This window comes from Microtus pennsylvanicus, chromosome 21 (genome assembly GCF_037038515.1).
Source record: "Microtus pennsylvanicus isolate mMicPen1 chromosome 21, mMicPen1.hap1, whole genome shotgun sequence".
NCBI classification, from domain to species: domain Eukaryota; kingdom Metazoa; phylum Chordata; class Mammalia; order Rodentia; family Cricetidae; genus Microtus; species Microtus pennsylvanicus.
Window position 1 is genome coordinate 21876509 of NC_134599.1, and position 288358 is coordinate 22164866.

Here is a 288358-nt window from a genome sequence, read left to right on the forward strand (position 1 = left end):
AGCATTCTGCATGAGCTGCTCTGGTTTCTCCCTGGCTCAGGACTGGACATTTGGCAGAGCACCAGTAGATCCAGGGCTTTTGCTCTGTCTGACAAAACCTACTCCCGTTCAGGCGACCCTTTCTGGAAGCTGGTGGAAACTTAGGACACTGAGAACTGTTCCTCAAACTGGACACTATATTATGGCAACTTTTAGTCTGTTGAGCATCTAATTTTGATACTATGATACAGTGTCATTACAAAGTTCACTCTGGTGTGAACTGCATGGTGGCCATTGCTACTTGACAAAAGTTCTGACATTTCAACATTGCAGACCACACTTTTCCAGCACCTTTTTGCTTTCATTTTTAATGATTCTCCATATTAATGCCTTTCCCTTTGGGGAACTTTGTGTGGGCTTCGGTAAAAGATAAAAATGTGTGCAATGGTAGTCTCTCTAAATAAAATAATTCCTTGGGAAACAATCCCGCCACTGAGGAACCAGGAATTCCATTGTGCCCTCCTAATCACACCAAGAACAGGAAAGTTTGAGATTTCTTAGTCACACCTGATCCCAAGGATGAAATATCTACAATTCAGATCCAGAGCCTGAGGCCATTAAGGGCAAGAGTTCAGTTAATAAATACAAAGAAATCAGAATAGTATAGTACAAGGGAAAAGAGTAAGACATGAGGACCTTCCTTTTTGGGGGAGTTGTGAAAACAGACCCATATACATAGAGTAAGAACTTATAGTATAGTGTTTGCTCACCAGAAGAAGTCCTTTTCCAAGGTCAGACATTTATATAAGGGTCTTTATTCTCTGGGGCTTGAGAAAAGTTCCTGCTTGATAAAGTAGTCATTCTTCTTATCTCTAGGGAGAGAAACTTCCAGCCTTTCTATTAACACGAGACCAGTGCCTATTGTCAAGGTCAATGTTGGATTCCCCAAGCCCTGATCTCAAGCCACATCCCAGCTCACGTGCACCTTGTCTCCTATTTAATCTTATGTGTAACTATAGAGTATAAAAGGTGTAGTCGTTTTTCAATTAAACCCTCCTGGCAGCCATCCTGATTCACCTTCAGAGCGCGTCCATCCCCCTGTACCCCCACCGACTCCGCACATTCTTTTGGGACCTGGACTCCCCCTTGAAAGCGGGTCTCCAGTGTCACTCAACTTTGAGATCCACACAACCAGGTAGTTAGCACTCCCAACCCCCAATCTTACAACATTTTAAGTAAGTTTGCAGTTTTATCTTTGGCTACATTGACCAGTATCCTAGGCCTCATGCAGCCTTTGGGCTGTGGTTTGAACATACCTGGTGGGGGCCACTCCTAGCTGACAATTGTGCAGATGCCAGGCAGGAGAGGAGCAGGGAGAGGCAGAATTAAGACATGGGGGTTGTATTCACAAGGAAGACCAGGTATTTCTTTAGGATGGCAGATAATACAGGGTCTGCAGTGCAGACAGGCCTTGAACGGATGGCATGGGTTCTATGCCCATTTTCTTCCTCCTTTCCAGTAACACCCATTGATATCTCCCCATACCACCTCATATCACCTCCTCCCAGGGCACAGCATAGACAAAACAGAGTCCTGATTCATAGTATAGTCAGGAAAGGGACCAGAAGGATAAAGACATACCAGACAGAGAAAAATGGCAGAGACCTTTGTGCAACAGAAGCTGAGCAGGGACATGCTTTCTTCACAGAACCCCATGGCTCTTTTCTGCTTTCTGCCCTCCTGGGCTAAACCCTTCTTCTTGACCCTATGCCTTGGGAGTTCTTACAGGGGACTCTCTGGCCATAGCCTGACATTTAAGAGGCCTCTAATGACAGAGGAGTAGAATGTTGTGAATGCTTATGGATGCTCCAGACTCAGGTGATGAAATGCCAACTCCGAGTATGAGGGTATTGGGATGGGACCTTTGGGACGTAACTGGGTCGTGAGCGCAGAGCCTTCATGAGTGGAGTTAGTACCCGTATAACTATTATACATACACATAGATATATCCCATATATATATGGGGCTCTTTGCCAAGTAAGGCTACAGATGACTATTGTCTATAAACAAAAGAATGTATCTCACCTGACACTATTTTTGCTGATACCTTGACTGTGAACTCCTTAGCTTCCAGCACGATGGGAAATAAATGTTTGTGATTGAAACCACTCACTTTTTTTTTTGATATAGCCTCCCAAGAGGACTAATGAGATCAGCCCTCCAAACATACAGACCCTGCCCTCTGCTCCAGTGAACTATCATGATGACCTAATGAAGCAGAGGACCTACTATGTGCCTAGCTCTGTGCTGAGAACTTTATAGGCAGCTACGACATCGATCCCTGTACAGAAGAGAAGTTGAGATCAGAGACATTTAAGTCATGTGTTCTTGACCATAAAGGAGACCCCCAGGGTGCTGGCCTTTGACCTCTGTGCTTTAGAGAAGCACCTTGACCACTGTGAAAGTGGACACAGTAGTGTGAGTCAAGGTGGAGACATTTGGATGCCACTCAGATGGGAGGAGCTGGCAACCAGAGAGACTTCCTGCAAGATGAGGAGGGAGGAGGGACTCAGTGGCAGCCTTGAAGGAGACTCCTGGGTAAAAGAAAGTTATTCCAGATGGTTCCTCCCTTCCCCCCCTCTCGAATTTATTTTCAGTAAGAGGCAGGGGAGGAATCTGGGGGTCTGTCTGCAAAGGAGAAGTCTGGTCTCCAAGCTCAGGGACAGCCCAGGAGCGTCTCCTTGGCTGAAGGGCAGGCTCACAGAGGAGAATAAAAGGCCTGGCAGAGCTCAGTGGCCTCCCTGCATCTGTACACCTCAGTGCAATTAATGAGAACAGCTTTTGGAAAGAGCTTTGTCCCTCTGTTGACTGCTATTTAGCCTCTGGCTGTCAGATCACCCACGGCCACAATGAAAGCATCCTGCAGGATGGATGAGAGCAGGGACCTACTTTTCTTCCATCTAGAACAGACGAAGCACCACTGGTAAAATAGCTTTGTTTTGGGGGGAGGGGGCGTGCTGTGCGTACCCCCACCCCATGAGTTCACCCTGGCCTGCCCGTGGCAACCCTTCACCTGGGTGTCCCGACCAACCTAGGGTGAGCTTTGCTCTTGGAAACTGGGATTTCTTGGAAGGGGTATCTGTAGGAGTGCTTATGGCTCCTCGGTGTTCCTGGACAGTGAGTTATTATTGCCTCTTATCTCCAGCAGCAGGTGCAGGCATCCCGGGATGTTCTTCCCTGCAGAGTGAAGCCAGGTGATATTTACTTGCCCAGGTGAATGAATGAAGCCACCCTGTCGCGGAATGGAGGGCACTCCTCTCACCCACGGATTTTTCTTCCCTTCTTTCTTTCTTCATTATGTTTGTAATTTTGTGTTATTATTTCCCATTGGAAAGCTGTGGAATGAAAATGATGCAATCTACTGCTGTGAAATAGTGTCGTGCTCGAGTCCTTTTCCAATAAGCCCCGAGGTTTGCACTGTGACGGCTTCATTAAATTAGTCGGCTTCACAGCAAATGGAAAAGCGCTCAGAGCTTCAGAGTTGGCTAATCCGTGTTGGGCTGCCAGAGACCGTAGCCCATGAGGGAGCTCAGACGATTGGCTCTGCGTGGCAGGGGCTAGCGTGCTTCCACCTGCCACGTGGGACATCTGCACAGCTGCCTGGAACTCCCTTAGCCCACCCGCCCCTAAAGCCTGCAGTCCAGACGCTGTCCCAGGTGCTGAAAGGATGGAGTGGTTGGGGCAGGAATGCTCAGTGGGTGGAGTGGGAGAAGCAAGGCATTCCTCTGTGTGCACATAAAAGATCACAGACACAGGGGTAGCTTCTCTCTGGAGGCCAGGACTCATCTTGTCAGATGCCAGTAGACACGCCTGAGATGCTCACTGATGAAATACAAGGGCTCTTGCCCAGCCTTCCATCCCCATCCCCCTGAGTTTCTGAGAGCAAATTCTCTCTGGCCGGGCTCCACTGCAGTATTAAAGATTTTCATTACTGATAGTTCTTCCCAGTTAGCACGCTCAGCATTAAACTCTGTCATTATGAAGTTAAATATGCATGATCCCCAAATCTATGTGTATTATAACAAGATTTTATTGTTATAAATTTGTCTTCTCTGTCTTCAATTTCTGCCTTGGCTGTCTTTTAAAAACTCGAACGTCTGATAACTAGCCAGGAGGTAATTAGGAAGTGGTGCTAAAGAATCACAGGCGCATTCTCTCACTCATTCATAGAAATTTATTGAGTATCTACAATAAGATAAAGTTCCCCCAGCCAGTGGGGAAGACAGCGGTGACAGCTAATTACAACACCAAGGAATTCTGGTCTGAGCCAACACAGGAAGCCCCCTACCATACACACACACACACACATAAATATTGGATAAGACAATTTGAAACCACAGCTGTGCATCCAAATTCCAAAAATGCACGGGGATTTTGAGAGAGTGAGTGTGTGTGGCGAATGAGGGGTGGAAAGGAACCCAAGCAGAAATGTGTCACTAAGGAGTGGGCTTTATGTGCAGGCAGAGACAGATAGGAGACTTACAGCCTCATGGGTGGCAGGGGCTAAAATGGGCTGTCCATATGACTGGGTGAATGGCAAACACCAGGGAAATACGACCAAAGCAACCTCTAAAAATTCAATCTATAAAAAATCAGAATCTAAAATTGTGCCAAGCAAGAGAGCTGGGCTCCACATTCTCTTCTCATGGTGTGAAAACCATTAACAGAAAAAAAAATCAATTCATAAATTGGTTTGAAATCCAAGCAACCCAATGGGATCCTAGCAGAGGCAAACTTATACCTCCCCTGAGGCATGCCTCTACAACCAGAGTATCTAGGATGCCCAGAGGAAAAACTCTCACTGATGATGAGCTCACAGGGAGAAGTTATAAAGCACAAAGGGAAACAAACTGCTGGGGGAGGAAGTCTCAGATTCAATGTGGCAGCAGACTCCTTCATCCATGCAGAGCCCAGAATTAGCCAAAACCTCCTATTTTCCCAGTCATTCAATACTATTCTGCCCCAACTCTAAATGAGACACGAGAGTGTCTGAAGCCCTGCTTCTCTTTTTTCCAGTTTTGTGAGAATACATAGCTGTCCCTTAATACAAGGTAGGCTCCAGCAACACCTCTTCCCTGTCGATAGCTATTCTGTGGATATAAAATTAACCATATAAAATAGTGCCATGTTTATGTATACTTTCTGAGTGTGTGTGTGTGTGTGTGTGTGTGTGTGTGTGCACGTGCGCACGCAATGTATGTGCACATGTATGTGAAGGTTTTTACACCCATCCATGAGCAGAGGCCAGAGGAGAGCACGGGTGTACCGCTCTATCTCTCTGCTTTATTCCCTTGAAAAGGCTCTCACAATGAATCTGAACAATGCTGGTTGCCAGAAATCTCCAGAAAGGCTCCTGTCTCTACCAAAGACCGCAGTGCTAGGATTATGGTTTCACACGACTGCTTGCTTTTTTCATGTGGTTCTGGGGATTTGAACTCAGGTCCTCATGCTTGCACAGCAACCATGCTTACCTGCTGCGCCATTTCTCTGCTCCGCATTTGCATCTGACTTATTTATGTACGTTCTCTTGCACACTTTACACCAGCTTTTTGGTAGTTAAAAGATCTAGCGTGATGTAAATGGTATGAAAGTGGTTTTTATACTGCACAGTTTAGGGAATAGTGAAAAAAACATGCCATTCATTACAGATGCATTTTTTTCCCTACGTGGCTTTAGGCTGTGGTTGTTTAGATTCACAGATACAGAGCTTGTAGCTCTGGAAGGCCAGTGGTTTACATCCCCAGTCACATATAACATATGTCTATGTATTTCTGTGTAAAATGCACAGTCTGCTAATAAATTCTGAAGGAAGCCCATATTCTTCCATTGACCAGATGTGACTGTGAGGGATGGGGCTTCTGCTGCCTCCTCGCCTGACAGTGTAGTCAGACTGCTCCAGGGAGGGGATTTTCCAAGTATTGTTTGGAAACTGAATCTCATGAGACCTGAAGATCCTCAAGAGCTCCTCCCTGTTCTCACAGGATGACATCATTCGACAAATTTTCAGGCATAGCTCCAGATTGCCTACTCAGTGAGCTACTTCAGGCTACTGGAGTTTGCCATTTAAACCCGGTGATAAACATCCACCCACGTGCCTGCCTATACTCACTCGGCTGGGTCTGTGCAGGCCATGGCCATCTCTGAGAGTCAGCCTTGTTTTGAATTCATGGACACTCACCATAGCTGCCCTGCTTACTTTAACATCCCAGCTCTCTCTTGGTCCGAGAAAACTGGAGAGCACTTCAGCTACCCCCGACAGGTGAAAGGATCATCAATGGCTAGCCTTCATCTCCCACTAACAGGGCCTTAGGGAACATACTCTCCTCCACACAACTCAATCCAGGGCTGACTGTATTCCATTAGCAGTTACTTTCCGTACCCTTCAACCCCACTCTTCATTGCCACCTCCAGGCTGTCTCTCTGGTAAGAGGGATGTTGGTAGAAAGCTAAGTGCTAGCTTTTCTGCCATGAGAAAAGAAGGTAACTAAGTGGCACGAGGGCATAACCCGGTAGTTGCCACCAGGGCTCCCCATGTCCTCTGGCTATCAGAGAGACCCAAGCCCTGCGGCACTCTGTAACTCTATGGCAGTCTTCATACATACTTAAACTCATTTTATCAAGAACAAGGAATGGTCTGTCAACCATTACATCCTCTTGTAAAAGCGTCTACTGAGTACTGGGTGTGTCTGTCCCAGTGCTGTGGTTAAGGAAGGGCAAGGGACACTTGTTGCCATGCCACAAGAGAACTCAATACAGAGGTGACAAGTAGGCAAAGGACCATCTAAGTGTCCCCTTTAGTTATTCTAGTACAGTGACAGATTCACCTCTTTAGGGGTCTGGTCTGGTCACTGGTCACCATTCCTTCTGTCTTTCTCCCTGCGAAGCTGCTTTAAGCCCTGTGGCCATATAGCTTAAGGAGCCCGGGTATGCCTTCTATAACTGGAATTTCTCTACCACCTCCTCCTCTTCAGCCCAGTAGAGCCTAGTCCTAACTAGAGCAGGTGATGCAATTGCATTCACAAATATAACCCCCAGAGAGATGCCAACTTTCAAGTTTCCAAGGATACGGCAGTCTGCCATAGCAGACTACATAGGAGCTTGATAGCGTCCCATCACCAAAGGCCTTCCTTGGATGAAGGAAAATGGATACCTGCTTAGGATCCAACAATCACTGGGGTAGGTGCATTTGAATGGATCTGATCATCTTTTGTCCTTCACTCTCCTGACTGGCCGCCCCTTGGGAAGGGGCTGTACCTGGTGACTGTTTCTCTGGAGTACAACACGGAGCAGAAGATGGGAGGAGGCTTGGGTGATTCGGTTACAAAGGGACAGGATTCCCGTCTTGCCAGTATCCCACCTCCCCACCCCACTCCCGGTTTGCTGCAAAGTGATCTTTGTGATCTGCTCTACTGGAGAGAGAGAGGCTCACATAGAAAGAACTGAAAGAATCAGGACCGAATCTACCACCAAGTGCCTTGTGAGCCCATGGAACAGACTCCAGCCCCAGCCAGCATCTCCACCATAGTCTAATAAGACTCCCAAAGGAGAGCTTCCTGGCCCACAACAACTCTGAGACAGCAAATGCATGCTGCCTTAAGATGTCGAGTTTGGGTCACTTTTATGCAGCAACAGTTAACCGACAGTTACTAAGAGCACGTAGGGTGTCTCTTAGAAGCCTTTACATAATATTGCTTGTTTCTTCTCTTAAGACCTAGTTAACAAGAATAGTAGTTAAGACCTAGTTAACAAGTGTAGTAGTTTGCATGTAATTGGCCTCATAAGCTCACAGGGAGTGGCATTATTAGGAGATATGGCTTTGTTGGAGTAGATGTGATACAGGAAGTGTGTCACTGTGGAGGTGGGCTTTGAGGTCTCAGATATGCTTAAGCCATGCCCAGTGTCTCAGACCACTTCCTGTTGTCTGCAAGGTTAAGGTGTAGCTCCCCCCACTCTCCGCCCCTTCTCCAGCACCATGTCTGCGTGCACGCTGCCCTGTCCCGCCATGATGATAATGGACTAACCCTCTGAAACTGTAAGCCAGCCCAATTAAATGTTTTCCTTCTAGAGCTGCCGTGGTAGTGTTGTCTCTTCACAGCAATAGAAACCCTAAGTCAGCTACTCTAACCAATCCCAGAAGACACCAGAAAATGGTTTTATCACAGCAGAAAATTCCTATAGCTAAGGGCTATTGGCTACAAGGCTCTCTACGAACAGACACTCTATGACAGTGCTTTAAACAAGCAGAGGCATCAGACTTAGCTGAAAAGATTGAGAGATCTACCGAATCAGGATCGCTACAGTAACCTAGAAGCTTCTAGAGGCACCACCTCGCATCTGGTCCCACCATGGTAACATAAAAAGGAAGCAGTGGACCAAAAGAGCGAAGTGCCTTGTGTATGTGTGCATGTGTATTACATGTCTGTGTGCACAGGTTGGCATGTGTATGTATGTGTGTCTACATATGTAAATGGAGATTAAAAGTCAATCTTGGATGTTTTTCCTCAAGTACTGTCCGTCATGTTTTGTTTTGTTTTATTTTATTGTTGGTGTTATTGTTTTGAGACAGGGCTTTTCACTGCCTGGAAATTTCCCAGTAGACTAGACTGACTGGCTGGCTACCAAGTCCCAGAAATTCACACGATACTGCCTCTCTAGTTCTGGGATTATAAGCGTGTACTACATCTTGTTTTTTTTTTTATTATAAGAGTGTACTCATCTTTTTTTTTTAACATAAGTTTTAAGGTTGAAACTCACGTATTCAAGTTAAACACTTTATAAAATATGCCCATCTTCCAGCTCTGAAGTGTCTTAAAAATGATAACATTCATTTGTTTGTATGTGGTACTAGGAGTGTGCGCCTACATGTCAATGAGTGTGTGTGTGTGTGTATGTGCATGTGTGTGTGTGTGTGTGCGTGTGTGTGTGTGCGTGTGTGTGTGTGTGCATGTGTGTGTGTGCATGTGTGTGTGTGCATGTGTGTGTGTATGTGTGTGTGTGTGCATGTGTGTGTGTGTATGTGTGTGTGTGCATGTGTGTGTGTGTGTATGTGTGTGTGTGTGTGTGTGTGTGTGTGTGTGTACAGGTCAGAAGACAATTCGTAAGAATCAGTTCTCTCCTTCTACCACATGGGCCTGAGAGATCCTAGGTAAGTCACCAGGCTTGATGGCAGGTCCCTTTACCCACTGAGCCCTCTTGCCAGTCCCCTAAAGTGTCTTTTAAGATCCGATAACTGATTGGTGGTAACCTAGGATAAGGTCCCAAAGTTCCCAACTTCCTGGCTTCTTTATCCATTCTGCCACAAAGATGCCCCACCCTAATTCAATGATGAGTTCAGCTCAGGTCTTGAGCTAGCTGGAAAAAGCAGCATGAGTTACTGAAGGACAATTTCAAATATTAACTTTATTTGTTCTGAAAACCGTCGCCATTCCTCATCCCTCCATGTTACAGCAACAAGGAGTTCTTCTTTCTGGCCTCCATAAGGTGCCTTGTTTTGTAAGAAAGGGTACAGCAAACACTTCCCATCAGATCTCCATCTCCAGGTTCCATTCAGAAAACCTGGCCAGGATGGACTGTCACAATATTGCACACATGTGGGTGTTGCTGAGCCCTGCTGGTTTGTCACCTTTCCCTCCATCTTCCCTGAGTCAGTTGCTCCTGTCCTGGGGGGTCTTTGCTCTACCTCCAGTCAAGGGTTCCTGGTGCAGACATGGGCTGTTCACAGCCTGGGTTCCAGTTTATTTTGGTTCAGGGAAGCACCATCCCTGATCCACAGCTGGATCCGCCTAGAGTCCTCATGAGCTCACAATGTCCCAGTGCTGGCTCATGAGCGATGATTCACAAGGGTTAACAACGACCTCTTTGCCATCCTCGGTGCTGTCTCCGAACATGTCTGTGTCCAGGCAGAGGTGGGATGCTATATGCTCGATGCGAGCACCTGTCTTCATCCATTGCTGAAGAGACAGAGAAGAGAAAAGGATAAGCTCATTGTCCCCGGATAAAGCCATGGGTTCTATGGATAATATAAATCACTTAGGAGTTATCAGAGGGGGTGATACCACATGTGGTCAGCTAGAGATGTGACTTCACGGTCTCATGAAGGAAGAAAAGTGCCATTAATTATTCTGCTATGCAGCAGGGTTTTTATTTTTTTATTACATTTAAAATATGTATGTATTTACGTGTGTGTGTGTGTGTGTGTGTGTAGGCCAGAACACAACTTGTCAGAGTTGCCTTTCTCTTCCCATTGCCTGTATCTCCAGAATTAAACTCAGATGGGCAGGCCTGATTGCAAGTGCCTTTAACCCACTGGGCCAGCACTCCAGTTCTAGCCTTTGAAAAATGGGATTTAAAAAGTCAAAAGATACATCAGTGTTTGCTAGGAAAACTCATCAGAAGGCAATACTTTTCCAAGGAACAGAATAGAAAATGTGAACTGAGTTAGACACAGGAGCAGAAAAAAAAAAAAGTCCATGTTCCATGTCTTTGTTTAGGAAGAAGTTAGAGGAGAAAGAGCAGATGGGGCAGATGGGGCAGTGAAGATGACAGCGGGGTCTTCTTCAAAGTCTGTGCCAAGAGCCCACAAGAAGAGATTTTCAGGCAGTGTCCCTTGATAAGGATAGAGGGATGGACTCATACCGGACTAGACACTGAGTTCTGGATTTCATAGAGACCATTACAATGCTTGCTCCCCATGGGTTTTTTGGGTTACATCAGCCTCCTTTTGGAGAAGAGAAGGGAAACTCTCAGATACAGTGACCCTCCATTTGCCACACTCAGCCGCAGAATGAGCTCTTGAATCTCAGGATCCATATCTGGGCAGGACACTGAGCACATTCCCAGTACACACTGCTAGAGGAATGGCGTGCATCTCGGACACAGCTGACAAAGCCCAAAGTGCCGACTCACCAGTTTACACCTGTGGCCCTGGCTCTTGGCTAAGAGTCCAGGTGGGTGACACAGCAGCGACAGGAATATACAAAGTGAGCTAAAGTCTGCAGACTTGCAGGTATTCACTGAGCAGTGGGGCCAGCATAGCCTCTACTACTGACACCCTTGAGGGAGTCCTACCCCTGAATCTGACCGGAAGGCTTCTTGCTTATTAACCCTTCCTCTTTCAATATGTCCTCTCTTCTCCCTACTAGAAAAGACTTAAACCCACCCCAGTCACTTTACGGAGGCTGGATCACTCCCAATCCCACCCACCCCAGTCATATAAGGAGGCTGGACCATTCCCAATCCCACTCACCCCAGTCACATTACAGAGGCTGGACCACCCCCAATCCCACCCACCCCAGGCCTGGCTGAGCACTTACCTGCCTTTCATCCCCATTCTTGCACAGGACAAGAACCACGGGGGCGCCAGGGAACAGGGTGACAACAGAGAGGCACAGCTCTTCCTGGATGATCTGCTGGGTGTACGTGAAAGCCCACACCTGAGGAGACCAGGGAGACTTACTCAGGCGTGGGATAGCCACCAGCTATGGGGTACCACCATGCCTATGGGTGATGGCCCATACAGTTGGATAACAAGTTCCATGGATCCCAGGAAGTAATGATCATGGACAAGGTCACCTGGTAGGATGCTAGTCAAAGGACGAAGACTGCCATGAAGTCCCTGTCCCCACACCCCCAGCCAGGGACATGCAGGTGAATGCCGGAAGCAGCAGAACAATTCTGACTCTGGGCAGCAGCCTGAACAACACCTTAGCTGAGCTATATGATCTCCAGCATCTGCTTGGAGACAATGTCTCCATGGGAGCCTGTGGCTGACATTTTAACACTTCAGACAGCTGCCTGACAGGCCCAGATGTCTTTAGCGTGTCCCCTCTTCTTTGAAAGGAATTCCAAGTCAGTGCCTTGAGGACATGAAAGCTATGATGACGGGCAGATGGAAGGGGAAAGGGAAAGGAAACACTCAGGGGAGGCGATGGAGACAAGGAAAAGAAGCGAGTTATGAAAGATGATGCTGTTTGAGAGAGTGCTCACAGTCTGACAAGTCAAAGGATTCTGCCCTTCGACCCCTGCAGGGGGAGAAGGTAGAGAAAGCAGAGCAGCAAGCTAGAGTTCTGGAAAGGGGCGGGGGCGGGGGGCGCTCATTCTGTGAGGTCACTGCAAGACACCAAAGTGGCAGATTGTTTCACAAGCCCAAGTACTCTCTAGTTCCCATGTTGGGAGACAGTAAGCCCTAGTGTAACTGCCGCCAGGCCCTGCATCTTTTCTCCGTTACATCCCAGTGCATGAAGTGGCCTTCCGTCTTTGGACTAGGTCACTCATGAGCTCCCTTTTGCCCAGTGCCAATGAAGAACAGACAGCTTGTAGCAATAGGGCCAACTGTTCCTGAAGAATGTCACCTGCGTTCATACTCATTTCAACACCCGTAACGTATTAGGGGTCTGAAGAAGACAGACCCTGACATACTCATGTGGCGCTATCTGTAACATTTTATGGGAGTGGAGACAAGAATATGAATACAGAACAGTGCTTTATGAATGCCATACCAGGTTCCAGGACATGCATAGTTTTAGCTTCTCGGCTGTCTGCTACCTTCTCTCCCCTCCTCTAGTCTGTATATTTGAGCACAGACGTTCCCTAAATGGCCCTCTTTGGGTCTAGATATGTGTATTAGTGACTTTATCCACTTGAGAGGCCAAAGCCAGGCATGAAATCCACATGGGTCTTGAGCCTGGGCTGGGGCACTGGGCAAATGGCTCTGGTGCCCTAGGCATCAGGAGTATAATCTAGAATGGTAACCTGCATTTGGGGTTGAGACTCTCTCTCCTTGTGGGAAGGATAAAGGCCCAAGGGCTGTGTCCAAGGGCAGAGCTTCAGGGAGCCATTCGTGGGCCTACAGGACAACTGGCCTGAAGTCTGTCAGATTTTACCCTCCCCTGAAAACAGGCTTAAGTCAGTGATGGAAAAATGAGTTAGTCTCTTCTGTTATTGCTCTGTAGCCCACTGGGAAGCACAAATTAACATTTCAAAAATAAATCCTGTCATTATCATACGCTCACCACAATACATGGCGTTATAATGTTTGTGTTAAAAGCATTACAGGATTAAACATAGAAACTTAAAACACACCCCAGTTTCTAAAAGCACACCTTGTCAGTCTTTTCTTTTTAACACCCTAAGGGCCTAAAAGTAGCAGGGATGAGTTCTCTTGACATCTGAGACTCTATATTCAGAAATGCCTCTTGAGAAGGGGCGCCCCAGAGCACACGCGGGCCGGAGTCTAAGAAAGGCCACTCTAAGGGTCTGCAAAATGGAACCGTGAACAGGAAATTATCACAAAGTCCTTATACAAGGAGGCTAGAGAGATGGCTGTGGTTAAAAGTAGTGCTTGTTGCTCTTACACGCACGCATGCACATACACACACACATACATTCCTTATACTACATACACACATGCATGCACACACACAGATACACACACACACAGATACACACATACATGTGTGCACGCACACACGCAGGCACACACACATCCAGGCACATGCACAGACACATACGCAGCACAGGTGTACACACACACACACACACACACACACATACTCCTTACACAAGTGCACTTTCTGGGGTTTTCCTAATATTTAATCTCCCAGAGGTGGGCTGATCTCTCACCCCATAAAGAAGAGGGATGGGAAGCAGCGGTCAGGAGCAGGAGGGCAGGAGGAACTAAACAAAGAGTCCACGCCCCATTCTGTTTCCCCCCACACTTCCCAGAGGAACTCATGATGAACAGGTTTATTCAATAAATCCCGAGTCCATGGACCCTAAAAATGTAGTCACCGAGGGCAGGGCTGGAGTTTTAGCTAAGTGATGGCATATATACCTAGCAAGCAAGGCCAGGTTCAGTGCCCAGCTCCAGAAAACAGACCATCAAATGGAAGAGCGATAGCAGGAGTACTCAGCCAGATCTGTCCTCCATTAAGGATTGTAGGATCCTCTATTGATGGCTCCTTGAGAGCCTGGCAGCAGTGCTGTTCATGATGGATATCCCTCTCCACCCCCCAGGGAAGGTAACCCAAGGACCTGTCTAAGGACTGGTGTGACTGTCTATGGGGATGGGCTGAGGAGAGAGGTTTGCCCCTGGTCTTTGGGACACTGTACTCAGAGGACAGCCCCCTCCCTCCTGCCATGGCTGGAACTGCGTGCCTGATGGCCCAGAACAGTAGTCTCCTCTCCCAGGCAAATGTCCTACGGCTGCAGCTGGGAAAGCTGGGAAGCAAAGGGATTACAATGGTCCCTGGTCTGGCCTGGGACTTACTGTTTTGAGCTGGAGAGAAAATTAGGGAGGAAAGATTTTCCTAAGATGTACCAAGAACTAAAAGAGGGGGGTGAGAGCGATGCCAGGCAGAGGTGCTGACCTTGGAACGTCCCAGGGCCCCATCCCCGGACAGACAGGAAAACATCAATCTAGAGCCAGGAGACTTTACTCTCTACCCCACTGAAGAAATATCTGGCAGTGTCTGGAGACACTTCTGGATTATTGAGACTGAGTTCTATGGGCATTTGGTGAGGGGGCAGGGACACTGCTAAATATCCTGCAAGGCACAGGACAGTTCCCATAGCAAAGAATGATCCACTGGTAAGGGCAATCATGCCGAAGCTACCTGGAGATAGTCTGCAGGCCTACACCTAAACTCTAAAGATCACTCCTAAGGGTAATCATGCCGAAGCTACCTGGAGATAGTCTCTGCAAACCTACACCTAAACTCTAAAGATCACTCCTAAGGACAATCATGCCGAAGCTATCTGGAGACAGTCTCTGCAAACCTACACCTAAACTCTTAGATATCATTCAGTATACCCTGGTTAGTGTACTTGTGCCTAGCTCACCCATCTGTCAAGTGGGGGGTGATAACAGGCATGGCCCATCTGAGAGGCTACTGTAAGGAGCAACAAGATCGTGCCTGCTGAGCACTTAGCCGAGATCCTGGCCCTGGCTGTGTGTACTAGCGCCAAGACAGTGGTGTGTTCTCGCGTGAAGGAACTTTGGGTGAGGCGCAACCAGGAAAGGTGACCAGGTCATTAGTAAGCAGGAGCTAATGCCCTTTACTGGTGATGGTGAGTTCTGTGTTTCTAAGTGTCTTCTGTGAAGTGACTGTTAAACAACTGAGAAGACACAGGGGGCACAAGACAGTGCTGCTGGTCTTGTTGAGGTTAGAGCCTTTCAAGGGCGTGGCTGGGTCGAGCCCCCTCATGCTCATGGTCTATTAACTTAGGTACAGTTTCATGAAAGTGAGGACTGAAGTGGTCAATGTTACTCTGAGCATTACTGGGAGCAGCTGCTGGGCCCTCGCTCTGCATGTGAGCTCTTCTCAGATGAGATGGACCCAAGTAAAGGACATCAGGGCCACTGGATGTCCTCTGCAGACCACACAGGAAAACCTATCAGGCCACGGACACACCTCTGAAGGGCTCCTTTCAGACACATGCCTGGAGCAAATGAGCCAGGTCCAGTGAAACCTTGAATTCAGTACAAGACCTCTAAGGGATGAGTCATGGGGGTCGGCATCAGGTGTTTACAACAGCAAAAATGGCTGACAGGCCATGTTGGGGTCGCTCTCTTCCTTGTCTGCCCAGGCACAGACCTCACCTTAGAGATGGCTCCCAGCCCAGAGGCATCAGGGTGACCCAGCAGATCCCTAGATGTACATTTTTCTTGATCAGGATCATCACTGGCCTCATGCTTGAGGTCGTCCCTTTGTTTCCATCCTGTCCTCTCCCACATGGCTGGAATAGCTTGTATGTGGGATTAAAGTCCCATACCCACTTTGCTTTGTTGTACCAAAGGGATGAGCCCTGGACAATCACCATCGCTGGGATCCCTGCTCACTGGCTTAATAACTTTGTAAACTCTTGGTTACTTCTGTAACCTCAGGTACCATATGCAGAGACTACAAGTCCCTCTAGTAAGAGGGCCACTGTATAGAACACATGGTTAATATGTGTATATTCAGAGGAGTGATTTCCATTTAGCAAAGGCTTGGTTACTGTTTGTGATGGTGACACCAATGACCGAGGAGAGCAAGGGAAGAAAGGTATGTCCCTTTAGACTCTCCTTCAGGAACTCTCCCAGAGACAGGCTGGCATGGCTCTTTTGAGGGGCTGTTCCCAGGCTGTGATGAGGTAGTCTGGGGAAGAAGGGGCAGGAGACAAAGGGCTGGCAGCTTGTTCCAAGGTAGACTTGAGATCTCTACCCTAAAGGTGTTCGTGTCCCCGCTGATCTGCGGAGCCATTTCAACCACATCTGCCCTTGGGTTCCCAGCTGCTGCTTTCTGCTCCATAAACTGGGAGCCTAAACCACTCCTGGCTGGGCGGGGGAAGAATATATCACAAGTTGTCTTATGTTTCCCCTACTTTAATTTGGAATAGAAACCAGAGTGGAGCATGTCTTCTTTCTACCTTCCATGGATAGTTTTTTCCAGAGAATTCAGTGAAGTTAAGAGGAAAAGTATTAGCCTAGAGACTTCTGGGGCTTCACGGGTTTTTGAATGCATGATGTATGCCTCTCGGATTACCCCAGGGCATCACAGGTTTTTGGATGCATGATGTATGCCTCTTGGATTACCCTAGGGCATCAGTTTGCCAGCACCTTTGAAATATTTGAATTCAGCATTTTTCTACCAAGGATGACAAGGCAACAAGTAGAAAGGTGAGGCAGGGTATGGAATGGATGGGCTTGTGTGAAGGACGAACAGTTATTAGAACTACTGGATTAAATAGCCTTCATGCTGGGCATGTAGCATGGTTGGAGAGCCATAAGACTCTGGGGTTTGAGTGCCAGCCCTGCCAACGAAAACAAACCAAACTAAATCAAAGGACTATCTTTTGGGCACAAGGACATCCCAGTCCCTGGATGTTACCTACTTGGTGAGTGAATGTTATCTAGAGACAGAATTTGGATTTCCTTATCTCTCTCTTTATAATGCAGGGCTCTATAACACCCACCCAATGGCTCCAACCTGATCTCAGCGGGAAGAAACTGGAGCCAGGCAAAAGCAGTAAGCCAGGATAGCATATGTCTCTAGAGTATGGTGTGACATTGTTGGACATAGGCCTCTAGTCACACTCTTGCCCCCCGACTCTCATAAATGTTAGGGAGGACATTGCTCCCTATTGACTCTGGACCTTCTTACAGAGGCGTGACCTTTGCTTTCGGATTTGTCACTGGAAACTGGCTATAATGAAGACCCTCTTGCCAGCTTTCTCCTGTCAAGATGGAACTGGTTAACTGTTTTAATATTTGTAACCTTGAAGAGGAATGTCATAGACAGGTATCGTCTCCCATGACTAAACAACCATTAAAGCTCTGGGACCATGACTTGGCTGTAACAAGCACCAGAGTTGGTGTGGAGGAAGGTCATCACTAGTATGTGACAATAGTCAATCTCTGGGAGCCTTGGTGGCATCAGTTGTGAAGCAGGGGTAGGAGAAATATCTACTTCATCTGGCTCTTGTATCACTCCCTTGCTATCGATGCTCAGTGACTGAAGAGGTGGATGCAGGAAGAGATGCTAAAAGAGTCAAAGGGTAGGTATAGACCCTCTGGACAGGCTGAGTCAAGAACGGCAGTAAAGGTGAAGATAGGAAGGGACAGAACAGTGTTAAGAGGACCCCCCTCCCAGTGCCTGATGTTTGTAGACAGGGTTAAGATGAAGGATGACAATAATGGAGATTTATGGGGAATGAGGAAGAGGATCCTAAGAAGAGGAAAGATGGCAAGTCAGTCCTACAAAAACGCACAACAGCTGTGCACTGTGTTCATCTCACGGAGATGATGTTAGCTGAACAGCTCATGTGGATTTCCTTCTGAGACCCTGAAAGTGAAGCTCAACCCTGCGGCTGGACTGTGTACCCTTGGAGAACAGGGTTGTGTCTAATTCTGAATGAGCCCACCTTGTCTCCCCAGCAGGTAATGTGGTACCCAAGAAGCTACAAGTCCAGTCTGCGGACATTAACTGAACTACTTTCTATCTCCCGATAATCTAGTACCTGAAAGTCACAGAAATCAGCCATCATCTCAAAGAAAAAGCAGAGCGGCAGCCTACCACTGCCTCAAGGAGAGAGCACTGTGTACCTACAGGCCTTTCCTCAGCGGCCCCAAGTGCCTGCCACTGTGTGCCTTCCTCCTACCTCAGGAAGGGCAGCTGGGATGGGCCATTCTCCTCCAGGTAAACATGACCTTGCTACCTCTTCTGGGACTGGGTATTAAAGAACCCTCTCTGAGGCCCAGACAGTTGGTAGTCTTCTCTCCTACCTCCTTATACAACCAAAGTTGGCAAGTTCCAGAAAGGCTCCGCTCAGCGGGGGATAGACCAAGCGAATCCTGTCTGGTGGAAGGGAACAGGCAACATTCTGACTGATGGAATTCCCTTGAGCCACACCCACACTCAGAGTCGCAGAGATGTGTCACCTACTCACAATGCTTTACAAAGTGTTACTTGAGCAAAATGTGTTGCTGTCGTCCAGGCAGCCACACCTAAAGTAAAATTGACACTCCCATTTCCTTTCCTTTCTAGTCTAATCTAACTCCCACACCACCTCCTCTGCCCCATTTGGAGCAGAGGCTGCTTCTGGCAAAGTCATTTTAAGTCACAGCCAGGTCTGAGAGTGTAGATTCTTGTAAACAAGAGAGAGCAACGATGGTTTAGAGACCATATACTAAGCGGAGATGAGGGACAGAGCAGGAGGAACACATAGAAGCTGCGGCCATAATCTTAAAGGTTCTCAACAGGGACTTTAAAAAAGAATTACCTTGCTCCCACAGTCAACAGAGCTGGTCTTGGGGAAATGGAGCTATCTGGAATAAATGAGGGTGGGCATGAGAACATGGTGGGCTGCAGACCCCGGTTTCTATAGGAGGAAGAGAGACTTTGGCACAAGGGCAAAGGGTGCCAAGGGCAGAGACTTGTGCACTACAGGTATCCTGGGTGCCCATGGCCAGCTGTAGAGTTAAACCACAGCGGAGTCTGACTTAGTCACCCTGTGTTTGAGCCACAGTCCTGGGAGAAGTTCTTTAATTGTGAATCATCTGTTCCCGGAACCCTCTTCTGGGACCTGACAGAGGTCTCACTAATAAGGACAAAATTCAACTTCCTCAGGAAGACAGACATTAATCCAGCTCTTGCTTCTCTCCAATCTCAGCCTCCACTCACCCTCACTCTATCCTGTGGCCTCAGTTTTCCTAACACCTATCCTTATACTTCTCACCAGGTTGTAGTATGTGCTGTATTTTATTTCCTGGGTCACCCTCTCTTCCCTTCCTGGCCTTGTCTGTTTCTATTTCTGTCTCACACACAGACCATCGTCGAGTCCTTAGGGACAACTTTGCAATGCTCCTACATAACCTGGTAGCCACATCTCTGTCTCTATAGCATCAGTGACAAATGCTCAGGGCACAGATTAGATCACAGTGGCTGCGTACACGTCCCCCCCTCCCCCGCAGCCCAGCCTTGCCCTTCTGCATCTTCAGAGTTAACAACGTCTGCTGAGTGAATAAATGATGCATGAAGGCACAGAATTTGTGAATCAATAACCAGGAGCCGCTCAAAGCTGAAAATATGGGTAATAACTCCAAGAGTTTACAGAGGGGAATAAAAGAGTGGATTGAGGACTTCAGCAAACACACAAAGGTGGGGAGAAGAGCTAGGCAAGAACCCCGACGGGAGGAGGAGAAGGCAGAGATCCCGTGGAATCACAAGACAGAGGGAGAGTCAGGTGATGGCCGTGCTTGGCCAAGTGCTACCAAGGCTGAGACAGGCGGTGAATTTGTCAGGGACCTTGAAAAGAGCAGGCCTCGCTTCAGAAGGGGGAAAGCTGGCAGAGCACGTGGCTTGGACAGGGTGTGCTCTGCTGACAGACAAGCAAGCAACAAGGAAAGCTTCCTGAGAAAGGGCCCCAAACAATCCACAGACATAGGGAAGCAGGTGCTCGGGGAGAAATCAGCAGATGGCAGTGGTGTAGCCAAATCTAATACGATGGCCTGGAAGACAGTTGTGAGACCCACCGTGTGGGCATCTTGTCTCAACGTCTAGCAGCAGGCTTCTTTTCCTCTTCGCAGGTCATATTTGCAGAGTCAGCTGGTGTGGCTTTCCCTGTCTGCCCCAACCCCATGTCTACTGCCTGTAGGTAGGAGACAGCTGCCAGTCTCTTTGAGTTCCTGTTAAATGACTGGACCATTTCCTATGGGAAGATGACACTTGGAAGCCATCTTTCAGAGGAATTCCATGTATTTGGTCACCAAGTAGAGAAAAGCCAGTGGTCAAGAAAGAGTGTCCTTCTGTCCCATTCTGGACCCCTGGCGTCGAGCCAAAGCAGGGACCAAAGCTAATCTGGATATCTCTACTCCCATGGCTTATAGATCTATGATCCCAACCAGTCACTCTACCTGAGACTTTGCTTCTTCTCCTTTGACCTTGGTGCAGGGGCTTAGCCTGAGGTGTGGAGTCTCTTGGTTTTTCTGCTTTTGAGACTCTAGGCACTTCTGCCTCTGCCGGATATTGCCCTTCTGGATGGAGGAGTCTGAGGGCACCCTGTAGGGAAGCCACAGGGACAAATGAGAACACACTGCTTTTGACATTAATGCTGCTAACTGCTAGAGAGATTAGGGGTGTTTTGACACAGAGCCATAGTCCCTGGAGCTGTCACAAAGGTCTGCACCACTCAGAGGAGGGAAGGATGCTGTGGGCATGATGCAGCAAGGGACCCTCAGCGGTCACACAGCAGATGGATGTCTAGGATGGAGTCTATGTCACCAATCCTATGCTCTTAGCACAGCCCAGCGTACCACCCACAGTGACTGAGAAATTTTGCTATCACCTAAGTCCAGTCTCTCATGCTACTAAGTTCAACACGATTCTCTGGTTCAGGATAAGAGGGACTGATTGGTCTTCTCAGTCCTCCATAGACTTAAAAACTCTTCTCCAGTCGGCCACGGGTCATGTCTCTCCCAGGCCAGGCCAGACAAGGGCCTCTTCTTGTGGCTAGCTCTGATTCCAGCAGATAGGTATACCTGAGTTCTGGGTAGACGTTCTCCAGGTACCACTTGAAGGTCTGGCAGTGTAGATTCTTCCTTAGGTTCAGCCTGTTCTCAATGCTGGAATGATGAGGTCAGAGGGTGGGACACGGAGACAAAACACAGCCATCAGAGGCAATAATCACAACAGTGTTACCACCCCCCCCCACACACACACCAGTAGCACGCTCTACAGTCACACATCTCTAGAGGGGGCTGAGCCAATGAACCAAGCAGAGATTTCTCCAGCTCCAGACAGGCCTATGAAAGCAAGCAGCTTTGTTCTCTTGATGATGTAGTAATGACAGCAAGGACTTGTGCTTTTTTTTGAAAATGGAATTGGGGGTCTTTGGCATCTTCATTAAAAGCTAAAATGCAAGAACACTGAATGTGTCGTCAATAATTCACTGCTGGGACTCTGGATCCACCCTCACTCCCGGTCCTTCTGTGGTTAGAATACTCTTCCCGATTGCCCCAGTCCCAGAGCATCCCCTTCTCTGGATGGTCTTGGGGTCTCATCACACATTTGTTCATCCAATAGTCGCTGAACATCCCTACATGACAGGCATTACATTCAGTGTGCTTCGGGAGAGTAGTACAAGTACCATAGGCCACGTGACCCTGAAGACAGGGCACACAGACACATTGGAGGTGTCTTCTTGTTTGATGGGTACCATGGTCCTCAAGTGCCTATTGATGCTGGAATGTGGAAGGAAGTGGAGCCATCTAGAGAAGTCAAAGGGTGGGTGAGGCAGGGGTTCTGCTGTAGATGGGGTGGATAGGAAAGCAGAGCTCAGTGCTGTGAACAAGTCAGAAAGTTCCGCTACAGAAACAACACTGGCCATGTGACCTTAAAACAGAAGTGCCTGTGAATGGGGGGAGTGAGTCCATGGAGGTCCACAAGAGGCACTGCTGAAGGGTGTCGGCTCTATCTCAGGGGCTCTGGGACGGACTTATGGGCCCTGTGCAGAGCATGACTTCGGGATGCTCTAAGGAAATCTTACCACTGCTTCTGGAGTGGGCCAGTTGGAGCAGAAGTGGGGACAGAGGTCAGGTAGAAGGTGACTGTACAGTCCTGGGGATCATTATACTCTTTTTAGTGAATTGGGTGGGAATGGAGATGGTCAATCCTTTATTCTTAAGACCTAGGTACTAGTCAAACCTTGTCTTCAATGGGAAGCCAATGACAGTAGCCTTGCCTCCTGCCCATCCCCCTTCCTCCCAACCCTTTCTCTCTCCAAGACTTCACTCAAACTATTTTTCTTCCTCTTTCTCTCAGTTTCCCTCATTCTTGTGTTGGGACTCAAACCCAGGGCCTCCTGCACCTCTAGCCAATTGCTCTACCACTGAGCTTCAGCCCCAGCCTCGAGACTTCTTAAAGCACATAGCACACTCCCTCACCAGACCTCTCAGCTGCTCACGGACAAGGACAGCATGCTTTTAGCATGCTTGATGTGCTGTGTGTAGAAAGAGCCTGGGTTCTTGGGCTTTGAATGAAGCAGCAGCATCAGGACATGGTGATCACTCAAACAAGTCAAGGATGGGGAACCATGGCGATATCCAGACTTGCGGGACTTGACGCACATGGTGTGTAAGAAAGACTGTGGGACTGGATGGGGGACTACAGGGTGAGGGACAGATTCAGGAACAAATTTAATGAGGTTAACTTAGGACTTGTTCCACTGGAGATGTCTGGGAGACACCAAGGCAGAAGTGGCCATTTGATACTTGGGCATAAGAAACTGCCTCCCAGAGGAAAGGTTGCCGTTAGAAACACGGCAGTGAATAGATGTGGCAATGTCACCGTAAGGATGTATAGATAATAAAAAGACGATTTAGGAGAGGGCCTCAGAGGAAGACCAGGGGCGGGAAGAAGAAACTAAGCATGGAGTTGGGATGGAAGACACAGGATTCAGGAGCAGCAGAAAAAAAGCCCAGAAGCCAGGGGTACTCCGGAAGGGAGGGTGTTGGGCTAAGCCTGGTGTAAATAGCCACAGGGTTCAGAGGAGGCACCACTACACCATGATGCTTGGTCCTGGGCAGGCAGAAGACGGGCAGAGAGGTGGTGAGCAATGCTGTTGTAAAGGTAGCTATCATTGTGTATTTTTTTTGACCATCTCCCTTTCAAGTCAAGGAGTAGATGCAAACGTGGAAGGGAAGGATACAGGAGAAGTAAACCGAGGTTGTAGAGAGAGGAGGTGCCTGGATATGGGCATGTGCACCTGCCTGCAGGGCTGGACACTCTACTGATCTGAAAGCCAAGCAAACGAGTTCTCTGGAGAATGAGATCAGGCAATAGAGGTTTTGGAGATCTGCAGGAAATTCTACTGTCAGGTGGTTTGGGAACTGCTCGGTGGAAATTTGTTCCTCAAAAAAAGGACCCTCCGCCAACAATGCAGCATCACGTGGGAACTTATTAGAAACACAGACAGCAGGAATCAGATTCCATGTTCTAACACGCTCCCTGGGAGATCTGCGCGCTCATTAAAATTTGAGGGGCCCTACACGGCAGGCTGGAGGAGATGAATGCAGACTGCGGGAATGTGATAAGTGTTGATTTATGAATAAATGCATCCATTCATAAACCCTGTATCCGTAAGTCAGACCTCCTCTGGAAGCACACCTGTCCACAGAGACAAAGGAGAGCGAGAAGGATGGTACAGTTGTGGCCAGGCTAATGGGTCGATTTGTCTTGGGAAATCAATATTGTCTATTTCATCCATAAACTAGATGTCATCCGTGCAAGAGCAAGAAAGGAGGTGGTGGGTTCAGGGGTGGGAAAGAAGTGAAGAAGGTTTAATAAAAGCAGTGGGTTTGAGCTGGTTAGGAAAGAACAGGGCCAGGAGGAATCATGTGACTTTGCTGACAACACAGCCATGAAGTCCCATCAAGTTGGAGATTCTGAAATTCCACAAGACTGTCCAGCAGCCTTGCACAGGGGGAAGAAGAGATATAAAAGCATTGTGTGCGTGTATGTGTGTGTGCTCATGTGTGTAGGGGAAGATGTTACTAGGTGGACAACAGAGCAAAAGATTGGAAGACCAAGTTGGGCAGTGGTGGTGCATGCCTTTAATCCCAACACTTGGGAGGCAGAGGCAGGCGGATCTTGGTGAGTTTGAGGCCAGCCTGGTCTACAGAGCGAGTTCCAGGACAGCCAGGCTTCTTACACAGAGAAACCCCGACTTGGGAAAAAAACAAAACAAACAAACAAAAGATTGGGGGACCAAACTCTCCGAGGTCCTGCCTTTAAGTAGAGTAGAAGGAATCCCACATGGGCGGGAGGGGGGAGAGGATAAAGGAGTGAGGCTGATGGGACCCAGAGTTGTGACGTGGACAAGATGCAATTCCTCAGGAGAGGTGGAGCGAGCAAACTGGAGAGTGGGCCTGGACGGTGATGGCGGAGGTACAAATCACTTTGGCTGGCTCCAATCTAGTCCTCTGGTGCAGGGATGAACCCAGCCTAGAGGTTTAGGCTTCAAAAGACCACCTGAGTGAGATGAGTAGCACAAAAGGCCACGGTGGCCCCGCCTCCCCCCCCCCCAAGGAACACAGGTAACTGAGGGAAGTTTCGATGTTTTTTTCTTACATCAGCCAGCTTGGGGCTGGGAAGTGCAAGGCCATATGGTTTGGGAATCAGTGTGTTGTGGGCCTTCGGGGTGATCTGTGCTCTCTACATAAACCTCAGTCTCCTTACCTGTCAATCAGGGCTAGGCAACTGCATCTCTCAGAGCTTAGGGAAGAGTAAGGAGTAAAGAGATTCTGCATGGAGCAGTGTACCTAGCGTTTAATAAACATTCCTTCTTCCCCTCTTGTCTTCACCTATGAAGCTTGACTGTTGCTGAAGAAGATATGTGAGCATGTAGTAAGGAAGGGCTGGAGCTTAAGCTTGGAGGAACAAAGAAGTCGAGGAAGGAATTTCAACCTAGAGGGACCAGTAGCCCACTTTACCTATCCGTCTACCATGCAAGGCTATGCTCAGTTTCCTCTACTGGAGTGGTCATGGAGGAGTGGAATCATGGGATAGCTGGCAAACACCCTGCACACCCAGAACAGTGTAGAACATAAAGGGACCTGAAATCAGAATGACCATAGCTCTAGGCCTGGAGGAGGCTCCGGAGTCAGCTAAGGTGATGAGCCCCCGAGGTGAAGTCCCTCTCACTTCTCAGCTCTCATCCGTCAGTGCACACTTACTTCCCGAAGGGTCTCTCCAGGGCGAAAGGTCGGGCTGCATAGTAGTACTGTTTATATTCATCCATCCACACTTCAGCTGTCCGCTTGGTGTTCCTAGGGCGATAAGGAGTCTCAAGAGGGAGCTCATCTGGGGATCACCTGTGGACATTCCCAGGTGAAATAAACACCTGGGGCAAAGCTGACAGCAGCCACCAGGACAGAGGTGTTCACATCGCTATTTTTAGAATACGGAGCATAGGCAAGTGTCCCAATCTCTGCAGGTATCCCAAGACGTAGGACTTTAGTAGTACCCACAGCTTTTCTCCCAAAGATACAGATCAGGGGAAAAAAAATCACACCAGAAACTGAACTTTGGTGACTCTCAAGAAAGCAGAAAAGGGTCAGGAAAAGTAGGTGTATCATTCGCTGCCTGCTAATTTGAGTAAAAGGTAGGGCTTGTGAGGACTAGCTAACTTCTGGGTCTGCTTGGTTAGTGAGCTTTTCCTCCAAGGTCTTCCACTTTCCCACAGGGGACATGTTGAGGTCTCAGCTCCCCAAAAGTAAGGTCAGTACACACACAGGCCAAGCAATGGTCACATATAAGGGATTAGTAATCAAGCTATCTCTTTCAGCACTTTGCCTGTAAGCTTGAGTCTGACCCTAAGCATAACCATGGAAGAAGGAGAGGCAAAAGAAGAGGGAATGGTTGTCATCATTCAATAGTCAGGAGTACCAGGAAGATCCCTGAAGTCAAGAGCAGAGAGATTAAAAAATAATGAGGGCTGGTGGGTCTAGGAAGCTGATGTGCACAGGAGAAAGGGAACATGGGTCTAAGGAATACCAACTTGCTCCTTGAGGTTCTTAGGTCTACTTTAGAGCACAGACATTTGATAGAGAAGCATGGTAAACCCTTCTGATCTGGATTCTGAAAGGAGAGTTAAACACAGGCAACTAAGAGTTAAAATCACCTGGCTAGCCCCTATGAGTGGCTTCACTATCTGAAAACTAGAAACTGCTTTACAAACACCATGCCTCTTTTCTCTAACCAGAATGGCCCACCCACCACTGCCCTGCAAGGATGCTTCCTGGCCAAAGCCCAATCTCAAATAGGAAAACCATCTGACGTCCCAGGATCCTGCTTCCCAAGCCAGTGCCCGTCCAGCGGTCTCTGATTCCTGCACAGTCATACCCCTGTGCCACATGCTAGATATCCCTGGCTACCTTTACAGTTTCAAAACCTGAAATCAAAGGTGGCTGGCTCAGCCCTTGTTTCCTTGATGCTCCCAAGCCTGCCACCTTCTCTCCCCCCTCCATCCTCTCCTCACCCACCCTGCCTTGTAAGATGCAGAACTTGACCATCGTTCAAACCCAGGCCTCCTGAGCTAGCTGTGTTGGGATACAATACATGCTCATTCACATGGGTGATAAATCATGAAAGAATACCATAAATAAGTAAAATAAAATCAAAGGATAGGAAGCTTCCTCCCCAACGCAAATGGACCAAACAGCAGGAAAGGAAAGGGGACTGATTAGGGAGATGAGTGAAGCACCTGGATGTCAAGAGACAAGAAGATCAAAGAAAAATATTTTTAAGAGAGTCGGGGGCTAGAAAGATGACTCGGCAGTTAAGTGGGCACTGTTCTCCCAAAGGACTCAAATTTGATTGGTTCTCAGCAACCACATTAGGTGGTGGGCAAACTGTCTGCGACTTCAGCTCTCCTCCGGCCACAGAAGGCAGCTCCATCCACGTGTGCCCCTCCCTTCTCTGTACATATACATATAATTGCTTTTAAATCCTAAGAAAAACAGACATGCGGGAATGTTTGAACAAGAGAAAACTAAAGAGAAATATTGATAAGATGTGGAAGGGAAAAGGAGAAAGGAGGAGGGACAGGCAAGGAGTCACTGACTTCTGTATCTGTGGAATAGGGATGTTGATTGAGAGGAGAAGCCCTGAGCTGGATTATCAGGATGCCACTCTGGATTCTTCTAGTCTAGCAGGAGATTGTGGAGCAGGCACAATGCTGCTCTCTCCAGCGTTTCCCATCTCTTGTTTCTTCCCAGGGATGGTTCCCTGAGCGACCCAGCTGTTTCCCCTCCCCTTCCCAAGAGCCTAGAGGCAAATCACTGCAGGATGGACCTAACCAGGGACTTCAATTCCTGAAGTTCTAAGGAATGAGGTAGGTGAGGGGGGGCTTGGTGGGACTTCTCAAGTCTTGGAGATACCCTACGAAAGCCTTGACTCTAATGCCAATTGCTCAGGCAGAGTCCGAGTTGTAGGCATGCAACTTGTGTGTCATCCAGGGTGCTCAGGCTGCCTGGCAGAGCTCAGACGCCGTTGCAAATCCTTGGCCTCTCTCGCCTTGCTACCATCCATACACACTAGGCCAGAGCCCACACTTACTTTATGTATGTGTTGGCGTTTCCATCAGGGAAAATATATGGATGCTTTTTCCTGAAGACGTGCCCCACCCGGCTGCAGGGGATGATCTCCAGGCTGCCTCCACACATCCACACTCGGAAGGAGATTTCTGCAAGACAACCGTATTTCTCCCGTTACTTGCCAGTCTTTCTATACTGGATTTAAAGTATTGTGTCTGGGGCTTCATGGGCATCTAAAAACAAATCCTATAGTTAGCCTGTGTGTTCCACTGTTTGGGAGCACATCTACATTCCAGTCCAATACCATGAAGACTGGACCTGGAATTGCCCAACAGACAGCATGGAGATGTGGGGTACCCTAGTGGGGTGTTTGGGAGATAACAAAAGGCTTGCTTTGGGATATGACACGGGACAAAGGCTTCGGTGTGGAAAATCAGTCACAGTCCCCCCTCTGTGATCACACATAGTTAGGACAAAGACGGAGGACGAGACTGGCCAGGTGGCTTAGCCTGAAGACCTGAGTTAAGTCTACAGAACCAACATGAAACATCTGCCTCTTCCTGTTTGCTGCTGAGTGGTGGAAGATGGGATGGAGTCAGGAAAGGCTGTGGTTAGCGTGGTTTTCTGTTGGAGCTACTCAGAGTAGGAAGGCTCCAGGCCAGATTTTTGTCTCAATGATAGCCCCAGGGAATCAGGCAGATGGTAGCAGCAGAGAGAAAGGGACAGAAGAATACTTCTTCACTGCCACTGTTTGAAACTGCCTGTGTGAGGTGACACTGAAAAGCATCTCTTTTTTATTGCTTTATTGAGCTCTACATTTTTCTCTGCTCCCCTCCCTGCCTCTCCCCTCCCCCTCAACCTTCTCCCATGGTCCCCATGCTCCCAATTTACTCAGGAGATCTTGACTTTTTGTACTTCCCAAGTAGATTAGATCCATGTATGTCTCTCTTTGTTGTCTAGGTTCTCTGGGATTGTGATTTGTAGGCTGGTTTTTCTTGCTTTATGTTTAAAAACCACTTAGGAGTGAGTACATATAGTTGTCTTTCTGGGTCTGGGTTACCTCACTCAATATTATGTTTTCTAGATCCATCCATATGCCTGAAAATTTCAAGATGTCGTTATTTTTTTCTGTTGTGTAGTACTCCATTGTGTAAATGTACCCATTTTCCTTATCCATTCTTCAGTCAAGGGGCATTTAGGTTGTTTCCAGGTTCTGGCTATGACAAACAATGATGCTATGAACATAGTTGAGCACATGTCCTTGTGGCGCTATTGAGCATCCTTTGGATATATACCCCAAAGTAGTATTGCTGGGTCATGAGGAAAGTTGTTTCCTAGTTTTCTGAGAAATCGCCACACTGACATCTAAAGGGGTTGTACTAGTTTGCATTCCCACCAACAATGCAGAAGTGTTCCCTTTACCCTACAACCTCTCCAGCATAAGTTGTCATCAGTGTTTTTTTATCTTGGCCATTCTTACAGGTGTAAAATAGAATCTCAGAGTTGAAATTAGAGAAAGAAATCAGAGAAACATCAGTTTTCACAACAGCCACAAATAGCATAAAATATCTCGAAGTAACTCTAATCAAACAAGTGGAAGACTTGTATGACAAGAACTTTAAATCTTTGAAGAAAAAAATTGAAGAAGACACCAGAAAGTGGAAATATCTCCCATGCTCTTGGGTAGTTAGGATTAACAGTAAAAATAATCTACAGAGTCAAAGCAATACCCATCAAAATCCCAGCAAAATTCTTTATAGTCCTCAAAAGAATGGTACTCAACTTCATATGGAAAAGCAAAAACCCAGGATAGCCAAAACAATCCTGTACAATAAAAGAACTTCTGAAGGCATCACAATCCATGACTTCAAGTTCTACTACAGAGCTACAGTACTGAAAACAGCCTGATATTGGCATAAAAACAGACAGGAGGACCAATGGAACCAAATTGAGGACCTGGATATTAATCCACATACCTTCAAACACCTGATTTTTGACGAAGAAACAAAAAAAAATCAAATGAAAAGCATCTTAAGACAGCTGTATGGCGGCTTTTCAATTCTCTATACACAATGCTCCCCTTACTGAGTCTATTCAGACTCCCTCTCCCATCCCCCACCCTAATGGGCACATCAGTGGTAGAAAGGGGAAAAAAAAGCAATGTCTAACTTGTGGGACTCCCTGCCTGGCCTATGCTTCTGTACTGAAGCTCAAGTGAGGGGACAGGCCTCTTAAGGGGAAAAATACCCGAGTGGCTGCCCCTGTGACACAGTCCTAGTCCAGCGACAGAGAATGGGAATGTAGGTATTTCAGGGCCTCTCTGTCATGTGCCAGCATACCTCCAGTAGCCTGGGTCCCACCTTTCAGTCTCCCTAGGTTACCTCACATGGCCTTTCTCTTCTGCTTTCCTCCCATGTCCTGTCATATCTGCATCGCACCAGCACTGAGAGCAGGCACCAAAGCCCGGGTTCCCCCTCCCCTTCCCTGCTCTCACATGCTCTCTGCAACCTTTTTTGCCCCCCTCTTCTACCCTGTTGCAGGCAGGAGCTCCTTTATACCAAGCCTACTCCACTGTTTCAATACCTGCAGCTCTGCCTGCCTCTCCCTGTCAGGCTGTACCCAGAAAAACAGAGCAAAGACACAGGAAGAACTTGGCTTTGTCTACCAAGTCTGTAGTGGCCTGTTAGATACATCCTTGGGAAAGCAGGCTTCTGCTTGCTGAGGCTTGATCTTGATCTTGTGAGTTAAACCAAGACGGTCAAACTCCCCCACAGAACTGCTGTTAGCATCAAATGGAAGAGACTCATGAGAATGTCTGTGAATCGAGCACTATACACCCTGGGGAAGGCAATCTCTTGAAAACTCAGCCACTGACATCACCCACCTGGGTGTGCTTCTTCACAGGTTTCCCCCTCATTCTGTCAACACGACAGGAGACCCTGGAGCTTATTAACTTGATACCGGAGATTTTACATCTCCTCAAAGGTCCCAGATATAGAGAATTGACATTCTGCTACATCACTGTCTGAGACTGGTGTTTATGAGCCACCTAAGCAAGGTGTGGTTCAGCTGCCTGTGACCCACATCTTGTCCAGACACTACAACAAGGGACCTCAGAGGTCAGATGTTGAATCCTGTCCATCTGTGTGGGACTGAGTTTTCTTTTTGGTGTGTTCTCCCATCCATTCTTCTCCAAGAACCCCAAGAAGGGTCTGCTCTACTTTCTGGAAAGGAAACCTCTATAAAGCCCAACAAATGAGATGATAGCCTGGCTTATGGGATATATGCTACACACTTTGTGCCAGCCTTTCTCTAAACAGATGCATGTGTTTCAGCTAGCGTCTTCTTTTCCATGTATTCAAATGAGACATATGTTCCCACATTTGAAAAGCAAATTCCTACAATCACAATCCCATCCTCCCCACCCTATAAACTACCTCTTTCTCTGCAGTTTCTCTGCTCAGTTTTTTTTTCAGAGTCCATTAACCCCTGCTATGGTAGTTTGAATGTAATTGGCCCCCAATTTCATAGCAGTGGCAATATTAAGAGGTGTGGCTTTGTTGGAGTAGGTGTGGCCTCGTTGGAGGAAGTGTGTCCCTGTGGGGGCAGGCTTTGAGGTTTCCTATGCTCAGGATACTGCCCAGTGTGATAGTCAACTTCCTGTTGCCTACAAGATGTAGGACTCTCAGCTCCTTCTCCAGCACCACATCTGCCTGCATGCCACCATGCTCCCCACCATGATGATAATGGACTGAACCTCAATTAGAAGTTTTTCATTTATGAGTTGCCATGGTAATGGTGCCTCTTCACAGCAATAGAAACCCTAACTAAGATACCTGCCCACTATCGGTCATGTAGTCTCTCATCTTAAACGGTTCCATCACCTGGCCCTTTGTCCCTCTCTTCTCCTTTCCTTGGGTACACTATCACGGAATGTCTTTCCATCACCGAATGCTTCATTGTCTGATTCCAGGGCCCGCTCAAGGACACGGCGGACTCGCATGTCAGCAGCCCCAGCTCTCCTTCAGGATGCAGTGCTCGACCTCAGGGACAGCTGACACTTCAGAGAGACACACAAGCCACCATGCCACCTCGTCTACATCTCTCGGCATCGCCCCACAGTCCCTGCCATCTTTCCTCCCCTAAGCCCATCGTCCCCCATTTCACTTTCCCGTATGCTGTGTTAGAGCCCAAACTTGAGCTAGCCCAGTTCCTCAGACCTTAGCCAAGGGAGGCAATAGCACCTTCCTGTGCTTCTAAGGCCAGGCAGTGTCTTATCCATCTTCATAAGTATCCCACTCAGTGCTCATTGGTGGGCTTCTTCTCTAAGGCAGCTCTGGTAGGGTGACGACAGCAGGGCACTGGGAATGGATAGGCTTTCCCCCGCTCCATTATCTGGACAGCCTTCTTCCTCAGCGCTGAGCACCTGCTGCTGGCCAGGGCACCCACAGATACAGATTCTGACCTCAAGGCACCCACAAAGTAGGACAAGCAGCAAACACACAATCAGCTAATCCCCTCCTGCCTCATTGAGTCACACATCCAACCCTACCGAACGCAGCTCTCCTTCAGGCCAGCTGCTCTATCCGGAGGATTCTTGGCCTGGGATAAGTTTGGTTTCTCAGATCTCAAGCCTAGACTGTTGTAACTGGAGTTTTGGGAGACATGTGACCTGTCATGGGTCCCCGTATTGTTGCTTGAGTCAAGAGGCTGTCTGAGGGGCACAGTGTGGTGTTTTCAGGCTGGTGTAATGACTTCTAAGCACCACTCTGTGGAATTCTTAAAATCCAGAATGTTCAAAGAGGCTGCCTTTATCAGTACCGTGACTTCAGAAGGATGACCAACTGCTCTTGTGCATACGCCAGGCCTGCTTGGTTGGCAGTTTCGGGAAAGCCTTTGGGAAGGTTGGCCGATCCGTAGAGGGCTTGGACAAATGCCAGGTTCGCAGAGGCTGAGGTGTGAAGCCACACATTCTCAGAGCCTTGCTCTCCAGGCTTGCACTCATACAAGGCTATCATCTCTTCAGTGAGGCTGGAAGGAGCCAGAGTGTTTGTACGGAGAGCCTGCAGGAGTTCTCGCTCAGTCGGCCCCTGCATCATCTCCCTGGTGATGAATGTCACACAGACCCAGATTTACTCTGCATTCCAGGCAGGGAGATGTGCGATTACTCCATCCTTACCGGCGGCACTGTGATGGGATCTTATTCTTTGAACTTCAGATGAATATTTGAGAGCAAATTGCCCTCATGCCCCCCATTCCCTTCTCTTGTCTCCTATCTCCTCATCAACCCATCAGCTAGATTCACCACCTCCTGGAGCCCTCACCTTTCATTAGACTCAATTCCCATCTGATGAGTCTGTAAGTGGTGGGCAGGAATTCAGGGGACAGCGAGAGGCTCTTTCCCCAGGAAGTACACTTCATTTTATAGCTTGCTTTCTTTTTTTATTTCTTTTTTTTAAAGAAATATTGTGTATACAATATTCTGCCTGCATACCAGAAGAGGGCACCTGATCTCATTACAGGTGGTTGTGAGTCACTATGTGGTTGCTGGAAACTGAACTCAGGACTTCTGGAAGAGCAGTCCATGCTCTTAAGCTCTGAGCCATCTCTCCAGCCCTGTAGCCTGCTTTCTAACAAAGGCAAAGGGCACCAATTCACACAAGAACAGCTATTTGTACTGGTTCTGTTTATTCTTCATTTATTTATTCAGTGTGTGATGAGGTGTGGGGTGTATGGGGAAGGTCTACACACGTGCGCGGATGCCACAAATGTGTATGGCCATCAGAGAACAACCTTCGGGTGTTGCTTCTCTCCTTCCATATGTGGTTTCTGGGGTTTGAACTCAGGTCCTCAGGCTCTGGGACAAGGGCTTTACCCACCGAGACATCTTATTGGCTCCATGGTCCTTGTTTTAAATGGATCATCGTATTCTGATGTAGGCAATCACGATAGCTATTCTACCTCTTTTCCAGCTTAAACCTGTTGACAGTTTTAAGGGAGACAGTAGTGGGCAGAAGAGACATCCACCTGGCTATTGTCATTCATAGATGTGCCCTTATGTGGCCGGTAATTCAGCAATTTTCAATTTCCCAGCTTTTACCGAACCAAGAATCGAGCTCTGCGCTAAGGTCTGTATGTATTCCTCCTTGGTTCCTGGGTTGCAGATTTAATCTCCAAAGTGAAACAGTTGAAAACACAAGACCTCTGGAGCGGGGGAGGGGCATGAGGAATCGGCTCTGGCGAATGGATTAATACTGTTATCTAGGGAATGAGCTCGCTATCATAGGAATCTATTTCTATAAAAGGATGAATGCGCCCTCCATACTCCTCCTGCCTATAGTGTCTTCTCCTGCTTCTACATTTTGCCATGGGATGATAAAGCAAGCAAACCTTCTCCAGATGCAGGCCCCTCAATCTTGGACCACCCACTTCCCGAGACAGTAAGAGATAAGTCTGTTCCTTATAAGCTACCCAGCACGATATTGCCCTATAGCAGCACAGAATCAAGTAAGCCATTGCCATTGTACTTCAGTGAACGCTCTGGTTTGACAGAGTTCATCTTATTGGCCGACAAAAGACAGTTTTGGATATGTGAGCCAAACTGCATTCCATCCCACATCTGGGACACACAATGGAGGCTGTACCCAGGTCCCTGCTTCTGGACAAGTATCGACTACATGTCCACAATGGTCACTGATGGCCATGTGACTACAAAAATCCTTTAACTTTCCAATCTCTGCTGGCAAATAAGCAACCGCTGTCCCTATTTGACACGATGTGGGGCATTGAGGAGGAGCAGCAAAGGGTGGCCTGTGGTGTCACCGCCGGACCCGGAGAATCAGAGGTGGCACCGCGCTCTTGCAGAACAGCCCAAAGAGCATTACGAATCAAGATGCTTTAGCTGGCTTTCTGTCTGGAGAAAGGTGGTATCTCCTCAGTTGGGAGTGTTCTTCCTCATTGAGGCCATTTCCCTAATCAAGCAAAAGCATGGGCACTGACGCATCTCAGCAGGGTCGCAGAGCCCTCCTTTACTGGACATTGGTCATGTCATCCTGAAGGAAGGCAGCCAACACTGCTGGAACAGAGATTCGGCTGTCTTCACGCAGCCCCACGAGAGACACATATATGATGAGTTTTTTGCATTCCTTTTAATGATTCACCCCAGACTTAGAGGGCTTGGGAGGGGCCTCTCCTTTGTCTTACATGGCTGCAGGTGTCAGCAGGACTGTGTTCCTTCATGGATGCCCTGAAGAACTTGCTATGAAGCCCTTTCATCGTTTTTAAAAGTTCCTTAGGGCTATGGAACTTAGGCTCCCTTCTCCTTGCCAGTCAATGGCCCAGAACTACTTCCAGTTACTTCCCATTGTCTCTTCTATCTTCAAACTAACAGCTGCTAATGTCCCTTTGGAGCATGGCACCTGACTTCTGCCCCCTCTCTGCTGCCTAGGAAAAGCTCTCTGATTTTAGAGATCCTGTGATATTAGTCTGGATGTAAGTTTGCAAAGCCCCCTAACTTGAGATCATCCATTAGTGAGCTCGTCTCATTACCCAAAAGCCTTGTGTCACATCTGGCCACAGCCTATCAGGGTCCAGGTATGAAAGGTGTGGGCATCTTTTTGGGGAGCAGATCACTGTTTCCACGTTAAAGCCCTAGAAACAGGCTTAGGGAGGTGAGGTAACTTTCCCAAGGGTACTTACTGATAACTATGGGCTTCAGACTTAACTCCTGGCTGATCTCACAGTGTGAGTTCTTCCTGTACCACACACATCCCCTGAGCCTGGCATAGCTTGGCATCCCAGACTCCATTCCGAGGATGGTGGATGGTAGCAAGTCTCTTTTGGGCCTCATCTCTCTTCAACACTGTCCTTTATGCCCGCTGTGCTACGGAAATCCCCAGTTCTAAATTCAGGAATCCCATATTCTCTTGACATGTGTGCCAGAGTTTCCTGTTTTGGGAAATACGAACCCCCCAATCCCCACCCTGCTGCCTACACTGTGTGACAGGGAACAGATTACTTTTTTTTTCCTCTAGAGACCAAAAGCTAAAAGTGAGATGTGGCTCACCGCAGAGTAAGTAGATATATTGCATGTATCCTGTGTTATGTAAATTGGAGTTTAAGTATCCAATTTTAATGCAAATCAACCTCTGAAAAAAAAATCTAAAAGCCACATTTCCTAAAGCCTGCTCCTACTCTAAACTGTGGATATAATTATCAAAAGTGCTCTCAGCTCATTTTAGAAACACTTGATGGGAATGAAGTAGCAGGGTCAGCAGGTGGGGAGGTTAACCAAGACACAGTATGGCTTTTACAAGGCCCCGCAGCCAATCCATCTGCAGCCACTTCTAAAGGGGAGATGGGGCTGGGTAAGGGTAGGGTTGGGTTTGTTCATTGTCACCCTGGCCAAAGAGCACGTGTGATTTTGGAGCTGTGAACCAAAATCAGCATTGCATAGGCAAACATATCTAGAGCACAGGGAAATTCTATTTTCTGGAAAGGACGGACACTCCAGCCTGCTGCTGTCATGGACATAATCAGAGACCCCTCAAACAATGGCTTCACTGAGTATTACACAGTAGCACCTCGTGTGTTGTAGTCTGTCCTACATCCTCCTCATCCCAGGTCCAGAAAACAACTGTGCTTGTCTTAAGCATACATGTAAAGCCATGCAGTTCACAACTGTTTATATAGTATTTACATTCTATTATGAATTACAGTTCATGGAGAAATGATTTAAGAAATATAGGAGTTTGCACATAGGGCCTATGCAAATTTTACACCATTCTATATAAGGGACTTGAGCATCCGTAGGTTGGAGAGTGGGGGAGACATCTGTTTCTGAGTTGCCTTCCTACCCAGAGATCCCTTCCCATTCGGTCTCTCGCTTTTCACACACAAGCATTTTGTGAGCAGTATCAACTATTCTGGGCCTTGAGAACCAGAAATGAGATGAACTTTATGTTCTTGTCTTAAGGGAGCCAGCGTCAGGACAAAAGCAGACAATGAGAGAGACACATACTTAGAGGGCAGGCCGAGGGAGACAGAGGTGGATTGATCGTTAGGGCTTGGTAACTTGGTGGTATGTATATGGGGGCTGAGACTCCCGATTGGCCCTACGGGTGGGATTCCTTCACTAGCAGGCAGCTTCTTTTATCTTCTTTTGTAGCCAAAACTCTGTTCACACACTCCATCCACAGAGCTGATCAGCAACCAAGTGGCCCCACTTTGGAATTCTCACCTTCTCATACTTTGGGATCTGGTTACCAGCCCCTTGTAAATGTTACCCCTGGGCACACAATCATGTGTTGAATCCATTCTTGGGAAGGGACTTTATTTTCTGGTATACAAAAATAAAAAAAAAAGAAAAAGAAAGAAAAGAAAAGGAAGGGAAAAATTCCAGAAAAGGCTTTTAAAGTGCTGTTAGCCAGCTACAACATAATAGGATGTTGGGGTGCAGGGGAACAAAGTAGATGCTGCGGTGGCTGTCTACAGTGCTTCTCTGTGGTCGCTCACAAAAATCTTGTGATGGATTATAAAACGTCTCTCCCACACCTCCCAGGGACCGTTTCCCAACTTCTCTATTCAAATCAGCCCTTGGTGATGCCAAACGACTCAGAAGCCGGCTTGAAGAGATTGCATCTTGATTTGCGCAGCTGTGTGCTAGCATCGTTCTAAAGGAAGGGTACCGGGTAAGTGGGACCAGAATGTGCCATCCTGCAAATGACAACGCTGCCTGCATCCCAATGTCACTGCTGTCCCCAAGAGGGGTGGATCATCCTCACCTTGTGCAGTTCACGAGGACAGGAAGAACCCCAGCAGACAAACTGGGTGGAGCTCAGAAAACTGAAGGGTTTTCTAACAATTCCACAAAAAGAAAAAAAAAAATCTCAGCCGAGAATATGCCAAATAGCAAAGAGGTTTCTGAATCTTTACGAGCAGCATTGGAGCAGAGACAGAACCACTGCCATCATATGGGCTGCAGGGCACACTTATCTGCTGGTGGGAAGAAGGGCTGGACCTTCTCATCAAGTAAGGAATGCTATGAGCCTGGGGACGTGTAAATAAATGCTTTTGTGTAGTAAGATACCCAGCTTCACCAAGGCTGGTGAGGTCAGACTTAGCCTTGAAGGCCAGCACATTCACAGTCTCTGTTACATTGTACAGGACCAGCAATGACTGACCACCCCAGGAGGGGAGATGTTCTTGACTTGTGTGCTGGCGACCGGAGATTCCAGTTTTGTTTACTGTGCTTCCAGTGTGACCTCCGCCTGGCAAGAGACCAATTTCCTGATAGATTTCTTCCCTATTCTGCCCAGCTTGGGAGAACAGATGCTGTGGATTAGGTCAAAGCCATAAATTTCTGAGAAATAATTCTTCGTGCCTGAGGAAGAGAGCCATAAAACACCCTGAAGGCAGGGATGGGGACAGCAATGGCAGACTGAGCCAATGGATCACTTTTCTGGCCTGTGTACTGCTCCCCACGCCCATGCCAGCACGCTCCCCCACCCTAGCACCCACAGAGGAGAAGCACCCCTCATGTAAGGACTTCTCCTCTTACACTTCTGTGACTGGTTTGCTCAAGCAACAGCCACTGTGAGTCTCCTGCACACCAGGCTCTAGGCACACGGAAGGACGGAAGGATTGGAGATCTTCAGGGACAAAGAAGAAGACTACATGGCATCCCCATGTGGTCTCACTGCCTGGGTAGACACTCACTCATCCATGGGATTCTGTCAAGACTTTCATAGCACCCCCAAGAAGGAAGGCTGTTAAAACAAAGCTATCCTTTCCCGCGGAGGGAAAGGGGACAGCTTAGATGGGTGAAATGGGATTTCTTACCTGAGCTGTTTTCCCTGAGGCTGCAAACGTCAGCCACTACTATGTCCAGGCCGGGGCAGGGCACCTATGTGTAGTAGCCAGCCACTCCCCACCCGCTTCTTTTCCCACTGGAAGGTAAGGGTAAATTACTTCGTGCTTTTTGTGGTGATGACCGCAGAACTACAATGAGACGGGATGGCTCTCTCACTCCTGTGCCACATTCTTTTCCTCCTCGGTCTTCTTCACCTCCAGATTCCCAAGGTCAGAGCTTCTAGCTCAAACCCATATCTGGTCCCATGGACTTGGCATTCGTTCTTAGTTCTCTAGGATTCCACATCTTTCCCCCTTGAAAAGCTGCTCGAGCATGCGTCCCTGGTCCTTGGTATCTCCAGTTCTCGTGGAGAAATTCTCTTGCTATGACCATTTTCTCCTAAAAGAAGTGACTCATATTTTCTGACTCGCCCCCTCCCCCTCCAGATCCTGGTAACTGTTTGGTTGATGTGGTGGCTAAGGACACAGAGTTCTCAGTTGAACAGTTCTATTGCCTGCCCCAAACCATATGATCATGACACACAGGACAGAGACTTACCAAAGTTCTCCCCACCCCAGATGTCCATGTCGACGTCATATTTACCCAGGTAATCAAACCAGGCTTTGTCAATCACGAAGAGCCCTCCAGCTATGATTGGAGTCCTGTGATTTGGAAAGAAGGTAAAGTGGGGGATCATTTAGTGAGAAGGCACCCTCCAACTCTTTGCTCATGAGAGCCCAGAACTCAAGATGATTTCCTCCGATCTTCACACGAGTCAGTCCATTCTTAGGCTCTCTAAACAGGGATCTGCTGCAAGCGTTTGCCTTCTGCTTGGAAATTCTCTCACCTTGCAGACAGGAAACTTCACTTATTGACAAGCCTCCAAGGAGCTGCCCCTTGCTCCTCCCCACCCAGTTCTGCTCAGTGAGGCTCTTGGAACAAAGCTGGCAGCCACTGACCAGGCAGAAAAGGGCTGTGAGCAGTGTGGTCTTGCCCTGACCTCTGCCCACTTCCTTAATTTGAGTCTTTACTTATGTTGTATTTTGGATTCTTGACTACCCCATGACCCCCCTCACCTCACCCCTCAAACTAAAAAGTGTTATTGAAATCCTAATTCCCAGTATCTCAGAATGTGACCTTATCTGGAGACAGAGTTTATAGCGAGGTAATCAAGTTAAAACAAGGTAATGAGGGTGGGCCCGGATCCAACATGACTAAGGTTCTTATTAAAAGGGAAACTGGCAGGCAAATGGGAATATACCAAGAAAAGAGGATGCGGAGACTAGAGAGATGTTGGCCATCTGCAAGTTGAGGCAAGAGACCCGGACAGCCATCAGAGGAAGGCAATTCTGCCACCATCTCGCCTGTCTCTATACTGTGGCGCATGCTTCTCCCATGTAAACAACTCAGGTACGTGCTGCTGCAGCCATAGCAAACTAATAAACCCTCTTCTTTCTTTGGGGGGAGATCTCCTTTGACCCGCTGTGGCTCTCGATTGCTTAGAGAGAAGCTAGAGAAGCTATTCAGGAAGAGAAGGCATTCAAGAGGCAAGAAGACAGGAGCAGCAGGAGCCAAGCAGGTAGGACACGCATCAGCAAAGTCAGTGGCTAGGGCTGGGAACACTCAGGGTCTTGTTCCCCACTTTAGTGTGCCCAGAGAGGAAAGGAAGCTTTGTCTCCATAGCAAACCTGGAGAGCAGGTCAGAAGCCCTGAGTTTGCCTTTGCTGTAACAATTTGCTGCTCCTGGAATGCTGGTCTAGTTAAGGAAACACTTGCTCCCAGATAAGCAATGTACATAAGAAGAAGACCTGTCCCAAGACTTCCTCTTGGGACAAACTGGAGAACCCATATAGCTTCAGTGCCGTCTTTCCCATGCCCTGCTCCACTCCTCTGAAGTTCTTGCACAGGCTACACTCTCTCCATGCCAAAACCTGTTCCATGCACTGACACAGAAGAGCACGGTGCTCAGCCTTGTGGGAGGCAGCTTTTTTCTCTTTTGGGATAAAGGACATTGCGGTGAGTGTCATCAGGGTCTACTCTTTATCTCAGATTCAGTCCAGATTATGAAGGATGAAGAAGAGAAGATGGGCTAGGAGATGCAGGAGATTCAATGATCTCTGAGTCTCTATGCACCTTCTAGACCACAACCATTCAGCTCTGTGGTACCCCTCTGGTCTTTATTTCAACTTGAGTCAATTCAATGAAATGATTGAACATCTCTAATGAGGGAGGTACCAGAGATACAGGCACTCTTGAATGATCTTGAACATTTTTAATGACTGGATGGAGAAATTTCAGGTCACTGGCCTTCTCTGCAGTTCTTCAAGCACTCCAGATATCCCAGATGCCTCCTCAGGTAGAAATGTTTGAGTTTGGAGGTTCCCAAGAGACCTTGGATGAACTTGTTAACCAGGCTCAAGTATAGCATCAAGGTCACATCTCAACGCTGAGACCACAGGCTCTTTTGCAGGGTAGAAACTAAGCTCTACTCCATGCCAGAACCTCTCCAATAGCCATAAACTGGGAAGATAGCTTGCTAGCATAGGTGACAATGGAACCAAAAGAGAATGCATGGCATGCCAGAACTATCTACAGAACGGCCAGCTAGCTCTCAGTTCAAGCCACCAAGCTCACACAGAACAAACACAGAAAGAGTCACCATGGAGCAGTGGCCATGCACCCTACCGCTTTCTGGTTACAGGGCTTACAGCCTCCACATCCCTACCCTGAGCTGAATCCCAACACCCGTGGGAGTCCCCTCTGTATGCGGTGAACGTGGTTCGTTATGACTGGTTAATAAAGAACCTTATTTGGCTAATAGCCAGGCAGAATAGAGCTAGGCTAGAAATCTAAACAGAGATGGAGAAAGGAGGAGGAGTTAGCGACCAGCAGCTGCTGGAGAAGCAAGGTGTGAGGTAACAAGCCCCAAGCCTCATGGTAAATATAGAATAATAGAAATGGGTTAATTTCAGTTGTAAGGACTAGTTAATAAGAAGCTTGAGCTAACAGGCCAAACAGTTCGTAATTAATAGTAAGCCTCTGAGTGGTCATTTGGAAACTGGTGGGGTAGAGAGAAACTTCCAGTTACGCCTGACAACCAAAATTGGACCCACAGGCCCTAGCAAGCATTTCTTCCTTCACCAGAGGTCCAGATGTGCTGATCTTGGAACCTTACGTGTTAGTCATCAGGAGGTGTAAGAGCCGTCGTGGCTTGTGTGAAGATGTAGAGTGTTGGTTACCACTCCTCAGCACAAGTCTCTAAAGGTCCCGTGCCCCTCCCCAGAAGTCTCCATGAAGAAAGTAACCTTCTAGAATAAGGGGAAATGTAGAGATCCCCTGGCCAAGGGCCTTCGTTCCCACGTTTCCACTCTTTGGAAGACTCAGTACTGACCTTTCTGAACCATAGGGCAGGAGGAAGGGTCAAGGAGAGCTGAACCTGCCCACCCTCTGCGTCAGCAACCCTTTATACTCACCGGATGGGCTCAGTGGGGTCCAGGCGCAAAGCCTTCTGCTCTGGGGAGAGCTGCTCCCACTGGAAGTGCAGGCTCCAGTCAAACCCTGAAACACAAGCATTGGCTAGCTGACTCGGTGTCTCAAAGCATGCTCAGAGTTTCCTTATCCCACTCTTATTCTGGCTCCTGGGAGAACTGGCCCTTGGGAAGACAAGACTCCCCTGGTCTGCTCGACAGCAGGGCTACCAAAGCTCCCTCTACATTCCCTTCTCCAGTCTAGCTCACGGAGCCTGTCTGAAGCTCCCTGCTAGGTAAAGACATAGAGCAAAGGGTAGAAGTCAAGGCGTATGGTGTAAACGTGACAGATGGGACAAAAACCATAGGTCTGAGTCTTAGGAAGGAGTAAACAGGGAATTTTGGTGTAAATCCCCAGAATCACCTAGAAGTCACTATTGGGTAGAAGTGAACTAGGCCCTAGGCTGAGAACATGGGAGGGAGGGGCTCTGGGAGAGGGTGAAGCCAATATCAAGATGGCAGACCAAGTCAGGTCCCACATAACCTGGCACTTCCAGCTTCCCCTATATCCTCATGTCTAGGGGTGAGCCCCAGATTAAAGCTAGAGTCCCAGAGGGCTGGGTTATCTCTGTCCCAGGAGAGAAGGACAAGCTGACTGGATTTTATTGCAAGATACAGACTTAGGCATGTCAGACAACTCACCAGGAGGTCTTCTTTTTCCCACTTTGAGATGGGGTGAAGGAGGAAGTGGAGGAAAAGGAGGAGGGAGGGGAAAACAGGAGGAAAAAGAAAGAAAGAGAGGAGAGACAGGAAGAGGAAGAGGGAAGGAGTATTAGCTCACTCACCCCCTCTGAGTTCTGAGGCAGACTCAATGTAATTGAAGGTGTCCAGGTTAATGATGTCAATGACAGGGCAGACTACCCTTGTGTAATCCTGCAACACACAAAACAAAAAGACCTGCATTCAGTTTTCAGGGAACACCTGCCTCCTGGAAGTCAGCGAACTTAGAGGCACCAATCAGCCAGTGACTCTCGTCTGCAGTCATCAGAAGCAAAGCTGTGCGTGTCCAAGGGGAATCTGGGTTCTAAAGTCCTTCGTCTGAGGGCTAAGGTTCTTAGATTGATGAATAGCTGTTCCCTTCTGTCAGACACATACCTATATGTCCAGTCCCGAATTCCCACCCACTTATCAGCCCAATGTGCCGCTGGCTATTTCCCTGCACATATTCACTTGGCTCTTCAAGAGTGGCTTCACTGTCTTCTACTGACATACCCCTTACTTCAAGTTCCAACTTCTATTAACAGAGCATCCCCCATCCTCTTCTCCTAGCACTAAATTAAGATTTACCCTGTCCATCAACCAGATCAGGTTCTGGTTCTGACTCTGACTCTTCTAAATCCACACTGACTCTTGTCTAGAGAACTACAATGGACTTCTAACCTGCTTCCCATCGCATCCACACTGTTTCCTTCCCTTCTGTGTATGGTTGCCCATGCTCTTTCTGCTACGAAAATCTGGCCATGCTACCCAATTGTCCAATACTTTAATCACCTCCAACATAAGGTGTAAGTCTTAACACAGAGCCTAAGTCCATTCAAACCTGCTTCCACGTATGAGTGAGAACATGAGGTATTGGTTTGTGCAGAACAGACATCACCAGGGGGATTGGGGTGGGATGGGGAAGGAGGGCATAGAAAGCAGACTGATAACAGGCACCGAAATTCAGTTAGAGGAGACATAACTCCTACAGTTCTCCAGTACGGTAGCAGGAATACAGCTTTTAATAATTTATTATAGATTTCAAAATGTTAGAAGATTTTGACTGTTCTCAACACAAAGAAATGATCAGTGTTTGAGGTGACAAAAATGATAATTTCCTTGACTTGATCTTTACTTGTTTATCCATATATGAGAATGCTGCCCAGGACCCCATGACTATGCAGAATTATTGTGTGAAGTAAAAATAAACAGCCACACATCTTGCTTTCCAAATTCATCACTTTCTTCTTCCTCAGAATATTCTGTATATTGCCATCATAGTCATCTGGGCTAGCGAGGAGGCTCAGTGGTTCAGAGTGCTTCCTACACTTCCAAGGGAACTTGGGTTTAATTCACGGTGTCCACATCAGGAGGCTCACAACCACCTACAACTCCAGCTCCAGAGGATCTGATGCTCTGGCCTCCATAGGCACCTGAACCTATGTGCACATACCCATACATAGATGCACACATACACATAATTAAAAGGAAAGTAATTCCCAAAGAGTCATCTAAGGGATATTTTCAAAACAACCAAGCCCAACTCCTCAGTTCCTAGCAGATAGGGCTACCAAACCTATCAAGTTTGTTCATTGTAGGCGAGTATACCGCAGGGATACAGCCCCAACAATGGTATAAACAAGCTGGGAACACAAAGACTCTGGGATCTCACAATGAGAGTCGAGTGGTCTGGAGAGGCCAGCCCATCTCAAGAAAGCACTTTTTCACCTACCGCCCTTCAGCCAGCTCAGGCAGGAACCTGGGCTTCTCCCTGAAGCCATTTAATTCTTATGTTCAATCTTTCCCCAATTTAGGCTGTCTTATTTTTAAGCTCCAGAATGACTGAGCACTCGATTCTAAGTTCACAGACTTAATTTGACCCTGAGCCTCCCACATCCAATTCACTCTGACAGAAGCAAGGTACCTCTGAAAACCAGTCGGCCCAGGTGGAGAGGAACACTCATTGCCAAGGCATCACTTCCGCCGCAGGGATGTTAAAGATGCCACAGCTGTCAGCACTGCACCTGCCTGGGTACCACATGCCATGGTGTCTTTGGAGCTACTCTCCAGCCACTGATGTGTGTGTGCGTGCGTGTGTGTGTGTACGCACACACATGCACGGATGCTCAGATCATTTTAAAAACAAAAGTTTAGGGGTATCTTCTGTAAGTTCAACAAAGTCTTCAACCTGTCTTCTCTTGCTGTGTTCAGGGACCTCTTTAGCTGCATTGATTCTCTCTGTGACCTTTGTACACACCCAAAGGCATGTCTAGTCTGTACCCAGCTGCTAGAGATAATCTCTAAGCTCTTGGTCCATTGTGCTTAGAAGACAATCGTTTTCCTTGGAGTCTTGGGCCACACTAGATAGTCCGTGCTAACACTGTGATTTATGCTGAGGGATTTGACCCATGAAGTACCAACTTGACCTTGATAGCCACATGGTGACCATAAAATTCAGTCTCATCTCTGCTCTACCACATGAATGTTTGCTACTCAAAGCTCAAGGAACTGTTGCCCAGCATCCCGTAGAACAAGGTGACCAAGATGGAAATCTGCAGCATATCATTGTTTACATCTTGGACCTGCAAATCACCCTGGACTCTTCACCCCACGAACATCATCCTGGAACACAGGAGACCTGGGCAGAACCAAGTGTCCAGGATGCTACTGATCACCCTGAACAGGGACATCAGCATCCTGTCTTTGCAGACATCTGCTCTCTTTTGAACTGATGTCGAATGACAGCAAAATGTTCTGTGGCTGAATAAACGGAGAACAGGTTGAAGGGACCTTTTATTTTTTTATAATAAAAACTAAGAATAGTCATCTTCCCCAGGAGTCTCCTGCCTGGGCCATTGTTTATGAGAGACTTCCATCGCCCTTTCTACAGTTGGAAGGTTTTCTCTATATACTATTCCTACCATGGGAGTGAAAAACACCAAAAATCACAAAGAATTGCCCAACCTAAGCCAACTTTGTCGTTTTTCAAAGGTGAGGTATGAATGCCAGAAGCCAGTATTCAGTTATTTAAATAAATCAATGTGAGTCTACTGAATGATATAGATAGATAGATAAATAGATAGATAGATAGATGATAGATAGATAGATAGATGATAAATAGATACAGATGGATATAGATAGATAGATGATAGATAGATAGATGATAGAAGATAGATAGATAGATAGATAGATAGATAGATAGATAGATAGATAGATAGAGATATGGATACTGTGTGGATTCTACTTATATTTTCTGGTATAGTTGTATACCTATTTATGAATAAACTGTAACAACATACTTATGCTAAGCTATTTATAAAAGTAATAAATATATAAAATAAATCAAGGCTGTCTTAAAACAAAAAAAATATTCAGGTTCATCTATATGAATGATGCCTAGTTAAAGCTCTGGATGCCAAAGCGTATGTGAGCTTCTCTGGTTTGCAACACCGCCCTCCCCTCCCAGGGCTGCTATACATCTCTTCTAGGAGAGGTAAACACTCTACAGAACCCTTCTGGAAGAGGATAGATGAATGCTCACGATGGGACTTTGCACAGGGCCTTGCTTCTGCTACTGTTAGCCTTTCTGCTGCTGTTTCCTTTCACAGCAATCAATGATTAATAAGTACAAGTGGGCCGGCTTCAGTGACTTGTGGATCCTTGCACTGAGTCCAGGAAGGGTCTTGGGGACTCTTAGATGATAACCTCATTTTGTTTTGCTTTAGTGGAAACAAACTCCCCTTCCCTGTTTAAAAATAAAACGGAAAAACCAAGTGTAGAGCGTGTGTCTCAGTCACGGCCTCCACGTGGGCACTGTGCCATGACTGTGACAGGCTCCCCAAGCACTCTCCTACCCTTCTGAGACCTTGCATCTTAGGACTTCTGTTGCAACTCACCTGTGGTATCTGGTCTATGGAGAACAGACAGGCAGCGAGGGCTGTTTGGGGGCCAAGTGCTATGTACGGTTATTACCTTGAAAGGGGCCACAGAAGACTTTAGTGAGTCACCCAAACCAGAACACAAGCTCTCAACACGAGAGGATTGGTATCCACTCTCTGGCCTAGCCCAGAGCCTGGAAGGCAGCGAGTATTTTATGGCACTGGATAAGAGAGAAAATCATTCCCTACATCCTTGTGTAGGTGATGACAGGGATCAGGTGGGTCACTTATGACTTAACAGGGTAGCTTTTCAAGCTGGAGCCTCGGGGATGAAGAGAGTCTCATTAATTGTATTGTTGGCCCAGAGTCAACAGAGGCTCCTGTTGTGTGCCCATAATTGGTATATCCTAAAAGTTAGGCCCAAGCTTGAGCATAAGCAAACAGCTGGTAAAATCCTGGCCAGATCCTGGACCATTCCCTATTCCCCATTTCCTTTCCCTACCATGGAAATCCAAGTCTGTTTTTTCTGCTCCATCCTTACCTCCCTTCCCCACCCACTCTTATCAGGAGGAGAGGGGCTGAAAGCACTGGGCAGTAGCCACCAATCCCTGGTGCTCTCATACCTCTCCTTTCCCCACTGATTCATATGATTAAAGCACATTGTGAATGGGTAATCAGAAACTTTTAGAAGCACTCTCTCAGTGGTCACCAGCATTCCTGAGTCTTCTTGTTGTGTAAGACTTGTAGGGGGACAATGATAACGTAAGGAAACTCCCCAGTCTAGGGAAGATGAATCCGATTCAGGGTCTAGAGACAGCCCAGGGCCTTTCAGCTGGCCTACGGGCAGGCGTGGTCTATTATGTCTTCCTCCTTATAACCGAATAATTGACAAGAGGCAACTGAAGGGAAAGAAGGGTCTGTTTGGGCTCTATGTGGCAGGGAAGGCAGGGCCTGACAACAGGGGGCACTGTGGAAGCCAGAGTGTGAGGCTGCTTGCTAATATCTACAAAGATCAGGAAGCAAAGAGAGGTTAATAGCAAGAGGAGTACATTACAGCACCTACTCCCTCTGGCTAGACCCCCTCCCCCATAAACTTCCCAAATAGTGCCACCAGCTGGGGATCAAATGTCTAAATGCTAAGCTGGCAGAGGGTGGAGGATCAGTTTACATCCGAACCACTCATATGAGAGAAGCTGGAGAAGTGTCCTTAAAGAGGGGCTACTGTGGGGTAGGGACACATTTGTTGACAGAATAGTTAGGTTTCCATTCAGGCTCTGTCATATAGAAAGGTGTACGACCTTAGTAATTCGGCATGCTCCAAGGGATCCTGTTTGCAAACCTGTGACGTGAAGGCAAGTTGCTACTATTGCAAGATGATCCTGCCTCTTGACTAGAGCTCATGTAAGGAAGCTAGCGAGGAAAGCACACACTAAGGCATTGAAGGATAAGCCAGCTATCATTTATATAAATTTGCTGGATGTTGAAAAGATTGAGATTTCTTGAAATCTCTTTTCCATCAAAAATATATGGAAGGAGGTGAAGGAAAGAAACTTACGTTAAAAAAAAAAAAAGGAAACCAACTTGGTGTTTCCAGTTAGAGGAAAGGGAAGGGAAATTAGGGAGCTGTTGCATGGAAAACTTCAGCTGAAGATAGCCTAGGACAGTTTCTTTCTTATTCTGTTCTATTTTTGAAAACCTCGATCTCCAATTATAGCTTAAAATGTCTATTTCTACTCTCAAGATCAGATCACGCTCTGTGTGGAGACAAGGCGCTTACGGAGACATCCAGAAACACAGCTGGAAGGCATACACATTCCTGCTCCTTGAGAGGCTGTCCCAGAGTCCCCGCCCCCCATAGCATTAAGAGGCAGGGCTTTCAGGGTGAACCTAGCTGCTCACAGAGAACTCTCTAGGCGAATCCTGGGGCTCCTCTCACTAATCTCTTCACAGTGAAAGGTTGAGCTCAGAAGGTGATGGGGACCAAGAAGCTAAGCTCCATCGTGGGGCCAAATGACTCCCAGAAGAGTATCTGGCTGCAAGCAGCCAAACTCTCATTTGAAAAAGCAAGGAAGACTACGCCAGTCTGTAGGTAAGGCTGGCTGCAGAGAGAGAAATAAGACCATCTCCTGGGAAGTTCTCTGAGATGGAGTCAGAGTCATTGGGATAGAAAGGGATTCAGATTCATTACGACTGGGCTTCCTCAAAACACCCTCTGAGACTGTGGCTCTCTACTAAAGACTCGCTTAAGATTGGGCACATCCTGTTTTCATGCACGGAGGAGGAGCTTATGAGGTTCCACCTCCCACTGTTAGTCTATGGGCAGCTAAGGAGTACTAGGGGCGGGGCTGAAATTCATCTTCCCCAGTGGTGCAGCCACTGACAAGTTGCCTATATTCCAGTAAATAATCCCTCACGAATGCTCATGCAAGTAACCTTAAATAAATACGGTGAGCAGAAAAGACAGAGAAAAGCAAAAAAGAAAGTGGTGGTGCAAGTCTTTAATCCCAGCACTCGGGAGGCAAATATTAGGCCTGCCTGGTATACATGGGGAGATCCATAGTAGCCAGGGCTACATGTATGATGAAAGAGAGAAAGAGAGAGAGAGAGGGGGGGGGGAGAGGAGAGAGAGAGAGAGAACAAAGTAGGAGGAGAATTATTAATGGAGAGAAGAAAATTTTTAGTGGGAGAGAGGCAGAGATGAAAGACAGAAATGGGGGAATGCACCAACCTCAGGGAATAAATGTATGAAATTGTCAGAGAATAACAATAACAACTAAAAGAAAATTCTTCGAGGTTAATCATTGCGGGGGGGGGTCCCTACACAAGAGACATCTAATTCTTGCAATCCCAGTCCTTAATATACATCCGTGAAACTGGAAAGAGATACATGAATAAAAACCTGTACAGGAATAGTGTTAGCAGCATTATTATTGGTCCCACATGTGGATGAACTCATAGAAGCAAAACATGGTCCAGACTTACCGTGGGGGTCATTATTTCATCACAAACGTCCATCTCTTATGATTCTATTTTTATGAAGTCCCTGGGGACAAAGCAAATTAGTGGCTGGGAGGGGACGGAAGTGAGGAGTGGTGGCTAATCAGTTGGAAGTTTGCCTCCGAGGTGGCAAGGATGCTATAATTAGATTGTAGGGAGAGTTGCATAGTCTGTAACTGCAGTCTGAAATGGTTTAAGTGGTCAGTTTTGTTGCCTGTCATTTACATGTATGTGCATGCACACACGCAATACATGTGCGATTCTGGCTCGGGTTAAATTACCTTAGAGACCACATGAATAAAGAATACAAAGTTGGGAAAATATAGGATGATTACAACTGTACTAAAAGATGCTTCTTTGAGGAGAAAATGATCCTAGGTGGGAAGAAACAAGGCTGCGGATGTCTTCGCATGAGAGAATTTTGGTTGATTAGTTTCCATTCTCATGTTCCACATTTTCCAAAATGTCTGTGGTAACTGTGGGACACGTTTGTGAAGGAAAATGAAGGGTCTGATCCTCTTCTTTCCCATCTTCTGTTCCCGGGCCACAGGGTTTCTATAACACCACGCTCCTGGCTCTAAGTCTATTTCTGTTCATCTGACCTTGACTGAAGCGGGGACCGCTGCCTCCAACCTCAATGCCTCTCCCTGGCTAATGTCCTACTGTCCTTGTCCCTACCCTCTTTTACCTTCCTGTGGTTCTGCAGCCTTGGCCTTCAAGCCCTGCTTACACACTCTAGTTTCTTCTTGGCTCCAGACACAGACCAGCCAGCGGGTGGCTTCATTAGCCCTTGGTTCCTGAGAGCAGCTCAGGCACAAAGAACTTTCTGGGATGGAACAGTTCCCACCAAAGAGGCCTGTTCCGCACCTGAGAGGTACACTAAGCTTTCCTATGCTTCTTTCTCGTGAGCAACTTTCTTACAGCACAGCGGTTCTCAACCTTCCTAGCGCCGCAACCCTTTAATACAGTTCCTCCTGTTGTGGCAACCTCCCCAATGATAAAATTCTTTTTGTTGCCACCTCATAACTATAATATCACTGCTGTTATTAATTATAATATAAATATCTGTGTTTGCTGATGGTCTTACAAGGCCTCCCGGGAAAGGGCCATTTGACCCCAAAAAGGGTTGTGACCCACAGGTTGAGAACCACTGTCGCAGCACTTCTGCCCAGGGTTACCTATTCTGTGTTGGTTCTTTCCAAACCAATGCAGCATGAGTATATAGGAACCATGTGAGATGTGCTAAGTACCAACTGATTCCTTCCACATAGCCTGTTTGAGACTCTTCCCCATAGGTGTCAATCTAATTAGCTTAAGGGTAGACATTGAGTGTACTCTTCTACACCACCCCAATATGCCAGGACTTCTAAGGATTGTTTTCAGGCCCCAAGAGCCAGTCTACGGCAGTGAAGGTGGTGATGGGGAGGGGACTAGCTCCCAACTGCCATTTGTCCTCTATTAGGAACACTAAGAACTCAGAAGAGGAAAATGGAGGACAAAGTAAGCAGCGGCTGTCTGGAGAGATCCTGGCTGAGCATGCCGCTGGGGAGACCAAGGCAAAGTTTCGAGAACAGGAACGTTTGTGGAAAGGACAGTAAGGTGACCAGGGACAGGAAGGACCTGGTCAGAGGTGAGGCACTGGCTGGCACTGGGGAGATGGGTCAGTCAACAAAGTAGCTTCTGTGTAAGCATGAGGACTTGAGTTTGGATCCCCAGAATCCACGTAAAAAGCCGGACCCAGCAGCCCTTGCCTGATATCCAGTGTCGGTGGCTGTGATGTGGGTATGAGGTGGAAGAAATAGATACAGGAAGATTCCAGAAGCTCATTACATTACAAGTCAGCCTAGACCACGTGATGAGCTTTAGGGTCAGTGAGATTGTTGTGGAATATTATTTCAACTAGCTAAAGACACACCACATTGGTTTATGCCACAGAAACTACTTTAGCTGTGTGAAGGTGTGTTGCTTTCGTTTCTGCTGCATTTGTTCAGTTACGTAAAGGTGGGTTACATCAGTTTCACCTTGCCTGCCTAAGGCACCTGATTGGTGCAATAAAGAGATGAATGGCCAATAGCTGTGCCGAGAAAGGATGGGTGGTGCTGGCAGGCAGAGAGAACCAATAGGGTGAGGAATCTAGGCTGGGAAGATGAGTAAGAATGAGAGGAGGAGAGAACAAGGGAGACACAGAGAACCAGAAGTCAGGGCAGCCGCCAGTCAGCTAGACCAGGAGCAGCGAAAGTAAGACATACAGAAGGAAAGAAAGAAAAGAAGCCCCGAGGCAAAGGGTGGATAAAGGGAAAGAGTTTAATCTAAAAGAGCTAGCCAGGAATGAGCCTATGTTAGGTTAAGCATTCAAAACTAATAATCTCCATGTTGTGATTTGGGAGCTGGCTGGTGGCCTAAAAGAAAAAGTCTAGTACAAGAGATCTTGTTTCAAAAAAATAGCAGCAGAAAGCAAGAGAGGGAAGACACGAGATGACTCTACCCTGGGTCTCCCTGGGAGCCTGTACGTACCCATCATCTACATATACAATACCCACCGCACATACACAGAGACAGGACACTGGCAAAGACAGAATCAGGACCAGCCCATCTGCGTCAGCACAGAATCCTAGGAGACCTAGCGATGCTAGGACGAGAATACAGATGGGAGAAAGGTTTCATTTTTCTCAATTGAATGGCCAGCTCACAAAAGTATTTCCCCTTTCAGACCCTTCTGAACAATGCTAAGGGTACAAACTCAGAGGAAATTCTCCCAAACTCAGAGAAATAATTCCTAATGATCCAGCAACTCTACTTGCCCCAAACGTGAGAGTTCAGTCAACCCTGTGAGAGCACCTCTTGCAGTGGACAAGTGGCAAGGACTTCTTGGTTCCCTGCTGAGCAGTTTGCCCACTGGGCTCTTCTCTCCTTTCAACACTGTTATTATACAGGTGGGAGTTGAAGGGTTACCTGCCAGGGCAGGAGGAAACCAGTCCAGCCCAGACCACAGCCTGTTCTGCTGATTCTGGAGAAACCATCCCTAAAGAATATCAACGCACGTCACGTAACAGCCCGGACACGATTTTCTCATCTGTGTGATAAAACAAACAGCCCGAGCCTTGCTCCACTACACTGTCATCTTGTTCTGGACACTAACCTTTGGTCCTCCATCTATAAAGTTGGGACAACAATCTGTCCCACCTGGATCCCTAAGTGAAGTCACCAGTGTGGAGGCCCTGGAAGAAGGGGGAGGTAGGAACTTCAGCTGTTTCTCAGTCTGACTCACCTCTTTGACCCTATGTAACAGGGGCTGCAGCCAATCCCTGTTCACCTCACAGTGGCTGTCCAGGAATGTCAGAGTAGTGCCCTGGGCAATGTCCGCACCCCGCATCCGGGACCGGACCAGACCTGGATCAGGGACAAAAGGCCAGGTGGGTACCACTGTTGCTCCAGTGACCAACCAGACTACAGCAGAGTCATTCAGTCCTCCCTCAAACACCCGAATGCATACACCTGCCCCACCCAACTCTCCATTCACACGCCTGCCCCTTCCCACGGTGCTGCCTACCTTGCCGCTGGCTGTTGCGCAAGCACTTCACCTTTGGTAGCTTGGCAAGCTGCTTGCAGTCCTCAGCTGCGAAGACAAAGGTCGTGGTGAGCACCTGGGGCTCGACTGAGTGTGAGCAAATTAGAAGGATCAGGAAGGTAGACCTACTTGCTATCACCGCCCTGACGGCAGAGCCTGGTTTTCAGCCCAGGGTGTTCCTAGGTCAATGGAAGGGGCCGAGGGTCACTGAGTGACAACTGGGCCCATTTGGAACAGGTCAGCACACAGTGGTACCGGCAAGCTTTAATGGAAACGTTCCAAGTGTGGAACCTTGTTCTGGTCACCTCAGGGTCGTCTCCATTGGATTAATTAATTAATTAATTCAGAGTCTCTCCATTGCAGTGGGTCTAGCTAAAAATGCCAGGAAGGAAATAGCATTGGACTTTGCTTTTAAAGCACGGAGGCCCTGTTTATGAAGAGTCCTGCCAACAGATGGCTTTTTCCATCACAACAGAGCTTAAAATGGGAGGGTGGTCTCCAGTCTGATGAACGATGGGGCAGGGTGCATAAGAGACCCACTGCCGCTTGGTCACTTACCCCAATCATACTGGAACTATTCTGTGACCCTACCACTGCCCTAACCTGACTGGTAGCCCCACCCTTTGGTTCTGTTTATAGACTTTGGCCTTTCTGTTTAGCTCTGGACTCCAACAAGCAACAGAAGAGACTTTTACAGGCTTCCCCAGCCATGGTCTTATTCTAAGGGCTCTGGAATGTGCCAATACATTTGACCTCTATGTAAACCCTACATATGACCGTAGTCATCTCCACTCTAGAGGTGAGGGAGCTGACTTGAAGCTAATGGTTTTCTTGAGGCATGTGGCTAAGGAATGGGGAAGTCCCAGATCTAGGATTTGAGCACAAGCTCAAAATATAATAAATCCTAGGCTATCCTGTTCCTCGGGGACCTTACAGCACTTCCTTCTGCTTTTGAGCACCAAGTGACCCCCAGAAGGAGTGACACCCGACTCGAAACTCTTCCTCACTAGGCAAAGAGAGCAGACCACCGAGTCCCAGAACTAGTACAGGTCTTCGTACCCAAGACCTCACACCGAACCCGCTTTTCCATGAGGAATCCATAGCCTCTGTCCTTGTGTGTGCGTTTCTGGTGCTTACGCAGCTGGTGTCAATGTGCGAGCCGCCCCTGTGTCCAGTTCCCAGCACCTACGCTGGAGGGGGTGGAGGCTGCTTTCCTGATACTTGGGGTTGTCTGTCCGCTGGTGTCACCCACCTGGCTCACCACCAGGAAAAGACTGCCCCACCTGAATACGGTTGACTGAGTTGAGCTGTATCCAGGACAGTGGCTGTTAGAAGAGGGGGTTGGCGCTGCTCATGCATATAGAATCATGGGATTCTGCCCATAATTCTATAATTAGTGTGACTTCCAGACATAAACAGGTGTCTTGAGACCCCAGCATGTTTTCCTTGGGAAAGTGGACCAGGGGAGTAAATCTGGATGGTAGCCAGGTTCTTTTATGGAATAACTACGGAAATACGAGGCAGGAAATGGTGAGAACCAGAGTGTGGAAAGGCTCTATGGCTCACACTGCCCTGGGATGTTTGGTGGGATGTTTCATGGGGATCACAATGTCAAGGCCTGTCAGATCCCAGGGAATGAGAGGGAGAAAACATGGCAGCCTGCAGTTCGAATGGGCACATGAATGCAGCATCAAAACCAGGAGTCTCTGACGGAGCCCTAGGTTCTAGTGATGATTCTCTGAATGTGTGATGTCTCTTCTCAGGTCCAGGGATGCAGGTTAGAAACTAATGGCACTGATGCCACATGCGTTCATCCACACATGCACACTCATTCACCAACCACCCCAAATAGGGATCTAATAAATTTAGCTAATTCGGTCCTCAAAAACTTACAGCAGAGAACCCCAACCTTTCAACATTTCCCCCTCAAATGTAAGGTTTATCACCACTTTAAGCTCAGGCATAGACGGACATTCAGTCTTACATGTCTTTCACCTCTAGGGTATCAGTAGGCTCCCCTCTACTACACACAGGGGCTGGGACCAGACATTTGTGCCTCAGTTGCCAATAGCCAATGTTACTCACGGTCATTGCTGAAGTCATCCACTAATATGATTTCCTGGATCAGATGCATAGGGGTGCGGTTTAACACACTGTGGGAAAAAGAGAAATTAGCGTGTCTTCTAGCGGCCAAAATGTACGTATCAACTCCAGTTTTAAATATCATCGCCTGGGAGGAAAGAAGACCCCAGGACATCAAAAGAGTTTTCCAGTCGTCAGGGGCCAGCGAGGATAGAACTCTGCCTTCTCCATCACAGTAAATGGCGTGCTGCCCAGTGACGCACCCAGACAGAAACCCAGGTAGTACCAACAACAACCTTTCCTCTCCCGAAGACCCAATATAATAGTTCTCTGTGGACGTTTACCTTAAACTACTCTCGCCTTGTCTATCTCTGTCCTGTTTCACCCCTCCCACCCCCCTTTTTATAGGGGAGTAGACAAGGTCTTACTGTGTAGCCCAGAAGGACCTTGACCAGCTGATGCTCCTGCCTTCTCCTCTCGAGTACGTGATTACAGGCATGCCCTACCACCCCTCACTCTGTCCACTTTTATTTGGTTTACCACTGCAACCTCTCCCTGCCCCAGCTCTTCTCAGTCCCAGGCTGTTTTCCTTGTGGCTTTCAGGTGACCTTTCCAGCAGTGTGGACTTCCATGTGGCCACAAACAAACTGATAAAATCCAATTGTGCCTGCCCACGACCTATACCCCCCCATCACTGAGCTGGCCCATACTGCCCACAGCGATTCATGCCCAGTGCTGCCATCTGACTGTCTTGTGCTTATTCATCATTGAGAGCCTCTTCTAGGACCTGAAATGGCCCTAAGCTGCCCACAAAGCCCAGTTCAAATGTCACTTCCTCTCTAACAGCTTTCCAATCTACTTAGGGAGAATGAATTGCTTCCTCCCCTGGGATTCTTGAGCAGGTTTTAGCTGAAGCTTCTTACCGCATTTATCAACTTCCTGACACTGGCAGCTGGTTTTACACCTCACCAGGCAAGCCCCTGCCCCTGTAACCCTGATGCCACACAGAGGCCTCGGTGAGAGAGTAAACACTCTGAAGAGAGACCGTGACTCTCCCTCCAGCTATCAGAGTCACTGAATCAGTGTGTTTAACAGACATGGAGAATCCCAGCTTCAAGCTGACCTCCAAATTAAGAATATAAATGGCTTCTTCCCTGCGCCTATTAAATGAGCCAAGCTAGGGACAAACAGCTCTGTCGGGCCAGAATAAGCTTGCGAGAGTCTTTTCTCTTTCAGGGATGGGAGATCGTTGTGTATGTGTTTGTGTGTGTACATATTTTTTTGTGTGTGTATGTATATGAAAGTGGAGGACAGAGTTCGGTGTTGGGCCTTGTGGTCGTTTGAATGGAAATGGTCCCATAGGCTTACAGAGAGTGGCACTATTAGAAGGTGTGGTCTTCTTGGTGGAAAGGGGGTCACTGGGGGTTGGCTTTGGGGTTTCAACATTCATGTGAAGCCCAGTGTCACATTTTCTTTCTGCTGCCTGAGGATCTGGATGTAGAACTCTCAGGTACTTCTCCAGCAGCCTGCACGCCATCGCGCTTCCTGCCATGACAGGAATGCACTAAGCCTGTGATTCAATGTTTCCCTTTATAAGTGCTGCCGCAGTCACGGTGTCTCAATGCTAACAAAGGTGTCGCCTTTAACTATTCTCACTTGAGTTCTGAAGACAAGGTCTCTCACTGGACATGGAGCCCACCAATTTGCCTAGACTACTGGCCAGCAGTCCCAAGGGCACTGTTGTCGCCACCTCCCAACTCTGGAATTATAGGAGTACATACGACCATACTTGCTTTTCTTTATATGAGCTGCGAATCCAAACTTGGGTCCTTATGCTTCTGCAGCAAGTGCTTCCCCAACTGAGGTTATCTACCCAGCTCCCAGGGGATAATAAATATGTGTGTGCGTGTGTGTATATATGCATATATGTGTACACACACACACACACACACACACAGACACATATAGTGATGTGGAAGTCCCTCTGTGTGTGGTGATTTCCATTAATGAATAAAGAAACTGCCTTCGCCTGTTGATAGGGCAGAACTTAGGTAGGCGGAGAAGATGGAACTGAATTCTGGGAGGAAGAAGGCAGAATCAGGGGGACGCCATGGATCCGCTGCTGGAGATAGACGTGCTGAATCTTTGCTAGTAGGCAATGACCTCGTAGTGATATACAGATTAATAGAAATGGGTTAAATTAAGATGTAAGAGTTATCCAATAAGAAGCTAAAGCTAATGGGCCAAGCAGTGATTGAATTAATACAGTTTCTGTGTGATTATTTCGGGGCTAAGCTAGCCGGGCAGCCAGGATGAACAAGTGGGCCCTCCTCCTACAATCTATGGCATTTTCACATATACATCAATAATAAAAATATCTATGTCATGTTGACACAGATGCCAAGTTGGGGATGTTTTGTTCATTCTAAATCTGTATTTTCCTATAAGAAATGATACAATGATTTCCCATAGAGAAATTGCTTTTCACCTTCGCTAGTCATTGCATTAAAAATAAAGTTCCAACAGTTGCTAGCCATTTAGCAGTTTCTTTAAATGATACTTTTTATTTATTTTTTGAGAGTAAACAAAACATACATACACCCCTCTTCTCCCCTTCCAACTCTTCCTGCCTCCTCCCAACTTCATGTCCTCTCCTGTTTCTTCTTCATGTTTAATTACCCACTGAGCCCAATCAGGGCTGCTGATAGATACACAGACAGAAGGTCATCCGCCACCAAGATGGACACCATACTCACGGCCACAACCCCCCCAAAAAATGCCTCTCCCCCTCCCAACGGCTGTCAACTTGTCAGTAGCTCTTCAGTTAGGGCTCTTGTGAGCCTCTCCCCAGGTCATACTTGGATTTTAACTGGATTAAAATCTTGTGCTGGTGACCAAAGCCTCTAGGAGGTCATGAACGCAATGCCCATGTCATGCCTAACCTTCCGCAGCCTCTTCAATCTTCTGACTCTCATGCTCTCTCTCTGCTCTTCTGGGACAGGGCCTTGATGTAAATGTTCCATTTGGAGCTGAGCACTCACAGTCACACAGCCTCATTATTTTGACTCATTGTGTGTCTCTGTATTAATGACTGCCCAAGCTTTATTGACCAAGGCTGAGAGTAACACAGAGCCCATGTCAGTTCTAGGCTCTGACCTGGGCCCACTGCTGTGGGATTCTCCCCACTAGTGGATCTTTAAGACAGAAACCTACCCCATTTTCCTTGGATCTGACTTAAAAACTGTCTCTATGATAGAGAACCTGAGATAGTGAAGGTAACTTAGGACCCAAGTCCCTTTGCCCCAGAACAGCACTGGTCAAGCCATCTCAATGTCAACCGACAATATATTATACAGCCTTTGTTTCATGGATTCCCTGTAAATTAAAAATGACCACAGGCATGGTAAAGAGGAAATTACACTTATTCTTTCCACTTTGGTTTGGCTACATTTTTAAAAAAATCCAATTTCCTTCACTAATTTCTGTTCCTTAATTTCTTTGGAGATACAGGGACACTACAGGAGTGAATTTATGAACCCAATAGCCTAGTGATATCTCTGTATGGTAACATGCCAGGCCTGGAGCTTGGCTCACATCTCTATATATTGGAAGGATGTTTAGGGCACACGTTCTAGGCACTGGGTACTGAGTGAGGGTCACAATAAAAGTCAGTTCCATCCCTAGAAACTTGTCATTCAGCTGTATCTGCTACAAAGCTGTTGGACTTGGGGCAAGCAACTATACTGCCATCCAGCATAGTAGCTAATCTGTAGAATGGGAGCCATTTACAGTGGGGGGGGGGGATTCTTCAAAGGACTATGAAGAAAATTAAAGGAGAAAATCTACATTTGGCACTAAGTGATAGATAGTAGCCTTTTCACCACGCCACGTATCATTTGAGATTTGTTAATTGAACTGACCTCCCGCACCAGAGATGTCTTATTCAAAGGGCACAGGCTTGGTTTTAATCCTACATGGGTCTCAGAATTCTTTGAGCATCTCCCGATGCCATGGTTTCCCCAAAGCATTTTGCCTTCAACATACCCATTACAATGCACCCAGAGTTCTGTGTATATCGGGGAAGGAGGTGCAGAGTGGGTGCTATTGGGGTTTTATGAGCATCCCTCTTCTCAGATCTGCCTGAACTCTTTTTTCCAGTGCAGCCTCCTTTCTATGCAGGATGCAGACTCTACGAGAAAGGAACTTTGCCCGGAGCAACCTTTATTTATGAAGCCTTAATTCTCACCATGGCAACTAGTGTAAGGTACAGAGAGGAAACCCCAACACAAAGCCCGGACAGTTGTCCCAGTCTGGGGGGAAGCAGGAGACAGGGACAGGAAGGAGGCTGTAGCCTATACCATAGGGCGGTGGCTATAGATTGCTCGCTGTGATTGTCCCAGAGAAAACACAGCAAACCCAGCCACCAGCCGGCTAATCAGGGCAGGAGGGGAGAGGGAGGCAGACAGAGGAAAAAAAACCTGCTTGAAGAATAACCTCTAATGAGGTTTGATTACGCTGGAGCTTCTGCATTCGATTCCCCCCAAATCCCCGCCGGCTCTTTGAAATTCAAGAGTTCTCTTCTGTGAACATCAAAAGGTAAATCGCGTGGAGCTCTGAGCTGGTTGAACTGAGAGATGATTAGCGAATAAAAAATGTCCAGGGTTTAAAACAGAAGCATGGGGGGGGGGCATGGTGGAGAAAGGGATCGTCAGCAGTGCTAATTAGACCATTTCCTGCTAACACCTGGCTTGCTTGTGCTCCTGTCGTCAGAGCAATTGAAGTGATGTTGGGTCTCCATCATGAGTGCCTCTAGGCTGGGAGCACCTGGGATGGTTGGGCACTCAATGGGCAGGCACTCTGGGCACCGGAAGTGGCTGCAAAAGGAAAAAGTGATGCCTGGCCCAGGGTCCTTGGCCTGGTGGTCTTCCACCATTCTCCTTCCAGCTCCCCCATGCAATTCCTGCCATCTTTATAAACCGTGGCTGCTGTGATCTCCTGCCCTCTGTCCACCTCACAGGTTCTACCATCCAGGCTTCTCACCAGCTCCCCATCAACAGAGTAAGCCCTTCTGTTTTCCCAGGGCTCAGTTTGCCTTACTCCATCCTAGCTGCCCCTGCTTCGACTACCACATGTCTTTCTACATGTGACCACAGAATGGGTCACCGTGTTCATCTCATTGGCATGTATGGGCCACACTGTTCAAGGAATCATTTCGGATCTGTCTCCTATGTGCAATTACACAGGCAGAATCTATGACATCTCCCACTCCCTGGCTTTCTGTGATCTAATTATAGGGCCCATGGGAGGGCCCAAGACACGTCAGGATAGTTTGGGGGAAGTAATCCCTACAGTGTGCTTGCTGTGTGGTCCTGAGCTGGTCAGCTCCCAGCCTCCGTTCCTTCTGTAATTACTTTTCCCTGTAAAAGCAGGTGATATTAATACTTGACCTACTTCACAGGCTTTTGTGCGTGTGAAATGGAACGTATTTGGAAATTGCTTTGTGAACTCCACAGGGCTGTATGCAGACAGGTCTTATCAAACGCTCCATAAATACCAGTTGAATGAAGACCTGGGGCCAGCTGACAGTTGAGTGTACTCATTCTGGAGTGAGACAGATTTGCGTTCAAGCACACATCTGTGCAGCCTCCACTTGTGGGCAGGAAGGCTCCAGTCAGTACCAAGCCTCCTAGTACCATGGTTTCCCCGGCTTCGTGAGCATCGCTTAGCACCATGCTTGGCACATGACGGTTGCTCTTGGAATGTGGGCACCGGTGATAAGACTATTGGAGCTACTAACAGCAACAGAAACGATTCTCAAAGTCTGAGCCCTGAGCCAGCAATATTGTCACAGCCTGGGGACTTGTCAGAAATGCAAATTCTCAGGCCACATTCCAGACTCACTGACTCAGAGTCTCTGAGGCTGGAGCCCAAGAAGGCATGTTCTAGCAAGCCCTCCAAGAGAATCTGGCATCTTCTCACACTGGAGAGCCACCATGGGAGAATGTAGTTATCTATCAGGACTGGAGACTCCGTCACGTTGCCGCCGCTTTTCCTCTGTGCCAGCATGAGATCTTGGTCTTTTGCTCACTGTGATTCATCTTGATGGGCACATTGGAGGGATCAGGAAACACCCCCAAAATTAGTAAAGCATATTCTGAGTGTGTCCATGAAGACCTTTCCAGAAAGACTGCCATGCAGGTCACCCAGAGGAAGAGGGAAGACTCAACCACATGTATGCAGTACCATACATTGGGATGGGGTTCCTACCGCACAAAAACTGGAAGAAAGAAACCACCAGTGTAGAGCTTGACTCCTTCAGTGGGTGCCCATTCTGTGGACATCAACTGCCAGTATCTTCAGTCTTTAAATGTGTTTGTCTCCAGGGAGCTTCAGGGACTTCAGTCTTAGACTGGGGCTGTGCCATTGGCCTCCTCTCCATTCTGGTATATTCGTTCATTCATTTGTGTGTACATTTGCACACATGCACATTGTGACCCTTATTATGGAGGTCAGAGGACAACTTTCAGGAATTAGTTCTATCTTTCCAACTTGTGAACCCCGGGAGTGAACTCCATTTCCAGGCTTAGTGGCAAACGCCTTTACTGTCTGAGCCATCTCCCTGTCCCATCACCCCAATTCTGAGGCTTCCATTTTTTGGACTGGTTTTTCTGGTTCTCCAGCTGGCAGATGACTATGGTTAGACTATCAGGCTCTGATCTTGTAAATTGATCTAGCAAGTACCCTTTTATAACCATAGTACCCTTTTATAACCATTGGTTCTGTACTGTAGAGAACCCTGACTGTTAAGCCTAGCTGTACTTCTTGGTCTTCACTGAACTCACGCCAGGGCATTAGTAGTAATTATAGTTCCTGGTTGGCAGAACGGAAAACTGGAGCAGAGAGGTTCTGCACTTTGCCCAGGGTCACACAGCTATTACAGGCAGAGCTCGGCAAATGTGGTTTCAGAGTCCAAATTCTTAACTACCTTCATCTGGAAAGTGCCAACCTAGGTCTAGAAAACTACCAAGGAGTGAAAAGGGTTAGGATGTAAAGTCATGGACCACTGCATTTTCCTGGACCCCATGGGAAATAAAGGCTTGACAGTTGCTCCAAGAGCAGGGCGGTCAGCCTGAGTCTCACACCCATAAGGATTTGCCCTAGCACTGGCCGTGTGAACTTTTTAAGGTTCACTTTCTCTTCCTTTAAGATAGTCCCCCATTCATCAAGGCTGCGTTGCTCTTGTCTCTTATCGTCTGGCCCACCAGCTTCCCACCAGGCTCCCACCAGGCTCCCACCAGGCTCTCACCAGGCTTCCATCAGGCTCCCACCAGGCTCCCACCAGGCTCTCACCAGGCTCCCACCAGGCTCCCACCAGGCTCTCACCAGGCTCCCACCAGGCTCCCACCAGGCTCTCACCAGGCTCCCACCAGGCTCCCACCAGGCTCTCACCAGGCTTCCATCAGGCTCCCACCAGGCTCCCACCAGGCTCCCACCAGGCTCTCACCAGGCTTCCATCAGGCTCCCACCAGGCTCCCACCAGGCTCCCACCAGGCTCCCACCAGGCTCCCACCAGGCTTGAGCCTGACACTTGTGCTTTTGCAGCTTGTAGCTCTCAACTGAGAAGCAAGAGCATTCCCAGGATACCAATGGAGTCCTCAGAAAGAGTGCCCTTTTCCTCGTCCCCCCCCCCCCAGGCCTGCCTTGGTTTGCAGATCAACAAACTATCTACCCTGATACTGGTAGTGACCTGTAACGTGTGTGTGTGTGTGTGTGTGTGTGTGTGTGTGTGTGTGTGTGTGTGTGTGAAGAACTGTTGTCTTGCTGAGAAATCACACACAACAGTGTGAACTGAACGGCCCATAGGGTGAGTACAGAAGCCAGGACAGGTTGGTGGCTGGGGGACACAGCCAGCCATCAGGTACATGGGGGCTGCAGGTGGAATCGTTCTTTCCTTCACAAGGGCGTGTCCTTTCCTGTAAGGGAAACACTGGCTCCACACAGTAGACATCCAACATTTAGTGACAGGTGGACAGTAAGCTGTGGTGTGTCCCCTTGGGGTGAGCCTGCTGCTGAGCTTGCTTGCCTCTACCCAGAATCCCCCACTGCCAAAGCACACAGGTGTAAAAGAATGGGGACGGTGTGGCTTGTCTTTTGGAAATGATGAGAGGGAGGTTTGCTATGCTTCATACTCTTGCTGACCCATCCATGTTCAATCATTTTTTCCCCCTCTGTGTATCAGATGACCTTCCCACATGCTGCCTAATAAACTGTGTTCCTCTGGGATATGAAGTGTCATAGTTAGGGTTTCTATTACTGTGATAAAACACTACAACCCAAAAACAACTTGGGGAGGAAAAATTTTACTCTAACATAACTCTCAGAACACAGTCTATCACTGAGGGGAAGTCAGGCTAGGCACCTGGAGTCAGGATCTGATACAGAGGCCATGGAGGGGTGCTGCTTACTGGCTTGCTTCTCATGGCTTGCTCGGCCTGCTTTCTTACAGCACTCAAGACAATCTGCCCAGGAATGGCATTGCCCACAGTCATCTGGGACTTCTCAGATCACTTATTAATTTAAAAAATGTCCCCACAGACTTGACCATGGGCAATCTGACAGAAGTGTTTTTCTCAGCTGAAGCTTCTCTTTTCAAATGATTCTTGCTTGAGTTAAGTTGACAAAAGCAAACAAATATGAACTTTCTATGGGTACTTTACTGGGGAGGATGAGCTTTGTGCTGGAAGCTGTGGCTGCACCCCTAAAGCCCTAACACCACACCAGCAGTGATAAGCCCTCTCTCGTGACTTCCCAGTACAGCAGGTGAGAGGACATGGGCCAGTATCTGGGCTAAGCGACCTTGATATGGGACTTCTAAGTCTCGCTTCTTTCTGTTGACTTGCTCTGTTGACCTATTTATCACCCCAGCTGAGGGCAGGAGCCCGCATCGTCCTTACTGTCTGACCTTACTAGCTACTGTTGGGGATCAGAGGAAGGGAGAATGAGGCAGCTGACCTGGATAGGACAGGTGGAGTCAGGGAGAAGAAAGGAGGGTCATTCCAGAGAATGGTGGCTCAAGCCTGCCAGAGTCTCCTAAGAACCCAGAGGCACAATTCCCAGCCAGGTCCCCGCTCTGTTCTAGGGCCAGTTTGCTTGGTGGTTGGCACTGAGACTTGAGCATATGGAAAAGCTAGGCAGGCCACTGGTCATCTCTGTCACAACAAGCCTCTCAGAGCAGGAGCATCACTGAGACGAAGTGTCAAGGTGTCAGGAAGGCTCAGGGGAAGCAGGACCGGAGCTGAATGCAGATACCCAGAGAGCAAACATTAAGGATTGCCCACAGCTCTTCCCACACATCCCACCCTTGTCTCAGCTTTGGAAAAGTGCAGCACAAGATGAGCAGCCCAGGGCACATCCAGGTCCTGATCCTAGCTGAGGCTGAGGATGAAATGAGCAACCTGACTATCTGAGCATCCTTCATCACGTTCTTCAGATAGCCTAACAGATGGGCAAGGGGTCTGTTATCCATTCCTTTGATTTATCTCTGAATGCCTGCAAGTTACTAAGCACTATTGGCATCTGTCTTTCTCTTTAAAAATGGGACACTGGCCTCTCTCAGCAGCACATGAGGAGAGACTGGGTGGAAGCACATGATGCATAGGGAAGTGCCTGGTACATGCCTGCAGGATGCCCAGGGAGCACACACGAGCCTGACCAAGGATCAGGCTGAGTGACAGCCCCCAGGCAGGAAGACGTCTTACCTGCAGATGGTCCTGAGCAGAGTGGAACGTGCCTCGTTGTGGAAGGTGATGATGATACTGGTGGGAGGAAGGTCTGTGCAGTACACCAGCAGCGAACATCTGGCAAACGAAAGCGGGATGATAACTCAGACCTTTGAGAGCAAAAACAGAAGAGCCTGGGACCACGAACATCATCTAAGAATGACCGAAACTTAAGTGTCCACCGCCTGCTGGAGAACCTGGGCTTGGAGCCTAAACAGAAGCAAGTATTATCATTTACCCATTCTTCAGTTCAAGTACAGTGTTTCCTAACAGATTCAGGAGCCAAACTCCAAGTCTTGGGCTCTGCCCCTAATCTGGGCCCTTCTAGCCTTCCTACCCAAGTCTCTGGCCACAGAGCAGATCAAGCCAACAGAACCCTTATCATATTGACTTCTGAACTGGCAGCTTCAGAGGTGGGTTCTATCTAACTGCTGTCCCCCTGCTCCTGCCCCTGCCCCTCCCAATCTGACATCTTTAAAGAGACAGAGCCCCAAAGCCTCAGAATAAGCAACAGTCTGATCCTGAGAAGGCATTTCCTTCCATGTGTCCAGGATTATTTTGTATGACCATTACATCTGGGGTAATTTCAATTTAATACCTTGCCTCAAGTGAAAATTGCAGCCTGCAGCCTGAGAATTGCTTTAATAATGGAAATAGACCCTCCAAAGTGCGACCAGTTCCAGTGGGGGCTGTCATCTGGGTGTATCGTCCTGTTTCTCTTGATTAAAGGATTGGCCCAATTATGGGTGGGGTTATAGGGCATTGAAAAAAGAAGTAAGAACATAACGTGGGCAGGGGTCAGATACCTGTTCTGATTTTTTTGTTTCTTCCTGAGCTTTCCACTGGAAACCCAGAGACCCACAGAGAGGCTTGGAGGGGACTGGGTCCACTGGAGTTGTTCACAAATAATTTGTACAAATATGCATTTTCAATTTTTTTAGAAATATGGTTCATATTTTAAATCAAATTCTCACACAAGCCTGGACCTGAAACACTCAGGATCTCTCCAGTCTTGGGCTGAAAGACCTGATGTCCCTCCTGTGGTCACTGTTCTCTAATCTCTTGATTAGAGAGCTTTTAGGCACAGGCACTACTTTGCTTGCCTCAAAGATGCCAGCTGGGGAGAGAGGCAGATCAATGCACAGGGACCAGAAGCCTGTGCACACAGGCAGAAGCCTGAAGTGTCCAGAAGGCTCTGTTGAAAATGTCAGATCCCATAGGGTAAGGTGAGGATGGATAGAAAATGGGGTAGAGCCACCCACAGACTCACTGTCTGGGATTCTGGACACCACCTGCCAGCAGGAGACCCTGAGCAAATCAGCCACCTTTACAGGCTTCTTCCTGCTCCTCTGTGGAGCAGGGTTAGTCCAAACTCTCCCCAAAGATCTGGGCACAGATACAGAGGCTGTGGGCGTAGCCTGTCTTCAGTACATACAAGCCATTTGAACCAAATGCTGTAAGCACTCTTTGCCCCTGAGTCCAGTTATGCCACAGGGTTACTTACTTGTGACCGTGAGGCTTTATGTTTTTCACCCACACAATGGAAATGGCAACCCTAACTTGTAAATTTCCCTCCTTGGTCATTATGACAGGTCCAAAAGGTGCTAGACAAATAGTCACATGGTTACTGTTTTTTCTTTTTCTTTTTTAAAATTGTTTTTATTAAGCTATATATTTTTCTCTGCTCCCCCCCCTTTTACCCTCTTCCATGGTCCCCATGCTCCCAATTTACTTGTCTTTTTCTACTCCCCATGTAGATTAGATCCATGAATGCTCTCTTAGGGTCCTCTTTGTTGTCTAGGTTCTCTGGGATTGTGATTTGTAGGCTGGTTTTCTTTGCCTTATGTTTAAAAACTACTTATAAGTGAGTACATATGATAATTGTCTGAGTTACCTCACTCAATATGATGTTTTCTAGATCCATCCATTTGCCTGAAAATTTCAAGATGTCATTATTTTTTTCTGCTGTGTAGTACTCCATTGTGTAAATGTACCACATTTTCCTTATCCATTCTTTGGTTGAAGGGCATTTAGGTTGTTTCCGGGTTCTGCCTATGACAAAGCTGCTATGAACATAGATGAGCACACGTCCTTGTGGCATGATTGAGCATCCTTTGGGTATATACCCAAAATGGTATTGCGGGATCTTGAGGTAGGTTGATTCCTAATTTTCTGAGAAATCGCCATAGTGATATCCAAAGTGGCTGTATCAGCTTGCACTCCCACCAGCAATGAAGGAGTGTTCCCTTTACCCCACATCCTCTCCAGTTTAAGTTGTCATCAGTGTTTTTGAACTTGGCCATTCTTACAGGTATAAGATGGAATCTCAGAGTTGTTTTGATTTGCATTTCTCTGCTGGCTAAGAATGTTGAGCATTTTCTTAAGTGTCTTTCAGCCTATTTACATTCCTCTGTTTAGGTTTGTACTCCATTATTTTATTGGATTATGTGATCTTTTGGTGTCCAATTTCTTGAGTTCTTTGTATATTTTGGAAATCAGCCCTCTGTCTGATGTGGGGTTGGTGAAGATCTTTTCCCATTCTGTAGGCTGTCTTTGTCTTGTTGACCCTGTCCTTTGCGTTACAGAAGCTTCTCAGTTTCAGGAGGTCCCATTTATTAATTGTTTCTCTCAGTGTCTGTGCTACTGGGGTTATATTTAGGAAGTGGTCTCCTGTGCCAATGCATTCAAGTGTACTTCCTACTTTCACTTCTGTGAGGTTCAATGTGGCTGGCTTTATGCTGAGGTCTTTGGCCACCACAATGGTTACTATTTCTAACATCAGATGACTCCCGCTGTGCCCAACTGGATCTTTCTTATGTTGGAAAGATGTCTTTGGTGGGCGTCTCCATAGTACTGACAGTGACTGAGGGGCAACGAGAGAGGCTAGAGATAGGGCAGAGCCCAAGGACTGTGGCATTAACGCCGGTGAGAACCTGGGTGTGAGGCCTAGATTTGAATCTGGCTTTACCAAATGCTGGTCGTGAGCCCTAGAGTGTGCCATTTACTTCCCTCTAAGCTTCAATTGTGTCACCTGTAAAAGGGAGACAAGGCTCTCCTCCCAGATGGCCAAGCCTCCTTCCCAGGCTTGCAGGGAAGACTATGGCTGATGCACGCAAAGCATTTGGCAAGTGCCCAGGAAATGGGGGCAGAAAATAGGTGAACCAACCTCCAAGGGAAGTGTAGTGTGTATTGGCTGGAGATGCGAATTCACAGGGTAGAAAAGGAAGGGAGATTAGAGAGGGCAACCAGAACCAGCAAAGCAACAAGCAGTGGCTGGAACCCGGTGGTATTCTCCTGGGCCTGGAAGCTCCTGTGTCCAAAGGGGTAAGACACAGGCCTGGCCTGGGTCACCCCAGGAAGCCGATACACTCTGCTGCCATGCAGACTGCCACAGAGGAGTGAGGGTAAGGTGTTGTTTCACCCCCTCGGGCTCATATCCCTCCCCAAGCTTTTCTGCCTCTGCTGTAGCCCAGAGGGTCACCCTTCACCTGTCTGATATTCATAGCAGCCTCGGCAGAAAGGTAAACTGAGGCTCAGAACTCCCTCCTGAAAGGACATACGTGGTTCATGCATGGAATGTGGGAACCAGGTCCGTGTCTCCTTAGTTGGCACTGGTCCTCAGTGTCCCACGCACTCCCTAGTGTAGGGCAAGCACCATATAGGGTACACAGTCATCGGTGAGTGCCACACAGGAGTCACCTGCTGTCCAAGGCCTGGTCCACAGCCTGCTTGGTGACAGGCAGTAGGAAGTTATAATGTGAACTTGAGGCTGACAAAAATCCTTAAAGCTGCATTCCTAGAGGAGACTCAGCCCAGACAGTGAGTGGTCTCTCTGTGGGAGGGACCTAAAAGATGAATCAAACACTGAGGTCGCTCGGGCCATGAGGAAAGTGAAGAAGGCAGCCGATGCTGACGTCTGGCGCCAGCAGATGGACGAGAAAGCATGTTGATAATTTATTAAAGATTCAGGGGGTTTATTGGAGAGAGGAGCCAGCAAGTAGGAAAGATAGGGTAGGGGTGGGAGCGCTTAGCTCATCCTCTGTATTAGGAGGACAAGGCATTAGCTGTATGGGGGAAATGTGTGTGTGTGTGTGTGTGTGTGTGTGTGTGTGCTTGTGTGTGTGTGCACACACATGTGCATTCTGTTTGAGGCGGGAGAATCCCACCACAGCAATGCCTGAATTACATATTCCTCCAGAATGATTTTGAACAGTTTTTACCCTCTTCTTTTTTGAAAGACTCATTGGAGACCCATGATTTTTGGTAAGGCTATGTGCCTCCTGGATTCCCAGCCTTGGGAAGGGTCAGTGTCACTGGCTGAAGGTACTTCCAGGGAGCAATTCTGAGGCCAACCCTGGGCATAGGTGGAGCCTTAACCCACTCTTCCCTCACCCAGCTGTGAATTGCTATGTCCTTGCCCCTTCCTCACACCCAGATGAACATGACAACCTCAGTGCATTAGAAACACGCCTGCCAGTTACCACGGTGATCATGCACACAGATGCACACAGCACCCTCCTTTTTTATCCCACGTATTTGTAAAATACTGCAGCTGCCAGCGAGGGAGAACACAATGACGGTCATGGTCACCCCCGTTTTGTTAATGAGTTAGGAGCCCTTCGTGGTTGGTCCCTGCGGCCCTGGAGCACATGGTCTTCCTCTCACTACATTCTGGAGGGGAAAAAAACTTGATCGTAAATTAGAAACCATTTGGGATTTTATGCTGGAGGATAAAAACCAGAGGGGGTGACAGAGAGGCAGGCCAGCTAACTTTAAAACTGAGTGAGAACATAATTATTATTACTATGAGGTTGGCATAGAGGAGGTTGGCATAGAGGAGGTTGGCATAGAGGAGAGCCGCTCAATGGCTGTGAGCCTGGCAGAGGGCTCTGGCACCCTGGAAGCGAGAGATGGAGGGCAGTTACTGAGTGGGCAGAACAGCCAGAGCTGGGTGAAGGGTGCCATACAAATGCGCAACATGACACAGTAAGAATCAGACAGCCTGGCATGGGAGACTCTCAGGTTAAGCAGTTGATTGGGGTTCAGCAACAATGTCCCTTCTCTGACCCTTAGTTTTCTGGTTAATGGTGATAACAACACCCACCACATAGTGTCTTTAAATGACCGCTGGTGGAACCCTTACCGCCAGTCACTGTATGGAGTGCCTCGGGGGCGTAATGTTCATAATAGCTTAGAAAGTGGCATTGTTTTCCAGATTTACTAATCTTCTTGTTTGAACATGGAATACCCTTACTGTGGTTTTTGTTTTAAATGCTGGGTTGGCCCAGTGCGGAATGGTGCTATGTTGGGAGGCAGAAGACTTAGTTGGAGGAAGTAGGTCACTGGGGCTAGGGGGAGTAAGTCTTTAAAGGTTGGTACAGGGCTCCAATCTGTTCTTCCATTTCGTCTTCCTGTCTGCCATGATAAATATGCTCCACCAGGCTCCCCCCACCAAGATGGACTCGGGAGTAATAAGGAGGCAGCCAGAGAGAGGCTACATCAGTTAAGTCCATGAAGGGGGCTACAGCCAGATGTATAGGGCTTATCCTGTGCTATAACACTCTCATGCCAGACCAGCTGAGTTGTTACTCATGAATGCTCCGTGCCTCTTCACACTGTGGGCACGTATGTGCCCCACACTCAAACTACACTCAGAAAAAGGAGTTTCTATGGGTTCTAGAAACCAGAGATCTGCCTAGGAGATTGGGCTGCGGGGCAGGCACAGGGAGATGCTTTCTGGGAGGGCACCCCAAGGGAGATGCTGCCCACTAGGAGTCTCACCCGGGGGGAATGATGTGTCCCTTGCAAGGCTGCGTCAAATGCTTCCCAGGCATCCTATCCTAAACAGACCCTACACTTCCAGCTGCTCTCTGGAAGGCCAGTCCCCGTGTGAGAAAACAGTTTCTCTCCATAGGTTCTATTTCCCTAACTTCGCAGCCAGGGAGATAAAGGGATGCACAGGCCTATGACTCACACTAGGGGGTGGGACTGTGTGTGCCCAAGGGAGTCCCCTGTGCAAGCAGGTAGGGTGGGGTGGAATAGGGAACACCCTTCCTGCTCCTCCTCCAGCTGCGATTCTTGTTGCCATCTACTCCAACCCAGGAGAAGCCTCAGAGACACTGTCACTTCCTCATCACCAGCGCATAACTATGGGCATGAGGCTGGCAGGGGAAGGGAGCCAGCCAGCCCTGGGCCCAGAGACCTTTCCCGGTGCTCTCAGGCAGGGTGCAGCGCGTTTGCTACTGGCTTTTGGAATCAGATCTTGTTTTTCAAGCAGAAAACATCCAATCCACTCTGAGCTCCGTTCCGTGGAAGGACACCTGATCTCGGGGGGAAAAAAAGGAGATGAACATAAAATACGAAATGCCGACTCTGGCTGACCCCCAAGCTTGCACCTGACTCTTTAGAAGCGCAAGACGCAGATGGCATAGGAAAGTCTGACGCGTGTAAAATCAGCAATTCTTTTTAATCTCATTTCATGGGTGACACGGATACACTGTAAGGCATGAAATTTTTATTTCATGTCAATTTCATTGGGATTTCACGTGCAGATTAATTTGTTCATCCACGTAAACACGTGCCCCTCCCACTTCTCGCCTCAACAGCTACCCTCTTGTAGTTTAGAGAGATCCCTTCTCTCATAAAGACACTTTCAGTGACGTAGAGAGTTATTCTACTCTCATGAAGCTATATTTTAATTGTTTAATATGTTACTGAATCTCGGGATAGACAGAAGGGGGAAAGTAGGCCAAAGCAGGCAGGTGACCTGCTAAGGACTTGGCTGGTCACATGATTCACATCTTTAAAGTTGGCCCCCAATCCACACCTCTTTGCATAACCCTTTCCTTTGTATAACTTGGGGACTCCCTGCTGAGGAGCAGAGTATATCTAAAGAAAAGGTCTCTGGTCCCTAATCTGGCTGTCTCCCTTCATCCATCTTCCTCAAGCCTGGAGCATTGTAAGTTGCTTAGCGGTGATGAGAAAGGAGAAGAGGATTCAGTGCATCTCTGAGACGCCTCCTGGGTTGGAACAGATGACAAAATGAATGGCAGGTAGAATGGCAGGTGGAATGGCAGGTGGAGTGGCAGGTGGAATGGCAGGTGGAGTGGCAATGGAGTGGCAGGTGGAGTGGCAATGGAGTGGCAGGTGGAGTGGCAGGTGGAGTGGCAGGTGGAATGGCAGGTGGAGTGACAGGTGGAGTGGCAGGTGGAGTGGCAGGTGGAATGGCAGGTGGAGTGACAGGTGGAGTGGCAGGTGAAATGGCAGGTGGAGTGGCAGGTGGAATGGCAGGTGGAGTGGCAGGTGGAGTGACAGGTGGAGTGACAGGTGGAGTGGCAGGTGGAGTGGCAGGTGGAATGGCAGGTGGAGGTGGAGCACAAGTACGTTCCCCACCACTGTCCCTCATCTGCTTGCACACTCAGGCACACACAACTCTTTCCTCATTGGGAGCCATATGGTTGTGTTTACCTTTACCTCTCTGGCTGTGGTGTTAGGGAGAAGGAGAAAGTGGAGATAAATTATTTCTCACCCTTTCATGACTAAGGCACAAGAGCCTGGCTTACACACTTGGGGAAATACGCTGCCATGTCGTAGAGCTCCACACACAACTGTCATTAACCAAATCTCACTAAAAGCCACGTGAGGGAAACTGGACGATGATTCTCCTCCAGTCAGCCTCTGGGATGACCACCATGCTAGGTGACTGACTGACTCCTTGGTGGCAGCATGGGAGGTTCCCTGAAGTAGGGGGCTCACTTATGCCATGCCAGGATTTCTGACCCATAGAAACTATGAGAAGGCAAAAGTCATTTTAAGCTATAACCCAGTGGTTCTCAACCTTCCTACTGATTCCACCCTTAAATAAAGTTCCTCAATGTTGTGATGATCCCCAAACATAAAATTACTTTTTTTGCTACTTCCTAAGTGTAATTTTGCTACTGTTATGAACTGTAATGTAAATATCTGATATGCAAAACCCTGTGGGGGCTGCAACCCACAGGCGGAGAAACACTGTCATCACCTTTTGGTGAGACAAAAACAGATTAATACAGGCACCCTTAGCTACATTAGGAGAAGGAGAAGAAGGAAGAGGATGAGTGGACAAAGCAAGGAGAGGGGGAAGTGGGAGAGAAGGACCATCATCGTCATCACCATCATCCTCAAACTTCCCTAGGTAAAACACAAATTTCCTTGGGTACTTGGAGGAAGAGCCATGGAATTGCAACCTGTTCTGTCTCTCTTCAACACCCTGTGGCCCGAGAGTCCCCCTGGAACCCTTCGTCCATGCTCTGATGGGCTCCATTCACAAGATAATAGTAAGTAAGTAATATCTTGAGGATTCTACATGCAGAGAGAAACTAGTATTTGGATGACCTTTTATTCTTTTTTCTCCCTCTCTCCTTCACTTTTATCTCCCCCCTCTTTCCTTCTTGGGGCATCATTTCAGTAAATGTCCGAGGACGCCCCCAATTCAAGACGTTCCTTCCATAGTCTTCCCTAGTTCTGAAATCTGATGGTTGGGGGTCTCCTGGAATGAATATTTTCTCATTTCTTCCCAAGACCACCTATAATTTTGGAAGTGAATTTGTTTCATACAATGGATGCCCCAGGGCATTGAGACTAAATTCTCTTGCAGAATTATAAGTTTGATTTTTGGTTTTTTTGTTTTTTAAAAAAATGCTGTCCTCAGTATTACCAAAGATGTTCCTCCTTTTGAGTCCACAAGGCTATGCTGCCGGGTACCTGGTCTCAGGGCAGTTCTAATTAGGCCAACATGTGTTCCTTTGTCTCTTGAAAAAGTCTCTGCCAGTCCAGTTATGGGTCTGCACTTCTTGTTCTTGGATAACGTCAGCACCTCCTGAACGTATTAGCTCTCCACTTCCTGCAGCATGAGATCTCTCAGAAAATCTATGCTTTGACACTTCTAGGCCACTTCCATGGTCTGATTAATTGCAGGCTGGAGATCAGAACGACAATCCCAGAAATCAGTTCTGAACACCCTGCCTCCTGGCGAGGTAGGAGAGTCCCATGGGGTCTGTCACGACAAACTAGGAAGATAAGTAGGCAGTGGGCAGGAGGGTATGAGACCATAGTGTTCTGACTTGCTTAAATGCTCTCTATCTGTTTCTGGCTTAGAGTCACCAGCAACAGCTGGAAGACTTTTCTTTGACCCATCCCTCTGCCAAAAAATCTGATGGTTTTTTGTAACATCCAGCCAGAAGGGGCTAGGAAGATCATCTGTTTAACTGGCCCCGTCACTGTGAGGTGCTGGACGGTATTTCTGAGACGTCTGCATGATTGGTGAGTGAAACAGTCAAGGGCCAAAAGAATTTTGCAGATGATATTAGATGAAGATTAGATTAGCTTTATAAAATATTACTTTTGGTGTCTTATGAGTGAATATGGACCTTTTAGAGGTTCTGAGACTTTCGGGGGTTCTCTATTACCTAAACTTCCCCCTCAAAACCTAACACATCTGCTCCCTTGCCCTTTCCCCACTTCCACAGTACGTACAAGTTCCTATATACTGGAAACTCAAATACAGCTACTGATTTCCTACAGCATATCACATATTTATACCAAACAGAATTGTATGTGGTGTCAATCAGTTTAGAAATCGTTGCCTCCAGCTCTTCCTTTTTTTTTTTTCAAATGAAGAAACTGAGGACCAGAACAGCGGACTGCCCTACCCAAGGTGACTGCGATGTGGCAGAGATGAGCTTTTTGGTTTTTAGTGACTGGACTTCCTTGGCTTTCTTAAAGCCCTCAGACTGAGGAACCTATCAGACACTACAGTCCCCATCTGCACAGCGTCACCCCATCTACACAATGTCATCAGTTACCACAGCCTTCAAGGGCCCCTTTACCACCCTTTCCTCTGAGATACCCCCCCCCCGCAAGGTTCCCATTACATCTTCGTATGGCTGACTCAAAGACAGCTTCACAGCCGCCATCTTATTTCCCTAGCATGGCTGACTCCTAGCCATATCCTCTTGACTTCCCTTCTCTTTCCCTCACCAGAAGCCCCGCTGCTCCACAAACAGACTTTCTCCTAGGCCATGCTTTTCCTAATCTTCCTTCTTTCTGGGCCATCCATTGCCTGCTTGTTCACTAGCACCCCAGCTTTAACTCACCAGTGAGCATCATCTCCTGGGTACCCCCATCAATAAGTTCACTCACTCTCAGCCTCTCACGTGTGATGATTCCCCAGCTTGTTATCAGCCATGTGCCCCAGCCCAGGAAATGGCTTCTAACTCCAATTCCCTCTCCCTCACACCCACCCTAATTAAGCCTAGCTTGGCAATTTGTCTTCTTTATCTTTCCATCTGGCTGTTTCCTCTACATTCCCATCCAGGCTTTTCCAGCTCTCCTCTCAGCCCCCCAGAGTGGAGTGACCTGCCTGAAGCCACACTTTTGTTCCTTTCAGTGCTATCTAACTGTTCACAGAATACAGCTGAGACACCTAACCATGGCTTACCATCCACCCTGGGATCTTCTGCCTGCAGCTTGCCACACCCTCAGCCATCCACCTGCTCTTTGTCCGTCCTGGGTGGATAGGTACCCTCCTTCTGTATATGTGAAATGGTGTGTTCTTCTACGGCAGTGCTTCTCAACCTTCCTAACGCTGCAACCCTTTAATAGTGACTCCCAACCATAAAATTATTTTATTGCCACTTCATAACTATAATTTTGCTAGTGATGAATCATAAAGTAAATATCTGATAGACAAGATATCAGATATGCAAGCCCTGTGAGGGTGGAGACCCATAGGTTGAGAACCACTGTTCTATGGGTGTTCTCCCCTTCTTCCTCTTCTTATTTTGCCTTTCTGGGACTCTATATCCGACCCACTGTTGTAATCTACTACCATGCCTTGTGAAGTTACTTTTCTGTCTCTTCTACTGGCTATGGTGGCAGAGTAGGCAAAGATTGCAGTTCCCACTCTGCACCTAGCATGGCAAGTGAACACAGGAAACAATGCGTGTCTGAAGAATGAGTATGTGGACAAGTGAAGTGGCAGCCGGAGAGGTGCCCAGGGGCCCAGGGGGGAATGTTCTTTACCGAGCTATGGCTGATGTCAACACAAGGAAGAGAGGGCCAAAGTCGGGAGTACAAAGACCAAGCAAGCCAGAGAAACTGAGGAAGAGTTGGAGGTTAGAGCACAGGCCACAGCGAAGTGAGCAGGAGGTTCAGCTATCCCAGCAAGAACACCGGGGATCTTGCCTAGTGTGCCCTTAGCTCTCTCTGTGGCTCAGGCTATACCAGCCTGGTTTTAAAGGGAGGATATTCATGTTTGCCAAAGTCTCTAGGAAGATAAACAATTCTTCCTCATGGGAGAGACTTGGTCCCATTGGACTATGGCTCACATATTCTACCTACCACCTACCATCATCATTTTATAAAAGAAATGGTGTCTACACTCCAGAAAGAGCCACAGTCTCAGAATGATTGATAGACCGTTCCATGTAGAAGTCAGCGTCAGTGAAATCTCCCTCGCTCCGTCCGTCCCTTCTCTCTCAGCTCCACAGGCAGACGTGAACTAATTTACCAACTGGCATCAGAAAGCACAGTTTAATGATCCGTCACATTAAATCATGATTTGCCTTTGTCTGCCCACCCTCTGCCAAAACCGTGCACACTAACCCGGAAGACAGGATGGCTCCCCCTCTTGGTCTGGGACCAGCAGGTATCCCTCTGTTCTCAGGGCTGTGGCCGCTACTCTATGAATACTTCTAATATCTAGCTCAGTCCGACTCCTTGGGATGTCTCTGTGGCAGGTGCAGACAGGTGTAACAAGGTCAGAATACCCACTTGGCCTAGAGAAAACAGATTCCTCTCTTTGAGTTAGACCTCAAGAAATGACCATTGCACCCCTGTGCGCCAGGCTAACTTTGTGAGCCAATTTAGATCCTTTATGTTGACCAAAAACTTGACATTGAATGGGAGGCCAAGGGTGGCTGGGAGCTATACAGAGGGGACAGCTTCTTCTCCTTGGCTCTGTGTGCACTACAAAGGGTTGCCCTTTGGTACCAGGACCTAGATCAATCAGTACCAATACTACCAAGATCGCAGCTGTGTGTGTGCATATGTGCACGTGCGCACATTCATGCGCGCATCTTGAAAGTGGAGGTCAGAGTTCAAAGGAAAGTATGCAGAAGGGAGAGCTCTCCAAAGGTTCTGAAAATTCAGAATCTCCTTCCTAGGACTAGCAAGTGTTGGGAAGAGGCCAAGACTTATTTTTGAATGTTTCCTGAAAAAGATCTTTGATGTCTGGGAGCAGGGTGCCTTCGTGTCTTATTTTAGCCCTGCTGGAATCACGTGACACAATAGTAATAATAGCTATGCTTACCGAATGCTCGCTCTGTCTCAGGTATTCTTCCCAGAGCTCTGAGGGTGCACAGTGATTCTCAGGGTGGGTGCTGCATCAAACTTCCCTCGCCACAGAGAGGCCAGAGGAGCAGAAACTCTTCTAAACCCAGACACTCTGGCCTCCCGCTCAGGGCTCACCCCCACCCCTTTTGTTACCATACCCTTGAGGGATATCAGGCTCATTGATACCAGTATTATTTAATATGTGCCTTACTCTGCATTTTGTATCTTGAAGACCCAAAATGCTACAATGTTCTAGAAAGTCAGAAAACTCATGGGCTAAAGAATGATGGGTCCTCTTCTGCTTCCTGATGCTCTCTCACATTTCCCAGACTTCCCAGATACAGTGAACTTTGCCCTTGTTTTGCTCAGGAGGGGAAACTTCCTTGCAAAAGAGCAGCTAAGGTCAGAACTAAGCCTTTGGCTCAAGTGAAAGGTCAGACTCAGGGTCTTGAGCTCAGGCGCGGTCCTCCTGAGAGCCAAATGTCCCGCGTCCTAATAGTGTAACCCTTGGGAAAGCTCTGGGATGGGTGGTGGTCAGGTAATAAAAGGCAAAGGCTTCTCTACCTCCCTAAGTCAACAGCCTCTGCAGCAGCCCTGTCTCCAAATCGTCTTCATCCCTTCCTTTTGTTCCCATTTTTGTCTGACCTATGTCCCAGTTCTGCTACACATCATTCCCAGTGATTCTCTCTGCTTGCAGTCACCTGCCCTCCAAACCGCGTCTTCCTCTTTTCAGAGTTCCCTCTTAGGGGCCTTCTGTCCCCTAAACCAGCTCGCTGCCTACCTGTCTCCGTTAGGCCCTGTTGACAGCACACCTCCCCTCTCCTGTCACCTCCCCTTCCACAGGGGCTTAATTGTGGGTATTGCGCATGCCTCAGCTCAAACCCCTTCCTCCACCACAGATCCTATGAACTGCCGCTCTCCAGCCCATGTTCGCAGGAAGACTCTGCCCTTCCTTCCTGCGGGCAGGGCCACCTTTCCCCATTCTTATGTTCCTCACAGGCAAGTTCCTCTGCCTGCCAGAGTCAATTTCCTCATCTCTAAAACGAGGATCATAGCAAAGCTGTGAGGCTTAACTGAGTGCACATATATAAGGTGCCTACCGCACGTCAGGGGGAGCAGCATGATCAATAAGTGCTTGCCGATTACGGACTTGGATTTATGAGTGAACACGAGAATCCTTTGTGGAGTGAAGGTGGCTTTAAATTTCCTGTGATTTGATTTTCACACTCTCGTCTCAGGATTCATGCCTGCTCCTGTATTCCTAGACATTGTTTTCAGTGGAGAGTTTGAGAACGGATTTAAGGTACCCTCTGGGTCCCTCTGCATGGGGCTGATTCTGATGGGCAAAGCTTGGGGACCAAGGACTGCCCTGGATGCTGGATACATAAAAAGAGTCAGCACCTCTGGCCCGTGTCCCTCAGAGCTTGGAAAGGAGACAGAGAAGGAAGAGATGCTTGCAATTTAGGGTGATGATTGCTCTTCCGAGAGGGACATGAGGGTTGGGAAGATGCTGGACATCGGCTAACATCAGCCCAGAGAAGAAACACACTATCTGGATTACTGAAAGATAAAGAGGTGCCCTTCACAGAGAGCAGCAGAGAACAAGGGAGTGGGTCCCTCCTTATGTTGTAACCAGGGAACAAGTCCTAGCCCACCTTCTGCAAGGCTTCGAGGACACACACACACACACTGTATCAGAAGAGAACATCAGATGAGCTGGAAAGGTCTCAATTAAGGGGTGTCATCTTGGACATGTATGTGCCACTCAGCTCTAAGCCAGGAGGGCAGCTTGGGGTTGCTGCCATCATCCAGGTGAAAGGGTCCAGCCCAGGTAAATGGGACAAGCTGCAGAGCTGGGCAGGGAGCCCCGAGACTCCGGGAGCACTAGACGATGGACTGAACAAAACTAGGGCTTTTGAACATGACTCCAAAGTGTGTGGCGTGAGTCGAGCGGTAAACGGAGGGACCTGGTCTAGGAGGAAGCAGATCTCAGAGCAAACAGGGGTTGGGTTCTCCTCTGTCTGAAGAAGTGACCTGGGCAGGCGCAGGGAAGTCTGTGAGTGAGTAATGAAGGAGACTCAGGCAAAAGGCAGGAGGCAGGAGGAGGGGGCCCAAGAGGAAGCAACAGTAGGGTTACTCTGGCCTTCTGCAGGTTTATTTCTGGGTCAGGTCAGGTCAGAAAGCAAGAACAGCTTGTTTGTGAGAGAGGAGCATCCATCGATACAAAGGGTTCCTCTTGTGGCCTCAGAAATACCCAAGATAACCACCACTGGCCTGTATAGACCTTAGTCCGTGATAGCCTAGAGGGACCAGACTGGCCTGGTGCTAAAGGTTCTGCCTTCTCACCTGGCTTTCTCGCCACCTCAGGCCACACACGTGGCTCTCCACGTGCCATCCCACCGTCTGTCACCATGCTGGGCTTGGGCCTCCTTTCAGGCTTTCCCCGCCCACAGCTGTCATCTCCTCGCCTGCTCTTTTCATCTCTTGTCAAACACATTCTGTACTTGCTGGCCCCAGGCCCTGCATCACTTCTTCTTCTGGCCCTGGCGTTCCTCCTCGGCATCTTCAAGTACCAGCTCCGCCAGATGTACTGTTGCAAAAGCCTTGTCGCGCCTTTGCTGCTTCCCAGTCTTAAAGTAAGTTTGACATTCAGACAAGGGAGATAGCTACTCAGTGCCGCAGTGCTGGGAGCCAGGGGCTGGGCCAGGAGCTCTCCAAGGACTTCCTGCTGGCGTGCCCCGCATCAACCTCACCTTAGCTCCGTTCAGCACAATGCACAAAGAGCCACAGCACCCCAACTAAAGAGGCTGAGAGAAAGCTCTGAGCTCGTACCTCTCCACACTTGTCTGCCTCCACCATTACCCCTCCACCTCTGAGTCTGCCTTGCATTCTTCTGACACGACAGAAGAGGGAGAAGAGCATCGTTATTCCCACTCTGTGTGTGAAGAAATGGAGTCCTGAGAAGTTTCCATAACACAACTTAAGGACTAGCTACGATGTAGTCGAGATACTTTTTCCCAACTCTCAGAGAGTCTTGGTACACCAGGTCCCTTGCCTGGGCCTCAGCTTCCTTCTCTGAAATGGTCACCATCCCTTCACCCAAGACCCCCCCCCCCCCAATAAAACACTATAAGAGAAGTAAAATGTTACACAAATACAAGACACAACTCGTCTTACTTGGAGAACGCTCCTTATCATCCATCCTTTCGTTTAGGAACAGCCGGGTATCCTGGCCCGGGTCCTAGCACTGTTTCTTCCCACCAAGAGGCACATGCCTCAGATGACACAAACCAGTGGTTGCAGGAGGAGGGACTGTCATGTGGCAGGCTCTAGGTGTGAAAGATGAGAAGTGTGACATTTCTGGCTCTCTATTCCAGATGACACATTCAGGCAAGTGACCACAATATGCCAAGCTGCCACCAGTAATCCATGCTCTGCCCAGCAGCAAATGGTCCTGATGTTGTTGTGCTAATAGAGCCTATACTTCCAGTGGGAAAAAAAAATGGATGGATCTGACCACTGGGGGAGGGAACAGGTGTGATTACCAGATGCCTGTGCCTCAGGCCAGAGGGGCCTGGTGACCTCCACACTGACAAATCTGTGATGAGTGCTGAAGGCTGGCTGGGGGAAACAGACACGGTGACACTATGAAGGGACAGTGCTAATGGTTCTGGAGGGTCCTTGAGTCTGCCTAGGAAGGGGAGTTTGTGGCGGGAACTATTAATTCAGGGTGATGCCAGGAGGAAGGTACTGAAAGCAGGAAGGTGTCATGTTTCTGGAAATAGCTTCCAGCCTGATTCCGCTCCTAAGTCAGTTCCTGTATGCAGTCTTACTGGAAGAAGCGTGTATAATGCAGCAGATGGAACTGGAAGTGACCTTAATAACCACCTCCAGTTACTTAGCTGATGGCGCATATGCAGAAATGGATGCTGTACCAGTCAGGGTTCTCTAGAGAATCAGAACTGATAGAATAAATCTCTCTCTCCCCCTTTCTCTCTGTGTGTGCCTATCTATCTGTCTGTCTGTCTGTCTCTCTCCCCCCTCTCTCTATATATATATACATAGACACATATATATATAACACATATGCATACATACTAAAATTACAGCTAGTCCAACAGGAGCTGTCTACCAATGGAAGGTCTAAGACTCCAGTGGTTGTTCCATTCACAAAGTTACATGTCTCAGATGGCCTTCAGTATATCCCAGAATCCCTAAGGAGTAGGCTGTAATGCCAGTGAAGGAATGGACTTGCCAAGAAGAGTGAGAGAAAGCAGACAAAGAGAGAGAGAGTTATATGCCTTTTATATAGGCTGCCGGTAGAAGGTGTGGCCCAGATCAAAGATGAATTTCCCCCATCCAAAGATCTGGATTAAAGTATATCTTCCCACCTCAAAAGATCCAGATAAGAGGTGGGTCTCCTCACTTCAAATAATTTAATTTAAAATAATCCTCCACAGACGTACCCAGCGACCTAGGTTTTGGTTCATTCCAGATAGAGTCAAATTGACAGCCAAGACTAGTCATCACAGATGCTAAAGGGAGAACTCAGGTGTTCTTGTGCTAACCCCTAAAATGTCTCTCCTTATTCTATGATACTGCCTCAAGATGTTTGGGCAAATTGCTGAAAGATAACCCAAAGAGAAGCAAGTCTCTCAAGGGGAGTGGAGATCCAGATCTATTACTTGGTATTTTGGCAAACAGCATAGGAAGATGGAATAAGGTAGAAACACCTGGTTTAGGCATCCAACTAACCAAAGTACTTATGAAAACCTGCTGTACTGGTTAGTTTTATGTCAAATTGTCACATGTTAGAGAAATCTGAAAAGAGGGAACCTCAATTAAGAAAATGACTCCAGAAGATCTGGCTGTAAGGTTGTTTTTTTTTTTAAATTACTGATTGACAGGGAGGGTCTTACCCATGGTGGGTGGTACCATCCCTGAGCTTGTGGTACGAGGTTCTGTAAGAAGGCAGGTTGAGCAAGCCATGGGGAACAGTCACTAAGACACGCCCCTTGATGGTCTCTGCATCCATCGCTGCCTCCAGGTTCCTGTCCTGTTTGAGTTCCTGTCCTGACTTTCTTTATGACGGACAGTGATATGGAAGAGTAAGTCAAATAAACCCTTTGCTCTGCTACTTGCGCCAAGCATGGTGTTTTATCACAACAATAGTGGCCCTAACTGAGACAGGAATAGCCCATAAGGTGGACATGTACCAATGGCGGCAGGAGGGCAGGGAGGGAGTTCCCAGTTACCAGGTGGAGGAGCTGTTATTGACATCCCAGAGGGCAAACATCAGTTTTGCCACAGATACGTCCCCCATGGCTTTATATGCAGTAATCTGTAGTCTAAATTCCTCATGGCAAATGCTTCATCCAAATCACTTCCCCATTTTGGCACTAAACATATGCTTGAACCTCCTTCTGGCATTTTTTCCTTTGCCCAGTTCTCAGACTATATGAACTAAGGGAAACAGATTCGGGGGCAGGCAGGGAAGTCTGCCCCCAGAACCAAGACCACTCACCAGTAACTTGAAAGCCACAAAGGATGCTTTGCCAGTCGCCTGCCCACGACAGTTTGGCCTAGGTGACAGAACAGCAGATGGTACTCTTTATCTCATTAGATGATGGAGATGTTACTTTTTGTGCCTCCAGGCAAAGCTAAAATATAATTATCCAACTATCTTAACTGTGAAACCCAGAATCCTTATGTATCACTTCTCCTCCTTGCTCCAAAGCCCAAGGTCGTCTCATTTAGTCTGTCCCTATCTCTGTCTCTCTCTCTTACACACACACACACACACACACACACACAGAGAGAGAGAGAGAGAGAGAGAGAGAGAGAGAGAGAGAGAGAGAGAGAGAGAGAACACTTGGCCTAATGGGCTTATGTTAGTTATAGAATGAGAGCTACATATGAGCTTAGAATTTGAAAATCTGAGTTTGAGTTCCAGCTAAGCACTGATGAACAATTTAACCTTAGGCTCCTGAACCTCTTGCTGAGCTTGGATCTTCTCATCCAAGTGTGAGGTTCATTTCTACTTTTGGGAATATGCCCAGGTTTTAATAACCCACACTCCTGTTCATTCTGAAGCATGGAAGTTGTCTGGGGGTGAATGACATGTCACACTCCCCCATCTGCTCCAGTGCCTTTACCCCAAGACCAGTGTTTATCCCTCATTCCTCCCCTCTTACCTAGGAACAAATGGTCCAGCGTGACAGTCATGGAACCACCCTGAGGCTTCTGTTGGTAAGATCCCATGGCAAACTCCTTTTCTGAGGTTGACCCCAGTTAGGACCAAGCTTAGCTTCATGCTACTCCTCCCTCAGGGGCATAATTGCTACCTGGCTCCATTTTGCTCAGCCCACTTTGGTTTCTTTCTTCTATTAGAAGCACCCATCATTTAGTTCTGGCATAAAATGTGCACAGGACACCCCAGCATTGCCATGGCAATGGGGTAATGGTAGTATAAGGATGAGAGCCTTCTCATTGTTTACTGAGTTAACTCTTCAGTCCTTCTAAAGCCAAGACGTTGCTGAACATGACCCTAAGTTTCTCTTCCAGAACATTTGTTTCTACTCCTCTCCTCCATCATCTCTTTCTCCAAACTGAATAGATTCCACAAAGCACGCTCTCCTGTCTGATAGTTTCCTCTGCTCTTATTCCAACACACCCATTACCCAGCAAAACTATAAAGACCCATATATATGTTCCTCACGGTTGTAGCTATAGTGCCATCTACTTCTGAAAGCCACAGATCCCCTCTCCTGCACAGGCCAGCTCTCCTTTATTCACAGAAATGTTTCTAGCCCCTATGTTCTATGACATGAACAAGGCAGAAATAGCCAGACTAAAACCTGGGAGAGAGGGAAAGGTTAGGGACTTTGCTGGACTGAATCAAGGAGAGGTATCTCAATGCAAGCCACATTTGAGACCATGGGGTCCCAGTACCTAACCCAGAACTTGACATGTGGGAGATATTCTAAATTCAAGCGTTGGCCAAATGAACTGAAAGCATGACTCATGAATGGATAAGTGGATGCTGTGCACAACGGAGCAGGGACAAAGTTGGTGGCATTTTCTAGGAAACGAGGTCTAAGAAAACACATTCGCTAAGGTCATTTGTAGAGATGAATTCTCATTAGCCAGGGTTCCAGCTTGATCCTCTTTGGAAGACAAATGATTGTGCCTTTGGGAAATCTGGAAGTCAGAGCAAGCAGTGGCAGAGGAAGCCTGCAGGCTCCACCTTCAAGGGATCCTGGGACAGAAATAAAGGGGAATACCCCATTCTGGTGGCCCATTGCCTTCCCCTTATCTGGGGAGAATTATCTCAAGACCCTTGTATTAGTTAATTTTCTCACAGCTGTGACCCAATATCTGATAAGAAACAGTTGCAGGAATAAAGGGTTATTTTGATCCCAGTTTGGGGATGTAGTCCATCACGATGAGAAAGGCCTGGAATGGCAGGGGAAGGCTCTCAACTGGGACTATTCCCTTCTGCCTGGCTCCACAGAACCGGAAGCGTGGAGCAGTCAATGCCGATGTTCCGTTTGTTTCCTCCTTTTAAAATATCTATGAATTTCATGGGTTTTTTTTTTTGAGTCCGAGTGTCCTTTAATCCACACCAGCTCTTAAGCTTTCTATATAACTGAAGGCTAGCCTTGGACTTTCCCTCCCTGCCTCTCTCCTGAGTGCTAGGCTTACGGGATGAGCAGTACCGCACCCTCCCTCTCTCTCCCTCTTTAATAAATCTTAGTTCAGCCGGGCGGTGGTGGCGCACGCCTTTAATCCCAGAACTCGGGAGGCAGAGGCAGGCGGATCTCTGTGAGTTCGAGACCAGCCTGGTCTACAGAGCTAGTTCCAGGACAGGCTCCAAAGCCAGAGAGAAACCCTGTCACGAAAAACCAAAAAATAAAAATAAAAAATAAATAAATAAAAAATAAATCTTAGTTCCTGGCCCATGGGATATCCACCCACATTCAGGATTGGCCTCTCCAGAAACATCCTCCCAACCATGCTTACAGGTGTGTCTCCTAGGGAATTCCAAGTCTAGTCCTGTCGACAAGGAAGATGAGCCATCCCAGCACTGTAGACGCAGCGCCGAGTACCCAGACCTGCTGACTCGGTTTCATTGCACGGCCACTCCCAAGATGCTCTGGAATTCCTCCTGTGGTTTCCTTCCTCTCATGGTGCAACTTGGACTCCAAGCAAAGTGCCCATAGAGACACCACCAAGGGACTCCCATCTTGTCCTGACAAAATGGTTCTCACAGGGGGCCTGGAGAGTAGCAGATGTGAAGAGCTTGTTTGCAGAAGCTAAGAGTCTGTGATGGGCTTCCCCCGCCCCTCATCTCAGCCTTGCCGCAGAATCACTAACACAGTGCTGAGCTAGTTGGAATAGCCTTGACTCTGAGGGAATATGAACATTTTTTTACGCTCAGCCGTTCCAGCCGTAAAGATTCTCATCCTATTACCGCTAAGTGACGAGCAGGAGGAGAGAAATGATGATGATCTCTGACAGCCATTCCAACCGAGTAAATACAAGGAGGGAGAAGTGCGTTCAGAGACTGGGCCACTGCCCCTTCATTTCCCAGGATGAAAAAGAGTGAAGAAAAAATGTCTTCCCGGTGAGACGTATCGAGGTGTAGAATTTTCCCTCCAGGCAAGCGATGGGCGCCCCACTGCTTCTTGTCGTTTAGTTCTACACTGGACCAAAGACTGGAAGAATATGCCAGAAGGGAGCAATCAAACCCAGCCAGGCCAGGGGAGAGGCCTAATGAAGCTTCCCTAGTTTCTAACTCTGCATAGCCCTCCCGGACACTTGGCCCCCTGCAATCCAAGTAATCCCATAATGGTCATTGCTAGGCAACATCAAAATCAGACATTCACTTTATCAAAATACCTACCCCCTATACCTGAGGGGTGTGTCTCCACTTGATGGCTTCCTGTTTGCCATTTATTTTATGTACTATTGGGATGATGACAAATCCAGCTGGTGTGACAGGGTTGAGGTAGAATAACTGGAAAGCTGGGCTTATTTATTGGGGGGCCAGCCACTGTGTTTTGAACAGAAGCACTCTGGGGAAATATTATTGGACTCTTAGCTCAGCTGAAGTTATCTCTTTCTTATACTAAAATTTCTCAGAATGCTATACCACTACCTCCTACCAATCATGTGATATATCTCTATATCTATCTATCTATCTATCTATCTATCCATCTATCATCTATCTATCCATCCATCATCTATCTATTTATCCATCCATATATCTATCTATCTATCTATCTATCTATCCATCTATCATCTATCTATCCATCCATCATCTATCTATCTATCTATCTATCTATCTATCTATCTATCTATCTATCTATCCATTTATCCATCTATCTATCCATCCATCCATTATCTATCTATCTATCTATCTATCTATCTATCTATCTATCTATCCATTTATCCATCTATCTAATCATCCATCATCTATCTATCTATCTATCTATCTATCTATCTATCTATCTATCTATCCATCTAAGTATATTTCCATGTCTTATTCATTATTGTGACCACAGGACCCAGGCAGTTACCTAGTTGCCCAGTGCTCTGCTCAGTTGAAGAGGGATAAGCTAACAGGATGAGTATATACCGCTGGACCATAAAGACTGACTGAATCTGGGCACAGTGGTCCACAACTGTGTAATGATGTGATGACTCGCGGAGTGAGTCTAAGTTATCATGTCCAACACTTAAAGAAGATGGAGAAAGGGGAGGGGCCAGGATGTTTCAGAAGTTACTCTGTAACCCTCCTCCCACTTTTCTCCAGGGACATGCATGTCTAAAGCATGTAGCAAGGCTCAGCTTCAATGCTGTCATCATCATTCCATGGATGTGAGGGGAGAGGGCGGGGAGGGGAGGGATGTTACCCTCACAGTGTGAATGTGTGGTAACATGTGATCCATCACTTTCTGCACCTTTCTGGCTGTGGCTTCATCAGGGATGCTAGTCCAGTGCCAAGGATTTGGTCAGTTCATCAGCCGACGGGGTGAGGACCTCCACCTTCCCCTTTTCCCACCCCTCCCCGTCACCTGACTTCTCCAGCTTCGGAGGCAATTCACCCCAACGGCACCCACTTGGCGGCTCTTGCTCTAATGCTCAGCTAATAGCTGTCTGTTCCGGGCGCTGTCCAAACGCATACTATAAATCAGAATCCAATTACTGTGGTAAGAAAATTGGAAGCAAATTTAATAAGCTCAGACCCCTCCCACGTGCTGTTCCTTCACTCTTCTCTTTTCAATAATGAGAATTCTTCAGGAAGAAAAAAGCCCCTTTCCCGTAACTCTAGGACTGCACTCTCGGTCTCTCATACGAAGCTCCTGAGGGTCAATGGATAAAGAGAGGGGCTTCTCTTAGCTCCCCTTCTCCTCTCTGCATGGAAGGCAGGTGGGAGAAAGTGGCTGACGGTCTCTCTGGCCTGTCTTTCTCTTTTATTTATTAAGCAAACAGACAATGGATCCCTATCTCACAGCAGACGCTGTAATAGATATTCCATGTGCTCCTTACCCTACAGGGCAATCGACGCCACAGCTAGCAGGACTTTTGCTGAGAGGCAGGATGGGGATGCAAACTGGCTTAGCAAAAGCAAAACCAAGCATGGGGCTTAGTTCCATGAATGAGGCAGGCAGCCAGCATAGGTCACTGACCAGGGGGTAAATATTGCATTGCAGGAGACACTTCTTAGGAGCAGCGATGCCAGTTACCAGAAGGATGGAAGGATGAGGATGGTGGGTGAAGGTCGAGGGAAAGAGGGAACAAAAGAGGCCGGCCTCCACGTGGCCAGAGCCAGAGGCACTGGCACTTGGACAGAGGGAGGGGCACACAATATATGGCATTGGGTGCACTTATCTCACGGCCTCTACTCTCTTCTTAAACCCTGGGGCTTTAAGTAGAAACAGCTCACACATGGATTTCATCGAGACCACAGAAGTGGGCAGCCAGAGCTAGCCTATGCTTCCTAGTCTCTAAAAGGGCAAGCTTCCGAACCACCTGAGGTCTTGCTGAGCCATATAGCTGGGATTCACTCCAAGGTTTCTGGGTGAAGCCTAAGCATGTGCATTTCCAACATGTGCCCAGTTGATGCTAATGCTGTTGGTCCTTTGGTCTGGAAAACTAGACTCTAAAAGCTACAGTGAATCCTTGTCCTTCCAAGTGTGATCCATAGCCCGTAGTCATCACTGTCCCTGGGGAATGTGTCAGACATGCAGAACCTCAGAACTGGAGAGAAGGCGCAGTGGCTAAGAGCCCTTGCTGCTCTTCCAGAGAACCCAGGCTTGGTTCTTAGGACCCACTTGGTGGCTCACTGTTACCAATAGTTCAAGTTCTAAGGGATCTAAATCCCTATTTTGGTCTCCTCCAACACAGTGGCACTCACTCTCTCAAACACACAGACACATAAATAAAAAGCTTAAAAAAAAATAGAACTGCAGCCCGTGAGGCCCCACCCTGCATCTGCTGAGTTGGGTGGAGAGAATTCTCAGATGACTTGTCTGTTTGCCTGTTTAAGTCTGAGAAGCCCTTACCCAGAGCGGCTGCCCTCAAGCCTTGCTGCTCATTAGAGTCACTTGGGAGCTGAGCAAGGACACACTTGAGTTGATTGGAGTCTGGGTATCAACATATTTAAAAGGCTCCCCAAGTGCCTCTCGTGAGAAGCCTGGATTGAGAGCGGCTTAGACTGCTGCTGAATAGCCAGCATGCCACTCCGTGTTGATGCTCAGTCTCCTTTCTCTGGCTTTGAGCCCGGCCTTGAACCCAGCCTCCGTCCTTCCCCATCCCCACTGCCACACCTTCACAGTTTAGCATCTTCATCCTGGTCCTCGGGCTGGTACCTAATTGGTTTGTTTTCTACCCAGCATGTTTCTCTTCCACATGAGGCTCAGCCATCATTGCATAGTATGGTTTTTAATATCAACTATAAAATAGGTCAATGCTGTCTACATATTTTATTTGATCCTTGTAACAAGTAACGTGGGTGGGATTCTTACTGTTATTTTTATCCCTGCTTTTAAAAGAGGAAGGCAAGGTGTAGGGAAAGTTAGTGAGTCCCTTCATCTAGCCAGCCGTACAGCCAGGATGAGAAAGGATGTCTGATCCCAAAGACCCCTGTTCTGACCCTCTGGTGACCCTCTCACATTGCCTTCAACTTCACTCTGCTTTACATTGGGGCTCTGGCCTGACCTATTGCTGGTGATGGACTGGTGATAAATATTTTCTTTTCACCTCTGGAGATTTGGATAAAAACCAAGGCCAGATTTACAGCAGTGAACCTCATTGAAATTTTGTACTCCAAAAAAAGACATATGGGAAAGATATTTTTGGTTATCACAACTTGGTGTGGAGTGGGGTAAGGGAGGAATATTCACATCTAGCAAGCAGGGGCCAGAGAAGCTGCTAGAATCCTGTAATGTCCAGAACACCTCCTCAATGAGGAATCACAGGGCCAAAACTGTCAGCAGTGTTGCTGTCAAGAACCCCTGACAACTATTAGCTATGCTACTCACAGCTGAGGTAGGAAGACCCCAAAGTGAGCCCCAGGGTTCTGTTGGCCTGGGTGGACAAGCTCTTGGGGCTGCTTCAGGACCCATCAGGAAGACTGGACTCACAGAAGGATTAGGAAACTTGGCTTGGGACTCCAGCCATGGAGTGATGGCTTCCATAAGCAGGAGCTGGGCGAAGGGGAGCATGTAGCTAGGACATCACCCAATGATTTGAGAGAGAAGGAGTTTGTGGGGCACGCTCTGGAATTCTCACGATCACAAGGTACCACCAGCAGGGGGCAGCACTCTACTAAACTCAGCCTGGGGCTTGATAATCTAATGAGCACCTGCCATAGAGCCAGTCTAGGACTTTGCACTCAGTGAAGGATCAAGGCTCCCAAGTTGACTTCTGGTCCTAGGCACCCACCCCAATTCTGAGCTCTCTGATCTCCACTCTTAGGCTTTTTTGGATAAAGTTCTCGAATCCAGAATTCTCCAAGTGGCACACTTCTAACTCCTGCAGGGTAAGATTGCAGCCCTGAGGCAGGCATATGGCTAATATCTTTCCTCTTTTGCCTCCTCAAAGAGTGTCTGGATTCTCAGTCCTCTCTGTCCTTCTTGCTGTCTTTCTGTAGATCCTGTTTTTTTTTAACAGATAGAGTTCTGGGTAGGTACAAAGTCCAGGGCTGGCTGGCCAGCTGGGTTCTTCAGAGGGAGGTGGGGGTGGGCAAGCTCAGATCTTCATTGCCTGCCACCACGAGTCTGACCTTTGTACAAATGTTTGTTTCAGTTTTGCAGATCACAGGAAAGGGGGAACACAGAACTCAACACACTCAACTGCTTGGTGAGCTCCTGGAGCGTCCTCCTGGGGCTGAGAGCAGCTCTGATTGCCCTCCAAGGGCCTCGCCCAGCCGCACCAGTACCTTCCCTGCCTAGCACAGGTCCTGTTTCCTTCCTGGGACAGGGGCGCTGGTGTCTTGAATCAGGACAAGTAAGCAACTACTCGCCTAAGACCCAATAGGACTTCTCAGTCTTCTCTCTTTTTACCTGCCCTCCCATGAATAGTTACTGCTCAAGGAAATATAATAACTTGATATTTAAATTTTGCTTAGAGAGAAGTAATAGGATAAGTGTTGGAGAATTCAAATAGCAATATTGAAAAGAATTTCAACAGGACTCTGACTTTAAAACAGTTTAGGCCAGTTGGGGTGGGGGGCTCTGGCTATAGGAGACACGAGCAATACTACTTAGGTAGACTCCTTTAAAGGAGAGTTAAGTTTAAAGAGATGGCCACAGTTAGAAGGCAGGCTGTTATCCAGTTTGTACCCTTGGCGCATTTATATGGACAACCAAGATTCCAGCACAATGTGGTAATGATAGTGACTAACAACGACAAGCTGAGTGTCTCCATTGGATGCATGTTGCAAAAGACAAGATTTCCAGGTTGTGCAGCCCCGCTTTGGAAACTAAGTCGGAATGACCTCACATTGTAGATAATCAAGAATTACCGAGCTGATAAGCCTCAATCATTATAAAAGTCCTTTGCACATAACTCCTTTTTCCCACAACCTAGGGACCCAAACAAACAAAAGAGGCAAAGTTGAGAGTCTAAAGTCAATACTCTATACCTTAAGTCAACACTATACCCTTCCAGCTGAACGGCCTGAGAGTCTCTTCCACCCCAGTGGCCAGGTTGCTGCTGGAGTGGGTGCCAAGTCAGTGTCATGAGGAAATAAAAGTCATCTCTGTGGGACTCTTTGGCAAGTCTGGGCCAAAGCCTGGAGGTTGGGAGGGGAAAATAGGGTTAGGACCAAATTGCTTTGTCTGTTGTCAGTAGGAAGCTTGGGGACCACAGGGACTGAAGGAGCAGGTGGTGATAAGACAAGACAACGCAGCTTCCATTTTTGCAAAGCCTCCTTCTGTGGAAAAAGAGCTTTCTACGTTGGCTTAGGCCTGCTGTCTGTCGCCTTCTGGCGCTGTGGCCTATCCAAGCCGGTGGCAGCAAGGAAGCGTTAGGAATGGACCCCCCGGGCAGGCAGAGGGGAAACCAATGTCGAGTGAAGAGGGCCCTCAGATTCTCTTCTCGTGTGACAAAATGCACATGACAGAAAGGATTTCCCCCTGTGACAGGAGAGACAGCAACCTGGATTCCTGAAGGCATACCCATCTTGTTCTTCCACTTAGAAAGCCAGGCTGGACCACAGGACTTGGCCAGGGAAAGTCGGGCCCTGCCTTCTAGTTCTCCATGAGTGTTATAGAAGGCAGCACCTAGAATGCTCACCAAGTGAGGGGCAGGCACGTCCTCTATGGTGGGCCTCCCACTCTCTTCAACCTATGAGTAGAAAGCATGGTCTCTGGGATGGTTTGTGGCAGTGTGCAGGGAGTAGCACATATATATTACTCCATCACGTCACTGATATGATGTATCTGATGGCAGAAACGGATTCACCCGTCCCAGTTCATAGCACTGGGTGCTAAGTACTATGGGACCCCCATCAAGCCTGTGCTGATCTGTCCTGGCCACAGAGAAGGGTAAGGTACCTACATGGAAGGGGGAGGAAGTACCTCTTATGGCGTGTGTCTGGGACAGCCCGATTGCTGGAGATCCGCTCGCTCTCCCGCTGGTTGAAGGCATACAGCTTGTAGGGATCGTCGCCGACGCGCCACTTTTTGGCATTCAGATACCGCCGCTCGTCAAACTGCTCCCACAGGTCATCCCAATCCGCATCGGAAGGCTGTGTGACATGAATAGGAAGTCTGCGTGAGAAGGCTCCCTGCGCACCACTGGCTTCTGTCCATCTGTCAGCAACCAGCCAGAGACTAGGCTTGTTCTGGCAATGCTGAGCTCAAACACGGGGCCAGGGGCAGAATATTAGCAAAAACACCAGCAATAACAATCGCATACAGAACAATGATACCATTGCTCCTGCCATTTATCGAGCACGACATACCAGGTCCTAGGACCGTGGCACCCATGATCCCATAGAATCCCCACACAGTTGTTCAGATTGGCGACTTCACAGGTGAGAATTCAGTCTCACATAAGCACTGTGCCCAAGATCCACACTTAGGAAGTAGCAGGACCCAGGCCAGCATTCTGGTGCGCTGACTCAAGAGACCATCTTCCCAGGATGGCTATAGAACATCCTATATATACAGTGGCGCAGATGAGGTGGACCACAGTGACTATTCTCTAGGTCATCAGTCTACAATGGTGTGTGACCTGCTAGACACCTTGGTCCTTTATTTCTCCAAGTCAGGAACCCACAGCCACTCTTAGGAAGCATCATATAGGAGGACACAGCACTTCAGAATATGGAAGGTGACTTCCATTTTCATAATATCTTCATACTCAAACTCTCTGGGAAGAGTAGGGAAGAAGGGACACAAAAAGGTTAGTGGTCTGGCAAGTGTCAGGCCTTCTGGATCCTTCCAACAAGAGAGGAGAGGGGCTGCCACCCTATCAGAGTCCATGACGCCTGGTTTACCCTACCAACACCAAACCCATAGCCAACAGTTTCTCCAGCCAGCCAGCAGGTCTGAGCATGCTGGCCTAGACCCTAGCAAGCTAGATGTTCGCACTTGGCAGCCACTTCCCAAGAGATGTTACCGTGAGTAGTCTATACCCCCAAACCCCAGACCTTTCAATTCCATCTAAACCACAAATGCACCTCCAGGAAGAACTCCCTGATGCCCCCAAATGGGATGGCTGATGTCCTGGGGCCGGCATTGTTATCAAGCAGAAGCGGCTCATTCATATGATCCTAATAGCTGAGCAAGGATCTCACACTGAACAAATCTTAAGTGAGAAGAAACCGGTTACTCTGTCACAGAATTCTAGCTGTTCTTGCACACCGACACCCAAGTGGGAGGTAAGGGTGGGGCTTGGTGACAGCTGCATAGGCCCCGTGACAGGTAAGAGGGGCTATACCAGCATGCACGCTCATCTCAGGCACTGTGAGATCTTATCTGGTAATTGATCTCTCTATTCCTCTTTGTTATCTCTGTTTGAAACAGCATTTCCCTCTAATAGCATAAAATGAATCTCTGGAAACGGGCGATTTTATCCAATAATTGATTTTATTAGTGTCTTATGATATTGCTGCTCCGGAACATGCTCGGGGAAACGCGGGTGGGTGTGGAAAACCCATAACCTGTGCTGTGCAATGTCACAGCTTGACAGCTGTCACCTCTGGTGGGAACATCACCCCAGGGTAACCCTGACATCCTATCCTCATGGTAAGGGTCGTAGAACTGTCTTCCATTGGCTCACTGCCAACTTAATTCATTACTATTCTCTAAGTAAGCTGTAACCCTCACAGTGCTCTGAGCTAACGGGGAGGGAAGAGGTGACAATAGTACCTGACCTAGAGAGGTCCTGCTCTGTGTACTGGCATAGACAGAAAGACACACACACACAGACACACACACAGATAGACACACACAGATAGACACACACATAGATACACACACAGACACAGACACACACATAGATACACACAGACACAGACACACACAGATAGATACACACACAGATAGACACACACAGAGACACAGACACACACACACAGACACACATAGATACACACACACATAGACACACACATAGACACACACACAGACACACACAGATAGATACACACGCAGATACACACACACAAACACACACACACAGAGACACCTGTACCACACTACAAGGTGAATATAACCACATAGTTTAGTGACAATGTGTTTTCACAGAGGAGTGAAGGAAACAGAGACTAGCTTTTGGAATAAAGGTCCAAAGAGTTAGATCTTAAAGAATAGGTAGGGAATGATTAGAAAAAAAAAAAACAGACAAAAAGTGGTCCATTCATGAGTGTGGGATAGAATAACAGAGCCAATAGTGTGCATGCGTCTACAAGAATTTATAAAATCTGGCTTGATGGCATAGACCTCTGTGATCTATGAGGTTGGCTACACCTGTGTGGGGCCCTAGGTTCAAAACCTAACACTGAAAAAATAAGTCAAGGAAAAAGACTATTTATAGACTATTAAAAAATTGCTTGTGTACTTATGAGGCTGACAAGATCTGTTGTTGGTCATATCTCCAAAGTGATATTTGACCAAATGCCTGGGCACCCCCTCTGGTCTAGTTACATTGGTATAAAATGAAATATCCAGAGGATATACATAAAGGAAGACTCTGGAAAACAGCTGAGTCTTAGAAAGTAGGCCATAGGGGAAAATGATTCTGGCTAAACAAGTGGGATGAAGAAGAGGGAAGAAAACGTCCACAAAATGACTGGTTAGGAAATGATCTTGATAGATCCTGATGTCTGAACTGGGGTCTTGCAGCTCAACAAAGCAGGTGGAGGACCAGGTACCCTTGGCAACAAGAGGCTGGGGACAAGGATGCAACCCACCTCTTGGGCCTTTTGCATCAAGCAGAGGCGTGGAGCCATGAGGGCAGGAGGCCAGAAGTTTCTTGGCCTGGCTCTCTCTACCCACGGGGCAGCTAAGCATCCCTGGTATCTCTGGCAGGCACAGTCTTTGTGGAGAAGGTGCCATGAAGACTCAGCTGGAATTCTGGCCCCAGAATATGGGGACAGCAGCCAGCTGGCAGGATAAATCATTCGAAAAGTCAGTAGGAGGCAGCCTTGGAGGGGATTGTTCCTCTCAGGGCGTTTAGATATCACATGGTGCTCATTCACAGCTTGCTGCGTCGAGACCCTCAAGGAGGACAACTATACTGGGAGCTGATCTTTCCCACAGGGACATCTGGACGTGTTATATAATGGTGAAGGCATTTTCAAAATGGTAACGGTAACATTTGATGTTGCGTATGTGTACATAGATTGTCACAGATTCCTCCCAGGACTGATCTCCATCTGTACAGGGAGGGATCTACTTAGGGAAGCCGGTACATGAGCTCATCACCTTGCAAGGGATGGGTCCACTGACTTAGTCCTACTACAGGAGCTCCCACCTCCGCGGACAGAGACAACAGGAGGGTAAAACATGTCCGAAGAGCCACAATAGGGTCAACAAGGATCTCACAGAGCCTATGGAAAAGCCTCTTCACTGGGACAGTGACTTCCATAATGACTTCCTTCACATTAAATGTGCATTGACACAGATATCCTGTGAAATTTCATTCCTTAGAGTGGTGCTTCCTACATGCCATTTATACTTTATTTTATTTCACCCTTCTTGCTTCAATCTCGCTATTCTCGAGAAGGACAGCTCCCCTTAGAAAAGGACAGTGCAGAGCCTGAGCAGAAAGCCATTGTAAGAGCGGGCTCTCTTCTCACCTAGGCTCTGCTGCCCGGTTATAAATGCTTCCAAAGGTCCCTGTCTCTGGCTTCTCCTCCTTGCTGGAGGCAGGGTGACTAGTACCTGGTGCTGCATGTGTCTTCCGGGTGGCAACTGTACGCAAGGCCTCGGCCTCCGTCCCTTCCTCTGCCCGTGTGTAGTAGGTATGTCCTGTCCTACTTATGTGATATGAGAAGCATATCTCAGCTTTATCTCTACAGCATGCCACACTCTACAGCATTCATATACAGACATGTGTGGTCTACTCCACCATCCTCCAGTCCCCAGGTACCTCTACTTTATCCTTGCGCAAGTTGGCGTTCTCCGGTGTAGCTTTTACCCAAGCCTTGCCTTAGATACTAGATGATGTTTGCTTGCCCAAGTAATGGTATCAATGCCCAGTTGCCCATAGTTGCTACTTCTTTTAGATTTATCTTACATATGTAAATCTTTTGCCTGCATGCATGTGTGTGTGTGTGTTACATGTATGACAAGTGAGGTCAGAAGAGGGCATCAGATCCCCTGGTTACAGAAGGTTGTGAGCTACCATGTGGGTACTGGGAATCAAGCCTGATTTTCTGCAAGAGCAGCCAGTGGACTTACTCACTCTTGCCACCTCCCAATTTGCTGATTCTTGAATGCATTCTTGTATGAGACAAGGCTCCCCTGAGAAATAGAACCTCTCTCTCCCTCTCTCTCTCCCCGTCTTTCTCCCTCTCTCTATGGGAGTGAGGATAAAGGGACCAGGGAAACAGACTCATGTTAAGGAAAAAGCTCACTCACTTACGACTTGCAACCTAAGGCCAACGGCAGTCTTTGCCAGCCGAATTCCTTCTTTCTGGGAGAGAGGGAGAGGCCAGTCTTCATCTCCTCAAGCCTTCAACTGACTGGATGAAGTCCAGCCGCACTTTGGAGTAGATTCTGTTTTACTCACAGCCCACCGATTTCAACGTTACTGTCATTTAAAACCACCCTTGCAGAAACATCCAGGATAGTGTTTGACCACATACCCGGACCCTGTGGTTTTCACGGCACCTCTATCACAGCCTCAGAGGGAAGGGTTGTGTGGAGAATAGGCAATGCAGATCCTTACAGATTTGAAATCCAATAGTCCCAGTTTTCAAATGAGGAAAATGAGATATGGGGAGGACAAATGGTGTGCTCGAGTTGGTAGAAGGGGTATGTTCTCTAAGCCTGGACTAACCCCCATGTCTCAGTAGACACGGTTTCTAAGCCAGCTGTAGGTGACTGGAGCCCCACCTGCTCACACCCAGGCTGTTTACAGGACCACAGCTCTGACCAGTGTTCCCACCCTCAGCCCAGCACTGTTTCCCATTCACTGTGTGTTGCTCCAGCACCACAGCAGGCCAGGGGCTTCCTGGGAACCCTTCCTGCCAACCAATAAGCTACCACCACCCCGTGCATCTGATGGGTTCTCTACAAGGAAAGTCTTTAACTCCCAACGAGGGCGAGACTAGGGAACATGCAGGAGGCTGCTGTAAATAGAACTGGGGTGGTGGAATACTGAACAAGGGGGAAATGTGAGGTTGCCTCGAAGTTAAAGATCTCTGGGAAGTTAAACCTTGGCTCCCAGAAGATGGAAGACTAAAGCCCATTCTGATGTAATTAAGCCTAAGAAGGGGATGGAGGAGCAAGGATGGGCGGTGCACTTGACTTTCAGGAAATGGGGAAATGCTTATCCTGACTGGGAGAGAGCGTCTGCCTTTCAGACCCTGAGATGCCAACAAGGATCAGTGAAAAAAACGAAAGAAAAAGAAAAATCACCACATCACCACACACACACACACACACACACACACAGAGAGAGAGAGAGAGAGAGAGAGAGAGAGAGAGAGAGAGAGAGAGAGAGAGAATTGCTACTTTACATGAAAGCAGCAGAAACTATTGGCACAGTGAAATCCTCCAAGGACTCCAGATACTGGAGTCATCCCATAGAGGAGAACACTGTGCAGGCTCAAAAATAGATAAAATTGGGGAGAAAAAAAAGACAAATGAAACAAATGGCCAAATAGATCCCCAAAATACCAAACAGAACTTTCGAGCACTGAAAGGTACAGCCGGTGAAGTCAGAACCACACAGGACAATGAGCCATGCTGGTGGCTTGCCAAGCGCTTTTGCTCCAATAGTAATAAAATAATGATTTATTTCACTTTTGAGGTAGGTGGGACAGTTATACAGTCTCCATTTTATAAACAAGAATACAGAGATTATAGGGTTCAAACAGCTAAGACTCTCAGCACGTACGTATGTACGTGTGTGGTGTGTGTGTGTGTGTGTGTGTGTGCAGTGTGTGTGGTGTGTGTGTGTGTGTATGTGGTGTGTGTGTGTGTGTGTTCAGTGTGTGGTATGTGTGTGTGGTGTGTGTGTGATGTGTGTGTTGTGTTATGCGCGTGTGTTGCAATGGGTTTGAACCTAGTGCCTCTGGTCCTCATCTATTCTTTCAACACTGGTGTCTCTTCCATATCACTGGATGTGCTATTCAAACATTGGCGTTTCTCCCCCTACCTGTCAGTCAGTCCTTCATAAAAATATGAAAGGATTTACTCATTCCTATGCTCTCATCCAGCCAGCAGAAAGTGACCTTGCTTTTGCAAGGATGGCCAGCAGAGGAAAGGGGCACAGCATCCCATGCCTTCCACGCCACTGATGTGACTCCTAACACAGGGAAAGGTCCTGGGAGGAAACCTCTATGGGGGACGCACTCACGCCAATGGATAAGCTCCAATCAAGTAGAAGCCAGCCAGCCTGGCTCACCTAACAAAGGGAGGAGCCGGATCATGCTCTCCCCTTAGCCAAGGGACAGCACATCAATTACAGATTATTAGATCAGATCTCCATTTTCATATTTCCTCCATGTATTATCACCTCTTCTTCTCACTGGAATTCTGTCTTGGGAGTTATTTAATTGATGTGCAGAAATCTAAATTTAATTTATTATGATCTAACTCACTTTAGAAGCCAAATTACCCTGTGCCGGAGAAGGATCAAGTCAATATCCCACTTGGCTTTCTATTTATCTTCCACAGGGTTTTCTCTCTCCTCTTTAGTATTCATTTTATCTCAGGTGCTGGCCATAAATTTAAATTTTCCTTAAAATTAGGCAATTGCTCCTTCAATGTTAGAGTTTAATGGTTAATTTTAATTATAGGAGCATCACCCCGTAAAGAGCTGATAGACAGAGTGGACATATAATAGAGGAGAAAGGGCCATTCCTCAGACCAAATGAGGTAGCCTATGATTCAACAGGGTGAGTTTACCCTCACCCCTACACCACCCGCTCTGGTTGCTTTAATCACCTCCCCCCTCACCATCACAAGACCAGCTACTTTTTGACCACACAGGTGCTGCAAGTTTCGAACCTGTGCGCTCATCATGGGAGGTAAGCTAACTGGGATGCTGAGTCTGGACCCCTCTCCATCACTGGCTTCTTCACTTGGTGGTAGGTCCTATTGAATCACTGGCAAAAGCAATCTCTTTCCTCTCCCCTGCCCACGGTTGCCCCCAATCTACGGGCTCTCTGCCCACATTTCAACTGCATACCACATGGGAATACAAGGTTGAGGGACGCTTCCAGCTTCCAGGATGTAGAAAACTTCCAGTAATTATCATAATTGCCTGAAAACCTCCAAATGTGAAATATAATATGATTAGCTGAATGGATAGAAGCCCAGGCTTTGTTTTTGGAATGGGATGTGTGTGGGGGGGAGACTCACACAGTGTGGACCCTACATGGAGTTTAATTTGCTTACTAATTAGCATGACTGCAGGGTGCCAGCAAAGTCAAGTCAATATGATGGCAAAGAGGAAAGGTCCCTGGCACATGCCACCGCGTGCGACGGCAAATGCCGATGGATCCGCTCCCTGTTCTCCAAGGGGCATAAATGCCACCACCAGAAGCTAAACCCAAAGATTCCTGATAGAACCAGACATTGCTAGATGGGTGTCACCTGACGAAGGGATGCTTTCCAACTGGTGATAGATGTCAGACAGAGAGTTGACTCTGCTCCCGGTGTCCAGCATCCTCTGGGACTCCTCTTTCTGTATAGAGACTGATGTAGTAAGTTGTCTACTGGGACTTGGAAAGACCCTGCATCAGGAGGGTTGGTCTGTCCAGGACAGGAGGTTGCTACTGGAGATGAGGGTTTACTGGGGTAAGGAACCAGCACCCAGGAGAGATGAAGAAGGGACTGGATGCGGGGGAAGAGCAGGAAGTGGCCTGGAAGAATAGATGCAGAAGAGTGGATGCAGAGACCCATTGTTTGCTGGGAACACGGGTGTAAGGTCACCACATGAGAAAGGAGAAGGTTCTGGAAGGCTGATGTTGTGATTTCCTTTCAGCAGAGATGTGAGAGAAGAGGAGGGCAGATTCCCCCAGGATGGCAACAAAGCCAGAGGAGCCTTCTGGGGCCTGAGTCTCCTACTCAGAAGTCAATCAAGCCTTTTGAAAATTGCTTCTAGAACGATAAAAAGAAAGCCGAGAATTCGAGTTCCCGGTGAGAAAAGAGCTCTCCCTTCAAAACCAAGCTTCTCTCCCCTCCCTGGCTGGCTGCAGAGATCCAGCAGGTACCCTCAGGCATCGTCAGAAAGCTCCTCGGCTGCTCGAAGAAATAGCTTGTGGGGCCAAGCAATTTTCCAGGGGCCCTGGTGAACCAGAGTCTCTGGTAGAGGTCACGAATGAGCAGAACTAGGGTCACTGGGAGCAGAAACGTGAGCCAGTGGTACGTGTGAGGGGGGTCTTGCCACTGCTGCACACCTGCCAAGTTACGTGGCATTAAACCTCCTTTTGGGTGAACTGAAACAGGCACACGGGCTGACATCAATGGAAGAAAAGAAAAGGGGTCAAGAAAGCCAAAAACAGTAGAAAGGTGCAGAGTAAGAGCTGTGCCCTCTTGGTCATTGTAACACAATTTTTCTGGTCAGGAATGCAGACCGGGTGTTAATACCAGGGGAGGACAAGATGGCAAACGGGGATGCACAGCCCAGGAATGGAGCTTGGCTTCCCTTAGCACCTACGCTCTAGGTCCAGGCTCCCCCGAACACGCTTCTCCTTCAGCTTCCCAGGTAACTACTTTCTCTCTCCATCCCAAGGGCCAAACTCATCTCCCCCCGACCCTGCTTTACAGGACCAAATCAGATCTCAGATGTGAGGGAAGATAGGAAAAGCTGCTTGGTAAGGCACAATGCATATGTAACATACGTGCAGTTGTCAACATGGCTGTGGTTACTGCCATTTCTCCTGGAACCTGAACGCTGATGGGGAGAAGGAAAATGCAATTTGCATTCAGTCAATTTATGTTTAGCTTCTTCTTTCTTTCCTGGGCCAGAAATGGGGTCTGTGACAGCATCCACAAGAGACTGGAGGCTTCACCTCACTGTCCAGCTGTCGGGGAATGGCCGTTAGTAATGGGAGTTCTTCCCTGGGCTCAATGCTCTACCCCAGACTTGGGTTTGAGCACAGTGCCATGCAAATGATAAGACAAGAGACTATTTAAAGAAACTAATATATGAGGTTATTATCAGCTCAGAAGACTGAGGACTGAGCTTTGTACTGACTCTTTTTATGTACACAGTGGATTTAAAAAAATGCTGAGGCTGTGCTGGATAACTGTGAGGAGAGACGGGTACAAGAGAAAAAGGCTGGGCATGCTGGGGACCCTGAGTTTGCTGAAGGTCAAGGGACCCAGACTAGGGGCTATATGCTTGCATTCTGACCCCCTTTATTCCAGTTGACTGGTTAGCCCATGGGGCCATGTTGGGGCCTCCTGAACTTTGCTACAGTCGTGCTCACCAAGGTGACTGACAAGGTTTGCCATTCCCCAAGTTTCCTTCTATTGTAAGGCAAAGTTTGTGTGTGTGTGGGTGGGTGGGTGGGTGTGTGGGTGTGAGCGCGCACGCGCAGGCATGTTACTGAGAACTGAATCCCAAGTGTCACATATGCTAGGTAAAAGCTGGACTACAAAGCTACACTCTCGACAACAGTTTTGTTATCTTGCTCCAGTGTGTGTGCATACATGTGTGTACATGTGTGTGCAGGTGTGTATGTTTTTTCTTTAAACTAAATTGCCCAGGCTGGTTCTGCACTCACTCTGTAGCCCAGGCTGGCCTTAAACTTTCCATCCTTCTGCCTCAGTCTTTCAGGTCCCTGGGGTTACAGGCCTTCATCCACACACCCAGCAGGATTGCTCTAGTGGGAGAAATCAAGGTGAGAAGTTATGGGAAGCCAAACAAAAGGACTGGGTCACAAGTTCTATCCTGGGTGGGATCACCCGCAAGCCAGCAAATCCTTACCTAGTATTTTTATGAATGCTTGGTTCTACTTAAACACGTCACTCCTTCGAATATCAGAATAAACCTGGGCAGGTACTTTATCTCATTTTAATAAAGAGGCCACTGAGTACTCTGGGGTGAAAATGACTTGGCAGAGGCCACATAAGCAAGTCAGGGCACTGGGTCTAACCACAGGTATGTGTGTAGAATCCATGGCCACTCTTGTCCAGGACCTATCAAGGTCAGTGTCACTCATTAAAAGAGGCATCTTTGACCAGCACCTGGGTAGGAATAGAACAGTAAAAAGAAGGCAGAGAGAGGAGACGCTGGGTAGAAGCTCAGCTTTGCCAAGACTATGCTAGAGACACCTTCCCTCAGCACTGGGCAAAGACACCCCCCCAAAAAAAACACAGCTAGAAAGAGAATTTCAGAGTTAAGTGTTCCCTGAGCCCTGTCACCCATTCCCCAAAGGTGACATTAGCAGAAAGCCTCCAGCTCTCAGCTAAGCAGAATTTGTCCCCGCTCTCCGTGCCTTCGTGACAGAGGATAGATCTCCTGAGATACCGCGTGCAGCAAGGGCTTAGAGCCTAGTGCATTTTTCTCTCAGCTCCGTAAATAAGGTGACATCCAGATGCCCTCTGGCTCCCTCAAAACTAGGTCAGCCACTGCAAGTGGAGGTGTGGGCTGCAGCGAATGACTTTGAAGCGACTTCATCTCCTGGGTCTCCGGGAGGGCCGCTGGCCGTCTTTTCATAGAAGGGGCTCTTTTTATGTCAAACGTGGACCCACAGTTCCCAGACAGCCCACTGCTGAGACCGGAGGGGGTGGGATGCCTGTCTCAGGCAAGGGCAAATTTAGTGCTGTGAATGATACCCAAAGTGATAGTGGCAGTCTAAGCTGAAACACTGGGAGACATCCTCATAAGCCTGTCCCCAACACTGAGCGTCTCCCCGGCACGCCAAGCCTCTTCCACAGTGTCTCCTATGAACTGTCAAAGGAGGATTTATGACACACAGCTTACCTAAACAACACTCTCAGGGCCATCTCCCTCACCTTGGGAAGCACCAATAGTTTCTCCCAAAATGGCATGCTTGTCACCATCCATCCTTGTCCGAAGCCCCTGTGGCACAGTCCCCTGCAGTGGTAGGGATGCCGTAGGCGAGAGGGACATTGAAATGGACTCCCCAGGATGTCTATTCAGTGGTTGTCTCTCTGTTTCCTGGAATGAGACCCATCACCCAGGACAGCGCACTGTGGAGGGCAGATGGGCTGTTTAGATGCTTTGGGAAGAGAGCAACGACTTCACCAGGGAAGATCTGATGCATGCTCCACTTTAGAAAAAGAATTCACTATCACTGCAAGGTTTCTTTAAGCAATCCCTTTCTTTAGTCCATTACAATCAGATTCCGGAGACAAAGAGTCTGCATCCCCCAAACAGTTTCTCCTCAGCTGTATCCAGGGAAATGAGAGGCCCTCACCTCTCTGTCCACCTCACCCCGGACTCAGAGCAGCAGAAAGGCAGAGTTCTGTGAATCACCTCCACGCAATGGGACAGACCTGTCCTTCCTAATACTTTGTTCTCCCACAGGACTGACTAGGGTGTCTCAGCTGACATCTCTCCCTCTCAAGGGACAGAAGTTGAGCTCAATGAGATGCACCAAAGCCTCAAATTTGCCAATATTGCTAGGCATGGTTCTTTTCCTTCTCCCCAGGACCAGTCTTTCTCTTATCATTCCCCCCAAAACCCCAGGTCTACTGGAGTGTGGGCATCCTTCTTGAAACTGGTCTCTGTCCCTGATCTACACAATGCTGGCTATGCTCCCCGACACCTACCCCCGGCCTGGCAATTTCCAGCACTGGCCAAGGGTCTCTCCCAGCACATTAAACATTAAGGCTTTCCAGGCAGACGAGGAGGTTGTGTTTTCTCATTGCCTCTGAAATCAAGGTGGCGGTGAATAGAAGTGGCGGGAGGGCGTGGCACGTACAGAAAGTAGGTCATTAGTGGTAAAGACTACAATTTTCGGTTGGTTGTTAATGCTCTGTTTATATGGATTTCTTCAAATGTGACATTTTAATGGCATCATAATTGTGTGATTACAGTGCAGTCGACACCACGTGGAGAGGGAGGGTGACAGGGACTCCAGAGAGCTGCTGGGGAAGGCAGCTCCCTCCATGGTTGGCTGGGGGTACCCAGTCAGTAATTCTCAGAGCAGGATGCTTGACAAGCTTGAAAATTGGTTCCCCAAGGGCCCTCTGCTAAACAAGAGGCACTGGCTCCCAGGAAGTCTTCCTATGGCTTAGCTTGGGGACAACGCCAGTGCTCCAGGCTGCAGGCACCATGGGATGTGCCAACAACAACTGCCCTGGACGTCCCCTCATTCACTCATTCACCGTCCATGCCTTTGCCTATTTTTTAAAAGCTTATAATACGCTTGGAAGGAAGGAAAAGACCTGTGGGTTCAAAAGTAAAAGAACAAGTGAAGAGAGGGTCCTGTTAATGAAATGGAACTCACATTAACTGAACACCTACTGGGTGCCCAGCACTAAGCTGGGGTCATCCCTCTTCCTTGGCCTCTAAGCAGCATTCACTCTCCAGGGGAAGCCCCTTTGTCGATGTTCCAGGCTCCTGACTCCCAGGATCCCGCTCTTGGCTCCTCCTCCTTCTCTGACCTTTCATTCACCCTCTTTGCTGATCACTTCCGTTCCTAGGTTTCCATCATAACTGTGACTCCCATAAGTGAATGATCCCAACAAACCAGATGTTTGTCCTGAGCTCTGAGTATTAAGTAAATAGTCCTCAAAGGCCCACCTGAGGCATGTCACCTTGAACCTGAACAGGTTCCCAGTGTTAATCCTGGTCTGCACAGGACTGCACATCTGACTCATCAAAGCTTTTCCAGGTGAGAATGCAGCACCGCCAGCCATGAAGCCATCCACGCCATGTGTCTATGCTTTATCCTGGACACATGCTTCTTCCTCTCTTCCCACTTTACCCTGGCCACTTGAGCAGCCCACACCTGACACCTCATCTCCAGATGGTGTTGAGTGTACCTCCAAGATGCGGCTCCATCCTTCCATCTTACTCCCTATCTCTGCAACCATCTGCAACCACCAGTGCCACAACAGGGCCCAGCTTTCTTGAACCTCCCACTCTGGTGTCTTCAGCTCATTTTCCAAAGACATCTTCTCAGAAATGACATCCAGGCCCATCACACCCATTCTGGCCTTAGCAGGGCCCTCTCAGTGGCTTCCAGTGCACCCAAAAGGACATCCTCTCTCCCTTCTGTGGGCCCTGAGACTTGGCCTGCTGTAGGTCTGTGAATACGCCAGCCTCAGTCCCTCTTCGTCTCCAGGTGCATCAGCCTTACTGCTGTTTGTGAAGCAAGACCAGCTCTCCCCTATCAGTCTTCGGCACCTGCTTAGCACTCTCTCTGGACCGGTCTCCCTCTGACTAAGTCCTCATTAATCAGACTTGAAATGAAGCATTCTGTACTTTAGGCAACCTCTGTGGATCTTCGGAGCTGAATCAAGTCCCTCCTATACTTTCCTAGAAACTTGCCTGCATGCTTCAGAGAGATGGCAATTACATTTGTCCACGTTTGCTTTTATGTTGTTGTTTTTGTTTTTTATGATTAAAAAATTGACCAGAAGCATCTGGGGAGGGAATGGTTTATTTCATTTTCAGGTTATAGTCCATCATCAAGGGACGTCACAGGAGGACCTCAGGGGAGGATCTTGAAGCAAAAGCTTTGGAGAAATGCTACTTACTAGCTTACTCCCAGGCTTACATTTGGCTTCCGGTTTATATAACCCAGTTGCATCTGCCTAGGGATGGTGCTGCCCAGAATGGGGCGTGTCCTGCTACATCTGTTATCAGTCAAGAAAATGCACTATAGACATGCCCATAGGCCAATCCGATGGTGGTAATTCTTCAGTTGAGGTCCCTTCTTCCCAAGTGTGTCAAGCTGACAACCAAGATTAGCCATCCCAACAGTCTACACCGGGAACTTTGTCCAATGAAGGGTATCGTGTCTGCCTCTCTGACGATGCTGTCGTCTTTTTGAGAGCAGCAATGTACCTGTCTCACTTACCATTGTTGTCATTAGCATCATCCTGGGGTACTGAAGGTTCTCCAATATCTCTTGCCTAAGTGACCCCTCCATGAACAATTTCCCCTTAAAAGCCCTGGGATTTGGATACCAGTCCTATGGTATCCACAAGCAATGAAGCTGGGGAAAGAGAACTGTAAGAGCCCAAGGGTAGCTAGTAAGAAAAGGGTAGAACCAAGACCAAGACTATCTGCTGAGAAAGAACCTGCGATGGTCCTGTATCCAGGAAGAGAAGATCAGCAAGTAAAGGTTCAGCAGGGAGAGACTCAAGGAAGGGGCTGTGTTGGTCCTTGTCTCCAGACAGACCAAATCAAGACTGGATCACACAACGGAGCTATGAGATGAGTTGGGGGGGGGGAGATAAATACCCAAGAGATCTTGTCTGATTTTCCCTCCACTTAAGGTCCCTGGCCCCAGGCAAATGACAAACTCTTTTTCCCCATCTGAGGAAGCCTCAGCTGCCTGTTCCACACACTGCGGTATTGTTTCATAGCTCTAGCAGATTAATAAAAGGCAAGGACCGAGCACTCAGTGAAAAAAAATAGTTGGAACTTCACATGCTTGCTAAGTAAAGATACACTGTGTATCTGTGGGGCAGAGGGGGTGAGTTCGGTGAGGAGGCGGTAAGGAGTCTCAGAAGGTGCTCACATGGGGTGACCAATCTGACAGCTCAGAAATCAATGACACTCTCCTCTCTTCCTCCTAACTGACCCTGAGCAGGGGCTAAACTGGTTCCCCAGCTCTGCCAGCCTCTGCCCATCCCAGGCTGAGCACATTAATGAAGTCTGCTGTGAACAGGATCCTGTAATTCATCCTGACTCAGTTGTCAAAATAAAAATACCAAAAAACCCAGCTTTAAGATGCTTTGCCCAGACATGCCATCCGGGCCCTAGAACATGCCTCTTGAAACCTACTAGGGGGAGGGAGTGGGGCTTTTTCCTAGAAGCTAATGGTACTGAGGTTGGGCAAGCTAAAGAAGGGTGGGGAGGGGGTGTCTGCTTACTTGTCCACCCATCTTTACATCCCTAAGTGCCTCAGCTTCCTTGATATAGACAAGATCTCTTTGCAGAGCTGATCAGCATAGGTATTTGTTATAAAATGACGTGTCTAAGATACAGTTTACTTAATGCTGGAGCTGCCTCGATTATTACTCAAAGTAAGCTGTTCTCTGTACCCCTTATGTCATTGACTCCTAATTTAATTGCCTGCTGTTGGGGATCTTACCCTTAAAAACACATGCCTTGCCAGAAGGATTGTAAGATTCTTCTCTGAAACCCAGGCACTTGGTAGAGAGGCTCAGTAGCCTAGTGAAAAGTATCCACAGCCTTGGGTCAGTTCTGCCTCCACACAGACTCACACTGGCCAAGGAAAGCAGACAGACACGGAATGCCCAGTCCACCAATTCTGCCTCACGGAAAAAGTGAATAGGTCCGGAGGGGTTGGGAAAGGGATTAGGAATACATTCATCCTAAATCAGAGATCAGCCAGGATGAAAATGCCATGAGGGAAGGTTGTAGGGAGGCAGGAGAGGCTCCAGAAAGAAACACATGAACAAAAGAATGGAACACACCAGGCGTAAAATCAAAACCAGCACCACCACACACAAAATGAAAACTTCAACTGGAACGGAAGGACACCGCCCAAAGGGGCTTCATGTTAGAGAATTATTTAGTGTAAATTTAATAAAATAAGAGCTGAAAAATTAGATGATAAAATGAGGTGATGAAACAGACTTTTTTAAAAAGAAGTAGCTCCAGAGAACACTAGTACAGGGCCTACAAGTGCAGACATTCCAAGAAACAGAGCAGGCGCAGCAGGAAATCTAATTACTGCTACCAACCCAAGAGTTCTGGTGCTGGCTTTGCCACCTACATGCAGCAGAACCTTGGGCAAGCTGCTGTGACTGGAACAGCTGGAGCGAACACTGGGGAGAAAACCTTAAATGGGGTGCTGAGGTGATCTGACATTGGGAAAATCGTGATCCTGAGGCAGAGGGACTGAAGGAACACACAAAACGGTGTTCACTTTCGGTTGAGACTCCTAAAACTATATAAGGGACAGAATCCACCCATTAGTATAACAAGACACATTCCTTTAAAAAAAAAAAAAAGCTACAAACCAATTGATGTGAATATGGAATGTCTTCCCATTTCCAGGTTTGGGCACTGAACCTCGAAATTCAAGAAAGAAACAGCAAGCATCCAGGCAGAACTAACTAGTCACCAGCAAAAGGGAGACTGTTCAGTTGGCTTGAATCCCAGCCCCGGCCCCAACAGCAGTGCTTTTCAGAAAATAATGAGGCACTACCTACAAAGAGAGCTGTGGTTGGGGCTCAGAGCACTGTATCTTAAAGGGCTGATGCTTAAGCCTTAAGCCTGAGAGAGAGAATGGCACCGCCTAGGTCGACCATCTAGGACCTCTATGGTTACAGCAACTATATTAGATCAGCTTTCAATAACCGTAACAAAGACCCGAGAGAAGGAACTTACAGAGAGAAAAGTTTGGTTTTCTCTCATGATCTTAGAGATTTAAGTTGATGGTTGTGTAGGCCTTTCGCTTTGGGACTTCTTATGAGGTGGGATGTCAAGGCAGGGAGCAAATGACGACAGAGCAAAGGACCATGGCCTCCGGTTTCCCTTCAGGGATGCACTCCTAATAACCTAGCTTTCTCCACTAGGTCCCACCTCTTAAAGGTTTCCATGACCCCTCACTGGAATCCTTCATGGGCTGAGTGAAATGATTCAACCACCCATAAGGCTACACTTCTGGGTCCTAAGGCAGGCACATGTGGCCGGACCCTTGGGAACAATGGGCATGTGACCCACGTGCCCACATGAGTGGTTACCTCCACTTGCAACTCAACTAACCCCCTGTGTGTGCATGCGTGGGTTGCCCACCATCTTCGTCATCAGCGTCTGACGCATTCATGCAAAACCCCTGTGTGCATGTGTAAGGCATAGGGTTTCCCACCATCAGCATCTGACGTAGGCACATCTTCTTTAATAAACTCTTAAGTGGGTTTGTTTGTGTCTTATGTCCTTTTCTCAGTCACATCGGACATTTCACTGAGGATCAATCCTTCAACATACGAGATTTTGGGGGACATTCATATACAATCTATAGCAGCCCTACAGGACAGCTTGGAAAAATCAAGGGTGTCCAATTTCTTGAGATTGTAACATGAAGCTACTGTCTACAAATACACTGGACTGCCTTCCCACCTAATCTGAGATAGGCCACAGGTTTGACATGCCTATAGCTATATAATAACATTCAGTCAGTGAACAGATGGTTCAAAGTGAAAACCCCAAGAATGGGCTGCAAAGCAAAATAAAACAGAAAATCTATTTTTAGTTGTGAAATACGTAGTAAATTCCATGGCAAGGGTCATGAAATGCTATGAAAATGTTCACTGTTCTGACGGTCTAAAATTAATGATAATGTAAGCTTCTCTGACTTTAAGAGTCTACGAAAAGCTGTTGATAAGGAGTGAAAATAGATAACCCCACGTTTTCTCAAGGCCTGGCTCTGGCACGTGGGCTCTCTGCTTACCCTTATCGATTTATGTGACTTGGAGTAAGCTTCATAATCTATTGAGTTGTACTTCCCTCAGATGTAAAGTGGGGAGAATAAGAAATAGTAAGAACGAGAGTTTAAGGACTGAAGGCAAATGCCAAATGTAAAGAGCAGACATGTCCACAGTGATTGTCCACTAAGGTGAAGGTCATGGGAGATGACAGTGGGCATCATTAGAACACACACACACACACATACACACACATGCACACACACACACACACATACACACACATGCACACACACACACACACACACACACACACACACACGGAGAAACACTGACCCTGACCCTGGGCTGGACAGCTAATAAGCAACTCTGGGTTCACTCAAGTCCTTGTCCCCTGTCTCAGTGCTTCAGGTTGAAGCAAGGGGAAGCTTCCTCATGGGAAGCCATTGGGCCTCCCATTTACTAAAGGGCACATAACAAGCTCTGTCCCCATTGGCTGCTTGTCAGCAGGCTCCTCTCCCTATAGGTCGGGGTGTGATCTCTGCTTACCACCATGAGGGAAAGAGCTTCTAGGAGTGGAGCATTTATGGTCAAGAAGCTGAGGTATCAACTCATTCCCGGCTCCCTGTGTTCTGACCTTGGGTAAGCCAGTTAAACTCTCCATGTCTTCTCCCTCATCAGAGAAACAAGAGGGTAAAAAACCAAAGCTGCCTCCAGTGCCTCTGAGCCTCCCTCGTGCACAGAGTGCAGAGTTGTGAGTCAGCTATGTCCCCACACAAGTCTTACTGCCAAGATTAATTCAATAAAGAGAGGAGAGACGAGGGAGAAGGCAGGGAGGAAACGGGGAGGCTAAATTACAAATTAGCAGATGAGTGCATGAGAAAAGGGAGCAGTGAAAGGTGAAAATACTGGTCCCTGTGTCGGAATTCTCCCTAAAGAAATATACCAACTTATTCTCTTCCACGGAGACCTGAGAGTCAGTGGCCTCCAATCTGTGCAGAGTACCCAAAACCCATGCCTGATAGGAGAGCTACAGAGAGAAAGCAACTCCACTTTAGAAAAAGCAGCTAGGGAGGACACATCCTGAAGCCAGAGGGCTGGTGCTTCAGGAGAATCAGGATACCTGAATAGTCACTGACTACAAAGAGGAAATTAGTAGGTGATAATAGGAGATATACACGATACTACCATTGCCTGGTGATTGACGTTAGCATCACCAGTAGTAAAATATATGGACATCATGTGCCCTCCCCAAACGCTGTGCTAAGAAGGGTTAATTATCTATTTTTTTTTTACAAAATTACATAACTACAGTCTGATCAACAATAAATATCAGAAAAACCCAACTAAGACATGTAGAAGAAAGTTCCTGTCCCACAGTCATTCCATCCCAAATAAACACACAGAGGCATATATTAATTATAAGCTGTTTGGCCTATTGTTTAGGCTTATTACTAACTGACTCTTACTACTTAAATTAACCCATAATTCTTATCTATGTTTAGCCATGTGGGTTGGTATCTTTTCTCAGTATGGCATTCTCATCTTGCTTCCTCTACTTATGGATGACGACTGTATTTCTGCCTTTCTTCTTCCCAGAATTCTTCTGATCTTCTCATTCCACCTATACTTCCTGCCTGTCTACTGGCCAATTAGCATTTTATTAAACCAATTGAGTGACAAATCTTTACAGCAGACAAGAGCATTATCCCACAACAAAGACATACTCCTCAGAGACAAGGGTAGCACTCTGCAGGCGTCAAGGTCAATGAAGACAAGGAAGGATGGAGAATGGCCTGTGGATTAGAAGATGCAGGAGGTATGATAATTAAGTTCACTGTGGGATTCTGAGGTAGCAAGAGAGCCTCGGGGATCACTTCATCAGCCAAGCCTCCTACATGAAACCTCCATGCAGGCTGATGGGTGGACCCTAGGAAATGGAGGGACGAGATGGTGAGAACTGGTTTCTGCTCGAGGAACAGCTACAGAGCAGGGTCAGTGCCACCACTGCCACCATGTAACCCCAAAGACATAGGGGTTAACGCAGGAGAAGTGTGTTCCTGGAGTTCTGCAGGCTGGAAGTCGGCATTGAAGTGTCAGCAGGAATGGCTCCTCTGAAGGCCTCTCTCCTTGACTTGCAGATGGCCTCTCCCTGTACACACACACACACACACACACACACACACACACACACACACACACACACCGTGGCCTTTTCTCTTTGTTCCCACCGCTAATGCTTTTCTTTGTGGTCCTGATCGCCTTGTGAGGATGTTGATGTCAGTCCTGATTGGATTATGCTAGCCATAATTACCTCCTGTTTGAGTGGTAACCTAACCTGTAACAGCTGGAGTATCTCTCCACCCTTCTTAGTTACCTCCCTACAGACCATATTCCCAGAGAGAGTAAAGGGGAGAGGGATAATCTGATCCATAATGTCTCATCCTCCAAGATTACCTAGATGTGGGAAGACTAACCAGCATCCCAAAGAAATGGAAGCTCAATATTAAATGGACTGTTCCCAATACGAGGGGGTACACCACAGTGGACTGCGTGCTTGGCTCCACTCAGGTCCCTTCCATTGGCCCTACACACCTACTCCTCAGCTACTGAGAGTGCAGGTTGACAGACCTTCACAGTTGTTCCTTCTGTAGAGACGGCCATTCTAGAAGTCACTCTGGGAGTCAATATCAGGAATGAATCACACCAACATCCGGGCAATCTATTCAAGAGCTGCCCTTGAGACCAGGCCAAAACTCATCTCCAGCCAAGACCATATCTTTGTATAGCATCTTTTGCCTTGTCTTGCTTCCTTCATTGCCTTTAACCAGAAAAGGCTCAAAGTGACTTCCACGAGGCTCCTATTCCTATGGAATCTCACCTAAGACCCATGGGAACAGTGGATGACATGCAGTGACTGCTCTCTAGGTGGCGGCTGTAGGACTCTCCTAGGCCAGGCTGAATTAGGAATCCTAGACCCATTATTTTGTGGATCCTCAGGGTGACTCTGAGGAAAAAACATTTGAGGACATTAGCGGATGAGCTCAGGTGCCAGGGTCTACTTTGGCGGCTTCGAGTTTGGTCCATGGGCTGTCTGACCCCATGCTGCCTCTATTAATGCCACTTCCTTCCCACACGTCAATTCTGCCTGCATATTTTCACAGAAGTGTCTGAGACTCTAACCCTTCTCCATCCCCATGATTAGCAAGTATATTTTATTTTCCTGTTGTTGCTGTGATAAAATATATTCCAAAAGCAACTTCAAGGAGGGAGCGTTTATTTCGGGTTCATGGTTTGAGGGAACAGGCCACCATGGTGGGAAAGGCCCTGCGGTGAGATTGGCTGTGTGAGGTAACTGGAAACATGGCGTCTGCAGACAAGAAACAGAAAGATGAGAGGAGGTACATTACTCATGCTCTCCTTATAAACAAGTCCCAAGCTCCACCCCGTGAGGTGGTGCCAGCCGTAGTTAGAGAGAGTCTTCTCTGCTTACTCAAACCTCAGGAATGCCCACTTACTCACACCCAAAAGTCTGCCTTCTAGGTGGTTCTAAATCTAGCTAAGTAGACCGTCAAGACTGACCATCATGGTAGATATGACCTGAATCTGGTCCACTGAGAACGAAGGTATTTCCTGTCGTGTAGCATTCACCTGTCAGCTCCTGTCACCTAGCTTAACATTCACATGCTTACACACACACATGTACACACACATTTACACACACATACAAACATACATACATATGCACACACATATACATACACACATACAGACACACACATCGTGTGCACACACTTACACACAAATACGTATGCACACACATACACACACATACACACTCATTTACACACACATACAGACATGCACACACATATAGACATACACATACATGTGTGCACACACACATTTACACACAAATACATATGCACATGCATATACACACATACATACACACATGCAGATATACACACACATACACACACACTCACACACATTTACACACATACATATGCACACATAGATACATACACACATATACATACACACACACATACATAAGCATACACATACAGACATATACATACACACACATACATACGCACACACGAAACCTGTAGGTCCTAGCAGTATGAACTTTCCCAATTCTTTTGCAGACTCAAAGCCGTTTGAATTTACTGCTAATAAATACATACACCTCCTCTGTGTCCATTTTGAAAATATTTATGTTTCCCACTGAGAAAACACAGCTTTTTCTTTTTACCTGCAGCGAAACCTTTGGAGTTTCAGACCAATGCTCAGAAGTCTGATCAGGGACTGAGAACCAGGTGAGCAGGAAGAGAATAAAGCCTCCCCTTTGCTCTGTAAGAGGCTGACCCTAGCGGTCCAATTCGTCTCATCCAGGGGTGTGACCACGCTGTGCAGGGCACAGAAAATTGTCTGAGAAAGAGGGCACTTGACGGAATTAAAAGGCAACCAATTTAAAAGCGATTAAGCAAGGAAGGGGGGATTTAATGATCAGCTTTTACCATTGTGAACTAGCTGAACCCATTGGCATGGAGACTAATGGTTTAATATGTTGTTAAACAGGGGTGAAACGTCCATGTGAGTAATAAGGGCATCAGTAGCTATAGCGACAAGGGTAAAATTACCCTCACCGCAGGCCTTTGGTCTTGGGGGTGGCACCACACTCATTTCCCGATGGAGGCCAGAGTCAAACATTCAGCACTCCGCAGTCGCAGGAGAGACAATTGCCATGAGAAGAAAGGGGTGAAAAAGGAAGAGAACTTTGGGGAGGAAGCAGCCAGAGTGGGAACTGGCAAATATAATGTCAGATACAAGGAAGAGCTAGCTTTGCAAGTTCAGGAAGAAGTGCAATTACATAGTAACAACTTACTAAAGAGCTGTAAACAGAGAATACACTTTCGTTTCAGGCTACCCAGAACCAAATAATCACACAGAAATGTTAGTAACTACAACACTGTTTGGCCTATTAGCTCAGGCTTCTTATTAACAAACGTTTACATCTTAAATTAATCCTTTTGTATTATTTTATATTTTACCAAGAGGCTCTTGGTTTGTTACCTCTTGCCTCTTGGGTGTGTCTCTGCCTCTGCTTTCTTTCCTCCTCTATCTCTGCTTGGATTTCCCACCTTACCCTTATTCTGCCCTGATATAGGCCAAAGCAGCTTCTTTATTAACCAATTGTAATAAAACATACTCACGCATAGAGAGGGGCATCCCACATCAAGGAGCCCAGAGTGCTGCCCCCTTTTAAGCTACTTGGCAAATGACATTTGGAATGGAGCTAAAAGAACAAATAGACAAAGGTGAGTTCGGAAACCAGTGCGGGCTCTAGAGAGCATAAGAACAGGCTTACAGGCATGATGGCATGAAGAAAATACAGCTAATTCATTAAACACATTTACTCAACTTTCTCTGTGGCCCTGGGCTTGTTGTTTTGGGGGACAGACCCCTGTAACCTCTTGTCCAGTCCAGGACGCATAGAGCTGGTCATATAGTGACTGGTCAAACAGTGAGAGGGTAAGCACAAGACCCCAGGCCCCCTCAGTGGTGGTGATGAGAGCTGGTAAACTGGAAGCCCAGCATCCTATGGTCCCTTGCTTAATGCTTTATTGGCGCCATCTTATATAACCCTTATATATGAGAATAATTTGGCAAGGTAAAGAAGATTAAGTATATCCCTGAGGCCATACGCTGGTACAAGGCAGTCAGGCTTCAGTGGCAGGCATCCTAAATCACCATCCCACATGCCTCATGGCTCACAGATGGTGACGGGAGCCTGGGGGTAGAAACCTCCTCAGAAAGGCAGCAATACTTCCCCGCATCTCTCCAGCTGAAACTCTACCCAACATGAAATGGCATGGCCTTAAATGAAAATCTAACTCTGGCTGAGTGTTGAGCCTTGCAATGCCCCCTCAATGCCTACCTTCTGCCTTTCAGGGAAGGCCACGCATTGCTAGTTTATTTCAAGCAGGGTTTGCTTTAGTTTTCACTTGTCGAGAGGCTACAACATGGACACGAATCTTGGGCTTTTACTGTGTTCGTAAGCATGGCATTAAACCTAAAATAAAGCTTAGATGAAATTCCCGTTTCTGGAGCTATTTCATCAGGAGTTGCAAACACTCATTTCACGTGGTCGGTGACATCCTAGGAGATGGGGAGGTTGAGAAGGAAGCAAGAAAGCAAGAGACCTCAGGTTGTCCATGATCTCCTTAAGACCAGCAGAGTACCTTCTAAAAAGCACAGAATTGAAGCTGGGCGGTTTCAATCTAGAACCTTGTGTGAAGTTCAAAATGGCCTCTGAAGTCCTAGACCCAAGGTGCCTGTCACCCAAGGAAATTGTTTGATGTTCTACTTCTCAATTTTCATGGTGAGCGATGGCTTCTCACTGTCCATCCCTAGCACTGTAGAGATGGCCATGTATTACTAGATCAGCTTACCCCCACCCTTGGCCTAATCTAGTCAGCATCTACACCTTACACAGCTTATACAGGTGATTCAGGACACATAACTAATAAAGATCATTCAGGACAGATGGTCACCAGCTGCCAATGGAGAACGCGCCTAGCTGCTCCCCTGCTTCTTAGTGAGCCAACCTCAGCAGCTCTGGAGGGAAGATGGGAAAGGATGTGTGCACATTTCTGAAAAGCTAATGACATACTTATTACTCCTCTCCAGGAAAGAAACCTGCCTTCCACAAGCTCCCCTCCTACTTTCCCCAGCACAGGCTGGCTTATCTCAGCCATGTGGGCCCTTCTGCCAGCCACTGCTGTCAGAAGCGTATAGCAGGACTCTTAATCACCTGCCAATGGGCCTGCGAGTGCAGATGCTCACCCTGGAGCCAAAAAAGAGTCACATAAGAGCTAGAAGAGACAGCAGGCAATGTGCAGATTGGTCACTGTGGAGGCATGGAAGGGACATGTGTAGCTGTGGTCACACACACACACACACACACAAAGAGAGAAAGAGAGAGAGAGAGAGAGAGAGAGAGAGAGAGAGAGAGAGAGAGAAAGTACGCAGCTTTTGAAGAGGTCTAGGGTCTTATCCCTGTCCACCTGCTTTGTAAATAAAGTTTTATGGAGACATAGTCATGCTTGTTTGCTTAACTACTGTCTATAACTGCTTTCTTACTACTAGGGCAGAGCTTAGGGGTTACAGCTACTCTACACCCATCTGGCCAACTAAACTACACTAATTTCATCTGGTCTTTTAAAGAGAAAGTCTTCCAACCCTGTTAGACCAGAAGGAGCACCCAGGCATCGAAGCTCTAAGACTTGAAATCAAATGTCTTCCTGGTCCCACCCTGGCTGTATAGCCTTGGGTAAGCTCCTGTGCTCACCATTTTTCATATATAATCATTTCTCATTTATAAAGTGTGGATATAAATCTACTTTACAGGGTTATCATAACTAATAAAGCAAGACAAGCTGTCAATGCCGTGAAGGCCCTGAAGATAAATGCATCAAAAAATAACTAGATAGTCTGTCTTCTCTGTGGCTCTGGAACATGTCACTAAATCCTAGCCTTCTAGATGTCATGGCTGGGATATTTTCAGAGCTGCTGAATGTGTTTTGCAAATTTTCTGTGTGCAATAGTCTATGTGGGGCAGACAAGGGAAAAGAAAGGAGAGCTGCTCTTTATCGCTTTGCTCATGCAGCCAATCGAAGGATGCCTTTCTGGTCGATAAATGCTGCATTGTCCAACACAATGGCTCCAGAAAACCCAGGATCATCTCAGTGGGGGATGGTAGAATGTAGCACCCCACCTTCCATCTCAATGCCTGGCTTGGGCTGAGGCCCTTAGTGATAGGTAACACTTAGAAATCCCTGTCGCCCACTGTGGACAGGTGTGGGAGGTATTCCCAAGTCTCCAAGAACCAAGAACTGTACTTAAGGCAGCTTCCTAGGCAAGCAGGATGAAAGAAAGATCTCTGAGGGCCCTAAGCATACTGAAAGATCATGATGATCCCCCAAATGTGGCTTTTATTTGAAGAAGCAAAGGAGAATAACCGACAAACTCTGAGAGTGGTCCCACCCTGTGGGACTCAGGACTCACTTTACTGAACCGCGAAGGCAGTGGGTTAGACAGGATGTAAGAAGCCCCAGGTCAGGCATCATGCCTGACACATAGCTCTATTCTACCACTGACTGCTGAGTACAGCAAGTCAATCACTTCATTAATTGGGACTTTTAAAGCATTCCATGATAGGAATAGTGGAAATAGTTCCAGTTGAGTGTGTATAGGGTTAAATCCTTTGCACAAATCATGTCATGCGCGATTTGCCCTCCCCCATAACTCTTGGATGTAGGCATTAATATTATCCCTATTTCGGAAATGAGTAGCAGATTTTACAGATGCTAGGACTTTGATTGGCGCAGATCCCGATACAGAAGGTCTGACTCGAGAATGTTTGTGCTCACCTCACTCTAACCTTCTAGAATATGAAAGAGACAGGTGGAGGCAGACGACGGGAGAGGGAAGGAGACAGCTAACGTGAGCCAGCAGAGGCCACAGTCATTGTGCCTGCCCAGAATGACATTAAAAGGGATGACCAGCGAATGGCAAGGCAGGACTGCCTGTGAGAGAGACAACAAAGCAAACAGAATTTTTAGCCAACTAGACAGAACAGAGGGATGTAGAAGAGACCAGCCCCTGGGTCAGCCTAAAACTCTGGCTTGGATGACTGAAGGCAGTAGGAATATGGTGGAAAAGTAAAACTGAACTAGTGAGTATATTAGAGTTCTCTGAGAAACGCAGCCAGTAGAACATCTGTCTGTCTGTCTGTCTGCCTCTCTCTCTCCTTCCTCCCCTCTCTCTGTATACGTGCACGCACATGTGTGCAAGCATGCATGCATGCATGCACAACGAGATAAGCAACTGAGATTATTCTAAGGCTAGTGAGAGTAAATAAATCCCTAATCTGAACAGGCTACTGATGAAACGAGAGCTAATATCCAGACTTGTGTCTGAAGGCTGGTAACTTGGGCAGGGTCCCTGGGGTATAGTCTGGAGGAGAACCCCTTGTTGAGATAACCTCAGCCTTTGCTTTCCAGTCCATCAGCTGTCCAGATGAGGTCTACCCTCCAGAGGGTAATATGCCCCCGTGCAAAGGCTACTGACCTAAAGTTTAATCTTTCCTCAAAGTCTGCTGATTGAAATGTTCATCTTTACTCAAGGTCTATCAATTTAAACCTTAACCATATATTAGAAATATCTTCCCAGCTGAATGGTGTTTGAGCAAATAAGTGGGTTGCTGCACCCTAGTGGAGGGGACGTGGGACAGTAGGTGCCATGGTGAGCTTGTCTACGGACACACAGAGAAAGCAGGGCAGCCCAGAGACTCCAGTGGAATGCCAAGCCCTTTCTGGAAGACATTTCCTGCAGTAGGAGGCGGGGCCACTCACGTTTGCAAAGGTCAGAGTGTCCATTTGAATTCCCTCTTCCCTCTCAGTGCTTTGCCAAGTCTCCCAGGCCTTGTAGAAGCCGTTCCTTCCCGCTATTATTGCTGTTGTTATTATCCTTGCTAATCTTGGCACGAGGCTCCCCTGGCTGGCTTCCAAGAAGGAGAATTACTTTCTGTCTCCCTTCCACCCTCCTGTTGCTTTCAGTTGGATTCAGTATCATGTCTCCTCTCCTCAGACAGACGCTGGCATGTGGCCTGCAACGGCTGAAGCGGTCACCTGGCTTGGCTCAGAGATAAATGAGGCCCAAAGTGAGTGAAATCAGGTCATCCTGACACCAAACGAAGACAAATGCTTGAAGAGATCACTGAGTCTCTGGTGTCCACTAACACATACAATGGGGTCTAGACCGATCTCTTCATCGAATGTGCAAAGTGATCATGGTCACTTTGCTGATCTCTGCCTATCTATTTTATCCACGACCTTGCTCTTCAATAGGATTCTCCCAGTTCTGACATTCTCTTGCCTCACCATGGCAGGTCATTTTCAGCATCTTTATACACAAGTAAAGATGTCTCACCTGCTTGCACTAAGCATGCAAATATATAACAAGGACATAACAGGTATACCGGGCACCCAAACCAAGGACCCTTTACTCCAAGCCCAGGGTCCCTTCTTTCCTGTCTTCCCAGTGCTCCCCAGGTTTTGAGTCAACCTAGACTAAGAAATACATTTCATTCTGTGAACAACACAGTAGCATGGCACACACAGCTACAAGTACAATAGAGACTAACCACATTAAGAATGAGACATTCTCTTTCTACTTCTCTTGCCTTTATGTTGTGTCTGAGGACTTTAAAAACATGAATCACAGGCTGTGAAGATAGCTCAGCAAGTCCAGGGCTCTATACGCCTGAGGACCTATGTTCAGATCCTCAGCAACGACACAAACCCAGATGTGGTAGCAGGGGTCTGTAATCACAGCAGTCTTATGGTAAGTCTTCTTAGGGAAGACAGAGGAATCCTCAGACTCTCACAAAACCAATGAACAGGAGAGGCTGTCTCAAATGAGGTAGACACTGAGGGCCAACAGTGGAGTCTGCGCTTTGACTTTGACATACATGCTATGTCATGCCCACACCCACACGTAGACACATGCAAAAGCTAAAAAACTCATAACTCTTAATTTTAAAAGATACGGAACTGGAAAGGTAGCTCTATCAACAAAGCATTTGCTATACAAGCACTAATACCTAACTTTGATCCCAAGAACCTACCTAAAACAGTTTGGGCATGGTGGTGCACGCTTGTAATCTCACTGTGGGGAAGTGGAAAAGAGCTGATCCGTGGTGCGCCATGGACGGCCAGCCTAGCCTTCACGCCAAGCTCCAGGCTAGTGAGAAACTCTTGTCTCTGAAACAGAACAAGGAATGACAACCAAGGAACGACACCTGAGGCTGTGCTCTGGTCTCCCTGTTCATACTCACACAGATGCACTCACACATACACACATGTGCATATGCACACACACACACAAATGCAATTAAGCTGAAATAAAAATATTGGTCCATCTGGCACACCGCCAAGATATGGTGAAGAAATGGCACATGTTCTTGCCTAAGCATCGAGGGCACACATCAATGCCTGCCCTCACCATCTCCTTACTGATCAAGAGAAGGTGGGCACATAGGAAATCAGGGCCAAAGCATTGCCTTGATGATCTTCTCTAGACGCACAGGATCCTAGACAAGAGAAGCTGTGTATTCAGGTCAAGCGGGGCCACTGTAAGAAGCAGCCTTGGGCATGGAGATTGGTGAGTTCACAGTAACACACCCACCCCCTCCTCTGAGGATTGGTATAGTTTGTCAGTTGTCCATTATTTGTGTTTCTGTTCAATTACAAAAAGAAAGTCACATCTATTATGGTGTACTTGTGTAGATTACATAGCTTTGTATACGATACTTTATAGGCAATAATTTCTTCGGGGGAATTCGACACACAAAGACGGGCCATTCTGTCTGTAGCTGTGCCTGTCTCTGCATGTGTGTGCTCACACGTATGTGCATGTGTACATGTTCAAACATGCTGGGGTGAGGAGGTTGCATCAGTGGCATGTAAGGGTAATGCTTGTCCATTGCTAAGGAACACCCTCAGTGAGGCCGAGACACACTTGAGGATGCTTTTTATCCTAACTCTACCCTCAGTGGTAGATACTCTCTGTAATGACTCTCATCTTTCCCCTCAGTATCAGTGTAAACTTTCTCCCCTCTTCTCCCATTTTCAGTGTGGTATCTCACCTCTTCCCTCATGAGGCTGTGCAAGGAGACAGGTGAGAAGCGGCTCCCATCCATGATAGTGTTAGCTGTCAACTTGGCTGACTCCAGGACATACCCATAAGGCATTGTCTTGGTTAAGGGCCCTCTGAGAAGGCCGGTGAGGGATTATCTTGATCAGGTCCGTGACGTGGGAGAAAGACCCATCTTAACCATGGACAGGACAATTCCCAGGGAAAGGATCCTGGAGTGTATTAAAATGAAGAAAACGAACTGAGCCCTAGCGTTCATTGTTCTGACTATGGGCACCATGTCACCAGCTCCCTCAAGCTACCTACCATTGCCATGGCTTTACTGCCATGGTAGACTGTACCCTAGAACTGTGGGCCAGAATAAACCCTTTCTCCCTTTTGTTGTCATTCTCCTCAACCATAGCAACAGAAACATAACTAAGACATCATCTATTCACACTACTCTAGACTGGTAGTGACCCTTGAAGTCCAGGACAGGGAAGGTCATGGCTTCTACTCTAAAATATCTCCCATCCTGGTCAGGAACCAAAACAGATGTCTTCAGGGATTTAGGACAGCTGTATGTTAACAAGACAGAGCTCCTGATTCAGACCACTGGAGAACGCCACCACCCTCCTGGGCTTCAGCTAGGCGCAGTGAGTAGGGTCTCTCCGCAGAATGTGGCTGTCACCCTTCCCCATCATGCACTCCCACACATAATAGTCAGTGTCAGAAATACTGCTCCCTTATTATAAATATGCAAAGCTTGGGAGGCAGCAGGCAGGGGGATAAAACACCAGGGATTATTTACGAGCCTCTGACTCCCACGCTGGGGCTTTATTTGCTTAATGAATGGCCGGGGCCAGCCATAAGCCTGGGGATTTATTTGTCACCGGGAGCAGAAGACACTAAGATGTGGAGATGTAAAAATGACAAATTCTCCGACTCAGCCAAGGTGGTATTTCATTGCCACTCTCTCTGGTGGGGTAGAGAAGGGGAGAAGAAGGGAAGGGTGGTAAAGAGTCACCGCCATGCTAAACAGTCAACATGGAGAGTGGCTTGAGGTTGAGTGATCAGCCATGTTACAAACCAGGAAACACATTTCCCTGTAGTAATAAGAGCGGCGGGGCTGCGTCCCCAACACCCCAGCCACCTGCTTGGCTAGCTTATGCCCGAAATAACAACACACAAACTGTATTCATTGAAACACTGCTTGGCCCTTTAGCTCTAGCCCTTACAGGCTAATTCTCACATCCCGATCAACCCATCTCTAATAATCTGTGAGCACCGGTCTTACCGGGAATGATTCAGCATGTCCTACCTGGCTGCTTGCTTCATCACGTGCGTCTGCCTCAGAGAGCGGGGCATGGCGTCTCTCTGAGGTGTCTGCTCCCGAGAGGAGAGCTGTGGAGTCCGAGCTCACTTCCTCTTCCTCCCAGCACTCCGTTCTGTTTACTCCACCTACCTATGTTCTAACCAATAAAATGGGCCAAGGCAGTTCCTTTATTAGCCAATGACCTTCCTCCATCATTTCCCAGACAGGAAGCAGACTGCGAGGAGTGGGGGTGATTATAAGGGTTCTCCAGGCTTCTAGGCATCATCAGCTCACCAAGGGACTTCAGAGAGCTCCCATTCTCAGTCCACCCAGTAAACCATCACGTGTCTGAACAACAGGGACTAGCCCAGCAGAAAGGGACTGTCACCCTGAGCAACTCACTTCCTCTCTCTAGATCGGTTTGGACATTTGCAAAAGGAGTGCTTAAGATTTGCAAGGAATACTGGTCTGGTGAAACTCTCAAGTGGGTAGAGGCTCTTGTGTGCAGACAGAGTTAAGTTTGATCTGAGATCCTACAAGGAAGCAGGTGAGTTATCCTCTGGCTTCCACATGAGTGCTGTGCCACATGTGTGCCTACGAACACACACATCTACGTACACAGGAAAAGAAGTCAAGAAAATGTAAAGTTGAGGAATATAAGAACCAGTCTGCCTACTCACCCTGCCAATCCCACCTCCCTACCCAGTGTCAATGGGGATGACTGCCTCACCTTTGTAGGCAACGTCACCTGTGCCACCTCCACCACCACCTTCTTCTCATCTAAGCCCCTGACCCTGCAGAGTCAACGTTACAGGAAGATGTAGAAGGAGCTGTGGGCAGGCCTGCTTTTCATCCCGCCCAGCTCCCGCATGGCTATCTTGACACCCAAAATAACAACACATAAATTGTATTCATTTAAACACTGCTTGGCCCATTAGCTCTAGTCTCTTATTGGCTAATTCTCAAATCTTGCTTAACCCATTTCTCTTAATGTGTGTAGCACCACGAGGTGGTGACTTACCAGGAAGATTCTAGCCTACGTCCATCTTGGGTCAGAGCTTCAACGCGTCTGCTCCAGAGAGGAGAGGCATGGTGATTGCCTCACTTCCTCCCAGCATTCTGTTCTGTCTACTCCACCCACCTAAGGGCTGGCCTATCAAAATGGCCCAAGGCAGTTTCTTTATTAACCAATGAAATCAACACAAATTGAAGACTCTCCCACATCATTTACCCTTTTCCTGTTTAAACAAAAAAGAAAGGCTTTAACTTTAACATAGCAAAATTACATATAACAAAACAGTTATTAAGCAAGAATTACAATTACAATATTTATATCTACTTTATCTTTTATCATAACTAAGGAAAACAATAACTACAACTATCTATCTATTCTTCAACTGAAAATCGTCTCCTTGGATCCTTTTCTATTTGGTCCATTCAGTAACAGAATCCTTAGATTTTAGCTCGGTTGTCACACCCAGCTAGCGGCTATTTCCCCACCCGCTTTGTAGCCCAGTGAAACCAATATCTAATAGAAGATAAGCAAAAGTTACGCATGACTCCCCTTCAGCATCCTCCTCTCCTGAGCAAGATCAGGCATATGGTGTTATCAACTATTTTCGGCCATGTAGACAACCATGTAGGCTAACCCATATGGGACAGTGGGGAAATAATCCCCTGACTATACCCATGACCTCACACTGTGGAGTTTGTTCACAATGGATTATCTCAGAACTATTTAGAGACAGACATATCAGCTTCCACCTTGGTTGAAACATAGTAACTTTTCATATCCCTATTAGTTCCTATTGGAGCAGCTCTGCCCACTATCCCGATATGCATGCCTTTATCCTTCCTAGGTTGTGAATTCTTTGCTCTCTGCAGTCAGTTATGCACCATCTCTCAGCTAGCACTTTGCACATCATGCAAAATTATTTGTGAATCATATTTTTGCTCTCAAAACTTTGAGTAGCTAAAGGATAGGGCTCAAGCCTTTACTATGATATCCCTAGCGCCTATGAAAGTGCTTGGCATGTAGTAAATATTCACAAAATCAGAGTGAACAAATCAAACTCCCTATCAGATTATCTCAAGATAGCTAAAGAGATTGCATTATGGCAGAGCTGAATCAGGAACTATTATATTGGTGATTTTGAGTTTCAGAACAGCACAAGAAAACACACTAGAACTCTAGCACTTAACTGACCTTATACCAAGAATAAAGTTAACAAGATTTGCAGGGCCTGACACCATTCCTAATGACTAGGGTAAGAAACAAGGTCTGAAGTGGAAATATCTTATCTCTCATAATCTAAGATCAGGCACCAACTGGGAACCAACATGGACTGAAAATAAAATCCAAGAGTTTGTGTCAGAAGCCACCATAGGTATGTTGAGCAAGAGGGACTGGATGGAGACACCTAGAGGCTTATGCAGTGTTTAAAAGGCCAATAGAACAAAAGTATAGAAAGTCACTATAGTATGCAGAAAAGAAAAATGAATTCTAGGAGACTGCTATCAGTGGTCTCCACTACCTAGAGCACAGCAGTGACGTCACTCTGTCACCTTGGCAAGACACTCAGATGCACTGGCATAGCTGGACATCTGCCGTCTGCTCCAACCCATGGGCCCTTCCACCAAACTGCTAGACAACCGCTGATGACTTCCTCTTCCACCTTCCAAATCTTGGGAAACCTGCCTGCTCTTGATGTCTTCTTTACAGCAAGGGAACCCGAGAAACATCTGCAGGTTTCGAGCCTCTGATACACAGAAGGCAGCTAAGGACGGAGATGTCATGTTCATTGACAGTCAGCACCCACTGGCCTGGACTTAGTTAAACCTCTTATCCCTCAGCTCTCTTCTCCCTGGAAATGCCTGTTGATGAGTGTCACATATTCACTGGTGACTTTGACATCCCCATTCTCAGACTGTTAGGTCTTATATATTCAAGAATCAAGAAAAAGTATAGACGTACACACACACACACACACACACACACACACACACGCACACGCACACGCACACACACACACACACACACACACACACGAGAATCACCTCACTCTCTCACTGTAGAACTTTTTATTATGACTTTTTATGACACACGGTGTAATGGTTTGCACTGCCCTACTCTCTGATTCTAATATGAGAATGAGCTTCCTGTAATAGAGATCGCTCCGTGCTCAGAGAATTGAATGCCACGACCTTTAAATGACCATAATTCCTTTCTCAAAACTGTCGTCATCCCAATTTCTGTTCTGTCGCACGGAGCTCCTTTATGAGGTGAGTCTCTGGACTGTCTTAGGGATCTCGTCAGAGGACCCCAAGGGACACAGGTGGGGGAGCAGAACTCAGACTGGACACTTGGAAGAAGAAAGCATGTGACCTGGACACATTTTGGCCTCAGGTTACGGAGTCCTGCTTTGCAATCACTAATACCTCCAACATTAACATTCCAAAATAGGCAATGAAGAAATTCTATGTTCATCAAAAAATTCCTACCAGAAAAATCTTTGTTTTGCTCTGAACACTAGGCTGAGACTTTCTCTCCTCTACAAAAGCCAATAGCAGCTTCCTCAATTTTGTCTACCACTTCAGCCTACCCTGCTCACCCCCTAACTTACAAAACTGACAAAGTCCTCAGTCTGTGGCAGCTTGCTGGCACACGTTCATAACATCAGAATCGATCCAAACAAGATTACAGGGACAAAAAGCCAGTGGCCACCCTTAGAATTCTGGAAGAAAGTGTGGCTTAGGACAAAGAATATTTACCATGCCTCCCAGCTTCTAGGAGCAGGACTTAGCCTGTCCTCCACACACCCTCAAGGGAGCCAGAGCATAGTGGGGACATACTGTGTTATGACACCAGTGTCCCGGGATCAAATGTGCCCTTGCTGCTAAATATGTTCTCCTGCTCTAACCATGGTTAGTTCCGCTGAGCTGAGCCTTTGCCCTCCTCCTGTTCCTATGGAGGACAGTAGAGATGCCATGATAGCCACTGGGAGCATGCACGCAGGCATCTGTACTCTGGAAAGCCAAGAAACCTCAGTGAGGCCATGAAAGAAATACACACAGGCAGGTTCTCATGGGCATAAAAGGAATCCTGGAGGCTTTCTGAGACAGGGCACTATCAAGGGGTTCAGAGGCAAAATTCAAAACTACAAAAGATGGACAGTTCTCAGAAAGGCCTGTGCCCTTGAGTACTGGGCAACTGGTGGTGATACCTGGTTGGGGAATCACTCATTCAGGACACCTTCCAGCCACTGACAACTGAAAACTTCCTGCTTGGGATGAGAGAGATGGTGGTGAATAAGAAGAGCAAGGGTGGTGGTGGTGCACGCCTTTAATCCCAGCACTTGGGAGGCAGAGGCGAGGCAAGTGGATCTCTGTAAGTTCAAGGTCAGCCTGGTCTACAAGAGCTAGTTCCAGGACAGGCTCCAAAGCCACAGAGAAACCCTGTCTCAGAGGAAGAGGAGGAGGAGGAGGAGGAGGAGGAGGAGGAGGAGGAGGAGGAGGAGGAGGAGGAGGAAGCAAGGGTGGATACAAGGACCAAAACATGGGATTCTCAAGTGTCACAGGCCTAAACAAATATCATTTCCTTTCCAGGCTGCAAGAAACAGATGCAGCAGGCAGTTTACAAAGACTGGACTCCACTTTTGCTGCATCTATTTTTCTGTTACCTTCTGAAGTCAAGCATATTGAGAAGCATCCAGGACCATGAAATGACTGCAGTGACACAGAGGTCGATGGGACCAAGCACATAGCCTGATTCTGCAATCTTTCTTCCAGGGATTATTTTCCTCCCTTCTTGGCTCAGGAAGCTTCTTCCACTATAATTGCAGCATTGCTGAGTGATCGGGGCTAATCCCCATGGGATCAGCATGAAGGGCAGAAGATGTGTCTTGCCTCATGAGCAGAGGAGCTCTGCCTCAGGTTGTACTTGGATCTGAGCTGAAACAACAGCTGGACTCCACGGAGGAACCTGGGAAGCCATAGACCATTCTAAACTTAAGAGGTCACTAGGTTTGTCTACTCTCAAAGCAGCCTGGGTAGGGAGGGGCCTGGAACTATATCCAGCCCAAGTCCAGCGTCATGCTGAGTTCACCGATCATCCCAGGGTCAGGAAATAGATGGATGTCCTCCGGCTAGCACCATGGCCGGTACAAGTAGAACCACCACAACCCTGTGTGGCTCTGCAGGCTTGAAGTGCTATTTCTTTAGGTGCTCAGACTCAAGACACTGAACAGCAACTGAGAGGTGAGGTTGGAGTGTCCGATTTCCCAGGCTTTCTCCTCCTGTTTCCCTAGATGGGAAAAAGCTCCTCCCTATTCCTCGTGTGCCCCATTCTTAACAACACCCAAAGCACCAGAAGCAGGGACAAGATTGAAGTCACCTGTCCTCCCTCAGAGGTCATGGCCAGGGCACTCCTACCAACAGCAAGTCCACAGCAAAAGCTTAAGATAAAGAACCATTAGCTCTTCTTGGAACTGGAGAGGGAGGGGGAAAGGAGTGGGGGGAGGGGGAGAAGAGTGGGAGGAAGGGGAGAAGGGTGAGAGGAGGGGGAGGGAAATGGGAGGCTGGGAGGAGGTGGAAACTTGTTTTTTTTTTTTCTTCTCCTTTTCTCAATAAAAAAAAAAAAGATAAAGAACCATGGAATCTCAACAGAAGTCTCCGAAACTGTCTCAACAGTTTGGTCCAAAGCCCGTTACGTGAAGAGCAGTGTACCATGTCGCCATGGTATACTTTGCCTACTTGTGAGTCCAGTCAAACCCTGATACTGTGTTTCACCTCAGCTGTATTCTGGGGCAACTCCTGTGTCCATGGTCACCTCCTCATCCCCAGACTTGCAGCCTGCCTCCTTCACCTCTTGGGACAGCTGGTGACCTACACTCTGAGGCCTGCCCTCACTGCTAGGTCCTCCAGCCTGGCTGCCTCTGGCCTTAGCTATTGTGGTTCCCACAACTGAATCCTTGTTCACACCACCACACCCCAGCTCTCTCCAAATGCTGGTCCGAGCTCGGCTTTCTCTCAGGAATCTCCACCCATCCACCTGGAGCTTCCGCCTCATGTTCTCACTGTAGATACGCTCAACAGAAGCTGATCTCATTTCCTCCATGGCAAACGGCTCCCATCTGTCAAGAGTTTGAGAGTTCAAAACCAGTATTTACACCTCCTTTGTACACTCAAATTCCACTCAAGTCACACCAGAACCCCGGGATGTAGGCCAGGCAAGGAGCGCTCTTCTCATTTCACAGGTGAGGGAACCAGGCCTCAGAGGAGTTATCTCAGATTGAATGGTCGAAAGTTACAGTCAGAGCTAAACTCAGTTTGCATCCTTTCTTTCTCCTCAAAGATCCACACAATCACCAAAACCCAGGCTGTCTCCTTACCTCTCTTCCTGATCCTATGTGTGCTGTCCCCTGGCCATCTCCTGTCGCTATACCGTTTCTCACTGCCTGGGTTATCAGGGTGGCGACTCTCTTTCTTGGTCATCTAAAAAGCACTGGTTCCCTACCACCACATAATTCCACAGGGTACTTATCTTACATTGTGGCTTTCCCAGAGGAAGGTTTCGATGTCTCATACTTAAAAATAAAGCACTGTGCAACACCAGAGTCCTTCACAGGATGCCCCTGCCCCCAGCCCTCCCTGGTGGCTTGACCTGATTGCCTCTCCTGAGTTACTTGCCACTCTTCTCGGTACCAGCTTGAGATCCTTTGCCAGCCCGATTCTTTACTTCTGCGTTTCATTAATCCCTGTTCTAGTTCTTATTTCTTTCCTTCTACTGTTTTAGGCTTCATTGGCTCTTCTTCTATGTTTAAAGACGGGAATGTAAATTATTGGTTTCGGGGTTTTTTCTTTTCAAATCAGGGCATAAACAGGCGTGAGTTTCTATTTAAGCAATGCTTTAGCTACATCTCATAAATTCTGCCACACTGTTTCTGCGTTCACTGTCTTGAAGCATTTTCTAAACCTCTTTGTGCTGTCGCCTGTGCTCCTTGGTTGTTTAGGAGGGTTGTCTAATTTCTACATATTTGTGGGTTTCTTAGATGTCTTTCTATTGGCGAATGAGTTAACTTTCGTCTGGGTGGAGAACCTATTTTGCGTGATTTCAATCCTTTTACATTTACCATGGTTTTGTTAGGGGCCTAACATGCAGCCTCTTCTAATGAACGCTCCTTTACAGAGCTGGAAGGAATCCTGTATTCTGCTCTTGTTGGATGGACTACTCTACAGATGTCTTTTGGACCTGGTTTATAGTGATATTAAAATCTCCCATTTCCTCTTTGCTCAGAGTTGTTCTGTTCATTAGTAAAAGTGGAGTGATGTCTTCATTATCATTGAATTTTCTATTCTTCCTTCAAACTTTTCCAGAATTTGCTTTGTGTATTCTGAGGCTTGCTGTTAGGTGGATGAGTGTTCACACAGGATACGTCTTCCAAGCAGGCTCACCCGCCGTGTTCCTACGCGGAAGCTTTGTCCTAAAAGTCTATCTCGTTCACTTTTAGTATATTTCTATTTTGGTTACTATTTGCCTGGGAAACCCTTAATCACCCCTTTACCTCCAATCTTTTGAAGTTAAAATGCTTTTGAACCTAAAATGTGTCTTCTGTAATATACAGTTGGGCTTCTCCCTCCCCCTTCCTTCCTTTCTTCCTCCCTTTCTTCCTTCCTTGTGGTATATTGGATTGAACCTAGTCTTTCTAGATTTTCTTTTTGAAAATCCATTTTTTTTGTGATCTTTGCTTCAGTTTGGAGTGCATAAGCTATCCACAGTATCATCAACTTCAGTAGGGCATATGTCTTACACTTGGCTGCTCTACTCCTATCTTATCTTGTTCCTTGATTTCTCCCTTGCTTCTTTCACGTTAAATTAGTTGTTTTCTAGTGTGCCATGCTGGTGTGCCCTTGTTGTTACTTTTTTGAGTTGTGTTCTTTGTAGTTTGCATACAGACTACAAGTAACATTAATTTATAACAATCTTGTTTGGAGAATATCACTTTTAATAGTATATAAAAACTTTGCTCGAACGTAGCTCTGTTGCCTTCTGTCTGCTTTGCATAAGGAACTGCTATGAAGCCACATTTTATGCATTGTAAGCTTTATAATTATTGCTGTAGGTAGTCACTTCTGAAAGACAGGAAGGGGGGGAAGAAAGACAGAAAGGAAAAGGAAAATTATAAAGAAAATGCATTTATATGATCTTTTACATTTCCTGTGCCATTGGCCTTTCCTGGTGGCCCCCACTCCTCTCTAAATGACTTCCCGGTGTCACTTATCTGAACTTGAGAAATTCCGTGTATTTCTTTACAGGGAAGGTTTGCTTAAAACCCCTCTCCCCGTTTTGTTGTCTTGAGCGTATTTCAATTTCTCCTTCATTTTTGAAGGGCAGTTTTTAGTAAATATAAAATCTCCAGTTGACAGCCTCTTTCTTGCAGTGTTTTGAAGATGTCACACACTGCTTTCTGCCTTCCAAGGATGCTGATGGGAAGCCAGCTGCTGGTCTAATGGAAAATCCCTGTATATGACAGATCACTTCTCTGCTGCTGTTCTCAAAATTATCTCTTTGTCTTTGACAGTTTGACTGTGATGTGTTGGGGGCTGACACCTCTGAGTTTATCATATTTGGAATCTGTTCCGTTTCTTCGATGTATAGATCATTTTCATAAATGGAGTGAGTGTCAGGATATTATTTTCTCATTTTTTTCAGGCTCCTTCTACCTGCCCTTTCCGCCCAGTTCTCTCATTATGTTAGTCCGATTTCTGGTGCTCTGTTGGTTTGTTCACTTTTAGCCATTGTTATTTTTATTCTATTCTCAGAAGCCGCAATTTCAGCTGAACTACTTTCAAATTCAGGGTTTCTCCCTTCTACTTTTGAGACCCTCCACTGAACTCGTTGCCAACTATTATCCTCTTCAGCACCTGCATGTCTCCTTGGCTTTCAAAAACAATTTCTAACCATTTATTGATGTTTTCTAATTAACAAAACGACGTTCTCACAGCTTTAATTTTTTAGATGTGCTTGCTTTGGTGAATGTACTTGTAACAGCTGATTTAAGGGCTACCTAAGAAGCCCAGAGCCTGGGCTTCCTCAGAGAGCTATGGTCCCCATCTTCTCTACCCCTGTGCAGAGCATATTTTCTTATGTTATTGAATTGCTCATAATTTATGGTGAGAATTAGCTGTTGGGTACTGTAAACATTTTATTAATTGTGTGTATTATGAGGGCATATGTGCCAAGGTATGTGTGGTAGTTTGAGTGAAAATGGTCCCATAAGCTCATAGGGATGGGCACTCCTGGGAGCTGTGCCTCGTTGGTGTAGGTGTGGCTTTGTATGAGGAAGTGTGTCACCGGGGGAGGGCTTTCAGGTCTCAGAAACTCAAGTCAGGCCTAGTGCATCTCAGTCTCTTTCTACTGCCTATGGATCTGGATGTAGAATTCTCGGCTCCTTCTCCAACACCATATCTGCCTGCACGCCACCAAGCTTCCTGTCATGATGATAATGGACTTGACCTCTGAACTGTAAACCAGCCCCAATTAAATGTTTTTCGTTTGTAAGAGTTGTCGTGATTCTGGTGTCTCTTCACAGCATACATACAGAGATCAAAGGGCAAAATAGGGAGAAAGTCGTCTCTTTCCACATCACATGAGTCCTGAAGATCAAACTCAGGTCATCTGGTTTGATAGCAAGCTCTCTTGACAGCTGAGCCAGTCATCTTCCAACCCTGAATATTTCAAATAATATTATGTGTCATCTTTGAAAAGTTGTCCCAAGGGTGTTATTTCTCTCTCTTCCCCTCCCTCAGCTGCCTCCTTCTCTGTACATGTGTGTGCACACGTATAAGTATGTTTACTTACTATACAAGACCAATTGTGTGCAGCCTGTATTTGCCAAAGTCACAGAGATACTGGTTAAACAGTATTTCCTTTAATGCCTCAAACAGTGTGTTTACACCTTTCCTGGGAGCCTCTGTGTGGGTGTTGGGTGTACTGTTTACAATTCTGCTGTTGCTGTCCCCTCCTTCTCTTCTATTTTTCTTATTCCTTTTCTTTTTTGAGACAGAGTCCTGCTCTGTGCCCTGGTTGGCCTGGAATTTCTATATAGGCCAGGTTGCCCTTGAATTCACTGAGATCTCTCTGACTTTGTCTCCAGAGTGCTACTAGGTTTAAATGCACGCACCACCATGCCCTCCTCTCCACCTTATTCTTCTTTTTGTATTGGAAGCTCAATATCAAGCAGAAGTGAATGATAATGGTTGGGGCTTTCTCCGATTCTCTTCGATATGAACACAGTCCTGAATGCTTGGACGACTTTCTAGAATCTCAGAAATATGCTGGAGCTCCTCGAAGCCCTCATAAGCCCCCAATTCTTCTAATTTCCCTTATCGATACCTAAGGTTTCTTATCTGCTAAAATGTCACTAATCCTTACAGCAGTTATGCTAACCACTTGTCTTTGTTTTGATTTGTTTTTAACAAACGTCATGGTGATGGTGCTGCTTGTACCCAGTGAGCCTCGAGTCTAGTCAAACGAGGGAAATATTAAGAGTAGTCCATTTCCAGGAAGTTCCTGCAATGGTGACTCTATGAAGAGGAGCTTGGGCCCATTCTGCCCCCTCTAGTGGCTGCTGTCTGTTGATCTCCACAGCTACTGTGGTTGGCAGGGTGGTGGATGGATTCTAAGAATACTGCAGGGGAGGGAGGGGAGTACCTGCCAATGGGACAAGTTAAAATCCCACAGTTTATTGTCATGAATATTTCAAGACAAATTCAGACATTTCTCTTGACCAAATATTTAATGGATGAGTTAAAGTTGTTGGTTAATTTCTAGCATTCTGGACAATTTAATTTTGACAGTTTCTGTCAGTGTTCTTACTGCTTTTACAAAGGAGTGGGGTTTTTTTTTTTTGAAGACCTTTTCTGTGTTGTCTTATGAGTGCTTGAGCCACAGGCTTTTGCACACATCCCATTTTTTTCTGGTCACCAAGAGTCCTTCCATGCAGCTATCTGGCATAAGATGCTGACCCCTCACTACTGTGACTAGTGACAATGGTCACAAACCACAATTCCTTTAGCTATGTTCACCTGACAATAAGAACCACGATGATAGATGACTCTGTCCTCATTTTGAAGATGAGGCAATGAAATGACTTGCCCAAATTTGCCAAGTGAATAAGGACTCTCGATGTGAGGAGTGAACTAGGCCTCTGCTTACCAATCTCACACTTACTCCTACAATTAACACAGAACCTCCATCTTCCCCTCCCATTCCACCCTAGTCTCCCCTGTGCTCACTGAGAGGAAAATATGCTCCTCTTCATATTTTTCCTTAATCCAGTGGTTCTCACCCTCCATAATGCTGTGACCCTCTAATATAGCTCCTCATGTTGTGGTGACCCCCAATCATAAAATTATTATTTTCATTGCTATCAAAACCACACTTTTTCTATTGTGATGAATTGTAATGTAAGTATCTTTATTTTCCAATGGTCTTAGGCAACCCATGTGAAAGGGACATTCAACCCCTCAAAGGAGCTGAGAGTTGGCAGAGGCTGCTTGTTCGTTCCAGGCTGCCCAGACCCAAAATAATCACTCAGGAACTATATTGTTTGCAATATTGTTTGGCCAATAGCTTAAGCATATCTCTAGCTAGCTCTTACATCGCAAATTAACCCATCTCTATTAATCTGTGCATTGCCATGAGGTTGTGGCCTACCAGCAAGGTTCCAGCAGGCTCTCACAAGCATCTTTCTCCTTCAGTGGCTACATGGTGTCTCACTGACTCTGCCTACTTTCTCCCAGCATTCAGTTTAGTTTTCCCACATAGCTTTATTCTGCCCTACCACAGGCCAAAATAGCTTCCTTATTCGTTAACCAATAAAAGCAACACATATACAGAAGGATTTCCCATACCATTTCCACTTTTCTGTTCAAATAAAACGGAAGGTTTTAACTTTAACATAGTAAAATTACATATAACAAAGCAGGTATCAAGCAAGAATTACAGGTACAATATTTATATCTATTTTTTATCATAACTAAGGAAAACTATAACTATAACTTTCTATTCTTCAATTCCATCAAAGACTCCAGAAGGATATCATATTACCTAAGTAAATAGGAAGTTCACTGTAAGCAATTTTCAAAAATCTAGAATTGACAGAGACATCTCACTGCCTGGACAGTCACTCAAAGTTCTGTATTGTTAAAGCATCCATCTTTAGCCTACAGGCCCATAGTATCCAAATTCCATAGCATTGCAATGTGTTCATCTCTATATCATGCTGAGAGCCACAGGTCACTGATGGAAGCTTATAAGCATACAGGACTATATTCTTGGTCCTGCAGTCTATGAAGGGAAGAGTCTACCTTAGAAGAGCTTTGTTCTTCACTCTGATTCCCGAGCCACAGAAGGAAATAAAGAGGAAAACAAGGGAAATAAAGGGGAAAAAACAAGCATGATAATTCTGCAGTGATTAATTTAGCATCTGATAAATGCCAGGCGCTGGGCTTGGCATTGGTGAGTCAGTGGTGACTAAGCATCTTGGTGCCTGTGCTAAATGAGACCTCAGCAGCAGAAAGTAATGAATGACAAAGACCATCCAGAGGCACAAAGTACCACAAGGATCTGACCCCACCTGTCAATCTGATCATGCGTATCTGGCACCTAAACGTTAGCAGAAGTCTGTCTCACTCCTTGTTCTGCTCAAGCTATGAGAGCAGCAACATCTGCCCTTGTTTAGGTGTTTGAGCCAAAGATAGAAGGAAACAGAATAAGGGTCGGTCATCAGGAAGACATCAACAAGGAAAGCTACAGAAGTTAGAAATCTGAATTCAATACTCTAAGGATCGTGTGGGAGACGTTTTCTTTATTTACTTTAAAAAGCCTTTACATGAGACATTTACATTATAGAAATACTGCTTCCATTGAGAAATGAATCATTTCTTCCTTTCTGAGAGTTACTCAGAGTCTTAAAAACACATTTCTCTTTTCTTTGGCTACCGGGAGGCTTATATCCAAGTGAGACTGTTAACAATAGCAATTATATTAATAGTATTTGGTTTGTTTTTTTCTGGGTCATGAGTATGGACATTTGTATTTCCTCTGTCCCTATTCCTTATTTCTAGTACTGCCTTGTCATCAATTCATGACGACTGTACTCAGTAAATGATGGAGGAGGGTCATCTTTCTATCTGTTATTTCATTGGTTAAGTAATAAAGAAACTGCTTGGCCTCTGATAGGACAAAAAATTAGGTAGGCGGAGTAGACAGAACAGAATGCTGGGAGAAAGAAGCTGAGTCAAGGAGTCGCCATGATTCTCCTACCGGACACAGACGCAGGTTAAGATCTTCCCTGGTAAGACACCTCGTGGTGTTACAGGACACAGACGCAGGTTAAGATCTTCCCTGGTAAGACACCTCGTGGTGTTACAGGGATATTAGAAATGGGTTAGATCGATATGTAAGAGCTAGCCAATAAGAGGCTGGAACTAATGGGCCAGGCAGTGTTTAAAAGAATACAGTTTCCATGTAATTATTTCGGGGCATAAGCTAGCCATGTGGGTGGCCGGGTGCCAGGGACGCAGCCCCACCGCCCCTATTACAACAAGTAAAAGCTACTTTCTTAAGATGCATAACAAAAATGTTTTAGGTGTTTTTGTTTATATGGAGTGGTTTTTGCAGGGCTACTGAATGAGGACTGAAGAGATGAGATTCCCACTGCCTCTCATTAAAGAATTGGTCTCAAAGGTTATCAGTTTGTATGAGCAAAGGCATACAACAAGGCTGGACATAAAGGAGACAGTGCCACAGATACCTGAAGAGAAAGAAAGTCTAATTGGTAAGGTAGGAGATCTGAGGATGACCGGAAGGTTGAGAAGAGGTCAGCCTCCAGGAGATATCCTAAGGAGGGGACTTTTTTCCATACTGCCTCAGGAGTGTGCAAAAATCTCAGACAGGGCTGATGTTCCCAGCCTGAATTCTTGGCTCTCACTGTGGAATCAGAATGTGTCTGAGCTCACAGAACACATGGGTTCAGACATGACCAGTGTGGACCTCAAACTAAAGAACTCTTCCTCAGTTCTGGACCTGATACAAATCTGGAGGCTGTTTTAGTCCTCAGGATGGGCTGAGGAAGGATTCTCAAAACAAGAGCTGAATTTTCTGCCAACTCAGCAAGTAGAAGCATGGCATCCTTTAAATTCGATTTGGAGGAATAAAGAAATCTGACTTTTTTTTTTTTGCACCCTACTGTTATGGCCTGAAATTCATATCCGCCACATGGGATATAAATAAATGCATAAATAAACAAACCCAAGGCCAAAGTGCTTGGGAGGCATTGCCAATTTGCTGTGTGTTCACCCTCAGGGTCCTGTAACCTTGAGCGTGCAAGGGCTGACAGAAAGTAGCTTAATACACACCATCTGGGGGGAGGAGTACATGGGGAAGGATGCAGAGGGGAAGAGACTAGCATCCCAGACTTTACAAAGAATACAGTTAAATTGTAGTACGGGGCAGCAATAAAACACTCATTAAAAACAGACCAGACATACAGGCATCAGCCTATTTGTGTTAAGTACCTCAGACGAACACTACCTGGTCAAAAGACAAAGGTGAAGAGTATCAGGGCACCCAGGGGGCCAGGAACATCGGGTGAGGCAAAAGAGCTGAGAGAAGGGGTGATAATACAACAAGCGAGGGACATGTGCTGTGAAAAAATGACTTGCATCCAGTGCTAGAGAAGGAGGAGAGGCCATTTCTGCATAAATAAGGAGAAATTTTTTTAAAGGATGAGGTCAAACTGGGCTTTGAAAGATACAAGGATTTAAATGGAAAGAGGTGCTCTGAGGAACCCTGCAGGCCAGAGCAGGGGAGGCTGTGGACTTTCATCAACTTGTGCTTGGGACTACAAGTGTCCCTTACATGTTTCATCCTGGGGGACTCCTACAGTGCATTGTGATGAAGGAATAACTGGACGCATTGGTCCATTGGTCACGGACAAGGTGACTACCCTCAGATCTTCAGACTGTGGATGCTACTTAAGGAGGGAAGGAAATCACACTCCTTCCGGCAGTGAAGAGCCCTGGTGAGAAGGATGCTCCTGGGTACCAATTTCAATCCTTGAAAGAGGAATGATTCATTAGAAATGGATGGAGCAGATACAGAGAGAGGAACTGGAAAATACACGGCTCTTGCCTGGGCATGTGAACTGATCAGAGAGAGAATGAAACAAATGGAAGAGAGTTCATCAAAAAAATAAAAAAAAAGTAGAGCTAGAGCATCATGAAGAAGATGGGTCTCAGGAGGTGAATCTGAGGACTCAGGTCTAAGTAGCGGGACATACAGAATATAGAGGGGTTAGGAGGAAAATGACCAGGTCAGGTGACAGCGTGCTGAGCCTGCTGTCCCAGTGGACCACACTGACGAATGAGAAGCAGGTGCCTCAGGAACAGACATGTATTATTCAAGGGTACCCTCACTTTTACACATTACAGCTCAGCATTTCAAAACGACAAAATGAGTGGAAGCCACAGTCATCTAGCCAAAAGGATTCTTCACCTCACACAAGCATTAATAATAGGGCACCTGAAGTAGTTAGCTCCCCTGGTGAATATAAAATAGTCTTTAATATTTTTTTAAAAGGTGACTTACACCTCTCTTTTCAAAAACTCATCTCCTGTGTTAAGCAAAGCATATCTCCATATGAATATAGAACGAACTGGGAGACTTGAACCAGGGAAAATCCGTCAAGGGAGACAGCAGGAAGGAAGGGAAGAATCTTCACAGCCACACCAACAGAGAGCTGAACTACTGAAGAAAATGACGGACAGCCCCAAAAACGTAGGTGTCCATGGCCTCATTGAAATCGGTAGACCCCCATCGTCTCCCCTCTCCTCTTCTATCCAAAGGATGGAAACAAGGGAGCTGTGTCTATAGCATGTTCCATGCCTGCTGATATTATCGCCTTCTCTCTGTTGAGATGAAAACCCTTAGGTCAATCTTCTCTTCCTTGCTCTGCCTTAAATGATGTGAACAATCCACTAGAAGTCTCATGGCTTTCATTTCCAAAGAGATCAGCATCAGACTCCTTCCCATTGCTGCTATCACCGCTGCCCCCTAAGCTAAGCCATCATCATCTCTGGCCTGCGTTATTTGAATATGAATACTCTCCTAATGAGTCTCTCAGTTCCTACTATTGTCTTCCTAAAGACGATAGTTAATAACAGTCTATTAGAATGGCCCTCTTAAAAAAGGTATGTATGAATGTGTTTGTGTGTCTGTATGTGTGTGGTTGTCATGTGTGCAAGGGTACATACACATGTGTATGCTTGTGTGTGCACACTTCTGTTGACGTGGGTATCTCAGTGGTTTTCAGCTATGCTGGTGGCCAGTGACCCTCAGTGATTCCTCTGCCTATGCCCATCTTGCCTGCGAGCACTGAGGTTACAGGTACACATGGCCATATCCAGTTTTGTTAATGTGGATGCTGGAGATCTGAACTCAGGTCCTCCTACCTGCATAGCAACTGCTCTTACCCGCTGATGTATCTCCCCCAGCCAGCGTGGGCTTTTGAAAAGAAGTCAGACAATGTCCACAATTTTCTCAAAACCCCACTCCCCATTGAATTCAAGCTAAGGCCCCCTTTTCTGGTTTATAAAGCTCTTCTTATTGTAGCCTCTACCTCCTCTCTTACTTCTCTGGAGCCTTGCCCTGGTCCACCCCAGTTGCACCACACTCTCCTTCAGGCCTTTCAATATAATGCTATGGTGACTTGAAAGAAAATGGCTTCCAAAGAGAGCAGCACTATTAGGAGGTCTGGCTTTGTTGGAATGAGTATGGCTTTGTTGGAGGAAGAATGTCACTGTGGGGACAGGCTTTGAAGTTCCCTATGCTCGGGATACCGCTGAGTGGGTCAGTTGACTTCCTGTTGCCTGTAAGATGTAGGCCTCTTGGCTGTTCCTCCAGCACCATGTTAACCTGCATGCCGCCATGCTTCTTGCCATGATGATAATGGGCTGAACCTGGTAAACTCTAAGTGAGCCACCCCAATTAAATGTTTTCCTTGTAAGAGTTGCTGTGGTCATGGTGTCTCTACACAGCAATAGAAACCCTAAGACAAGTGCGTACCTCAAAGCCTTTGCTTTAGTTCCTCTTTCCAGCTAGACGTTTTCCAGATATTGCAGTTTCAAGCCCCTTATCAACTTTGTCTTTGCTCAAATCTCACTTTCTCTTTCTCATACAATGTACTGTGGCAACCCCACCACCTGTCCCTTATGGTGTTTCCACTCTCCCAGCTGGCCTGCATTTGTCTTTTTTTTCCATAGCGTTTACTTCATTCTAACTTGCTTTATTGATTATGCTTATTATTTATTGGCCATTTCCCCCTGTTAAAATAAAAGCTAGAAGGAAGGGTTCTTTGTTTTATTTTACACCTGGTCTGTAATAGTTGTTCACTAAACAATCTAGGAATGAAAGGCAAGGCTTTTAGACAAACAACAGGGGAAAACCCACAACTCAACAATTCTGGTCAAAGACATGGCAGCCGGAGACATGGTTGAGTAGTTAAGGGTAATGGCTGCTCTGGAAGATTGGGATTCAATTCTGAGCACACACAGCAGCAAATGTGTGGCGCTCCAGTCCCAGGAGAATTCAGTGTTCTCTTGGCCTTCACAGCACCAGGCACACATGTAGTACACAGACATCCATGCAGATAAAACAGCCATATACTAAAACAAAAAATAAATGTGACAGCTGAAAATGGAGGTTAAGGATCCAGTCCTGTAGAAGCCATAGTCTACAGCTGTGGGGCTCAGATAGCTCTTTGGGACCCTCCACAAACAGGGAGAGAGATATTAGGGTTTTTTTTAGTACTTTCCCATAAATTATTTAATTCATCCAACTAATGCATATTAAGGCCATACTATTTATAAAGATGCATGAGATACCGTGCCACATAGATGAACCAGTAAAGAAAGACTGACACAGTCTGGTAACAACACACCACTCTTTTAGCCTGCTGATGGTGCTCTTAAAGCACAGGCAACAGAATGATGTCATCCGTGCTGGGCTAGCAGGGAAAGCACCCTCTGAGGTCTCCATAAGCCTGCTCCCAGAGAGACCTACCCCACATTGCTGTCACATTTACTTACTGCCATCCTCCCTTGCTGTGATCTACAACAGGCCTGAAGACCAGCAGCTTTATCTTATTGTAAGACCCTTTGCTCACAGAAAGATCGACTTTCCCTCATGTGGCTGTTCCTTCACACTCCCCTTAGGAAGACTTTTAACGCTACCAGTGATCATGACAAGGCAGACTTTTTGTCCTGACCCATCAGAATTCCCAGAAAGCCTTGGAAGGCCTCACCAGTGAAATGATACGCCCTCCATTTTATCCAACCACTGCATTGTGCTCGGAAACGCAGCACACTGTGCTTTGAATAGAAACAATTGGATAGAGCTTTCTTTTCTCTGGGAACCCAAGGTTCACATTCAAAACAAGCAATGTTTTCCTTTTTGCCTTCCTGATTATTATCACTCAATGACAACACTACCCTCTTCATCGGGACATTGATTTATTAAGTGTCCTTTTGTGCTGAGGATGTAATTCAGAGCAAGATAAACAGATGTGCATTCACTCTAGGAACTTGTACTTCAATGCTTGATATTAACAATGTGCCAACCAGAAATGATTCTTCGAGAAATTGCGCACTGGCTGCACTCCATCCTGAGTGCCTTTGGGTAGTCAGAAATATGTGGGCAGCCTTCCAGTGGGAGGTACAGATACAGGCTCCAGGAGTCACGTGCAGGGTGAGAAGAGGTCCAAGGTCAGGTTGTTCAGGAAGGGAAAGAGCACGGGCAAGTTGCAGGCCTGGCTGGGATCAAGGCATCTGAGTCATGTGTCCAGTATGACACATTCAGGAAGATGAGGAAACTCCAGCCGACACTGGAACATCAGAACCTCAAGCCTGGGGAGTCATCTCAACACCCTCGCATTGAAGGGCCAGGTGAGGTTAAACAGCATCCAAGGGGTCAGGATGAACTCAACCATATTTAGTGAAGACGTGCAGGTCATTAACCTTCATACCCTCGACTGTCCAGGGACAGTCACAGCCCATAACCAAGGAACATGATCTTTTCCTTTTTTCAGCTTCTTGGATAAAAGATAAAAGATTGATGGGCAGAACTTTCATAATCCCTGCCCCATTTTGATAAGAGGCTTAAAACCCGCCACTTCCCTGTGTTCCCTGCAGTGATCAGTTATTTCACAGTAAAAATGTCACTTTCTTCAAAAGGGACTAGCGAGACCGTGGGGGCCATCTATTCTTCTTCAACTGCATTCCTGAATGGCCTCCCTGGAATGTTTACCTCTGGGGAACAAAGCAGACAATAACAGTAACATTCACAGTAGTATCAAATTCTGTGAGAGCAGGTTAGAGTAGAAGAATCGCTGGGGCAAGTTGGTTCTAATGGAATATCTCCCTCGATTCTCTCGGGGATTCCAGTGAGATTTGTGCTATTACTGTCCTCATAGAACACACACACACACAGAGAGAGAGAGAGAGAAGAGAGAGAGAGAGAGAGAGAGAGAGAGAGAGAGAGAGAGAGAGAGAGAGAGAGAGAGAGAGACTAGAACTTACAAATGTGCCTGGATAGTAGAGATAGGAATCAAATCCAGGCAGGCTGACCCAGCCTTACACATACATCCAGAGATAAACCAACACATAGGCATTGTATAGGCATTGTTTGTGATGCTTTATAGTTAATGAATGAGATGCAGAAAGTTATGTCAAGTACCTGTCTTTTGAACAACACTTTTAAAACTGTTTTCCATTGTTTGATAGCTTCATACATTTCAATAGTGAAGTTTAGTCATTTACACACACACACACACACACACACACTACTTTCATAGTTTCTTTCTCTATGTGGTTCATTGAATCTAATTAGTTACTTGCCTGGTCATATGTAGTAACAAAGGGGACACTTACCTGTGGCTGCACAACTGAAGAAAGCAATACCGCTTGATCAGCAAGTGTTAAACGCCGATACCTCCTCTGAAACATGAATCAGGCCAATCTTGTGCAGAGAACACCAGCTGCAGTGAGTTATGACTCTGCAAGCTGTATCAAGCCCAGAAGTTATCTTTTTCTTCCTTCCTTCCTTCCTTCCTTCCTTCCTTCCTTCCTTCCTTCCTTCCTTCCTTTCTTTCTTTCTTTATTGCTCTCACTCTCTTTCTTTCTTTTTATCTTTTGAGACAGGGTTTCTCTGTGTAATAGTCCCAGCTGTCCTGGAACTCACTTTGTAGACCAGGCTGGCCTCGAACTCACAGAGATCTGCCTGCCTCTGTCACCCACCACTGCCCAGCCAGAAAATATCTTTTCATTGTACATCTCCCACTCCTGACTCTTCCATTCTTTCTGCCCACTCGTCCTCAACATTCTCTGAGCTTTGGAAAGGGTTGAACAACACTTTTGACCACTAGACTACAGGCCAAATTTGACCCGCTATGAGTTATTCAAATATCCAGGAACATCTCTAATAGGGACAAATCTTGTTCCCCACTCCACCCCTGTATCCTCCACTGTTCTTTGCTTCTCAGATCGTTCACCAGTGCTGTGCATTTCAAGTTCATGAGGTAGGGATCAAACTCTCCTCTACAGACAGACAAGGCTCTGGGAGGTTGAGCCCCTCAGAGGTTCAGGTGCCATAAAGCAGCCTTGCTAACACACCCCATCCAGGCTCACATCGTTGTGAGGAACCCAACCCCACACTTTCCTGGCAGGATCCAGAACACAAGTTGCCCAGTGCCATGCTTAGCTAGAAAGTGAGTACTCCTCTGGGCGAAAACAGTAGGACCTCACCCTACGAGGAACTCAAAGAGGGAGGCAGAGGACCTCACTTTGTGGTCAACCCTTCCACCTAGATCCCAGTAAGGAAAGGCTTACTGGGTGATAAGGACAACCATAAGATCAACCCATTTTGATTCCCTTGGGGAAACCAGTTAGAGTGCTGGGATACTGGAGAGTCCTGATTCATACCGAACCTGAGACCCTTAACCTTTTTCGTGATCCTGCTTTCTACCCCTAGCAAAAGAGAAAAATGGAGTCTCCTGTGCCCAGGATTCCCCTGAGGGGCCATTCACTGGACTGACTACCCATCTTCAGAATCAAGTCTACAAAGGACTCTGTCCTCTAAGATCTACAGGTGACATGTTGGTCAAGTAGACACAGAGGGAGGGAAGGCCCCAAGGGCTTCTCTAGATAACCCCCCACACTGTGCCCTATATCTAAACTAGCCTGAGCTAGTGGTCTTGATGGAATTATTTTAGAAGTGGTAGACTAGTTGCACCCAAGTCTGGCTGTACTTCAGATCCCTTAAGAGAGCCCTTTCTCAAGGCTGCAGATTCCTGGGCCATACCCAAGATACACTGAGCCATAAACTCTATAGACGGGCCCTCCACCCTGCCTGCATACCATCTCTGCTGACGACCGTCATTCTCTGATAAATTTTAGATACAAAAGACTCGTCTTTTCTTCCACAGCCAGAAAGGGGATGATGCCTAACAGCCAGGGTTGTGCTGTGAGCGTCACAGCTTATCCAGGCACCTCCCTCTCTAGGTTCTCTCTCAGTGCCTGTACCCAATCCAGTCTGGGCAGCATTGGCTCACAGCCAAGCACCAGCCCTTTGGGGCTGCAGCTTAGGGTCCATAATAGGAGGATTTAAAACATCTTAATCCAAAGCTGCCAAGCATGTGAGATGCCTCCAAACTCCCAAGAGCCAGCTCCCAGCTCTTGGGGAGAAATAACCCATAAAAGGTCCATGAGATCATTTGCTCTCAGCCAGAGGGGGTGGCAGGGAGTCAGGGAAAACCCCAAACCCCAAGGAGGACTCCCTAGGGAGCCCATATTAGATGGGGACAGGGAGGGGATAAAAGGGTTGACTCCCCTTTTGTGATATTTTTATATTTTCTTTTATAATAGAAATTATAGGCCTGGGGAATCTTTGGCTTATGGCTAGGGAATATCAAAATGGTCAGATGATTGCTTCTCCCCATGAAGGCCCTGGTACGAGAGATGGCAAAATGAAAACGGGACTCTTTGTTATCTGACAGCACTGATTGGATTTAAGACCTTGCTTGGGGCTGGGAGGTGGCTCTGTGGCTAAGGGGCTTGCTGTGCGTGTCTAATAACTGGAGTTTGAGTCTCCTTAACCCATGCACATGGCAGGTGTCACCTGTAATTCCTGCCTCAGAAAGCAGGGTACCCCCCCCCCAGACATACTGGCTAGCAAGACTACCCATACCGGCAAGCTCTTATTTTGATGGAAAGACCCTGCCTCGGTGGAAAATGTGGAAGAGTAGATGGGGATGTTTATGGGCATCAAACTCTCGGGCCTCTACCAGCATTTACATACACATTCTTCTTAGCTGGGAAGCCGATAGTCGGGGAGCCCTTTCTTTGGATGTTGAATGAATGGGAAGAGTCTTAGGTGGCAAGACAAAGAATGCCAGAGACACCAGACCTCTCCACCCCCTATGCCTGCCTCAGTTATCGTCCCATCCTTTGGTGGATTCTATCATTGTTCCTCCAGGGCACACTATCCAGACAACAGGGACTTGCCCACTCAACAGCTTAGGAGGTTTGTTAAGAGAACGGCATGAACTCCAAGTTGCTGTCTCCTGTCTCTGTCTCAGGCCACGCCAGTTCCCTGGAGAAACCCCTTACATCTCTGAGGTCATTTGCCAGGATTCAGGGCTTGCTGCTCCCTTCAGGTCATTTCTTCAAGGACCCTGGGTGGGTCAAATGCACTCCCCACAAGTCCATCGTCTTCCCCTTCCCTTACCCTCACCCATGCAGTCAGCCTATAGTCATATAGGAAAAGGAAGAGAGTGCAGGCAACAGGAAGCCTCTCTCAATGCCTTTGCAAATCCCTTCTATTCCTGTATGAAGCATTTTATCCCTCCGCTTCCCTGTGGTTACACATTTACATCTTTTGCAAGCCTGTTTTCACAGCCCTTCCCTGCTCTGCTCTGGGTGTGGTGGCCCATCTGTCCCCTTTAGTGTCATTCATCTTGGGCACCCCTTCTCAGCGCCATAGCTTATCCTAAAATATACATGTGGGGGCAATTACTGCTCAAGTGCACCAAGAAAGATAGCCCCCAAGGCTCCTTAGCCATCCCTAGTACCCAATCAAGGGCTCCTGAAGCAGTTCAAAACCGTAAGAGACTGGCTTAGCAGTTGGGCTCCCAGGTACCAGCCAGGCGCATGGTGGAACCACACTGAACGTTCCTTCTTTGGCCCTGCTTCATAGAGTTCATGGAGTAGAGAGAGGGGTACATTGAAAGAAGGCAGAGACTCAGTCTGGGGAAGAATGCGAGAGAGCACCCAGGGAAAGACTGAATGGACAAAGCAAATGGCATGTTTCTTAGAGCATCAGGCAAAATAGCCAGAGCTGAAAGAAGGGTCCATGCCCTGAGTCTGCAGGTCCATAAAAATCCATTTCCCCTTCATTCCGGATTCTGCACAGATCCCCCTGGATTCCTTTCTGATTGCACATTAAACTTTACTGTGACACACAGCTTGTAAACGGCATCAAAACCATTTACGACTGCCTTTATATGCCTTGGTTTAAATAATAAACATTTTTATTTCATTCTTCGGCAAAATGAAACTCTTGGGACAGGGGGAAAGTTTAGAAAAGAGTAGGACCAGGAGTCTGGGAGGCAAGGCAGAGGGAGCAGAAAACAGGTGCAGTGGACCTTGATGTGGACCGGCGGGTTCTCATCCAACCACATCAGGAAGTCTCATCTCATCATCCCTGGGCCACATGCTGACCACCATTTGTCCTGTTATGGTCAGTAAAGCCATCGTTCTAGTGGTCAAGGGGCTATGTTGATGGGCAGAGGGCTATGTTTATGGGTAAGGGGCTATGTTGATGGGTAAGGGGCTATGTTGGTGGGTAAGGGGCTATGTTGATGGGTAAGGGGCTATGTTGATGGGCAAGGGGCTATGTTGATGGGCAAGGGGCTATGTTGATGTGGTAAGGGGCTATGTTGATGGACAAGGGGCTATGTTGATGGACAAGGGGCTATGTTGATGGACAAGGGGCTATGTTGATGGACAAGGGGCTATGTTGATGGGCAAGGGGCTATGTTGATGGGCAAGTGGCTATGTTGATGAACAAGGGGCTATGTTGATGGACAAGGGGCTATGTTGATGGGCAGAGGGCTATGTTGATGAACAAGGGGCTATGTTGATGGACAAGGGGCTATGTTGATGGACAAGGGGCTATGTTGATGGACAAGGGGCTATGTTGATGGACAAGTGGCTATGTTGATGGACAAGGGGCTATGTTGATGAACAAGGGGCTATGTTGATGGACAAGTGGCTATGTTGATGGGCACAGCTTGTGGAACCCCTACAGGAAGCAGATTCAATGGATCACACAGTTCCACAGTGAATATGCCCAGAAAGAATAAAGATGGCAAGATATTCTGGAGAGGAAGGGACCAAGGGGTGAAATTTAGGGGTTATGAGACTCATTAAAGCAACAGAAGGGAGCAGGAACCCTGCAAGGCCCCCGTGGGCTGGAGATTGGCACTGATGCCCTGGCATCTTGGAGGTTTGGTAGCCACAGCCCTTTGCATTTGGAAAGCTCTAGACGCGGGCAGGACTGCACCACAGCTCCTTAAAAGAAAATCATTCAAACTCCCAGGCCTCTCACTAAAGCTGAAGTGTCAGCAGCCAGCAGCTTGTTACTTTCCTTAACTAATGCCTTTCTATTTCCTGCAGAGTAAACAACCTGATTCCATTAGATGTTGTAAAATATTTACCAAGCAGCCAAGGGGGCTGCCTCCTTCCCAGCATGCAGGAGGGAAGAGAAACCAAGGTCGGGCCTCTGCACAGGGATCAACAGCCCTCACCAGCAGCTTTCAATCAGTGACTCTTCAACCAGAGACAGGCAGACTGGGGAGAGGAGGAGGGAGAGCTGAGAGGCACGTGACACCCAAGCAGCACACAGACAAGATCAGCTTGAAAAGCTTGAGGACCAAATACACCATGGGCTCCTGTGCAGACTCCAGGAACGTTAAAGGAAAGTTGGCAAGAAACTGGTAAGATCCAAATGATGTCTGAGCGAGACAGGGATGCACCTGCGGTAGTTTTCACTTGTGTCAATTATAAAGTGTGATGCGACCTTGGAAAAGCCGGGTGAGGGTACGTGAGAACTCTCTGTGTCTTCCTAACTCCTTTTCTGCAAATATGAAATTATTATAACTACACATTTGTATTTAAAACCGTGGGTATGCAGCCTTCTTGGAGGGGAAGAATCTGCCATCACAGTTGGTCCAGGTTGGAGGATCTTACGATCTACAGGACTCTTCTCCGCATCAAGCTTATCCCGAGCCTCAGGCTGAGCGTAACTAAAGAGGAACTGAATAAAGGAGTCGGAGCAGCAGGAACGGCATTGCAATAAAAATGTAAGGCAAGGGGCTGGACAGAGATGCTGCACCCGCTTAGGAAAACCACCCTGGTAAGAAGCGTTCTGGGTAGAGGCAGCGGAACGAGTAATTTAGAGACCCCTCAGCCTGCTCTGACTTTGCATGCTCCTATGGCTGGATGCTCATTCCCTTCCCTGGCTCTCTTCTCCTCAGAGACAGCAGTGTAGAACTCACGAGGGGTGAGGGGCAGACACATTGAGTAGAAGCCATGCTGTGGAGCCTGTTTGTTTGGGCCACCTGTCTGAGCGTGGCTGTGAAGACAGTTTTACATGTTCTCCACCTTTATCATCAGTGGAGCTGGAGGTGAGAAGATTACCCTTCATGTTGTAGTGGGCTTTCTATAATTAGTTCAAGGCCTTGGAACAAGGAGGCTTCTCAGTGAAAGCAGGCTGCCTCGTGAGAGCGACCCAGAGAACAGAACTCTGTTTAGGCTTCCGGCCTGGCTCCTGTCCTGTGGGATTCATTCTCAAGACTGCAGCATGAGTCTTATCTGAACTACCAGACAGTTCTGCAAAGTTCAGGCCTCCCAGCTCCCGCAACTGCATGAGCTCCTGTCTTAAAACAAATCCCTCCCTTTCTCTGCCTCTCCCTCCCAATTTTCTCTCCCCTCTCCCCATCCCCTCTTCCTTCCCCCTTCCCCTTCTCCCTCTCCATCTCCCCCAGCCTTCCCATACTGTAGTCCTAAGTCTCTAAAGAACCCTAACCCATACAGGGGATGATGAAAATTCAAATGTCCCAGGCAGAGGTCCAACCCCTTCTCCATTTACTGGTCTGTTGACATTGCTTCTGTGGGCTCAAAGGCCATGGCATCTTCCCCTGGGGCAGCACCTCTTCGTGACTCAGCCACTGAAATAAAGGCTTCATATTGATTGTTTTAAGCGGATGTCTTTCTCTGTGCTCAAAAATGACAGCTCAGTGACAGAGATCTCAGAAACAGCTTAGTGGACATCCCCGTCACTATCTCTCATTTTCAACTCAAAAATAACACGTCACTCAGCTCCCCACCGCTCGTCCCCAGACACATGTGCACTGGGATGACAGGATATCCTTGGTGACGAGAATGAGCGTGCCACCTGCCAAGGAGAGATGCTCGGTCTGTGTTGATGGATCTAGCTCCTCAGCTGAGCCGTCTGGTGCTTCTCTCCGTTGTCCTGCTCACAGTGCCTCTGTCACCAAGGAGAAGAGTATTATCCAAGTGGACTTTATGGTGACAGGAAGCCAGAGACTAGAGTCGCAGTCTCAGTGTCAAATTCAGCCCTCAGTCATTCCTCGGTCTCTTTTCCATGAGCTCCGCCTCCTCACTCTGTGGAGCAGAGGATCTGGGCTAACAAACATTAGCGACCATTTGCACGAGTAGATGCCATCCCAGAGGCCACATCCTAGAAGTCACGACAGGATATTTTAGAGGTCAAACAACGTGAGGAAGTTGGGCACCATCCAGGGCCTGATCCCATCCACTCTTTGAATGTCTTTTTAAGGAAGGTGAGCAGGGAATAGCAGCTTGCACCCTGTGGAAGCCTAGCCTCCTGCAAACCTGCAGCAGCATCCTCCCTCCGCTCAGCCAGGCCGCCCCCTCTTCCCCCTCTTCCCTGCATCAGTTCTACCACACCAGCTCCTGCCCACAATCTGCAGCTGACCCAGAATGGACCTGCTCAGGCAGGTGGAAGAGAAACGCCAGGCTTGCACCAACCGGCCTCGGTTGCACTAGATGGCCAGAAATCCAGGGCCTCTTTAGAAGCTTCTCTCTTAATTTGCCTTCAAATTACAGTTGCTGGATTTAGCAAATAAAAATACAGGACACGCAATTAAATTTGAATTTCAGATCAACTACAAAACATTTCCTACAATATTTGGGACATGGGATTAAAAAAAAATCACTCCTGGTTGCTCTGAAATTCAAATATAACGCAGCAGCATATATTTTATGGCACTCCTGCCGCCTGAGGAAGAAGGAGCACTTTAAGAGTAACTTTATCAGGGCCTGCTTCTTGTCAGTCTCAGGGTAGCTAGTCCCAGGTACCCCCTAAGCTGGAGCTACTTATTCTACCCAGCCCTATCCCCAAGCTGAGGCAGAAGGTGTTCACTAGAAACAAACCGTGCTGGCTAATTTTGTTTTTGCTTTCCAATTTGATACAAGCTAGAGTCATCTGGGAAGCAGGAGCTTCTACTGAGAAAAGACTCCCACAAAATTGGCCTGTGAGCAACCCTGCTGTAAGTACATTTTCTTAATTAGTGATTCATGTGGGAGGACCCAGAGCATTGTGGGGGATGCCACCCATGGGCAGGTGACCCTGGAGTGAGCAAGCCAGCAAGCAGCCTTCCTCCATGGCCTCTGCTTCAGTTCCTGCCTCCAGGTTCCTACCTGGACTTTTCCTGGGTGGTGAACTACAAATTTAACCCTCTACTCCCCAAGTTGCGTTTGGTCATGATGTTTTTATCACAGCAACCGAAACCATAGCTAAGGCACAGACGGACCAACACCCAGCTTGTGTTCTCCACTAGTCCCCTGCTTCATCCCAGTCATATGACCCACTCCTTATACGTACATGGCTGTGCTTTGGCTCCAGTGAGCTAGGATCTGTCCATTAATATCAGATCAGTGAGAGTTAACTTTCACAGTCAACGTGATTGCATTGCAATGCCCTAGGCAACATAGCTCTAAGCATTATCTCTGAGGGTATTTCCAGAAAGGTGTAACTGGGAAGGGACAACCCACCCTAATATGTATAGCACCATCACATAGGTTGGGGTCCCAGCCTGAACAGAAAAGGGAAAAAAGGGAAGAAAGGAAGCTCATGCTAGCTAGGCACCGGCATTCATCTCTCTCAACTTCCTGTGGCTATGATGAGGTCAGCTGCCCCCACACCTAGAGTGACGTTTGCTGCCATGCCTTCCTGCCTTTATGGACCACATCCCTTCTTAGACTGTGACCCAAACTAAGCCCTTCCCTAGTCGGTGTTGTCAGGCATTCTGTCACCGCAGGAGACAAATAACTAATATTGGGTCTTTGCCTTGGGTCCACTGCTGACACCTAGCAGAACTGTGAAGGACCATGACTCCTGGGGAATGTGGTCACCCCCTGTCAAGTAGCACTGTCCTCTATGGTGTAACCGAGGCTGAAGACAGCCGTTAACTTTTGAAGCCCATGCTTGATGCAGATATACACTCACCCACTAGCACCTGCGTCTGGAGGCACTCTCCACCCAGACTAGTGGGACCTTACTTGAACCTGTGTGCCCCACATGCCCTGGTCTGCCCTCCTTGTCTCCCCATTGCCAAATGATAGCTAAGGGCTGATGTTAGGCAAACCTCAGTTCCCAAGCAAGCCTCACTCTTCGGGAAGGTTCACTGAAGCACAGCTGGAGACCGACCATGCCACCCCACAAGTTTGTTCGTTGCCTTGATCTGTTCCCGTTTGCAACCTGAATCCAAGGCTGTCCCAACACTACTAAGAAACAGTCTTCTCCCGTTATTAAACTTCCCTAGAGGCATCGCGTTTCCCAAAAGCACTTATGCTTCAGATTGGGCTGGCTTTTTAAATTTTTTTCTCTCTCAGCTTGCAAGAGAGACTCCCCCAGCATTAATATTTGACTGAAGTGAAATCTTTTCTTCTCGCGTCGTTTTTTAGGCCACTGCATTTAAGGAATGAGCAAATCTGATCAAAGTTGCTAAGTCTGCTTTCAATGTCTCTTATTAGGGCTCCCTCCCCCCCAGAGCCTCCCATAGCCTGAGAAGAACCGCACCACAGTGTGGTCACACAAAGTCTGAGAAGAGTGACCATCCACCCAGTTCATTCTTCCACTCACCCACTGCACTGACTGCCAGCGATGGCCCAGTTAGTGTGACAGGCACTGTGGTTAGAAGTCAATGAGCCTGCCCTCAGGGAGGTCACTATTTAGAGAGAGAATGAAACAAGTATCCATGTCAAGAAAAAGGTGAGGATTATTTTAATCACCTGGAAGGAACTGCCTGCTTGAAAGCCAGACTGCTATTTTTTTTAATAATAATTTCACATTATGTTTGTTTTTATTCTGACTACCCTGTCTATGTGTCCAAAAAATAATCTTGGCTTTGCTGGCTCTTCCTTGTCATTCTAGTCTTGTATTAAATGTCCCCTCCTCTGAGAAGCTTTCCCCAGATGCCTTGATGTGATGTGGCCCTAGCCACTCCCCAGCCCACCACCCGTCATTGTTGTTATGGCATTTAGCAGTGTCTGGCCTTTTCTTGCTTTGTTCCTCTGTCCTCTGCTTAGAAATGATTGCCTGACTCCTTCAGTGCCACACCCCCAGCACAGGGACTACTTTGTCCAGGTTGGTTGCACGAGGGAATGAACAGAAAGGTCAGAGCTGTGGTCCCCACCCTTCGGCAGCCCTTGAATGTCATGCCAGGGCACTGGGAGCTATGTTCAATAGGTTCCCCAGGCTAACAGACTTCATTTGTTTGTTGACCCTTGATAAAGCCCCACAGGAACAATGAAATGTCACACGGCTTTTCCTTGGCCCGGAATGATATCACCTCAGTATTAATGGTTCCTATGCTCATGAGAAACTCTAATTAGTAAACAGATCTAAGGTATTAGAAGTAGGAACATGACAGCATTGTGACATCAGAGCCATTTACTTAGAGGACAACAATGTGGAAGGCCGGAGGCTGTGGTGTCAGGTGCCAGCCGTGGACTCACTCCTGGTGCGAGCCGTGGACTCCTGGCGAAGCCCAGCCTGGAAACTTCCACATCTTCTGAATACCTGGCTGGAGTTCAAGCCACACCCTCCCCAGCCACACCAATGAGCGATCTTGGCTCATTGAACTATCTGAGCAACAGACGATGAGGCTCAGCCACGAAAATATGGCTTATAAAGGAAAACACGCCCTGGAAGAGGAGTCATTCCAAAGAAAGCTGAAATTATTATTCGTGGCACAGATACCGTGTATCTTCAGGCTTGCTGTTACCACACGGATCAGGCTGCTAACATTGGCAATCTTCAGAAGGGCTAAGGAAAACGTGCAAAGTGTAAACTCACCCATGAGGTACCAGTGTACTGCTTCTCATTTATTCTGCGACTCCGAAAGAGGAAATGACATGAACACTTATTGCTCTGGAAGCTCTGACCTTTGGACAGCCTCAATTAAAGGTGCCCTATAAAAACCCGGTCCTGTCATTTCTCTTGATCAAATGACTGGCCTTGGCCATGCAAAACCTCAGGGTCAAAACAGAACCATCCAGGCTAGCAGAGATAGCAGCTACAAAGGCCAAAGGTGCCATTATGCCATTATCTGATCTCTGAGCCCTGGCATGTCCCTGCAAAAAGATGTGCAAGCCTCTGATCCACACGGGGCACCAAGACTACAATGACATGGGGGTTTTGAGCAACTCAATGTAAAGGGGAAAGGCTCCCTGGCAGCCAGGTTTAGGCACAAAACCTTAGAGTGACCACCTGAAAGGGACACATGATAGGTCCTTACTTTTTCTGCATTCTAGGGAAGCCGGAGAAACCTCTAGTCATACAATTGTTTGCTTTGTTTCTCTGTCAGAAAGTGGTTCAGCGAGAGAAGCAACAGCTGCTGCCCAGTCCGACACTCTGACCTCTATTTCTGTTGGCCAAGGATGAGAAGAGACCCGGATGGCGCTGTGTGCCGTGGCTCTCCTTGCTTGTATACTTTCAATCTAACCACTGTGTGGCTTGGTTTAGAAATTAGATGGGCATTAGATGAGCTGTTGAAAATTCAATTAAAGTGTTGAACCTCGGGTCAATTTAAAAGCTATGGGGAAGTGGACATTCTATAGCAGAGATTCAGCCTGCTCCCAGATCACTCAAAGGGTGGGGATTACACTCAGAACCCAGGCCTCCATTCCGAAATTCTAACTCCATAGATCTGAGAGTGGGGTAGTAGATCTATGGTTCAGTAAACCCAGAATACTTAAATAAAATTTTCAAAATCTTTCTAAAAACACACAATAATTCATTTAATGCCATTTAAGTGTCAAATTTTATACCCATAGATTAGTGCAGTTCTTGCTCTTCACCATAGAGTCCTGGTCCTAGAGAGTCCTAGAGGCTTCAAGTGCAGAAAATTGACTGTGGAAGGCTTAATATTAAATAGGATGTCTGTCCGTCTGTCCATCCGTCCCCCCCTCTCTCTCTCACACACACACACACATACACACACACATACACACACAGATACACACACTCACTACATACACACTCACTCATACACAGAGACACATGCTCATACATATATAAACACAAACACACATACACACACACACACACACACACACACACACACACACACATTGTTCAAGACTTAGGGAACATCATGGAAGAAGGTGAAGGAGGACTAAGAACCGGAGGTTGGTGAGAACTGCTACATAATAATGTCCTCTGGACATCCCAGGGCTGCTCAACTCATGAACTCCTGACAGCTAGGATTGTTTACACAAGACCAAACCAGCCAACTCATGAAATTCTAAATGGAACTAAGGATCCTATTGGCAGCTGATGAATTCTGGGATACAGAGAATTAGTTTTCTTCAGGGATAAGGTCCATGGCAGATTGCCCAAGCTCTCCTGGATGACCCTACATCCATGGGCATATGGGCAGCCCTAATTGTACTAAATGGATTATGTCTTAGCTACGGTTTTGGATTTTGTAATAAAGTATCATGAGCAAAGGCAACTTGGAGAGGAAAGGGTTTATTTCATCTTACAATTCTCAGGCCATACTCCATCATGTAGGGAAGTCATGGCAGAAACTCAGTGCAAGAACCTGGAAAGATGGCTCAGCGGTTAAGAGCACTGCCTGTTCTTCCAAAGGTCCTGAGTTCAATTCCCAGCAACCACATGGTGGCTCACAACCATCTGTCTTCTGGCCTGCAGGCATACGTGTAGGCAGAATATTGTATACATAATAAATAAATAATTTTTTAAAAAAAAGAACCTGGAGGCAGAAGTTGTATGGGAGAATCCGTGGAGAAACTTGATGACTTGATCCTCATGGCTTGCTCAGTCTGCTTTCTTACAGCACCCAGAGCCATCAGCCTAGGGATGGCACCACACACAGTGCACCAAACCCTCCCACGCCAATCATCAATCAAATAAAAGTGCAGCACATGTTTGCCCTTCGGCCAATCTAGTGGAACCATTTTCTCAATTGAGGTTCTCTCTTCCCGTGTGATTCTATCTTTAGCCAAACTGGCATGACACTAGCTAACACAGGTTATTTAAAGCAGGAAGGAAAAGGAGGAGGAGGAGGAGGAGGAGGAGGAGGAGGAGGAGGAGGAGGAGGAGGAGGAGGAGGAAGAGGAGGAGGAGGAAAAGGAGGAGGAAGAAGAGGAAGAGGAAGGAGGAGGAGGGAGGAGGAGGAGGAGGAGGAGGAGGAGGAGGAGGAGGAGGAGGAGGAGGAGGAGGAGAACATGAAACTGGGAGGGGAATTTGAGAGAGAGGGTTCCGGGAGAAGTTAGAGAGGGGGAATGAAGGATGTATATGATCTAAATACATTGTACACATTATAAAAAATAACCAATAACCAAAGAACTTGAAAAAACATGTAGTGATAGTCATTGGTAGTGTTTCTTCATTGATGGAATAAACAAGACCGGCAATAGTTCTAATAACTGCTGAGATTTCAAGGTAGCAACGAGGTGCGCAAAACCTTTCAAAAGTATCTATAATGGGCTGAGGGTGTGGCTCACTGGGGGAGAGCCTACCTAGCAAGGACCTGGGTTCCACACCCAGCCCTCCAGATAAAACTAAAAACAGTGGCATATGGATTTCAATACTGCTAGTGAGGCCTGGCCCTGCTGATAGACAACCTGTGACAGCTGCGGCGTTGCTGTGTGGGTATTACCAGGGACTTTGCTGTGGCAGCATTGCTGTCGACATCCTGGGTCTGGCTGTGGGAACAAGCAATCGCCCCTTCCACAGTCCCTAGGGGAAAAGAGCATGCGCCACCTCACTGTGTGCTTCCTAGGCCTTGTCTTCACGTGGCAACTGCACTCTACCCGAGAGCGTGGGGCACGGGGATGCTTGGGGAGATGCACTGGGGCTCCACTTGGATGCCTCTCACACCCAGAACCTAACCAAGTTGTAGGCTGGTTGGGCTCTCTTTGCCCCTCCCCCACCTTAGGGACACATGGCTGTCTGCATGCTCCTGTCCCAGAGGCTGACCATTACAAACCCGTGCCCCCAGGAGTCTGCCTTTCCGTTCAGGATGACGCTTAGTTAATGGGAGACACCGACAGGAGACCTGAGCAATGTGCAGGGGGAAAAGTTGGGATTGTTTAGTGCCTGGTGCTTCCTGGCAGCTCTGGGTCCAAGCTGAATTCTTGCTCCATATCAATATTCCTTTCCCTGTCTTCCACCTGCTATGACTGGGATCTAGAGGGGTTTCCTTCTCCCGCCCATGGTCTTTCCAGAAGCCTCCTTTGAACATGGCTTGCAGTCATACCTTCTATGTGTGCAGCTCTTGCCAGGGCCCCCTCTGCTATGACTGCTGACTGCTCACCAGGAAGTCACCTTGGGTTCCTCATCCATAGAAGAAGCTCACCTCCAGGAGCCTGTGAACACTGGGTGTGGCAATTATTCAGGAAGGGGTTGAGCAGGGTGCCTGGGCCAGAGAGGAGCCCTTGAGGAGGCGTCTCCCACTACAGAGTATCATCAGGTTGGCTCTGGGTATTGAGGACAGGTAACTCTGTAGCTTGATCTTGACCAGGATCAAGAGATCTTCTGGTCACATAAAAGATTCAGAGGTCTCTGGCTCTTAGTGTCTTCAGCAGGCGGCAGGCTGTTCTCCACAAAAGCAAGGCAGGAGAGCTGACCCAGAGGAAGGAGGGTGGTTTGTGGGTTCCCTCTGCATCCACTTCCTTCCCCATCTTGGCAATAAACCTCCACATCTGCCACGTGCCCGGTTTTTATATCCAATTTCGCATTGGCTCTGCACAGCATTGTGAAGGAGGCCTTATTGCATAGATTAACTTTTTTTTCTGGAGAGAAGATGTTTCTGAGATATTAAGAGATTTGCCCAAAGTCATACACTGCTAAGTACCATAACGAGGCACCCTTCTCAAGTTCCGTATGCAATGACTCAAATTATTTCCCAACAAAAGACCTGAGATGAAAGATACAAATGATCTAACAAAATACCCACATTTGGAAACTAGAAAAAAATGAATCCTTCCACTGAGAAGCAGACATGGCATTGAAAAGCCACAGACACGCATCTCCTGGTAACCAGGGATATGCCGCCTCATCGTGTCATTTAATGTCATTTCAGTTAAATGGCTCACTGGGTAAAGTGCCTGCCGAGCCACTGCGAAGACCTTGAGTTCAGGGTCCCCAGCACAGACAGAAAAGCTGGGCATGGCGGCCGAGCTTGTAACCTCAGCACTGGGGATGCAGAGGTGGCCAATCCTTGGGCTTGCTGGCCAGCCAGGCTAACCAGTCAGTGAACTCCAGGTTGAGGGAGAGACTATCTTTAAAACATGGGGTGGATGACATTGAGCACTGCCCTCTAAACCCACATGCATGCGCACACATGCCCACATATACTCTCTACTGTGTGCACTTATACAAACCTATATACACAACAACAACAACAACAAAACACTATCCAATGTCCTTGGATTAGAAATAGAAAACACACTGGGCAGTGGCGGCAAACACCTTTAATCCAAGCACTAGGGATTAAAGAGGCAGATGATCTCTGTGGTCTCAAGGCCAGTCTGGTCTACAAAACCAGTTCCGGGACAGCTAGGGCTGTGACACAGAGAAACCCTGTCTCAAAAAAAAAAAAAAAAAAAAATCAATCAACCAAACAAGCAAAGTAAATAGAAAACACAAAATGTTTCTATTTTCAACAGAAAGTCCAATGTTCTATGAACCAATCCTCAAATGTTAATTGCCCTAAATAAATGCTATCTGAAACTCAACTTAATATGATTAACTGATAATCTACTTTGTCTACTATGATCTAAACGCTTGTATCCTATCAAAATTAATATGTAGAAATCCTAACCTTCACCCCCCCTCCCAAGGAGATATTTGGAGGTGGGCACTTTGGAAGGTCATTAGGCCACGGGGTTGAAATTCTTGTGAATGAATTAGTGCCCTTATAATAGATGCCCTATATTAGAGCCCTTGCCCCTTTCACCATGGAAAGACACAGCAAGATGGCATGTATAATACAGGAGTGGCCTTGGTCTTGGATTTCCCATCCTTTAGAACTGTGAGAAATATCTTTGCTGTTTATAAGCCATATGGTTTATGATACTGGTTTTTATCAGGCCCAAGACTACCAAAAAATGCCAGGTTATATTTCCCCTACCCTTGCAATGGGAGCTCCTGGCTCGTTTGAAATGTTTACTTAATATTGACACCAATCCGAACCCCTCCCTTCCTAGTCTTTTAAATGCTTCATGGTCATTAATTCCTACTGTGCCCCCAGACAAAGACAGATGCCATTAGCTGTTCTTCACAGGTAAGGAGACCAGAGGCAGAAAGGTTAAACCGTTTGTCAAAGAGTGAAGAGGAGACCAGAGATGTGACCAGGTCTGGCACTAGGCCACCCTAGCCCAGGGGATTTTTCTCTAGTTTACAACATAGAATCTTTCAGACTTCATAGTTTTCTAGATTTTCCTCTGCCCACAAGAAGCAAGTCAGCCTAGTGTTTGCTTTGCCAACCATCTCCTTAGTCCTCAGCCACGCACAGTGGCCTAGCACCAACAGTTAGCTTAGAGAAGACCCGCATGGCACAGGGCCCACCCCCAACAGAGATGACACAGGTCTCACTCCTATCAGACAGAAAGCCCTTCTGTCAAGAGAAGGCACTGATAGACACACCTGAGCGAACAGAGGAAAGCAAATCCATTTTGATTAAATTGAATCAGCCTGCACAGAGAACAGGGAACCTGTTCATAAAACATTTGCTAAGCATTAACTACAGTCCTGCCATTAAATGCTGTTAACAGCAGCTTTTCGGAACGGTGCTTCGCGAGTCTAGCTACACCTTTAATGGGCTGGCTGCTGTCAGCGTGACACCCGGGGGCCCAGCCTCAGCACAGCCGGGGTGATGTGTTTAAGCTAAACAGCCCTCCTGATTAGTTCCGGTGCTTGGGGCCCAGCAGGTCACCTCTCTCCCAGGGAAGCCTGTACCAGCCCTGGAGACAGCCAATTCTGCAGAATCACCTGGCTCTGTACTGTAGCCTTGTATCTCTCTGTCACTCCACCCAGCCCCTACAATTCTTGGTCTGGGTTGTGGCAGGGTGATCCACTTGCTGCCACGGCACTGCTGGGGGCTGCTTGGAGAATAACAGACTTCCTTCCGGGGCGGGGTCGGGGGGGGTTCCTTCTGCATTCCTCCCAGGCTTCCTACGCCTTTCCTTTTCTTTTAATGGCTTGTGATTCCCACTCCCACCTCCTGCCACCGTTCAAGTCAGTCCTGAGTGCTCATCCACACTCAAGCAGTCAGTGTTCACCCTGTGCTCGGCTCACTACCAAATGCCCCATCTGGATGGCCCACAGACCTTAGTGTCACATCTCATGCCAAAGATGCCCTTTCTCGCCCAACCCCAATTTTAATAGCAAGTTTCTCATCTCAGACCAGAAATGCAGACTCTTCCTTGGAATCTCCTTCTCAACTATCACATCCATCGATGGGTACCGACCCTACTTAAAAATACCCCTGGCATCATCCCCCCCCCCTCGTTAAATGAATTTTTCCCTCCAATATGCATGCCCTAACATGTCGCTGCAGTGGTTTTCCTAACCCTGGACAATGACTATCCCTTACCCTCTTGGAAGGAAACACTTCACTCTGTACACGGGCCTTCTTCACTTGGGCCTCCGACTCTCTGTCCATGCTCATCTCTAGCTACTTCACCCCAGCAAGCTCCCAATGCTGTGTCCCACACTGCTGTGCAGGCTTCATTAAGAAAAGAGGCAGGTGTGCCAATGTTGACACTGCCGTGTGGTCCCCCTGCCCAGAATGTTCCTTCGTCTAATCTTTACTTTTGAAGCCCGATTTTCTGCCCCTTTAAGAATAAAGTCACCGTGATCCACTGTACGGGGTGTGTGCCTCCTATCTGGGAATCATCCCTATACCTTATAGCTTCGCCATCTGCCCCTAGGGACCCCCTGTCACCACCCACACGGCACGGTCCCCAAAGACGCAAGGCTTTCATTTATTCACGAACCGACATTTATTACAATCCCTAAAACAAAGTGGTTTTCAATGAGTTCTTGAAAATGATTTGAAATTTGCCTGGTGGTCCTATGAGATAATTTTGCCTGAGTATAAAATTTGGTGACACTTCTGTAGGCGGCTACTACATCTTAAAGGAGAATTTCCCTCTTCTCTCCTCCCCGGTGGCTGAAGGGCAAGAGAGAAAATGGCAGGAGTCACATCTAAGAGGACTACAAATTCCAGAAGTCCCATCTAGGACAGCAGCCCTGCTCCCAGACCAACAGATGCCAGCACTTGGTGCTAGTGAGAATGGCCCCTGAAATCAACTGTGCATAAATCTGCTTTTGGTTCCTACTGTGCGTGAGGGAAAACATCAAGCAGAAGAGAATGCTTCTGCCCACACGGCTTTCACTGGCTCCCTGGGGAATTCAGTCACAGGCACAAAGACAAGGAAGGCAGCGAGATAAGATATTTCCAGAATACTGGACCAGGGTCAACTGTTCTGATGTTTTCTACAAGTCCCTTGGAGATTATTCTACAGGGAGCAGGTTCACTCTATAGCGTGAAGTGTAGTCCTTACCCTCAGTCCTACCCCAAACTCTGGCCCCCCCAAAACAGCAGTACCCCCCACTTCATCTGATACATTACCAGAAATAGAACTGAGGTGAAGGGATTCTACTGGGAGGGTCATGAGAAAATCATGAGCTATTTTAATTCCTTCACTTATTCATCGGTCTTACAGAAAAACCACAAATGGATGTGTACATGTAAAAAAATCTATGCACGAAGGGCCTAGATTTCTGTTTCTCTGGAACTGGACCTGGCTTTCTGTGGCCACACTTAGAGGCCATCAGCCAGGAAGGCCAGCCAAGCAGAGCAACCAAAGTTCTCTAGCCCAGGACTCTAACCCAGAGTCCACCGTACCTCTAGGGAACTGCTCTGACTTTAATATATGTATAACAGGGGAAGATAAGAGACCCTGTGGAAGGTATATTTTTCCAAAGTGCATCGCTAGGCCCTCTCCTGGGAAGGACTTTTCCTTCATCTTTATCCGTCTCCAGAACAAACAGGGCAAGGACAAGCAAGAAAGCATCCGTGTGCTCAGGGAGATTTGTCTCCTCCGTTGCCAGCAAATGAAGCGCTCACACTTGTCGGACTGGCTGAGCCTCTCCTGTAAAGACAGGAGGTGGATGAGGAAAGTCCAGAAGCAGTTTCAGGCCATCTGTGTGTCTTCCTGCCATTCATTGTCATTCGCCCATTTAGTATTCTAACCAAGCCTGGGGTGACGGTTTGGTGGGCACCACACAAGCGTGAGGATGTAAGTTCAGATCCCCAGCACCCACATGGAAATCCAGGCATGGCTGTGCACACATATACTTCTAGCACTGGTGGGGTGATGGGGGGCAGCAGGGAGGAGGGACAGCCAGCCTTCCCCCAAAATAAAAATTTTAAAAACTCAGTTCATCAAAAGACCCCATGTCAAGGGAATCAGGTGATGATCATTAAGGGAGACACCTGATATTTTCTCTAGCCTCTGGGTAGCACACATACCCATACATACACGGGCACACACCACTCACAAGGATAGCAAAGAATAGCATTCTAATGCCGTAGAATGCCTGATGTCCCCCAGAGCCTTAAAAGCAGAGGTGTCCGATTTTTATAGGTTCTCGGCTTCCTCTTCCTCTCTCCCTCTGTCAGTGAGTTAAGATGACAGTGGGATAAAATATTGTTGGGAGCCAATCTAAGCCCATTTCCCCTGTATCACAGCAACGAGAATGCGGCAGAGTCAGTGGAATCCATTTTCTGCATCAAGAAAATGGGGGAAATGTTTTACAGAGGAGCTGTTAAGCACACGGTTCCACTGGTCAAGGAGGGACACACCTTTAATCCCAGTTCTTGGGAAACAGAGGCAGGCAGAGCTCTATGAATCCAAGACCAGTCAAGGCTACATTGTGAGAATGCCTCAGACACACACACACAGAGAGAGAGAGAGAGAGAGAGAGAGAGAGAGAGAGAGAGAGAGAGAGAGAGAGAGAAAGAGAGAGAGAGAAAGAGAGAGAGAGAGAGAGAGAGAGAGAGAGAGAGAGAGAGAGAGAGAGAGAGTGTGTGTGTTCTCTGGGTGAAGACCAGGAAAAAAGCCAGAGGGGAACTCAGGTGAGCAAAGAGCATTCCACACCTGCCAGCCCAGCTAAGGTGATGACAGTCCCTTGGGGCCCCAGATTTATGGGCCCCATTCAGCCACCATGTCATGCGGTAAAAAACAACACGTATGAATTGAAATGCCATGGTAGGAAACACATTCAAATGGCTGCCGGGAGCTTCGTGCCTTTAAGAAGATCGTGACAAATCCTTCCACAGATTTCCCCTGGGTGCCCAGTAAATCCTGGGTGTACAACCGCAGTCTCCCTGAGGGCCAAAGGAAAATGAAGAGCCAGATGCAAGGCAGGAAGAGGCCTTGAGTTCAGGTTCTAGCTTTAACACTGTGACAAGTCAATAGAGCCATGAGTAGGAATGCCAGCCATCGAGTCAGGCCTCAAATCGCAGCCTCATCCTTCCTTTGCCTGTGGAACCTAGGGCCAGAGGCTCAACGGCTCTGACTCCAACCCGCCTTATCCCATGCACAAACGCTGAAACATAGGAAAGATGAAATAGCTATGAACACCCAGCCCGGAGCAAAATGCAGGCACTGTGGGGCCCTTCCCCATGACCCAGTCTTTTCATTACACAAAGTTTGCAGTCTGAGCAGGTCCAGTGCCCTGTGCTTCATGACGGCTCTTCAGCTGAGCTGGTTTGAGGGCCCACGGGAGCCAGAGCACAACTGTGGAGAGAGAAGGAGGAGGAAAGCACAGCCCCTCCTCAGCTATAAAGAGCCCAGGAGCCTGACAGAAGCCAGAGGCACCAGCCTGGGCTCTGACAGCATCCATTCCTCACCAGCAGCACCTGGAGAGCCCCTGTGGCTGGGAGGGGGTGCAGAGAGAGCATCCAGACACCTCTAAGGGTCTCAGAATGCCTGTGAAGGAGAAACCAGGGGCTTATTTATATCACTCGGGCTGAGCACGCAGGGAGGGGGCCAACAAGGGAAGCCTTTAATGAGGGTTCTTCCTGTCAGAAATGCTGACAGGCCTCGGACATGAAGTGTGCCTCAACCGAAACATCATCAGCCCCTGGACCCCAGCGGAAACATAAAACCGGCTGCAAATATTGGCTTCTGTGAAGAGCCGTGTGCAGGGCAGCCGGAGGGCTGGGCTGCAGAGGTGCAGGGTTATGATGACCAGGCTGGATTCTTCAGAGTCTGGTCGCCCACTCAGTGCCATGTAACACCAGCTGGGCCACCCTCCAGGAACACGGAGGGAATCTCTTCAGAATGAAAAGTCACCCTGCCTATGGAAACCATTTTCCCAGACAGGGTGAGACCTACAATACTGCCCAGAAGTGACCAACAGTACCCATGCCGTCCTCTCAGCAAGCTTGGCGACACAGATGGGCAATAACCTCCCAGTCAGTCCACCAACTCTCTCCTCTGCCTGGCACAGTAGCCTTGTCACCCTTTACTGACACCTCCTCTGTCACCTCCTCTCTGTTCAGCCCTCTCACCAGGCCCCTCTGGCCTAGGTGTCCTTATACACCATAGGGGAGGGAAGAGAGCGGCAGGTCATGTAGGGGAAGCCTCCTTTGGACCCATGATTCTGCACCAAGGGAAAGAACAAAGGTGGAGAACCCTTGCCTTCCCACCTCACACCATCCCGGGGAACGCAGGCCCCACTCAGGCGACTATGTCTCCTGAGAGACACAACAGGATCCCTGCTGTCTCTGTCCACCAAGACTGTTTTCCGTGTCTCAGTTCACCTAGCTCCAAAAGACAGGGGAGGCTGTCTCTATGGCAAAAAAATGATGCAGGTGTCCGTGCGTACTCATTTGATAACACGACCCTTTGTGTGGACATGGTGCTTGATTAGATTCTAGAACATTCCAGGAGGTAGGCTCGTCCCAGGGTTTCAGGCAAGGGCTAAGGCTCAGAGGTTCTTGTTCAATGTGACCCCACAGCTGAGGCAACTCAGAAAACCTGGCAATGGAGTGTCAGTCTCCTCCGACAGAGGCCAAGGGAGACGCCGGCAGAAAACTTGGAGACACCCTACAACTCTGAATCTCTTCCTTCCCACAGGCGTTCATTCTCCCTTTCTGACCTCATGAGAAAGGTTGGGAGTCCTGCTGCTTCCAGACAGATCTTGCCTCCACGTCATTACCAGAAAGGGATACAAGTCCACCCCTAAAGCAGGATCCGCTCCAGCAGGGTCCAGATACAAAGATGACATGGCCGAAAAGGTCTGTACCTAATGGCCAGCTCATCCTGAAGAGTACCCAAAGGAGCATGGCAACGCCATTCCACCTCCTCAGACCCAACCATCGAAGTGCCCCAAGGTAGCATTCCTGAACACAGGGACAAGGTGCAAGAACAAGGCCATGAGGACTTCAAAGGATGCTGGATTATTCATAATGAAGTAGAAATAGCCCAAAGAAATGCCCATCACCTCATCAAGTAATAAGCAAAGTGGAAACTCACACAATGGAATATTACTAGCCAGAGAAAAATGGGTGATGTGCTAATACCGTAGGTGAGCCATAAAAATAATATGCCCAGTGTAAGAAGCCAACCAGAAAACCACATAAGAGAGAATTTTACTTGGGATAAAAGTCCAGAAGAGGTAAGTTTATGGCCACAGAAGTAGATTGGGGGATGGCTGGATCTGGGAGAGGGCCTGGGGAGTGAGTGCCAAGAGAAGCAGAGCTTCTTTCTTCTGATAGGATGGAGATGGCCTATAATTGCATTCTGGAGAGGGTTGCATGATCCCATGAAGATGCTGTTACACTGACCTAGACGTTTTATACAGGGGGTCTTCGGTCGATGCCTCAGTAAAGCCATTTAGGACAAACAAGGACGATGCAATAGTGACTTCCCCTGTCTTCCTTCCTGGAGAGTGTCGGGAGAAGGCCAGCATCTCAGAAATAACATTAACTTCTCTCATTGCTCTTTACAAGGCTGTGTGCAACGAAGGTGACAGGGACTGTTTACTAGAGTGTATCTGTCTTCGACCACATTAGCCAGCCCAAATCTGCTCTCTAATTTTCATATTTGTCATTTACCGCATCCTGCTCAGGGGCCGAGCGCTTCGCTTGTATTTCCTCGTTTGTGCTTCACGACAGCCTTCTGAAGCAGATGCTTTCCTAACGCCCCTTTTACAAACGAGAAATACAAGTACTCAGTGCACCCGGCCAGGGGACCCGCAGATGATGAGCACCGTCTGGATACACACAGCCCATCTCCAGAGCGTTTCTCTAAGCCCTGACTGAGGAAGAACTCATCTGAGGCTATCTAGAGTCATAAGCACCCCAGCACATCCGAGTCCCAGCTCCCCCAGAACCTGACACACAGCCGGAAAAGCTAACCTGCACCTGGACGGTGCCTTTCTCTTCCGGAGAGGACCTGGCCAGCGAGGAGATGGATGTCCTTTTAAATGACTGCTCACTGCTGTGTGCGATTACTCTTTGGTTTTATCTAATCCTGCTCAGTCCATGTTTCTGCTGTCATTTGTCTCCTCCATCCCGATGGGGTAATAGACTCTCTGGCTCTGTAAGGAGCTGGCGCAGTGACAGGGAGGAGAGAAATGCACCAGGCTGGCCCAAACCCAGGTAAAGAGAACAGCTTAATCCACCTGCAGCAATGCCATGGTCCTTCTGCTTCCCCCTGAATCCCACAGAGCTTCCTGTCACTACCTGTGCGATGGAAGAGATGAACTAAAAGCCACCACCTGAGTGAAGTCCCAAAGAATAACAACATGCCATGGCGGGACATACACTTGAATCCCGTGGTCATGACCCTCTTCCTGGCTTCACAGAGAATCGTCTGTCCCTGACCTGTCATAAAGTCAGTGAGAGCCTAGGGCCCATTAGGCTTTCTGAAAAGAGCCCGTGGGACGTGTTTGACTGTTATGAAGGGGTCACTTAGGTTCTAGCTTTCCTCTGTGGGCAACCTGGAAATGCAGCACCTTCTAGGCCTGCTCAGACGGAGCTGTCTTCAGATAAAGAGATGCTCTTGACCCTGGGAGACCCCCTGCCTGGAAGAGATCTTTGTCCACCTGCCCGTTTTACCTCAAACCCCAGCACGCTTGCAGTTAGGCTCCGCAAACCCTGTGACTCATCCACTTCTAGCAGCCTGAGAGATGCTCTGCAGCAATTTATCAGCGTGCAGGAGAAGAGGCAGCTGACAGCCACGAGCCAGTGCAGTCGATGCAAACAAGGGCAGTGCTGTGAGCCATACTCCCAATTTTAATTTGAAATCCTACATCCCGAGGTCTGAGGTTTTACACCCTCCCCTGCTCCAGGTTCATCCAAATATTAGTGTGTAAGCAAATGCCCAAATCATTCAGTCAGTGGATGATCCAAGAGCCTTTGCTTAATTGCAAAAATGCAAATTTGGAAGTTTGAGAAGTTGAGTGTTGAAGGGATGCAGAGGGACGACCCCGTTCAGGCAGGAGCACTGAGCTTGTAGGAAGAGTTGGGGCCATGCATCTTTATTAGCACAGCACTGGCACAGCCTCCTTGACCTTGGAGAAAATGAAAGTAGAAGCCGGGTCATCTGGGGATGTACCCACCATCAGTCTGCGTTCTCCCTGGACATGGCCTTTTCCACCTAGCTCTTGAATGAAGTCCAGAGGACACCAGAATATGCAAAGGATAAAGGAGAATGGAGGCTTGGAGGAGCAGAACTTGGATCTGAACCCAAGGGTGGGTACAGAAGCTTTTTATCAGAATCCAGTGTAAAGTAGCTTAAGCTGGCTCCCCCTTCACAGAAGCCTGTCCTGGGGCTAGGGGGTAGGCACACAGCAGACCCTGTGTGCTTTGTGGCCCTAGCCAGCAGTGTCTATTTCAACCAGGTATCTGGCTGAACTGCTTTCATGACTCCAGCCCCAAAAGTTTCTAAGTGGCTCCCCCATTTGGTCATCCTTGCCAGAACCTCTCTCCCCCTCTCACTGTCCTCCTAAAATCTGACAGCTCTCTGTCCCCTCAGATCCTACAATGAGTTTCTGGGCTGTAGGGAAAGATTGATGATAGAATTTATAGGGCAAAATGAAAGTGCAGGCTGCCTCAAAATCCCTAAGTATTTCAGAATGGGAGAGCAGAGTGTGAGTCCAGGGCAGGGCCCTTGGCTACTGCATGGCTGTGTAGCTGGGAAATTGCCCTACCTAGGGTCAGAGACACTCATTTAGACACCACAGGTGGGGACATTGGCCAGGAGACATCAAGGCTGCAGTGAGAGAAAGGAGAAGACGGAAGGGAGCATGAGGAAGAAAGGTTGGATAAAGATGTGCAGATGAATACAGGAAAACACAGAGATCCAGGTCAGAGAGGAGCATATCAGGGCGTGAAGAGGGAGGCACAATTATGATCCCTGTAGTGGACCCAGAATGGGTACCTTCTCTCCCTCTGTCCTGGAAACCTTACTGTTGGGAATATTATCTTCAGGTATGTGACTTTTGTTTATGTTGCATTTGTTTAACTCTGTGAAGCTGTGTTATTGTGCCTGTCTACAACACCGGATGGTCCGAATAAAGAGATGAACGGCCAATAGCGAGGCAGGAGCAAGGACAGGTGGGGCTAGGAGGCATGGTATAAATAGAAGGAGAAGCAGGGGAGAGAACAAGGAGGAGCAAGAGAACTAGGAGAGGAGGACATCAGAGGCCAACCAACATACATACAAGCTATGGAGAAAGAAGTAAAGAAAGATTTACAGAAATAGAAAAAGATAAACGCCCAGAGGCAAAAGGTAGTCGGGATAACATAAGTTAAGAAAAGCTGGCCAGAAATAAGCCAAGACCGGGCATTCATAAGCAATAATAATAAAAAACATTCATTATGTGTTATTTGGGATCTGGGTGGTGGGCCCCTCAAAAAGCTAAAAGTGTAAAATTTCGCCACTACACTTTACTCTACCAAAGTTATTTGTATAGCCTATCACCCACCATAAATGTATACATACATACATGCATATACACATTATACACACACCGTACACATACACAGACACACATGTTCGTATACTCACATCATACATACACATATATATATACATACATACACATGTATGCCAAATGTATTTTCTCTCCAATATATTTCCTTTTTCCTTTGTTTTTCCTCCCTTGGTTGTTTCTATTTCCCTCTGTTCTCACCTCCCCCTGGTCCCGGCCACTCCTCTCCATTTGTCTTCTGCCCTTCTTTACTCATACACCTTACTCTCATCTACTTGGAGATGTTAGCCTTCCTTGGATCCTGTGCCATTGGTCTCACAGACTTACAGACTGGGACCCGTGGGAAGGAGGAGGCTTACAAAACATGTGCTCTCAAGACAGTGACCACGTATGGTTCTTCAACAAGATAAATTTCCTTCTCCCCTCCATCCCCTCAGATGGGAGGACAGTGAGGGAGCAGTACGCTAGGAGACTATGTAGAGATATGCCTAACTGGTGTCCCAGCCTGCAGACTTCAAGCCTAGCGCTGCTCCTGGTGTGACCACACTGGGGCCTCTCTGTGATGTGGTGGGCTCGTTAATTGCCTGTCTGTGCTCCATTCCTGCACTCTGTTCTCCATACATAATACATTGGCTTTTGCTCTTAAACAGCTGAGCCCTGAACATAGGGGATGACACAAACAAGAACATCAAAGCTCTCTAAATTACCAGGAACCAGAAGGAGACAAGCAAAGAAAACCCACCTCATATTTGCTGGCGTGAGGGGAGCGCGTGGTCATCCGGGGAGAGGGCTTGAGGGCTTCTGAGCTGAAATGAAACAGCTCCGATGCTAACTAGCTGTGTGACAGCAGGGAAGAGATGCAGCCACTCTATGCAAAATACAAATATCAATAGGGCTCCCGCCACGGGTTTGCATGAGCTCCAGATTACATGACGAACTTCCTATCATTCTGGGACATTTTCATGGGCTCGAGATGTGTTCTTTGTAGGGATGTTCCCTAAAGATACACAGTAGTAAAGATACCAACTACAACCAGGAATTGCTCTAGGCAGGGGTCATATATCATGATGCACAAAATCAGCCATGACTCTGCCTTCATGGAGCTTGTGCTCAGGCAGAGAGATGGATAAATTACCTCTACCATGGTGTGTGTGTGTGTGTGTGTGTGTGTGTGTGTGTGAGATCAGCCGGGTGGCTAGAGAGACAGGGAGCAGCTGCACTTGTTTTAACACAAGGAAAGGAAACATCTCAATAAAATGAAGTTAAGACCCACATTTACAGCTGTTTAAACAGGGGGAACTATAAGACTCTGGGAGTGGACATGCTGTGAGTTCAAATCCCCTGGGGTTGGAGTAGGGGGAGTAAAAGAAGGACCAGAAAGAGATGAGATTAGAGAGGGACAGAGGAGCCAGCTCATGCTTGATCTTAGAGGCCTAGATAGAACTGTGCCACTGTAGGGTTGAGAGATGGTTTTGATCTGATTTGAGTTTTCAAGGCTTATGGGTATTTGTGGGCAAAAGAAGAGAAACCAGACACATACCAGAGTGGCTTTGGTAAGGTTCTCTATCACCATACAGGCCCCATGCTTCTCCTGGAAGGTTCTACTATTGCATTGACATTCTATTCAGGTGCAGGGTCTCTGGACATAGTTGGGTTTTCCATTGGCATGAGCTGCCTGAGTTGGGGTTCTGGAAGAGGCCAGGGTGGATGAGGAATGACCCTGGTGTGAAAGCAAAATAGAGAGAGGGTGGAAGTTCACTGGAGGAGAAGGCAGACTGCTTGCTAGAGAAGAAGCTGTTGGTGAAGTGTGTCTATGTGTGTGGAGGGAGTATATGGTGTATGAAGCTGGGGGACAAGGGAGAAGGCAGCAAGTGCCAAGGCACACTTGTGCAGGTCAGACGGCAACCCTGTGGCACTTGGGTTTGGGGGTGCAGGTCTGAAATCCCACTACCTGGGAGACAGAGGCAGAAAGATTCAACTTCCAGGCAGGCCAATCTCAGCAGTTTATTAGATATTTCTCAAGATAAAGGGACTAAGAGAGCTAAGTGTGGCAGCTCATGCCTTTAGTCCTGGCACTTGGGAGGCAGAGGCAGGTGGATCTCTGTTAGGTTGAAGCCAGCAGGCTTCCAGGAATTCTCCCGTCTCGTCTCCCATTTTGTCATACACATGCTACTGTATCAGGCTTCACGAATCTCAGGTCCTTACATCTGCATACCAAGAACTTGACCAACTGAGTCATCTCCCCAGGCTGTGAAAGAGATTTTTATGTGACGCTGCTGCACAGGATCAGCCCAGGATCTAACCCTCAGCTGTGTGACCTTGGACAAGTCATTGTTCTCTATACCTTAGCTTCCTTACCTCTGAGTGGAGCTTAGGTACACATCAGGGATCCCACTTGCCAGTCACCCATGCGTCTTCCACATGCAAATGTGCCTCACACAGCTCTGAGCCTCCAGCAACCTGGAAGCCTCCTAAAAGGTTTGTGGAGTGAGCTGGAAACAATCAGAAACAATCTCTGGGTCCCGGAGACTTGAGGTCTGAGAAGTATCTCTTGACTGATGCAGAATGCATGTCACAGCTGGATAGCAGGCACTTCCCAGAAGCAGAGAGGAGTCAGGAGAGCATCTGCTGGCCAGGGCCCAGCCCTTGGAGTGACAGCGTGTTTACAAGAGCTATTAGGAGCTGCTGCTAGTCTGCTTTCAGGATGATTTACTCCATCAGGACTGGCAGGGAGCTTCTTTTCCTTTTGCTATTGAATTGATTATTGAATCACAAATATTCCATTTGAATAACATGACTTCACTTCAAGGCTGGCAGAATTCCAGAGCTTACAATAAGAAGACCCACTTTAGGGCTACAGAGGTAACGCTGGTACCGTGCTTGCCCAGAGTACACGAGGCACTGAGTTCATTCCATCCCTAGCAGTAAAAGGTTGGGGGTGGGGGCCCTTTTTTCATTGTGAGTTCCACGACTCTGACAGGTGCTAAATGCATAAGCATGAGTTGGAGAGAAAATATCTATAAAGCACCATTTTGACAGCCTTAATGGCCTGGAGACATAGCAATGAAGCTCCTTGTAGTTGGTGTCCAAACTTTGGACAACATAACATGATAGCATGAGTTCTACAGCTCATCAGCATTGAGAGCTGAACTACCAGATTTCAAGAAGAAGAAAAAGGAGAAGAGGTAGCTGATACTCCTCCCGAAAATATCTCATGATGGTTTGAGCAAGTTTTATGATTTGGTGTTGGACCACCATCACAGCTGTCCTTGGCCATAGGCAGCCCACAGTCTGAAGGTTGGATATACCTTTAAGCTGTACAATGTCCTAGCCCAGTACTTCTGGACTGTGGAGCTCCACCAAACCACTGCCTGTCCAGAGCTGTCTTAACTATAGCATGTCCACTTCACCCACAGCCCAGGAACCCACCGTGTACAAAGACCAAGAAGAGTCAAGAAGACAATTGGTAGCAGGGATCAGAGACATAACACTGCATACACCTTAGAGAGCTGCCCTGTTCCGTGATTCTCCTCTTACTGACCGCCCGTTATAGTTAGGTGTCTCCTGGAAGTGTGGGAAAACAGCCACTCTAACTTTAGAGAGCCTGGTATCTAAGTATACTGAATAAACTGACAGCAGGTAGGTTCACTCCAGAAAAGACGTACAAATGTGTCCTGTGCACAGTTACCATATGAACAAAAAGGTGAAGGTCCTAAGGCCATGGAAATTTCAATGTTCTCAACAATGGAGGGAAGTTGGAATCTGGCAATTTAACGCGTCTCCTTTTTAAAATAGCATTTATTGATGTATTCCTTTGTATGTGTGTGTACATACGTACACATGTATGGAAGTTAAAGGACAACGTGTAGGGGGCAGCTGGTTCTTTCGTTCCCTCATGTGGAGCCCAGAGATCCAACCTGGGCTGCCAACCTTAGCAGCGACTGCCTTTACTCTCTGAGAAGTTTCAGAGCAAGCCCAGATATTGGCAATTTAGAGGGGAATCCGTGATTTTAACTCGTAAGATTCTGTGACAGCATCTACCTTGGTCACTTCTGTGTCACTGCTGACCCTTCCCATGTGGGAAAGATTCTACAGAAGACTGGCTTGAGTTTTCCGCAGCGGATCCAGGCTCAGGGCAAGCCCCAGCCTGCCCGTGTTATTTCTCACACGGTAATCCGCAAGCACTGGCATCATGACTTGAGATGTATATCTCCTGAATGTCTGTACTGTGACCCTTCCAGCCGGCCCTTGAGATCCATCTTATCAGCCACATTTTCCGTATCAGGAAAATGGAACTCAGAAGTTCTGTGATTGGCCCAGAAAGCACAAGACTAAGAAACAGACAAGGATGCCTCATCACGCTCCAGCACAGCAGCGCCCCTCAGAAACACCTCTCTTCCCATGGATGCTGTCTCCCACTCCTCTCTTCTCTCCGCCCATTACAGGAGACCCATGTCCTACCAGAGTCAAGTGGATCAGCAAAGAGTAGCAGGGACAAGTCCTATCAAAGTGACGTCTATAGGAGAACGCCACCAACATCTTCTGATGAGAACTATTGAGTCACTACGGCCAGTGGGAAGGGAATAAGAGACGGCACTGTAATGTATCCCATGCCCATGTTCACATAGGCACGCAGGCAATTAAAAAAATCTGGAAAGGATAAATAATGGAGTGATACTGCTTTACTAATTAAGACAGGAAAGGAACGACAAGACTTATTATCCAAATAGAAACACTTCTGAAAAGACGGAAAAGAAGCCCTGCTCTGGGGCAACAGGTGTAAGCGAAGGTTGGCCAAGATGAAGCAGGAGGTGGTTCCTGCAGCTAGTAGGTCACAGCCCCCACCATCAGCACTAAAGGCACCAAGCTTTCAAGTATTCCAGGTGCATGCTCACTTCCTCAGAATGCCACACTCTTCCCTTGTGACAGTAGCTGGAATTGAAGTCCTCTTGAGGGAAGATTGACGGTTAGTTAGTCTTGCTACCTACACCTTCTCGGGGATTAAAAAAACCCATAATAATCACAGCTTCTGTTCATTTTATATTGCAAGAAGTGTGCTATCGTTGCAAGTACCTCATGTGATTCTCACAATGTAAGGAGTGCTGCTATTTCACCCATTCTACAGATGAGTAAGACAGGTAAAAAAAAAAAAAAGAAAAAAAAAGTGGTTTGTCCAGGTAAGATGTTCGAAGTCACGAAACTATGTAACCCCAGGCTGATCTGCTTTTAACGGCCTTCTCTTAATTACTAGATTGCCATCTTTCCAAGCTTCTTTTAAGCCTTATTCTCCCATTTTGACCAATCCCAGCTTGGTTCACGAAATCCTGGACAGTTTCTTCATTTCTGTCTCCCTCCCTAGTTTCTGCCCTCCTTTTTCTTTCTGTTATCACAGCAAATATTTTCTCCTCTCTCCAGACATTGCTTTCCCCATCTCCGTGACTGTTACTAACCTCCAAAGTGGAAGGGTTCCTTTATCAAACGAAAACCCAAGTTGGAAATTCAAATTTAAGATAATAAACAGTTAAATCATCCGATAACGACACTGAAAATACCCAGAAGTCCCTTTCCAGCATCTCCAGAAATCCTGATTTGTCTCCTTATTCATCTCTAATTAAACAGCCGTTTCCCCGAGCACTGGCAAAACACACACATTTCTCACTCAATCGCATTACCTTTGGGTCTCACTCCCTAACTAGCAGGGTAGCTACCCCCTTTACATCACATAGTGTGTAGGGGAAATCGGGTCCCAAGTTACAAATGGAGCGGTGAGGAATGGGGGTCAATGAAAGGATAAAGCCACAGAAGAAAACAGGTGGAAGCGGGAGAAGAGGGACTGCAAATCACTGGAAGTAAAGGGGCGGGGTGATCTTGAGAAAGGACTGGCTTCAGTAGAGACAGAGCTGGGCCTAAAAGTAGGAGGCTGGAAAAAAGCCCGGGACCAATTACGTTCATTAGTCAACAGGGGCAACAGCTGAAGAGCATCAGGCTTAAGCAGTGGCAGGAAAGTTCAGGCTCATTAGAAAGAAAAAATGCGGATGCTAATGATCTCCCTGAATGACTCTCCGAGTTCCAGAAAGGTTTGGGAAATGGTAATTAGGTTTGATAGTGGTAGACAATCCTAAACTCACCTAGTCATGCCCGGCCTCATCTTAAACAGCCTCCCCCTCATTAAAGAACCACAGATTGATAAGAAAAGCCCATTGTTTTTAAAGGTTACCGGGAAACTGTGCTCAGAGAGAAAGCCATCTCCGTGGCCTTCGAATAAAGGATTGGGGTCTGGGTTTCTCATGACAGTGGTCCTCGGCACACGGTCTCTAGAGATTTCTCTACCCATGCACTGGACCTGATTGATCGGTTTCCATTGCCCTGAGCACTGAGCCAGCCGATAGGAACTTTCAGGGGGACAGTGCTTTGGGGGTACTGTAACAGGAAACTCCCAGGCCCTGAAGGCTAGACTGCTCGCTAGGGGTAGAGCAAGAACAGCAAGAAAACTGGCTAGAGCTGGACAGGCTGGTGAGAATCCTGGTTAAAGAGCAATTCAGACTGTAGACTCAAGGCCAGTGGAGAACTTGCTGCTTGGGCTTCACCTCAGAGCACTGTGCTCCCCGGCCTGGAGAGAGGTAGAGTAGATAAGTTTGGGGCACAAGGTTGGGATCAGAGTGAGAGGTGATCCAGACACCAGCCTAGGGCTATTCTTAAAAGAAACAAACAAACATGGAAAGGAATGCTAGCTTTATTTTCCTTAGCTGGCTACTCCACTGGGGTAGCAGCTTGTTTGAGCCAAGCAAGGGCTTTGATGGGTTCCAATTTTTTTTTTTTTTTTTTTGGTTTTTCGAGACAGGGTTTCTCTGTGGCTTTGGAGCCTGTCCTGGAACTAGCTCTTGTAGACCAGGCTGGTCTCGAACTCACAGAGATCCGCCTGCCTCTGCTTCCCGAGTGCTGGGATTAAAGGCGTGCGCCACCATCGCCCGGCTGATGGGTTCCAATTTTGTGTCATGCTCTGTTCTCATTACCGGGTGCCCTTATGTCTCTTTGTATGGTCGCCCCGACGCTTGCATGGCTCATGCCTGCCTGGACCCACTTGGTCAAGACAGACAGGATGAGATGTTTCAGTCTATTAGAAACTCGTGCGTCGAGGAGAAATGACTTCTACGTGAGGCTCCCACAGCCGGCAAGTGCATCCCTCGGGTTGCTGTGCACACTCCACCTCTGGTCCAGATCCTCCTCCTATACTCAGAGGAGAACAGACCGGGTGCCACTCTTTCCTCCAGAGAGCCTGGGTTTTCCTAAGCTCCCGAGACCTGGTTCCTGGCCAAGTAGACGTAGGCAGGCACAAGCCATGCAAGTGTCAGGACGACCCCACAAAGAGACACGAGGACACACGTTAATGAGAGCACGTTAACAAAGTCGGAGCTGTTTGATAATAGGGTACAGAAAAGCCGACGGTACAGTGAGAGAATTCATTGAAGAGAGTTAAGCAGGCCGGTACTCAGTACCTTAAGGAGGCATGGAAAACAAAATGTAACACATTAGCCTGAGCATTCAGGATTGTTGAATAAAAACCCGAACACCGTGACAAAAATTTCAGATACATACATAATTAATAAAAGAATTGTGTCAGTGCAGCCCAAGCAACACAAGAGATCTATTTACACTCGTTTACTGTTTTAAATTCAAACTTAACTGGAAGTCTTGGTTTATTCTCTACCTCCAGCGCCACAGTCAGAGAATCACGTGGCATCCCCTCCACCGAGCATGGACCACCCCTCTGTGAGAGTCCGGCAAAGGTCAGCTGCAAATGTACAATAGGTAGCCAGCCGTTTGTAGCTGGAAAATTGGGCTTTTATCTTTATTGTTTGAAGAAATGGAAAAATATCACTTGGCATGAAAGAAGATTAAAGGGAGAAATGATTCAATCCAGAAATGGTTGTAATAAAACATCCTATTCCGGGAGTCTCAGAGAACGTGGTCCTCCTGCTTGGCTTCGAGACTCATGAGTCTGGTCCAGCCTGAACCTGTCTAAACCAGTCTGGTCCAGTCTGAACAGGTCTCAACTGGTCTGGTCCAGTCTGGACCACTCTGGTCCAGTCTGAACCAATCTAAACGGGTCTGGTCCAGTCTGAATTGCTCTAAACTGGTCTGATCTGGTGTAAACCGGTCTGGTCTGGCCTGAACTGGTCTGGTCCAGTCTAAACCGGTCTAAATCGGTCTGGTCCGGTCTGAACTGGTCTAAACCGGCCTGAACTGCTCAAGACTGGTCTACAACGATCTGGTCCAGTATGAACCAGTCTGATCTGGTCTTGTTAGGTCTAAACCAGCCTGAACTGGTCTGAATGGGTCTGGTCCAGTCTGAACCAGTCTGGTCCAGTATGAACCAGTCTGGTCTGGTCTGAACCAGTCTAGACCGGTCTGAACCAGTTGAAACCAGTCTAAACTTGTCTGGTCCAGTGTGAACCCATCTAAACCAGTCTGAACTGGTTTGGTCTGAACAGGTCTGAACTGGTCAAGACCGGTCTAAACAGGTCTGGTCCGGTATGAACCAATCTAAACAGGTCTGGTCTGGTCTAAACCGGTCTGGTCCAGTCTGAACTGGTCTGGTCCAGTCTGAATCACTCTAAATGGGTCTGGTCTGAACCGGTCTGGTCCAGTCTGAACTGGTTGGGACTGGTCTAAACCAGTTTGGTCCTGTCTGAACTGGTCTAAACCAGTCTTGACTGGTCTCAACTGGTCTGAACCGGTCTGGTCTGGTCTGAAGCAGTTGAGAACAATATAAACCAGTCTGGTCTGAACCAGTCTAGGCCAGTCTGGTCCGGTCTGAAACTGTTGAGACCGGTCTGTAAACTGGTCTGGTCCAGTCTGAACTGGTCTAAACTGGTTTGGTCTGGTCTGAACTGGCCTAAACCAGTCTGAACCAGTCAAAACTGGTCTAAACTGGTCTGAGCTGGTCTGAACTGGTCGAGACCATTCTAAAATGTTCTGGTCTTGTATGAACTGGTCTGGTCCGGTATGAACTGGTCTAAACTGGTCTGGTCTGGTCTGAACAGGACTAAACCAGTCTGATCCTTTCTAAACCGGTCTGATCCAGTCTAAACCGGTCTGAACCCCTTAAACCAGTCTAAACCTTCCTGGTCCATACTGAACCAGTCAAGACTGCCCTAAACCAGTCTGGTTTGTCTGAACCAGTTGAGATTTTTAACACTGAACAGTTCATTTGAAGAAAACATTATGCCTTACTGGTGTTCTCTCCAACCAGGTTAGGGTCCTATTTGCATAGAGCAGTGGTCCTCAACCTGCCTCACGCTGTGACCCTCATGTTATGGTGATCCCAACCATAAAATTTTTGTTACTACTTTATAACTGCAATTTTCTTACTGTTATGAATCATAATGTATATATCTGATATCCTGGATATCTGATATGCAACCCCTGGAGGGTGACAACCCACAGGTTGAGAACTGATGACTTAGAGGTATATGAAAAGGTAGGATTAAAGGCAGGTTCACTTTTATTCAGCATATTAAGATACGGACTCTTGCTAATAAGTAGATAGGGAAGAGGTGCAGCTATGTCCTGAATGAAGAAGTCATGGGGTTGAACACAACATTGGGCCCAGGAAAAGGTACCATCCCATCCTTACATTCACATGTTTGCCACAGCTCTTAGGACATAAAGGGCTCCTCCCAATATCCCAAGACAGAGAACATTAAGACGATATCTGATTCTAAATGTTTGGGGATGATGTAAAAACACTTTCTGAAAATAAAATCCAGCAGATCCCAATGAAGACAACTTTGTTTCAGATATGGCAAGGCTCAGTTAACCACAGGAGATACTGAGAAGTCCTGAGGAAGGTCATTCAGTGGTGGGCAGCGCCAAACACAGGGAATCGCAACAAGGATTAAGACACACGTCAAGTCTGTAAATGCAGCAACAACTTCTTGGGTGGAAGTGTCGTGTTTTCCAAGGAGACAAATGCAGTTCAGTCAACATTTTAAAATAGTTTGGGAATCCATGTAGAAAAGCTTCCGTTTCCTTCCTAACTCATAAATAAGTGTGGTAGAATGGTAAAGACTGGGTTAACTCCCGGAATATACTGGTACAAGTGTTTGGGGTTGGATCTGTCTGAAACAGTCTAATTTATCTCAGCAAAAATACATTTTTACATTTACAGCAAAAAAAAATAGTTAAACATTCAAAAGTGCACATGCTTATTTTGTTGGGAAAATTATACACATTTGTTTGATTAGCTTTGGTAAATAAAATAACCAAGTCATCACTCAAAACTCAGACGTGGCTGCAAAATTGATTCAAGGAAATGTCAAAATAAATCACAGCTTAAAAATGCATGCTATGTAACTTCTAAAAATGAAAGCCACATCTATCTCTGTCAGAGCTGGGAAGCCTGCGCATTAAAATTATATCAAAAACGAATGCATTTTTGAAGGGAAAGTATTGATTTAATCGACTCTTCCTGACTGGTGATTCACATCATGATTTGAATCAATTTGATTTTAATCGAGCCCACCCTATCCGAGAGTCACTTATACGTGCCTTTGGAATACAAGATGTTATTCTCAGTGGTCTATCTGTCTTCCCGGCTAGGGAGTGCTCAAACAGATACAAAAAATGTTGTATAAAGCCTGTGTCATGTCAATAGGGTAAGGAGCAAAGACTTTTATAAACTTAGACTAATGGCAGGCAATTCTGGTAAAACCACCTAAGCAATGGCTATAATTAGCCAGTAGTCTCAAGGATGCCAGGACTTAGGGCCACACAAGGTCCTGTGCAGGTAAAAGATTGCAAATAGTTCTAACTGTGGGAAAAAAGGAATGCTTGCTGCCCGATGGGGAATGTACCACAAGAGAAGTTTGGAAGTGGGGGCAGCATGCAGGAGGTCACTGAGCCTCATGAAATTCAGAGAGGCATTTTCAAGGACTGTCTATTGTAGAAGCTCAAGCACAACCCTCAAGCTCTTGAAGTTTGGTATGAGAGAGGTAAAGAGCGAGGCTGACCTCAATCATCAGAGTTTCTGACGATCAAAGAGTCTTAGTCACGGATGGTGCTAAAGGCCAGGGACCAGGACAAAGTGGAGGTTTGAAGAAAACCTACTTCCGAGATTAGAGGATTAGGGCAGTCTTAGCAGAAGGCTGATCTAAGGTTCAAACATAAAGTAGGTGTTGGGGGAATATAATAATAGAAGGGCTTATCATGTGAATGAACTCTGACCTTTCTGCCTCAGCTTCCTACAGGGTACAGTCTACTTCATGAAGGCTTGATGACAAATATCTTGGCATATGAAAAATATGAAGGGAGGGGAAGAAGAGGAGGAGAGGCGATGGTGATGATGATGGTGGTAGTGATAGTGATGATGATGGTAGTAATGATGGTGATGGTGGTGATGATGGTGATGGTGGTGGTGATGTTGGTGATGGTGATGATTGTGATGGTGATGATGGTGATGGTGGTGATGATGGTGATGTGATGGTGGTGGTGATGATGGTAGTGATGATGGTGATGATGGTGGTGGTGGTGATGCTGATGCTGATGGTAGTAATGATGGTGATGGTGGTGATGATGGTGATGTGATGGTAGTGATGGTGATGGTGGTGTTGATGATGATGGTTGTGATGGTGATGATAATGGTAGTAATGATGGTGATAATGGTGATGATGGTGATGTGATGGTGGTGCTGGTGCTGGTGTTGATGATGATGGTAGTGATGGTGATGATGATGGTAGTGATGATGGTGATGGTAGTGATGATGGTGATGACAATGGTGGTGGTGATGATGGTGATGGTGGTGATGATGGTGATGTGATGGTGGTGGTGATGGTAGTGATGATGGTGATGATGGTGGTGGTGGTGATGCTGATGCTGATGGTAGTAATGATGGTGATGGTTGTGATGATGGTGATGTGATGGTAGTGATGGTGATAGTGGTGTTGATGATGATGGTAGTGATGGTGATGATGATGGTAGTGATGGTGATGATGATGGTAGTGATGATGGTGATGGTAGTGATGATGGTGATGGTAGTGATGATGGTGATGATGTTGATGGTGATGACAATGGTGGTGGTGATGATGATGGTGATGATGACAATAGTGGTAGTGAATGGTGACAGCGATGTTGCTTATGGGTAACTGGCTATTCCATTTGCCGACCTGGTAAGCATTCTCTAAGAGCAGGATCCTCAGTGATAAACCTAGAACACCAGGTAAACTAGGATGATTGCCTATTCCATCCCACCCACCTGCAGGCGGGCCATGTCATGGGGAAGGGTGGAACCATAGGCAGGCTTGCATGCTTTCAACCATGGGATTAGTCGCCAGAAGATGCAGACAGCCAGGCACCCTATCTCCCTGGAGGCAAAACCTTCTACAGACACCACAGCCTGGCTTTTCTCTTCAAGGCACCTGCTGATGGGGATGTAGTCAATCGATGATCCTTAACAAGCTGCCCAGTCTAATCATTTCCTGCTGTCAGCTCCAGTTAGAGAGAACAGACAGGGAGTCAGAAGACGGTAGACAACCTGGCCAGCTAAACCTAGGGTCACTGGGGCTCAGCTCATCTCACCCTTCCCCTACTTCTCATCTCTGTCCAGCAATTACTGCATGCCTGCCACAAGATGGGAATTCCAGCTAGCATGCCCTGAGTTGGCTCTACCACCTTCCTGGAAAAGAGAGGTCCCTGGTTAGGAAGCACTCTTCAAGATCCTGGCTTCTGGGCTGGTAGTGGTCCCTGGGACAGGTGATGCCCATCCCTCCCTCACGTATCAGCTGGGGAAAGGGCAGTCGTGTGGCCCTGGTGCCTATACCACATGCTGCCGGAGAAGCTTGTATTAGTAAAATTAAAGAAGACCCGCCAAAATCTTGGTGCAAGCCTGAGGGATCAGGGATTGGCAACTTTGGGGGGGGGGAGGCTTAGGACATGTGATTTCTAGAGGTCACTCACAAATGTTGGAATAGAAGACAAAAAAACCCTGGATTTAGAGGCCTAGTCTGGCCTTTTCCCTCAGCTCAACCACTCCCTCCAGAGTTTCAGCCTTGGTTAATTCCTATGGAATGAGCACTGGGCCCAGCCCCCTGAGGCACCTTTTCACACTTGGGGCTCATGTGGTCCACAACAGAAAGCCAGGAAATATGCATTTCTATTCTCTGTCTCACTGAACAGGAAATAGTTTCCAAGTGGAACTAAGGCTGAGAGAGGTGGTGAGCTCTTTGAGATAAAATTTATAAGGTTGGTGTGTTGGCTGAGAACCCCAAATAGGAAACCATGAAGCCACAGAACTGGGAACCAGAGTGTGGGGTTGGAGTATACCCCGACTAAAGGCAGCTATCAAAAACAAGGCTTGAGAAGAGCCCTCCATGGGCTAGCCATCCAGAGGATGTGGATACACAGTTCAAATCAACAACTACTCACTTGCCAGAACCATAGGCCTACAGAGGCTATTTGAATGTGTGTGTGCACGCACACACACACAGAGAGACACACACAAGGACACACATGCACAAACACACACCTAACACCATGTAACCATGGTAGACTAATTGTGCCTAACTAGGATTCTGACTCAAGGTCTCCCTCCACTCCTCCCTCTCTTGTCTCCTTGGCATCTACAAAAGCAATCCATGACCTCCTGAACATTTGGATTAGGAGGGACATCAGACACCCAGGGCTTAGCAGGAGAGTGCAGAGGGCTCCAAAGCCGGGAGTGTGGCATGCAAGCATAACCTCTAGCGATTCCAAACTCGCCGAAGAACAGTGTGAGAAGAGCTCAACTTCCAGATAAGAGGCTAAAGGAGCCTTGGCTGCAGCAAGACACAGGCGTATGGCAGAAGCCACCCTACCTAAAGCAGAGAGGCCACCTTCTGCTGCACCCCAGCACGGCCACTGATCTACTCAGAACCACGGGATCCAGAAACGGTAGCTCCTCACCACACTCAGCTGCCTCTGTCACCCTGTCACTTCCTGCCTCTCCCCTCCACAGGAACGAGCTCATCAGAGCAGTCCATTTCCTTTCTCTATGTGGCTGTGACCTCCCTTTGACTCCCCAGCGATTCCTTGTTACTCTGAATGAAGCACTCGTTTCCAGCCCACACGCGGCACTTGCTCTCTCTCCGCCAGGCCCACTTGGCCATGAGGTCTTCACGGCAGGACCCTCAAGCAGAGACCACAATCTGCCCCCGGCCGCACCATGACTTTTTTTTTCCAGATGCAAATGTGGCGTCTTCAGCTCTCTTTTGAGAGCCATAGCCTTTGAACCATGAACATCAGCACGAGGCCACAGCCAGCGCCCGCCATCCTGAGCAGGCCCCTGCAGTGTCTTCACAGCCAGCTGTATATCATCATGCCAGCCAGCTCCCCACCACCCTGACCTTTTCCTTCCCATCTCCCTAGGCCTTTCCGCAGATGAAGGATGTGACCTTGAGGAAGTCTCCGTTCCTCTGAATCTCAGATTTTGCAGCCATAATGATAGGAGTTATGAAAATGATGCTAGCAGGATTTTTTTTTTAAAAAAATGTATTAATTAAAAATTTTCATTTATTTTACATTCTAATTGCAGTTTCCCCTCCCTCCTCTCCTCCCATTCCCTCCTCCCACCTCCGGTCTACCATGCTGTCCACTCTCCTCTGGCTCCCTTCAGAAAGGGCAGGCCTCCCATGGGCATTATTGGAGCAAGGTACATCAAGGTAAGGCAGGACCAGGCTCTTCCCCCTACATCAAGGCTGGGCAAGGCAATCCAGCATGGAAATAGGTTCCCAAAAGCCAGCTCAAGTGCGAGGGACAGGTCCTGATCTTACTGCTAGGAGCCCCACAGACAGACCAAGCTACACAACTGTCACACACACATGCAAGAGCCTAGGTCTGTCCCATGCAGGCGTCCTAGCTGTTTGTCCAGAGTCCAGGAGCTCAGATCAACTGTCTCTGGGGGCTCCCCAGTCGTGATCTTGACTCTCCTGGCTCGTACAATCCCACCTCCCTGTCTTCTTGAGTGTACTTGCTATGTAACTAGGAAGACACATAGAGAACGGCACTGTGAATTTAGCAGTGCCAACTGAATCTGTTTTCTTTAACATCTCGAGAAAGGTGTTAAGACAGTAGCTCTCACCTTACTGGTGACTCCACATCTGTTGTTTCAGTTACCCCGGCCAGGAGGGCCTGGTGTGGTCTGAATGTGAAGTGTACCCCTTCCAGGCTCATACCTTCAAACTTCCCCCTACAGCCATCCAGGGAGTGCTGTTTTGGAAGGTTGGAAACCTCTGGAGTCAACAGGTCCCTGGGGAAAGACCTGGAGATTTTGGAGCCCACTTTCTGTCCTAGGCTGAGCAGACAAGGTAGCAAGATGCCTTTCCCTGTCATGGTGGACTCTAAACCCAGAGAAACTCTTCCTCTCTCACATTCCTCTTGCCAGGTATGTGATCACAGCAATAACCATTCCAAGGTCTTCAAACATTAGAATTATTAATTTGTAGTATATATTATATATTATAATATTAAATGGAAAATTTCAGAGATAAACAATTTATATGTTTTAGATTATGTGTTGTTTTGCTGCACACATGCACACACACACACCCAGGATGCATCCATGTCATATATTCTGACAGTTCTGTTAGTCACTCAGAAGCCATCATGGTATCCAATTTGCTGGCCTAGTGCTGCCCTGATTGTGTTCAAGAGATTATTATTTTTCAGTTAATAATGGACTTGAAAATTCAAAAGCATTGATACTGGCAACTCAAATACACCAAAGAGAAGCCTGGGTCGGGGTTCTTATAAGCACAAATGTAAAAGTGGTTGACATAAAAGAAAGGAAAAAAAGCACCTATCGAGGTAGTTAAGATCAGTGGCAAGCTGTTAATCTGTTACCTTACATAATAGATAAATAAAATTTGATATAAGTGTTTGTATATAGAGAAAAGCAGAATGCAAATAAGGTTTGGTACTAACCGAGATTGCAGACATCCAGGTGAGGTTGTAGACCACACATCATGTGGATAGAAGTCCTCTGGGGCTGAGGATGCGGCTCAGTGGTGGAGAGCTTGCCTTGCCTACACAGGGCCCTAGCTTCACTCCCCAGGCCCTTAAGAAGAGGATGATTTGTGCACATATGAGTGAGGTTTACTGGTTAGTGTGTGTGTGTGCGTGTGTGTGTGTGTCTGTGTGTGTGTGCAGCAAAACAACGCATAATCTAAAACATATAAATTGTTTATCTCTGAAATCTTCCATTTAATATTATAATATATAATAAGTACCAAGCACTGATTGGTACTTGCGGACTTTTAGATCCGAGCTAGCAATTCTTTGGGTCCACGGCCTGCAGACAGGACCCTCTCCAAAGGCCTTTCAATGTCTTTAATCCAAGCAAGATTTACAGAGCAATGTATAGGAAAGGTAGCTATGGAGACAAATAAAATCCAAGAGAATAAAATATTGACTACTTGGGTAACTGGTAGAAACCTTAGACTGACATAAAAAATAATGAGGCAGAATGTGGTCTCCTTTAGGAAGAATGGTCAAGGGAGGCTTGTCTGGGTTAGTGACATCTGAACAAAACAGTTTGGGGGACACTTTCTAGGCAGAAACAACCTCCCCAAGGCTCTGAGGCAGGGCCAGCATGGTCTGTTTAAAGAGCTATGGCTGAGGACGTAAAGAGGGTAAACTGGGGTAGATGGTATAGTTCTGTTGGGCTGTCTCAAGTTTGAGACTGCACATAGCATCCAAATGAATAAAGGATGAAGTTCAGAGAAAACTATGCAAGAGGTATACATTTAGGGGTCATCAGCATAGGGGTGTTTCAGACTGAAGGGGGGATGTAAAAAAAAAAAAAGAGAGGACCTCTGACCAAATCCTTAATGCATCACCACTGAGTTGTGGTCTAGGAATAATCAGGGAAGGGATTAGGAGCCAGAGACAAATGGGGTCTGGTGGTACCCCAAAACCCAGAGGAGAAAGGAAGTGATGGAGCAGGGAGGGGCTGCTGCTGAAGGAGCAGAAGATAAGATGAGTGTGGACATATATCCACTGAGCTGACAGTACAGGTGACTGCCATAAATTCCATTTGTGTCCCCCAAATCACTGACTTCTTTCCCAGAGGGGAATCGCTCTGTAGTCCAATTTGGACTGAAAGGACTGAAACTCACTACATAGCCCAGGCTAGCCTTGCACTTTTGATCAAGTCCCCTACCTTATTCTACCAAGTGCCGGTATTATGGGCACACACATCCTCTTGTCCCCAACTCCCTACTGTTGACGTCTATATAGAAACCTAGTTCTTGATATAGTGGCATTAGGAGCCATCTTGAAGGGGATTGGCATCTTTATAAAAGGAGCACCAGAGAGTTTTTCCACTCTTCTACCACCTGAGGTTATAGTGGCATACCAGAAGCCCCAAAGCTGGCCCTCACCAAACACTAAATGCACTAATGCCTTGATCTTAAATTCCCCAGGTATCAGACCCACAAGAATGTATTTCTGCTATGTATTATGTATAAACACATGATCTATGGCATTCTATTATAGCAGTCTGAAAAGACTAAGAGGGATGAAGAGAGGCTTGGGTTAGCTGTCGGTGTGGAGACCACAGGATGAGAAGAAGGACCAAAGAGTGAAGAATTGGGAACAACATATGAAGGCAATCATGTCTAGACTTTGGCTGTCAAGAGGAACAGAGAAAAGTAACACATAGATTATTTATTATTCAGCAAGGACTCGTTCCTAAAGTTCCACGGATGAGCGATATTTCCCATCTACAAATGTGAGCTTGACCTAGTGACTCAACATGGCTTAATGGGAGTATATATGTTCCCAGAATAGGGGTTCGTAATTAACTGACTGGGTTTGTACCTTCCTTGTCATGGCTTTCCCTATGAGAATAGACACTGGGCAGCCTCTGGATGAAGGGTGACAAACAACATTCACAACCCATAACTGGGGTCCCACTCAGCTATGTGGAACCCTAGAGTTCACACAAACCCCCAATAAAAACAAACAAAACAATACCCCCACAAATGCCTGTGATAATTGGTTATGAAGAATTACTATGAGCATAGTGACCAAGACGAGGGTACGTTTAGTGATGCTAGACTCAATTCTTACATCGATGAGCGTGATGCACTCAGAGAATCCTAATGCCTGGGGAGAGGGAACAGGTCTGGGAGGGCAATGCTCGTAAGCAAAGGAAGCTGAAATTCTGAGAAGTGATTGGTTCTAAAGAAGTTTGACTCTAGGTACTTCCTCCATCATAATCAGAAGGGGAGCAAGCTGGATGTGGATATCAAGAGTGTTAAGGTTTGGTGGAGGAAAGATAAGTAACTCGGCTTAGACAGGCACAGATTTCTCAATGAACAAGAACAATGGAGTTCCTCGATGGAGCCTGTCGTTAGTAGTGGTGAGGGGGTGTCTCATTGCCTGCTGTTTCCTTTCCCTAAATGTCTTTCTAATTTTCTCCACTGATCTAAATTCGAGGCTCTGCTTCTCCCAGAAAGCCTCTCCTGGCTACTACTCTACCAGCATGTCTCCCTTTCCCCAGCAGCATCTGTCACCTCCTCCTGGTCTGGCGTTTAATTAGTATTCATGTCTGACCCTTCTGCCGGACTTGAGCTTGAGAGATATGGGAGTCGTTTGCTTGTCAGTCACTACTTTAGACATACACCCAACAATCACACATGCGTGCGCACGCACGCGCGCGCACACACACACACACACACACACAAACACCAGTAACATAGTGATGGTCTCACAGACGACGCTTCACAGCCATTAATTAACTGGTTCAAGAAGAATAAGTTTATCTGAAACTGTGTCCTCTTAGAGAATAGCTAGTTTGGATCAAAACAATTCAAGCAAGATCAGACATTAAAAGTTAGCCACCAGAGCTACTGCTTCTGGGAACAGACATATTTTAGGGGGTTGCTTATTTTTTTCCTCACCTCGTGTGTCAACATCCCTGAAGCCTAGTCCATTTGCTTTTCTTGACTGCTTCAAAAATTCTTTCATCAATTCTGCCTTGGACATCCCGACATCTTCCCTGCGAGAGGCAGAGGTCTGCTCCTCGTATTTTCTTTAACGTCATTGCTCAAGGGGTTTCCTGTTCTATTTTTGATGAAACAAAAAGCACCCTATCTGACAGGTGATGCTACACAGCCTAGATTTCATGCAAGGGGTCCCAGAAATAACAAGCAACTTGGTCTCCACTCCATCCCAACACCGCAGATCTCATTGACGGCTGAGAGAGCAAAGGGAGCTTGTTGTCAAGGGCCCTGCTAGCCTGAGGCAGGGTACCTGAACAAACATTCCAGGCTCAGTTGACAGTTTCAGAAGGTCCTGTGTCACCAACTTTAACACTCATCATCCAAGTTCATAGTAGAGAAAGCAGGACTGGTCCATCTTATTCCCTGCATGTCTTCTCCATCAGAATGCTATGTATATGTAGATGTCCAATAAATGCTCCTAGTTTCAAACAGTGTAGGTAGGGAGAGCGTTCAATACAGCAGCAAAGAACCCAGCTCTTGCCAAACAATGGAGCCTCAGACAGTCAAGTCATCTTTCAGAAATGGTCTCCCCACCAATGAAGACAGCACCAAAATACTGACCCCCAAGTGGTATAAGGATGGAATTATAGCATCTATGCTTTACAAACCGGCAAGTGTTTTAAAAGAGTTAAAAGGAACGATTCAGACCCAAGTTTTAATGGCTGTAGGATCACCCCCAAAAGTTATTCATATTTCAAATCGACCCTCTAAGTTTCCCCTTCCTTCTCCCACCTTCAGCAGTAGAGATGTTTCGGGCCTGGCAGAAGGAATTCATTTATGGGGACTATGGCAGGTTCTCAGGGCCCTTAATTACAGGAGACAGACAAGGGCTTGGCAAACCATGGCCTGAAGCCCAAATCCTCTCCACCACCTGTTTTTATGCAACAGATGAGCGGAGGGGGTAGTTTTTTAACATTTTAATTGGTTAGAAAAAAATAAAAAGATGAATATTTTGACACATAAAATTGTATGAAATTCAAATCAGGGTGTCCATAAATAAAGCTTTATTGGAACACAGCCATGCTCACTCCTTCACACTGACTGTGGCTGCTCTGGTGCCATTATCAGCAGAGCTAAGCAGCTGCAGCAGAGACCATATGGCCTAGGAAGCCAGAAACGTTTACTAATTGGTTCTTTAATAAAAAAAAAAACTGCCAACCTCTGATACAGATCATCTCTTCACTTGCCCCATGAACACTTCCGCTTGCTTCTCACCTTCTTTAACAGAGTCCCTTAGCCTGCATGGGCTGCTATGCTGGGATAGACCAGGTAGGTAACTGGTAGATAATAGAAATATATTTGTCATAATTCTGGACTTCACAGGCCTCCTAGTTAACAGACCGCCCTCCTATAGCTATCAGCTCATAAGATGGAAGGGTGAGGGAGCTCTCTGGGGCTTTCTAAGGAAGGATATGAACCCATACAGGGGAGGTGTACTCATGACCTAATCTCCTAGAAGACTTCACCTCCTAATACTATTACACTGGGAGCCAGGATTCCAAAGTATGAATACCAACAGTCAATATACAGTGGAGAGACACAGGCAAAGTGAGTCATAAACAAAAGGCTGTCAGAAATTTAGCAGAACTCAGCTGTCACGGGGAGAATGGTCAGGTAGACAAGCAAAAGGTCCCTGTGATTATCCATAGCAGTGGTAAAGGAGGGAGGTAAGGCTGCTTCCTCGCAGTTATGAAAAATGCCCCTAGCACCACATATTCGTCTCAGTCCAAGAAAAAGAAACATCATGGCTGCCCGAGCTGTCCCAGGGCATGAGCTGCCTGTCATTGTGCACATTCAAAGGGAGGAAGCACGTTGCTATGAGCAACCGTGTAGGAGAGACGGGGGTTCATTTGTGAGGACCTTCATAAGCCCCTGAAGTGGTAGGCTCCGTGTCTACAATCTGAACCACAGTTCACTGAACCAAGACCATTTCTGTCTCTGGCTATGTCTAATGGGGTTCTTTATCTAAGCTCCTGTGAGGTCAGGGAGAAAACAATGAGGAGAGAGAAGGTGCTTCACTTATGGCTCATAGTATTAGATTTCTGCCCAGCGTGCGGGTGAGGAGAAGAGGAAGGGTCTTTGCTAGAACGGAAACAGAGCAGATACATGGTGAAAAAGAGAGGCTCAAGATGGAAAAGTTTCCTTCCGGACTGTCACCAACCTTGTGTCCCTGACTCCAAACTCTTCATGAGGCTTGGGTTCCATGACAACACCGAAGGATTTTACTCCAAAATAGTATAACATCGGTACAGTGGTAGCTAGCCAGCGTGAGATGGATTCCCTGCTTATGGTTCAGAGCCGCTAGGGTAATATTGTTTCAGAGGAAAGGGGCACAAATCTTCATAGCTTGGCATTGGTCTTAGTGTCTTCCAATCCTGGGAGTCTAGGATCCTGCTACCCTACCTCATAGGAGGTCCCAGACCCTCTAGAAATGGTGCCAGGGATTCTGAGACTGTTTTCCAAGAAGAGACAATAGATGCAACATGTCACATGCATATATCATGATTGCATCTCTCGCTCCTGTTTAGGAAAAAAGATAACAGGAATCTATCCTGCCACACCATACTGAAGAGTAATGAATAGCACAGTTAACAATGACAAGTGCTCCGTTTCTTATTATTACCTATCATGAATACATCACTTTATTTCTGAAGCTTCCAGTGGGTGTGGAATGCAAATGGACTGAGAAACACTTTCACTGACTTGCTGCCTCGTGTAAGAAAATCATCCTGAAGTTTGAGCTCACTGCTAGGTTAGGTTACTTGCTAACCTTAGTAAAACTGCTGAAGCATGTGACTCGCCGGAAAGCCACCAAATCTAGGTCACTTGTGTGCTTTAGTCCAGTAAGATCTACTTTGGCTGCAGATTTAACCTGGCCCCACTGGGAGACCACAGCTGCTTATGAGATCAGAACCATAGAAACTGAACATGAGCAATATGTGGCCAGATGTTCTCCATCACTCTCTTTGCTGTAGCAAATAGGTGGCCTTGGGCCAGCTTGATTTGGTTTATTCCATATGCCAGACATCCCGGTCACCAGGTGTCTCTTGGCTTCTTCTCCGTTTTCTTCTTTGTAAAAGAAGAATAAGAGTACATCATTAAGTAAATGTAGGAACATGAAGTTGATCTTGAGATTGGAAGGCATGAGCTGTCTCTGGTCCAGCATTAAAGCCCTTACAGAGACTCACTAGAGAGGGCTATCAGGTTGGGGTAAGAGATAATGTAGGAAAACTTGAGATCTGACTACATCCTTGCTTCAGTGATACAGGGAGCTATCCAGATCAGCTTTTCTAGCAGTGGTTTCTTTAGCCACAAAGGACAGATAACAGATCATGGCACAGTGTGGAGGTAGCCAGATCAAAATCACAAAGAGGCTGAGTCTCTGCCAGAGAGCCACCAGGTAAATGCCACATGAGCAGTAGACTTAGTGAACTCATCGTGTTCTAGCTATAGCACAAACAGTATGGAATGATGCCTCAAGTCAGAGATATCAGAGGCAGAGTCAAGAGGCAGAAGTACAATAGGAGGATGCGGAATAAGAAAGGTGTTGAAGGTCCAATGTGCACAACACACAGAGAGGAGTAGATCTCGATAGAGGGTCACTGTAGGGTCGTAGGGTCCCAAGCGGCTCTCAGCGTCTACTCATTTCAGCCTTGTTCCGTCATGCACATAAATGTCCCCCAGCTCCGGAGAGCTGCAAGCTGAGTATCAGAGTTCCCATGGTCTCTGTGCTGTGCTACGCCTTATCACCCTGGTGCTTGGGGAAAGGAAATCATCCCACAGAAGGGTGTGTGTGACCCAATCTCCATTCAATAGCAGAGACCTGTACAAAAGTGACCTCTTTTGTTCTGCCTCTCCTTAGGATGTTCCTGGGCCCTGACATGTCACCTGCCTACTCATCAGGGCAATAACGACACCAGGTCAATGAAAAATCTAAAGTTCTTGGCCTCCATGGAGATCGTGCAGAGTAGCTTTTAAAACAAAAAAGAAAGAAAAAAGAAAAGAAAATTGTTTTCCTAAGACCAGTTATTTAATATACTGATCTTTACCAAGCTAAGGAAACGTTATTGAGATCTTTCTTTACACAAACTCCTTCTCCTAGATTCAATAGTTCTCAGCCTTCCTAATGCTGTGACCCTTTAATACAGGTCCTCATGCTGTGGCAATGCCTAACCATAAAGTTATTTTTGTTGCATAACTATAAGTTTGCTACTGCCACGAAACATAATGTAAATATCTGTGTTTTCCCATGCTCAGGCAACCCTTATGAAAGGGTCATTCAACTCGCAAAGGGATCGCGACCCACAGGTTGAGAACTGCTGCCCAGGAAAAGGTTTGCCAAAGCAGCAGGGAGACTTGTAACTGAGGAAGAAGCTCTCTACCTGCCGATGCCTAGTCTTCACATCTATTAGGGAAACAGCTCCTATATTTTCTCTCACTGCTTCAACCCATGATCACAGATTCCATAGCTTTAAAAGGCACAGATATACTAGCCTAATAATCCAAAGGCTAGAAGTCTCCAGTGAGCCCCACTATGCCAAGCCAAAGACCACGTGTTTTATGAGACTGTAGTGAAGGATCTCACTCTTCCCCTTTTCCATTTTCTAGAAGGCTATCTCTTTCTTCAACTTATGGCTTTTTACCCATCCCCATCTCCAAACCCAGCAACAATGAGGCGAGGCTTTCTTCCATCCAATCTCTTAACTCCTCTGCTGTGGCTTCCTTCTGCCTCAAAACTCTTGGGATCATAACAGACTCATCTGGGTGACCCAGGATTCTCCCCTTATTTTAAGATCAGCTGCTCAGCAGCTTAATTTCTTTTTTATTTTATTTTATTTTTTATTTTTTATTTTTTTTTTTAGTTTTTCGAGACAGGGTTTCTCTGTGGTTTTGGAGCCTGTCCTGGAACTAGCTCTTGTAGACCAGGCTGGTCTCGAACTCACAGAGATCCGCTTGCCTCTGCCTCCCGAGTGCTGGGATTAAAGGAGTGCGCCACCACCGCCCGGCCATCAGCAGCTTAATTTCATTGAGGAGCTTGAGATCCCCCTAGCAAATGACTTCATTCAGTTTCTGGAACCAGGAATGTGGCCGTATGATGGTGGACAGCATGCTTTCTGCCTAGCACATAGCACAGCGCCTCTGTCAGAATGACAGAGACAGTTTCCTTGGCTTGCTGAGCATGCATCCTTAGTCAAGGTTCTTTGGTTTCCTCCTCTAAAATTGAGAGCTTTTGTCTACAAAGATCTTTAAGCCCTATAATTTTATGGCCTTAATAAGCATTAAGAGATTATCTCTGGTCTTGTTTATTACAGTCTTTAAAGCTCTTGCCCATGCTTTGTCTCATTTGATCCCCATATCAGTCCTGAAGGATACACAGAAAATATGAATATATATATATATCCACTTCATGTAAGTATAACTTGATGGTCAGAGAAATGATTTGTATAAGATCCCACCATTAAAAATGCAATGTCCTATTCACTGAAGTCTCCTGATAAAACATGCCCTGCACAAACCCCTTTTTTGAATACCATGGAAATTGCCAACCCAGAGAAAACACATCTACCAACATATCACCATAACCACATTCAGCCAGATCACAGTTTGACCTAAGTGGGGGGCCCAGCACCCTGAGTCACCACACTTAATCCAGGACCTAACAGCAGTCTGGTTGCATGCCATTGGAAATGTCCTCCCAAAATTGTATTTCTTCCTCATTGCTGAGATACCATCAGCATATTTCTGTCCATAAACCCAGAAGAAATAGCCATGGGAAGGGACATGGCCTCTGTGTGGTACCTACTGGTCTCCAGCTCTACTGCTCGGCTAAGATGAGGCAACTACTCACAGCCACGGAAGCATCTTCCTTGATCCTGGGTCCAACTCAGTAAAAGAGGAAGAGTAATTGTGAAGACATTCTCTAGAGAAGAAAGAAGTAGATTACCTAAGCTAGGTGTGGTACCACACACCTGTGACTCCAGCACAGGGGATGCTGAGGCAGGAGGATGACAAGTTCTAGGCCAGCAACATAGGGAAGGAAGGAAGTAGGAGGACCGGGCCAGACAGGCTAATTATCTGAAATCTTGGCACCACATGAGGACATTTGTTGCCTTTAAACCACTGGCATCCATTGCCACATATCAGTTTCATCTTAGGAGGAGCCCCTCTTGCCAGCCACAGGCCTTGTGCCTGCTCTGTCCCCTACCCTACATTCCCAGGGAAAAGAGTTGACTCCCTCCATGGATTTTACTGAGCTTAGTATATGTGTTTGCTTGGGGTATACCTAGTCAAGCCAGATAAGTTCCTGCTGTCATGAAGCTATCAAATAAATGAGAAAAAGAAAAGGAGCAAGATACTTTTGGGGAATATGATAGACTATAAAAGAACAGAAGTTAGCTTTTATTGCAAATGAAATGAAGCTATCATCTAGACCTTTTAGTTGCATTAATTCTTTTGTTTTAGGATGGTTACGTTTGGTTTCCTGTATTTACAGCCTAACCCAGGTGACCTTTATACTCCTAATGTCTAGCATCCCTAACACCATCTTGTCCACAGAGCAATGATTGGGCCATTTTTTTTTTATATAGGGGAAACGACAGATAGCCAAGAATCAAGAACTGGTGCTCAAAACTTCAGTTTATAGTTTGGATGTAGCCCGAACTAGCCAAGCGTCTACCTATCTGCAGAGTTTCTTCGCTGGCGAAATGAGAAACTCTCACCACTATTCTCCATTATGCCTTCCATCTCTAACCCTGCATGTCCTAGGCTTCATAAGATCAGAGCCTCTCAGAATAATGTAACTGGGAACTGAGTAATCCCACGCTGGTACCCATCACACTGTAAGTCTCTGTTTAAAAACCTGCAAAACAAGCAACTAATGCTTGATCCGGATCCATCCAGTATCCCCAGGGGATATGCGAGCTGCACACTCAGCGAATGCACTGCTATTCTGCAGACAAACACTCCACCGCCTAATAAAAGTCAGTCATTCGAGAGGGATGCTGATTTTACCTGGAAAAACGCGCCATGCACTCCGAGGAGCTCTGCCTCTGTCCCCCGTGGCATAGTAGGGGCAAGGAGGGCTGAGGGAAAGTGGCACTTGGTTGGAACAGAAGCACTTTCAAACTTTCCTTCAGGTGAGGGGGAGGGGATACACACCATAAAACATAAATATACTACTAAACAGTGAGAATTCTATTGACAACACACCGCGTGGTTTTTCAAGCAGGCATATGATAAAGATTCTCTTCTATCCATGTTCATCCTCAGTTCATGTCATCTCTCACAAAGGTGAGCTATTGTCATGGTGTGGTAAGTCTTCCTGAATTGTGTATGTGTGTGGCTATAAATGTAAGTACTTATTCTAATTCTGCAACCCCACACACCCTTAATCCCCTTTCATATAAAAGCTGGTATAGCCTTGCTCTGTTGGGTCCAGAGAATGATCTATGAGAGCCATGGCTTCAGTTTATTAAATATAGAGTAAGCAGAAGAATAAATAGCACGTAGCAGAAAGTGAGAAGTGGCAGACGGGAAATCATCATCAAATTGGGAGCTTACAAACATCCAGCAGAAATCCATGTGGGAAGCTGCACCGGGGCAGTCAGAGAGAACTGCGAGGGTCACCTCTGTCCTCCGCCGTTTGCTATTTTCACCTTTTTCCCTTACAGAGCCAGGAAGACAGCCTGCCTCAGGGCAAGGCATCTTGGAGAAACAAGTTTTGGTCTGAAATGGGCAGGCGCCCCACTTCCAGAGTCCCTACCCCACTTCCAGAGTCAGCTTCTCAGTGAATTCCAAAAAGCACATGACAATGTACCAATATTATGTACGTAAAAAGGTACATACTCTATAGCATCATGTTTTTATTTTGTTCACTAATCAGCCTGGTAGACAAAATTATCTATAAATAATATTTCTACATAGTTTTAATTTGATAAGTGGATTGAATATATCTTTTAGCACACTTATGGTCATACATATTTTATTTCAGGGAGTTTCCTGTTATCCTTTATCTATGTTTCTTTTTTCTTATTAAAGCTTTGTGATTATTATTTCTTTACTATGGCACAGTTGTTTTTATCTTTTTGCCTCTTAGAAAATCATTACCTATTATCTTAGTCAGGGTTACTATTGCTGTGCTGAAACAACATGACCAAAAGGAACGTGGGAAGGAAAGGGTTTCTTTACTTACACTTCTACATCATGGTTAAGAGGAAGTCAGGACAGGAACTCAGCAGGGCAGGAGCTGATGCAGACGCCATGAAAGAGTGCTGCTTAGTGACTTGCTCGGTCTGCTTTCTTATAGAACCCAGGGCCACCTGCCCAGCCCCAAACGAGCTGGCCCATCAATCACTAATTCAGAAAATTTTCTACAAGCTAGCCTATGGCTTGATCCCTTGTTGTAGATAACTCTAGCTTGTGCCAAGTTGATGTAAAACTAGCCAGCACACCTATTAAGGTGATCAGTACTTTGCCAATTTTCACAAGTTTACTTATATAGATTCCTTTCTCTACTTGGATTTTCTCCATTTTTTCCATCTAAATTTTTTTTTCCTTTGAGGCTGAAGGTTTCAGTTTGGTTGAGGAGGGTCTTCTCTGTTTACTTCAGAACTTTTCTGGTTTGGTTTCTACAACTAAAGTTTTTATTTTCATTTTGAACTCTCTTCAGCTCTATACACTGTATAGATTTGAATATTTTTTTCCAAGGTCTATGATGTTAGCTTTACCAAATACTGAAACTATGTATCTACACAGTTTTAATAATGAGATGCCATAATGAATTCTAATATCAATTACACGGCCAATACAGCTATGATTTTTTTAATCTTCTGGATATTCTTACAAATACATAGTTATGCTTATGTTTATGAGAACCTTCAATTTCATTAAATTTATAAGTTAGCTTCAAGATTTAGATGCTATCTTATTATCCACAAATATGTTTTCTATAAGCCCATTTTATATTCTTTCATCGTGTCTAAGGTTCATTTTGAGATAGGGTCTCCCTGGATAGCTCTGACTGGCCTAGAACTCACTAGACCAGAGCAGCCTTGAAGTCTTACAGATCTACCTGCCTTTAATCCCAGTGCTAGGATTAAAGGTGTATGCCACCATGCCTGACTTTTGTGGTGGTTTTTAAGTTCTGATATACATCCTATGTGCTTTTTGCTAGGCTGATTATTAGCTGGTGTTATTGTTACTAATTACTATAACTTTGAGTGATTCTTCCTGCCGCACATTTTGTTTGATATTTCTATGTATGGAAGTTAGTGAATTCTTAGAATTTTTACATATTGCTGTTTCTAGGGACTTGCTTGAAACATTTTTAGTGTTTTATTTTTGTTTCCTAACCAAGGAGCCATAATATCTGCACAGAACAATAGCAGTATCCTACCCCACTCCACCCCTACCCTGAGATTCTCTTTCCTAATGGTTTTCTCTTGTCTAAACTGCAATGGTAATTAACACTGGTTAGAAAAGAATAATAGTATTAGTAATGTAGGTCCTTGTACTTCATGGAGAACTTCTTTAGTGTGTTTTTATTAAGTGGAATGCAGGATTTTGGTGTGGCTAGATATATATTTAGCACATTAAACCAAATAGTATCTTAATCAAAAAACGCTAGCTACTGTTGTTTTCTTGATTGTACTTTTTAAATTAAAAACATGATCATCAAGCCCAGTATGGTTACACATGCCTGTAATCTGAGCACTTGGGAGGCAAAGACAAGGGCGGGGTGTAGGCTAGCCCGAGCTACATGATGGGACCTTGTGTGAGGTGCAGCTAAGGAGCGAGCCACTTGCCTGGCATGTACTAAGCCCTGGGTTTGATCGTGAGTACTGTAAGATCATTGGCTCTCCTCAAAGGTTTCTTCGGCATCCTGGAAGACACCACAGCATGGCTAGCTCCTAATATTCAATGAGGTGGAGCCATATCTACCTTCCAGAAGCAACACCCTCCTTCCACCGTAGCCTCTACACTCACTGCCTTGGCTGATTTGCATGTGGAATCATTCTTTGGTTTTCTATCATACTTGCCTTGTTAGGCATTAGTAGCCGTTAACGCTGTCATTCTTCTAGGCTGGGAGCAGGGCAGGTTGGGTGGACACATGTGATTCCAATGCTCAGAAAAACCAAGAGCAGAACAGTTCAAAGCCAACCTGGGCTACATGAGACTCTGTTTCAAAAAACAAAGCAAAGCAAATGCCCCCCCCCAAAAAAAAACAAAGGGGGGAAAGCGGGGAATGGAACTGCCTATTCCTTTAAAGCGGGTGATACAATTTTTCCATACCAAGTGATCTGAACTGTTGCTTTTTATTTCATTTGGAGTGACATGCATGCATTTGAAATTTTTATTTTAAGTTTCAGTCCCATGGCGTCCCTTCTAGAGTCACTTGTGTGCGGCTAATTTTCTTGGAAGGTCCCTGCTTATATCCTTGTTCCCGCACACCGTTTCTGCTTATACATCTGCACACACGCCTACATTTATTGATCATGTTAACTAGTAGTTTTTCTATTGTCTTTCCTCTCAGACAGCTTTGAAATGTTTTCCAAGGGCCGTTTTCTGCCTCATTAACTTCCACTTTTCTCTGTTTCTTTCTGTTCTTCTTTTGCTGAGCTTGGGTCTATTCCATTAGGATGCCTTGACTCAGATGACTAATTCATGTCTTATCATTCCTTCATGTAAATACTTAGAACCGCTGGTTTTCATCAGAGACACGCTTTAGTTACATCACACCGAGGCAGACATTTACTGCTTTTAATAATCATCATTTTGCAGGAAATCTATTTTAATTTTTATTTTTCTCTTTGTGCCAAGCATTGAATATTTATTTCATGTTGCCTGGATTTTACTTTCAGTCCAGCAGTCTTTTCTGATTATCATTAATTTCTAATTTAATTGCAATGTAATCTGAGACTATTGCCTGTCTTTGCCTCCCTTAGGGGATTCATTCAGGTTATCTCTGTTACCTAATAGATGGTCAATATTTGCACATGCTCCATGGGACTTGGAAAGATATATTTTCTTCATTTAGTCTACAGGGTTTGTTATTTACCCACAGATCTCCATTATTACTTATGTTAATTAGCCGTCTGATATTGATTTTTATCTTTTGTCCAGTTGTCTGGAGACTGACATGTCAGTTGGAGTGATCTAGTTCCAGTATGTTTTCATCTCTTTCTTTCCACATCTCCTTAAGCTCTGTTGTTTTCAACCATGCTGTTTTCTTCACTATAGCAGGCCCCCTTTATTGTCATCGCTATGGCAGGTACCCTTTGTGCTACAGAGGCCCTCAATCTTCTTGGATGCTTTTCCGCTGAATTCCACTTTGTCTCATACCCGCTCATGACTTCTTATGTCTACATTTATTTTTTTTATTAGCCTCGTTAAGCATTTACCTGGTACTTTCCCCTCGTCCTTTAATTTTCAGCCTTCATGTTTGACTTTCCTTTAGGGATATGTCAACACACAGCCTAGAATTGGGTTTTGATTTGTGATCTAATCTGGAAATCTTTTAAAGAAATGAGTTAAACTCATTTATGTTTAGCAATAAGGCAAGCAGGCTTAGTCCCGGCTCTCATTTTATATTATGTCTTCAGGGATTTTTTTTCAGGCATTTTTTTTCTTTCTGTGATTGTTTCTCCTTATGATTTTTCAAGGAATATTTTTGGCTTCAGATACATAGCTACAGATTATTCAAGAAACTATGTCTTTAGACATGGCTTATTAATTCTATAGTTCAGGCAAAATACAAATTGGTGCATTTTCTCTTCTTCCTCCTCTTTTCTTTCCACAGAGGACAGAGAAGGAAGAGATCCCGTAACCAAGGTGCACATGGATATGGCTCAAGGGGTAGTTCTGTGCAGGGAAGGAGACGGTGAGCCATGCCACAGCCTCCAGGCACCACAGTCTCGGGTTATACTGCAGGGTCTTCTCCACAACCTGATTTTGGTCAATAAGATTATCTTCCTAAATGGTCACCATTTATCATTAAGTATGATTATGTTTATATGACTTCATCTGTCAGCTCTCAATTATATCCTCTGAATTGGCTGCTATTATAGCTTGAGGCATTGAGAGAACTTCCTCTCCCCTCCTCTCGCCCTCACCATAGTCGCTGGTGGTATCGTTTATCCACCGTCAGAATATTGACTTTCTCCTTCCTCTGCTGCCCTCATCCTCTTTTCTGTTTGACTCTTGCTTTGAGTTGGAAACACCCGGTGCTCACTCTCCATCCTCAATCATGAGCTGACATTCCTCCTCTATTCGTGGGCTCAGAAAAGTCTCAGGAGGACAACCGTCCCTGAGTTACGGCATTCCCCACATTGTCTTGATACTTAACTTAAAAGATAGCTAGGATAGATATAAACCATCGGTTCACATACCCTTTCTCTGCTTATCTTGTAGATGTTGGCCACTGTCCTCCAGACACTGACTACTGCAGCAGAGGAAGCCAGGCCAAGATGATAGTTTCCCTTTGTACGAGACTTCGTCTCTTTGTCCTGGGTCCCAGTGGATTCTTTCTTGGTGTATCCTGTTCTTTTCCAGTATCCTTATCTTAATTCTGAAGTAAGTTCATTGCAAGAGAAGTATGAACTCTCATGCTCTCTCCACACAAATTCCCCAGATGGTGATATTTGACTATATTTTTCCATTTTTGCAGAGAAAAAGACATACACAAATTGACAGAGAGGTACAGATAGGGTTTGTTTTGTCTTACACGATTCCACTAAATTGTCCTGTGCGTGCCTCCAAAAAACAAGAATTCTTCTCTCATATAACCACCAAAGAAGACAAAACCCATAGACACCCACCGAGATTTCCCTGACTGCACCTGTGATGTCTCTTTACTCCCACTTGACACAGAATCTCATGCACCACGGTTTTGAATTTGAATGCAATTTTGGTGTGAAGCTGTCTTAATGCTGTGTTAATATTAAATGCTTTCCTTATGAAATCTCCACCCACAAGACTTAGCATTCTTTAGCAACCCCTGCCTAAGTCAAGGATCACTATGATGGGCTGGTAGTGAATACCCACCAACCCCATTGTTTTCTCCTACATTTATTGACTAGAATTCTACTTCAAGTTAGAATCCCCTTCGCTCTCATGTATTTTCTTATTTATTCACCTAAATGTTCATTCACTTAATCACTCAAAACAATATGGGTTCTCAGGTGTTTATTCTAGGCAGCAGGTAGATAATCCATAACCTTATTTAACTCAATGCTCATATCAATCCAATTTATCCAGTGGGATCTCCTTCAAGTTCTTGGACACAACTCTAACTTTTCCTTAAGTACTTTCTGACACTTTTGGAATAACATTAGATTTCAGGTTCCTTTCACACTGTCTCTTCTACATGCCCTATCTTCTACGTCCTGCGTGTAGGATGTCCTACATCCCCTTCTTCAGCTATTTCTATGTGACTCTTGGTGACTTGTAGCATAGAGCAGTGTTTAGAAAACAAGGACATTGATCATGCACTCACTGCTCCTGGAGTTCCACTCCCTCGGGCCTTCTCAGCAGAAAGAACTAGGAATGTTGCATGTACGTACATGTGCACCGAGATTTCTGATCCCAATATAACGTCCCAGATTATTCCCAGCCTTCTCCTTTTCTATGTGTGCAAATCTCCTCTCATATATAAAAAATGTGGTCCCTGGTTTCCTTATTTGATAACCTGCCTGCTACCTCTCTACCCATACCTCTACCTGGCTTCCACAAGAAGAGGAGAGGGGGTCATAAAGGCATTACCCCCTTCAGGAGATCTCTGGAAGCTTCCAGTTGTTCTGGGTCACTTTCCCTGGCACCCAAATATACGCCCTTTCAACATTCAATTTAAGTCTCCTTGTTTCCATGAAAGCTTTCCTAAGAAACAGTTGAGCACTTGCTCTGTCCTATTAGGCTGCCTTTGCCTACAGGGATCAGCATTGTGTTTACACTAGGGCCCTACTAGGGCCCAACAGCTCCCTTCTCTGTTTCTCATCTCCTCTCTGGTACCTGCTAACCCTTCCCTGGTTCCCACTGCAGTTAGCCACAGCCACCTTTCTCGGCGGCATCACTCCAGCTCCGCCGTGTATTTTCCACACTGTCTGTTTCCCCTTGAGAGCCTTACAGCCGAATCTTGGCTGCCGAGACACAGTTGCCTTTTTCCTCTTCTCTCATTCTTGAGTTCTGCCAGCTCCCATTTCACTGCTTCTTGTCATCCCTTCTGGAATTTGTGCTTCTATTCTGTAGTCTTTTATCGCACACACACACAAAACCGATTTCTTCTTTGAGTTCTTTAAATTCGTTGTGAGATACTTGGTTACACTTTTTACCTATTCCCCGAGAACATTTCCTTAGGATCCTTCCTGATTCAGGCCTAACTTTCATGATTGTTACTGACATTTCCCGTTTAATACTATTGTGTCTATTCTACCAACGGTTCAATTTTTTTCTATTATTTGCTGTTATATGAGGGAGGCTTTTTTGGGCCAGTTCTTTGCAAAAAAAAAAAAAAGTTCCTATCATTGGAAGAGGGTTGAGGGAAAACCTTCAATTTTTTTTTTTTAAATAAAGCCTTCTTCATAGGAAAATCAATGCCTGGAGGTTAATGCTCAGGGCACTGCTGTGGCGGTACAAGGTTCTACATCATGATCCAGTGTTATTTACATGGAACACACATATGTAAAAGTTCATTAAGCCAAGAAATAGTTATGTGCTACACTGTATATGTTACGCCTTAACAAACGTGTTTAGGAAGAAGGCAGAATGGGAAGAAAGTCTTTAGGGGAGGGGCTCTCTGCTGTCACTGATATTGCTACCTGCAAACAGGTCTCATCCATATGATTCTTTCTAGCCTTGAGGCTCCTCTGCTTCCGTGAAACAATGTCTCAAGAGACACTTTTGCTCGCGTCTGTCCATGCTAGTTCCTGATCATGATTGGCAGACAAGCAACAAGGCTATAGGGCGTTAGGAGGCCACCACTCCTGTCCGCACCTCCATGGCATGCATTCTGCCTGAAGTTGCACCCAATCCCTGCCCCTGAGTTGGCTGGTCGCTCGCCTGTCTAAACCTCCTCGTGTCTCTCCTCGCAGCCTATCTCAAACCTTGCCCTTGTCTTTATTTCAGATTCCAAAATTTATGCTTGACCCTCTAATCCCACTGAAAATGATACTTCAAGGTTTCACTGCTGTCTTCCTGTTATTTTTGAAACAGAGAAAGCAAAAGGGTTATTTTGTACCACTAGCCACCTCATCCCTGAGGTCCTGCTGGCCTGTTCCTTGGACTCATCACATCTTAAAGCAGTCCCCTCTGAGACTCAGTCTTCCTATTGCAGAATGGGCAGGGTGGCAGGGGGGATGCTGGGCATTTTGCCAGTGTTTGCTAAAACCATCAAAGCAAAGTGTGGAAGACAAAGGCATGAGACCACATAACTCTCTGCTGTCAGGAAGTGTTTCTTAACACCGCAACTTTAGACACTGTCCGTGGTTCCGATGGTGTTACACATGCACCCACACTGTTGGTGCTTCTCTCCACCCTCATCCCCCACCCCATCAAGGCTGGAGACCCAATCTCATGTAGACTACCAGTTAGGGACAGTTACTTCCTCGGGAACAGATTCTTATCTCAGCGTACTGACATCCCAGCAACACACACTCAACACACAAAAGCAGAGCAGATTCTCCAAAATTTCAATTTGCTAGCTGCCCTGTCTCATTTCTCTAGCTGGCTGCTAAAGTGGCAGTAGGAACATGCACTCCCTGGCACCATCTGCCTGCTTGTGAGCAAACACAGGCTTTCTCAGCCAGGAAGTGTGAAACACCAAGGCTGGCTCCTGCCTCTGATCCATGGTGAACTCGGAAGTTCCCAACTAGAGATGGACAGCATTCAAGTTCCGGGGTCAAAATATTCCACCCCCATCACACAAGACACAAATACTGATTCCACTAATAGAAGTGACCAATGGAAACCAAGCTCTTTCAGGAGCAATCCACTTGCCATGGCCCAAAGGGCATAATGAAGGAAGTATGAACCATAAGGGATTCAGTTTAGGGGTCTGGACATATCACAGGCTCAAGCACACAGACAGGCCCTCCAAGGTCTAACCCAAGTTTCCACCCAGCTGAAAACACATCTTGTCTACAAAGCACACACGAAGGTCTGTTCTGTCTTCTTTATGTTACCTCTTTAGGAAAGACTCAAGACTCAGAGCAGAACACTCGAAAGGCAACACTAGTAGAAATCTTGAGAACTCTTTTAAAAATAAAGTAGGAAAAGCCAGTCTTTGATAAAAGCAGTCCTTTGGAACTGAATACCCTCCCTCTCTTGGAAGCCTCTGTGGAAGGAGTTGGTGTTCTCGGAGGATGAAGATTATACAAGCATGAAACATTTGTGTGCTCGGCGGTGGCTGTCATGGCTGGAGGGTCCGGGACACTCCCAACATCTCCGCTGGCAGCTCCCTGCTCCTTACTGAGCTCTGTATTTCCCAGAAGCAAATGCCACACAGCTCACATCTGCAGAGGGCTTGGACTCGGAACTAAGGCACGAGTTCTGCCACTAGCTGTCCAAGTACTCTTTCTTGAGAATGTAACTCCCCCCTCCCCAGTTGTGGTAACAACCATTTTTCTAGCAAGTAGATACGATACAGTCAAAAGCCCCCCTCTTCAAGGAGGAAGGGTGCCCCTTCTGTGGTACCTTTCTGAGCCTAACTGTTACCTCATTCCTGCTTCCACTCCGCCAACTTACTAAGAAAGCGCCTAGAGCTTTATCAGTCAACTATTGCAGCACCCAGGCCTAGAATGTAGCTGTCGCTGTGGCCAGATACACTCAGCGCTGCAAGACCGACAGCAATGGGGAATGGCAGAGGGGAATGGCAGAGAGGAATGGATATGGCAAGCTCTTCATGCAAAACCAAACCAGCGTAAGAAAGAGTGTAGGAAGTGACGGCCCACATAACATCTCTCTAAATGGCCCACCTTTTGCTTCTCCACAAAAAAACAGATAACAAAATGCCACCACCCATGGAGTCAGAAAATGTATCCTTCCTTGTTCTCAGAAGAATTCAAGCTGCTAATAGCACCGATATTCTTAGCAATCTAAAGATGCGGAATGCCTAGCTTGAAAGGAGCCTGTCGGGATGTGAAGCCATGCCCCTGTTCCTTCCTTCAAAGTGCAAACTGCCTGGGCTTGAGCTGTGTATAATTAAGATGCATGGGGAAATCAAATACATGGAAATACTCGCCCAGGAGCTGGCCCCTCCATCCTGTGACAGAAAGGACAGATTGTAATGGACGTGATGTGGTACAATCATTAAACATCTCTCCAGCTTATTTGCGTGCAGTGTCTCAATAATGTGTTATGAGGTGTGTTTGTAATTGCTACTGCTGATAGTGGTCCTTGAAAGGGAAATGGAGTGTGTCTAAATGCAGACAAAGCCACTTAGCGCACCAGGACAAGATGAGATGTTCCTCACAAGGTCCAAATGGGATACTCAGGGCTTCTTCCACCCATGGCTTGGGAGAGAGAGAAAAGAATAATCTATCTCAATTTTCTCAGCCCCAGAAACAATATTTATAAAATAGAAGGTGATTTCAGAGCTCATTTATTTTCCTGGTTCACAGTCCCCACTCTCTCCTGACATCATTTTCTAACCAATTTTACTCCCAACAATCGCAGGAACAGCCTCAATTCTATTTGAAATCGTTAAAAGCAAACCCATTCTTTTCCTTGTCTTTAAGTTCCATCTTTCAAAAAAAAAAACTAGTTTAATTTCTGCACTGCCCTTTTCCAGAAGCAATATTCCAGGGAGCTGAACAGTCACAACAGTTCCTTCCATTGCCTTCCCTTCCCCCTAATTTCCTATATTTCTATAAATGCAGACACATTCGGATTCCTCCTGGCCTTGTTATGAAGCACCCTATCCAGTTCAGGGGTAACCAAGTCCAAATGTGTCCTATCTATAGACAGCGACAGCAAGTCATTGCAAGAAAATATCCTGCCAACAAGAGGCAACCTGGAAATGAAACAACCCATAGATTTTTAAGTCACCAAAAGAGAGATCCATCTTTTTCCTCTCTAGTAGGCAAAACCCAAAGTGCCACAGAAAATAGTGAACACAGAAATCCAAGAACACATCCTGCCACCATAAGCAAAGAAGGTGTGCTTATGGGGGTGGCAGGTACTGGGTTTCCCTCCGCCTTGCTGTGTCCTTCCTCTGGCTTCCCAGCAGAACTGCCACAGGGAAAAACCGAGGCTCGAGCACCACATGCCAGTTCTTACACAAGTCTTGCTATCCCTGGGGTAATTGCCACATTTTTCTCTGGAGTTCTCAGAAAACCATCTGTTCTAAAATTTGGGAGAATTTGTGTCAAACTGATGAGCTTTTTCCCCTTCTGAGAAGAAGAGACTGACTATACAAGACTTCTTCTTAATGCTCCTGCTCTGGTTTCATGTATTTACGTAAAAAGAATTCCTAAAAGTCCGATTTACAAAGGTATGATGACGCATAAGGTTAAGAGGTGGGCCGTGAATGACTTGGGTGCAGGGAGGGTCCAAGCTTTCCTTTTTTGTCTTCTTTCACTCCTGTATATCATTTCTAAGGCAGAATCAGACATATTGTCCCCATCCCTGTGAAATTCCAGCAGAGGTAGTGGTTTAAAGGAGTAGGAATTCTAGAGCCGCAAACACAGGCTTCTGATTGTCTGTTTCCACTTTGAAGTGCCAGGGGACCATCTAGGATGGGATTAGATGATGTGCTCATCTTGATGTATCCAACATGCAGAATGCAAGCCTATGGAGATCAAGGACAAAGCTCTGTAGATTCTGTATTAGCAAGTCCCCTAAAACACCAGGACAGGGGTCTCCCGGAATGACGACCCTTTGTCCCAGGGCAAGAGACACCACTCAGAGTTTACATGTTTATTCCCCTGATGTCATGTGCGGTGATGGATGTCTAGTAGTAGTAGTATTTGCTGAGCATTTGTGAAATTCAATTTAATCATTACTAACAGCAAGGAAGGAAGAAAAAAAAAAGCAAGGGCAGAAAGGACTGACTGCTTGTTCTCCGGGCTGCTTTGAAAGGAGACGCCTTTCCTAGAAGCCCCATGTGGCTTTTACTCCTGACTTCAAACTGCAGCCCATCAAACCAAAAATAAACTATAACAAACTACTTCAAACTGCACAGGAGCTCGGCCTTGAACCAATCCTTGTGGGATTTCTGGCTTCATCACTGTGACAGCGGAAAGTGCATCGTAAGGGCCTTTCAAAATGAAGGAAGCAGATACAAGCAAATGGGTGCTTTCCTGAAACTCCTCCCCCCACCCCCAGACAAGTGTCCTTATCCGGTGTTTGCCATCCCACCCCCTGCTTTGTGTCTGACAAATCTCAGTTTGATTTTCTCCAGTTGCTGGATCTGTTTTGTTTCTTGCTTGTACTTTATTAACCATTTTGTCTGCGCATGCTTGTGTGTACGAGCGTACACACACACACACACAAATTTGTACACACCTCTGTATGAGTGTGGGTGTGGACATGTCAAGATGCCCGTGTAGAGGTCAGATGGCACCGCCATGTGGAGTCTGAATCTCACCTTTTTGGAGACTGTGTTTCGTTGCTCACCGCTGCTCCTGCCAGGTTAGCTAGCTGGGGAGCTTCCCAGAGCCCTAGTTCTGCCTCCCATCTCGCCATAGGAATTACAGAATTACAGATGTGAGCTTCCGCACCTGCCCTGGTGGATTCTGGGGATCCAAACTCCAGTCCTCATGTGGCACATGCTCTACCCACTGAACCATCCGTCCAACCTCACCTTCACCATTTGAATTTTTAAATAAGTCCTGAGGTACACTACGGCCAACAAGAAAGTCCCTCCGAGAAGAACAGCTTGTATGATGGGTGCCTTCTCCCCGGGAGCTCTGACCATTTGCTTTTTTCCCCTTCATAGTCCTCCATCCTCCACAGAGGGCCCTGTGCTGCTTGGGTTCTGATACCCCATTTCAATCACCATACCGTTAAAAGATAGTCTTCCCCTACCTTCTTGCTCCTGCCTAGGCATTGAGGTTCTCCAAAATGTTCTTCCCAAGAAGCAATGAATCTACTTCTGTACACCTGAGGGCAAATCCAGCTGCTACTCTCTTCACCACTGTGTGAGCAGAACCAACCAACCCCGCAGTCCAACAACACTGTCACGTAGGCCTGGGCTTCTGCCTCAACCCCTAAGATGCTCCAGGGCGGTTACTCACACGTGACCTTGAATGAGTTCTGTAGCTTCTCCTTTTAGAGTTCCAGAGAGAACACCTGCTGGTGTTGGGTGAAGATCTCACAGGCTAGGACAACAGCAGACAGAGTGTTTGTCGGGAGCCAGCGCTACCGTGGAGAAGAGGAGGCTCTGGAAGCTAATCATTATCATAGATCATGGCCTTGGCCGGAAAGATGAATACTCATGACCTGGGTGGCATGTTAACCTTCTCACTTGAAAAGATACCTGACAACCTCTAGGCCAAAAGTGCCCAAAGGACAGGTGTAGAGCTGGCACTCTGCAACTTGCTGGCCTTCAGCTTCCTTTTGTGAAAAAGATCTGGCTGGGCAGTGGTGGTGGCGTTTTTAGTCCTAGCACGGGGAGGCAGAGGCAGGCGAATCTCCGAGTCAGAGACTAGCCTAATCTATATAGTGAGTTCCAGGACAACTTGTTTCGAAAAACCAAAAAGAAAGAAAAAGATCTGCTACCATCTTCACTGATCCACACCAACCTGTCAGTTTCCGATTGCACTTCAGATTGCTCCTTCTTGTCATTCCCAAATTCCTGGCTGTGATTCTCAGACGTCACCAAACCCTCTACCCCATCATACCATTTTACTTACTTCTGCAGCTGTTACTCGGTAGTGCATGGAACCTAGAAATCACCTAAATGACCGCAGAAAAATGTAATCTTAATCAAGACAAACCAGCTCTACCCAGTGGTATCGAAATATGCAGCTTAAAATAATTTTTAAAAAACCTGTATAAACACTTCCCAGTGAACAAAAACCTTTTCAAAATTAAAGCAAATAAATTCCTCTCTTAGAATGTGACAGTATTTAAAATAACCGCAGGATTCTACCTACACATTTTCTTATCACATTTTAATCGCTTTACTAAGAAACCTAAACATTAAAAAAAATATCGGAGCTAGGCGATGGTGGCTCACACCTTCAATCCCAGCTCTTGGAAAGCAGAGGCAGGTGGATCTCTGAGTTTCAAGGCAGCTAGGGCTACACAGAGGAAACCCTGTCTTGAAAAAAAATTAGGTGGGGGAGAAGGAAGGAAGGGGGGAAGGAAAGAGAAGGGAAGGAGGGAGGGAGGGAGGGAGGGACCAACAGGGATGAATATTTGTCTGGAAGTTTCTAGAAATTCTCTGATGAAATTTCAGAAATCAATGAGGCAAGTCTGGCAATGGTAGCTTCAAGGTGTCCATAAGGACAACTGGAATTGCCTGTCTGCTCCCATGTTCCTTCAGGCTGCTCTGGGGAGCCCAGCAGCTTCTGAGAAGGTACACAAGGATAGTGTGAGACTGTGAGAAATCTGGGTCTGGATGGCTGGATAGAGAATGCTGTGGATGGAAGAAAGCCTGGAGAACAGCAGCAGACAGCAGATGCAGTGGCATTTCATTTGCATTTTAATAAATAAAGCTTGCCTGACGATCGGAGAGTAAAGCAGCCCAGGCAGTGGTGACACACACATTTAATCCCCGTAGCCACACTAGTTGCCCTAGAAACTGGGCAGTGCACGTCTTTAATCCCAGTGGTGCATGCCTTTAATCCCAGAACTAGAGAGGATTATAAAACAGGAGGAGACGGCTCTCAGTCTCAGTCTCATTCTGAGATTCCTGGAGGTAGGATTGTTATTCCGGACTGAGGTCGAGGTAAGAGCCTCAGTTTTTGGATCTCCAGGTTGAACCCTGATTTCTCTCTCTGAGTTTTTAATTAATCATGCTTCAAACAGACCATGGGAATAGATATTCCTGAATTCAGGGATAGCTTCACCCAGGATGGATGGCTCCCAGGAGGGAGGTGACTTGGGCTGTCTTGAACGTTAGAGGGACTACCCTGCCTCCGTGCTGGGAGGAAGGGCTGGAAAGCTAGTTGACAAGCTAACTTTTCTCTAGCCTGGAGTGAGGAAAACTGGGTTCTTTCCGGTGGCCAAGGGAAACTGGCAACCCGCCCCTAAGGTCCAGGAGGTAGGACCACAATGACATCTCTACTCTCTGGGGATCTCACCTCACGGCAGCCAGCAGCTGGCCTTAAGTCTCAACATATGGACAAAGGGAAAATTCTTAGAGAGGGCACCAAACATCAGAGAGATGATGGAACACTCAAAAATCCTCAAAAGGGGAAGCCATTGATGAAACCCAAGTGCTAGAGGAGAGAGAGGGCAATTCAAATAAAAAAATAATAACAGCACTTAATGATATTCAATTACAGCACAAGAAAGCTTTTCTGGGACTAAAAAATCATAATTTTCCAACTCAAAAGCTCAGCAGATGAGCTGCTGAAAGGGACGGTTGCTGTAGAGACCGAAATTAGTGGCTGCGAAGATCAAGCAGAAAAAAAAAAAAGATCACAAGAGCAAAAATACAAAGAAACAAAAATCAGGGGCCAAAAGAAATTTGGGGAACAGACCCCAGAGAGCTGACTTGGGGATAACAGCAGTCTCACGAAGAAGAAGAAGAAGAAGAAGAAGAAGAAGAAGAGGAGGAGGAGGAGGAGGAGGAGGAGGAGGAGGAGGAGGAGGAGGAGGAGGAGGAGGAGGAGGAGGAGGAGGAGGGACAGAAAAAGAATCTATGAGAATTGAACAAACAAAAGCAGACTTTTCTCTGAGTTAGAGGAAGGCTTGAGCCTGTAAATGGCACTGAGCTCTGTACAAAAGTTACAGGAAAAGATGTGTATCAAGGTGTGCATCCAGCATCTAAAGATGAGGGGAAATTTTCACGCACACCCTACAGAGCAAACAGAAAGTCGGCACAGTAATTAGATGTGGCGCATCCCTGCCATCTGCAAGCCTTGGATCCAGGAGACAATGAAAAAATACCCACCAACTGCCAGCTACCCAAGCCAGATGTCATCCACCTGCCCAGTTTGTGGAACAGTTACAGAAACGTAAGAAGGGTTCACAGAACACAGGACCCACTTAACACAAGCTAAAACGGCTACTGGAAGCCCTCCCCCACCCACGAAAGAATCTCAACAGAGCTCTCAAGGTGGATAAGATGGAACTACTCAACAGCAGTGTGGGGGCGCCTTCCGATCTGAGCAGTTGAGTCTAGACAGGTATAAGTGGAAGGAGGGAATATAAATGACTAACAGGGACACTTGGGGGACAAGGGGACCTTCTGGAAAGACAGGCCTGACATTTAGTTCTAGAGATGTCAAATGGCCTCAACGATGGGATGAGTCACAGCTCTCCAAGGGAAGGAGCAAAGCCCAGCCCTGTCCAAGTATCTTTAGGATGATAAACTCCTTTAAAAACCTTCTAAAAGGCTCAAACAACTCTGGTTAGAATTGTGAACGGTACCATAAAACAAAGACTTACTAGAGAATACATCTGTGCAAGATACATAATATTCAAATACCTGAAGAGCACAGTAGATTGACCAGCAAAATGAGCATCACCTAAGCTGACACTTGGAAAGAGTGAAAGACAGGTTACCATGTGCGCTGCACCAGTACGGGCTAGCAAGTAGATCCCAGCATTTTAGAATGATGAAGTTCGTGTTTACACAGCAGCCTTGATCAGCAATGGAGAGTCTTTTCCACTGGTTGTGTATGACCACTGATCCTTCAGGCACTTGGCCTTTCCATTCCTAGAAAATTGCCATTTGCATCAATCTGACAGAAAGACAAGAATATACTCTTTCCATGAGAGGTCGTCTCGGGGCATGGCCTTGAACTCATCTTTCCCGTCCCATTCTACTGGACAGAGAAGCGAGTTACATGCTTATAAACTAATGCAGTGAAGAATGGGAAGTGTATCTTGTGTGCCTGAGGAGAAGCTGAGATTTGTGGAGTAATAAGTATCTGAGACACACTCAACTTCTGGTAGATTCTTGAACATAAAATTGCAACTGGATCCCCTTGATGCCCTTTAGACCGGCAAAATGAAAAATTTAATATTTATACCAAAGAAAGGCTAAGGAAAGAGTTCTCTCATAATTCTCCAAGGGGCATATAGATTGTTTCAGTGCTTTATAAATCAATCTTTAAAGTCTATTAATATAAAAAGCACAAACTTTTCTTAATTCAACATTTCCACTTCAGAAAAGGCATCCCATAGAAGCAAAGTCCCCTGGATGTAAAAACATGTGTGTAGGGATGTGTAGTGCATTTCTGTCTGTAGTGACAAGAGATGAGAGCCAATGTGGCTGACCACGAAGCGGAAATGGTTGAGTAACAAAAGTCACTTCGATAGAGTAGGATAATATACAGTCACTAGGAATGAGGGACCAACTGAAAGAGGATGTCGAGCATATACAGCCAGCAAAGAGAAAGATGCAGAGAACCATATGCAATAGGATAATCTCACACTCTCATAAGTATGATCAAAGCAAATCTGCAATATATGTGTGTGAATATATGCCAGTATGTGTGTGTGTGTGTGTGTGTGTGTATGCTGATTACACAACACAGAGATAAAGGAATGTAAGTTGATATGTCTGGGTTGTTACTTTGGGAAAGTGAGAGAAAGATTAATCGATGAAATCAAGGAATTGGTAGAGAAATAAGCTGCAATGGGAAAATCAGAATGGGTAGTGCCCCATGTCTGGAACTCACCCACATTCTTGTTCTAAGAACTTCATCAATATACATCTTGTTTAAAAAATGGGGCCCTTCTACAGATATAATTTCGCATCCTGCTTTTGAACTCGGTACTTCAGGAGGAGCGCCCTTCTATCTCTCCTGCACTGGGCCCTTTCCTGGTGCAGTCAGGCAGGATTTGGAGAGAGATACAGAGGATCAGTCACATATCCCATTAAGAGCAGTAGATCCATTAGCCTCTGAACTAGTTCATATGTGTATGAAACAATTGTTCTAGTGCCCAAAGACACCAGCTAGAATGTTTCTACATGTACTCAGGTCCCCTGGACCCCAATGCTCAGCATATCCCTCTCAGAACAAGACAGTTCAGAATGACTTCCAGCAGTGGCCTCTGTCAAGGCTTCCCCAGGGACGACTCAAGACAGTCAATATGACTGTGGGCTGAGTGAATTAAAGATGAAAATAAATAACCCAGAAAAGCCAGAATCAACTTTGCTGAGACTATGAAACATTCTCCTTTAGGCCAAAGGTTAAGAGCAAGGCACTGCCAAGTTCAACTTCCACAGAAGTGTCTCTTTAGTCACACTTGGCATACTCTGAGGTGTTAAACCCATAAACCCAAACATCTTACTAAACAAAGTCCTCAGTGAGGAATGTATAATGTTTCCAACTGGGGAAATCTGCCTACTTCCCAACATACTCTCTCTTTTCAAAACAAAAATAAACAATGGCTTGATTTTCACACCCCTCCATGGTTTGGCTCACGCTTGATTTCCAACTGAGCTCTGGGTATATTTGGGGGTCTTACTCCCTCTAGAGGACCTGCTTTGCCCCTGCCTGTGCCCACACAACCTCCTTCCAACTCCTAAAAAACTGACTTCTATCCTACAGCAGGACACCATAGATGAGGTTCTGTCCGAATGGTGAGAATCATGTCCATCTAGCTGCATGGGGCATGGTGTGGGTGGGTGTGGTAAGATTGTGGACAACACGCATCTGTGTTTCTTCTCACCCGACTGTTCCCACCCACCCTGTTCAGCTCCCCAACCTCAGCATACAGCAATGTTCTGAAGCCTCCTGGCTTCCTAGGAGGTGGCATTCCTGAGTCTAGAGCAAAGAAGTCATGGAATAGCCCATCTTCTATCTTTTGCCACATCCTATAATCACAGAAAGAATAAAGACCCCAGAAGGTGAAGAAAATTGCAGCGGGTTTGAGAACTAAAGAATGTCAGCCAGTGCAGGGTTTCTCAAGCTTTCTTTGTAGATCCATCACCTAGGGATCTTATTATGAGGCAGACTTTGAGTCAGTAGGTCTGGAGTGGTCAGCAATTTCTGTATTCCCAACAAACTCACAGGTGACCCATACCCCTGAACCCATAAAATGGATGTTGAGAAACAAAGGTCTAACATAGGGGTTAGCAAAATCAGACAGAAACACACACATACACAAGATTTATGAACTATATATTCCTTTTTACAATTTTCTGCCTTTGTCATTATAATACAATGCTGGCTTTGGCCACTTCTGGACCTAGAACTCTGTCTGCCTCTTGAATATGGGGTGCATTGCTATGATACTTGGAAAACAGAATGATGTCCTGGGGAAGATAGCAACGGCATGATGAAAGATGAAAGATTGTGAGATGGCTAGAAATATTTTCTCTCTAATAAGGTAAAGGGATTTCAAGGCCAGGGGAATGCAGCGAAATCTTCTCAGGACTTCAAGGGATAAAAGTTGGTGACAGTTGCTTTTGAATTTACTCAGAGGTGTTCTGCAAGGTTGACTTTCTGTCCTGATCACACCTCTTTTCTTGTTAGCTTGGGAAACTCTGGTTGAAGTTTAATCCCATCCTTCAAGCTGCTTCTATAAAATAGGAGCCTGTTATTCCACAGGCCCTCGGATTAGGAGCGGAAGGATTTAGGGCAGCCTTTTTAAATCATTTCAGTGAGTTTTGAAGAAGTGTATTCTGGGATCCACTTGTCCCCAAAGTACTTGCTATCTCAGGAGCATAGCACTAGTGTAAGGATAAGGGGAGAGGAAAAGCCAAGTTCAAGAGAGAAAATGGGCTGAGTAAGCAGGTTATGTGTTAGGTTTCATCTAGTCGGCCTTGGGGCCTGATACAAGCTCTGTGCTCTCTTGGGGTCAGCCTTAAAACCAATCTAGTCCTAGATCCCCCACTGTTTTTGCCTGTTCTGCCAATCAAGACACTTACTACATTTCTGAAGTTGGGAGAGGTACCCCAGAAAAAAATCATTCCATTATGATGATGATATGAAATTCAAATTTGACTGTCACTAAAGCTTTATTGGGACAGAGTGAAGCTTCCTTTACAAAATTGTCTATAGTTGCTCTGGGTCACTGTGAAAGCCTGCATAGTATGTGAAGTTGGGTTACAAAGTGGCCCCATGACCACACATCCTGAGCTCTGGCATCCACCGAACTGTCTCGGTGTAACCATTAGTAAGTTCTGTTACCTTGGGCAAGTTATTGAGTTTTAGTAACCTCAGGCTCTGTCTTCATAAGATAAAGATAGCTAACACATCGTCTGGCTCAGACACCATGTTGTCTGGAAAGGAACAGCCAAGCAACTGGTATGAATGAACGCCTTGGGGTCTACAGCTGACTCTCGGCCTGCCCACCTCATAGTATGGTTGTAAAAAAGGAATGACTTAACACAGATAAAGCCCCTAGCACTTCTAGAATGCAGTCAGGCACCATCTTAAGACCCTGGAGATATTATCTCTCTACATGGACTCCTGGTAGACTATAGAGTCTCCCTTTATATACTTCATGCAGGACACCTGAAAGTCACTTGTACCATCTTTTTTGAGAGCATAGATGGGGCCTTCATTGGCTTCTTCTAGATCCAATATCTCTTTTCACATATCCTAAAGTGCCTCCCAGGGCTCCTCCAGACCACCCTGCCTACAATATGAAGGACACTTAGGGGAGAAAGAGTTGGTATCTCATTCCAGCTGCTTATAGGAAGATGTCCTATTTGGTGGGGGTGGGTAGGGGAATTTAGGAAAACCCAGATGCCCTCCATATCATTCTTGAGTCCAAAATAACAAGCACCACAGAAAATAAATAAAAAGCAGCCAGACAATTTCACTAGCAATTAACCCCAGCAGGATTTCAGAATGTAAAAAAATTCTCTAATTCCTCTCTTGTGCTAGTTTGAAAGAAAATGGCCCTCAAAGGGAGTGGTACTATTGGGGGTATGGCTTTGTTGGAGGAAGTGTGTCACTGTGAAGGGCTCTGAGGTCTCACGCATGCTCAGCCCACAGTGTCTCAGACCCCTGCATGTTGTTGCCTGAGCAAGATGTAGATCTCTCAGCTACATCCTCCAGGAACATGTCTGTCACATGCCGCCATGTCCCACCATGATGATAATGGACTGAACCTCTGAACTGTAAGGCACCCCATTAAATGTTTTCCTTTCTAAGAGTTGCTGCCATGGTCATGGTGTCTCTTCGCAGCAACTGATACCCTAGGTAAGGCAACCCTCTTCACAAACACTCTGCGCCCATGGTAAGCCCTGCATCTGACCTCAAAATGGCACTGACTTCTCCCCCTAAGATGGCTTGCTGTATTCCATCAAGGGCCCTGACATGTCACAATACATGCCAACACTCAGACCCCCTTTGAACCTGAAAGGCAACACATTCACACGCATGCGTGCAATGATTTAATGGAGGCTCACCAAATAAAATATGCTTCGTGTGATAGGGAACTGGGGAGTCGGGGCACAGATAAGAGAAAGGAAATAACACCATAAAAAGAAATGAGTATGAAAAGAAGAAGAAAATCTCATAAACACAGCTCACTTATGGTTAATAGCAGGTATTTGTTTTGAGTGCTAATAATCTAATTAGCAGTCAAACCACTGCGTCTTCTATTGTCAGCTGATCTATAATTACTGCTCCATGCTGAGTATTTTCCCGGCACACGATAGCTTTCAACTTCTCAGCACAAACAACCAAATAATTGGTGTTATTATGCTAGATATAGGACGATTCCTCTCTGAGGGGCGATGCAGGGGAGTGTTTTAAGCCATCGACTGTAGCCTTTGTATCTTGAGCATCTGTTGACTAATCCCTTGCCCTTCTCTCTGTACTCAATCCTGAGATGTTTTTGAAGCGCCGTAGCATACTCAAGAATGTGAGATTTCGGAGACTCGCTTTTTTAAAGGTTAAGCCCAGGAGCAGAAACACTCTCGGAGCTCCGCAGTGGAGCGAGCGGTATGAAAGCCCAACGTATTTCTCTCTGAAAACGTTGTAAAGTTTTCGCCTCGAATACTGCCCTAAAATAATTCATCCTAGAAGAGATCGCTTCTGGTACAAAACTATCTTGCTCAAAAGTTTATGATCTAATCAAGACATAGATGATTCTGGGATATAGGAGAAGTGCCGGCTTGAGGCTGGTCGCTGCTTCTAAGTTCTCACTTTTAAGAGAGCAGAATTGGTTTGACTGGAGAGAGGGAAGTCTGGGGTGAGTGTGGTGAAGTGGGAAGAGGAGGGGAGGTCTGGGGACAGAGGGGTCTGGCTTGGTAATTCGGTTCTCTGCTTGTTTGTAGGAGCCTGACCTTGCGTAAGACACTAATGGATACTGTGTAGGCCTTGAACTCACGGCAATCCCCTGTCTCAGCCTCCCAAGGGTTAAGAATTCACTTGTGCACCACCGTAGATGACTCTGGGTGCTCTTTCGAAATAGGAAAGCCATGATGCCCACTCTCTTAGACTCCAGGGAGGTAACCCAGAGAGCATCCCGCAGTAACCAGGTCATTGGCATTGCTTCTCCGCCTTTTTTCTCAGAAGCAGAAAAGAGAGCCCCGGCTTCTATATGGCGTATTGTGCTATATAATTGCACTTCCTGCAATTGAGCCTTTGCCCTTTACCTGTAAACAGGGTACATTTCAGACTAGTTGTGCTAAATGACCACTACACCAGCCAAAGTCCTACTCACAGCGCCCAGTATCCTAGATGATCTCCATCACCCCTCTTCTCTAGGAACTGTTATTCTTCTGATCCAGCTGCAGATAGGCGAACACTACTCAGCACACACTCCAGCTGACCAGGAAGCTCTCCCACACCAGTTGTTAAATCTCTCTTTGTCTCCAAAAGAGAGCAGAATTCAGGAAAGTGCAAAGTCAAGCCAACACCTTTCCGCAAAGACCGCCTTATTCAGAGATCAGAACACAGTGGCTGCAGAAAGAATAGGGACCACTGCTGGCTTCTGCCCCCTAAATGAGCTGTTAAGACCTGAAGTCACACTCCAGCCGCACTCTGCTCAGATGGTTTTCCTTTTGAGCCTTCTACAGACGCAGAACAAACAAAGGGAAGGAATATGTATCCAGTTCATAAGGTAGATAGACCTTTGAAGCTGTCACTCAGATCAGAAGCCTGAATGTCCCCAGTTCCCCCCAAAATTCTCCAACTCCCTTCTGGGCGCTAACCTCAACCATGGGTCAGCCGTACCGCTGATGTTCAACATGAGAGACTAGCTTTGGTATTCTTAGACAAGTGGAATCCCAGGAGTTTGCAGGCCAAATTGACCTGCCGTCAGGGTTAGCATGTCCTGTGCACAGAATGGAATTTTTCCATTCATAAATATTCTGAAAATATTACCAACAGAAGAAAATATGTCACCAGATACAGAAAATACATGGAATTCTAATTGTGATTTTTTTAAAATAATGTTTCATTGGAATATAGCCACACCCGGTCATTTCCATATCAGACTTCTGACCGCAACTGCAGAGTTTAACAACTACAAATAACCTCGAAAAATAACAAAGCACACCTACTACAGTTTGAGTACATGGCAAGCTGTTGGGCTTATTAGACTGCGTTTGAGGTTGCACGATCATAGGTACACACACATACATGTTCAACTCTAGCAAAAAGTGCCAAGCACTTTTCCAAGACCCTACATTCAGTTGTGAGAGGAAACACAACAAAAACCATAATCTCAGTTTGAAGCGTGACAGGGAGCATTGCAGAGAACTGAGCAAACATCTACTGAGCCATTAGGGCTTCTGTACGGAGGAAGAAAGTTTAAGGCTTATCTATTCACACTCCACGTGCATCTTTTAAAATCAAAGTACAACACCCCTCCCTGTCGCCGCACTGAGGGGAAAGGCAGGGGAGTGAGAAAGCCAACCACATCTCAGTTTTCCATCTTGGGTAGAGCACCCACTGACCTTGTCGTTTGGGACTAGAACAAGAGTACCACCCTGGGCCTTTTGATGGTTTACCTGGTCTAGACAGAATGCCCAAGAAGACACTACGTAGCGTGCCTTTGTATTTTGCTGAGTTTAGGTATATCCGTTATTCATACCTCCAAGGCAGCCCAGAGTGGGTAGGGAACCCGCAGCCCATCTGCCAGGCAAAATGAAGCAGATTAACCTTTATGCTCCATTTTTTATAAACAGACACAAGCTGGGGTCCCCTGCAGCAGAGAAGCTAGGAGCTAAGGCCATGCTAGATGTCCTCTCAAAGCCGCTTCCCTGGGGTCATCTATCTGCACCTGCTCGGCCTTGCAAACAGGTTGCATTCAGTTCTTTCAAATCACATCTTTTTCCTCTTAGAAGGGAATTAACTTCTGAGTGTTTGAGGGCCATGTTCATTAAGAAAGGGGTCAAAGCAGGGATAGACATTCTGTCTTGATTTTCCAATCCTGCTGACTTCCAAATGGAAGCAACTTTACGGATGGCAGCAGAGACTCGCTTCCTGTGGGCAGACTGTGCAGGCATGGAGGGGAAGTGGCTTGGGGCACATAGGGTCCCCAAATGAGGTCAGCGCAGCTATCTAAGGATGGGACTAGAGGGTACATGCAGGACAGCCTCTCTCCACTTCTCACAGGAAGCCTGCAACGTCAGCTCTGGCATCCTCCCATATGACGGGGCAGGCTCTCCAGGCTCTCCATAGCCCCCCCCCCCAACTCTGCATTTCCTTTAGTGCTAGGTCCCTTCTGTGGGTAGAAAAGCAACGTTGATGAAGAAAATACACGTGGAATTTGCACACGGAGACAGCATATGCTTTATTTTTTTCCCCTGAGAGAAAATCTAACCATCAAGTGTGTCCCTAATAGAAATAGCACATCTCCGCAGTCCAAGAGAGTCCTGGTGGGACAAGCTTGCTCACGCTCCCTCCCTGTATCACCTCGGATTTCTCAGACCTCGGAAACCAAGAACAGGAGTAACATCCGTCTCACAGGGGTGCAGTAAGGATCAATTGAACCATCCGTGCAGATTAATGCTTTGTAAACTGTAAAATATCACGGGAAGGGTGGGGGCAAAGAAGCCACCTCTTCGCTGCCTCTTCTTGATTCCGTCTTTAATTAGTCAGGTCTTTCAGCCCGCTTCTCTTCTGAAGTCAACCACCTGCCCACCATAAGGACATTAGTCAATTCAGCACCCAGCTGGCAGTCAACAATTGGCCATCTATTAATAGCCAATTATCTGAGAGGCTTAATTAATCCTTGCATCACATGGTCTGCTCGTCCCCGAGATCCTGGGGAAAACAATGGGCCTCCAATACAGGCACCCGTGAATATTTCAATGGTCATCAAGGAATTTGGCAGCCATGATTGCCTGCACGTCGCAGCTGCAAGTGATGGGCACATAAATATTGATTGGGCCGGTCTCTCTATGGCTGGGGAGCAGAGAGAGATCAGGAATGGATAGAGTGTCGTCAGAGGAATAAGAAATGCTACATAAATCTTCAGCCTTGACAACCAAAGGGGAATTTTTTTTTTTAAATTCCCAGGTCTCCACTGAGGGCAGAAATGGTCTGTGGAGTGGGATGGTCAAGATAGAATGGCCCCATCTCTCCTGTAGATGCTCCCCATTCCCACCCGTCCCCGGATAAGATACAAAAAGGAAGGGTATGAACAGCAGGATCCCCAGCAAGCAGGCTGTGGAGACAGCTGCTCTCTCTTCCACGGGCCTTCAAGCCCACTGGCAGGAACATGCACGCATGCTCTGTTTGCCTGCTTTCCTTGAAAGATCTCTGAAGTGCTTACGCTTAGGAAGACAGGAGACACGAGGCGAATTTAATTATTATTTTTTAAGTGGCAGATCATGTCTCCAGGAAATGGCATGCAGAAGAGGCTTTGAACTTGGAAATCAGCCTTGTCCAGGAAGCCGGGGATCAGACTTCTCTAATTTCTGAGATAAGGGCTCCTGCTGACAGAGGGTTGAATGGCTCAAAGTGGCCCAAAGCTGAACTCCCTTCTTTCAGTAAAAAAAAAAACCGCCTCTGTGTCCAGAGCAGTCCTGTGGCTCCAAGAAGCAGAGTGGCGAGCTGTCCCTGACCTTGGAGCCTGTGGGGAAGCAGAGGACTCTGGCAGAGCACAGGGCCCAGGGCTACCACTGTTTCTGCAGACTTCTTAGTGGGTTTCTCACCCAGTACCCTGTGCTCCCCACCTTAGAAAATGATTAGCATTTCAGGGAGTGGGGGGGGGAGTTCAGAAGAAAAGCAAAAGAATGTGATGAAAAGGGGCACCCCAGGTGGCGCCCCGCATGGCAGCAAGTTTTCTCACACCACAGTCACCATCTCCTCTCTGTCCCCAGCAGCTTCCTAGTGCTCATTAGGTCCTGTGATAGCAGTGGCTGCTGCCAGATGCAGAGCTTGCTGCCCTAGAAGGTCATTTCAGGCCGCTTATTCTGAAATACCAGAGCCAGCAAATTTCAGGAGCTTCTACAGAACTCCCCAGGGCACTAGCGTGTGCATATATCTATGAGAGTGAGCGAGTGTGTGTGTGTGTGTGTGTGTGTGTGTGTGTGTGTGTGTGTGGAGAGAGAGAGAGAGAGAGAGAGAGAGAGAGAGAGAGAGAGAGAATACATACATTCTTTATTATCCCAAAGGGTTCTTTCTTAATCAGTTCATCATCTGAAGACTCAGAGACTGATTTATCTTTTGGTTAGTCTAGCATTTCTGGTAAAATAATTAAAAGATAAGTAGTAGGGGCTAGGGAATAAATTGCTTACTTCACAAGCACGAGGACCTGAGTTTGGATCCCTAGAACCTATGTGAAAAGCCAGGCACTGCAGTAGGCCCTTGTAAGCTCAACACTGGGGAGATAGAAACAGAAAACTCCCTGGGGGCTTGCTGGCCTGCTAGTCTAGCTGGACCTGGTTTCCAAGAGGAAGATGGAGAACAATTAAGAAAGACAAGACACACTGTTATCCACCTCTGGCCTTCACACACGCATGCACTCACAGACACACACACACATGCACACCACTCATGCACACACACAAATTATGTATAGCCATAGGCTCTCCTTTCAGAGTTGTTTGCAACTAACCAGAATTGGCTCTCACTGCAGGCAGGATGATAGGGCATCATCTATGCTATGGTGTGCTGTTCCCAGTTCCCAGTTGAAGCAAGTGAGCCACGAGGAGAAAAGGCTGAGTTAGTCCTGGCACTGCCAAAGGTAGAAAAAGACACCCTGGTTGCCTTGTGTGTAAGTAAAAACCATACCTGATTTTGACCAAGTGGGGGCTCTGAGGTGGGCCAGAATGTATCACCTGGCTCTCATGTGCACCCGAGGCTGCAAAAGGAGCAAACTCACCACCTAGGTCAGGATAGCTCAGGCTCTGGGAAGAGCCAGCTGCCAGCTGCAGAGGCACAGGACACATCTCACTCACTTCCCCAAACAGATGGCCAGACCATCGTTCTGGGTCTCTGGAGTAAGTGTGCAGAAGCCATGGCAGGGTTCATATTCTCCCCCTAAGAGCAGAGCTGAGGAATTGTCCCCGCTTTCTAATTCAGATTATTTTCCAAAAACACATCAGGGACTTTTGCGACACTTTGGATGAGCGACAGACACGTCCGCGAACATTAGAACTCAAACAAAGGCACATAAAACCTGTCTCTGCAAAACTGCTTCCTGGGAGCCTGATGAAAGCTAAGATTCCTGGAAATCTGGGATGGCGGGGTGTAGCAGAGAGAGCAGGGTGGGGAGAAATCTTGAGTTTTAGGCATTGGCAGGCAGCAGGCTTATTCTATCCCTGCTTGGTTTACAAATGACCTCTGAGGAACCGAAGAAGCTGAGTGCTTTGGAGGGTCAGGCATCCCTGAAGAATGACACTCTCTGGACAGACAGAGAAGCGTTCATTCGACTTCCAGGTGTAAGTCTGTGCTTCCAGGGAAGGGAGGGTGAAATTGGACTGCTGGTTTTTGTTTTGAAAAATGTCAGGCCCTGTTGAGAAGTAGGTTGTAAAGTCCCATCCTCCGCAGGCTAACTCAGAGATGTCCCTAGTGCACAGACTCCTGGGTCCTGAGACAGGGCTTCCTGCCTGCACCTGGGGTAAAGAGAACCAGGAAAGCAAAAGCAAATCAGGATATGGACAGACACTTGGTTCTGAGGACCAGACAAATGGGCTTTGCAAAAGTCTCTGGGTCATGGATCAGAGTGGGCCAAAAATGAGCGGGGGAAAATTTCTCACAAAGGTGATGAAATAATAGCACAGGGGTTAAACTTTTTAAATACATGAAGTGCAGTTTTAAAAATTTAAAGGCTTATTCTAGAAAGTAAAGGCAAGCTATTTCCCAAGATTCCAACCTGCTTTTACAGTTTTTGCAAGCCTGCTGCAGGAGCACCCTGGTACCCTGCTTCAGGAACAGGGAAGCTGGTAGAGCACCTTGCATGGGCACCTGCACAGCAAATGAACGAGCAGACCTGCATCTGATAACAGACCGGCTCTGGTGATGCCAGGGCCCAAATCCCCTGGACAGAATCCAAGGTGCACATACAGAATGTCACTAGATTAATGGTGGCCTTCTGTAAAATCCATAACTCTTTTTTTGATTGGAGAAATTAATTACTGAATGAGAAATAAAACAGTGCTGTATAGTTAAGGTGCTGTTGGTATGCAAATACAACAGAAAGACAAGCTATGTTCTAATCACGTCTGCTGTATTTCTAGAACATTCTGAGACATTTGCATAGGCTGGAGGCACTTTACTCGAAGACTTTATATTTCTAATACCTCCTTCAAAAATCACCCTCCGGCCTGAAACTCTTGCTTTTACTGAGTCTTTGGACTAAATTTAGATTTTTGGAAATAAGAGACAAAAAAATTTGTTCCTTTTTTAAAAAAAAATCTGTCAGTTATTATATAATTTTCCAAATGGCAAACAAATGGCAGGAGAGAAGAGAAATGAACACACCTTTTTTTAAAAGTGATATAGTATTTATAATTAAAATACAGTTTGAATAAAACATCAAATTTGTCATATGGTTTTTCAATTAGAAATTAGAGATTCGATGAATAATTTTGGTAGGGGTACATAGCCCGCATTAAAATAAAATCAATATGGAAAAAAGTCAAGTTTAAAGATATCTTTACCGGAGCTTTTAATAGAGCCATCCTTTCTTCTGTGTGCTTGCGTGTGCATGAGTATAGAACCCTAGGTCAACCTCAGATGTCATTTCTCGGGAACTACCCACATTGTTTTTATAAAGGTGTGTGTGTGTGTGTGTGTGTGTGTGTGTGTGTGTGTGTGTGTGTGTTACATGCATGTTTATGTAAGAGTGTGCACATGTATGCATACATGTGGAAGCCAAAGGTAGACACCAGGTATCCCCACAGTCACCCTCCACCTTAGCTATCAAGACAGGCTCCATTGCTGAGGCCCGAGCTCAGCGGCTTGGCAAGACTACCTGGACAGTGAGAACCGAGGATCTATCTCTGCTTCCTACGATCTGGGATTACAGATGCTCACTCCACAGCTGACGTGTTCTGTTTTAGCTAAACGCTGATGAGGCAAGCTCGGGTCCTCACACTAGTACAGCAAGCACTTCACCATCAGAGCCAGCTCTCTAACCCCAGGCTTGTTCTTGAGACAAGGTCTTTCACCGGCCGAGAACTCAGTGACTGATTCGGTCGGGAATCCTGCCTCGGCCTCAGCAGAGCTGGGATTACAAGCACTAACTACAATGCCTGACTTTTCATGTGGGTGTTGGGCATAGAACTCTGGTCCTCATGCTTGAGCCACAAGTAGGCGAGCGATTTACTGAGTTACCAACGCATCTCCTACAACCATGCCTTTCAAGAAACCAAGAAAAAGATCCAGTTACTTTATTTAACCAGGACCGCAGCGCACCTCGTCCTTGTCCACTTCTCTCAGGCTGTGACGCTAAGAAGAGGGTTCCAGCAGGCCTGCTGTGAAGACATCATCACTGGGAGAATGTGGACATTTCATAACACAGTGAAAGCCTATGACCAAACAGAGTCTAATAGTTGGGCAGTCTCTGGGCCAGGAGCTCTTTCTCATAGAGACTTCATTCTCAACTTGACTGAAGAAGCAGAGGAAGGAAGTCCACTGTTCTTTAGAAATAAACAGATGCTCACCACCACGCTGATACTGGAGCTTTTAAAAGATATCCCAAAGGGAAGGTCTCTGCATATCTCAGAAGTAAGGTCTCTGCCTAAGCGTTCAGTCCTGTTTCCTGGTCCTAGATCTCTGCCAAGGGCAAGGAAAACAACCTGGAATCTCTCTTCTCTGGGGTGAGCCACATAATACTAGGACTCCACTTTCCCCAAAGCAAGCCATAAAACCTCAAAAGATTAATCCAACATATTCTGTGTGTTTTGCGATGGCAATAAAGAAATTCTCTGACCTGCCTTGTCTGATAGTAGATCTAAGCCCTTCTTTCCATAAGCAGTCCTGCCCACACCTGATGGGGGAGTGTCATATATCAATCTGTTGATTTCCTTGGTTAAGCAATAAAGAAACTGCTAGGCCCATTGGATAGGCCCACCCTTAGGTGGGTGGAGTAAACAGAACAGAATGCCGGGAGGAAGAGGAAGTGAGGTCAGACTCCACAGCTCTCCTCTCCGGAGCAGACGTAGGAGAGACACCATGCTACCCGCTCCAGGGAAGAAGCACGCTATGAAGCTCCAACCCAGGATGGACTTAGGCTAGAATCTTCCCGGTAAGCGCACCTAGGGGCGCTACACAGATGATTAGAAATGGGCTAAATTAATATGTGAGAATTAGCCTAGAATAGGCTAGATAGGAATGGGCCAGAGCAGTGTTTAAATGAATACAGTGTCCGTGTAATTATTTCAGGGCAAAAGCTAGCCGGGCAGGAGGCTTGGGGATTTGGGGACGCAACCCTGCCGCCGCCCATATTACTACACACACCCCGGAGGGAAAAATGCTGCTCAGATAGGTTTAAAGAATCTAAACAGTCTTTGCTGCTTCCACACCCCCACCCCCGCTTTGGAATGTACCCTCTCTTCCAGTGTTATGTCCTCTGTAGCCATCTACTCTTCGCCAGATCTACGATGTCTTTGACAATACACGCTGAGCCTTTGGGTCTTCAATCTGAAAGCTTCCATGGTATTTAAAACTATAATCAAATGGATCTGTTTTGCTTTCCTCTTGTTAACCTGCCTTTTGCTTTAAGGGTGTGGACCACAAGGAGGAAAGACATCATTCCACCCCTATGCTGGAAAGAAGCCTCAGCAAGAGGAAGTTTCCCCTATGCTTCCACATATCCCGGCAAAAGCTTCCCCCAGATTGCATAATTGCTTCCTACAAATGCCTAGTGTATTGAACTCATCCAAAACCTGAGTTTTCCCCCATAGTAGACAACTGCACCAACTTGTCAAGAAAGCAACCTCAGGCTAAAGGATATTACTTGATGGGTAAAGCTCCTATTCCTAAAACCCACATAAAAGCAGGCCATAATCAACAACCCGAGTCTGAAATCCCAGGGCTCCTACAGCAAGAAGAGAAGCAGAGACGGGAGAAAGCCGTGACCCTCTGACCCCAGATAGTCTGGCCTATACAGCAGAAAAACAGCAAAGGAAACCCGGCTCAAACAATACAGCTGTCAAGGACTACATCCAAGACTAATCTCTGAATGACTCACACACCCAAACATCATGCTTGCACACACACACAAAAACACACACCCCCAAACCTGCTTGCACATAGACATAAACACACACACATCCAAAGATGCTTATGCATACCCCCAAACATGCTAACACACACCCCAAAAAATGCTTACACACACACACACACACACACACACACACTTGGAAACTCCCCACCGGCAGCGAAGCTCTAGAAAGTAGATGAGGAGCTCACATTGTACACACTCCCAACCTTGAATCACCCTCAAGTGGAGACTTAGGCTGCCCATCTAATTTAGCAGCGAGGAAGAAAGATGAGGTGAGTGGACCCCAGAACATTGCTCATCCTGTTTTTGTCCTGATGCTGTTCTTGAAAAGCCTTTTTATCTCCATCCCAATACCATCATTTAGTCTCAAGTTCAAAAGAAAGTATTGTCTCCCTTGTTGGGAAGACTAAATGAGCATGTACGGGAAGTGGAGTCTGTGCATAGGAAAAGCACAGCATTGGAGTGACTACTTCCTGTGCACAAAGGTCCACACTGACTTAGTTACAATCACACTCGTGAATAAGAGGACACATTTGGCCATGTTCACACAAAGCAACAAAACCACAGACTTGGCATTCCTCATCTGTTTCTCAAGCGCTGCTTTATAGTCACATGACACGTTTACAGAGGTCCTAATCCTAGGACCTGCCCCCAGATCAACAAAATCATAATCTCCACAATCAACTCAAGAACTTCTCGACCAGTCAAGTTCTCCAAGCAATTCTAACATGCAATCAAGTCGGGGGCAAATACTATGTTCCTTTAGACACATCACACAAAGTTTCTATTCATTCCAATCACAGGACATAAAGCTGTTCTGGTCCCATCTTTCCTGGGATACACGCTGTGAGAGGATAATTTTATGTCAACTTGACACAAACTGAAGTCATCTGAGGGGAGGGAACCTCAGGTGAGAAAATGTCTTCATAAGATGGGGCTTTAGCAAGACTGCAGGGCATTTTTTAAATTGGTGTTTAATGAGCCCAACCCATTGTGGGTGATGCCATCCCTGGGCTGCAGGTCCTGGGTTCTATAAGAAAGCAGGCTGGATAAGGCACATGAAGCAAGCCAGTAAGCCGCACTCCTGCAAGACCTCAGCATCAGCTCCTGGCTCCAGCTTCCCGCCCTTTCTGAGTTCCTGTCCTGACTTCTTCAGTGATGAAAGTGATGTGGAAGTATGAGCCAAATAACCCCTTCCTCCCCAGTTAGATTTTAGTCACAGTGCTTCTTCACAGCAATAGTGACCCTAATAAAGTCACACACTAAGACTCATAGGAATGTTCATCCATAAACACATGCAAAAATACACACAAGACATATAGGTAGACACACATAAAAGTGAAAATGGGTTGTAGAAGGAAGCTAACCAAAAAGATGGAAAGGGTACACCTGATAATAAAATGTGTCAAATTTCGAGACCTAAAGAATAACTGAGACTTTTAGAAGGAGGTACAAAATGAGGAGCGGGTAAAATGTTCAGACAAAGAGCAGGCTTCTTGGAAGACTCCTGATATGAGACCATTCATCACTTATGATTCTACATCAGCAAGGAACTCCTCAGAGCTTACTCTCCCCCAACATGCACGCACACACACACACACATGCACACACACTATCAAAGGTCAATGACAAATCCATCGGAGCTGCACCCAAAACTAGCACAGTACCTGATCTCTAGCTGCCTGCTATCACTAAATGTGTGTTGAGCACAGACCAGGATAAAAGGTGGTAAACGAGTAAAAACAACGAACACCCCCATAGGAAAAGAGTACTTGTCCCAGATCCCTGGGGCAAAACTAAGAATAAGTCAGCTTAAGGTAATGAGATTCAGCACAAAACAGAGAAAGTTCGTGTCCCTGCAGGCATCATTAACTGCATCACACAGAGCAGAACCACCTAGGGAAAAAGAAAAAAAGCCCTGCAGGTCCGTGGTCAGGGTCTGCATCAGTGAGAAAATAGATCCTGCACTACAAAGGCTGCCTGATGGACAGGCCAATGGAAGGCATAGCTTCCCTGCTTAACCCCCTTCATAGACCCTAAAGTCCGGTGGGCCTCCCTAACCAGACCCATACAAGCTGTCCCTCTCTTGGTGCCCCTCCTCCATAGGCATTAGGCTGTCTTGTTCTTTTAAACCTGACTTAACCTGAACCTGGGATGCCCTCTGTCTACTGGCCGCTACTCCATCCTTCTCAATTTAGTCGTTGTGTCCTCTCTAAAAAGCCCAGGTTCTCATGACATCCAATGCAGGGAACCCATTTGACTGTCAATCCTGCATGTCCTGGACCATGGGTAAGTAAAACCACCTAGGAGCAAACCCCGGACCTCTGAATCCCATGCCACCTCACACATAGGCAAGGTATATACGAGCTAACTAAATGCTTGTTTTGATCAACTAACATTGGCAAGATGCCAAAACACGAGCGCCGGTGTACTTGGTTAAAAGGGCGTCCATAGGATCCAACTGGGAAAATTCGGAATGTGGAGGTCTGCGTTCAAAACCAAAATGATCTAAGTAAGACAAAATATTTAAAGACTCTTGACCTGTTTCCCCATCTATAAATAAGAACAATATTCGACAACTACTTATAAAGAAAGCACCCACTATGCTCTCAGCACACAGTAGGCCCTCCTTACTATACTAAGCGATGAGAGCCCCTCCCACTCAACACACTGGTGTTCATTAGTCTTCCTCCTTCGGACCACAAGCTCCTTCAAGGTCTTCTCCCACCCCTACAGAGCGCCTTGGACTCATAAGGGTTGTTTAGCTGCCAGCAAATTCCCCCAGAGGCCTCGCTCTGTTTCGCCTGTTCAAGGCTGTGGAAAAGGACAAGGGCTCTTAATCTCAAGAGTGAACCTGTAGGGGGAACCTTCCACTCCTCTGGGCTGCGCTGCTGGACAAGAGTTAGAAAGGCCACTTGGGTTCCTATTTCCCCAACTCCCCGCCCATAGGAAGGTTTCTGTTCTTAGCGGCTCATTCCTGAACACAATCAACTTCCAACGCAGCTAAAGGGCTGGGGAACAGGTTACAGAGTCAGGAGCTACCAAGCCAGGCTTGGTGGGCAGGGAAGGCTGGGGAGGCTACGGTGAGCTTGCTGGTGTTGCTCTCACGTGCGCAGCGCTCCCGGGTCATCAGCCTCCTCCTCTGGGGCCTGGCAGCAGAGAAAAGGAGGTTCGCACATCCACCAGACTTCGCATGGGTTCCAGCATGGCCCACCTAGTCAACCTCCAGCGACCCTCCAGCGGCACCCATCGACCGCCAGTCCCAGGGTGGGTGGTCCGCAGCGCCACCTCGGCCACCGGACTGCTACTTAAGTTGGGAGCCCCGCTAGGTACACGAGCGCGCGCCCACCACCCGCGCCCACTGCCACTTACACACACCAAGGAACTGCGCCCGGAGCTTCTTAAATTCCTCAAGCACCTCCCCATAGTCGCATCCCGCGCCAGTTACCTACTCGCGGCACCCAGACCCCCCCCCCCATGCTTTGGAACCCTCAAACCCCGCGCACAGACCTCGCGCCCTCCCACCGGGCAGTGCCCCGAGCCCTGCGCGCCACCAAACGGCATACCTTGGGGGTCTGCACTTCGGGTCCCACCGGCACCTCCAACTTCCTCTTGGTGACCCAGAAGAACAACAGCACGGTGATCCAGAGCACCCCGAAGATGGGCAGTGCCAGGCGGCGAGTCAGGCGCCGCATGGTCCCCTCTGCCTGTTCCTCTCGGCGGCGACGCGTCCCTGGGGCACCCCCCGGCGGTCAGGGGCGGCGGGGCACGAGTCGCCGAGCGCGTCTCTCTAAGAGAAAAGCTTCTCCGGGGATCCCGATGTTGGGTTGTGGGATCCTGCCCCTCCCGCTTCAGAGAGAAGCCACAGCCGGAGACCAAGCGGCGAGGGGCGCCGGAGACTCGAGACACGGCCGGGAAGGGACGAGGGGCAGCTCAGTAGGGCGCCCGCTCCAGCCGGAGAGCCGCGGTGACCGCCGAGATGCTGCTGCGCGCCGTGACTGCCTTTGCCCGCGGCCGCCGCGAGGAAAACCGCCTGGAGCAGCTGGGAAGGTAGAATCCGAGGCTCTGCCCGGCACCCCAGGAGGAGCACGAGGAGGAGGGAGCGCGGAGGGAGGGCGGGCCCGACAGACAGACTGACTCCGAGCAAGAGCTGGGCGGGAGGGAACCCGGCTCTGAGAGGGGGCGCTACCGCCTCCCGCCGACCGAGGAGCACCGCGCTTTGAGGGGCCTTGGATGCAGCTCTCCGGACTGTCCCGGGCTAGAGCCCTGCGGGTCGGGATGGGGCGGGGTGGGGCGGGGACGGGTTACCGGAATGCTAGCTACTCCCGCTGCAAGCTGGTACTTAAGGTTCGCACCAACCCGCGCCAGGTGAGGCACTGCCTGGGAGGAGTTCCCGATCCATGCAGGGCGCTGCATGTGGCACTCCGATTAGGATCCCCTAACCCGCAGCCAACATTGGGATAGTGGGGCTGACCCAGATGCTGCCTCAAGTCCAGGCTCACTTGCTTGACCATTCAGGGCCAAGGTCAAGTTCAGTCATCTCCCTAGGGCATTTCTTTGCCTTTGAGCAGGTGCCTGGCAACTTTCTCTGCTTAATGGAAAACTGAGCTGGTCTAAATTTAACTTGAAAGATGTCCTTTTAAAAATTAAGGCAAGATTATCTCCCTGAGGAGTTTTCTCTCCTTGTAAAGTATCGGGACTTGCTGGAGAGGGGACCTAAAGTTAGGGCAACTACAAGAAGCTGCGAGAAAATGACCGTGGGAGTGTGAACACCAGGTATGCGGGAGTATCTTTCAAAATTCCTTTCCCGAAGGCTTTTAAGGAATATGCCCTCCAGCCACAGACTAAAGTCGTTTCGATTTAGAGACAGGAAAGATTCTGAATCCAGTTTCTGCATAGGCCTCAGGTAGGCTGGAATTCTAGCCCTATCTGTAAATTAGGAAATGGTTCCTAACACAGTCTACCACACCAACAGTGCCAATCACAAATGCATTCCATCCCATCCCTTCCCTACTGGAGTCTGCGTTTTAAAACGGATGTGAACACTGAATGCCAGGTATCTATCGGTCTGACCTGAGAGTTCAGAGAGAAAAGGTGAGCAAGTTTTGCACAGTCTGGGGGAGCAGTGGCCACTGAAGCCACGCTGCCGTTGCTTTAGAGGAAGGCTGGCTTTCAGTTTCTTCAGGTGAAACTGTCCAGCCGCGTCCTCCCTGCATCTTCCTTCACAGAGCTAGAGCGTGGCATCCGGGCAGCGCCCACACCTGAGTGCAGGTAAGAAAGATGTCAGTCAGCTCTCAAGACGCCAGAACTCCTCCCCCTGGTGCTATGAAGCCCTCAAGACACACGCTCAGTAACAGAGGAACCCCCACAAAGCCACCAGTATTTGGTACCTTGTCTTTCAGCCATAAGGCAGCCATGCCCAAAAGCCATGGAAGAGTCCTGGAGGAAAGGGGCTGGGGGTAAGAAATCTGGGGTTGGGCTGTGGAAATCAAACAGCCAGAAAAAGCTTGCCAGCCCATTGCTAAATGCAACTGGGTTTGCTGAGCACCGCAGACCCCTGTTGACTGCTGACATGTCCCACACTTGTCTTTGTTGGACTCCTAGCCTCTGAAAGGTTGGGTCTACTCTCCGGTTGATGCTTCCGTCGGGCAAAGGCCCCTGGGTAAATAACTGCGTAGGAGGGATGGGAAATGGTTAAAAAAAAAGCACCCACTCCTGCAGCTTTCGGAGCTCCACGGATCCTTTCCAGGAGCCTCACCCTAGGCCCCTGGTCCCTGGCCTACAAAGGGTTCTGTGTCAGCTCTGCAGGGGACCCCACCCCCCACCTCCAGGCAAGCGCCAGAGCATCAGCGCCGGAGTCCATTGCTCAGCGCTTTGTGATGCTGCCTCTGAGTACCAGATGGCAGACAGTTACACAACACCACCGCCAAGCTCTTGAGATGGTGCAGCCCCACACTGCCTGCTGCTGAAGGGCTTCATTCAGACTGGGCGGCATATGGGGAAGCCAAGGCCCTGGGGTGAGACGACTCCACACCAAGGCCTGTGATACGGGGGAGACTGGAGATTTTCTTCTAAATCTCACAAATCGTTATTGTTTTGTCTCCCTCTCACATGGAGAAGAGTCCCTGGGCCTCGGAAGATTTCCGAAGAATCCAGTTTTGCTAAGTGTCATCACCTGACCCAACCAAAAGACATATTGGTCTAGGTTTTCAGGCCAGTAAGGGTCATTACAGTTGGTGTTATAGGTAAGTCTTCTAAAACTTCTGGAGCCAGACGAATCTCCATGCAGATCCCAGCACTGTAGATCTCTTCTGGGATCCAACATATCTAGAAGTTCCCCCAAGCTTGGACAGATCGTTAAAACTGTTCAATAACCAGGATAGAGGGTGTGGCAATGGCTCGGTCTGTGAAGTGTTTGCTTTGCAAACACAAGGTGCTAGTCCCATTGGCAGAACTCATAAAGAAACTGTACTCTCGCAAAGCCAGAGCTGAGGAGGCAGAGACAGGCAGGTCCCTAAGGTTCATAACCAGCTACCCTAGTCTGCCTGGCGAGTTCCAGGCCTGTGAGAGACCCTAGCTTAAAAATACAAGATGGATGATACTTGAGAATAAGATCCAAGGTTATCTATCCTCCGGGCCCCACGCACGTGTGCACATCTACGCACAAATACGCATGTGCACCAGCCTAAATAACATAGTGCCCTGGTGATTCCACAAGGGACATTAATTATATCATTGGTGACCAATCCAATGCAGTTCTCTCATAATCAATATGGGGAGAAAAAGCTTCAAGCAAAAGATTTTGGCAGGAAATGAAGAAGAAAAAAAAGTCTGCTCTGAATTAGGACTCTCATTTAGTCTAAATAGATCTACCTCCTGGTTACGATTCTTTAGCCGGTTCATTCCTCTAGGTTCCAATTTTGTCCCCATGTAACGTGACATTCTCGCCAAGCACCTGTCAGCTCACACATTTACGGGTCTAACCTTTCTTTTCCCCTGGACCTGGACTCTTTATACCACTCCCGTCATTGGTAGGTTCGGTAGAAGCTGTTCTCTCCTCACAGGCAAAGACATTAGAGAGCAAATTGGGTACTGGAGCAGATGTGAGTCATTCATGTTAGTATAAAAACTACGGAATAAAACCCATTATGGCCCCAGAAAGCTGTGTAAAGCAGCATATGGAGCAAATGTAAGCTGGAAACAGGAGGAAGCTGTGAAGTCCGATGCATATGCTCCCCGGCGGCGCGCTTGCTGTGGGCTTTCACACTTTGCTTTCGTTCCTTTTAGCTGTCGGCTTGCCACTCTCCTTCAGCTCACTGCACAGGCAGCAAGCACCCTTTGTTCCTTTCGGATCACAGTCCTCACGTCCATCCTCCCTGCCCACCAGGAGTTTTCGGGGGGTGTGCGTGTGTGTTCTTGCTCTTGTGACTCTATGCATATCTTGCCATCTGAACACTCACTAGATCTGTCACCACCCATGTGGCGCCCCCATGGCCAGCCTCATACATTTGACCAACTGGGGCGAGGTGGTTTTCTGTGGAGGAGTTTGCCTCTTCTAGACCAGGGGGGAAAGGTGGACAGGGGCTAGGCAGATGGTGGCACAGGAAGATGAGAGGCTTACATGCTGTTCCAGCCCTGGCAGGGTTTCCCGGCCGAAAAAAAAAAAAGTGATAGGGGAGAATTCAAAGATGTCTGTCTTTATTCCACAGCCCTACAGGCGCAAGTCTTTGAGTCAACCCCTGCAGTGGGCCCTGTTCAAGTTTTAGCTGTAAATAATGCATCAATCCCCCTCCGCCTCTGCGTTCTTGTTGCTTCTCTCTACCGTAGATCCTGTCAAAATCACATGTCCTGGGTCTCCTACCAGGGTTTTTTCTGCAGTGAGCAATGGCGTCCTCTGGGCTGAGTGTAAAGGAGAAGGAGCTGTTATCAACCCCACGCCTACCCTTTCTGCCACATTGGTACGTTTTCGTCAGAGGGATGAAGTCAGATGGCTGGTCCTCTCATCTTTGGTGACTACATGGGCGGCTCTATCTCGGGGTTCAGGCACCTGGCGGTCACCTAATTTAATAATCGATATCTATTAAACATTTTACTTTATGATCCCATACCCCAGCCCTTCCCTCCACCTTTTTTATTTTCTCATGCACTACCGTATAATTTGTTTCCTTGAAAGGGATTCAGATTTTTGCATTTCAAAAGCCTGTTTTTCTTCATTATTTTGAAATACCCCCCAAAACTTTCTTTGTTCCTTATCCAAATGCCAAGCGTAAAATTTACTATTGCTACAACGATAGGTCTTGGCTGATTGTAGAAATGGATTTGCTTGTCGATGATGGTGGCCCCTCCCCCACGTTTTGCATAGAAAATGCAGTGTTCTCACTGGTATGAAAAAGTGACTCGGCTTAATGAGAAAGAAAGAAAGAAAAACTGAAGACAAACCCTTAACTCAGATAACTAGTGGGGATTCTGACAGAGAGGAGCCGAGTCTGAGGAGTAGGAGGACCCAATGACAGTTGTCATGCCCTGGATCCCGCCTGCTTTATACATGATAGTCATCTGTACTGGAAGACCTCAGCGTGAGGACCTCAGCCTACAGCTAAGTCTTAGGCGTAACTAAGCCCTCTCAAAACTGCCAGGAACTTTAAAGAGGTGCCAAGCATACCCTAAGGGTGTATAGCCACAAAATGAAGACACCCACCAGAGGCCAAGAGCACATTTGATATGGAGTCACTAGCTGAGAAGAGCCCAATGCCTCAGTTTGCTTGAGTTCCTTGTACTCATCTTTTTTTGGCACAACTGTCAACAGCGTCCCCTTTCATGTTCGAGACATTTCTGGTATAGATATTAAATGGATAATAATTTTAAAAAATTGGTGCTTCTAAAAGAAAGATGGCTTAAAACATGGGTCCTTGCTCTTCAAATTGATATACACACACACACACACACACACACACACACACACACACACACACACACATATATATATATATATATATATATATATATATATATTAGAGAGATAGAGAAGCCCTAAATAGTCACACAGGATTATTTTGACAATATGTACAAATCAAGCAGGCTTTGCATAAGGTAACCATGTGGCACATAGCATGACGTCATTGTATTTTCTGGTCCCATGCACCTTTCTAAAGATGTTTCACCCACATGTCAGCTCACTGATCCTGGAAAGCACCTGGATTCCTTCGGAGGAGCAGGAGCTCCAGAGCCCAGGCTCCACATGAGTGGACGGAGTGAGAGGAAGCCGAGGAATATTGGTGTAAGCATGATGAAACCAGAAGTAGGGAGCATGGGGGGGGGGGTGGCACGGATATCACAGCAACAGGGACTGTGGGGGGCCATGGAAGTGATTGCCTGCACCTGGTCACCACCAACACAAATCAACTGCGACCAGAGCTTTCCAGATGAGCAACAGAAACGGATGCCTAGATAGTAATGTGAAGTCATGCAGTCTCCCGGAGGATCGTAATGGTGGGTAGCTCACTCAATAACCCCCCCCTTACCAAAAAACAAATGACAAAAATAATGGATAGAGTAAACAGAACAGGTATGTAATCAGGATCTAGCTTGCTGTTTGCCAGTTTGCAAATTACATGTAGCCACACGCGGATGTTCCTAGACACCTTGGAGACTTAGCTAGGAAAAGGGGGGAAAAGAACCAGAATCATAGGTCTAACAAGGACCTTGGACATCATTTAGTTCAGCACTCTTCACTGTGTACTTAAAGAAATTGTAGCCCATAAAATCTGAATGATCAGCCAGCAGCAAGACAGTGTGCTGGTGATCAAACCTGGAGTATCCCTATACACCATGTTCCAAAGGGACATTCTTCCCAGACGAACAGGGAGCCGAGACATGTCTGGGAATGGAGATGGGGAAGCCACTGAACTCAGAAGATTCCAGATAATCCACAAAGCAACAAAGACTCTGAGCGGTTTGCTCAGGGGGCTATAAATAAAAGCCTCCCCCCCAGCTCTGTCAGAAAATATAAGCTGGCAATTGGAACAAAAGCCTAAGCATTAAAGATCTGGTCCCCCCCTCGTGTGACAGTAGGACTCCTAAATAGAGGTACCTTGGTCCAGCTGAAAATTAGCTACATCCCAACAGGAAAACCATTTTTAGAGCCATGCTCTGCACCTGTCTTCCATTTCACTTGCTAAGTGCAGTACAAATATTAATTAAACATAGATTATTTGAAAAGTGATCTTAGCATTTGAACTTAACTGTGCTTTGTCAGAAACGATATTAATATCATCCCCCTGTTGTAGTTTTTCTCTGTGCAATTTACTTCACACATCCCCTGGCTATTTCACCTTTTGTGTCGTCATTTTCATGAGGCAAACGAAAATAATATTTCTCTTGTGCACAAAAGAGCCAAATCCCCTTCTCTGGCTTGAGCCGACAAAGGCCAGTTTGAACGATAATGGAAAAGGACCCTGATGTACAGTCCAAGCCCAAATCCTCAGGGAAAAATAATGCATCTCTTTGGGGGGAAAATCGCTTATACTTATGAGGTAGGATTTTCAATTTATAAAGGTTTTCCATTTCTTTTGATTGCCAGGATAACTGCATTCCAGAAAGGTTAGCCTTCTCCTGTATTAAGACAGAACTGCCTCTCAGCTCTGGGATGCAGACTCAGAAATGGTGAGTGACAAGCTTCTCTCTCCATGTGCTGGACCACCAGCCTGGGGGATTTTCAAGCAGTGCTGATCAGAGGGCTAAAATCCATTACCCAGAGAGATGGGAACGTTCCTCTCACTGATTCCTTCCCCCATCTTTGCTTCCAGGCCTGAATTCCAAATTGATTTCCTTAATAACTATTAAAGATCTTTTTAATTAAACCAGGCATCCTCTTCCTTGGCAAACTTTTCTTGATGACATCTCTGGTTAATTAAAGGTTTAAGCTGAAAAGACGTATTACATAAGAACAAGGGAAGCTGCTTTATGGCATGCCCGTGAAGGATCCTGCTGACTCCTGCAGCGGAAACCCAGCTCTGCCTAGGAGTTGTTCATCTTGCCTTTCCAGGCAAGCAAGGCCCCCAGGAAGTGTTAATGATAAAGGTGTCTGGGTTGGGTGAGGCAGGTTTTCTCTTTCCTCTATTTCTGTTTCTCCCTTTTGACTTGCCTGGTAAGTGTTTCTCAAGTGTTTCTCACTAAAAGCATCACGCATTGCCATCCCAACTCACTGATCCTGACAAAACGTTTTTACCTTTTCATCCAAAATTCCTGAGGTAGTCGATACATTTGCAATAAGGGAAGAAAGAAGAGGCCTTTCCACCCATCGATGAATTGCAACCACCTCTACAAGAGAACAATGCCAGTTATTCATAAAAAAATAAAATAAAAAATAATTTGGGATGTGTATGTGTGTGTTTGTTCATTAGTAAATTGCCCTGATTCATTCACTTCCTCACTCCTAGGCCCCTATTTTGAAATGGCACAAGGTTATAAAGTATAGAGACTCACTGAAAAGCAAAGCTTTTCTTCATACAAGGTTAGAGAGCTCTTAAGGTAGGAATTTCACCTATGAGCTTATCTTTCTGCCTCGGAGGTTTGAAACAAAAGATTTCAAACCTAGATGTCTGTGGAAATTAGGGAATTCTTCTGTTAAAAAGTCACTCATTTCTACCTCACCTGCCCTCATCTTACCTTTCTCCACCTCACCTGCCAGCATCTCAACTGCCTGCACCTCACCTGCCTGCACCTCTCCTGCCTCCACATCACCTGCCTGCACCTCATCTGCCTGCACCTCTCCTGCCTTCACATCACCTGCCTTCACCTCACCTGCCTGCACCTCACCTGCTCTCACATCACCTGCCTCCACATCACCTGCCTGCACCTCTCCTGCCTCCACATCACCTGCCTGCACCTCTCCTGCCTCCACATCACCTGCTCTCACATCACCTGCCCCCACATCACCTGCCTGCACCTCACCTGCCCCCCACATCACCTGCCCACACCTCACCTGACTGCATCTCACCTGCCCCCCACATCACCTGCCTGCACCTCACCTGCCTGCACTTCACCTGCCTGCACCTCTCCTGCCTCCACATCACCTGCCTGCACCTCACCTGCTCTCACATCACCTGCCCATACCTCACCTGCCTGCACCTCATCTGCCTCCACATCACCTGCCTGCACCTCACCTGCTTCTATCTCACCTGCCCACACATCACCTGCCTCCACATCACCTGCCTGCACCTCACCTGCTCTCACATCACCTGCCCATACCTCACCTGCCTGCACCTCACCTGCCCTCACATCACCTGCCTGCACCTCACCTGCTTCTATCTCACCTGCCCACACATCACCTGCCTCCACATCACCTGCCTGCACCTCACCTGCCCGCACCTCATCTGCCTGCACTTCACCTGCCCCCACCTCACCTGCCCCAACCTCACCTGCATGCACCTCATCTGCCTGCTGAAAGTTTACAGGTAGATTCTCTAGATACACAGGTATGGTGTCCGTTGGTTTAGAAGATGGCTTCACATCAATTCAATGCTACCTGTAAGCCTGCCTAAAATGGCAAGGATGGTCCACTGTTTCTGTGTTTTGGTCTGACAGACAATTCAGAAAGGTAAGACCAAGCCTCACTAATATTATTAAGGAAAGGGAGCTGCAGTTCTATGAAACACCAAGTAAGAAAAGGAAAAGACCACACATCACACAGAGATTACCAGGTCTACATCAATTTACTTAGGAGATCCTATCTTTTTTTTCTTCCCATGTAGACTAAATCTATGCATGTTCTCTTAGGGTCCTCACTGCTGTCTAGGTTCCCTGGGATTGTGAAATGTAGGCTGGTTTTCTTCGCTTTATGTCTAAAAGCCACTTATGAGTGAGTACATATATTTGTCTTTCTGGGTCTGGGTTACCTGACTCAATATGATGTTTTTAGATCTATCCGTTTACCCGCAAATTTCAAGATGTCATTTTTTTCTGCTATATAGTGTTCCATGTACATTAAAATGTACCACATTTTCCTTATCCATTCTTTGGTCAAGGGGCATTTAGGTTGTATCCACGTTTTGGCTATGACAAGCAATGCTGCTATGAACATAGCTGAGCATATGTCCATGTGATCCGATTGAGCATCCTTTGGATATATACCCAAAAGTAGTATTGTTGGATCTTGAGGTAGGTCGCTTCCTAATTTTCTGAGAAATCACCACACTGACATCCAAAGGGGTTGTACCAGCTTTCACTCCCACCAGCAATGCAGAAGTGTTCCCTTTACCCCACATCCTCTCCAATAAAAGTTGTGATCAGTGTTTTTGATCTTGGCATTCTTACAGGTGTAAGATGGAATCTCAGAGTTGTTTTGATTTACATTTCTCTGATGACTAAGGATGTTGAGCATTTCCTTAAGTGTCTTTCAGCCATTTTAGATTCCTCTGTTGAGAGTTCTCTGTTTAGGTCTGATTTTTATTAGATTATTTGTTTTTTCATCAATGATTCTTTTTAAAAAAAAACCCGCAGAATTGCCAGGCATGGTGGGACACGCCTTTAATTACTTGGAAGGCAAAGGCAGGCAGATCTCTGAGTTTGTGGTTAGCCTGATCTACAGAGTAAATTCCAGGACAACTGAGGCTACACAGAGAAATTCTGTCCTGAAAAGACCAAAATACCAAAGAAAGAAAGAGAGGAAGGGAAGGAGGGAGGGAAAGATGGAGGAAAGAAGGAAGGAAGATTCATTCAGAATCACCTAGAGAACTTATATTACAAGCCATTTGATTATAAAATTAATTTAAACGTATGGAAAATATATTCATAGTGCTTTCAACACACATGTGATATACCAATAACTCAGATTTAAAAAAAAAAAAGCTCTCACCAGCTATGCTTACTGCCACTCAAACATGTCTATGCAATTGCTGAACCATTAAAGAAGCATGACAGGTATCTTCATACACGGTGTCTATGTTAGCTTTCTATTGCTATTACAAGCCCCTGAAGCAACTGACTTTTAACGACAATGGGTTGATGTAAGCTTGCAGTTTGGGAGGTGTCAGTCTGTGATTGACTCTGCTTCTTTGGATCTGTGATGAGGCAGCACACCATGGCAAGAGCATTTGACAAAGCAAAAACACATGCCTTGTACCCAAGGGGAAAGAGCGGTGTGGGGAGGGGGAGGACGCTAAGGGTCCAAAATCTCCTTCAAAGGAATTCAGCCTGTAGTCTAATGACCCTCACATCGCCAAAGGCTTCTAACACCTCCCAAAGGCACCAGCCTGAGGACCAGGCCTTGAACACAGGGGCCTTTGGGGGATAGTTAATTGAACCACGGCGAACCTAAATCAGAGGTGTCCAACCCGATATTGCAATATACTGTTGTCATCTATGACCACATCAGGCTGCATTCATAGGTACCCCGGGATGTGTGTGGGCTGCAGGTTGAACACACCTGACCAAACAATAACCGCAAGTATCTCAGAACTATGTCAGCATGTCTTCCCTAAGATTAATGATATCCTCCAACATAACCCGTGCCACACTCGACGGTACACCTAACTGAATTAAAAAGAATGCCCACATCCTCTAATCCCAAGCCCGTAATCAAATTCCTAGACAATTTAAAAAAGATGAGCAATACAAAACAAAAATGAAACAAGACCTCATCTCCCTGGGCTAAATCGCCAAGAATTTTGATCTAGTTAGGTGATAATCATGTTTTGAGAAACAAGACGGCAGATAAGTAAGAATACTTGTTTTTTCAATAACTAAAAGTTCACTCTTTTGTACTCAAAAATTGTTTGGCCATTGAGTGACACTAGACATCCATCATTCATCAGATACACTGGCAATAATGGCCTGAGGTAGAAAAGAGTGACATGGACCAGGATTTGCTTTCCCAGTTCCTGCAGGTAACTCCCAGTGGCACGGAGAATCTCAGTGCACTAGGCCGGGTGTTTTCACTCTGCTTATCTCTCTGCGTGTATGGTTTGTGTCAGGAGACCCAAATGATGTCGTCATCCGCAAGGTGAAGGACAGAATCAGTGAGCTCTAAGATAGCTTCCATCTCTGTCTTCATGCAGTGGTGTTCCGGACTCCTTTCCCAAAGCTCACGATCCATCTCCATCTGGCTCCAGAACAAATTCATAAAGGGGTCTATTGAACCATAAGGGGGAAACTTGCTATTAGGACATGGTTGAGCCGAAGATGAACTTGACAAAAATCCTCCCTAAATATGGCCAGAATGCTGAGTTTTTGTCTCCAAAGCTTTCAACCTAAAGGCAGCATGGGTTGGTTCTCAGTTTTCCTATTGCTGAGACCTCTTAATACAGGTCCTCACATTGTGGTGAACCCCAACCATAAAATTATTTTTATTCCTACTTCATAACTGCAGTTTCGCTACTGTTATGAATCGTAAAACATAAATATCTGTGTTTTCTGATGGACTTAGGAGTCAAGACCTACAGGCTGAGAACCACTGGATTGGAGAGAAGGCGACCTCCACACTGGGTGGGGCTCACTCTTCTCTTTCTTATTCCTTTGTGAGTACAATGAGTTCTCAAAGCACGTCCCTGTTGCTAAGTTCTTAAGAGTCACTTCACTTCCCCATCTTTCTCTGTGTACAAGTGTGAACTTCGCCCCTGAACCCTGGCAGGTTCTCTACCTGTCCCCAGAAGTAGCCCACAGCACAGCTGGGGACTACCAGGTTAAGACCAGAGCTATTTAAGATTCTTCACCTGGGGAGATTTTCATTTTATATGTATTGTGTGAATTTTTTACTACTGGAGCATATTCAAGCGCCGCTTGTGTAATTAAAAATAAATAATTAAAATCCTTGACGGCGGATGAGTTTTTCTTTTCAGTCTCGCGAAGACAAAGCAATCTCTAGGGTGCAGCAAATGACTCCGAAGTTTGCACTGCTGTGGAGGTGGGGGAAGAGAGTGGCTGATGGTGGCATGGAATTCGACTTGCAGAAGCTGAATGGAAATGCCTCTTGGATGTGAATGCAACAATAATAATTAACCCCTTACGTGGTGTCTTAGTTAGGGTTGCTATTGCTGTAACGGAACACCATGACCGAAGAAACTTGCAGAAGAAAGGGATTATTTGGTTTACACTTCCACACTGTAAGCCATTGCTGAAGGAAGACAGGACAGGAACTCGAACAGAGCAGGAACCTGGAGGCAGGAACTGGTGCAGAGGCCATGCAGGGGCCAGCAGCTCAGGAGTGGGCCCTCCCCCCATGCATCGTCAATTAAGAAAATGTCACACAGGTGTGTCTATTGCCCGATCTTAGTTTTCTTAGTTGAGGCTTCCTCATCTCTGATGACTCTATCTTGTGTCAAGTTGACACAAAACGATTCAGTACATGTAGAGATGATATACCTATTAAGGGACAATTCAAAACCTACTAAGCTAATGGTAGGACCTAAATAAGTGGCGAAAGGTAGGAAAGGAAAAACAGCTCTATTTATTCTCTCTCTCCCTCCCCCTTTCTTTCTTTCCCTCCCTCCTCCATTTTCCCCTCCTCCCCTCTCTCCACTCTCCTCTCTCTTTCTCTCTTCATAGTCTCTCCTTATCCTCCTCTTCCTTTCCCTCCCTCCTCCATTTTCCCCTCCTCCCCTCTCTCCACTCTCCTCTCTCTCTCTCTCTCTCTTCATAGTCTCTCCTTATCCTCCTCTTTCTTCTCTTCTTCTTTCATCTTCCCCCCTTTTTTCTCTTCCTTGGAAATACTGGAGACCTCTTTCAGAACACAATCGCCTTCTTAGCAAACAGGACTAGTTGGAAGGCACCCTGCTCAATGTCTCTGTCATACTCCCAGCCACAGTGATTATGTCCCCTGATCAGGTTCCTCCTTTAATATTTCTTTGCTATCATTAAGAAGCTAACCGACAAGCCAGGCGGTGGTGGCGCACGCCTTTAATCCCAGCACTCGGGAGGCAGAGGCAGGTGGATCTCTGTGAGTTCGAGACCAGCCTGGTCTACAAGAGCTAGTTCCAGGATAGGCTCCAAAGCCACAGAGAAACCCTGTCTTGAACACCCCCCCCCTCGCAAAAAAAAAAGAAGCTAACCAACACTGCAGGGGAAAACACTCACTAGCAGAAAGGGGGATTGGTCAGCTTGAGACAGCCCAGCAGTCCCATAGATGGAAGCTACAATCCAGGGCGTTCTCTCCAAAAAAGGGGACAGGTGTCACACATCCCAGGGAATAGCTTCATCATGAGAAGTCAGACCCTTAAAGGTTAAATGGCCAAGGCTTTGTTCTCTTTGGCCTGCTTTTGAAGGGTACCTCTGGGTATTGTAAGCCCTGTAACATCTCCCTCCCAGGATCAGCTAAGATGACCATTGTCTGAGCACAAAGACTGAGCAAAACAAGGACAAGCTTTAAAAACTCAGAGCAAACAAAAGCATTCAGAATAATAAAGGCAAGAAAGGCCAGCGAGCACTGCACAAGACAGCATAGGGAACACAAAGGCTATGGGGTCACTTGAGCCCCGTGTGAAGCTCCAGTGCCATAGTGAGAAGGCTGTGCGTTCCTGTCTACTGGCGGTGAGAATTCAAGCTGCGGAGTTATTCTTTCCTCAGTTGGTTGGGTATGGGTTGGGTGGATTTCAAATTTCTAGCCTGGGATTTGCCTCTTATTGTCTGCGACTTGGTCATGTCCTTCTGAGCCTGTTCATGATCTTTTGGGAAGCCATGGCCTTGGGAACCTGATCTTGCAGGGTTATAATAAAGACTCAGAACGCATACGAGGCACCCGATACAATTCACCGTGGATTATGTTATTATTGCTTTTCTTGTTGCTGTGTCAAAATACCAGGCAAGAACAACACAGGGGAAGAGTGGCTTTTGGGGGGCTCCCAGTTTAGGGATCCAGATCATCGTGGTAGGGAGCGCATGGTGGCAGGGGTGTGAAGCAGAAGATCACAGTGCGCCTGCAACCAGGAGTCAAAGAGAGGCAAACGCTAGCAGTCCTTTTGTTGGAACCTCAGAGCATGAAGCAGTACAGGCCACACTCGGGGTGGATCTTCTTCTTCTCCCTTTAGTTACCTAATCTAGAAACCCCCTCACACACAGACAGGTTCAAAGGTTTATCTTCTAGGCAATTTTAGGCCCTATCAAGTTAACAATCTGTATGGACCATCACAACTAGTTATCCATTGCCATTATTCATACTCTGTGAGGAGGGCCGAGATGCCACCTGGGAGGAAAGGGGTTTGCCCTTTACACATTTACTTCTCTACCCCTTAGTAACACGGTGGACATAGTGGAAATACTTGACACTATCTGCATTCAGTGAGAGTTCTAAAGCAAGAATCTCCTTGCACCTCAGTAGCTCATGAGAGACAATATAAAGAGGTAGTTTCAGGGAACACATTACAAAGTTTGTCTGTACAAAACTGCCTGTCTACTGCGGGACGGTTCGCAAGTCAGGCAAGCGACTGGAGACTGAAATACACACACACACACACACACAGAGAGAGAGAGGGGGGGGGGGTCATCCTTGAAACAAGAATTCCCCTTTTATTGTGTTCCAGGGTAGCTTCTATAGGGCTCTCTTTGACTAATGGCCACGCCCTAGCTCTCTGGACTTTTCAGCTGCAAGCCCACCAGAAACCACTCCCCTGCTGTTGTAAGACAAGATGGGAGAGTGGGTCCTTTTGTTTTGTCCCACCCTGCTAGTTTATACCCAAAATAATCACACAGAAATTGTATTAACTGCCTGTCCCATTAGTTCTAGCCTCTTATTGGCTAACTCTCACATCTTGATTCAACCCATTTCTAATAATCTTTATGTCACCATGTGGTCGTAGCTTACCAGGAAAGATTCAGCATGTCTGACCTGGTATCTCCATGGTGGCTCTCTGTCTGCCCTTCTTCCCAGCATTCAGTTCTGTCTTACTCCGCCTACCTAAGTGCTGCCCTATCAAAATGCCAAGGCAGTTTCTTTATTCAACCAATGAAAGCAACACATAGACAGAAGAACCTCCTAACACCACCCTGCCATCAGGAACTCATGAGGGTCTCTTGCTCAGAGCAGCTGCAAACATAGGAAAACAGGTTGTTTACTCCAGCAGGCAAGAGGTCATAGAAAATTCAGGGTCTGAGGGTCTGCAGTCCCCAACACACAAGGGGTCACAAAAATTCAGGGTCTGAGGGTCTGCAGTCCTCAACAGGCAAGGGGTCACAAAAATTCAGGGTCTGAGGGTCTGCAGTCCCCAACATTTGTCACCAGAAACACCAGTGTCAGCAACTCTGGAGAACTTGTGACTCTTATTTGGCTGCCTATATTTGAGCTATTTTCTGTCTCTCAGAAACTTCATCAAACTCCCCGCTTAATGAAAGGCTAAAGCTACCTCACCTGGCAGAGGTGAGAAGGATAACACTTCAGCCTTGCCTGTAGCTAGAGCTTCGGTTTGTATTCTGCCGATCCTAGCAGTTTAGCAATTCAATGTGAGACTTACCTCCAGAAACAGCCTGGTTGTAAAACTCCCTTCCCATGCTCTGCTCCTACTTTACCAACCAACCAGATGTTCAGTGTCTCTCAACCAAGAATTATTTTGGTCCAACGGAGTGTTTAATTTCTTTTTCAGTTCAGTTCCCTCGTCTTGTGAATGGAGTTTATTCTTTTGATCCAGAAGGAGATAGCAGTACATGCAAAGTGATTGACACCAAGGTAGTCGATAAATATTTCCCTCAAACACAAATCTAGCAGCATTTATAACCTCAAATTACAGCATCATGTATGTCCATTGTTGATATTTAAGTGCTTATATGCCACAAGGATCCCTTCAATTCTAACAAGGTCCTATATTATTGGGTGCTTTTAACCAGTGTGAGGCCAGAAAGGCTGAAGTAAATAATTCTCCAGGATTGCACGTAGAGTTGCAATCTAGATCCATCAGAGTAGTCCGTATGAAGTGAAGCCAGGACAGGACCAATGAGGAACAACTCATTTATCAAAATTTCCCTTGCACTGGGAATGGAGTGAGCTTGTACTAATCAAAGCTTTTCTGGTGCCGTCAAGATAATAATTCATTTTGGTTTCAAAATTGGGGGAAACTGGTATAAGAAACAGCAGCAGAATTACTATCTCTTGGTTCCCAGTCTGTCTTATCCCTTGTTAAGGGTCTGGCACTTTAAGGACTTTGCCATTGGGTGGTGGTAAAGAGCCACGATCACTGAATGGGATTCTAAATGGCTCTTAACTGCTTAAGACTTGCAGTGTGGATTGAGACGTGAAACTCATTAACGGCATGGAAAGAAAATCCTTAAACTGACTTAAGCAAAGGAAAGCAATTCATTACACATATAGCAGGGTATCTCACAGCACCCAAGGGCAGTCCACACAGCAACACAAATAAAAATTTATACATAATACGCATGTGTGCTTTTCTTCACGATTCCCCAGCTGCGTCTATAAAAACCCTTCTAAGTGGATCTTCTCAGGAGTCCTAATTATACAGCCAACCTTTCCATGAACCTTAACCTTAACTGGGCAAAAGAAACTCACCCACGATAGACCCCCTGATGCTGTGCTTTCCTTCTCTCCAAAAGAAATATTCGACTCTTGTATTGCTGGCCTTTTGCTTGGTTGAGAGATGGACTGTTTTCATCCTGACTCTCCCTGTATTGCCCCCCTTGCCATCTTTCCCCAGTAACTGTAAAATAGGATAAAGCCTCTTCCACCATATTCCTCTTTGGTTCATCCCTGAGAAGAAAATCATTCCAATCTATTTCCTCTTCTGTTTAGCAGGGGTTGGGGGCAATTGCTGCAGTATTAATTAATGACGAGACTCTTGGTCCGGTTGCCCTGGCAATGCCCACCAAAGCATCAGAACTCTTTCAACAGAACAGGGCACCAAGTAGTCAATTAACTGTTTTCTTCACACATGTGCGCCGAGTGCACGAAACACCCGCTGTAGAAATGAGCACCCAGGGGATGCTCAGTAAACACCGGCTGACTCACTGTCAGCCTGAGGCCAGAAAGATGATTTCTGAAACCGCACCCTTGAACATCGGACCATATTTAGCTAAGGCTGAGGAGACACTGTACACAAGGAAATAAAAGCCTGTGTGATTTTACAACAGCCTGAGCTCTTGTAATAGAAATACTCCCCCCCCCCCTCTCTTCCTCAGTGGCAATCTAGAAAGAGAGAGAGAGAGAGAGAGAGAGAGAGAGAGAGAGAGAGAGTTCAACTAGTACTTTCCAACTATTCACTATCACCAAACTCCCCCAAGTCTTCAAAGGTTCACTTTAAACATCAGCCTTGAGGCCAATAAAATCAATGGCTCCTCTACCACAGGCCATTAGGTCAATTCACTCTAAGTCAGCTGTTTCAGCAGTGTTCTTGGCTCTAACTTCAGCAAAGTTGGCTCTTCCATGTTCCTCCTCCATTCAAGTTGAAATCACTTGTCCTATTGCCTGCTTGACACTGGTTTCCTCAGTATGTTATTTTGACCCACTTGTGCTAGCCAAAGCAAAGCAGAGTTTGTTTTTAAAATAAGGACAAATCCCTAGAAAAACCAGTCAGAGTTTTTTCTGCTGCTGTTGCCGAATCAGGAAATCTCTCTACAGAATGCCACCAACAAACAGCAAAAATCTGTGTTAAACTCTCTCTCCCTTATTTTTAAGCCTTCTCAGGTTTTTTAAGTAGATTTAGTCCATCACGTCTGGGTGCCATCTGTTGAAATAGGAGCAGCGGGGCTGCGTCCCCAGCACCTGGCCGTCCCCACGGCTAGCTTTACCCGAAATAATTACACGGAAACTGTATTCTTTTAAACACTGCTTGGCCCATTTCTATCTAGCCTCTTCTCGGCTAACTCTCGCACCTGGACTAGCCCATTTCCAATCAGGTGTGTAGCACCCCAAGGTGCGCTTACCAGGAAGATTCTAGCCTACGTCCATCCTGGGTCGGAGCTTCATCGCATGTGCCTCAGAGAGCAGAGCTATCCCCGCGTCCGCCCAGGAGCCGGGAGCATGGCATCTCTGAGCTCACTTCCTCTTCCTCCCAGCATTCTGTTCTGTTTACTCCATCCACCTATGTTCTAAGCTATGAGCCAAGCAGTTTGTTTATTACTTAACCAATGAAATCAACAGATTGATATATGACACTCCCACATCAGCTGACCAAGTGAGGCTAACTGACTAAGAATTCCAAGGCTCCACTTTTTTGTTTGTTTGTTCGGTTTGGTTTGGTTTTTGAGGCAGCAAATTTCTGTGTAACAGCCCTGGCTATCTTGAAACTTACTCTGTAGATCATGCTGGCCTTGAACTCACTGAGATCTGCCTGCCTCTGCTTTACGAGTGCTGGGATTAAAGGCTTGTGCCACCACAGCCTGGCACTCCACCTTTTCTCTATCTCTCAGCTCTGGGATTACAAACACATGCCACTGTACTCAGTTTTCTGTGTGGTCATTGGGATTGAACTCAGTACTCAAGCTTGCCTGGCGAGTACTTGACTAACTGAACTATCTCCCCAGTACTAAAACCTTTTCTACAAAGGAGAAGCAGCAAACAAGAGGTCAGCACTGTTTTTAGTCTTTTTATTGTCATTTGAACACTAATGCCTACATTAGGCAGTCTCCTCCTTCCTGAATTTGAGAGAATGCTCAGCAAAGCAAGAGCATTCAGGAGAACCCAATCTGTAACCCTGGGGAGTTCGAAGGAAGACCATTTCCAGGACTGGAGTGCATTCCGATGATGGAAGAGGCTTAATTCTCTTGTGCTGGGAAAGGCTGGCCCATGAGTCCCAACTGGAGCAGGTGACTGCAGTGGAGGTGAACTGTTTCGTAGTATATTTTCAGGGAGCGATGCATGCAGAGGAACCCGTTCCAAATATATATGTTTTAAATTATCTCTGCAGTAACAAGCTAGGTAGAAGTGTGTGGGTAAACTGATGTATATGCATGAGAACATAATTAAGAACTATAAGACCTGGAAGATTTTCAAGCTCCGTGGCAATTATAAACCATGGAAAAGTATCCTTCCTTGGGGTGTGGGGCTATTATTCAAGCACTTCTGTTTATTACAGGGCTTGGAACTTACACAGCACCCTGTAGAAGTGGAATCAGCAAGAGGAGAGCTATCACAGGCCAATGATGATTGCTGGCTGTGTGCTTTTCCAAGCCTCCTTCTATGCATCACCAGCTTGGATCCCTACACATATCCCTTTCCTATCTCTGCTGTGACAAACAGCTATGCATTTAGAGGCTGAAGATAGTATTCCTGTTTTCTCTTGTAAATCTGGAGGTCAGAAGTCGAAAAGGAAAGGTCAAAGCTGAAAAGTCTGGAATGCGCCTTCTGAAGGCTCCAGAGAAAAATCTACTTCTTGTCTCTTCCAACTTGCTGACTTCTTTTAAAGTCCTGATTCCACGTTCAAGGTCAAGGGCACACCATCTCCAGTCTCTGCTTCTGCCACAACCAGCTCTGTCCTCTGATCTCTCTCTTCCCTCCTGTGACAACACTTACACCCTGTATGGGACCCTCCCAGATGACCTTGGAGATTCTCCCTGCCTCAAGACCCTTCACTTAGTCATGTATCCAGAGTCCTCTTATCCATTTGGAGCCAGAGAATACGACATACACTTCTTTGGAAGATGCTGGTCAGCCTCCCACACTATAGAAACTCTATGAAATAGATGCCTAAGTCCCATTTTTTCATGAAGACTCACCTGTGTTGGGTGACTTCATTCATACATCCCACAGATATTTACTAGATGCTTTCTGTGAGGCAGCTAATGCCAGAAACAGAGTAGAAAAATAGTCTATTTTAAGGAACTTAGAAGCTAATAGGGAAATTAAAGTGTGTTTAAAATCCATATACAATATAAATATGTTTGTGTTATAAAGGAATTCAATATTTAGAAAAGAAAAATAACAGGCGTCACCTTTAGATCTGGGAGAAGGGAGAGAGCAGCTTCTTTGAGAAAGCGGTGATTATGCATAAAGATGCATGGGGGGTCCATAGCCAAAGGGGTGGAGCAATGTCACAGACTGGAGGAAGAACAAAAGCAAATGCCACAAAGAGGACAGAGTGAGTGGCTGCCAGAAGATCAGCAGGACCAATGTGCAAATATCACCACTCCTAGGAGCCCTCCTGACTCGATAGGAACCCTCCCTGAACTTGCATCATGCCTCACCCTCATTCCCTCCCAGGGGAGACTGACTTTGATACCGAGAGTATTTGGTTCTTCCTTTCTAGACTGAGAATCTTGAGAACTAAGTCTCCCATTCACTGTTCGATTGCTGTGAAGAGACACAGTGACCAAGGCCACTCTACCGAAAAAAGAAAGAAATGCAGGAAGGAAGGAAGGAAGGAAGGAAGGAAGGAAGGAAGGAAGGAAGGAAGGAAGGAAGGAAGGAAGGGAAAAGAAAAAGAAAGAAAACTTCAGACGCTTAGTCTATTATCGTTGTGGAGGGGAACATTCTGACATGCATAGGGCTAGAGTGACAGCTAAGGGCTTCATCCTGATCCACAGGCCAAGAGAGAAATGACACTGGACCTGACTTAGGCTTTTGAAATCTCAAAACTCACCCCAGAACACACTTCCTCCAACAAGGCCACGCCTCCTGATCCTTCTAATCCTAACAAAGAGTTCCATTCCCTGGTGACTAAGTATTCAAATATATGAGCTGCATTCTTATTCAATCCACCATACATGGAGACAAAGATTGTCTTTGAGTCTCCAGATCTGCACATCTGGCCCAGAGTCGGTGCTCAAGAAATGCTCACCAAGTACATAGTGAATGATACATCTATCTCCCTTCCATAACACCTTTGTCCAGATGTGATCAGACTGCAAGGTGGCTACCCCATAGCTCTGCTGCACAGAGAAAGCTTACACCTGTTACCATGTAGCCATCTTGATCTTCCTCACAATGCCCCTGCCCCAGCCGTTCTCAATCCTGCCCTCCAGCGAGGGAAGTTGATTCCATCCCAGTTGTAGCTAAACTGTTACAACTTGTTAGCCACCTTCTTCTAGAACACAGCATTCCTAGAGTTCCTTGGGCTTTCAGATGTCTGACCTTTTCCCGCCAAAACGGCTGCCAAGTGACTCATCAGGGTTCCACAGTCTAGTAGCTGCCACTGACCTCACCCAATAAGCCACAAATTCTTCCATATCAGAGTAGAAGATTCCTGGAGTTAAAGCGTGTGCCATTTCAGGGTAAGAACAGTGCAAGAAAGATCAAAACATGACTCCCCCAGCTATGATTTCCCATCTTATTGACATTTTCACACTTACAAGGAGTGACAGACCACCTCCCCAGAACGCCAGCCCCCTGGGACGAGATGAGATGACTCACGGCTCACGGTTTTGTTTTTGTCACATTTTCCTTATCTATAAAATATGAAAAATGAGCTGTGTTCTGAGCTGTTTGGTAATGTCATGGAGCTCAATTTGTAAAAATCAAAGTAGAAAACATGATGGGGAGAGAAGATGGATGGTCCAGGGGAAACTCGGCCCCTCCCCTACTCTGCACCTCTCATTGATTTCCCACAGGCCCTCGCCCTGCAGAAACCATCCAGGTCTCAGGAACAGTAGTCCTCTAGCATCCATGAGCATGGATTCTGGATCCCCACAGACACCGAAATTCAAGGATGTTCAAGTCCCTTACATGAAACAGCAAGGCATTGGCATATGATCTAAATCGGTCCTCCCATATATTTAAAATAATCTGTAGATTGCTTATTATCTCCAATATAATATGAACAGCTGTTACACTACATTGTTTTTGGAATGATGCCGAGATAAAGTCTATATACATTTAGTACAGGTGATTATTACTCAGCAGTTTTAGTCTGTGGGGTTATGCATAGATGGAACCTGTGGATGCAGAGGGATGGACTGTAGTCCCCCTAGCTTGCCAAACTTCCACTGTCCCCTGTTTCTGGTGCTATTTACAGCTGAATCTCAGCCATCCCCTGACTTTCTGATCTCAGCCAATCCTTTTCTCAGCTGTCCCTACTTCCCTCATTACAGCCACCTGATCGCTGTGTGCACTGACGTGGCCAGGTCAGAAGCAGCCGCTCAACACACAGTCGTCACTTCAGACTTCGATTCCTGCTTCCTTAGGATCCAGACAGACCATTAATACAGCCTTCCCAGCTGAGGCCTCTACAGGAATCCTTCCCATTTTCATAAGTTTGGGGCAAGTTTTCTAGAAAGACATCTAAGAATCATTCTAACCACATATATGTCCTCCTTGCTGAGCACTCACTGAAACAACTCTAAGCAGAACTGTACACCTGAGGGTTTAATTATCTTCCACTTGTTCCATGAAACTTGTTTTCTCAACGAGCTGTGAAACCCTTGAGGACTCTGCGCTCCACACCTCAGCATGGAAGAGCAAAAGGGAACCCAGTCCTAATACGTTACCTGAAAGTATCGTAGACCCTCCTGTGCTGGGACTTGCCAGCTCAGATCACAGCTCATCCAGTCAGGACTCACAGGTCCGTCAGACACAGGGGCTGCTGCAGCTGGTGGAGGCCTCCCAGGGATGGAGAGGGTAACTAAGCTGATTTGCCGGAAGTAAATAACTGTTGTAGTTATGGACGATTATTCTCGACAGGCCAGCACAGAGAAGCCAATTTGCATAACAGACATGGTTATTCATGGGAATGCTTGCGATTTGTCTACCAAAGCCGATTAAGAACCTAACGTTCATTATGTGTATACGCGCACCGTAAACCAAACGCTCATCCTTTTGCTCCTCCATAGCCTCCCACACGTTGCGCCATCAGCAGGCTGAGCACTGTCAGATCCTGTCTCATGTTTGGAGAGCCCGGGAGAAAGTGGGAGCCTGAAAGGACAAAGTGACAAATCGCGCAAAAGTGTAGAAACTATTTAGTGTTTTCATTATTCCAAGGGGTCAAGGTAATCAGTGTCTAGACAGATCACTGTCTCTTAAAAGTTTGGCACATCCTGAAGACTGTGATGGGGCCTTATCCCAGAGATGGATGTTAGGAACAAGAATTCATAAAGAAGGGTTGTCTGATAAATTCTGAAGCACTGGATTCTGTATCTGTCCATCAGACTTGCTGAAGGTGCTTTGAGTGAACGGAAGTAGCATCCTGCATACCCAGGGAACAAATCTCTCTCAAATGCAACCAACGTGAACTCATCTGGAAACCCCAGAAAGGTGTCCGGCTGTGGCAGTGAGATGTGTTCAGAGCAGAAGGTGACCCCTAGGACCTAAGAAGCTGTGTTTAGAACCTTCCCTGGCATGGTGGGGTGAACATGAAATATTTCCCTATGAACTCTTATTTGTAACACTTGGCTCCCAATGTGTTGGGCTATGTTGGGAGGTTCTGGAAATTGGGAGGGATGGAGCCTCACTGGAAGAAGTAGGGTCTCTCTCTCTCTCCATTTCTTTTCTGTCCAACATGAGGCAAAAATTTCTTTCTTACATGTTCCTGCTACTCAATATGCTCCCTAAGCATAAGGAGCACCTCAACATGTTCCCTAAGCACTGGGAGCACCACCATACACTCCCTAAGCATAGGGAGCATCTCGATATGCTCCCTAAGCACTGACACCACCAAACGCTTCTTAAGCATGGGGAGCATCTCGACATGCTCCCTAAGCACTGGGAGCACTGTCATTTACTCCCTAAGCATGGGGAGCACCTTGATATGCTCCCTAAACACTGGGAGGACAATGGCATACTCCCTAAGCATGGGGAGCTGCATAGCCACAAACTGAACATCCTGAGACCGTGAGCCATAATAATTATTAATTTTTTATTTACTTTTTTTGTTTTTGAGACAAGGTTTTTCTGCATAACAGCCCTGGCTATCCTGGAACTAGCTCTTGTATACCAGTCTGGCCTTGAACTCACAGAGATCTGCAGGCCTCTGCCTCCTGAATGCTGGTATTAAAGGCGTGCGCCACCACTGCCCAGGAGTCACAATAATTTCTTCCTTCTTTTAAGTCAATATCTTCTCAGGTATTTTGTTCATGGCTGAAGCAAAAGTAACAGACACTATGGGTAATCTTGGTGTAGAATATCACGGATAGAACACAGTCAGCATCCAGGAATCCTTCAAACATGTAAACAACCTACTAATTAATTCATTTAAAAGACTCCACATTTAAAACAGACAGGTTCCTCTGGAGACCATTTGACTTCTGGGTGAGCTCTGAAAGCAAAAGCTTCCGTGGGTAATTCAGGTGCCAAGGTAGAGTAAACAGACAATTCCCCAAGGAAACCTGTTAAATATGGGAAATTAGGGGGTATATATACTGGAAGATAAAGACTTGGGTTTATCTTTAAACTTTTATTTCTTCTAAAGGTGAGTTTTTAGACACCATTTAATTGTTCGCTTACTTAAAAAAAATTGTAAGCAGTGGGAAAAAAATTTCAATTTCAAAACCTCATGCTCCCCTTGGGCTTAAGCCCCTACATATTATCTGTTTGTTTCGGCTTGAAGAATATTTTTGAAACCCCCACAAGCACCCAGCAACGTTCAAGGCAATAACTGTTAGTTAAAGAAATTCATATATGTGACATTTTCAGAAAAGGACAGGTTATGGGAAGCTCTTCGATCGGGCCTCATGGGAAGCCTCACTCCAGATAGGGGCTAGGGATTAACTGCCTAGGAGGAAATCTTCCCCTGAGTAAATCCTGCTGCAGGAGTGACTGGGAGAAAGGCTCTGGGAAGCAGCCACTCAAAATCCAGTCAATATAAAGTGACCCACAAACCTAAACAGCGGGACCTGGCAGGAGAGCACCACGTGTTAACACAAGGAAGGTGATGTCATGACGCACAGCAGCAGACGGATGAGATGCCTACTGCAGCATCTTCCACAGCTGCTCCTTGGTGCTAGTGAAGGGCTGTCCACGGGGGTGGGGTCAGTGATCATCTGCCAACACAAATATACAATCACCAGAAAGGCCCATTCCGCTGTGGGTCAGTCCCCAGGCCGTGAGTCTGCTTAGCTATCTAATGATTTGTTTACTCACCCCGGTGCCCAGAGGCCACTCTTCTAGCAGGTAGATATAAACATGCAGTCATTCTCAGGAGGAGTCCTCCACGAGAGACTGACCGAATTCCTGGCGCACATTACACAGGCTTGGTTGGAACCTCGTTCTAGTTTGCTGCCTTTTGCTATGATAGAGACCATGGCCCAGCCAATTTGAGGAAGGAACAGATTTATTTGGTTCAGTTTACAGGTGACAGTGCATTGAAGGAAGCCAGAGCAGGAGCTCAAGGGCTGAGCATGGAGACAGGAACAGCAGCTGAATCCATGTAGGATGTCTTGCTTGTAGGATTGCTTGCCCTGGCTTGCTAAGCTACCTGTCTTATACAGCCCAGGTCCACCCCTGCAGGGATGGTACCATCCACAGTCCCAGCAAGAAAAATGCCCCACAGACATGCCCACAAACCAGTCTGGTGGGGCCAGTTACTCAATTGAGATTCTCTCCAGACATATCTGGATTTGTGTCAAGTTGACAAAATTTAACCAGCACCCGTGTAGTTCACCAGAACCTGGTCGTTTCTGGGTATCCTGACCTGGCTATTCCTGACCAGCTGAGCCTGGAACTGTGAAGGTTCCATCTCGCTCCCCATGGACCCTGGCCAGCTTCTCTGCCCCACCTCATCCCTGTCCTTTAGTAAGGGTGGAGGTGTTGGTGGAAACCAGAAGGCTGTATCCATTCAAACTAGCGTGGTATTGTTTTCAGTCGTATAAAGTTGCAAAGAAGAGAGAAGGGATGCTAAAAGATACGACTAGAAATCTGTTCTCACAGTGGTTCTCACCCTTCCTATTGTTGGGATCCTTAATACGGTTCCTCTAGATGTGGTGACCCCAACCATAAAATTATTTCATTGCTGCTTCATAGCTGGATCTTAACTGTTATGAATCATAATGTAAATATCTGATATGTAAGCCCTGGAAAAGGGTCTTTCAACTCCGCTAAAGGAGTCTTGACCCACAGGTTAAGAACCACTGTGCAATAGTCCATTTTGATGAGCAGGATGAGAATCTATCTGTGAAGTAGAGGAAAAGCACCTCAGGTAAAGAATTTAAGAACATGAAGATTCTGGGACTACTATCCAAAGGTTGAAATTTCTCAGTGTGTGTGTGTGTGTGTGTGTGTGTGTATGTGTGTACATGGGTGTGTGCATGGGGTGTGCATGTGTGTGTGTGTGTGTGTGTGTGTGTTTACTGAAATGATCTGACGCGAGCAAGAAGAGAACGCATGAAGTGCACACAGGCCTGGGAATGGTGTACAGAGAGAGAACAAAGATGGTACATCCAGCTTTTCTGCCTAGCCACATGCACACAGGGGGAAGACGTGACTATGTCACACAGTGATGACACAGATGACGGGTGACCCACACATGCTCGCAAGGGTTTTAGTTGAATCACACATGGAGGTAATCACGCATGCATGCACGTGGCTCATGCGGGACCCTATGTTCCCAAGGGTCCGTTCACATGTGCCTGCCTTTAGGACCCGGAAGTACAGACCTTTGGGTGGCTGAATAATTTACATGTACCATCCACCTTGTTTTTTGAAGCCAAGTCCCTTAAGAACCTGGAGCATGTAGTTAAGCAAGCTGCATCGGTCCCTCCTCCACCGCACCACCATTGCAGACGTGTGGTACCAGGCCTCACAGACTCTGGGAGAGGCAACGCGTGTCTGCGTGCTCGTATGGCAAGCACTTTTTCTACCGAGCCATCACTCTCTACCCTGTCCTCTATTTTTTGAGAGTGGAGACACTTATTTGACAGGTTTAAGTGGCCATGCTTAGCTCTGCCCTCCCTCCTCCTAGGGTCAGCAGCAGCAATCCATACCCGTTCTGCTCTGCTTCTCTGAGCTGCTCCTCCTCCCTTCCCCTCCCTCAGCCTCTCCTCGGGCCTGGTATTTTGTGCTTGATTGGGTTTAGCCTTACCAAGACCCTTTTGTTAGCAGATCTAATGTGACGTGCTCCAGTCTGGTCTCCATCACAAATAAAAATGACATTTGGATTTGATACTTTATTTTCCAATTATTAAGCATTCAGACAAGGAAATGATAAGATGTTTCTTGGTGATTGTGAAACAGGTTTGGTGAAAATACCCCAGGGTTTGAAGCCAGAACCCCAATGGCTGGAATGTTTGTTTGGTTGGTTTGGTTTGGTTTTCCAGACAGAGTTTCTCTGTGTAGCAGCTCTGGTTGTCCTGGAACTTGCTTTGTAGACCAGGATGGCCTCAGACTCAAAGATCCTCCTGCCTCTACCTCCAGAGTGCTGGAATTAAAGGCATGCACCACCATGCCCAGGCAATGTCTGGATTTTTATTCTTTTACTTTCCAGTAGGTGAGACATGAAGGGACTGTGGTATCCAAACTGTCTTATTAATAGGTCTAAGACGTCGTATCCTTTCTCCTAGTATTGATATTTATGTTGACAATGCAAATCAATGGTGGGTAAAACTGTTGGGTCCTTAATACAAATCAAGACAATTGCACCAGACCCAGCTTCTAGCCACTGTGTGTCTTACTGCCATACGCTTGCAGTAGAAGAAGGAAAAAAAGTCTATTTCGTTTAAGAATGTCTCCGATGAAGCAGTAAAATGATTAATTTTATTAAATCTCAACCCTTGAATACAAGTCCTTTCAATATTTTTCTGTGGGGGAATTACACTTTATAAAGTGAGCCATTTAATTTGAGAATGTGTCTGGTAGGATGCCTCCCATGAATAGCTGTCCCTTAGTGCCCTCAGGCAGATTTCCAGCAAGTTCTGCAGCAAGGTACCACAGTGACTTGTCTGCTGCTTGGGAACCATTGTGGTGACCTCTCCACTAGGTCTGGACCACTCTGGGTGGAAGAAAGGAAATACTCCTTGGTCGTGGGCTAGTGATGCCCCTTATAAATGCCATCAAATATGTTGTTCTTACAATATAAACTCTCAATACTCTAATGTTCTCTAATGTTCTAGCTTAAAATCATTACGTTAAACCTCCCTATTCAACGTCCTATATGATATCTTTCTCCCAGCTGGTACCTCCCATTAAAGTGGAGATGGTATCTACCAAAAAATAAGAGATTCTAGACCTCTCCTGTGTCCAACCGTCTCCCAGATGTTCAGTGAAATTACACCAACAGTTCTCCACCTTTCTAGTGCTGCGACCCTTTAAAGCAGTTCCTCATGTTGTGGTGACCCCCAACCATAAAATTATTTCTGTTTCTACTTCATAACTGTAATTTTCTACTGTTATGATTGTAATGTAAATATCTGATATGCCACTCCGGGATGGGGGGTTGTGACCCACAGGTTGAGAACCACTGGATTATACCCTAGCAAAGGTGGTTTTTAAAGAACTCGCTCAGATTCCTGGCTTTTGAACTGGGTGAGAAAGGGTGGCAGCACCTTGCTTTGTTGCTTGAATGTCCCACTTATTTCAATGGCGGAATCCGCTGGGCCAGCTTCTGCTTTCTTCTTCTCACGCAATGGACAGAACCAGAATTCCTTTCTAGCTGAGCCTGGAAGAGCCACAGCCAAGCAGCTACTTAGAAACCAATTGGTCCGCTTCCTCTTCCTTCTCTTTTCCTCCCTAGGGTCACTCTTGACTGCGAGTGGCCGGGAGAGGAAAGCGTGGGCTGGAGGAGGCTGCCTCTAGAGCTATGCTCAGACATTCCCTTCCCTGCCACTTTTCAATACTTTTAAAACATTATCTATAGCCGAGTGGTGGTGGTGCATGCCTTTAATCCCAGCACTCAGAGAGGCAGAGATAAGTGGATCTCTGTGAGTTTGAGGCCAGCCTGGTCTACAAGTGAGTTCCAGGATAGCCAGAGATACACAGAGAAACCCTGTCTGAAAACAAAACAAACAACACCAACAAAAACCCACTTATTACATATAATTAGAATGTCTGGGTCTCTGATGTGTGGGATGTGTGACCATATGATAGGGAAGATTGCAGACTTCAGACTTGTTTGAAAAGATGTCCATCAAATCCCTCTGGAGCTTAACATCCTTGAAGACACAGAGCAAGAGTAAATCACAAGCACCTGTCTCTTCCTACAGGTCGCTTGACTCCCTGAACTTCTCATTGCTCTGTCTGCCAACATTTCTTCTACTAGAACAATGTCTCCAAGGCTCTGTATCATATGCTGGCCGAGCCACTTGTCATTACAGTCACTTGTGCTCCTGGTGAGTCCTCCCATCTGAATTCACTTTCTCGTGCTCTTCCTTCTTCCCCAAAGCATCGTTCTTTCTCTGGGCCTGCCTTTAGCTCACAAAGAAAGTTGTTCAACACCCCCAAAGCTGATCTAAGAACCCCAGATGGATTCCATCTGCTAGTCTGTGATGACTTTCTTACACTTCCCCTTAGCCAGGCTACATGCCTCTAAAAAACCTAGTCTTCTATCCCTACATGCTGGGATCTAGACTTGTACCCATGTGCCTGTTTAAAAATAAAGCAAATATATCGCCATATGATATAATTATGTGGTATATAATTATTATGTATAATTACATATAGCATATACATGTATGTATGTAGGTATGTACAGGGTGGGGGAAATTGGAAAGAAAAAAGATTTCTGGTCTTACTCATATTTGGGATGGTTCGATGGTGTCTACTGTTATTTGAGCCTAAGTAATCAATACACAAATTATCTGTGTGACTTGCTTAAATGACACTCTGATATTGACCTTTTGTAGATGACACATGGAGCATCAAGAGAATAAGAGGGTTTGAACGCTTGTGGACTATGAGTCAGGCTAGCAGAAAAAGGATGTAAGTCTGCTGAACACCCGTGAACTCACCTCCTTGCCTTTAGGACCAGACTTGTGGGTGAAGGGTCCCAAAGAAGCTATCCATAGCATGTAGTCAGGAGCTCAGTTTTCTGGCTGGGAGATGGTCAACCTTGAGGAAGGCTAGCATAGGGGACTGAGAATCAGCATGTCTGTCCTCTTCAGCTCCCCACAGATATGGAACGACATCTCAGGAGCCAAGCTAAAGAGTTAAAGCTAAAGGTTCTACTGCTCCAGCTCTGGCTCCCCTCCCCTCCCTAGCCCAGCTGTCCTCCCACAGGAAATTATCCAGCTGTCATGGAAGCCTCCAGATCTACCAGCAGAGAGCTGTCCCAGTCACCCAAGGGTGGGGCTCATGGTAAGTGGCTCAGATCGCATAGATATTCAAATCGTAATGAAAAGCAAGGGTAACGAGATGTGGGAGACCCTCTTTCAGTACTGTGAGAGTGAGAGGGGAGAAGAAGCATCCACGGATCCTAGGGTATATGATACTTCCATGCCTGGCGAGGCATGCTACTCCAGCTGCTGGCGAGGTGATGTGCACTGAGTTGAGGTTTGCCCAGGGGTCCTAATGACAGAGGGTACCTGGAGGCCAATCACATATATACTGCATTAAAAAGACAAATGACAAGTACAACTGGCTGCAGTTCAGTTTCTCCACTAGTCTCCTGAAGGTCTTGGCTATTCATCTACATTTCTAAAGTCTCTCATGGAAGACACCATTGGGGGCATCACCATGAAGGCCAATTGAATGAGTGTCTCCTGCATCTTGTACATGGTTGCTGTATCCTGAATATTTGGTGCGTCTTGCGCCTCATGTATATTTAGTGTGAGTCATGAATATGCAATGCCTGTTCTGTTCCTTCATCCTTTCCTATCTGCATTCACACATATGTGCTTCCCTCTCTTACAGCCATTGGTTTCTGCACTGTGCACTAACTAGCCTCCTTATTTGCTTATCTCAGTTCCTGGAGAGAATCTAATAGCCTTTGTGAAGGTATCTATGTTATGCCAGGTCCACCAGACAGTCACTTCCAGCCCAGGTAGAAATTACAGAGGTCTTCCGCTCTCCCTATCCTACTGTTCCACTCCTGTGAAGCAGGAGACAGCACCCCAACTCAGAAGTCTAGTATCCTAAGACTCAAAAGTTAAATGATTTCACTAAGGTCACAGCCACAAACTCAGTGGTAGCATAAGAGACACATGCATGAGTCTAGTCAACGTGTTTCCTGTTTCACCAGCCTAATCCTAGATCATTTTTATCTTCTGGGGACCCCAACTTTCATAAGAACTCACAGGATTCAAAACTCCTAGCCTCTGAGTTGGGTCATAGCTGACAAAATAATCGCCTCTGGAAGTCTTAGTATCAATCTTGTATATACACACATGCACAAATGCACATGTTCATATGTACATGCACACAGATACACACATGCACAAATGCTTCACACTTCACAGAAAGGACTTGCTTCCATGAACAGGCCCAAGCAGCCAGTTCGAGATCATTTCCAAACCATCCTGCCAGCCCAGCTTCATGGTCATTAGTTCATGTGGGAGACAGCAGGAGGTTATTCTGAGCTCAGTCCCCTCTGGTCCAGCCAAGGGACAATGACAATGTGGGAGAAGGCTTCTGCACCCAGAAACTACTGCAGTTCTCTCAGCATGAGCTCTCGGCCAGGGCACTCTCAACACTGTGTGCCCACAACCTGAAAGTGAGGTGCTCTGGAACTTCACCCAAGTAGTTAACCCTCTTTTGGAGGAAGAATTTAGGATGTTTTTTTTTTAAAAAAAAAATGCCAAAGAGGGAATGTCCTCAGAAGGTATGTCCACTCAACCAAGGCCTAGGGCCTCTGGATACTCCATACACGATCTATTTCTCTCTCTCTCTCTCTCTCTCTCTCTCTCTCTCTCTCTCTCTCTCTCTCTCTCTGTGTGTGTGTGTGTGTGTGTAATTTTGTGTAATTTTGTTTTAAATTACAGGATTTAGGAAGGGTAATATGATATATAAAACATGAAAGTGTAAAGTGTAACTCTTGAGGGAGAGAGGGTACAAGTGGGGAGTGGGATCAGGGAAATTAGGGTAAAGAATTAGGTACCTAGAATCAACCCAAATGAGAAGCATTTATAAAAATGCTATAAAGAAATGTGTTATTGTACTTGTTAGTTAAAAATAAAATAAAAATAAAATGATAGGGTTCACCCGAACGTCTTTAAATAACTTATTAAAATCATAAACTCTAAATGTGCGCTCAGCACTCCAGTCCACCCTGGGACTCAAGGTGGATTTGTGCAAAATGCGTAACTCGCTGTTTTCTCTTTTCCAGAAACAAATACAGGCTCTCCATCACTGCTCATCAAGTAAAACCTAAACAGGAGAAAAGAGTCAAGGCAGGGAAAGTGAGTCTAGTTAGGCTCCCCAGCTAATTAACTAGCTTCCCCCAATCAGCTCTGCTGGAGTTACCCCTGCCTAGTCCACAGGCATCAAAGAACCCTTGTGTGTGGACAGTGCGCCATCTAGCGTTAGCAGCGAACCAGGCTCATGCCACAACCGGGAGGAAGGTGCCCTCCTGCAGAGAAATGATGGCCTCACAGTTAGGTGCCATTTGCTTGAACTGTTGGCAGAGGTGTCTTCCAGACTTAACAGGAGCTCCATGAGGTCAGCATTCCTGTCACCGCTTCACTGACGAGGCTGAGAGCTCCAGAATGGTTGAGTTGTTTGAGCAAAGCGTCTTAAATTGCAAGCAAGGCAGAGATTTGCCTCAGCTCACCCTGCTGACACCCTGCCTTTGCTGCCCGTGAGGTGGTCTCTCAGCAGCAGCAGAGCTCATGACCGATACCTCTAAGCCAACTGCTCTCTGGGGCCCTGTCCCCATTACTTCCAGAATGTCATTTTCCCTTAGCCACTGTCTCTTTCCCTCAAGACTCAGTGTCATTGTCCAGCAATGTCTTCCACAGTTCTCTGAGTATTCACGGGTAATCCCACTTGTCAGTCATCTCGAGAGATGACTTTAGTCAGCTCTCATCCATCAGAGAGAGAGAGAGAGAGAGAGAGTTCTGTGTCTTTAGTGCCTAACCTGGTTCCTACCCTGGTGTCTGACCTATTGGGGACACTTGGTAGGTAAATGTCTTCAAGTGGACAGCTGGCTAGCTGGACCAGGGAGGAGATGAACAGATACTGCCCAAACTGTTCGCATCATTCTAGGGCCAAGAGAACACCACATGCTAATCAGCCAAGCCCACAAGCAGCCAGTCAAGACAGAGAACCCTCATCACACCAGAAGTCCCAGGGGATCAGCTGAACTCCAGGCCACACTTCTTGCCAGGCCATTATTAAGTCACAACTCCTTCTTGAAGCAACTGTTCGTCAGTTCTGAGTCTCCCAGATTTACTGAGTCGATTATCCTAAAAACTCCTGGTTGGCAGGCTAAGGCTCTGATAGATATACACACTGTGTCTAAAGCAGGGGAAGCAGGGGTAAGCAGAAAGTAAAGGCTTTCTTTTTGACTCAAAAGCTATTTTTACACGGAGACCGATGCTTCTCAGAGGTCCCTGAGGCTGAGTGTCTGCATGAAGACTGGGGTGGTCCCCCGAGGCCACACACATGAGAGGACTTGATATGTTCAGAGAGGGTGTGTGGTGGAAGAAAATACAATTCTAGACCTTGGGTATTTCAGGGTCACTCTCGAGGCAAAAAAAAATAATAATAATAGTCATAAAATATTTGTGCTGCCTAAGGTGGGAAATTAGAGCCTCATTTATTGAGTGTCTACAGTTTGCTGGCATTATTTAATCTTTATAATGATCCAGTGATGTAGGCATTCTGGGGTGCATTTTGCAGACTAACAAACCAAGATACATGCATGAAGCTAGTCTATCTTTTCATAGGCATTCCTTGCTCCAGTCTTGCTAGATTTTGTGTTCCTCTCTACTCAGCACACTAGAGAAGAAACCTCACTTGGAACCCGAGGTTAAAGACCCCAGTAGACTTTGACTCCAGATCTCAATGAGAACTAGGCACCCAGCAATTCTCCTCCCTGAAGGCAGATAGAGCTGGCCCGCTTTCAGCTACCCAAAGCCCACTGCATCCTTCCTTCTTTTTCCCCCTATTATAAATACATACATTTCACTGTAGAAACACCCTGGAGGCTAAGATCATTTCTCTAGCGCAGCACAGTGACAGCAGGAAGGCCGTGCTAGTTACATTCAGTGGCTGACTGCCCTGCTCTGAGCCTCATCTGAAATCTAGAAGGTTCTTTTTGACGACTGAATTTTTATACAGGACGGAAAAGAAGAAGGGGGTTACTTTCTTTGTGAGAGTCACTTGCTTCCTTTGAGAGTTTGACAGTAGAGAGTGGGGCACACTTTGGTATGCTCTGTGTGAGCGACACCTCCAGGCAACCCGATCCCTGGGTTCCCTGACCCGCTCTGCTTTGCTGGGTAATTGGAATCTTGCCTTTCCTCAGCTATGTTTCCATCATTCATGTTCATGGCTAATCTTTCGTGTTTAGCTATGTAGAACTCTGACCTTCACCCTGACCTCTGTCCACCCTACCTGCCCCAGGTCTCTGCTGGTCTTGTGTCCTAGAACAACAAAAGCAAAGGGAGGGAGACTAAGAAAGACTGGTGGTGGCCTCACCCTCTGATGTCCAGCGTTCGGTTTGGAAGGAGATTGAGGGCATCATGGGAGGCCAGCAAGGCACAGGCCATCTTGGAGTTGCCCCAGTGACGTGTGGACTTGGGGGAATAAATGCAATGGCTAAGAGCGTGGGTCATGAGAAGTCAGCCAGGGCTCTCTCAGACTAGTTAACTTGATATAAAACCATCTGCGTCAAACGTTCACCTGCACATTGCCATCTAAATGTCACAAATAGGAAAATGATATCTCCACCACTTCAATTCTCTAAAACTATATTTGTGGACCAAGCCAGTGGCATCAAGACCTATATTACTGGTGGAAGGGAGAGGACTGAAAGAGATAACTGGAAACGGGGAGCTTTTCAGGGTCAGGTAGATGCCTGATGCAAGGGAAACTCCCACAAATCTACAAAGATGATCCCAGCGAAAACTCCTAGCAGCCATGGATGTGTAGCCTGAACATGCCATCTGCTGTCATCAGATTGGTGACTACCCCAATTGTCGTCAGAGAGCCTTCACACATGGAAACAGATGAAGAGACCCACAGCCAAACATAAGACTGAGCTGGGAGAGTCCTGCTGAAGAGAGGGGGGAAGGATCGTAGGAACCAGAGGAGTCAAGGACATCACAAGAAAACCCAGAGAAACAACTAACCTGGGCTCATAGGGGTTCGTGGAGCCTGAACTGACAACCAGGGAGCCTGTATGGGACTGACCTAAGCCCTTTCCAACATGTGACAGTTGTGTGGCTTGGTCTATTTATGGGACTCCTAACAATGGGAGCAGGGGCTCCCCCTAATGCTTTGGCTGGCTCTTGGGAACCTATTCCTCATACTGGATTGCCTTGCCCAGCCTAAATACAAGGGGAGGTGCTTAGTCTTGCTGCAACTTGATATGCCATGCTTAGTTGATACCTGTGGGAGGCCTGTCTCTTTCTACACAGAAACAAACAGAAGAGGAATGAGTTGAGGAGCAGAGGGGAGTGGGGGAGGGACTGGAGGAGAAGAGGAAGGATAAACTGCAGTTGGCATGTAAAACAAGTAGATTAATTTTTAAAAAGGCATATTACAATGGTAGAATAGAATGGCAAAGATAATAATAAATCAGTGAACATAAAAATTGTTCAAAAATTATAAGTATGGAGGCCAGAGAGTCGGCCCAGTGGTTAAGAGGCTGTTCTCTCAGAGTAGTTCAGTCAATTCCAAGCCCTTCCATGGTGATTCACAATTGTCTATAACTTCGGTCATAGGAGATGTGTGCCCTCTTCTGCCCTCCGCAAACACCAGGTGCACACGTGATGCACAGACATACAGGCAGAACACCTACAGACAGAAAATAAATAAAATTTAAATCTACAAATATGCGATTATCCTTTGTAATAATCAGCAACATCTCATGTGTTACCACTTTAAGGCAAAGCATTTTATATTTTACCATCTACCACACATTAAGACAGTGTTTCTCAACCTTCCTGATGCTGTTGCTGCTTTCTAACTGTAATTTTGCTACTGTTATAAATCATAATGTAAATATCTGATATCTAATATGCAAACCCCAAATCGGTCATGACCCAAAGGTTGAGAACCACTGCTGTAAGGTCATTTTCTGTACAGATATCTAGGGATATAGCATTTCTTCTTTAGACCTTGAGGCCAAATCTATTATCATAGATGTGATGATATTTTGGTATATGTAAGGTCATTTAGGTTGGGTTAGGTTTTAAGGAAGGAAAAGAGAGGAGAGGAGAGGAGGAGGAGGGAATGGAATCACTCCTTGGGCAAAGCATTTATTATCCCCAACCATGGGCAGGGTGCTAAATTTCAGTCCCACCAAGACAAAGCAGGACTTAGGCTATGGGATAAGGACCACTCTTTCTCTGGGTAGTGGGGTGGCTCTTGCTTAATTAATGATCCATATGACATGCAGTGGTTTGCTGAAATCCCAGGTTTCAGAGGGCTGGGTGCATGATTGCGCTGCACGCAGCCCTCTCTGCTTAGGATCTGTTGGAGGTCCTTGGTTCCCTGGCAGCTTGACCAGCTGTGAACGTGAGGCAGGAAGGCTGAGACCATCACTCTGGAGCCAGCATGCTTAGGCTATACCGGTTTATATATCTTCCCATGACAAGGTTATGGCTAGAAATGATAGTTGGACTTACATTCAAGGCAATTTTTACTGCCAAGCAAAGGTGGAGCAATGCAGAAAAGAAACCTTCCTCGTTGAGCTGGTGATTGCTGATGCTGGAAAGGTGGGCTTTACAAGAAAGGGCTACTCTTAGGCCATATGCAGAGTTCTGCAGGAGGGCAGATAGAACTCCAGCCTTCTTGGCAGTTCAGGTACTCATCAGCCCCAGGGGAAAGTCAAGGATATTAAGTTCAGACCTGCCTCACTTGAGCCTCGCCCTCCACTCCTCGGGAATCATGCAGGCAGAACACTAATGAATGGTTTAGCCAGAGGGACCAGGGCACCTGGCAGTGTGTATAAATCAACCTGAAATGTAATCAACCTGGGCTTCTCACAGTGCCTATGAATGATGACAGCCAAGCTATCACTGGTTCTACATGCAACCCTCAATGAGTTTCCCCGGCATGAACTCTATTTGGTATGCTCACGCAGGCTCTGTGCCGCTGTGCAAATCAACTGGGTAGTAGAAATCCACTAAAACATATTCTATGTGTTTGTGCATAAGGGTCCATTGATCTGATAGCTTTATGTGGGAGTGCTTTAGAGCAATTAGGCCATTGCACCAAAACGACAGTGCCAATGATAAAGATATTGATGATACTACCGATGGTGTCACAGAAAGCTTGCCGAGTGAATTCCAACAAGATTGTTCTGACTTGGAACGCTTTAGTGGTCTCATTATTGAGTTAGAGATGATCGAAACTGGGAAGGATCTTAGAGACCACCAAGTCAAGCCCACTCACTTCACATATGCGGTAGCAGAGAGGCCATGCTTTAACATTATTTATCCAGATGTACGGCTTCAGCCTGCATCTTGGATCTCAGTCCAGTTTTCCTGCGACAGCACATCACTTTGCAGGAGGCTATTCAAGCTGTGGACTCACCTGCCAGGTGTCAGACACACCTTATCCTCTTTTAGTTTAGAGCCACCACTGTAGGAATGCCTGGGATCAGAAGATGCGTGTGCCGTTGGGCATCTTGGGAAGAACTCAGAAGACTCTGTCCGTTGTCTTTCCAGCTGAATTCTACCCTCACAGTGAACCCTGGGACAACCAAGGGAACACATATTAAAGGTCTCTGCACCTTGGAAAAACATTCCAGGAAAATGGACATTTGAGATCAGTGAAGCAATATGAGCTTTCACAGGATTCTTTAGAAGTAACTCATTTTTGTTAGGGTTTCTACTGCCGTGACAAAACACCACAACCAAAGAGCAAGTTGGGAGGAAAGGGTTTATGTGGCTTACACTTCCATATCACTGTTCATCATCAAAGGAAGTCAGGACAGGAACTCAAGCAGGGCAGGAACCTGGAGGCAGGAGCTGATGCAGAAGCCATGAAGGGTGCTGCTTAGTGGCTTGCTTAGCCTGCTTTCTTATAGAACTCAGGACCACCAACCCAGGCCCTCTCCCATCAATCAAGAATAAAGAAAATACTCTACAGCCCAATGTTATGGAGGCATTTTCTCTATTGAATCTCCTTCCTCTCAGGTGACTATACTTTGGGTCAAGGTGACATAAATAAAACCAGCACACAACGTAATCAGGAAATGTTGCATGAAACAGGAAAGGGACCAGGGTGTTCAATCCAGAGCCCAAGCTCTTTGAAGGGAGCATCACCTTGCATACACACAGCACATAGCAGAAGTCTGATAACAAGTAAAGTTTGAGCAGCCAGGGAGAAAGACCAGCATCGTGCATGAGTTTGTCTTCTAAGCATATTACACTGTTTGTTCACAAACATGTGTCAGGTGCCTACTTTGTGCCAAGCACTGAATGTGACTCAGGAAATGGTCACACACACAAGGAGGGATACAGAGTTTGCACATGGGAGAAGGCTAAGCCAGCCCTTCAGTGAGGCCAGCTTCTCACCTGTGTATCATCCTGTCTTATCCGACCTTGATTTTGAGACTCATCTTGTCTAGGTTCCTTTTGTCCTCTGTACCCTCGCCAAGACTCCACGTACTGTTCCACTTTGGGTCTTTCCTCATCCAGATTCTTCCTGGCTGGCTCATTCTTCTCTTTGAGGTTCCATCTTAAGGTCTCCCAGCAAGCCTTCGGGTAGCACTTCATAGACTTGTTCTGATACTGCCTATGCAGGAGTCCATGGCTAAACACGGGTCCTTACCAATGTGTGTCCCTACCCTGTTACCTGCAAAGTGAAATGAAACAGGGAAGCTCTCTTTCCATGTGCTGAGACGGGGTTGGCCATGTGACTTGCTCTAGATGCCACAATGGGCTGCAAGGCAAGGCGGACCAGATCAGTGCTCGGGTCTCAGTCGCCTTACGTGTATAGTCTAACTTTCTTGGCTTTCTGTCATTGACCTTAGAAAGGTAAATGTGGTCAGAGTTTCCTCAATTAGGGAACCCAACAAAGCCCCCAGATGCATGAGCAAGCTAGCTGAGACACACTGATTCCCAGTTGTGTGGCTCCAGAAATAGAAAACCCTTTCTTTTGAGCTGCTGACACCTGGTGGCTTTGTCACATGGCGTTATTATGATCAGAGATATTGAATATGCTGGGTCAGTCTCCTGTCCCTTCATAAGGACTGGCTACAAAGTGATGTTCATACATGAAGGGTGAATACGTCCTAAGTCCAAAACCAGGGAGAGTGAAGAAGGGCTTCAAGAATGCCTGGGCTTGCAGTGGTCACCTCTCCACAAGGTGATGTGAGCCAACCCCTTGGAAAGTCTTATCTCTGTCTACAAGAGATGGCATCCCTTGGTCATCTTCTGTTAAGCTTGGGAAGACACAAGTGAAAGCAAGTCAGAAAGGCTCACAGCTAACTTGTGCATCTGTGTTAGAGCATTAGGCACTAGGTCCTCCCACTTACCTCCTCTCTGTAAGCATGTCTGTATTGAAACATGCAAGGAAAACCCATTCCACCACTCCCTAGATATAACCACACGGAACCGTACTTAGTATAAGTGAGTCCTGAAACCTTTGCCTCAGGATCAGTGGTTCTCAACCTTCCTAATGCTGCAACCCTCTAACACAGTTCTTCATGACCTCCATAACATTATTTTCATTGCTTCTTTACAACTGTAATTTCGCTACTGTTATGACTCATAATGTAAATATCTGACAGTCAGGCTGCCTGATGTGTGACTCCCAGATTGAGAACCACTGCTCTACAGAGCAAAGCAGGAGATGGCTTAGTGTGGACAGATGTAGCCAAGTCGAACAAACACGTGACCAGCGATCCCCAGAGTTCTCCCAGCCAGCTGTTTCCAGGCTGCTACCTACCTCTCCTTCTTGAGTCTCAATGAGAGACTTGTAGACTACTCTGAGGCACACAGGAAGTCTCTCCTGCCTGCACACACAATGTCAAGAGGAGAAACTGGTAAAACGAACCCAGAAGCAGGGCCTGGCATAGTGGAGGGACATCAGCTGACAGATAAGTCGCCAAGCACGGCTCCTGCCTTGACTGCGGGTTGCTATCCTAAGTCCTATGATTTTTACACTCACATGCACACCTGTAGGAGGCCGCTTAAATCTTCCCTCCACTGCAGAGACCTAGAGCTCCATAGCACTGGAGCTTGCTTTGTTTTAAACAGGGCTCGCTTCAATGCTGCTACTCAATCAATACATTTTTATCTCCATCGCCCTCCGCTTCCCTATTGCACCCCCAGCGACAGCATCTTTTAATCAAGGAGCTCACTACCCTCCAAAGCAGGAGTCAGTCTGTTTAGTAACTCAGAGCATCTGCCTGGAGTCTGGATTTAAACCCCAGTCAAGTGCCTTGACTTCTCTGGGTTTCAATTTCTTCCTCCACGAAGTGAGTATTATAACAGTGTGCTGCTGAAGATTAAATGGTGGCCTGGATGTGACAACCTCCGATAAATGTTTGCAGAATTATAGTGATCATAACAATCGAAGATTCTATTACTCACAGATCCACATCTCTAGGCCCCAGGCAGTAACATTCCTCATTAGTCACAGGAGAAGGCCACATAGCTCCCTCCTCCCTGCCTGACGAGGGTGTAATTCATCCCCAGTCATGCCTGGAAGCCCAGTGTCCTCCATGCCCACCCTTCTCTCTCATGATGTTCACAGGCATGCCCAGTCCAGGTATCGTGGCTCAGTGTGGCCCTGTACATAGCAAACATGCAAAGAACCCAGAGCAAACACTAAGGTAGCCAGGCATGGCCAATCAACAGGAGTCAACGCTGTGAAAAGATTGCTGGTGGCATGAGAATGAGGCGGAAGGCCTAAGACCCCATCTCTTTCCATGTCCCACAGATTCTATAAGAGGGGAGAGGTCTCCAGACGTACAGGAAGTCTACCCGTAGGTAAATGTGTTGAAACATTAGTCGCCCTTTGAAGTGGCTCCAGCTTTGTGTCTCGGGAGATTAGTGGGAATGCATGACGGCTGGAAGACTGGGAAGAGTCCAGTTTCTGAAGAACTTTAAATAGGCTAAACAGTTTGGATCTCCACCAGAGGTAAAGGGGACAAGCCTTTAAAAGCTTTCCATAAAGACGTGTTTTGATCAGATGTGTGTTTTAGAAATCCGGGAGGCCATTGCAACAGACTGTCTGAGTTTGGGAAGGGGGGAAGGGTAGAGAAGACATGGCCAGTGGTCAGGTCTACGGGGCCAAGCGGGGAGGATTATCTTATGTAATTGTGCAGAAATGTCATTTGGAGACCATTCACCAAAGGAATGTGGCAGACTTATTCTCACCCTATAGAGCATCCGTGGCTTGGAGAGGCCTTGAGTTCGTGGATGCTCACATTGTATGTGTTATGCTGGTAAGAGGTCAACAGCCAGAGATGCCAGTAATTTCACTCTCAGTTGATCTCAGTTCATCTACATAGCAGTGTGTAATTCGATAATGGCACCAATCAAGCACTGATACTCCGACCTGGCTCCCGATCTCCTCACTGCCCAGGCCAGCCAACAGCACCCCTGTCCTTAGTAGGAAACGATGGGATGAGCCAGAGCACAGGAACTCTGGCAAAGGGACAATAATGGAGATGGCCACAAAACTGATCATTTCCAGCCAGGTGCGGTGACACACACCATTAACCCCAGCTCTAGGAAGTCAGAAGCAGGTGGATCCCTGAGGTCAGCCTGGAAGACAGCAAATTCCAAGCCAGCCAAATCTACGAAGTGAGACCCTGTCTCAAAAAAAAAAAAAAAGAAATCATCATTTCTACTTAATAATGCAAGGTGTTTGATATGCTAGCTTGATGTGATCTAAGTTAAAACCATTATTATTGCTTTTAAAAACCAATATATGTGCAGAGTTGAGCCCAAAGGCTAAGGCTGCCTCTTAGTATATTTTTTTTAAGTTATTAAACTTAACAGTTGGCCTTGTAGAGCATGTCTGAATCCATGGACACTCAAGAAACTAGGACAAAAGTCTATTGCACACTGCCTCTGAACCTCCACCCCTGCGCTGTAACACACACTTTATACGGGTTACTTCGTGGATGCCTCGTAGGCAAGGTAGACTGCTGTGGAATATTAGTTTAAGATGAGTTACATTCATTTATGCTGGGGAATAATTGTGTAATAATGCAAAGATGTGTTGCATTGGTTTTTTATTGCATTTGCTCAACTCTGTAAATCTGTGTTCCTTTGCCTGTCTAAAACACCTGATTGGTCTAATAAAGAGTTAAATGGCCAGTAGTTAGGCAGGAGAGAGAAATAGGTGTGGCTGCCAGGCAGAGAGAATAAATAGGAGAAGAAAAGGAAGAGCAAGAAAAAAGGAGGAGGAGGATTCCAGGGGCCTGCCACCCAGCCACACAATCAGCCATGAAGCAAGAAGGAAAGAAAGGTATATAGAATAGAGAAAGTAAAAGCCCAGAGGCAAAAAGTAGATGGGATAATTTAAATTAAATAAAGATGGCAAGAAATAAGTCAAACCAAACTAAGGCCAAGCATTCATAAACAAGAATAATCTTAATGTATTTATTGGGTGGCAGGCTCCCCAAGTTAAAAAAAAGCCAGCTACAATAGACATTGGCTCCCCCACTTTCTAGAGGATAAAAAGATCCTCTAAGAAGCTGTGATCTAATCCATGTTCATACAGCTGGTAACAAAGCTAAGACCTGTTCCCATGCTTGTATCCTTAGCCACCATCCTGTACTACATCCAAGCACCTCCAAAGACAGTGCTGTTTCTACAACTCTCAGATGTAGCTTTGACTGACCTGGAATTTTCTATGTCTAAATTCTTGGAGCCTTTCTGTAGTGTAAATCATAAGACTTTGATGAAACTGCCCCCTTGAAAAGGCAGAACATTTCCTAGGAAAAACTCAGAGCTGAGCACCAGAGTAGTTGAGTTCCTGGCATGACTTAAACTCCCCTGAGCTCTTGTTTTCTGGTCTATAAATGGGAGAGCTGACACCAAGTCACTTGGCGAGGGCCCCAAAGCTCCTAGGAACCTGGAGAGTGGACACTAACCAGCACTCTGAGGCTGCCTCATCCTCGCCCTCAGGAAACATAAGCATTGCTATCAATAGCCAACCTCCATCACTGTGGACGACAGGGTTGGAACCCAGCAAGCTCTGGGTGTTATCCATCACAAGCGCCTCTTGTCACCCGTGTTCATTCTTGTAGCATGCCTTCAGCAAATACTTTCCTCTCTTCTCACAGCCTCAGATGAGCAACAGAAAGTGCAACGAAGCCCAATGGTTTACAAAGATTATACAACTAGGAAGGGCTGAGCCTGGGATTCAAACCCAGACAGGCATTTCAGAGCGAGACTCTCCACCGAGAGCCTACACTGGCTCACAAACCTAAAAAGATAAGCACAGTGGGGCTGTGATCTTCCTGACAGGCTGTGAAACTGAATGAGAGGCCATGTGCTCCCAGACCTGCAAGGGAGTAGAAGGGGTCACATGAGGCACTAGCCCAAAGTTTTTCTTTGTCTGAATAAGAAGGTGCCATGTTGTCCATGTTAGGGCCACCAGAGGTCCTAGTGACACCAGATGTGTGATAGGAAGAAGGAAGAGAGCTCACTGGAGAGTCTGGGCCGCGCAGATGGCCCCTGACCTCAGTGTGACATCCGGCACTGGTTGAACTTTGCGTGAAAGGGGACAGATGAAGGCATGCCATGTGACATATTTCACAATCGAACAGTGATACAAAGCAGCTGGTTTCAGGTCCTTTCAAACAAGGATTTTTCTCTTGGGTTTCTTGACAGTTTTCTCGGGTGAAGAGAGGTGCACACATTTTTAGGGGATGGACAGCTCCAGTTAAGAGAAATGTCTTTTCTTTTTTAAAAAATTAAATTTTATAATTTAGTTAACAACACTGTAATGTTTAATCCAATTTTATTTTGAGAGTTGTATAAGCCTTGGCACCATATCAACCAAAGATAATGTCTAGACAGGGCTTCAAGCAGCCACATCTGGGCTTGGAAAACTTATGGTTTGTTAAGATCTTCAGGAACTTCTAGCCACAGTTCCCATCTTGAGTTCCTCACAACCAACCACTTTCCAGGGAGGACTATATTAGGTCTAACGTGAGGTGCACAGTGCCAGCAACAAGAAATGCCCTCTGTTATTTCCAAAGGAATTTCCTGAAATATCTGCCCACTGGGATAGTTCTGCCTCCACAAATGTCTAAAACGACAGGTGTCTCCTCCTGTATCTCTCACCTTCCTCCTGAACACCTAAACACATCTCCAGCTTCCCCTCAGATGACCTGCTGTCTAAACCCCTACCTGGATTATCTTTTGTGGCTTGATGAATATGCACCAAGACTCAACACAACCCTCAAAATGCAATTTGATGGAACGGTCCAGTGGCTTTTCAGTCAGATCACATTCCAACAGAGAAGTTCTTCAGAGAAAATTTTTGGTGATCAACAGATTGAGGATAATTTGTAGACTATTTTTTCCCATCTACTGAGCACCTTTACCAACACTGAAATTTTGTGTGGCATAGATTTCCAAAGCACCATTGACCATAAAATGTCATTCTTTCCATTTCAGGAAATGTTAAAACCTCACAGAATACAATTTCACAAACAAAGACTAAGTGCTCTCACTAAACGTGGCCCGAATGCATATTATCTTGTTTGGCAGCAGCTTGAAACCCTTTGTTCACGTTACACTGTAGGTCAACTGCATCAACTGGGTATCTTCTGCATGAATTGCCATGGAAACAGGGCACACACTGTAGGTCGACTGCATCAACTGGGTATCTTCTACATGAAGTGCTGTAGAAATGGGGTGCATCCTGCCAAGGACACGTGCAATAAATTAAAACAAATAACACAATGGCAGCACGTTTGGTCAGCCTGACTGCATTCCGTCTCCTTAGTTTGGGCACAGCTTGTTGGAAACATTTTAGATTTTGACTCTAGGTTCTGTATTGTTGAGTCTTCAAAGCTTTGTGCTATCTGCACATCCAATAAACCTATGTTTCATGTCATTTTCCAAACCATTTATGAAAACTGGGGGAATCAAGGTCAAAATGTGGGGGTTTTCCTCTATATATCAAAGGTCTTCTATCCTGGCTCTTTTACTGATAATTGATTTGGGTTTTAGACATCATCCGGAGGACTGGGGAGATGGCTCAGTAGGGTAAAGTGCTTACTGAGTGACCAAGGATGAGGATATGAATTCAGGTATCCAGCACACATGTAAAAATATGGGTGTGGCAATATTAGCGCAATAATGCCAGCACTTGGTGAAGGAGACAGGTAGACACAGGGAGCTTGATGGACAGTCAGGCTAGCCAATCAGCATGCTTCAAGTTCTATAAGAAATGTGGTCTCAAATGAAAGGTGGGGAGAACAGAGAAAGACACACCCTAACATCGTCCTCAGGACTGTGATGGACAATGGGACAGAACCAAAGTGTGTGAGGGACAGAAAGAAGGAAGGTGAGAGGGGACCCTCTCTCCCCGCTATTCCAATCCCCATAGCACTGAAAGGGGCATATTCTGAGAAGAGCTTTCAACCAGATGTCTCTCCGGAAAGAATAAGGCCCTTCACATCATTCCTTACTCTTTCTACCTTGCTATCCTAGCCACACTAGATTCACGGTTTGGTCCCTGCTGTAGCCCATTTTCCCAGCAAAGATCAGCCAAGACTTCATGTCCGGTGAGTTCCTGCTGCCTATATAAGTGTAGTAATAAGGGGCGGCGGCAGGGTTGCGTCCCCAAACACCCCAGCCATCTGCCCGGCTCGGCTAGCTTATGCCCCAAATAATTACACGGACACTGTATTCTTTTAAACACTGCTCTGGCCCATTTCTAATCATCTGTGTAGCGCCCCTAGGTGCGCTTACCGGGAAGATTCTAGCCTAAGTCCATCCTGGGTTGGAGCTTCATAGCATGCGTCTTCCCTGGAGCAGGTAGCATGGCGTCTCTCTCTGAAGGCATCTGCTCTGGAGAGGAGAGCTGTTGAGTCTGACCAGGAGCCGGGAGCATGGCGGACGTCTGCTCCCGAGCGGAGAGCTGTGGAGTCTGACCTCACTTCCTCTTCCTCCCGGCATTCTGTTCTGTTTACTCCACCCACCTAAGGGTGGGCCTATCCAATGGGCCTAGCAGTTTCTTTATTGCTTAGCTAATGAAATCAACAGATATGACACTCCCACATCACTTCCCCTTTTTCTGTTTAAACAAAAAAGGAAGGCTTTAACCTTAACATAGCAAAATTACATATAACAAAACAGTTATCAAGTAAAAGTTACATCAGAAACATTTATACATATAACAAAATTGACCGTAAATCTCTATCAATAAAGCAAAATCTATACTAATGCAAATTATTCATGTCTATATTATATCCCCCTTTAAATGTAAAAGAACATTTATAAACTATATTTGGGAACATGGGCGCAGTTTTTTCTCTCCAAACTGCTTCCTGCTGAATGGGGGCGTCGTTAATTAGGCCTTTCATGGTATAACCTGTGTGCCAGGGTCATCTCAGTTGGCAGTTGAGCGAAGCAATTTTCTGAAGATGTTCACAGCAACCCTTCAGGAGGACGTGGTCCATCATACCAAATCGGAATTGAAGAAATCCATAGAGTCTCATCCTCTGTGAAAACAAAAGAAGAATCTCTTTTCCAAAGTATCATATCCTTAGATCCAAATTCTGAAATCATAATACCCTTATCATATCCGTTCTGGTTCCATTTGGCAGTCCATATAATGAAATGTCTCTCTGTACTTAGCTCCTTCACAGTCAAAAATTTTAAAGAAAACACAATAATACAAAGAATCCAGACTCTCTGTGAATTTTTCATCTTTACGCGGCTTATTTTTACTCTATCACTTTACTTTATTCTGTCTCTTTAAAGACTTTACTTTTACTTTTTTCTTTTTAAACCATTAACTTTATTCTCTATATTCTTTTTCTTCTCTCTCCCAAGCCAACGTACATTCATACAACAGTGTGATTCATTTAGTGGTCTGAATCTGTCCTATTGTGAATCTGCAATTTTTTACTATCCAGGAGCACTTTTGATCTACGCCTTTAAATCACTAGGTGCTTAAGAATCTAAGCTGTGACATTTCTAAGTTAACTTTTTGTTTTTTTTGAGTGTATATCTGTAGACCAGGCTATCTTTGAACTCTCAGAGATCCGCCTGTCTCTGCCTCCCAGGCATTGGGATTAAAGGTGTTTGCTACTACACCTTGAACTCACAGAGATCTGTTTGTCTCTGCCTTCTAGGCACTGGGATTAAAGGCGTGTGCTACCACACCTTGAAGTCACAGAGGTTTACTTTAAGAATTTTAACTTTTAGTCGGCATATATTTTTAACACACTTTAAACCATTTAGAAATTTTCTTTGTCTTTGAATCTCTCTTTACTGTATATCTCTCTTTTTCTGACCACAAGAGCCTTTAAATTACTGAGCAATATCAGTAGGACTAAAGGCGTGGCTTTGCCGGCTGGATCCAGCCCATTCCTTAGCTTTCCAGCCTCATGGCTGGTGTACAGGCTGCAGCCATGTTTATAGCCACACCTCTATGGCTCAAGGTCCCTGCCAGCCAGCAAGCTACAACAGACAACACTCAAATCCTCTCTCGGTAGCCGGCCCTCCTGCCTCAGACAGTCAGAGTTTGCCCTGGCAGGATGGCCCAGAAAGCCGGCATTTTAAAATGGCGCAGCTTTTTTCCTGCTACGGCTGAAAACCGAAAAGCATGCGTTCAGCTTTTCGTCAACACCGTTTAAGTGTTTCGTGGCAGGACCTCTTAATGAGCTGCAGGGTTTTGCAGCTGAAGCTGAGTCAGGAAGCCTCTTGGGGCTACCAGGTAGGAGCGGCACTCAGCACTTTAATTCTGAGACTGAGCGTGCAGCACAGAAATTCTTTTCATCCAAGTAACATCCAAATCTGACAGGCAGAGCACTGCGCAGTCTGAAAACACGTCCCTGTATGGCGGCAGGAATCTGCCATGCTCTTCTGCCTGCCTAAACCTGATTCTGCCTTCTGCCCAGGAGCAGGCGGGGAGCTCTGAGTCATCGTCAAGGTCTCAGAGCACTCTCCTTCCGATCCCAAGCGGGAACACAAACATAAAGCCAGAGTTTGCACTGGCGGCACAGCCCCAGGAAGCCACGCTTTAAAATAACACAGCTTTTTTTCTGCTGCTCTTGCTGAATCAGGAAATCTCTCTACAGCACGCCACCAACAAACAGCAAAAATCTGTGTTAAACTCTCTCTCCCTTATTTTTAAGCCTTCTCAGGTTTTTTAAGTGGGTTTAGTCCATCACGTGGGCGCCATTTGTAGTAATAAGGGGCGGCGGCAGGGTTGCGTCCCCAAACACCCCAGCCGTCTGCCCGGCTCGGCTAGCTTATGCCCCAAATAATTACACGGACACTGTATTCTTTTAAACACTGCTCTGGCCCATTTCTAATCATCTGTGTAGCGCCCCTAGGTGCGCTTACCGGGAAGATTCTAGCCTAAGTCCATCCTGGGTTGGAGCTTCATAGCATGCGTCTTCCCTGGAGCAGGTAGCATGGCGTCTCTCTCTGAAGGCATCTGCTCTGGAGAGGAGAGCTGTGGAGTCTGACCAGGAGCCGGGAGCATGGCGGACGTCTGCTCCCGAGCGGAGAGCTGTGGAGTCTGACCTCACTTCCTCTTCCTCCCGGCATTCTGTTCTGTTTACTCCACCCACCTAAGGGTGGGCCTATCCAATGGGCCTAGCAGTTTCTTTATTGCTTAGCTAATGAAATCAACAGATATGACACTCCCACATCATATAAGTAAATGTGTTTACTTACAGAGAGCACACCTAAGATTTAGGGGCTTCCACATTTTAAAAAGCACAAAACTTCCCTGTCTCAAAAAAAAAAAAAAAGCACAAAACTTGATGGGGCTTCAGTTGTAAGTAGAAGAGGATGCCAGAGTCAAGGCTGCTTTATCCACTTCATACCACACCCAAAGGCCCAAAGGGAGTCTGTAACCAGACTATCTTTCAGCTGATCACAAATAACAACACAGAAACTTCTTATTAACTATGAAAGCTCAGCCTTTACCTTTAGGCTTGTCTCAACTAGCCCTTATAACTTAAATTAGCCCATTTGTATTCATCTATGTTCTGCCATATGGCATTAACCTCTCTTCCACCTTGCACCTCCTGCATCCTGGCTGACGATTCTACCTTTCTTCCTTCCAGAAGTCTGTCTGTCCGGAAGTCCCACCTTATACTTCCTGCCTAGTTATTGGCCGATAAGTTTTTATTACACCAGTCACCGCCGTACATCACAGTGTACAAATATCCCACAACAGGAGTCAACTCACTCTGCTGTAGAGGAAACAAACCAACACCAAGCTCTCTCTGTCTCTTCTCTCTGCAAATTCTGAGTCTTGCTTCCCGTCCTTACCAGGCAGGCTTCAGTGGAGAGAGTCTGAGATCAGGATGCAATTACTATTTTTCAGTTCTGCTCTTCAGGAGGGCTACTCCAGTGCCTCAGTATCTTTGTTCCTAAGAACAAACAAACAAACCCACTAAGTACCTAGGATGGCTGATCTTGACTGTCAACTTGAGGACATGTCATTTGGGACATGGGCACCTGAGGCTACCTGTGGGGAATCATTTTAACTAAGCTAATGGATGAGGAAAGATCTTCCCACGATGAGCGATACCATTCCTTGCCCAGGGATCCTGGATGGTATAAAATGGAGAACGTGAGCTAAGCTCTGCATGCATCACTCCCTGCTCCCTGACTGTATGTGTAATGTGCCCCAAACTCCTGCCTCTGTAACTTCCCTGCAATGATGGCCCACATCTTCAACCTGTGAGCCAAATACACTCTTCCTTTCTCAAGTTGTTGTTGTTGTTGTTGCTGCTGCTGTTGTGCTATTGTTGGTTTTTTGGGGGGTCAGGGAATTTTAACACAACAGCAAGAAGAATAACTAAGACACAACCTTTTGCCTTAATATCATCACTTTCACTTCATAGGTGGAAAAGCTGGTATTTAAATGTCTGTGGCTTCTGGTGTGAACTGGAAAAAGCACCCCTCTGGAAGGATGTGGTTTCAGAGAGCTTGAGAGAGGGGAACATCTGTCTGAACTATGGACACAGCACAAGGCCAAATCCCTTGCCTCTGCTAATGCCACAAGTACGAGGCACAAACTATACTGGCTTGGGCAGAGGCCCCACCTTTTCCACATCCGAATCTGTGAGACCCAGCTCCTGGCTCACCTCCTAGTGCCTTCATCCAGCTGTTACCTCCACTTCTCTTTTTCCATTACTTCTCCACATGGTGTCTAACCTCTTTTTCCTCCTCCAGCCTCAACTGGTCTAGGGTCAGGTAACAGAAGACCAGAAACACAAAATATGACTTCCCAGTGACTTCCAGGAAAAGAAGAGAGAACAGCACTGAGGCAGTTAAGATCATGCCTGGTCATGAAGACCAAGGGAAGGGAAAACCAGAAGTGGACTCCCTACCTCTCCCAGACCCCTTCCATCCTCCAGACTGTGCTGACCTTGGACTCCTGAGGGTAGAGCTGGCCAGTCAATGTGAAGGTCCAAGCCAGGAAGTGGAGCCGTGGAAAGCCCCACCAATGGCCTGAAAGCACACTTGTCCAATGACTGATAGAAGAAAGTGGTCTTGTTTCTTTGGCAACAGTAATATCAGTGAAACTGAGTTTTCATAATGATGCAATTTGTTGGTAATAATTGCATGAAATTAGTTCTCAATCTTTCTTTGATCTCTGTTTTCTAAGGCCTGCTATATAAGCTGGGGCTTGGTTTGCTTATCAATGGGGTGGAAGTAATAGGATTTGAGGACTCTAGAGTTCAATGAAGGACTCCAAAAACAAAAAAAATGACAGGCCATGACCTGGAGAGGTGAACCAAAGACTCAGGGAGAACAACTGAACCTGAGGGAAATTAGGATGCCACAGACTTATGCCGGAAGCCAAGATTCTGGGTTTTGTGTGTGAAAGAATAGGATTTCCCTATACCAGCCACCTACCATACAGGACTAAAAACAGGACAAAACGTAAGAAACAATTTTCAAACATTGAACAGTGACCAACATGATATGATGGCCGAGAGGACTAGGACAAAGGAGGTGAGCCCTTGAACCACCTCAGGTTTTCCCTGAAGAAAAGAAATTCCTCACTAGTGATGGAAGAAGTGGAATCCAGGAAGAGCCCGCTAGTCTTACCCAGTGGAGAGGACAGAATCTGGAGGTCAAGGATTCTGTCAAACCTGCTAGGAGAAATGCCTGAATATGGGGGATTCTTGAGAAAGATGCTCTGGAAAACCTCTCAGAACCCTCTCAGAAAACCTTTGCTATTGTTATGAATCGTAATGTAAATATCTGATAGTCAATCCCCCCAGAGAAGTTGCAACCCACAGGTGGGAAAGCCACTGCTTTAAAGGCATGGGATGAGGTTCCACACTCAAGAACAAGTACAATGTGTAGCTCCCAATTAGTGACTAGTCAGACCAAGAAGTCAACATGTGATCCAGGAGCAAAACCTGTCAGTAGGAATAAGAGAGATGCTTAAATTAGCATAGCAGCATATTAAAAGAGCCACTACCAATGTGCTCCACATTCTCAAAAATGTATAGGAAAGTATTGATGTGATAAGACGTGGAAGAAGTCCTCAAATGAAATCTTAAAGATACATTTGAAATGAAAAATATACTGGCTGAGAATTACAGCTTTTCCCTATAGGGAAAACCTGTTCATCTCACGTCATCTTTACCATATCTCTGGCTCACAAAGTTATAAAACTTGACTAAGAGAGTACCAAAACTATAATTTGATCTACCATCTCTTTCTAATATCAGTAGCTATTCTCCCATTAAATGAGTCACCGCCAACAATGACATGATATTTTGGTAGCACTTTAAAAATTATTTCTTCGGTGACATTTTTCATACAGATGAAGTTCCTCTGAAAATTCAGTTAACGCATAACACAATACAGCAATACCATCATCAGTAAAATTCAGCCTGTTTTCCTGACCTTTTCTCATCTATAAAGATAAGCAAGGGGCGGGCTGGAGGGAGGAAAGGGAAGGGGGGATGATGTAATTATAATTTCAAAAATTAAGTGAAATATTTTTTTAAAGGATCACATTGGAGATGAACAAATGTCTCCGCAGTCAAGAGCACTGGCTGTTCTTGAGGAGGACCTTGGTCAGGCTCCCATTATCCATGTGATAGCCTGCAACTCTCTATAACTCCAGTTCCAGGGGATCCAATGCCCTGTGATGGCCTCTGTGGAGACTGTATGCATGTGGTGCACATATATACATATACATGCAAGCAAGACACTCAGACACATAGAATAAAAATGAATAAACCTCCAAAAATGATCAAGTGATAGGACACATGAGGATATGCATGTCTATTCTAAAATTAAACAATTGTATGAATCTTTATAAAAACAGGCCAGATGACTCCTACGCTGTGACTTCCTTTCTACCGGTGTAGAAAGTCCTTAGCCAGTGTAAAACCCACGCACCTTTCAGACTGCCTGTAGGCAGAAACAATGTGCTTACAGGCATCTAATCAGAATGCCTAGAGGCCATTAAATGTACCAGAGAGTAGGGACCAATCCACCGTTGTCTATATCTGACTCAACAAGCCCTGAACTGTGTCAGAGATAAAACCCTGGAATAAAGTAACCTACAAAGACCTCAGGCAAGCCAAGCATGCTGCCTGACCTCAAGCAATTCACTTAATCCAAGCATCGTTCCTCCATCAGTAAAGTGGGGACACAATTATCTTCTTCAAAATAGTGCTGTTGGGAGATTGCATGAGATAATAAATGTTCAAAGGATCGAGCACAGAGCTGGCAAACCCTTAATATACATTAGCTTTAATTGTTCTAATAAAAAGAAAGTGGTCTTCGTAGCATGAAGCTACTTGTAAGTGTGAGAGGTTGAGCCTCAGTCCGGGAGCTTTCTGATCAGTCTCAGATGAGGCGTGTATTTAATTACGTATGAAAATTGCACCTCCATTGCGGCCTTCACTTGTTTTGCAAGCAATCCAGAAATTCACCTGGATTATTGTTTTTCTTTCCACACGCCCTCTCGGTGTTCCAGAGCACAACTATGCCTTGTAGTGATAAGAACTGATTTAGGTTGCTGGGTTAAAGTAAATTTGTCAGATGACTGGGTGAGATTCAGACCCATAGGTGACACCAGTCGAAAATCAAGGACCTGGAGTAATTTGGTAGAGGAGAAAGTAAGGCTTAGAACACATACACTAACCCCTCTGCGGCTAATTCTCAGCCTATGGAAGTAGACTCAACAGTGGATCCCCAGAGGTGTCTGCCCAGAACCTATGTCCAGGACCCAATTTTGACAAAGAAATTTTGCAAATGTAATGAAGCTAGAGTCTAGAGATGAGAAATCACCCCATTTTATGATCTTATATGCAAAAACCAGTGCTGTTAAAGAAGAGAAGGCTAGACCACACCAAAGGCCTTGTGAAGACAGCCAGTCTGGCACTGAATAGCCCAAGACAAGGGACTGGAACCATGAGAAAGTGCAAGAGGCAGGCTCCCTCCCAGACCCTTAAAAGGGGGAGGGGTGCCCTGCAGACACACCTTGATTTCAGACTTCAGGTCCTCTGTCAGCCTGAACACAGAACTCTTATTTTGATTCGCTCAGCTTATCCTCATTTGCTATGGCAGCCTCGAAAGAGAACACAGTTACTCAGAGCAGGGCTGCAAGGATAAGGGAACTGACTATCCCAGACTCCCTGTTAGACAGTTAGAGCATTTAGAACATGGGGAGCACTGTGGAGTTAGTCAAAGCACTATGAAAATAAGCTACATGTGCACAGCACATAAGCAACAAGCTAACTGCAAGTGGCCTGCAAGAGACTTGAAGCCCAAGGAGAGATAATGGGAGGATGCTCTGGAGTAGGCTGCTCAGGGGGGATGCTCTAGAGTAGGCCTCTCAGGGAGGATGCTCTGGAATAGGCTGCTCAGGGGGGATGCTCTGGAATAGGCTGCTCAGGGAGGGTGCTCTGGAATAGGCTGCTCAGGGGGATGCTCTGGAGTAGGCCGCTCAGGGAGGATGCTCTGGAATAGGCTGCTCAGGGGGATGCTCTGGAATAGGCCGCTCAGGGAGGATGCTCTAGAATAGACCTCTCTGGGAGGATGCTCTGGAGTAGACTGCTCTGGTAGGGTGCTCTGGAATAGATCACTCTGGGAGGATGCTCTGGAATAGGCCACTCAGGAGGCTGCCAGAGCATCTCTAAGACTCATCCGTCTTTTATCACCAAGGTCCCTCTGCAGAATGTCTGCCTTGTCTCCTCTCCCTTCCCAGGTCTGGGTTATCTGCACACTTAAGTTTGAGCTCTTTGTAGATAGGATCCATTATGCTTCTTATTCTACTCCGTGCTTAACAAAAGAGCCTGAGAGACTTTTGGATGGGAGTGTGTGAGCAAGAAGTAACAATATGCAATAGAAGAACCAGGCCCTGAGGCTGCCAAAGGTGGCCCAGAGTCAAGTGATAGGCACATGGGACCAATACAAACTGGCTGAGTTCTGGTCCTCGGGAAGAGGTAGGATGGCATAGTTGGGAATAGTGAAGATGGACTAGAAGGACATTTTGCTCTAGAGTATGTTTCTGAGTTACTGAGATGCCCTTCCTCTACTTTAACAGATCTGGAGGATTACCAGAAACTTTATCCCCACCTCAATACCACCCCAAGACTGGGAGCAGGTACTAACCTTCACCAAGATGAGCTAAGGCTTAATGAGAAGCCCCAGGAAAGAAGGGTGAAACAGAGAGGCAGAGGGGTCCCCCACTTTCTAAACTCCTGAGAGAGGACAGGGGTTACCATCCTCAGGCCCATATTCTTAGCATCCTTTCCTTCTAGAGAGACACAGAGGAGTCCTGATATATCCTGTGCTGTGTGCAGCCACAAGAGACCACAAACAGACTTAGCCAACGGAGGGACTTCTGGAGATGGAGTAGAAGAAAATCAAAGAGAATCATGGTGTGGTATGTCAGTCTTCAAGGTCTTTACCACCCATAATCTCATTTTCCTTCTCAACACCAAGTGTGCCATGCTGTGACTATCTCCTTTATTTTGCAGAGAAAAAACCTCAAATTCAGGTGGTAAGTCAAGAATAGACAAGGCAGAGCTAATCTAAATTTTGCACTTCCATGAGCTCCCTTAGTGTTTAATTGGATGTGTAAGATCCTGCATGTTGACGCTTAATACCTGTTGCCTTCCTTCACTATAGACAGTCTGTATTTCACAGCTGTCTTACCTGTCCCGAGGACCCACATCTGCTGCCATGGTTTGAGCCTCAGGACTCTGGATGCGGGACTAGGCAGAGGTCATGGAGTCTGCAAAGAGTTGACAGCTGGTATATGGAGGAGATGGGAGCAGAGAAGGGGATGCTTGTTACTGCCTAGTCCACTCTCACCCCTGAATGGCTCTGACAGTCAGTGAGGATTCTGAATGTCCTTAAGGTTGCCAGAAGCTTCTGCCAGATTGGTGGTCATTGTTACCCCTTTCTGGGAAGCCTATCAGAATGCCAGACATATTCTCAAATGTTGTATCTTCAAAGGAATGAGAGAGCCTGGTCAGAGAAGAAATAAACACAGACAGAAGGCAGGAGGTATTTATACTATAAGTAGGGTGGCCTAAATTAGTGAGCTCTTTTCTTGATTTTTCTTTGGATATGTTTTTGTTACTATGTCCTTCTATTTAAGGATCAGGATATATATGTATACACACACACACACACACACACACACACACACACACACACACACACAGAGAGAGAGAGAGAGAGAGAGAGAGAGAGAGAGAGAGCAAGAAAGAGTGGAATAGATAGATAAGATAGATAGATAGATAGATAGATAGATAGATAGATAGATAGATAGATAGATAGATAGATAGATAGATGATAGATAGATAGATAGATAGATAGATGATAGATGATAGATAGATAGACAGACAGATAGATGATAGATAGATAGATCGATCTCATATGTGTGGAAAAGCAAACTTTCTAAAAGATGGGGGCACCACTACGTAAAAGAACTTGATCTCTCAGTATCTCATTTCATAAACCTTGCCTAATTCCACATTCCACCCTCAACGTTTAGAGAGGAAAAGAGAAGAGAAGGAGAATTTTTGGTGGTCATCTTAGTTGGTCTTTTTAAGTAAGGCTACCCAAAACAAGCCCTTGTAGGTAGAAACAAACAATCAAAAACAACATTCTCCAGCATCACCTACAGGCAGATTGTCATCTACTAACACAGGAGCCTGTTTCCCAGAGAGCCATAACTAGACGGAGAGCATGCACACTGGAGAGTAAGAACACTATGGGAGAAGGTGCAGTTCTGAGGCACAGAAATGGCTCCTCCAATGCTCTCCTTCCTATGGTCCCATCTAGGATGGGACACCAGAAAGACACTCAGACAGAACTGCAAGATGCCAGCACGCTGCTCAGGGAAACTCCCTGATTCTTGGGGGAACTCAGCTCAAGACGTCCTGGTGCAAAGTCCCAGTTTACAAAGCAGCGGAGAATCAGCAGTTGACGGTAGTTGCATCAATCTACTGTGTGGTGCGCATTGCGGCGTCGGCAACTGAGGGCTTCTTTTGTATAAGGAACGTCTGGCCCCAGTCACTGTCATCTCTGAATTGACAGACTGATATTGAAGGAATAAATTATGTAGGAGGAGGAGAAGGAGTCAGAGGGGTCAGATCAAGGATGAAGAGCACCTGCCCACTAGGCTGGAATCCAAACTGAACACCAACAACTGAGCCATATTCCTGGACCAGCTCTAGGTTTCCTAAGTGCCCCATCTCCAAGAATTTGGACCCAAACACAGACAACTTTTTCTGAATTCCACCTTCGCAGATTTCCATTCTTGCCCATTCAAATCTATACCCTATGCTTGTGCCTCACATGATGACCCATTTACTCCAAAATAAAATTGAGCCGACAAGTTTCCTTGGGTCCTATTCTGGGGGTCTATTGGTGCCTGGCGAATGACTTACTGTGGCTACTGAAATAGAGTAAGCTTATTTTCCCAGAATAAGATTTAGACACGTAAATTGGTTCTCCAGACTTAGCCAAGGTGTAGCATCCTCAAGCCTCCCACAAATACCAGTTTTCATGAACCCTCAGCAAACGACAGAGCAGGTCATGATCGAGTTTAGGGTTTGCTGCTGAGTGTCCTTTTGTGGCTCATCTATCCCTTTCACACTTAGGATTTCTGGGTCTCCTATTTACCAAAATGCGTTCTGACTGTGTCAAGCTCGTAGATGGCCTGGTGTGTGTCTGCAGATGCTTTGAGAACTTACCTACGTCTCCCTGGCTCAGGTGCAGCTTTTCAATCTTGGCAGAATAGAATGACACTCACAATGCAGCTTCTTTCGGGACAGGCAGATTATCATTGTGACCAACCAAAACAAGAAGCAAAACATCCATATCTACAGAGATCATGTTTCCCATATGCTCAACCTGAACTTATATTTAAAGCCAGCATCATTTCAGAAACATGGTGCATAGCTGTGTGCATTTTATATCTCATTTCTTTCTATGGCTCTCAGGTAAGTCAGAACCTGGGAGAACTCTGTGTAGATATTGAGAAATACCAGAAAAGTCTTTCTTTAGAGTTTCTGATAAAAATGAAAATATCAGTAGTGGTGTTCAAGGCCAGACTGATCCACACAGTAAGTTCCAGGACGGCCAAAGCTACACAGTGATACCCTGTCTCAAAACAAACAAAAAACAAAACACTCTTTTTTATGGGGGACAACTTAGGTTTTTTTCCCTAAGTGTCTTCCGTTGAAGGAGCTGCAGGCCGCGTTCCTGCCACCTGGCTCCTGGCCACCAGCTA

At 46.7% G+C, this 288358-nt stretch overlaps 1 protein-coding gene across 1 annotated transcript; it reads right to left on the minus strand.

The window, feature by feature from the left end:
* Positions 1 to 9419: 9419 nt before the first annotated feature.
* On the minus strand, positions 9420 to 230886 carry Galnt14 (polypeptide N-acetylgalactosaminyltransferase 14). The gene is made up of 15 exons (XM_075955468.1): positions 230136 to 230886; positions 92451 to 92620; positions 64969 to 65067; positions 55214 to 55281; positions 53111 to 53176; positions 52829 to 52950; positions 42772 to 42859; positions 41933 to 42017; positions 39018 to 39121; positions 27633 to 27759; positions 25250 to 25342; positions 21056 to 21139; positions 20432 to 20576; positions 11352 to 11471; positions 9420 to 9989 (listed from the first exon to the last, which is right to left on the minus strand). The coding sequence occupies exons 1-15, from the start codon at positions 230262 to 230264 to the stop codon at positions 9831 to 9833; spliced, it is 1659 nt and encodes a 552-aa protein (XP_075811583.1). The 5' UTR covers positions 230265 to 230886; the 3' UTR covers positions 9420 to 9830.
* Between the last annotated feature and the right edge of the window lie 57472 nt (positions 230887 to 288358).

Bases quoted from the DNA above. Each gene is read 5' to 3' on its own strand.
- Galnt14 (XM_075955468.1), bottom strand. From the start codon at position 230,264: ATGCGGCGCCTGACTCGCCGCCTGGCACTGCCCATCTTCGGGGTGCTC. The intron at 92,621-230,135 runs GTATGCCGTTTG...CATGTCACACAG, and splicing joins CCGAAGTGCAGACCCCCAAG to CCTTCCGATGCGGATTGGGA. The intron at 42,860-52,828 runs GTGAGTCAGACT...TGTGTGTTGCAG, and splicing joins TGTTACATAGGGTCAAAGAG to GATTACACAAGGGTAGTCTG.